The 249,189-nt window shown below is 43.0% G+C and overlaps 1 protein-coding gene and 2 pseudogenes across 17 annotated transcripts; 2 read left to right on the top strand and 1 right to left on the bottom strand.

Annotated features, from left to right (window-relative positions):
• Positions 1 to 26,049: 26,049 nt before the first annotated feature.
• On the bottom strand, positions 26,050 to 239,141 carry TNRC6A (trinucleotide repeat containing adaptor 6A). Of its 17 annotated transcripts, none has more exons than XM_054533659.1 (24): positions 238,860 to 239,141; positions 208,720 to 208,845; positions 102,849 to 102,936; positions 95,339 to 95,360; positions 73,796 to 74,227; positions 59,499 to 62,081; positions 57,669 to 57,845; positions 56,596 to 56,771; positions 55,393 to 55,425; positions 53,765 to 53,845; positions 53,369 to 53,420; positions 47,018 to 47,160; positions 46,198 to 46,335; positions 45,616 to 45,744; positions 45,064 to 45,141; positions 44,563 to 44,773; positions 41,899 to 42,030; positions 36,228 to 36,386; positions 34,577 to 34,717; positions 32,804 to 32,911; positions 31,151 to 31,372; positions 29,394 to 29,464; positions 28,517 to 28,656; positions 26,050 to 28,095 (listed from the first exon to the last, which is right to left on the bottom strand). In XM_054533659.1, exons 2-24 carry the CDS (start codon positions 208,797 to 208,799, stop codon positions 27,720 to 27,722), a joined length of 5,772 nt encoding a protein of 1,923 aa, XP_054389634.1. In that variant the 5' UTR covers positions 208,800 to 208,845; positions 238,860 to 239,141; the 3' UTR covers positions 26,050 to 27,719. The 17 variants fall into 17 exon arrangements, with proteins under 17 accessions (XP_054389634.1, XP_024089191.1, XP_063573284.1 ...); XM_024233423.3 differs by lacking the exons at positions 208,720 to 208,845; positions 238,860 to 239,141 and adding exons at positions 123,391 to 123,438; positions 123,868 to 124,068; XM_063717214.1 differs by lacking the exons at positions 73,796 to 74,227; positions 208,720 to 208,845; positions 238,860 to 239,141 and adding exons at positions 123,391 to 123,438; positions 123,868 to 124,068.
• Positions 186,550 to 187,193, top strand: LOC100441002 (putative uncharacterized protein FLJ45256; annotated as a pseudogene).
• Positions 239,142 to 241,856: 2,715 nt separating the features above from the next.
• On the top strand, positions 241,857 to 242,555 carry LOC100440633 (acyl-CoA-binding domain-containing protein 7-like; annotated as a pseudogene).
• Positions 242,556 to 249,189: the final 6,634 nt, after the last annotated feature.

The following is a 249,189-nucleotide window of genomic DNA, read 5'->3' as shown; positions in this document are numbered from 1 at the left end:
ATTGCTTGAGGTCCAGAGTTTGAGACCAGCCTGGCCAACGTGATGAAACCCTGTCTCCACTAAAAATACAAAAATTAGCAGGCCGTGGTGGTGGGCTCCTGTAATCCCAGCTACTTGGGAGGCTGAGGCAGAAGAATCGCTTGAACCTGGGAGGTGGAGGTTGCAGTGAGCTGAAATTGCACCACTGCACTCTAGCCTGGGTGACAGAGCAAGACTCTGTCTTAAAGAAAAAAAAATTAATAAACTTTGTGGTTAGGCAAACCTTGGCCACTTATGTGCATGAATCACATTTTGAAGTCACAGCCTCCCTACAAGGACTCTGATTAACTCCATTGTACAGGTGAGGAAAACAAAGCTGAGGCCGGGTCTAAGGCCACACTGCTAGTAAATGACTGAACCAGGGCTCCAACCCAGGTTTAACTCTAGAGCTCCTAACTACCCTGAGACACGTGGACCTTGGTGGGGAAAATTCCAGATGTGATAAGGACTGGCATGGGTCACACCGCCCAGGCTGGAAGCCACTCGCACCCTTTCCTGCCACTCCTGGGCTGCAGTGGCGCTGACTGCCTGCTGCACTGCAGCAAGCTGTGCCCTGGCCTGGCCTGGGTCCAGGGAGCCTGGTGGAGGCAGCCCTACAAGAGGGAAAGAGTCAGTCCTGGAAGGCAGAGAAGGGCTGTCTGGGACTAGAACTGCAGGAAGAAGGGCTAAATGACCACCCCTGGCCTCCTCCACCAGTTGATGCCATGGGGTTCATAGAAACACAGAGGTCTCTACAAAAAGGCCAAAAAGACAGATCCTGGTTGGACTCAATGGCTCATGCCTATAATCCCAGCATTTTGGGGGGTCAAGGGGGGAAGATCGCTTGAGCCCAGGAGTTTGAGACCAGCCTGGGCAATGTAGTGAGACCCTTTTTTTTTCCTCTACAACAAATTTTTAAAAATTAGCTGGGCATGGTGCTGCGTGTCTGTGGGCCTGGCTATTTGGGAGGCTGAGGCAGAAGGATTGTTTAAGCCCAAGAGGTTGAGGCTGTAGGGAGCTATGATTGCACCACTGCACTCCAGACCCTGACTCAAATAATAGATAATAATAATGATAATAAAATAAAAAATTTTAAAAACACATCTCAGGATTTGAGGCTGAAGCAGAGGCCAGGATCACCCCTAGTCCGTTAGGAAGAGCCACAGCTTCAGGTATCTGGAAAGAAATTCTAGGCACGGCAGGGCAGGGCAGCGTTCCCTGAATGGTCCACAGCAGGGTAACAGGGCATATGCCCAGTGAGTGCAGGGGAGCCGGCAGAGCGTTCTCCTCCACCTGCCTTTCAGGGATGACCTTGTCTCATTATTCCAGAGAGAACAGACATTACAGAGCACCTTCTGAGCCCAGACATGTCCATCCAAATGCCAACATGGCATCTCTCATGGATATATATATATATATATATATATATATATATTTTTTTTTTTTTTGCCCCCAAGGCAGAGTCTCGCTCTGTTACCCAGGCTGGAGTGCAGTGGTGTGATCTCTGCTCACTACAACCTCTGTCTCCCGGGTTCAAGCGATTCTCCCGCCTCAGCCTCCCGAGTAGCTGGGATTACAGGCATGTGTCACCACGCCCGGCTAATTTTTGTGTTTTTAGTAGAGATGGGGTTTCACTATATTGCCCAGCTTGTCTTGAACTCCTGACCTCAGGTGATCCGCCCACCTTGGCCTCCCAAAGTGCTGGGATTACAGGCATGAGCCACCATGCCCGGCTTCTCATGGTTACTTAATGGATGTCTGAAAGTTCACACATGCGAGTTACAGACCAAGCTCTCCAGCCCAAGCACATGCTTCTTCCAGTCCTCCCCACCTCACTAAACGGCAGCTGCATCCACTCTGCCACTCCTGCCAGAAACCTGAGTCATCTATAAGGCATTAATTCATTTGTTCACTTATCAAGTGGTCTGTGAGCACCTCTATGTGCCAGGCACTACATCTAAGTACCAAGAGTGCCTGGTATGTAAATGTCTCATCGAAGAATTTATAGCATCCCTTTCTCACCTCCCAGAATCTATTCACTCCCAATTCCATTCTCTCCTACTTCCAAAACATAATAAATCCACACATTTTCCCTCATTTTTAGTGCTATCACCCTTGTCTGAGCCACCATCACTTCTGTCTAGGTTAGAGAAAGACCCTCCAGTCTTACCTCCCCGATATCCATTCTTGCTTCCTTTTTTATTTTATTATTTTATTTTGTTTTAATTTACTTAATTTTTAGAGACAGGGTCTTGTTCCCTTGACCAGGCTGCAGTGCAATGGTACTGTCATAGCTCACTGTGGCCTCAAACTCTCGAACATCTGTGCTCAAGGGATCCTCCCACCTCCGTCTCCCAAGTAAGTGGTAGGTGGGACCACAGGTACATGCCACCATGCCTAGCTAATTTTTTATTTTTTGAGACAGGGTCTCACTCTGTTGCTTGGGCTGAAGTGCAGTGACACAAACATAGCTCCTGCAGCCTCAACCCCGTGGGCTCAAATGATCCCTGCACAGTGCTGGGATTACAGGCATGAGCGACCATGCCCGGCCTCCAGCTAACTTCTTATTTTGTAATTTTTTTGTAGAGACGGGGTCTTGCTATGTTGCCCAGGCTGGTCTCAAACTCCCGGCCTCAAGCAATCCTCCCAACTTGGCCTCCCAAAGCACTGGGATCACAGGCATGAGCCACTGCACATGGCCTTGCTTCCTTTTAATCCGCCCCTCACTTGGAAGCCAGAGAAATCTTTAAATATGAGTCAGATCAGATCATTTTCCTGCTCAAAACATCTCCGTGCTGCTGAGGTGCTTTGTTGTGCTTCCAACCCCATCACACACTAGCATTCATTTTATTCCTGGAACACAATTTCTGGCCTCAGGGTCTTTGCCATTCTGTTCCCTCTGCCTGGGATGCTCTTCCCTGCACTCTCTGTTGGACAAGCTCCTACTCATCCTTTAGATGTCAGCCTGCCGTATATCCCCAAAGGAGCCCCCTCTTGGCCTCAATATAAATTGGGTCCCCAAGCTTTTTGCCTTCATGGCAAACACAACTTCTCATCACAGTCGAATCAAGTGTAACATTTGATGTGTGTGATCCTCTCATTACCCCTTGTCTGCACTGCACAGCAAGCCCCATAAAGAAGGGTCCGTGTGTCTCTGTCACTCTCATTGTGTCCCCCAAACAGGCATGCAATAAATGTTGGTACAACAAACAAATGTGGGATTTTTAGAGCCTTTACTATAGACCCTTTGCACGCTGTGACCTCCCAAGGGACGGCATTTTTCCAAGTCCTATCTGCAGGATGCCCAATGGGCTAGGACACTTCTGTCAACTATTGCCCAGAATAATCCAGCAGAACACCATTTGAAAACCACTGATTGGTGGGGTGCAGTGGCTCATGCCTGTAATCCCAGCACTTTCCAAGGCTGAGGCAGGAGAATTGCTTGAGTTCAGGAGTTTGAGACCAGCCAAGGCAACACAGGGAGACCCCATTTTTACAAAAAATAAAAACAAAAAAGTTAGCAGGGCATAGTGGTGCACCTGTAGTCCCAGCTGCTTGGGAGGCTAAGACGGAAAGATCGCTGGAGCCCAAGAGTGCAAGGATGCAGTGAGCTATGATAGTACTACATTTCAGCCTGGGCAACACAGCGAGACCCTGTGAAAGAAAAGAAAGAAAGGAAAAGAGAAAGAGAACAGAAAAGACAGAAAGAGAGAGAGAGGAAGCAAGGAAGGAAAGAAGGAAGGAGAAAGGGAAAGAATGGAAGAAAGAAATAATGAAAGAAAGAAAGAAAGAAAGAAAGAAAAGAAAGAAAGAAAAGAAAGAAAAAAGAGAAGAGAAAGAGAGAGAGGTGGGAGGGAGGGAGGGAAGGAAGGAAAGAAGGAGGGAGAAAGAAAGGGAAATAAAAGAATAAAGAAAGAAACAAAAGAAAGAAGGAAAGAAAGAAAAGAAAGAAAGGAAGAAGGAAAAGAAAGAAAGAAGAAGAAAGAGAAAGAAAGAAAAAGGAAGGAAAGAAAAAGAAAATCACTGATATTGTGGCTGAGCTCATGGCCACAGGAATTGAGTCTCAGCTTGGCCACTCACTATCTGTATTACCTTGAGCAAGTTATTTAATGACCCTTAGACTCTGTCCATGAATTAGGGGGTGCTGTACCTACCTTACAGGGTTTCTGTGTCAGTTAGATGAGATCCAGATGTAAAGCTCTCTGCACGTGTCTGACACGTACCAGTGAAGACTTGTATTTGCCTTGTAGTTAACAGCAGCTGCAGTTGTAGTAAATACATTCCCCTAGCTTTTTATTGCTTATGTGGATATATTTACCTTCGTTATCTCTGAGTAACACACCTGTGGGGTGGATCAGCCTGAGGTTCATATTCCCATTGACAGATAAGGAACCTGAGACTCGGTGAGGCAAAATGTTTGGCTCAATGTCCCTGACCTTGATTAAGCGGAAGAGCTGGGACCCACGTACGGTGCTGCTGGCTGCCGGCTGCTGGCTTCACACCACCATGCCTACCCCACGAACACACTCCATTGTCCTGGTGTATGACAAGCTTTCTCTGCAGAGAGGGCTGAGCTTCCCCTGCCCCACAGGTGACAGCTGGAGTCCTTCTGCCAGCACCTGTCCCCAGACCAACTTCCCAGTTTGGAGAGTGGCTACCTGTCTGGGGGCAGGGGCTGTCTTACCTTATTCCAGATGCAGGGCTCCCTGCCCTGGGGGGCTGTCAGTGGCTTCTAAGGCACTAAGAGGTGGTGATGGTTGTAAGGAGGGAGACACCCGGGATCCTCTCTCTTTGCAGCCAAGAGCTTCCGGAGACAGCAGTGACCCTTCCTCCTATATGCCCACTGCTGAGAGAGCCTCCGAGCGGGTCAAACTCCAAACTCCAGCCTCAGCTGCAGCAGGGATTAAAGGAAGCGTGAATGATCTCCCCAGGGCGGAAGAGAGAACGGGGCCCAGCCCAGGACCCTTGAACTCTGAGCAGGTGGGGAAGGTGACATGTCCCATGCTCTGCCCACACCATCCTCCACCAGGGTCCTCACCTGCGTGGGGACCCATGGCATGGAGGGGTTGGGGAGACGCTGGAGCCCAAGGCACCATCCTGCTTCACTCACCCAGTCTTCTACTGTCCCGCCTCCACGCTGGGGACAGGCAGGCTTGGGACGAGCTGGAGGAAGAGGGGGGAGGAAAAATGCTGGCGGCGGATGGAGGGGACAGAGGCAAAGTGCCAGGAGGGACGTCCAGCCACAGCCCTCACCGCAGTGGCAGCAACAGGAACAGCAACCATTGCTTGTGCAACCCCTTTCCATACACTCTCCAGACGGAGGCACGGCAAAGAACAGGTGTCTGCCTGAAGTCGGGAGTTCGAGACCAGCCTGACCAACATGGAGAAACCCCGTCTCTACTAAAAATACAAAATTAGCCAGGTGTGGTGGTGCACGCCTGTGATCCCAGCTACTCGGGAGGCTGAGGCAGGAGAATCACTTGAACCCGGGAGGCGGAGGTTGTGGTGAGCCGAGATTGCACCATTGCACTCCAGCCTGGGCGACAAGAGCGAAACTCAGTCTCAAAAAAAAAGAAGAAGAAGAAGAAGAAGAAGAAGAAGAAGAAGAAGAAGAAGAAGAAGAAGAGGTGTCTGAGGCCCTGAAAAACTGTCAGGAGTGACCAAGCCATGGCCAGGAGCCCACATCGGGCCCAGGACATCAGTAAAGCCAGCGGGGCACAGCGAAGATTTCTGCCAGATGCTCAAAGCATCCAAAACTTTATTTACTTTTTATTTCTGAGACAGGATCTCACTCTGTCACCCAGGCTGGAGTGCATTGGTGCCATTACAGCTTGCTGCAGGCTCATCCTCCTGGGCTCAAGTGATCCTCCCACCACAGCCTCCCGAGTAGCTGGGACTACAGGCGTCCACCACCACACCCAGCTAATTTTTTCATTTTTTTGGTAGAGAGAGAATCTTGCTGTGTTGCCCAGGCTGGTCTCCAACTCCTGGGTTTAAGTGATCCTCCCACCTTGGCCTCACAAAGTGCTGGGATTACAGGGGTCAAACACTGTGCCTGGCCAAATACCAAAACATTTTAAAAATAGTTACTAGTATTTGCAAACCAAGAGGTTCGAAACATAATTCTAGAATACTCACTTTTCTAGAACAACCTGAAGATCTGGCCTCACCAGGCCCCCATGGCCACAGGACAGCTGCTGACTGGGGAGGACTTGTGGCCACCCCCTCTCACTCCTTTACTGGGCCTGCCAGGCTCTGGGGGCCCTCAGCTGAGGCCCCTGTCCTGGCACCGAGTAGCCAGAAATAATAGCAGTGATGAGCACGTGCCAGGCTCTAAGGGCACGACATGCCTTTACTCACTTGGTCTTTCCAACAACCCTCGAAGATGGGTCCTGTTATCTCTATCTTACTGACGAGGAAACAGAGGTAGAGGAGGTGAGTCATTGGCCCAAGGTCACCCGGCTTGTAAGTGACACAGCAAGATTTCAGCCCAGGCCACTTGGCTCTAGAGTCCTACAGGAGCAGTGAAGGGTGGCTTGGCCAGATAAAGGGTGGCCTAGGTGAGCAAATACTGGGTGACTGACCAACACCAGTATGAATGGGGCCTTTGGGGGAGGGACCTGTCCTGAGGGACAGATTTACAGAAGGAACAGCTGGGATTGGAGAACAGGGACAGACAGAAGCCCACGAATCTGTGATCTGCAGCAGAGGCCGCAGCACCAGGAAAGGCAGTGGGGTGCCACCGAGGGTGCACTGCTTCGCCAACCTGGGGTCCAGTCCTGACTTCTTGGGAATGTCTGGGGAGCCTTAGCCATGTGCAGGGTGTCTACAGAAGAGGCGTGGCAGTGAGTGAAGCTGAGCAGGTGGAGTTGTGGCTGACCCGAGAGCATGTGTCCCAGCTGAAGAGGACAGCCAAGACCCAGCTCCATGTGGGGGAAGACAGGCCCAATGGGGTGAGAACTTCTGATTGTTCTAGAGAGGTTCTGCAAAGTTTCATGATTATGCATCCTTGAGGGCCAGATGTGGCCCGCTCAACCCTTGGCTTGTAACCTCCGATTGTTTCTCTGATTGTCAGGTTTTTCATTTTTACCCTCAGTGCTATAAAGAATAGGAGAGGTGGAGTTCAGGGGCTCACGCTATCATCTCAGCGCTTCGGGAAGCTGAGGCAGGAGGATCTCTTGAGGCCAGGAGTTAGAGACCCAGTCTGGGCAACATAGTCAGACCCTCATCTCTACACAAAATAGGAAGAATTAGATGGACATGGTAGTGTGCACCTGTAGTCCCTGCTACTCAGGAGACTGACATGGGAGAATCGTTTGAGCCCAGGAGTTCAAGACTGCAGTGAGCCATGATAGTGCCACTACACTCCAGGCAACAGAACGAGATCTCAACTCAAAAAAAAGAACTATATAACCACTTTAGAGAACTATTTGGATATTTCTTATAAAGTTACCATACACATTGCCGGCCGTGGTGGCTCATGCCTGTAATCCCAGCACTTTGGGAGGCCAAGGTGGGTGGATCACGAGGTCAGGAGTTCAAGACCAGCCTGGCCAATATGGTGAAACCCTGTCTCTACTAAAAATACAAAAATTAGCTGAGTGTTGTGGCGGGCACCTGTAATCCCAGCTACTCAGGAGGCTGAGGCAGGAGAATCGTTTGAACCTGGGAGGTGGATGGAGGTTGCAGTGAGCCGAGACCGTGCCACTGCACTCCAGCCTAGGTGACAAGGCGAAACTCCATCTAAAAAATAAAATAAAATAAAATAAAATAAAATAAATAAATAAATAAATAAATAAATAAAGTTACCATACACCTCCCCCATGACCCAGCAATTTCACTCTTAGGTATTTATCAAGAGAAATGGAGACATAAGTTCCCAAAAAGTTGTGCACACAAGTGTTCATGGTGGCCTTATTCAAAACAGTTTCTAAGTGGAAACAACGCCAGTTCCATCGACAGGTGAGTGGAGAAACAAACTGCGGTGCATCTAACACCGTGGAAAACTTTCATCGAAAGGAATGAACTACCCAACCCACGCAACACCACAGATGAATCAAAGACTCTAAGAAACATTATGCTGAGCAAAAGGAGCTGACCTGGGCTGGCCGTGGTGGTCACACCTGTGATCCCAGCACTTTGGGAGGCCGAGGTGGGTGGATCACCTGAGGTCAGGAGTTCAAGACCAGCCTGGCGAATGTTGTAAAATCCTGTTTCTACTAAAAATATAAAATTAAATTAGCCTGGTGTTGTGGTGTGCGCCTGTGGTCCCAGTTACTCGTGAGCTGAGACAGGAGAATTGCTTGAACCTAGGAGGTGGAGGCTGCAGTGAGCCAGGATCACTGTATTCCAGCCTGGGTGAGACAGAGCAAGACTCCATCTCAAAAAAAAAAAAAAAAAAAAAAAAAAGGAGCTGATGTGAAAAGAGTACAGACCTTATGATTCCATTTATGTGAGGTTCAAGAACAGGAAAGATGGATTTGTGGTGACAGAAGTCAAAGAACAGGACCCAGTGAACAACTGGAAGAGGGTGAGAGTGTGCTCTCAGAGGTGATGGAAATTTCTATTATATTGAATTGGGTGGTAATTATATGGTACATACAATTGGTAAAACCCAGTGAATTGAAGGATGAACACTTAGGCTTTTTTTTTTTTTTTTTTTGACCAAGTCTCACTCTATCACCCAGGATGGAGTGCAATGGCGCCATCTCAGCTCACTGCAACCTCTGTCTCCTGGGTTGAAGTGATTCTCCTGCCTCACCCTCCCAAAGTGCTGGGATTACAGGCGTGAGCCACCGCGCCTGGCTGACTCATGCATTTTGTTGTATGCAAATTATATCTTTAAAAATGAGAGCAGATGGCCGGCACGGTGGCTTACGCCTGTAATCCCAGCACTTTGGGAGGCCGAAGCGGGCGGATCATGAGGCCAAGAGATCGAGACAATCCTGGCCAACATGGTAAAACCCCATCTCTACTAAAAATACAAAAATTAGCCAGGTGTGGTGGGGTGCACCTGTAGTCCCAGCTACTCGGGAGGCTGAGGCAGAAGAATTGCTTGAACCCAGGAGATGGAGGTTGCAGTGAGCCGAGATCATGCCATTTGCACTCTAGCCTGGGCAACAGAGCAAGACTCCATCTCAAAAAAGAAAAAAGAAAGAAAGAGCAAATATACAAACAGTGAATTCATACAGAGCAAATACACTGAGCAAATACAGTTATTGTGACTCCGTTTCCCAGATTTTAGTTCCAGCCCATCGTCACCACCTAAGAACGTGGGTCTTATATTGCCAGCATTCCTTTTTCAAGAGAAATCTCAAAGTCTGGGTTTTTTGTTTTTGTTTTGTTTTTTAATAGGAACTCTGATGACTTGTAAGGTTTGGCAAATTCAAAATCAGCAAAAACAGCTAAAATGCGGGGTGTGTCAAATGATGCACGGGGCTCTCTGTTTGCAACATGTATTCTTGGGTCGCATGTTCTTCTAGGGGGCTCAAGATGTGATTTCTTCCTGGATTTTCTACAGACTATTTAATAACACACCTTCACCTACCCACATCCCTAACAACCCAAATGTTGCCATTTGTTGCAAGAATTAAAAAGACCAAATCCTCAAAGCTGAAATAAATAAGCTTTCCTAGGCAACATGCAACCCTGGGAGAAAGAGTCCCTGTTAAAACAAGATACATTTGTTGACTTAGTAACAGTGAGCCCTTGGGCAAGTCTCTCAGCCTCCCTGAGCAATCAGTTTCCTCCCTAGCTCTCCCAAAACGATGCAATCCCCTAAATTAACCATGAGCTGCCTACCTGGCATTTAGTTGACACTGAGGATTTCAAGCCTTATTCTTTCTCTTTAGTGTGGCTTCAAAGAGGGAAAACTACACTGTTTCTTCTCTCTCTCTCTTTCTCTCTCTCTCTCTGGTTTTGTTTGTTTCTATCTCCCAAGAGTCACGGTTCTCACAAACCTGGCTTGCTTTTCACCCACAGTAGCTGCGGGAGAGTGTGTGGGTTAAGAACCCAGCGATGGGACTGGACTGGGCATGGTGTCTGACACCTGTAATCCCAGCATTTTGGGAGGCTGAGGTGGGCAGATTGCTTGGGCTCAGGAGTTTGAAACCGGCCTAGGCACAATGGTGAAACCCTGTCTTTTCAAAAATTAGAAAAAAAAAAAAAAAAAAAAAAGCTGGGTGTGGTGGTGTGCAACTGTAGTCCCAGCTACTCAGGAGGCTGAGGAGGGAGGATCACTTGAACCCAGGAGGTCGAGGCTCCTCCTCCTCCTCCTCCTCTTCTTTTCTCTTCTCCTTTTCCTTCTCCTTCTTCTTTTCCTGTTTTTTATTTTTTCCAGGCTGGAGTGCAGTGGCACAATCTCGGCTCACTGCAACCTCCGCCTCCTGGGTTCAAGCCATTCTCCTGCCTCAGACTCCCAAGTAGCTGGGATTACAGGTGCATGTGACCACGCCTGAGTAATTTTTGTATTTTTAGTAGAGACAGGGTTTCACTATGTTGGCCAAGCTGGTCTCGAACTCCTGACCTCAAGTGATCTGCCCACCTCGGCCTCCCAAAGTGCTGGGATTACAGGCGTGAGCCACTGCGCCCAGCCCGCTTCTTAATACTAAGTTTTTTTTTCTCTATTCATGAAAGTCCAGTGTAGTTTTCCAGAGACTAAGTGGCATAACATGTAGTAACAGACTGAATACAGAAACAAATATGAGATTCCAGCTGTCTTCTCTTAAACTGGGCATTAAAAAGATTTGTGAAAATGTAAAACGATGCCATTGTTTCCAATAAATCTTTTGGGAAAATACAGGATTTTTAAAAAATAAAAAATTATTTAACATGCAGTGGGTTTATTATTCTTTAAAAAAGCAGTACGTGGGCCAGGCATGGTGGCTCTTGCCTGTATCCCAGCACTTTGAGGGGGGCGGACCACCTGAGGTCAGGAGTTCAAGACCAGCCTGTCCAACATGGTGAAAACCCATCTCTACTAAAAATACAAAAATTAGCGGTCGGGCGCGGTGGCTCATGCCTGTAATCCCAGCACTTTGGGAGACTGAGGCGGGCGGATCATGAGGTCAGGAGATTGAGACCATCCTGGCTAACATGGTGAAACCCTGTCTCTACTAAAAATACAAAAAAATTAGCCAGGCGCGGTGGCAGGCGCCTGTAGTCCCAGCTACTCAGGAGGTTGAGGCAGGAGAATGGCGTGAACCCGGGAGGTGGAGCTTGCAGTGAGCCGAGAGCGCCACCGCACTCCAGCCTGGGCGACAGAACGAGACTCTGTCTCGGAAAATAAATAAATAAATAAATAAATAGATAATTAGCCAGGTGTGGTGGTGTGCACCTGTAATCCCAGCTACTCGGGAGGCTGAAAATCACTTGAACCCAGGAGGTGGAGGTTGCAGTGAGCTGAGATCGTGCCACCGCACTCCAGCCTGGGCAACAGAAGGAGACTCCATCTCAAAAAAAAAAAAAAAAAAAAAAAAAAAAAAAAAAAAAAAGCAGTACATATTTATAATTGTTTCTTGATTTAAATGTCCAATATGGTAAATATCTATAGCTATCATCCACATAACAAAACCTCCTTGGGGTCCTTGGTGTTAAGGGGTCTGTGACCAGTTTTAGAACTTGTGTTCTATGGCCAACTTGTATGAGCCTGCGTGCCTAGGAAAACTCTTGTAAATGTTATGTCTAAACCCAAAGCCACATAATCAGTTAAAACGTGTCTTCTGATGAAAATAGACCCTTACCAGAAAGCCTATCTATGGCAGTAGATTCCGTTGGGGTACAAGCTGTTTATATCTCAATAAACCTTGCCAGTTAGTGCATAGTAGACTGTTAATGAATCAACAAGGTCTTTAAAAATTAATCACTAAACACTTTAACAGTAGGTCAACCATGGCAGAGAGGTTAAAATTTGGAGTGTGACTTCAAGACACTTGGAGATTATTGGAGTGGAACAAGATCCTGTGGAAGCCTGTTGACCAAAAACTTCCAGCAGCACAAATCTGGGTTATAGCAGGTGACTTTACTGATAACCCACTGTCATGGGCATTTGTGGCAAGTTCCAGCACGGGGGCAGTTGTATGGCAGGTAGGTAAGTACCTGGGCTCTGCCTTCAGTGTTTAGCTAAGTCCTGGCTCTGCTGACTTCGTGACTTATGGTAAGTATCCCCATTCACTGCCCTGTGTGTCAGTCTACCCATTTGTCAAATAATTAGGGCTGCTGTAAGGATTAAATAAAATAATGCTCTGGGGTGGGAAATGGCCAGCAAAACCTGCTCTTCTCCCTTCCTGGGCACAAGGCTGATTACACTGGGCAGCCCCGATTTGTGTCTAGCTGTGGCTAACTCTTGCCAGTGGAATGAAAGGGACTGTGATTCCCACAATTTCTGCCTCCCATGATTAAGAGGGAGCTCCCTGCCCTTGTCTTCCCTTCCTTTCTGACTTGCTGGTCAGGATGGTGACTGAGTCCCCTTGCAGGCTGTGTGTATGGAAAACAGTAGAGCTGCTAGCAGCCTGGGTTCCTGTTGGAATAGAGAAGCCACTGACTTGGAGCCTCCCCGTGGACCGAGACATGGAACAGAATGAATTTCCTTATTTTAGCCGTGTTATTGCTGAGTCACTTGTTACAACAGTGCAGGCTTTCACCCTAAAACATTCATGCACATTGTTTCCAAGTGTGGCTGCTCATGATAAGGGCTGGGTAAACTTTGCTATTAGAACCCTGCTGTCTTGCTCTGGAAGGATACAGCTACTCCAGTCTCAGCACAGGAAAGACACACAGAACACTTTTTTTTTTTTTCTTAAGACAGGGTCTCATTCTGTAGCCTAGGCTGGAGTGCAGTGGCACAATCTTGGCTCACTGCAACCTCTGCCTCCCGGGTTCAAGCAATTCTCCTGCCTCAGTCCCCTAAGTAGCTGCGATTACAGGTACACACCACCACACTGGCTAATATTTGTGTTTTTAGTAGAGAAGGGGTTTCACCATGTTGGCCAGGCTGGTCTCGAACTCCCGACCTCAAGTGATCTGCCCACCTCAGCCTCCCAAAGTGCTGGGATTACAGGCATGGACCACCACACCCAGCCACACAGAACACATTCTGAATCTTTTGCAGCGTTGCAGAGACACACACTTTGTCTTTAGACTTCACGGCTCAGCAGGTGTGTGACGTGGGCAAGTTACTTCACCTCTGCAAATCTGCTTCATTATCCATTAAACGAGGGAGAAATAACAACACCTCCTTCACAGAATAGTGGCGAGCCGTCAACGAGGTAACACCTGTAAACTGTTAAGCTTTCTTCCGTAAGTGCTAAATAACTGTGTGCTACTATTTTAATGACCATCTTCCATATTCCTAGTAGGGAGCAGCTCATAAATTGCCACCTGTTGAAGTTGTTCTAAATCCGGGGTTGGTCACTGCATCTTGCAGGTGTTTTGCCCAACAGGATGATCACCTGATAGTGAAAAGCATCTGTATTTCAGTCCCAGGGCCTTCCTGTCCTCACATAGCCAAAGCCCACTGGGAGTCAGAATAAAACAGAGAAGGCAGATATGGGACCTGCTGGCTACACCTTAGGAAATGTCTGTTCTCATGGTGTCTGTTGATGTGGCTACAGCCTAGACCTTAATGCAAGCCTAGCTCTAAGAAGCAAATTGTCTTGATTGTTTTTGTTTTTGTTTTTTGAGACAGAGTCTTGCTCTGTTGCCCAGGATGGAGGGCAGTGGTGCGATCTCTGCTCATTGCAACCTCTGCCTCCAGGGTTCAAGCAATTCTCCTGCCTCAGCCTCCCGAGTAGCTGGAATTACAGGTGCCCCACTAACACGCCCGGGTAATTTTTGTATTTTTAGTAGAGATGGGGTTTTACCATGTTGGCCAGGCTGGTCCCAAACTTCTGGCCTCAGGTAATCCACCCACCTAGGCCTCCCAAAGTGCTGGGATTACAGGTGTGAGCCACTGCGCCCAGCCCTGATTGTTTCTGTTTGTTTTGAGACAGGATCTTGCTCTGTCACTCAGGCTGGAGTGCAGTGGCATGCTCACAGCTCACTGCAGTCTCGACCTCCTGGGCTCAAGCAATCCTCCTGCTTCAGCTTCCTGAGTAGCTGAGACTATAGGTATGCGCCACCTCACTTGACTAGTTTTTTAATTTTTTTGTAGAGACAGGTTCTATGTTGCGTAGGCTGGTCTCAAGCTCCTCGGCTTAAATGATCCACCCGCTTCGGCCTCCCGAAGTGCTGGGATTACAGGCCTGAGCCACAATGCCCAACCTCAAATATTTCATGGGTTACGTATTATATCATTGTCTCTAATGTCCTCTAAATTCTACAACTTTCATTATCATAATCACCCACATCCCATAATAAATAGTAGAGGGGAGGCTTTAGTGACATTCCATTGACTAAAGCAAAGGCGAGCAAACCATTCTCTCCATCTGCCAGGCCAGATCTGGCCCACTGCTTGTTTTTATCTATAAAGTTTTATTGGAACACATCCATGTTCATTTGTTTACCTATCATCTCTGGCTCTTCTTGTGCAACAATGGTAGAGCTGAATACCTGTGACAGAGACCACATGGCCTGCAAAGCCTAAAATATTTACTACCTGGCCCTTTACAGAAAATACTGCCCTTTGACCCATAGCATCTCCCTGTGAGGTACCGTCTCCAGAGTCCAGGGAACCGGAAGGAAAAACCTTCAAACTCTTCCGTTCCCATTCCCACTCAGAAGTTGCTAAAACCCTCCAGGAAGAAAAGCAACTGTCTGCTAACAAAGATGAATCCTTCTCTAGAGCCCTCCAGCTTGACTAACAGCCCATTTGCCATCAACCTGGTTATTATGAGAATTTCAATTTAAATATAATCCTTCTTCTCTCTCTCTCTTTTTTTTTTTTGGAGACAGAATCTCACTCTGTTGCCCAGGCTGGAGTGCAGTGGCACCATCTCGGCTCACTGCAACCTCTGCCTCACGAGTTCAAGTGATTCTCATGCCTCAGCCTCTGAGTAGCTGGGATTACAGGTGCACACCACCACGCCCAGCTAATAAATATAATTCTTCTATGTGTGTGTCTAAACTACTGAGAAAAAGCACAAACAGGACAGAATTGTGAACAAAACACTCTCTTGAGGCTTTTCTCTGTTAGATACTTTCAAATTTAAAAAACAGGCCAGGTGCAGTGGCTCACGCCTGTAATCCCAGTCCTTTGGGAAGCCAAGGAGGATGGATTGCTTGAGGTCGGAAGTTCGAGAACAGCCTGATCAAGATGGAGAAACCCCATTTCTACTAAAAATACAAAATTAGCCATTGCACTCTAGCCTGGGCAACAAGAGTGAAACTCTGTCTCAAAAAAAAAAAAAACCCAAAATAATTTTGCCAAGGGAAGAAACCAGACACACAAAAAGTACATACTCTGATTCCATTTACATACAAATCTAGAATCTGGGAACAAATTTCTTGTGATGGATATATGTTTGCCTGGGGATGGGAGAAGCAGAATGGAGGGGTCACAATAAGGGAAGAAGGAAATTTCTCGGGTCAATGCTGATATGGTTTGGCTGTGTCCCCACCCAAATCTCATCTTGAATTGTAGCTCCCATAACTCCCATGTGTTGTGGGAGGGACCTGGTGGGAGATAATCGAATCATGGGGGCAGTTTCCCCCATACTGTTCTCGAGGTGGTGAATAAGTCTCACGAGATCTGATGATTTTATACAGTTCCCCCTTTCACTGGGTTCTCATTCTTTCTTTGCCGGCTGCCATGTAAGACGTCTCTGTGCTCTTCTGCCATGATTGTGAGGCCTCCCCAGCCATGTGGAACTGTGAGTCCATTAAACCTGTTTCCTTTATAAACTACTCAGTCTCGGGTGTGTCTTTATCAGCAGTGTGCAAATGGACTAATACAGATGGGTATGTTCGTTCTCTTGTAATGGTTTCATGGTTATGCCTGTGTCAAAACTCTTCAAATTGTACATGTATGTGTAGTTTATCATGTCATTTCTACCTCAACAAAGTTGTTTTAAGGAATCATAAAAGTCTTTATATAAATGGGTTCTTATGGAAAAGCATGGACCAACATTATATGAAAGAAGCCGTGGTTGAAGTTGAGATGGAGGATTAGGGGCTAGAGGGAAGTTCTTGGCTTCTGTGGGCTTCCATGAAATTGTGAATGCACTACAGATTATAACGGTGTGGCAGTATTTGAGTGTCTTGGTTCCCCTTATAAGTACTTTTTTTTTTTTTTTGAAAGAGTCAGGGTCTTGCTCTGTTGCCCAGGCTGTAGTGCAGTGGCACAATCATAGTTCACTGCAGCCTTGACCTCCCAGGCTCAAGCCATCCTCCCACCTCAGCCTCCCAAGTATCTTGGACTACAGGTGTGCACCACCACATCTGGCTAATTTTTGTAGTTTTTGTAGAGATGGGGATCTCACTCTGTTGCCCAGGCTGATCTCTAACTCCTGGACTCAAGCAATCCTCCTGCCTTGACCTCCCAAAGTGCTGGAATTACAGGTGTGAGCCATGGTGCCCAGCTTCAAGTACATTCCTATATTTAAATGGGTATGTATTTCTTCACGGAGCTAAATATCGGCACTCTGTTTCTGCTATTCAGTGTTAAAATGTCTGGAATGTATTCATTCCTGGATTCAGCCATTCAGCAGATATTTCTTAAGTGCAAATGTGTGCCAGGCAGTGTTCTAAGCTCTGGGGGTTAAACAGAAAGTGTGGTGGGTCTATCCTCACTCTTGGGTCTTCATTCTCACTCTCTAGGGGCTTCTTCTCCCAGCCTAAGATCACGCTGCAGTGTTTCTCAAATCATGAACTAGAGCTACACACAAAGGCTTTTCTGACCTCTGTCTCCCTCTAGCTGCTGCACTGGCTTTCCTTCTTTCCCTCCACCATCAGTTCCTGACAGTCTACACTTGCCACTCCCTGTGGGGCACACCCGACCTCCTTGCAGGCTGGAGGCATTCACTGCCTGACTGCTGGAGAGTGTGGCAGCTGGCTCCCAGCTGAGTCTCCCCAAAAGGAATTGTCCTTAGCCAGAGGAAGGACAATTCCCCTAAATCCACAGCCTAAATCCAGTGCTTGGTCAGTGGGGAGGTCCCTGTCCTTCCTTGGGTGCAGAGCATATCTGAGGGACTTCCCAGCTGCACAGCTCCCTGAGAGGTTGGCTGAGGCCTCTGTTGTGACCTCACTGCAGCTCAACTTCTCCCTCTGCCCTGTCCTGCCTCCCTTCCTCCCTTATCAATGTACTCTGAGGATATTTTCCAATAAGCCACCTCCACTCAGATCTGCATCTCAGAATGTGATTCTTGGGAAATCCAATCTACACCACCACCTTCACCTCCATTATCCATTAACCCCTCACCCCATTGGGACCTGGCGTCTGCCTCTACCCCAAAAATGATCTCCACTGTCACAGAACCATGCATGGCTTTCCCCACAGATTTCTTGACAGGCAGCATTTCAGACCGTGGCTTTCTCCCTCCCTGAAATTTCCCCCCTCCCCAGATCTGAGACTCCACTTTCTCATGTTGTCCATGCCCAACCCTCACCTCATCAATGCCTCTTTGAATCTTTGACTCTTCCTGCTCAGATCTCTAGTCTCCTTTCTTCTTCTCAAATGATATTTCCTGAGCCCTCATTCTACATGCTTACCCATTTCCATCACCTGTGATTTACAAACCCCAAATTGATATCTCTATTATTGGTTTCTTCCTTAAACATGCATCTGTCTATCCATCCATTTATCCATCCATCTGTCAATCCATGCATCCATTCATCTATGCATCCGTCCAACCATCCAGCCATCTATCCATTCATTCATCCATCCATCCATGCATCCATCCATCCATGCATCTGTCCATCCATCCACCTGTCCATCCATCCATCCATCCATCCATCCACCCATCCACCCATCCATCCATCCATCCATCCATCCATGCATCTGTCCATCCATCTGTCCAACCATCCATCCATCCGTCTGTTCATCTGTCCATCCGTCTGTTCATCTGTCCATCCGTCTGTTCATCTGTCTGTCCATCCATCCATTCCTCCATGCATCCAACAAATATTTTCAGAGTACATTCTATGTGCTCTGAGCTAGGTGCTAAGGATACAGTGGTAAAAAAATATAGTGTCCTCACCACTTAAACGCAGCTGCCAACTGGACAGCTCCACTGGGCTGTTTCCCAGACTCCTTGACACATCATATTGCACACCCACCTGCCACTCCCTGCACCAGCAAAGCCACTCTTATCCTCCAGGGTCCTCTCCCTTGGCTAGTAGTGGTTCACCAAGTCAGAAACATGAGATTGTCCTAGACTCCTCTCCTTCACTCTCCACAGACCCCAGCATCCATCTCATTGGCTCTTCATGCATTTAGCTCTTCCTCGCATCTCTATGCTACAGCCCTGATTCTGGCTTTTATAAATTCTTGCCTCATCTTCCAAATTAGTTTCCCAGCTAGCCTCAAGGCCCAGACCCTTCCAGTTCCTGCTCCACACCCTCCTAGAGGGGATGGTTAATGTTCACTCTTCAAGCACGTCACCCACCTTGGATCCCTTTTCTACCCTTCCTGACTGTGCTCGGTGCCCCATAAAGCTGATTGCTGTGGGTTTCAGGTGATATCACCTGGCTCTCCTTGCTTCCTGGCATCCAGTTAGGTTTGACCGTTCAGGCAGGCTGGGCGTGGTGACTCACGCCTGTAATCCCAGCACTTTGGGAGGCTGAAGTGGGAAGATCACCTGAGCCTGGGAGGTTGAAGCTGCAGTGAGCTGAGAGTGCACCACTGCACTCCAGCTTAGGTGACAGAGTGAGACCCTGTCTCAAAAAAAAAAAAAAAAGAGACACCTCCATAACAGTTTACATAGATCTATCTCATTGTCTTAGTGGCTAAACATTCCGGCTTCCAGATGAAATATAGTCTATTTAACCGTTCCCTTCTTAGAACCAGCACTACTAGTTGTTCCCCAATATCCAGTCTCTCCTTCTTCCCCAATAGCAGAAGTGTCACATCTAAGCTGGGGACAAGACATTCAGAATAAACACTATGAGTTACAGCCTCCCTGCTCATGTGATTTTCTGCCCAGTGGGATGTGAGCATAGCTGGCGGTCATGCCCTTAGTGGGGAGGAGCATGTTCTCCCCATCCCTCTCTTTCCCCACTGGCTGGGATGTGACTGTGGAAGCGAGATATCTGTGCCTCTGCAGATGCAGACAGTGTTGCAAGGATGGAAGGCGTCTTGGGTCCTTAAGTAGAGCGAGGATACCAGCGCTGGACTCCTTACAGCCAGACAGTCCATGACAACAGGTTGGTCTAACTCCAAAGACCACATTAACCAATAACCAGCAGCAACTCCCAAGGGCAAAGAAAAGCACATGAGAAGAGCTCATCCTCTGTTATGCTCCCTGACCTCGGACACTCACAACTTTTGCCGTTTCTACACGTTGCCTCAACTGTTATTTACCTAACAGCTTCTTTCAATTTAGCCCTCTTGTAAAATACAACAGACATGTATTTATTTAAAAGGAAAACTAGCTGGGCACGACAGCCCATGTCTAATCCCAGCACTTTGGGAGGCCAAGGTGGAAGGATCGCTTGAGCCCAGGAGTTTGAGAGCAGCCTGGGAAACGTAGTGAGGTCTCATTTCTTCAGGGGAAAAAAAAATTAGCTGGGCATGGTGGTGTGCGCCTGTGGTCCCAGCTACTCAGGAGGCTGAGGTGAGAGGACCTCTTGAGCCCAGGAGGTTGAAGCTACAGTGAGCCATGATCGTGCCACTGCACTCCAGCCTGGGGGACAGAGTAAGACCCTGTCTCTAAACAAACAAACAAATAAAAGGAAAACTTGGCCGGGCATGGTGGCTCATGACTGTAATCCCAACACTTTGGGAGGCTGAGGCAAGTGGATCACGAGGTCAGGAGTTCAAGACCAGCCTGGCCAAGATGGTGAAACCCTGTCTCTACTAAAAATACAAAAATTAGCTGGGCGCGGTGGCAGGCACCTGTAATCCCAGCTACTCAGGAGGCTGAGACAGAAGAGTTGCTTGAACCCTAGGGGTGGAGGTTGCAGTGAGCCGAGATCACACCATCACCACTGCACTCCAGCCTTGATGACAGAGAAGACTCCATCTCAAAAAAAAAAAAAAAAAAAAAGAAACCTTAACAGACTTAACAGACCATTGTTGTTTGCCATATCCAACAGGGGGTGATGAAAAACCCAATAAAACCAAACAATGTTATTAAATCAAAAATTAAAAACAAAATGAAATACAGGTACCTGAAAAATAAGTTCCCAAAGAGAAGAATGGGCCATTTTTTGCTTACGCAATAACGACCTGTAGTCATTGCTAGTACCCATAACCTTTAACTTTATGCCTGAAAAGTCTCATTTTAATCACTTAAGATCTAATCACGTTATCTCATTTTCATCGCAGTGACTCTAGAAAATGCAATGATGGCAAGGGGCTTGGGTTCTGGTGCCACAGCAGAACTGGGGTGAAGCCCCCCGCAACCTGCACCTCGGGCCCCCCGGGATCAATGGTTAGGCCTCACCACAGCACGGGGTCCTAAAGGGTCTTGGGGTCACTTGCTGAGATGATTTTTTTTTAACTTTTTGTTGTCAACTTATTTACTCCTTTGCCAATATTCAAATAGGTAGGCATTCATAAAACAGCAAAAAAAAAAAAAAAGAAATCCTCTAAAATGGCCAAAGAATCTGTTCTACTTTACTTTTTAGAAACCTGGAAACCAGGAGCTCTGGCATTTGTGGAATAGCAGCATTAAAAATATCTACGATACGCCGGGCTCAGTGGCTCATGCCTGTAATCCCAGCACTTTGGGAGACCGAGGTGGGCGGATCACCTGAGGTCAGGAGTTTGGGACCAGCCTGGCCAACACGGTGAAACCCCGTCTCTACTAAAAATACAAAAATTAGCTGGGTGTGGTGGCGCATGCTTGTAATCCCAGCTACTTGGGAGGCTGAGGCAGGAGAATTGCTTGAACCGGGGAGGCAGAGGTTGCAGTGAGCCGAGATCAAGCCACTGTACTCCAGCCTGGGCGACAGAAACTCCTATATCAAAAATATCATTTGACGATCATTACTACATAAGAGCTTTGTTCACAGTGTTGGGATAATTGCAGATTCACATGTGGTTATAAGGAACAACACAGAGATGTCCTGTACTCTCAACCCAGTTCCCCTCAATAGTCACATCTTGAAAAACTATCATAGTACAATAACACAACCAGGAGAGTGACAGTCATCCAGTTCACTGACTGCATTCAGATGTCCCGGGTTTTACTTGTATTCATTGTGTGTGTGTGTGTGTACATGCACGTGTGCATGTGTGCATTTAGACATAAAGCAGGAAAACAGAGTGATAGCAAATTGTAACGTGCTATAAAAAAGTAAAGGTTTTAAAACATGCTGGGGCCCTATTAAATCAGACTGTCTGGGGCGGGGCCTGAGCTTTGGGATATTTCCAAGTGGTTTTAACAGGCAGCCAGGCCTGCGTAGCATGGCCTTAGCCTTGGAGTCCTGCCCTCATTCCTTCTCTGGGGGTCTCACTCTATTGCCCAGGTTGGTCTCTAACTCCTGGGCTCAAGTGATTCTCCTCTCAGCCTCCCAAAGTGCTGGATTACAGCTGAGGGCCACCGCACCTGACCCAGGGGTCACCTTTCACTGTCCCCTTTGCCCACTCTGTCTCAGTCACCCTGGGCTACGGGCTGTTACCTGAATTGTCCTTTCCCCAAGCTGGGCTGTTGCTTCCCATCTTTCAGGTGTCTGCTTGGACACCACCTCCTCAGAAAGAAGTATTTTACGCCAATGCTCAGGCCATCTTTGGTGGGTTCTGAGCAGGGGTGACCAGGGATTGCCAGTGTGCTGCGGGGTCCCACTGCCCCCATTCATCTCCCAGCCTCGTCTTCACAGCAGTTCTCTGTAGATATGGGGGCAGTGGTTGAAGGGTGCTTTCCATAGAATATGGAGCCAAAGCCTTAAAGCAAGAGCCCCCCCCAAACCCCCAAACCTCCCAAGGCCCGGGCTCAGCACTCCTGGGGGAGGGAGGGGTCTGTCGGGTACAGGAGAGGATTGATTAGATAAGGCAGAATCGCAAATGCGTAGAGCTCTCCCTCTGCAGTGTCAGTGTCCCTGGAGCACATCTGACTCCATCAGGCAGAAGTCTCCACATGGTGAGAGCACGACTTTAACCTCTCCTGAACCCTTTCTAACCTCTCTTCTCACCTTTGATAAGTAAATCTACCCCAGAATGGAATACATTTTGTTTTTATTTCTTGTATAGCTCTCTTTTATATATGGACACTGATTTTCTGTATAAGGTAATGATATCAACTTTCCTTTATAAAGAAATTGGAGAAGTTGATTAAACAATTTTTAAAAAAAATTTTTGATCTGAGTGTCTCAGGTTGAACATGTTGCCCAGGTTGGTGTCAGACGCCTGGGCTCAAGCAATCCTCCTGCTTCAGCCTCAGGGATTATAGGCTCGTGCCTCTATGCCCAGCAGAAGTTGATTTTATGACTATGAAATCGGTAGAAACCCAGGCGGTTCAGGGATGCAGCAACATTATAACAAAGTCTATGTACTGGATTCAGGTCTGCAGATTAGGTCCTGGCATCACTTGGTTGGAACTGCAGACTGCTGTCCTGCTCTCCCTGCAGGCTGGAGCGACCTGGAGTCAACTGTTAGCCAGGACAGGGGTCTCCGTGGGCTTCGACAGGGCCCTTGAATTCAAGGCTGGGTCAGCCGGTGGGAGTCACTCTCTTGGCCCTTTGCCGGGGCTCAGCCCATAGGACTCCCTGCCACCTGTCATCTGTCAGCACAGCTCTAAGGAACCTCTTCAGCCCTGCTTCTTAGAGTGGTACTGGGTCCTGACTGCACCCTGCTGTGGGGTGGTTCACCTTCCGGAAACATCAGACTTTCTGAAGAAAAGCAATTTAAGTGGCTATTTGAAGCAGTATTTTTAGATGAAAAGATGTGGAGCAGAATGCAACATTCACATGCAGCTAAACCTAAAATTCCAAGCTCTAAACTCTGCCCCTGCATCCCAGGGGGGTCCGCATGCTGTGTCCTCTAGCTTTGGAGGTATGTTGGTGGACACCTTGAGACACTGTCCACCAGTGCAAATGGCGCTGTGGTTTTCTGTTCCTAGGGCCAGGCTGAAAAGCTCTGAAAATAACACTGCACTTGGCAGGGCCGGGCACGGTGGCTCACACCTATAATCCCGACACTTCAGGAGGCCAAGGCAGGCGGATCACTTGAGCCCAGGAGTTCGAGACCAGCCCGGGCGACATGGTGAAACCCCATCTCTGCTAACAACAACAACAACAACAACAACTTAGCTGGGTGTGGTTGCTCACGCCTGTAATCCCAGCACCTTGGGAGGATGAGGCGGGCAGATCACTTGAGTCCAGCAGTTCGAGACCAGCCTGGGCAACATGATGAAACCCCATCTCTAATAACAAACAACAACAACAACAACAACTTCGCTGGGTGTGGTGGCTCACGCCTGTAATCCCAGCATTTTGGGAGGCTGAGGCAGGCGGATCACTTGAGCCCAGCAGTTCGAGACCAGCCTGGGCAACATGGTGAAACCCTGTCTCTACAAGAAATAGCTGGGCGTGGTGGTGCGCGCCTATAGTTCCAGCTACTTGGGAGGCTGAAGTAGGTCACTTGAGCCTGGGAGGTTGAGGCTGCAGTGAGCTGAGATTGAGCCACTGCACTCCAGCCTGGGCGACAGAGTGACACTGTCTTAAAACAGAATAAAACTTTTTAAAACAGCACCTGGCATGTAGAGAACCCTTAACACACCAGTGCCATTACTCTCCCCCCCATTGGACCATGTAAATACCTATTCAGGCAAAGTTCCACCAGGGCTGAAGGCCTGGTCTCTGTCAAGGTCCATGTGGGTTCCAGTTCTGGCTCTTGTTCCGAGACACCCCTCTGCACATTTGAAATCAAAGGATCAGCAGGAAAAGATCTGAACTTTGGAGAAAAGGAAAAACCAATTAAGTCCCAACATATGGAAATGATGCCTTAGCCAAAAGACGGTTTGCTCAGTGCAACCTCAATTTGTCATCCCCCCAACTTTTTGAGACTGGGTCTCACTATATTGCCCAGGCTGGCGTCGAACTCCTGAGCTCAAGTGATCCTCCCACCTCAGCCTCCCAAAGTGCTAGGATGACAGGCATGAGGCCACCATGCTTGGCCATCCCTCAGTCTTGATGCAAACACTCCTCCTTCATCTCAGTCCCTACCTTTATGCCGTTCAACCTGAATTTGATCCTCTGGGTCAAGGACCCCACTTTGACCTTAGCGTCATTCCCTGGTTCATCCACCTGCACAAGCCAACAGCGTGGCACTACCACAGTCTCCTGTCCTCAGGTGTCAATAGGTGACAGCTCAGCTATTATTCCTTGCAACATTTATTTAGCCACTATATCGATCTGAGAAGGTGGATTACAAAGACGAGTGAGAGCCTATTCAGCATGTGGTGACCTAGCACAGTTCCTTGAAATGACGGAAGGAGCCAACTACTCTTGACAGGGGAAAGAAGTCCAGGGCAAGCTGCCCTTCAGTCTTTGAGGGTGGAAAGCATAGCACCGCGGAGAAGCTGAGGTTCATTAGAGCTGGGAACACACCCAGGGGAACAGAGCAAGGAGAGATATTTGAAAATGTGTAAATGCCTGAGGCCAGGCGCAGTGGCTCATGCCTGTAATCCCAGCACTTTGGGAGGCTGAGATGGGCAGATCGCTTGAGCTTAGGAGTTTGAGACCAGCCTGAGCAACACGGTGAAACCACGTTTCTATTAAAAATACAAAACTTAGCCGGATTCGGTGGTAGGTGCCTGTAATCCCAGCTACTTGAGAGGCTGAGGGACAAGAATCGTTTGAGCCTGGGAGGCAGAGGTGACAGTGAACCCAGATCCAGGGTGAAACCCTGTCGAAAGAAAAAAAAAAAAAAAAAGAAAAAGAAAAAAAAAAGACAAAAAAAAAAAAAAAAAAAGGAAGAAAGGAGAAAGAGAAAAGGAAGAAAGAAAAGAAAAAAAAAAAGTGTCAAGTGCCTGTGTTAAAAAGTTTACCCTGACTCTTGGTGGCTCTGAGTGACTAGAAAGCCCTGAGCCACGGGCCCAGCATGGTCAGCTGCAGGTCTGTGCCAGACAAAGGGCAGCATCCAGGTACTGGCAGTCGGGATTAAGAACGAGAAGTAAGGGTGGCTTAGGGAATAGAGCTGTATTTATTTAAGGACTAGGCAAAGATCCAAACCACTTTAAAAAATTTTAAATCAAACACTTTATTTCCACATAACAAGCGCAAAAAACTCCCAAACACTTTAACAATACAATTAACGCAGTTATGAATTATATACTACTCAAAGCCCCAAGGTCAAAAGGTCAATCAGCTTAACGCTCCAAACATTTCCAGACATGGTTTTTCAAAGCTACCTTTGGTTTTTGGAAAAACCAGTATGGAAGTCAATATACATTGAACGCACTGAATAACATTTGCTTATAGTAAGGTGTCCGACAACATTAGCTTACACCTGGCAAGTTGGAGCATGATCTGAAGTCATACACTGAAATCCATACACAGGTTCCGCCCCCGAGCTCCTGCAGGGAGAAGCGAGGGCCGTGAAGGGGAAGAAAAGGCCAGTCCGGGTGTGGCGTTTCTCGCTTTGTAACAGAGGTATGAGAGTTTAACACTAGTACACTGTCAAGTCATTAAGCTTCATGTTCCACATGGTTTCTTGCTGAGGCTTGAGATGGGCACAAATGGTGGGGAAGATGAAGTCACAGAAGAGTTTTGAGCAACAAGATCCCAAAGATGCTCAGAGAGGGTGGGAAGGAGCAAGCTACAGTTTCCCATTGTTCTCACATTATTTCAGGGTGAAATTGTGATGAGTTCAGATAAAATGTTCAAATATTTGCTTAAATTTTTAATCGGTTGCTCTATGAGAACCCTCATACATAGCAACTTTGAAACTTTCATTATAAAAAAGAGCCTACAAATAAATTCACAAAAAGGAGACAATTAATGTTGAGCAGCCAAAAAGTCATGGTTTATTATATCTGAAGAAATTTCATAATTCAAACACAACCAAACTGTACATTTTACAATCACATTCTATTTGTAAACAGTTAAAAGCCACTGACTTCTTTTGCATCTTAGGACACAAACAGTTAGAATCAAGGCAATGATATGATGGCAAATTCTGTACTGTTAAAATTTTTACCCTTGTTTAGTCTCTCTTCTTTGACTAAGCAAGCATTATAATACCATTTGTGGGCAAAAAAAGGGGGGAGGAAAGAAAGTTTAAAATGGTGTAACTCGTTAGTTTGCAACAACATTTAAAATTTTCTTTATACAACAAACAACTCTGTAAGCCCAATACCTTGGTTACAGTATGCATAGTTACTGATTTCGGCTTTAAGGTACAACAGTTAAACATTAACACAGTCACAAGAGAGCAGAAACATATGGAGCCACTTGATGGGATTACAAAAAATTATTACCTATTGATTATTAGCAAACCATCATCACTCACTAATAAAAAGACAGCATCTGAAAGCAGAATGTCAAACTCCAGCTTTAAGCGTTTTTTTGTTTTTTCTTTTTTTTTTTGGCAGAGAAAATTCTTTAACAGAGCAATATGTAGTATCAGTGCTAAAAGTTGGGGTTTTTCTTTTTTTCCTATAAGAAACTACAAGGAATTTTTTTTTTTTTTTTTTTTTTTTTTTTTTTAACTGGGGAACTGGTTTTCCTGAGAACCATGCTCTTTGATTTGGGACAGGAATAGAAAAACAAAAGAACATGGCCAAATGCTGCTCCTTTTTCCCAGAGATAGAAAGCATCTTTTAAATCATCCTCCATTTTTTTTTGTCTTTTACATTTTTTTTAAATGATGGAAGAGTAAACATTTTTTTTCTCAAAAAACAAACAAAAAAATCTGTAAACAAGAAGGTTCAACGTGAGAACCTCCAAAACAAAATGGAAAGCCTATTCAAAGTGCAGGGCCCGTCCTGGGTGGCAGGTGGGCTGCAAGTCACAGCTGTGGCCACAGTTTTTCAAACTGCAGAGCGAAATTCTTTAGTTTTACAACATGAAAAAACTGGTGCAACACTTTCATTAATAATCCTAAGTCAGCATCCTAACTTGATCTTTTAAACTCCACGATACCACAATAAGGTAGGCAACATCAAGGCATAGTAGAGAGCGCACGCCTCCTAAGAACACCCTTGAGTAAACATTGACACTGGGACAGCTGCCCCCCATACTGCCGATGAGACGGAGAGAACATCATTCAGTGCAAAGGGAAAAGCTCATACGTTATCAGCCCAAAAAATGGTTTTGCAAGAGAGAAAAAAAGGGGCGGGGGTGGGGAGGAATAGAAGGAAAAAAAAAAAAAAAAAAAAGAATCCAAAGGCTAAACATGATGAATAGACACAAGCGAGCTCATTCTCTACGGTTTAGCATGTATGGCGCTATTTGGGAGTGTAAATAGAGTAGATACCTTTTCACATTATAATATTGGCCTGCATGATTCAAGTATTCAAACTGATATGTTTTGGAGAAAACAAAGTGGAAAATGTGCAGAGAATAGCTGTTCCCACAGGCGGCCCCTGGCTGCAGGCGGCGAGCCCCACTTAGTGCTCCTTTCCCTCGCGTCTGAGGTCCCGGTCGGTGAGTCTGCATCTACACTGTTACATGGACTCTCCACCCCCACCCAGGTGGTCAACAGAAAGAAAAGCGTTAATGGGAGATGGGCTGCTAATTCCTCGGGGGTCGCTGCTGCTTGGAGGACCCCACAGGCTTGTGGAATAATGCGGGGTCCCCCAGAGTGAAGTGCCGTGAAGGTCTCCACAGTTAGTTCCCGACAGCCCAGCACCATTCCAGTGATTGAGATCGGTCCGGCTGGAGAATGAGTGGGAACAGTCGAGGGAGCCCAGCCGGCTCTGGCTGGACCCGAGAGACTGCCAGCCGGGAGAAGGGGTCAGAGACTGGCTTTGTGCAAAGAAACGACTGATCTCCTCTTCACTGGCAAACTCAGCAAGAATAGTAGTGTTCCCCAGTACACACCTAGAGGAGAGAGGCACCGTGGACACGTGAGGACAGCGCGCCAGGAGGGCTTCATTCACTCACAAGTGAGGGTGCAACTTGTCTCTGCTAGAAAAGCCACAGAAGGCACAGAGGGAGAGACCACACCACATAACCTGCGTGCCCTCCCTTCACCCGAGCGTGCACCCACAGCTCTCCAGGGCTTGGTGCCTTGCCCAGAGCAAACTTCCTCTGTCTCCCATGGGCAACGTAAGGGACTTTCTAGGGCCATCTGGCCAGGTCTGATTCCCCGCTTAGGAGTGCCGACCTTGGAATCAGGGCACTACTGCAGCCAGCAGGAGCCACCCACACAGGACCCCGTGCACTGCCCCGGGTCAGGCTGTGCTCTCACACAACTCTTTCCCCTAGACTCTTCCAACTGGGAGCCCAACAGCCAACTTACATGTGCAGAGACTTTTGTGCCTTCACTACCTCTTCTTTTGAACTGTAGCGGACCAGAGCATTTCCGTGAGGGAGGTTCAGGTGGAATGTGATCAGCGGGCCGTGCTGCATGCACAGAGTGCGCAGAGTTGAGCCATCGATCTAGGAAACAGTGTGGAAACTGCCAGTGAGAGGCGTCACCACGGGCCCTCCAGGAGGCCGTTTCAGGCTGCACCGCTGCCCCTCCTCTCTTTCCTGAGGCTCTGTGCTCCTGGCACCACTCTTCACTGACACTCTGACGTTACTCTGACGTTGCTCTGACAGGGTGCAGAGCCACCTTCCCCACCTCCACTGCTCCCAGAGCCATACCGCTCCGGCCTCTAGACTCCTGGACACGCCCCAGATCCCCACTGTGGCTCCATGTCTTCTCTCTTCCCTGCCCTGAGGACAGCATCCATCAAGGTTCTGTTCCCTGGGGGAGGAGGGAAGTGGGAGCTCAACACCCAGCCTCCAGAGGAGGGGGTAGGCCAGGGGCTAAGAAAATGCTCTCACCTCGGGGGCAGACCAGGGTTTCTCCACGTGCCAACAAGGACCACCTGTGTCAAATTCATCTGCAGGCCCTCATTCAAATGCAGAGTCCCAGCTCCTAGCCCAGATCTACTGACTCAATCTCTGGGTGAGGGCTGGGAATCTGTATGTTTGGTTGGTTCCCAGGCACATTACAGCGTGAACCACCAGATTCGACCACAGCCTGCCTGAGGTCTACAGACCACTCCTCTGCTGTTTCCTCTGCTTGGCTTCACTACCACCTAGCCGCCCTTGTCTCACACCCAGACCCGAACCTCTGTTCCCATGCTCCCTGGAGTAGCCACATAAACCAGTGTATCTGGTATCCTTACCTGAGGTGTAAGGTTTTTCAGAACAAGCCAATTTGTTATTCTCCCTGAGCTGCTCTCACCCCAGCTGGAACCTAAACAAGGAAAAAAAGGACAAGTCAGTTTTCCAGGACTGAAAGAGCCCAACTACAGTTACTCAGCAGATCACCTGGCCTCTTGGCTTCCTTCACTTCCTTGCACTTCTACATGGGAGGCTTTCTCCCTAGGCCCAGAATTTGAGCTCACCCTAGCCATGGCCAGGCATTAACTCCTATGGCAGGGGGCTCTGCCCCTGGGGACAGTGAACTCAGAATGGCTCCCAGTTGACCACACAGGAGGGCAGTGAGCCACAAAAGGCTGCATCTTTTTGAGATCTTCTCATTGATAGGAGCTAAAATCATCTCAAACGGTACCATCTGGGGAAGACTTCAGTAATGTCTGATCACTCTGCGTGTGTGTCCTTCAGGGAATGAAGCTTTAAGGGGATTCCAGAGCTTACGATCGCACAGACGCTCCTTGTTTTCACCGGGGTTACTGCAGGGGCTCCCCATCTGGCCTTCCTGCTGGACCCCTGTGGCATCCACCCTTCCCCTGGGAGTACAGCCCACATCCCTGACCCCATCTACAACCCAAGGCACCTCACAAACACTTCAGGTGCTGGGAAAGACTGTTCCATGACATAGCTCAGGCCTATCCACCTCTCACGGAATCCTCCCCACTCCCTGCAATCCTCTCATCACTCCAACGGGTGCTTTCTCAGGTGTCTGGGCCTTGGCAGAGGCTGCCCCTCGGTTCGCTTGGCTCACTCCTACAGGTTTCCTGATTCCACTCAACTGCACCAAGCCTCCCTGGGGTGGGCTCCTGGGCCACTTTCACTAGCGCCCCTCGCTGTGTGCTGCCAGTCTCTTAGCTGGCATCCAGACAGATGTCTGTGGTCTCCAAAAACCACTCACACCACACCAATTACGTTAACTTGCATTCAGGAGCTTGGCACGTACTTTAGTGTTCTTTTCCTATAATTAATCTGCACCCAAAGGAAAAGCTGCAAGTTTTCCTACAGCCAATCACCTGTCTAAAGATGAGAAATTACACATTTAATCAGAAAATATTAATGAGGTTTTATTACTCATTTTCAGCTTCAAGATGGGAATGTTTGGTAGTTTGCAGGCAAGGCAGAGTGAAGGATAAGACTGTATTTACCAGGGAAACTGCTAGGCTCATCTGGGGCTGTGTGTGTATATGTATGGTGTGGAGACGGCACAGGCAGGAAATGATGCCAGTACAAATCCAATGTTAGTCATTATAGAATGAGGAGAGGCAGAGGAACCAGACTGCCGGGGCCTTCTGGCTTATGCCTGTTGGCCGTGTATGATTAATCAACAGCACTCTCTTTCACTCTCAAATGTCCCCGTTTAATACAGGCCAAGCTACCCCCCTAGTCTTCAAGGCCCAGATGGCCTGCTCCCATGCTCCCCAGACTTGCCCAATACTGCCTTCTGCTCCATGTGATGTGGTTTAAGCCTGCCACGAGCAGGATGTTCCTACACATTTTAAGGTGTAGTCTTGAGGAACTTCTGAGACAACGGACTTCCTAATGCATTAATGTTACTGCGGCCTGTTGTGTGTCTTTGGGTGGATCATTTGTTTACTGAAGTTCTCATTCCCCCTGATGGAGGTGAGGCAATAGTTTACCGTTCAGGTCTCTGTTAAAACTCGACTGTTGGTACTGGTTAGCGTTTCGCAAATAAACCACAGAAACCCACCTTACGACTGCATCTTACCTGGGGTATATCTGGCGTCAGAATTTCCCCATCCTCCACCTATACGAAGGGGAGAATTATCCCACGTAGACAAGGGTGGCTTCTGACCAGTCAGTCCCGGAGGTGGGCGAGACGGAGCAGTAATGTTTTTAGGTGGCAAAGGGACCTTCCACAGCTCATGAGCCAGAGAGGTGTTTGTAACTGAACCAGGAGACCATGTCAATTTGGAATCACTATTTCTGGCTACTCAAAGGGGGGGGAAAAATGGAGAGGGGAGGAATAATGTTTAAGAAAGGAGGAAATTTAAATAATGACATCCATTCTCCCACAAAAAGCAAATCTAACAAAGAAACTATTAAAACCCCAAATCAACTAAACTGCCAAAAAAGAAAATCAGTCCAAAGGAAACTGCTTTCCATCCCTCCAAACACTCAAGCCATTGATCTGTTATTAACAGCTGTAAGACCTATGAAATTCTTAGGCCAGTGTCCAAAACTGCACTCGAACTGAAATGGAAAACAATCTGAATTGCTCTAAAATAGCAATTGTAAACTTCTTAATAACCGTAATTGAGTAACTCACGAAAGTCAGATAGGCCATTTAAGTGAATTTTAGAACTCTGTTGTTTACTCAAGGAAAAAAGGACTGCAAAAGAGCCCCAACTCGGGAGCTGCCAAAGGAGATCTTCATGGGGTGCCTGCCTCTCTGTGCTGAGCACTGGCTGCCAGGCACCTGGCATGTGCTGTCTGTGGTCCTGACACAGTCTACTGAGGACAGAGTGGGTAAGTAATTTGCCTATAAGTGTAATGTAGAGCCAGGATTCAAAACTAAGCCTGTATGGCAAAAAAAAAAAAAAAAAAAAAAAAAAAAAAAAAAAAAAAAAAAAAAAAAGAAAGAAAAAGGGAAGGAGGAAGAAAGGAAAGGAAGGAAGAAAGAAAAAGAAAAAGACAGCAGGCCCAGTTCCTGACACACATTGCCTCACAGCAATGGAGACATGAGTGGGTATGCAGGGACCAGGTACACAGTAAACCACATCAACTATCATACTAAAAGCATGAGGGGACAGCAAGGAGTGGAACAATTCCTGTCTTCCATCACTATCAACTCTTTTTCTTACTTCACTTACAAAGTGTGTGTGCATTAGGTCAGTACTACTCAGGGTATGGCCAGAAGACCACCACAACACAGTTTCATACAAATCTGCTGCAGGATGAGTCCAGATATTCAGAGTGCGCATGTGTAGACAGACAGCAACCTGACATTCCTGTAACTCTCAAGTGTGCCATCATTTTCCTAGCAATTCAGAATTCATGTTTACCGTATTTTACAAAAGTATCAGTCTATGAGGATTGGCATTGTTTTTTTTTTTTTTTTTTAAAGATCCTCTGCTGCAGATAGTCTGAGAACTAGTTTGGATTAAATTACATTTAATTACAGAGCTGCTGTGGCTCTGAGATGAGATGAGAGCTGTTCAGTGAAAACTGATTTTAGTAGATGACTGCTGGGTACAGTAAGTTTAAAAAGGAGTAAGGGATGTTAAAAATAATTTCCCAGGCTCACAAACAGAATCTCCTAATTCCCTGAGAAGACTGGACGAAAGAAGAGGGCATTAAAACAACAGCCGCAGCTCTGGCTGTGACCAACTCCCCCTTCTTGAGCGAAGGCAAGGCCCACCTGAAGTGCTTTGTGCTGTACTGCTGAGGGGAACGTTGTAGTTGGAGGCACGAATGGATGACCAGGCACTAGTTGAAGGCAGCGTGGTGTTCAAGGATGAGGATGACCCTGTGTGGGGGAAGAGTCCAATCAGCCACCAGAGCAAGGGACGTGGAGGTTCAGAAAAAGCAAAAGCTTCCAGAGAAATCAAACCGTAACAGTATGCCACAAGAAAGGAAACAGGTCCACTCAGGGTAAGATGGTACCCGAGACATCTTCCTTCTTGCCTTCAGAAGAGCATGCTGAGCAAGCTCGCCAATTCTCTCTGCCTTGGCTCAGCACAGGCATTTTCCCTCTGATTTTGTCCTCACTGGCTGTGAGGATGCGCTCTAGCAATGGGGCCCAGCCACCAAGACAGCATTCGGCTCTGCTTCCCAGCACTGGGTCTAAAAGGAGGTTCAAGTCTTGGTGCTCCTAACTCGTCCCTGAGCTCCAGTGACTTCTTACTGGCTATCCTGCTCTCTAAGGCACCCGGTCACAGACACTACCAGTGAACAGGCCCTCCAGCCTTCTCCATTACGCAATATATTCAGGCTCCCAAACCTGGTGTGGCTTCCCATTTGCCGGCCCTTCAGTCTTCTCCATTACGCGATATATTCAGGCTCCTAAACCTGGTGTGGCTTTCCATTTTCAAAACCCCATCAACCACTACTCTAGTTGAGCTCTAGACCCGACCACCATCTGGCTTACTACACCAGTTCCCTGACTTGTCTCCCAACCCAATCCACTCTGCTCACCACAGCCAGATTACCCCATCTTAAAGATTCTTCCACTCAAAGCCTTCGATGTTCTATTTCCTTTAACATCAAATTCAAACTCTACTGACTTTCAGAGCCATCGGATTCTTCCACTAACTCCCACGCTGTGAGAATTTACGCTTGGCTTAGTGTCCCCATGGGGGCAGAGCCGTCCGTGAAACCCAGCCATTTCACAATGCTGAGGACTCTTCTCTGCTGGCGCAGAGACACTTGTCACCTCTGTAAATTACACGTCTAATGCAACATGGTGGCTGCTTCACATGTGCTTTATAAACCGTTTAAAGGTACAGATGGTATTTTAAAAAGAAAATACTTTTTAATATTTAAAAAATTCATTTCATTAACACTCTTCTGGTACAAAATAATGGATGAAACACATCTAAATGCCTTGAGGTGAAAAGTAACCCCGTGGCAGGTAATAGGATTTTATTTGCTAACCAATTAAAAAGCACATCTGGATTGCAGGGATCCTTAAATTGGTCTTATTCTCACTCTCTGAAAGACAGCCTAATTTGCTCTTCCAGATGAAAGTCCTTCAATATTCAGAGTATATAAGCATATATAATAATATAACGTCTTTTACAAGAAACACCCATTTTTTAAATTACCATAATCTTGTAACTCAGTATAAAGTTAGTAACAACCTTCATTTGCTGTTTTTTCATTCCTTTAATACAACTGCTGGAAAGCAAAGGTTTGCTGGTCCTTTGTGTTAACTTATTAAATTAATATACATATTTGCCATACTAAGGGATGATAAAATCCTCAGACAGAATTCTGTCTGCCATTCTTCTTCTTCATTTTCTTTCTTTTTTAAAGAGACAGGGTCCCACAACTATGTTGCCCAGGCTTGCCTCAAGCTCCTGGGCTCAAGTGATCCTCCTGCCTCAGTCGCCCAGAGTAGCTGGGTACTACATGAGCCATTCTTAAACTGTGTTAAGTGTCACTCAGAAATTGATTTGCACCCCCTACGTACCACTGTTCCTGTCCCTGAGGTGGTCAACTTCCCGCACAGTATTAATTGAAAGATTGTTTATGACACTGCCAGGAGTGACGTAAGGGTCAGTTTCAGGGTCAATGTTTGGATAACCTTTCCATGGCTCACCAGGACGAAATTCTGGAAATGGAAATTTAGAATTAGTTCAAAGCTTAATCATCATTTTAAAATCCATTAATAAATATCCAAAACCTTTATTCCTAAATCCTATGCAACTCTCAAATACTTTCCAATTTATACTAACACTCTAAGAGGATGGTTCAGTTAATACAATTAGTATTATAGAAGCTATTCTTTACAAATTACTCGCAAGTTTTTACAACTGAAATCATCTTGCTGAATGTGAATATACACACCCACACACCCACACGTAATATATACACATACATACGTGTGTGTGTGTGTTAAAAAATCATATATATGTATGTATGTTTGAGACAGGGTCTTTCTCTATCACCCAGGTTGGAGTGTAGTGGTGCAATCGCAGCTCACTGCAGCTTTGAACTCCTGGATTCAAGTGATCTCCCACCTCAGCCTCCCAAAGTGCTGGGATTACAGGCATAAGCCACTGTGCCTGGCTGTGATTCATGTTTTTTTTTTTTTGAGACAGAGTCTCGCTCTGTTGCCCAGGCTGGAGTGCAGTGGCATGATCTTGGCTCATTGCGAGCTCCGCCTCCTGTGTTCACGCCACTCTCCTGCCTCAGCCTCCCGAGTAGCTGGGACTACGGGCACACACCGCCACACCTGGCTAATTTCTTTTTGTATTTTTAGTAGAGATGGGGTTTCACCGTGTTAGCCAGGATGGTCTTGATCTCCTGGGAACTCGTTACCTGCCCACCTCAGCCTCCCAAAGTGCTGGGATTACAGGCGTGAGCCACCGTACCCGCCAGATTCATGTTTATTTTTAAACAGTAACATTTAAAAGTGCTTTAAGCTTTAAGACAAATCACAAAGCTACTGCAACTCAGGTAGGAGAAAGCAGGCCATAAAAGCACTTCTGGTAACTCCTATGTATGAATGAAAATACTGCAAGTTACTCCCTGACACAACTTACGAGAAACAGTGAATTAAAGTTTTTATTGTTGTTTGTTGTCTTGCTCTGTTGCCCAGGCCGGAGTGCAGTGGCGCAATTTCGGCTCACTGCAAGCTCCGCCTCCCGGGTTCACGCCATTCTCCTGCCTCAGCCTCCTGTAGCTGGGACTACAGGCGCCCGCCACCATGCCTGGCTAATTTTTTGTAGTTTTAGTAGGGACGGGGTTTCACCATGTTAGCCAGCATGGTCTCGATCTCCTGACCTCGTGATCCGCCCACCTCGGCCTCCCAAAGTGCTGGGATTACTGGCATGTGCCACTGCGCCCAGCCTGAAGTTTTTAATATAATTCTTCATGCTGGTCAATGGGACTCACTTCTACCTCTGCTGCTTGAGCATAAAGGCATAGGTAACAGGCTGACACACTCCCTTGCCCAAGACTTCATACTTAACTTTTCCTCTATCACTTCTGCATTCCTTCTCATCTGCACAGGTCAGTCTAAGCACGCCGATCTGGGCTACATCAGTAGTAAGTCCAGATGTAACAAAACCTTAATGGAAACACAGTCTCATGAAAGAAAGTGTTAGAAAAAATTTTACCTGGTGGCCAATTAACACTGCTAGAGCCATTAGGCGATTTGGCACGTGGCCAGCCATCTCCTATTGAACCTGGAGGACTGGCTGGTGAAGTACTGCTGTTCATAAAGTCATAGGGAACAAATGGAGACTCTTCCAGCCTGAAACCACTTGAAATAGCACCTAACAAGGGAAGAATAATAGACAAATGTGAGCAAAACACACACAGATTTATTTCTTATAGCTTTTCAAATGTAACATGAACACTTTCCATTAGATCTGTGGGCTCTAGGCTGTGTTCTCTAGAGTAACTCTCTTATATTGAGATTCTAACATCGCATTTGAAGAATGTCTGAAAATGACAACTGTGAATTTCATTTTAAGTTTATGAGATGCATAAACATCATTAAGTGACCAGAATATGAGTACAAACTTATTTCCAAATCATTAAAACACTTGTATGGTGGAGGGCTATGATAGCTCAGGGGTTCTTTTTAGGCAATAAAAATGTTTAAAAATGGATTGTGGTGACGGCTACACAACACCATGAATATACTAAAAGACACTGAATTATAAGTAAATTATATCTCAATAAACTGTTAAAAAAGAAAGGATGGGGCCAGGCACGGTGGCTCATGCCTGTAATCCCAGCACTTTGGGAGGCCGAGGCGGGCAGATCACGAGGTCAAGAGATCGAGACCAACCTGGCCAACATGGTGAAACCCTGTCTCTACTAAAAATACAAAAATTAGCTGGGCATGGTGGCACGCACCTGTAGTCCCAGCTACAGCTACTCGGGAGGCTGAGGCAGGAGAATCGCTTGAACCCGGGAGGCGGAGGTTGCAGTGAGCTGAGATCATGCCACTGCACTCTAGCCTGGGAAGACGGCAAGACTCCGTCTCCAAAAAATAAGAAAAGAAAAGAATGACACCAGAAGGAGTAAATTTGGAAGGGAAAACCAAGTCTCCTCCATTCATGTTGAATTTGAGGTGGATGCAAATAGAAACCTCACTTGCAACTCCAGCCGGCTCCCACTATGAACATCTATAACACACAGCCAGGCCCTGCATGACACTCCAGCCCCACTCTTTCCTCTGACTTCAAGTCACAGTGTGCCAGCATCCACACGGGTAACTCAGGGATGATGGAGCTGGTCCCTGACACGGCCTCGCACTTCTCGCTGGTGGGCACTGTCCTATCCCTGACTCAGTGCGTCTCCACTGCTTCCATTTCCCCTCTGGCTCTGGCATCCTCAATCTTGTCACTCTGATCTGTGTGAACTATGCATCTGTTCTATAAGCGGAATTAAAGCCACTTGGGAGTGAAATGGGACATAAATGAAGTAATGGCTGTACAGGATACATGAGGAAAGCATAACTGCCACATTTCAAGTGATTAATTCTTACACCTGAGATGATAAATGTAATTATATATTTTTTTCTAGTAAGAACAATTTCCACTTATGAAAACTTCATTTAATCTAAGAGAAACAGATGACATAACGAGGCAGCAAGGGTGCAATTTTATTTCATTAATCAACACAAGGGGAACATCAGCAAAATGAAATGTAAAACCTGCGTGATAGGTTCAGTTTAAGCAAATGGAGCTAAATGTACAGTGGAGAATATTTGTCTTAGAGGTAGGGCATCTGATGAGATAGTGATGAAGGCAGTAATGGCAATGATGGCTATGATCTGCTGACCACTGATGTGTCTAACCCTGTTCCGGCACCTAAGTGCCTGAGATGCATCGTCTCATTCATCCTCAAAACATCCCAAGAGGGCCACCATAAAAAAGAATGCAATCATGTCTTTTGCAGCAACATGGATGGAGCTGGGAGCCATTACCATATGTGAACTAAAGAGAAAATCAAATATTGTATGTTCTCACTTTTAAGTAGGAGCTAACCAATGTATACCCAAAGATGGAAATTATTAATAGGCTCTTGGGACTCCACAAGTGGGGAGGGTGGCAAGGGTTGAAAAACTACTTATCGGGTAAAATGTTCACTATTTGGGCAATGGGCTTACTGGAAGCCCAATCTCCACCAGTATGCAATATATCTCTACCAGTATGCAATATACCTGTATAAAAACATCAACATCTACCCCCTGAATCTAAAATAAAACTAGGCAGGGCATGGTGGCTCACGCCTATAATTCCAGCACTTTGGGAGGCTGAGGCAGGCGGATCACTTGAGCTCAGGAATTTGAGACCAGCCTGGGCAACATGGCAAAACTCCATCTCTAATAAAAATACAAAAAACTAGCCAGGCGTGGCGGTGCTTGCCTGTAATCCCAGCTGCTCGGGAGGCTGAGGTGGGGGGGTCACCTGAGTCCGGGATGTCAAGGCTGCAGTGACCTGAGATTGGCAGATGAGGGACCTCAAGTTCAGAAAGGTTAAGTTACTTGCCAAGTAGCTAATTGCACTCACGTGTCACTTAACAGGGCTACATTTGGAGAAACTAGGCAATTTCATTTTTGCGTGAGTATCAGAGTGCCCTTACACAAACCTAGACAGTAGAGCCCACTACACAGCAAAGCCCTATGGCCTAGCCTACTGCTCCTAGGCTACAAACCTACAGTGTGTTACTGTACTGAGTAATGTAGGCAACTGTAACGGAAGGGTGTATCTAAACATAGCTAAACAGGAAAGGTACAATAAAACAAGGTATTACAAGCTCAATGGACCCACTATTGAATACATGGCCCATTGTTTACTGAAACATTGCCATTAAGTGGTGCATGACTGGAATAACAGAGTCAATTAGTAGCAGAGCTAGGTCTCAAACCTAGGATTCATATTTATTTTGCCATTTCCCCATTGTCTCAACTCCCTGTTCTCACTCTTCAGGTCAGAAAAATTCCGGGCTGGGCCTGGTGGCTCACGCCTATAATCTCCAGCACTTTGGCAGGCTGAGGCGGGCAGATCACCTGAGTTCAGGAATTCGAGACCAGCCTGGCCAACATGGTGAAACCCCGTCTCTACTAAAATTACAAAAATTAGCCAGGTGTGGTGACACACACCTGTAATCCCAGCTATACTCAGGAGGCTGAGGCACGAGAACCACTTGAATCCCGGAGACAAGGGTTGCAGTGAGCAGAGATTGCATCACTGCACTCCAGCCTGGGTGACCGAGTGAGACTCTGTCTCAAAAAAAAAAAAAAAAAAAAAAAAAAATCCCAAAGTGACATTCCCCTGAATGGCAAACAAACTTAGAATCAAAGGTCTGTTTGGTTTATGGTCTAGTGGTTCCTTCTATTACACGACAATTTTAATTTCTGAAAATCATTAGTCCAATGTGTACAATCTAGAAATCTGACCCTATAGTTAATACACTTTCAAAGTAAAATTCAATAGAAAAAAAAGGAATGTCGCAAAAATATCATTTTACTAGCAATCATACATTTGAGGCTGCTTAAGCTAGAATCACCAAACCCTATCAATTCCACTTCCTCCACAGCTCCTGGATAATGACTATACTAGATCTACTCCAACTCTCCACACTGCACCCAGAGGCATCATTCGAAAGTGCAAATCTGATCATGTCATCTCCTGGCTTAGTACTCTCCAACATACAAAAGACAATGTTCAAATTCTTCAACAGTTTATAAGGCTCTTAAAATTCTAGCCCCGCTCCACCTCTCATGGTTTCCCCTGCCTTCACCTCTGCCTGCCTGACTTGTTTATCTTTCATATCTCAGCTTCAGAGATCACAGGCCTTCTAGAAGCCTTGCCCAACTGCCTCCAACCAAGGCTAAAATAAAAAATCTCCTTCTATACATGTCACCAAATCCGTCTGGGTGCTGAGGTGAAGGGATTTTATAAACTGCCTGAAAGTCACAGAATCTTAGGCCCATAGAGTATCTGAGACATCCAGTTTAACCCTTCTGTAATGCAGAACTTCCTAGTCAAATGTCCTTGCCTCCACTCCCCTTAACAAATCAGACTTTTCTTACTGTAGGTGTGCAGCGAAGGGTTAGCATAGCAGACTGGATTGCACATTCCAAAGTGTGCCAGGACTGTGGCTTGTTCAGCTCCTGTGCTTCTCCAAGCCCATGGACTATTCTGCCAGCTAAGAGTGCCTCCGCATGCCTTACACCTAGGCCACTCTAATGATATGATTTACGGCGAACACCTATTCTTTTCTGCCTGAGACTCGGGTCCGTCCTGTATTTGTCTGACCTCTGAGGGGTCTGTCTGGAGAGGGCTGGAGACTGACTAGCTGATCAGTTATGCAAGTGTTTCAGGCTTAAACTGCTGAATGAAATAATGAGTTAAGTGAGTTACCAAGCTTTTCTGCTTTTAATTTCTGAAACTCTCTTGCAGTGCACTCCCTCTCATGTCCACTGACCTTTCTCTCTCTTACCTAGACTACTTTAAGTCTTAACTGCCTCTAGGCATCCATCATTTTCATGTTTAAAATCATTCATGGCACAAAAGTTTTCCATGATTTGCACCACACCTACTATTCCATCTTCATCAACCTCTTTTCTGTCATTTGCACCTTCACCCCCAGATATGCCGAGATACAGAATTCACCAGGCAGTCCTCTTTGAACCCCGCATGCACTATTCTTTCTTGGTTGCTCTTCCTGTTTGTTTGGTAAACTTACTCTCCTCAAGGTAAGTCTTTTTCACCTTTCTAGACCCACCACACCTGCAGTTATTCCTGACTCAATGCTCCTAAGGAACTTGGTATTATTAAACTATTATAAATATTAACTTTGATATTACCTATTACATTGCACTAAAGCTGCTGACATACTTTCGTTCACAATGAACAATTCCAGGGCAAGTAATTTTACATACATACATACATTCAACTGTAAGCATGTATGTACATTGTGTCTATGTATTCCAGGCTAACATAGCCTTGGAAAGGAGAAGATACTCGATTAATATTTGCTGGGTGAATGGATAATACTAAATAAGATGAAAATGGCATTTCTAAAGAAAATTTAATTGCTGAAAAGACAATACTGTTAAATCCATATGACTTACACATAGCAATAAGCTATATAAAGAAAATGTGTCCATATATAAGGAATTGGTAGAAATAAAATTATGGGCCAGGTGCAGTAGTTCACGTCTGTAATCGCAGCACTTTGGGAGACCAAGGCGGATGGATCACCTGCGGTCAGGAGTTTGAGACCAGCCTGGCCAGCATGATGAAAGCCTGTCTCTACTAAAAATACAAAAATTAGCTGGGCATGGTGGCTCAGGCCTGTAATCCCAGCTACTCGGGAGGCTGAGGTAGGAGAACTGCTTGAACCCAGGAGCAGAGTTTTCAGTGAGCTGAGATCATGCCACTGCATTCCAGCCTGGGTGACGGAATGGGACCCTGGTAGAAGTTTTAAATGTCCTACTAAGAACATATCAAATTAAATCCAGTAAATGTTAATAAGTGTAATAATATAAGAATAAAATCACTTAGAAAAATTTAAAAAGCCAAAGGGAAAATAATTTTTAAAAATGTATCATCTGATCCCTCCTTTATAAAACAGAGTAGAGGTAAATTTTGCTTTTCATCTGAAAGTCTCTTATTGTAACTAAGACTTAATAATAACTTTTTTTAAATGAGGAAAAGTTCTAAGATAATTTGGCTTTGAAAACACATTTAAAATAAAATAAAGGCCTAAATCTAGTAAGCTGCAGGTGTGTGTTTTTTTTTTGGTAAAATGTATCCTTTGTACCATGTTTGCTGGAGTTTTGATCCAAAGATGTGTTCACAGAAATGCTGTCCACTGTCGTCCACTTCCTTAGTCTTGACTGTGGCTCTTTAATACTGTTCATATCCATATTTACATTCAAGTTTGAGTTCAAGCCTGAAAAATTAAAAAACAAAACAAAACCTTAGAAAATACAGCACATTTTCTTTCTAGTAGCACAACTTCTATTTCCTAGAAAAACATGTAACTAATGTTTTCAAATCATATAACTGTTAATACTATAATTTAGTTATATGTAGAAAATATTTCTCCATAAAATTTTGATGATTTTAAAACTCCTTGGCAAAATAAGAGGGAGAAAAGTTTTAAGGAAGCCAGATGTGTAAGTTTACTTGGAATAAAATGTATCTGTTTAGCTATTTCCCAAGTGTACCTATGCATGAAGATCTGTGGTCACTTTCAGTTGCTATCTTTTGCTTGCAAATTCTAAAGTAAAAATGTCCTGTACTAGCAATTACACCTAGGCGGGGGACAGATATATCTTAAGGCACAATTTACTTGACCTTTGCTGATGAGGCCCCTCAGACTTGGATATTCTCTTGGAACAAGAATGGAAATTTCAACCTTAGATACAGTGGTTAGAAAACAATTAAGCTAGTTTTTCTTAAAAGAGTAATCTAGGGACTATTAATATTAGAATCACCTAAAATGCTTGTCTAAAAATGAAGACTTTCCAGTGGGAGCCAGAATCTTTGTTTCACAAATTCCCAAGAGGTTCTTATTCTAAAGTTCCAAATTAACTTGTTTTAAATTCTCTGGTCTGATGAGTCCATGTGATGTTAAGGTCTGTCAAACCTGAAAACTTTAAAAATACAAATTCTCTAATACCATGCGTATTTTTGCAGAGAGCAATTAAATTTGCTACTCTTCGACCTATCAATCAGATCAGGAGTTGACAATTTTTTTCTGCAGAGGTTCAGTCGGTATCTCAGGCTCTGTGGGCCACATGGTCCTGGTGTCTCCATGCAACTCTGCTGGTGCAGCACGAAAGCAGCCACAGACCCCAGGTTAGAGAAAATGTGGCTGTGTCCAACAAAACCTTACAACAGCAGGCAGTGGGGCCATAGCCTGTTGCCCAACTTAGATAACTGTATTGGTATTTGCATGGGCTAAGCAGACTTTCTTAATCAAGAAGTATCCCTCACTGAGAAGCCAGCCAGGGCAGGAAATCCTATGCTTAGAACTTATGTGGCCAATTTATATGTCAAGTGTGTAGTCAAACAGGAAGAGCCAGCTCCCTTCACTGGTGAGACAGAAACTTCTCCCTGTACTTGGGTATCATTCTTTTACTACTAACTGTTGTCTCTGACATCACCTGGCCACCAAATGGCTTCTTCCGTATTCACCCACAGTAGTAACTGACAAGGGAACTGTTTTTGGAAATGCACAGAGATCACTAACAATCCTAAGGACTCAAAGTGCAATTTATGTCCCAGGTGAGAGTCTGTGGTAATACCAGGGTGAGCCAAACCAGTTCAGTCACAGAGTGAGGCAGCAGCCGGGGCAACAGCATGCCCCGGCCTCTGCCCACAGCCCAGAACACACTAGTTAACTGATGGTCTTCAAACACTCTGGCTAACAACCAGCAAAGCTGGTTTACAAGAAACCACTGTATGGAAAAAGAGAGAGAAAAAAAGCAAAAGGAACAGGGCATGAACAATCAATGGTCAAAATATAATCAAGGGCACAAGAAAAAAAAGAGACCTAGGAAAGAAAAAACATATAAGCTCAAAATCTCCACCCAGGAATAAAAGCCTGGAGATAACAGAGAAAAAAAGGAGAGGGTGGGGGTGGGGAGTTGCATGTATAAGAAAGGCAATCTCCTTTCTTACCTCCATTTTTAAATTTATATCAGTAATCATTTATACATACTTAGACAGTAGTTAAAACTTCAAGTTCTGAGAGCTAGCAAATGTGACTGTGATCATCCCCAGCTGTTTCACCTAAACAGCACTGCTCAAAAATTCTCTGGTGTACTGTTTCTAATAAGAACATCAGCCTTCCCACCCTTAATATCCTACTTAAGATTAAGACAGCTAGTCCTTTAAAAAGTGAAATGTTTCCTTTATTCTAATGCACTTTAAACGAGTGTGGAGCTTTTGAAATAGTGTGATTTTGAAGGCTGGGCACGGTGGCTCATGCCTGTAATCCCAGCACTTTCAGAGGCCAAGGCAGGCAGATAACCCGAGGTCAGGAGTTCCAGACCCGCCCGGCCAACATGGTGAAACCCCAACTCTACTAAAAATACAAAAATTAGCTGGGCGTGGTGGTGCGCGCCTGTAATCCCAGCTACTCGGGAGGCTGAGGTGCGAGAATCGCTTGAACCCGGGAGGCAGAGGTTGCAGTGAGCCAAGATCTCACCACTGCACTCCACTCTGGGTGACAGAGCAAGACTCTGTCCTAAAAAAAAAACCAAAAAAAAAAACTGTGATTTTCTTGAGGAGAGAGAACTTCCCTGAACGTGGAGCAGGTTAAAACTAGGAGAGGGGATGGCAACTCTCTGAGAGGGAAGAGCTAAGAGATCAATGTAGCTTTCACGAAGGAACAGAGCTGTAAGGGTACGTGTGAAGGAGGCAGGCCTGTGATACCTAAGCATCAGTCCAATACTTGGGCCAAGGAGAAACCCACCTATAGGGAAGTTGCTGAAAGCATTTATTGGTGATGGCCCTTTTTGCAGCTCAGGTGTAGTGTGGGGCATGACATTGTCGAGGAAAGACTTCATGGCTGGCTGATGGAGTGGCTGCTGCTGAGATGGTGGAGTCTGCTGCTTCACCAACAGGTTTGGATCAAGTTGACGAGATTGTTGCATCATTTGCTGCTGCACGCTAAGAGGTCGACCCTTAAAACAATGAAATGATTGGAAAAAATTACTGGGGGAAACAGTCTTTACAGAAAACTACATATTCCTCTTCATTTTTGAATTCACTTTCGTCTCAGCAGAAAGGTGAATCATCACTGTATAATGTTCACATAACTCATGGGCAACCAGCAGACTTAATGAACAACATACTGCATTACATCTTAGTAAGACTGTTTTAAGAAAGACATTTCTGAATCTCTTGCTAGAATGGAGATAAGCAGAATTTATTAACACAAAGACAGCATCGCGAGTTGGAGGGCAGGCTCTACCTGCTGGTCTTGCTGTGGCCGGTTCCCAGAAGGCACGCTTCTCTGACTCTGCGCCCTTTGCTGCTGCGCTAACAATCGCTAGAGGAAAGATGGCGAAAAGGTTGTTACTATCACACCATTACAAAGTTGTGTGCTTCCAAATGATGACAGCAGATGGACCTACAGAGGCACGACGTGATCTAGCCAATGCCAACATGTCTAGCATTATCTAGTACGATCTCTTCCTTGGACTCTCTGGTTTCTAGTCACTGCTGAAATTCAGTCTTTAGTTCAATCTAAACTTTCACTTCAACAGAGAAACTTTTCCTAATCATCCTACTCCCACTAGCACCCCAGACTTGGCTGAGGCCTCCTCTCACAGCATTCTGCACTTCTTCAAAACATTCTTCACAAATGTTCACGATCTGTCTCCCCCGATACACTGTAAGCTCCATGAGGACTATGACTATGCCTGTTTTGTTTAGTGCACTATGTCCTGCACAAGAGTCTAGTGTTTGGCATACAGTAGATGCTCCATAAATGTGTACTAAGAAAGACTATGACTCTGCTTACCTGTAACTGGGAGATCTGAGAAAGCTGGTTTAGCTGGGATAGCTGGTTCAGCATGGCTACCTGTTGAGGGCCAAAGAGTGGATTCAGGCCACCGTTGTTTGGTGCATACTTCAGCAATGAAACTGGAACCTTAGGATCACAATGGTAAGTTAATGATCTTGATAAAATAACTCACACTAACTACATGTACTGTGTGTTTTAAGTTGTCAATAGAGCAGTTAAATTTGTGGACTATTCATTGGGGGTTATAGTCGTTGTCTCTGAGTTACTAACTGACCATTCACTTACACTTTTTCATGGGTTAAGTAAAAGATGACAGAGATGCATCTTAAACTAGCCACTTTTACTTTGCTTTTGTCCTACTCTCAAGAATGTTTTATAGAAGAAAATGGTAAATTTTGGATTTAAATTATCCCTGACTTATCCTTCCTACAACCTTTTGTAATAGTTAATTCAGAACTAGCTGACTCTCAAAGATGCCAATAAATATGATAATGCTTAGTTAGCCATTTTATTCAAATACAAAATCATGCAAGATCCTTTTTGCAGGTAAACAGGAGAATGTAAGGAAAGCTTATTTACCTGAGGGGAGAGTAATGGAGGAGGCACTTGAGCACGGAGATTAGGCTGAGATGAACTAAGAGGTTGTGCTGGAGGCTGCTGCATGCCCCGGGGTTGTGCTGCTGTGTTTCCAACACCAAACATACTGGGATTGCCATTCTATAAAAACAAACAGCAACAAGTAACAGTGGGATTCTTTAGGGACAAACATCTCATTGCCACACTGTACTATGATTTAAACACAGTAACTATATGTAAGAGAGATCTTATTACTAATACAAATCATTCAACTGAGAGCCTAAAATACACATCTGGACTTACCTGTCTAACAGAATTCAAGTTTTGCATACCCAGCCCTGCTATGGAGCCAAGGGCCTGGTTAGGTAGTGCACTATTTGAAGGGGGAAGCTTCATGCTTTGACTGGACATAAACTGCATGTTTTGGGATTCATCTGCTACAATGCCATCCTGATTGGACAGACAGAAAGATGTGCAACACCAGCCAAGCAAACAAGTGGAAGGGAGAAATCATTGCAGGAACAGAAGAGAAGTCACATGACATTCCAGCATCAACAGGAAACAGGTAGAAAACAGAAGAGATCAGATTAGTGTTAATTCTAGAGCACACAAAAAGAGCCAAACATATTTCATGGGATTAAGAAGAAAAATATAAATGCAACCTCTATGCTAAAAAGACAGTGAACTTCAAAATCCAGTAATAAGATTTGGTACTGGATTGTAACACTTTATATTATATAAAAGGTTTTAAAATATTAGTGTGAAAATTATGCTAGTAAGCGTACTGGTTTATCAAGTCAGAGGTAAAAGTAAAAAACTTTACCTTATCAAAATAAGGATTGCGCTCCATGGAAGACTCTTTGGAAATCTGAGGCCGAGAACCAGGGCCTTTCCCGACCGTTCGATTGTAATCACCAATATTTAGGCTATGTTTATCTATCTCCATTCGTTTGTCTTGTAACATTCCTAATAAACGCAGGAGACTATGTTATCAAACAGGAAGACAACCCAATTGGTTTCAGATAAATTTACAACAAAAGCAAAACACTCACTTTCCAAACTGAAATGACTTCAGCCAAGACAAGGGTATGTGAAAAACACACTTGCATTTCATAAATTTTGCATTCCTCACAAGTGAAGTCGCAATTAGGAGATACTGTTATTTTACTGAAATAATTAACTTGAAATAGACTAGTAAACAGAAGGTGGCTGGCTGGTAACCTCACTTTTTTTTTTCTTTTTTTTTTTTTAGACAGTCTCGCTTTGTAGCCCAGGCTGGAGTGCAGTGGTGGGATCTTGGCTCACTGCAACCTCCACCTCCTAGATTCAAGCGATTCTCATGCCTCAGCCTCTCGAGTACCTGGGATTACAGGAGTGTACCACCATACCTGGCTAATTTTTGTATTATTAGTAGAGACGTAGGTTTCTCCATGTTGGCCAGGCTGGTCTTGAACTCCTGACCTCAAGTGATCCGGCCGCCTCAGCCTCCCAAAGTGCTAGGATTACAGGTTATGAGCCACCAGGCCCAGGCTCGTTTTAAAAAGACTCTTAAGCTACATAAATTAAGGCACCTTTAGCCATCTCTAATCTGCTGAGTTTTATAATACAGGTAAGTTTCCATTGACAAGTAATAAAAACAATCAGCACCCACTGTGATTAACCACCATTTAATAAATGTTTGGTTTACGTCAGTCGCCATTATAAGTGCTTTTTCATTTTTTTTTTGAGAAGGGGTCTCGCTCTATAGCCCAGGCTAGAGTGCAGTGGCGTGCTCTCGGCTCACTGGAACATCTGCCTCCCGGGTTCAAGTGATCCTCCTGCCTCAGCCTCCTGAGCAGCTGGGATTACAGGCACCCACCACCACGCCCAGCTAATTTTTTTATTTTCAGTAGAGACAGGGTTTCACCATGTTGGCCAGGGTGGTCTCAAACTCCTGACCTCAGGTGATCTGCCTGCCTTGGTCTCCCAAAGTGCTGGATTTACAGGCGTGAGTCACCGCACCCGGCCTATGAATGCTTTATGTGTACTAATTTAATGCTTGTAACTCTACTGTTATCGCCCTTTTAGCAGATGAGGAAACTGGACACCAGACAGGGTGACATCTTCCCCTCTCTTAGGCTTTGCTCTGTCTGCTCCTCTCCTCATTCTGACTGCTCTGCAATAAAAAATGATCTTCTCTCGTGGAAACTTTTTTCCTGCAAAATCTTTGCTGGATATAGCCAGCTCCAGCCCAAAAGCTACTCCTATTTCAACAAATCTTTTAAAAGTGGACAACGCTCTCTACCACCCATTCTCACCATCTGCCCATTCTGGTTTCTCTTCCTCTATCCATGCTGAGCTCATCTCGGGTGCTTCTTCAATGCTGGGATACTCTGCGGCTGACAAAGTAGACTCAGGGTCTCAGTCTTTTGACTCTCTCTGTAAACTTGCTTTCCTTAGACTTCATTCACTATCAAGGTATCAGCAGTCACTCCCATTCAAGTGATGCCCATATAATAAACCTGTAGCTTAGACTTCACAACTGAGCTCAGTCCCACATTTTTACCTGCCTGCTAAGCACATCCACTTCGATGTCCCATTGTCTTTTTTTTTTTGAGACACTGTCTGGCTCTGTTGCCCAGGCTGAAGTGTAGTGGCGCAATCTTGGCTCACTGCAGCCTGTGCCTCCCCGGCCCAAGCAATCCTCTCACCTCAGCCTCCTGAGTAGCTGGGTCTAGAGGCATGTACCACCACGCCCAGCTAATTTTTGTATTTTTTTGTAGAGACAAGGCTTCACCAAGTTGCCCGAGCGGTCTCCAACTCCTGACCTCAAGTAATCTGTCCACCTCAGCCTCCTGAAGTGCTGGGATCACAGTCACGAGCCACTGTGCCCGGCCTCATTGTCACTGTTAACACAGGTTTTCATCTCCCTATTCCTCATTCTCGATGTTTTCTCAATCCTCAAATCTCATCCATCATTTCTTTGCAACTGCTGTTCTTTGAGATGTCTGCCACCACCATAATACTTACCTTTACTACTCTCATTCCAGGTAAGTGGAAAAGGAAAACATTTTAACAGAAAGAAAACAATTCTTAAAGTAGCTAAGAAGTACTGTTCCAGTCATGAATCTGGTATCTAAAAAAATCCACCTTTCACACTTGTTTAAGAGCCCTCTCTTGAATGTCAATAATCCTTACCACAGCTCTCTCCTCTGTTCTCTCTCCCTGTTAAGATGTCATAATTCACTGATAACACCCAAGCCAGCCATTGTGAACTCTTTCCCCCACTCTCTTCATCTAATCCCGTAACCAATTCCAACCAGTTCTCCGAAGTCTCTCTCCAAGCTGTTCCTTCTTGATAATTCACATTATTTTTGCCTATACAAATATCTTTTGAAATAGTAGCGGCTGAGCACGGTGGCTCACGCTTGTAATCTCAGTGCTTTGGGAGGCCGAGGCAGGCAGGAGTTTGCGACCAGTCTGGCTAACATGGTGAAACCCTGTCTCTACTAAAAATACAAAAAATTAGCTGGGCGTGGAGGCAGGAGAATCGCTTGAACCCGGGAGGCAGAGGTTGCAGTGAGCCGAGATTGCGCCTCTGCACTCCAGCCCGAGTGAGACTCCACCTCAAAAAAAAAAAAGAAAGAGAGTAGTGTGTTACATTTTTTCCACATACCATTCTCCAACACTTTTGCATCCCTTTAAAAAGAAACTCAAATGTGGCAATCTCCCTTCAGTCCACCAGTCCTCTAGTAAGGTCCATTAGTTACCAATGACTACCCCCGAGCCCCACTGTCTAATCCATTCTCTGACAACCAGTTTTCTCTTTTCAAAACTCTGTACTCACTTGGCGTCTGAAAAATTATTCTACTCTAACTTGTCCCACTTCTGCTTAGGATCACTCCCCTAAATACCATTATTCCCCAGGACTGTCTTCGGTCCATTATCCTCCAACTCTCTCTAGTCAAATTATTCCTATAGCTTACACTATCATCCACATCTAATTAATTACACTTCATATCTCCAGCCCCATCTATTCTGGGCTTCACATCCAGATTTTCGACTGTTTACTGGACCAGATGGTTTTCAGAGCACCTTCAAACTCAGTATCTATCAAGCCTGCTATTCCTGTATTTCTTAACTCAAATAATGACCATTTATTGATTTATTGTCTTTCAGCTCCAAATTCACCCTTTTTGACTGCTCTATGAAAATATATCTGGACCCTTTACATTTTTTTCCTTAGCCAGCTGGTACTGAGGCTTTGTCAGAAGAGGGAGCTCGAGGGACAAGGCAAGAGGAAGGGTGTTGCTTCCTGGGCCAGCATGTGCACTTGGTAGGCATGGGCAGCCCTTGCAGCTTCCCCACTGCCTGGTGGGTCAGCAGCACTCAGTGGGAGCTTCTCCCAGCATTCCCCTCCCTCTCACATCACAGTTGTGCTGCAGTGTCTCCGGTGAGATACCTCTCCATGAATGCCTTTTCCCAGCACCCTAGAGGGCAGATTTCCCACAAGTTCCACCAGCACGACATCATAGCAACTTCTGTGCCATTCAGTGAGGCATGAAGGAGGCAGAAACTTGTCCTAACAGGAAAAGGTTCACATTCTGGACACAGATTTTTCTTGCCTGTAAAGCTTCTGTTATCCACAGCATCACAGGATGCCTTCTCCACTATTGTGGCACTCTTCACAGCCATCATGTCTTACTGAGGAGCTCATGTCACAGCAGAGGAAATACAGGACTGTGTTCATGCCCATGGAATTAACTGGTCTTACCATATATGCCATTGCCTGAAAGTAGCTAACCAAATTAACAGGCTTACTAAAGAATCAGTTACAAAGCAAGTTGGGAGACAACATCCTAAAAAGGTGGGCATCTGTCTTAGGAGGATGCGGTATGTCTCTCCATAATTTGTAGGTCGTGAGAATCAAAAGGTGAAAGTGTGAGTGGCTTCTCTCACAATTATACCTAATGAGCCACTTACAGAACACTCACTTTCTGTTCTGACAACTGCTGATTTAGAGAACTTAGTCCTTGAGAGAGAAAACGCTTCCAACAAAAACCACAACAATGGCTCCACTGCCCTGGAAGATGAAGACTGCTACAGGGACATTTTGCACTCCTTGAGATGTGAAGTCGCAGGCAAACAAACAAACAAAAACTAGTCTACTGGCTGGGGTAACTGATGTGATTACAAAATGAAGGCAGTGAAGACTGTCTGGAACCCAGGGGATTCTCTGGGATGCTTCTTAGTATTTCCATACCCAGTAGTGAAGGCCAATGAAAAACGATGGCAACCACAAAAGGCAAGGACAACTGCGGGCTCAGATCCTTTGGGAATGAAGGTTTGGGTTACTTAACTCCACCAGCTAAAGAACCAAGAGCAGCTGAGGCTCAGCCTGAAAGTGAGTTAAGTACAGAATAGGCAGTGAAGGGAGGAAGGCACAGATACCAATGATGGCTTACGAGCAATTACAGAAATAACAATGGTAGTAGATTTGCATATTTTCTATTGTTTGTCATATGGATGTGTTAATTTGTATAGGCCAAGCATTTTTTTTTCCTGTTTTTACCTTATTCACAAGTTATTACATGCTAGGTTTTATAATTCAGTCTTTAGGTAACAAACTGTGACTGAATTTCTGGGGTGATTATATAGCCAGTGATGAATACAATGACCCTTGGGGCTGTTCATCTCCTCAGTTTAGAGAGAGGATGAACACTTCTTCACTTGCAAGAAAGAAAGCTGTATCTTGTTAAGCAGAAATGCAGAGTTGCGTTGCCATTGTACTGGACAAATGTGTGTAGAAGAGTACATATGGAAGGTGAGTAGTCAAAGGGTTGGGATGAACTGTGCGGATTACTGACTTATTTCCTCTAGCTCCAATTTCACCCTTTTTGATTGTTCTGTGAAAAAAAATGAACTTAGGCCCTTTATAGGTTTTTTTCCTTCGCCAGCTAGCACTGACATTTTGTAAGTAGAAGGTGCAAGAGGAGAGGTTTGGTTTCCTAGTTCTGGTCTGCTGTCTCCTGCAGCACAGCAGCTTTGCCAGCAACAAGGCACCTACAATGCTCACCTCGCCAGTGGTTGGCAGCATCTACCAGCATGCCCTCTGGTAGCTCCGTAGCGAGTGCCTCCCATGAGACACCTCTCCTGTGCCCTGCCTTCACTGGTATCTTAGAGGGTGGATTTCCTGCACTCCTACTGGCATGGCACCATAGTGAGAGGAAGGGGGCTCTTTCTTGGGCATGCTACATCAGTCCTCACTGAGTTACTTCCCCTTGTATCTGCTACTGCTACTCCAATTCCTTGTTAAAGTCTTGTATATTACATTTTTCCTGTTAGCAAATTACTGCATAGTTTCTCCTGACTGGACTCAGATTAACACACCACCATCTACTAAACCGTCCAGGTAAGTTTCCATCACACTCTCTCCCTCATCCTGCCTAACAAATTGGTTCAAACTGGTTATCAATTTTTGCTGATTCCAAGTCCTATGTCTCCATGGAATTAGATTATTTGCATCTACTGTCTTGGTTTGGAGCTTTGAAATAATTACTGGCTACTGCAACAAGTACCTACTGGTTTTGCTATCTTTAGTATCTTTTCTCTATCTCCTGCTGCCAATGTTTTCTATCCTATTTTCAACACCAAGATGATTTTTCTAAAACATAAATCCAAACCATGTCATTCCCCTGCTTCACTTTAATCCCATATTTTAAGAATAAAGTTCAAATTCCCAAGCTCCTCATGACTCAGCACCTACCTTGTTTTCTAGCAACTTTATCCAGGTGACCTTTCACTACCACCACCACGGCTGCCCCCACCAAAACTGTTTTTCTTGACTCATTCTATGGAGTGACTTGCCATTCCTCCAGTATGGTTTCAAGAGTCTGTCACACATCTAGGCCCTTCTACATGCTGTTCCCTAATCAGGAAGACTATACCCTCCAATCTGAGTAACTCCCTCTTGGCAGGATTATGTGTAAAGTAATCAGACTAATATCACCACTGATCTGCACAGTGGTCCTGCACTTCCAAGGCACATGCACTCATTTAACCACAGCATGTGTATGTCTACTGGAGAGCACAGCCTCCCCCGTCCTGATCTACATCAGGGCTCTTTCAGTAGAATCATGTCATGGATGTGCGTGTCCCTCAATGAGGAATATAAACAGGTTTAATTTTCTCTTACCTCCAGAAAGGTCCATCTTATTGCTTTGTACATTTTCCTCTGGTGAGTCTCTCTGAAGAAAGAAAATGCAGCATGTTAGCAGACCTTAATTTATCAATGAAAACAAATAAAAAATGAAGAATTTTACTGTGTTTCATTATCTGTGAAATTCAAGTGGATCATAAAGCTTCATTTTTCACCGCCTAATGTAATTTTTAAAATGTTTTAAAATAAGACATGTGATTGAAGTTTTTAGCTAAAACCATAAAAATGAAGGTTTGGAGGCTGATTTTACTCTAACATTAAGCACATTCCTAAGGACTCGAAGATGAAAAATAATTCTTAAAAAGAGTTACATCGAGATAAATCATGGACCACCATTAAAAGAGGAAGGAGCTGCTAAGAAAACATACTTACCGAAAAACTGATATTTGAAAACTGTTTAACAAATGGATTTATCCACGCTTCTTCTTGTTTGTTTCCACCTTTCATCATTCCCTTTGTAAAATAAAAGAGTAGAAAAGATGCCATGGCCATCTCTGTTTATCTGGGTATAGTGACGGATTAATAAAACTTAAGACAATCCCCAATTCTCATTTTTAGCCAATAATTTCTCCTCCAATCAACTCTTATCAGAGTTGTTAATAATTAAAAATCAACTTATTTGATTTTCAACTTCCTTTGCTCCAGTCCTCTGGTATAGCTGTAATGTACAGAGAAATCTCTAAAGGCAAGCAGTCAGAAGGAAAAGACGGAAGCAAAAGGCCTCGATGACCCACAATATGAAAACAGGGCCTCTGAGTAATGGAGAACTGTAAGATTAGTTATAATTTAGATTTCTGGAATTCTCACTCCAAACCAAAGTAAAAAAATAGTGACTAGGTTCTCAGGTTAGTCCAAAGAAGCCAACTTAACCCGTAATTTAATTATGCTATGTGCATCCTACTGAAAAAACACCATGTGTTTTCCACAAGAAAAAGTATTTTAAAATTTCAATTTGTGTTGACAAGGACACAACATCTCTAGCGGAAGTTGAACCTGGGATTCCTCCTGCTTAGGGCTGGCTCTCTGTGGCTGGTTGGGGTATGGGTGGTACGGAAACTCCATTGAGACATGCATGAGTTAAGAGGATGGAGGGTCTGTGATTAGCAGTCTGGTAGACAAGGAGGCTGGAAGCCATAGAGACCTATGTCTCCATTATGGTCTCACTGGACCATTCTCACTCTGTTGCCTTCATTACCCTTTCCCATTGCTACTGTCCATTCCTTCTGACTGTGGAACAGAACACAGCTTCACAACTTCCCCCCAAATGCAGGTCTCTGAAGCAAGCATCTAACTCTCTCCGCAGATTCTGAAGTTGGCTTTGATCCCTTTTCCTTTCACCCCATCCAACCCCATACCTAACTAGTTGCCAAGTTCTTCTGTCCTTTCTATTCTGACTGAAATCCCTCTCAAATTAGTCTCTTCCACTATATATCCATTCTCATTTCCCAACTCAAGCCCTCCTTTCTAGCTTGAATTAACACAGATGCTCCCTGAGAACCCTAACTGTGGTCTCCCCTCTGCACCAATTTATATTTCATACTACCATTGATTAGCTTTCTTTTAAAATTAGTAATTTAAAAATCCCACTGATGTTGTTTTCTACTCAATTTCATTGGTTCCATATTTTACACAAAATAAAGTTCAAATTCCTTGGCATGCTATTGAAGACACTACAATCTGCCTTAACTACAGAGCTAGATCTCTTGTCACTTCTTCCTAAAAATTCTACATTTTAGTTATGTTGGGCTACTATCTTCCTTAACACATCCCATCATCCCAAGCATCTTCCAAATTCAAGCTGACACTTCTATGAAGCTCTCCCAATGCCCCGTACTAGACTGTGAGCTCCCGAAAGGTGAAACTCATATCTTAGTGTATTTGAATCCCCAGCACCAAGCACAGTACCTGGCACACAGCAGAGGCTAAATAAATGTTTGCAGTTGCTTTCTAAAGATATTTACTAGTAGAAACAAAGGAGAAAGAGTAAAAAGGCTACACACCCTTTCCCTTCTCCTTTTTTTGCCACTCAGACCCTGTAAGGAAAGACAAAGTCACAAAACAGCATGGTCCAGTGGGAAGAACACGGGGTTTGGAATTGGAAGACCTAAACTTAAGTCCTTACTCTGTCACTTACTAGTTATTGCAACTTTGGGCAAGTCACCACCTTTTCCAGTCTCAAATTCCTCATCAGTGTCCTATCTTAGAAGGTTGTGAGGATCAAATGACTTATGTAAAATATGTAAAAGCACTTCATAAGCTATATGGCAAGGCAATAGGCAAATTCAGCCAAATGAAAAATTTTAAAAATGAAAATGGCAGGTCCTAGACTTAGAATCCCAGGATTAAAAGTGAGGAACCTTGGCAGATACCAGCTATCCACTGGTATCTGACTTCTAAGGTCCCTCAAAAGGTAATCATTCTCAAGTAGGGTGGGTTAGGATGTTATGTCAGAACCACCTGGGGGACTGGGCACATATTTGAAAATGGTCCCCAGGAGGATCTGACAGCAGCCCCCAGTGCCACCTCTTAAGAACCAGTGCTCTAAATCAGTGCTTCCCAAACCTGGCTCTGCATCAGAGACATTTGGGGAGTTTCTTTAGGATAAGAAACTTGGTCCAATTTCCAAAACTTCAGTAGACCTGAGGTACAGGAAGCTGCACTTTTAACAAATGCCATGGGATTTCGATGTACAGCCAGCTTTAGGAATATGATTTGTCTACACATAAAAGCAAAACCAAGCTCAGATCATTCCTAGGGATTTTTGTCACAGGACCTTTTGGGATGGGATAGGGACAAACATGACAGGTGAATAAGGAGGATGGTGACTCTGGGTAAGGGGGACTCCAGGTGAGGAAGTGAAATGGGAGATGAACTGGCAGTGGGATGGAAAGAGTCAACATGGAGATTTGCCCTCCTCTTCATCCTCACCACTGCAGGCACCACCCTAGGATGAGGGGTTGTCCCAGGCAGCACTGGTGGAGGGGGAGGAAGAGAGAAATCCCAAGCTGTAGCAGTGGGGAGAAAGGAAGTTCCTGTGGTCTTATGTTTCTCTAGGTGGCTGCCCATACAAGTGGCTATACCTAAGGTGGGGGCTGCCTGGACTGTACTGACTGCCAGAAATGGGCAGGCGAAAAGTTAATTTTCTGTGGGTAAACTACCTTTGGAATTTAAAGTTTCAAGGGCTTTGCCCTTGAAATGTTTACCTTCGATGACATTTTCTTTGTATATGGTGGCCAATTTAAAGATGAGTTAAGCTCTTGAGATGAATTACTATTCCACATTCCAATCTCTACATCCTCTTCCTCTTCCCAGCCAGTGGGGCGATTTCCAGGCAATGGCATATCATCACCACACCAGCCATCTTGCATAGATTTTGGCCCTGATTGTGGATTTGTGATATAAAGAGAAACATACTTTAATAAAAGAATTCCTTCTGGAGAATAAGCATATATTAAAAATTGGGTAGAGAACCTAAGAAAACACACACACACACACACACACACTTATTTCCCTTCCTGCATCTGTACAGAAGGAATGTATGTTTTATACTGAGCTAAACGTTCCATGAAAAATAATATATTCTTATTTAAAAATTTAATAAAACTCCTCCATGCCTTTAACAAATCATAGTTCTTGAACATGGACAATGGTAGCACTCTTGTTTGTACCCACTTAATAATCTGCATAGTGACGCACAGGACAAAGAAGATGAATGAAATTTGAAAGAATTAATTTTTGTATATATTTTTATGGAGAATGGCCAGAGAGTATTCAAAGTCTTAAGCAGAAAGCATCTTATCTTCACATATGGCCCTTGGGATTCCTACAGGGTATCTTGTACACAACCTATGGGATAATGACAATGTTAATTTCAATCTTGGGTCTTTTCTGAACTATGCTACTTGTCTGTAACTTTCAGGGAATCATCTGACAGTTTGAATATGTGTCCTCATGGCTACACTAGTTAGCCTCTCAGGCTGGATGGCATGAAAGTTGCTAGTAGACTCTTCCTAGATAACCTAATTTGGTAAAATATAATTTAGATTTGATGAAGTATATGCAAATTAATAGTTACAGTTCTAAGAAATATGAGAAAAGAGGAAAATTCAGAAAGAGAATAAACCACGTTACAAAATCAAAGAGCAAAATACTGAACATCATCTATCATATTATATGAATATATTATAAATAACATAGAAACCTTATCTAATTATTTAATCATAGTGAGTGACCGCCACTGCTACACAACAGCTACCAGGCATTGTCAATAACTTACCAGATTTGCTTAATGCTTGTGGACCAACAGAGCTGGAGCCCCACGTGGATGTGCTGGATGCCGCAGCAATGGGTTCCCCCCAGCTGGGACCACTGTCTATGGGCTTACCCCATGCTGAAGTACCATTATCCACAGTTGTGGCTGGAGTAGAAGGCTCCCCCCAGGGCTCACCCCAGCCTTTAGAAAGTGTGGGAAAAGAAGTCATCAGCATAGAAGGTAAGGAGGTGCAGTGGAATAAGGGACAATAAAGAAAACTTAGGGACCAAGGATGAAGAACCTCATGTTTATGTACTGAATAATGATACTGGGATAGGCAAAAAGATGGCATCTGTTTTATGTTAAAAAAAGACAAACTATTTCCCATGAATATAACTATAGGGTGAGAATTTTTTTAACTTTTTTCACAATTACCCTCTAGGCCTAGAGCTGATTTTTGCATAGTTATGGAAAACTACTCTCCTTTGAGCATCAATTTAATTCCTGAAAAAGTCAAGTCATTCTAAACCAAACCTTGTAAATTGGAGCAGGTGATAAGCTGGGTGACAGTGTATGTATATTTGTACCAGCTGGGTACAGTGGCTGATGCCTGTAATCCCAGCACTTTGGGAGGCTGAGGCGGGTAGATCACCTGAGGTCAGGATTTTGAGACCAGCCTGGGCAACATGGCAAAACCTGGTCTCTACTAAAAATACAAAGATTAGCTGGGCGTGGTGGTGCACACCTGTAGTCCCAGCTACTCAGGAGGCTGAGACAGGAGAATTGCTTGAACCCAGGAGGTGGAGGCTGCAGTGAGCCGAGATCACGCCACTGCACTTCAGCCTGGGTGATGGAGAAAGCCTCCATCTCCTAAAAAAAAAAAAATTGTGCCACACGGGTACCCCTTCCACACCACCTACACTGGAAAAACAATTTACTACCCAGCTAACAATAATGGGTCACCTACTTTTTACATATGCTGAACAATGCTTATTTTAAAATCTGAAGTATTAGGCTGAGGTTGTCCAAAGCAAAAAAAAAAAAAAAAAAAAAAGCCATAAACGTTTCATTAAAAAAAATCAAAGCCAACAGGCTTCATCTTAGATACATACTTCTTCCTTTTAAGAATCAAACCTAAATTAATACAACAAACTATACTTAGACTAAAAAAAAAAAAATTAAGCGCCAAAAAGTTAGGTCATGAAAGCACTCCCATATCCACTTCCAATGAGACTATTAAGTCAATAAAACTTTTATTAACAAAGACAATGTAGCCAATCACACTTAACGAAAATGTTGTCGGGATAATTTGCAGAGATAGGAATTAGTTCATTATTAGAGAGGAAAGTAAGGATATACTAGAAAGGTATTGTCAAATGTTTTAAATACACAAACATATATACTGTATCTAAGTAGAGTTGGATTTCTCACCTACTTAAAAAAAAAAAAAATCCCTTCTAAAGCCAAATATACGACCTAATGTTTAGAGAGTACTGTATTTATGAGATACTTGTTTTATTTCTGGAGATACTTTAGTCAAATAATAAAACCACAAGTTAAGGCCTAACTCAAAAACAACCTGGAGAAGTGTATAGCATTCCCACTTGACCGCCTTTGTCCAATTCGCCTTCTGTTGCATTTCTAACACAGGATGAAGTGTGCAGGACTCAAACAACACTGCCAAAAGTGGAGCTCTGTTCTCTGGTGGTAAACATCACCCCTATAATTTTCTTCAAGCTGCTTCTGGATTACACTAAGAACAGCCTTTGTGTGCATATCCAGGCACTTTGTTATACAAATCTTATAATAACAGTAAGTTAAAACAAGGCTTGATTTCATAAAATAGAAACTTACCAGAGCTACTGCTTGCCTCTTTGTTTGAGATGGCACTTGCAGGTGTTAGCAGCTGATGTACCTGTGCTTGCTGGTCTGAACGGCTGTTGCCATTTGGGACGTTTTTGTTCCACATGTTCACATTTTTGTAGTTGTATTTGCTTGGATCTCCCCAAGCTGAAGTTCCATCATCAATCTCCATTTTGCGACGTATAGATTCTGGGGATGGTTCCTCCCAGCCTGTGGGTTCTTCTTCTTTTGCTGGGGCTGGTATAGGTCCCCCCAGCCAGCCTGTACCAGGAGGTTTGCCTGTAGCTGGTGGGATTCCCCAAGATCCAACAATGTCTTGTTGCTTGTTCCAGTCTGGAGAACTGACTGGCTTTGACGAATCTCCCCAACCTAGAGACTGATTAGACTTTGGAGGGTCTCCCCATCCCTGGGAAGGAGTAGGTTTAGAAGATTCGTCCCATCCTGATGAATTATTTGGATTTATGTTGTTTCCCCAAGTAAAAGAACTAGTTTTACCAAGTTCGTTCCAACCGGAAACGGACCTGTCACTGTCACTACCTCCTGAGCTGGATTTCTTATTGGCCTCACCCCAATGGTTACTCCTTGAAGTTTCTCCCCAGTTATCACTGGCAGAAACAGACCACCCTTGGCTTGATTTTTGTCCATCACCCCATCCCTGTTTGTTCTTTTGCGAGTCATTCCATGCAGCCTTCTCCTCTTTGCTATTCCCCCACTGATTGCTCTTGACCATTCCTGTAGCAGCAGAATCGTCTTCCCACCCCCCCTGGCAGTTTGAGCCTTTGGAATCTCCCCACCTCAGAGCAGGTTTGGGATCGCCCCACCCTGACACTGATGAGGTATCATTACTATTAGGGCTAGTCTTATCTATACATGCCCCTGAGTTAAAAGTCTGTGTTGCAGAGCTTCCCCAGGCCTCTGTCCCATTGTCAGTCTTTCGTTCCCCTCTAGGTGATGTTTCTGTATCCCAGGCAGTATTCTGCTTAATAGGAGTCTGTCCCCAACCAGAGTTGGACAGGACACGTGGATCTAAGTCAGTTCTGTTTACAATGCTTTGGAGTAATGTGTGCTGATCAATTTTTCTTCTGTCTCTACTCTGACTTTCCCCAGTTCCTTTTTCCTCAAGGCGTCCAGTGCTTTCTGTACTACCATCGCTCTCCACTGTACCTCCTGTTTTGGCCCACACACTGCTTTGCTCATTTGTCTGAGATGTGGCAGAACCCTGATCCTCTTCCTCAGTAGATTTCCATCCATTTGTAAACGTCTTACCATTGCCATTTGCACTGTCATTGGAATGCTGATTGCTAGGCAGTTTGTTCCACTCAACGCTGGGTAAATTAGTGCCAGTGTTTTGTGCAGGGGTTCCCCATCCTCTTCGACTTCCTCCAGAATTTGCGCCATTTCCACTTCCCCATGATGTACTCTGGGAGTTTGCTGCACCAGATTCCCACACACCACCTCCTTTGTTGGTGTTAACTTGAAAGTTAGTGCCCATAGGACCATTTACGCCAGACTGCATTAGAGTTGCATTCACAGTGTCACCATTAGCTTGGCCATTAGGGCCTGAACATTTGTCTCCAGAGTAATTAGAACCATAGGCACCCCATGTAGTACCATAAGAGCCTCCACTTTTTGACTCTCCATTGCTAAGGTGAGAAAGGGAAGTGCCATTCATACCTGATGGAGCCTGCATCTGAGGATGATTCATTGTGCTCACACGCCAGGCCCCTGTGTTACTACTAGGCAGCTCATTATTCTGCACTGAACCGGAGTTTGGTAAACTAGAGGTCATAAAGTTAGTAGTGTTATTTGGTCCAGTCATTTCAGTGGTAATATTTTGAGGTTGACCACTGAATGAAACCTTCTGTGTACCACTTACTTCAGATTCACAAGTTTCCTGAAGGCTTCCCCAGGTACCATGGGTAGAACCACCACTCACTTTAGAGTTAATACTCTGATTGTTAGGCATCTGGCCTATAGTACTGCACTGAATATTAATGCCAGAACTACCACTCCCTACAGGCCCTTTTAGGGCAAGTCCATTGTTCTCTAATACTGGCCAGGCACCATGGTTGCTAGCTGAATTCAAAGTGCTTGGATTTAACCCTCCATTTGATGAAGAACTTACAGTGCCCCAAGCATTCATTCTACTGTTGCTACTTTCAGACTTGCTTTCAGGAGCATCCACAGAGACCTGACATGTGCTTATTATGGCTCCATGGGAAAAACCCCACGGCCCAGTACTACTTCCACGGCCCACATTATTGCTGCTGCCAACTACACACTTGTTTTGGGAACCAAGTCCGGTGCTATTCCGAAGGCCATCTTTTTCACCACCTGTGTTCCCTGAAGCCATGATAGTGATGTTTCTCTCTGATTCAGAACTGGAGGCAGAATCAGCATCCATACATTCTGAAGCCAACTCCGGATCACTGCCAGGGACTGAGGGCCATGCTTCTTTTTCCGACAAGTCACTTACAACAGCATTCTTACAGTTTGTGCTAGAATCACTTGTAGAAGACACAGGTCCCCGCTGGGAATTTTCATAATGGGATCCTGAAGTACTGTGGTTTATATCTAGGATAAAGGAGAAGTACAACTATTTATAAAGTGTTAGGCCATTTCAAAATGATACTAAAATCTAAGAAAAATGACAAATATGTTATAAATATATGTGGCTCCTCAATTTAACAAGCTATGATCCTTGGCAGAATGGTGACAAGGGTACTGGTTATCTTCTAGCCCCCAACTTTCCATGTTCAACTGATAAGATCCTAGAGGACATAACAGCCCCTTGATAAATACTTGCTGAATGAATACATTGTTAACATATTGGTAAATAAAAGAATTTTGGGCCGGGCGTGGTGGCTCACGCTTGTAATCCTAGCACTTTGGAAGGCCGAGGCAGACGGATCACGAGGTCAGGAGATCGAGAACATCCTGGCTAACACGGTAAAACCCCATCTCCACTAAAAACACAAAAAATTAGCCGGGCATGGTGGCGGGCGCCTGTAGTCCCAGCTACTCGGAAGGCTGAGGCAGGAGAATGGCGTGAACCTGGGAGGCGGAGCTTGCAGTGAGCGGAGATAGTGCCACTACACTCCAGCCTGGGTGACAGAGCGAGACTCCGTCTCAAAATAAAAAAAATTTTTGGAGTCAAGAAGGTCTAGGAGGCAGCTATGCATTAGGATAACGGAACAACCCAGGCACAGAAGCCTGACATGGAAAGATGGGTAAGGAGAAGTGAATAGCCAAAATTTGATAAAATGTATCAGAAATATTTTTCCACCCTCTGTTTTCTAGTATAACTTTTCCACACAACTGTTTTGGGTATTGTAACAAGTTTATAAAAATTTATAAGAATGGTAAAAATTTGAAAGCTTTTATCATTACATTCCATTTCATTAGTGTCTATATTCAACCTGAAATATTACACCCAAGTAACAGTATTTTTAGTTCAACTTCCTCTCATAAAATTTTCTTAATTTACCTTCCTAACCGCATTTATATAAAAGAACAGAAAAGTAATGGTTAATTATATGTTGAAGATCACAGAATTATTATGATCTCAAAAAATCAACTGCTGACACTGGAGACGTTTAATGACCAGTCATACAATCCTATAATCTTGGACTTCCTGCTATGTATTACTATTTAGTTATTTTACCACAGGTAGGGCAGTTCTAGTGCTTTTGAATAGTTCCCCAGATTCTTAAGTCTCACTTGGTTTAAGGATCTGGTAGGTAGACATTCCTCAGGGGCATTAACCTGCATAAGCCACGTGCATTTTGACTGTCTTGAGGAGGTACATTATATTGCAGTTTTCTACTAGAGTACCGATCAGAATCACATGTAGTGCTTTTAAATATACATGTTCAAGGCAATGTCCCAGACCTAATAAGCCAACCTTCAGGGGTTGTAGGCCTAGGAGATAAAAAGAAGTCACTATTAAGGTGATTTGCTAAAATGGAAAATCACATTCAATTTGCATCATTTTCTCTCAAAGCACAACCATTAAGAAGCAAAAGATGATGAGCTGCAAAGAGTCTGGAAAAGTGACTGGAGAGAGACCGGAAATGACATAAATTCATCAAATAATATACTTTAAAGTTCCATAGATGACTAATTTCCACTCCCTGTTTAAGAATCATTTCTTTAACGATTCCTAAAGCTGCCAAAGAAGATTTGCCATCTTTCAGTGCCCATAAGGAGAATTTCTCATGAAATAAAGGGTAACAATAAGTCAGTCTCATTGGGTGTAAGCAAACCAACACGCTAATATCTGCACCAGCACCATCAACAAATGTTTGGCATTCAGTACTATGTCTGACAACTTTGTGCACACTTTTATCACTGAATCCTTAGAGCCACACTAGAGGATAGGTATCACCTTCACTTGCAGATGACAAAACTGAGGTTCACGGGTTAATTTATGGAAAATTAAGTGAGAAAGGCAGGATTCATCAGAATCCTTCATAAAGCAAGGTGCCTAAGAATGTAGATAGGACTCTAGAAGCACCAAGATTCAAGTCTGGACTCTGTATCACCAAATCTGCAAAACCGGAATATAAACAATACTTCTTAACCTGGTTCTTTTGTTAATTGTATCATCATATGTAAAGCATTAAGCTCAGTGCTGGCTGCAAATAAGTGCCTCGTTAGGGTCAATTTGATGTAGTGATTAACAGCACAGATTGGGCAGCCAGAATGCTTGGGTTTAAGAGGCACTCTACCATTTACTAGCTGTGTGACCACGGCAAGATCCTCAATCTCTGTGCCTAGTTTCATCTCTAAAGTAGAAACAGTATTAGTACCAGGCCAGGCGCAGTGGCTTATGCCTGTAACTCTCAACACTTTGGGAGGCCAAGGCAGGGGGATCACGAGGTCTGGAGTTCGAGACCATTCTGGCCAACATGGTGAAACCCTGTCTCTACTAAAAATACAAAAAATGAGCCGGACATGGTGGCGGGCGCCTGTAGTCCCAGCTACTCAGGAGGCTGAGGCAGAATTGCTTAAACTGCGGAGGTGGAGGCTGTTGCAGCGAGCTGAGATGGCGCCACTGCACTCCAGCCTGGCGACAGAACGAGACTCCATCTCAAAAAACAAAAACAACAACAAAAACGAAACAGTATTAGTACCAATCTCACACAACTGTGGTGCAGATTATTAAAAGTACTCTGTACTGGCCAGGCACGGTGGCTCACGCCTGTAATCCCAGCACTTTAGGGGGCCGAGGCGGGAGGAACACGAAGTCAGCAGATCGAGACCATCCTGGCTAACATGGAGAAAGCCCATTTCTACAAAAAATACAAAAAAATTAGCTGGGCGTGGTGGTGGGTGCCTATAGTCCCAGCTACTCGGGAGGCTGAGACAGAATGGCATGAACCTGGGAAGCAGAGCTTGCAGTGAGCCAAGATCGCGCCACTGCACTCCAGCCTGGGCAACAAAGCAAGACTCTGTCTCAAAAAAAAAAAAAACAAAAACAAAACAACAACAACAACAAAAAAAACAAAAAAGGACTCTGAACGATATCTGATCCATATTAGGTGCTTAATAAATAAGGGCCATTATTATCATTGATAAATGCATGCTAATGATTATCATCTTTTAGTCCTATCTCCAAAGCATGTTTTTCATTCCACCATGTCTCCCTTATAAAGAACAAAATGAGAAATCATATAACTTCCTTCCTTAAAATTTCCACTTAGATACCTGAAGCAGAATCTTCAGATTCCAGATTTATACTCCAACAGAGTGTAAATTGCTGTCCTCCCAAACGGGGCAAAAACTGCTTCTTTCAAGTTTTCCTCATCTCAGTAAGTTTCCTAAAACCTAGAATTTATCTTTTATTCCTCCCTGTGCACAGCAAATCCAAAACATCATCAAGTCCAAAATCCATACATCTTTTTTTCCAAATCTAAGACAGTCCAGCCCTTGTCACTGTCTTTTCCTGGACTACTACAAACGTATTTCTGCTGCCACTATTTGCATGCGTAAGTGTGTGTGGCCACTTTCATAAGGCAGGAGTAAGAAAACAAGATTGGCCATCGAAAACAAAACTACCCAAATGGAAAATAAAGAAATGAATCCAGAATTCAAGAGTGAAACACCAGAAGCATTCCCAAAATGACAAGAAAAACACAAAATTACTTGTCATCAATACTACTATTTGGTCCAGTGTTAGAAGTAGTAACTGATAAAATATGACTCAAAAATGAGAGGTAAAAATAATAGAATAGAGGCAAAAAAGATCAACATGAAAAAACAATTTCCTTTCTATATGCCAAAAATAATCCAGGAGAAAATGTTGATGGGAAAAGATCTTAATCATTAACAGCCATAAAGTAACAGGAATAAAGCTAGCAAAAATATTTAAAGTCATATATGATTATATTTTATTGCTGGCTATAGAAGACACTTGAAAGTAAAGAAACTTGTTCCTGGATGTGAGGGTGTAACAATGCTCTAAGTTTAATTCAATTATAAGAAATTGTTAACAAGAGTCTGTAAAATGATTACAAGTGATTTAAAAATTCTGTAAAGCAAATGGGAGAGGAACCCTCTAAAAAATTTCAAAAAGAGGTTGTGAAGAAGGGAATCTGTACTATCAGGAAATAGTTGAACAGCACTGCATTGCCAGAGAGCACTTTGACTGAACAGAAAAAGTAACCCAGAAACAGATCCAAGTATATGTCAAAGATACTATTTCAAGGATTAGCATTTTAAATCAGTGGGGAAAGGGAATATTCAGTACTTGAAAACTTTTTAAAATGAGATAATAAATAAAAAATAATCCCAAATGATTAAAACATTAAAAGATGGAATCATGAAGCTATCAGTGAATAACTATTTTTATACATAAACCATACGTGGCAGATTTCACTTGTTAATGTTAGAATACATCAAAAGCAAAGCAAAAAAGCAAACGCCTGAATATATTCTGCAAATGAGTTCTATCACCTTTAATGTTAGTGAAAAATGTTCTCAGATTCTGGTCATGACCCGGTTTGGTGGCTAAGTTTGTTTTTTAAAATATTATTAACTAAAATCCCATTTTCAATCTAGAAGCCACTTGATCAAAACCTAAAGATTATTTTAAAAATTGGGTTACCAATGGTGAGTTACAAGGCATTCTGGGTTGTAAAAGAGGTTGTAGTTTAGGAAAAAAAATTCGTTTGGCATTCTAGCTCATGCCTGTAATCCCAGCACTTTGGGAGGCCGAGGCGGGAATATCGTTTGGGTCCAGGAGTGAGACCATCCTGGGCAACCCTGCAACACCCCATCTCTACAAAAAATAAAAAAATCAGCTGGGCGTGGTAGCATACACCTGGGGTCCCAGCTCCTTGAGAGGCTGAGGCAGAAGGATCACTTGAGCCTGGGAGGTTGAGGCTGTAGTGAGTTGTGACTGTGCCACTGCACGCAGCCTAGGAGACAGAGCTAGAGCCTCTCTCAAAATGAATAAATAAACAAATAAAAATCAATAAAAGGTGTTGGCTGGGCACAGTGGCTCACTCCTATAATCTCAGCACTTTGAGAGGCCGAGGCAGGAGGATCAACTGAGGTCAAGAGCCTGGGGCCAGCCTGGCCAACAGGGTGAAACACCATCTCTACTAAAAATACAAAAATTAACCGGGTGTGGCGGCAGGCCCCGATAATCCCAGCTACTCAGGAGGCTGAGGAAGGAGAATCACTTGAACCCAGGAGGTGGAGGTTGCAATGAGTCAAGATCGCACCACTGCACTCCAGCCTGGGCATTATGTAAGAGCAAAACTCCATCTCAAAACAACAACAAAAACAAAATGTGTTGCAGGGGATGGGAAAAGACGCTATTAAAACTGAAAGGATGAAAAGAACAGGACTCCTCAGGTATCATAACTTATATGTTTCAGAGTCAGAGATTATTTCAGATTTGGAAGAAGTCAAATAATTTATTTCACTTATAGACATACAAGACCCAGTGTTGTAAATGATCTGGAAGATAAACATAGAGGAACATCATTAAGTAGAGTATTATCACTCAGCTTTCCAGGAAATAATGAGAAACAGTAAATCTCTGTGCTAGTAGGAAGAAAGGGAGCGGCTGAGTTTTACTGAGTGTAATGCAAAATGTTTATATGCTGCAATGCTGTAGGCAAACTTAAGATTTGGAAGGTTGTGCGTTATTTAGAAATATTTGAAATCCAAAGCATCATTAACATCCTACTTTCATACAAAATGCCCATAGAAGTGTGATCACCTACAGTACCACACTCAAAAAAAAAAAAAAAAATTGTACATAATAGAACATCTATCCAAAAAAGATCAAAGAGGTTATGTGGGGGCTGAATGAAGACTGGTGATAATTCTAGCGACATAAAAAAACAGCATCGGCTGGGCGCAGTGGCTCATGCCTGTAATCCCAGCATTTTGGGAGGCTGAGGCGGGCAGATCACCTGAGGTCAGGAGTTCGAGACCAGCCTGGCCAACATAGTGAAACCCCATCTCTACTAAAAATACAAAAGTTAGCTGGGCATGGTGGTGGACGCTTGTAATCTCAGCTACTCAGGAGGCTGATGCACGAGAATTGCTTGAACCCAGGAGGCGGAGGTTGCAGTGAGCCGAGATCGCACCACTACACTCCAGCCTGGGCGACACAGCGAGACTGTTACAAAAAAAAAAAAAGAAAGAAAAAAGAAAAGAAACTGCATCACTTATTCAGGAAGAATTTAGATCCATGGACCTTCAAATATTTTTCTTCTAAATATATAGCATCTAACAAACAAAACAGTTAAATATTTATTTTCTGCCTTAAAGACTTTCAATTTTGCCAGAAAGGGAAGAGCTTCAAAAGTAAATAACATTTACATTTTACAATGTTTCCAAGGAGTATGAGAGAGATGGTACCATTGGGAATATGAGAGAACCTGAGATATACAGTTTCAAATCACTCTTTTTTTTTGTCAGACGGAGTCTCGCTCTGTCGCCCAGGCTGGAGTGCAGTGGTGTGATCTCGGGTCACTGTAAGCTCTGCCTCCCGGGTTCCCTGCCTCAGCTTCCCGAGTAGCTGGGACTACAGGCGCCCGCCACCACGCCTGGCTAATTTTGTTTTTGTACTTTTAGCAGAGACGGGGTTTCACCCTGTTAGCCAGGATGGTCTCATCTCCTGACCTCATGATCCGCCCACCTCAGCCTCCCAAAGTACTGGGATTACAGGCATGAGCCACCACGCCCGGCCTCAAATCACTCTCACGTACAAAATTCAAAATGTCTCATCTGGGTATTCTTGCCTTTGGTTCAGGGGTTGGCAAACTTGTTCTATACAGGTCCAGTTAAATATTTTAGGCCTTGCAAGCCAGATGGTTTGTGAAAACTATTTAACTCTGCCATTGTAGCTTGAAAGCAGCCCACAGACGATATGTAAATGAATGGGTGTGGGTACCTCCCAATAAAGCTGGACTAAAATAGGCCCAAAGAATAAAGAAGACAAATGCAATATCACAACCAAATGCAATGCATGAATCATGACTGGCTTCCGGTTTGAGAGATGGGGTGAAAGTGGTAGGGAGATGGATATAAAAGACATCCTTGGGGATGTTGCTCTAGACCAGATGGTGAACACCTCAACCAGGGCAACTGGTGGCAGTATCAAGGGGAGATAGGAAAAGTGGGAGGTATTTAAGAGTTAAAATTTGCTGGGCACGGTGGCTCACGCCTGTAATCCCAGCACTTTGGGAGGCCGAGGCGGGCGGATCACAAGGTCAGGAGATGGAGACCATCCTGGCTAACACGGTGAAACCCCATCTCAACTAAAAATACAAAAAATTAGCCGAGCGTGTTGGCGGGCGCCTGTAGTCCCAGCTACTCGGGAGGCTGAGGCAGGAGAATGGTGTGAACCCGGGAAGCAGAGCTTGCAGTGAGCCGAGATCATGCCACTGCACTCCAGCCTGGGCAACAGCGAGACTCCGTCTCAAAAAAAAAAAAAAAGAGTTAAAATCAGCAGAGTACAGTAACCCACTGGCCTGTGAGACATACAGGAGAGAGAAGAGTAAAGCACGATTTCAAGGTTTCTAGATGGGTGACTGGATGAATGGAGTCAGCAACTATTTGAGCAAAGGAACGCAGGAAGAGGAAGTGGTACGGGGCAACACAAAAAGTTCAAGTTTGGACATACTGAGTTCTGAGGGGCCCAACGTCAGCTGAAGACTTCCAGAAGAGGACCTAAAATGTGGGGAGATCTGAAACAAAGCCTTGGGAGGGAACAAAAAGGTTTGCATTTGACATTCAGAAGATCAGTGACTTCAGCAATAGAGTTATTTTAGTCAAGGGAGCAGAAGCCAGATTATGAGAGACTGATGTAATATATTAAAGACTGCAAGTACAGACTATTCCTTCAATAACACTGAAAGGGGGGAGGGAGAAATTCTGTAATAGCCTCAAAAGAGTATGGGGATTTTGCCAGGTGTGGTGGCTCACACCTGTAATCCCAGCAATTTGGGAGGCCAAGGCAGGCAGATAGCTTGAGCTCAGGAGTTCAAGACTGGCCTGGGCAACATGGCAAAACCCCATCTCTACAAAACACACAAATATTAGCCAGGCGTGGTGGCGAATGCCTGTAGTCCCAGCTACTCAGGAAGACTCACTGAGGTGGGAGGATTACTTGAGCTGGGAGGCTGAGGCTGTAGTGAGCTGTATTCATGCCACTGCACTCCAGCCTGGGTGACAAAGCGAGACCCTGTTTCCTCCCAAAAAAAAAAAAAAAAAAAAGAATATGGAGGCTTAACAAAATTTTTTTTAAGGATAGAGAAGATCTGAGTTTGTTCATCGCCCAACGGGAAGGTGCAAGTTGCAAGCAAGTAGTAGAAGTTGCAAGACAGCAAGGATGTACACCGTGTTAAAAGCCCAATGCAAGAGCACAGATGGATGGGGATGGACAGCATTTTAATCTTTAAATATCTCCAGAAACTTTAATGTTAACACTTTTGGTTAAAACATCCCAATTATTGGTCATTCACCATTATGCTTCAAATGTCCTTTTCTTTAAAAAAAATAACTATTTCAAACACAGAAAACCATAAAAGAGTAATATAAAATATACCCATACACCTTAAGAAATACATTACTAATATGGCAGGAAAAACTCTACATGCTTTATATTTTATATAAACGCTAACATACTGTGAACAAGCAAGGAATAAATTCTTGGGACAACTAGCAAAAATGTGGATATAAACTATTAGAAGATACTGTTGTTGTTCTTTTACTTAGGGGTGATAATGGTATTGTGGTTGTATAGGAGACTATGCTTCTTCTTAGGATAATCACCTGTGGAAGGATTAAAGTTGAAGTGTCATAATGTCTGCATGCTTACTCTTAAATGGCTCGACAATAATGTGCACACGCATATATGAGAGAGAGAGAGGTGTCAAGTCAGGATGGGAGAATGTTCACCACCACCAGTTTTGGGTGGAGGGTACACGAGTGTTCACTATGTTAGTCTTCTTAACTTTTCTGTATGGATCATGTCAGGTGGATAAAAAATAGGATAGAACACTTTGGCCTATAAGAACAATATTGCTCCTGTTGAGCCTAGTGGTCCCCCCAAAGCCTTCACTTTCATTACATGGTTTGTGGGCCCCCATATTAAAGAGTTATTTCACCCCTTTGGGGTCTAAGTGGTCAACTGCAAAAAAGAGGTCTCAAGTCTCAACTTAAACCATCAATAAGTGTCTGAGGCACAGCCCCAAACTGGCAGCCCAGGGCTGGTCTGCAGAGTTGTCTAGTTTGACTAGCACAGGATTCTAAAAAAATTAAAAATGAGAATGTAAAAAAGCCAAATACAAATAGATCGAACAAAACAAAACAAAACAAAAAACCAAGCCAACATTATGTTCCCCCAATTCTGAACTACATGTAGTTCACAACAAAGAATGTTTGTGTTTCTGGGCTACTGTGCCCGCTGTTTATACTATCTAGTACCTTGTTCTTCACTGGCCTCTAGGCTACTTCCTAACCTGTAAAATGAACATGATACTATCTACTCTGTAAAAGAAGTATTAAATGAGTTAGTAGTGTGTGGGCACAGTAAGCACCCCATCAGGATTAGCCACTGTATCGTTATTAATATTAATAACTTGCTAGAAGCTGGATATACCTAACTCATAAGAGGCCTTCACTGACTCTCCTGGTCTATTTTGCAAGCTAAAGTTTCTATTACCAATCCTAGTAACACCTAGAAAGATGTTTTAATGTAAATACATAAAATATGCTGTTAAGTGGGGATTCATAAATTTTATAAGAGACAAAACTACAAATCTGGCTCTTCTTTGGAATGCCTTGGCTTCATCATCTGCATTTTCTAGTTGTTTTTTGAGATTGAATCCAGGCTTCAGTCAGATTGTTGCACCCTCCTCACTTCCACCTTAGCCTCCACATCAATGCAGTCCACCCTGGTAAAATTCTTTTAGAAATAGGCACGATGTTTTTCCTTCTCAGACTTTTTTTGAAGGCTTCTTCCTATGCCCACACCTGAGGCCTTCTTCTCATCTGAACTCACACCTGTAACACTTCTGATATTTTTGACTCATAGTTATTTTTGAGAAGCAAGATTCTTACACTCCTGTTGTCTCCATTCCAAAAACAGGTTCCTTTCATTTCCCCAAGTGAAAAGGCATATTTGACATATTTTCTAAATATACTATCCCACTTCACTGTTTTGTTCAGTACCATTCCACCTTGCTTAGCTCACAGCAGGTACTCCATCATTTGTTGTATAACTAACCTCTCCCAAAGTTTTTAACTGCATTTTTCATTATGCTGATGACCAGTACATTTGCTTCCAATCTGACTTCCCAGATGAACTTCAAATGACTAATTGTCTACTACTTGGCATTAGATCTAGTATTAACCAAACTCTTCTTGAAAAGTACAGGTCCTTCTATAAGAGTTATTAGGAAGATAATTTATTTGGCACCTAGATATCACGCATTAAGCTAGTTCCTTTAATAACATGTCATGTAATTAAGTCAACACAGCAACCTTATAGGGCTGGGTACTACTGTTTTACAGATTAGCAATGTCAGATGTGTTAGGTGGCCAAGCTCATACAGGTAATAAGGTGCTGGGAAATTAGGGAGTAAATATTAGCTCAGGACAATGACTTAAATTTGTATCCTTTCCAATAACAATGTGCCTATGCTAGAAAACTCACGTTTGTGTCCTCTTCCTCATTACCAATCACATCCTGTATGTTGCCAAAGCACAGCATGGTGGTTACAAGCATAGCTTTGGAATCAGACAGATCTTGATGTGAGTCCAGGATCTGCTACTTATTCACTGTGAAATACCATAATATATTACAATGTACAGAGTAGTTCTTGGTATATAAAAGAGAGCACAGGTGTAGAAAGTGAGTAACTACCTGGCACAGTTAGGAAAGACTGCTCAGGCACATGGAGCAATTAAGTAACCTGCCCAAGGTCACACACACTGGGATATGCGGGCACCGGGATGTAAGGCCCCAGTCTATCTGATTCTAGAGACTTCCTTATCAGTATGCTATACTGCCTCTAGAAGTGTGTTCTTGTATGGGCACCTTGATTCCCCCTCAACCCTAGCACCTAATTCTCTACCTGGCTTGTGGTAAAGCTTTAAAATAGTTGGATAAATGAATGGATGGACAGACTAACAGACCATCAAAACTTTCCAGAACATGTTGAAACAAACTGGGCTTTGAGAAAACCTGTAATCACATACTAGATTTATTTTCTGCCTCACGATCACTATCAAGCTCAGAGAAGCCACTCTGAGGCAAATAACTGAATGCATTTCCTCTGTTTGAATATAATTTCCATGAGTGCCAGTCTTTTTATGGCATGTGGTAACTGAATGAGCTTGGGGACGTTATTTAATGTCTTGCTGTGTCAGCTGCCTCTATTCAAAGTGGAGGTAAGAACTCAGTCTCACAACGTTGTTGAAGATTAAATGCAATAATATGTATAATTGCTCAGCACATGGCCTGGGGGGAAGGGTGCTCAATTTTAGCTATAGTCTTATAGTCAACTTTAGCTATAAGCTCCTTATTAAAATGGGCTGAACCGAAGGGAGAATCAGTAATTAAAATAATCATTTTAAAGTAGGTAACTTACAGGAAATATTCTAAGATTCCCCATTCATAACTCCCTATAAAGAACTCTTATATTAAAGCCCAGATACTGATGAATACAAATACATCACCAAAAAGCTACGAATTTATCAACTTGCTATACAGCTAATGATGATAAGGTGTGAGTCTCGTAAGAAATGCCTTCTCTCACCTGACTGGTTTTTGCTGTTCTGCACCTCTCCGTTATTTTGTGGCTGTTGATTTGTTAAAGCACTGCTTTCTGACTGGCTGTTTAACACTTTAACAGCAGATCCAAGGTTTGCTGCTATAACAGGAAAATGCTGACCCCTCTTTAGAAGCTGTTTGTGTTCCTGGTGGCGAAATCGTGGAGGTACTTCACGAGGATACCGAGGCAAGGCCTGTGGCTGCTGCTGTGGCTGCTGCTGCTGCTGCGGCTGTGGCTGTGGCTGCTGCTGCTGCTGCTGCGGCTGCTGCGGCTGCTGCTGTTGCGGCTGCTGCTGTGGCTGCTGATTGTTGGCTGTAGCTCGCTTGGCATTATTATTAGTGCTGGTTGCTGTGGAAGTGCCGTTATTAGAGTTGGCAGGCTGAGGCTGGCTTACACTGGGCTTTATCTGTTCTGGCACTAATCCCAACAAAAGAAAAGGGGTGGAAAAGATTAGCCAGTAAAGTGTACCTCCAAAGTAAGCCATCTAAATTCAAAGGCACTAAGAAAAATAATCCTAAAAAAACAGAAGCTTTCTGTGAGCAGGGATATCCTCATTTACAGGCTCAAATTTTGTTAGGAGATGTCACTGCCAAGAGTCAAATTTCACTTCTGCTAACTACCTATCCAATAAGGGCCCAGGGACCTTTGGCCAAGACAACAACTCATGTTCACTATCTCTTTTCCCACATTATACTCTGGTCAAAGACATCATCATCGGATCATCACAAAACCAGGGAACTCGCAATGACTCAAAGAACAAATGTGGCCAATCAATTTTCAGTAGTCCTAAGAGAATCCTCTATTCCTTGGCAACTGTTCTTATTCTGCCTCATTGTTAATGTGTTTGGTCTCTATTTTTCATCTTTGGAAGACAACACAAGAACAACACAAGGTTAGAAAACAATCTGCTGGTTTTCTTACAAAAAAGGCTAAGTTAACAATGTCTGTCTTTGCTAAAAATGTAAAATCTGAATCATATAAGACAAACTCAGAACATGGAACTAAAGACAAAGATAACATATCTATGAGATGAATCAAAATGAGATAAATAATCTGGATGCTCTATCTTAAATCTGAAAAATAAATCGGAAACTGCAAATAGGGAAATTTTTGACTCATAAAAGAATGGAAAGAAAGAAATAAAATGGATGGAAATGCGTTAAGCCAGTGTAAGTAAACCCAGTTGGAGAAGTACAGAGATGCATGGTGTATGAGCTTTTGGTGCCAGGTTTCAACCCCAGCCCTGCCTTTACAAGCTTTGTGTCTTTGGGCAAGTTGTATAAACCTAACTGAGCCTGCTGTTTTCTTGGTAAAATGGAGATAGTACCTACACCTTGCAGAGCTATCCTAAGGTTAAATGTCTTCATGTTTATAAAACACAGAACATAAGGCTATATAAACAGTGGCTATTCGTTAATGACTGACACAACTGCTATACTTTGGTAGCAGTTGAATGTTTCTATGAAATGTTTTAATGTATCCTCACAGATACCACTGTCAGATCAGTGAAGTGAAACACCCCCATGTTACTGGTGAGGGCACTCAGAGAAAAATCTCCATTCAAGGGTTAAGAGCTCCCACCCTGGAATTAAAACAGCCCACCATTCACCATCTGAGTTACCTCTGCGTCTTTCTCCTCTATAAAGTAGCAACAGTCTTGGTCAAGTGCCCAGTGTGTTGTAACCACTCAGTAAACAGAAGTGACTGCTGTGTCCAAAAGAAATCTTTATCAAATGCCTACAATATATATGACAATGTCATTAAAGCCTTGGTCACCTGAGTTTACAATAGCCACCAGCTTCCTCTTCCACACTCTCAGCTCTAGCCTCCCTTCACCTAACAAACTGATCTCCCCATTTTTCTTTCTTCTCTGAACATCTGGTAAATTTAGTCTATGTCATTTATACTTTTTTAATATAATATATGATCTTGGCCTCATTTTTTTTTCAATGTGACTTCAATTTCTCTAAAGTAATACATATTGTAGTTCAGGAAGAATTACAGTGAAAACAAACATTCCATCTACTGTTTATAATCCTTTCCATTCTTGATGCTCACTGACGAGTCTCTTACTGATAATTGGGGCAAAGTGCTTTCTAGGCCTAATTATGGGTGAAAATTTTGTCTCCCAGACAATATAATGCTTCTAATATGTAACAATAACATATATTCCTTTGTGTGCCTCATGCAGTAACAGGCAGACACTGGCTATCAAAAACACTTCATGAGGACAATATGGCACTAGAATATTCTAAAGTACCTCTGAAACCTAAGGAAGATAAAGTACAGGCAGCCCTCCACATCCATGTGTGTCCCACCTACAGATTCAACCAACCATGGATCAAAAATACTAAGCAAACAAACAAACCAAAAATAAAAATACAAATAAAAACCAATGCAACTATTTACACAGCATTTACATTATATTTGGTATTGTAAATAATCTAGAGATGATTCAAAGTATATAGAAGAATGTGTCTAGGTTATATGCAAATACTACGCCATTTTATATAAGGGACTTGAACACCCATGAATTTTGGTATCTGTTGGGGGTCCTGGAACCAATGCATCACAGATACCAAGGGACAACTGTATATGTAACATTATGAGGAACATAAAAATGCTTACTCAGCTTTTATATGCTTAGTACTGGATTCTGTGTGGCATCTGGCAATTGAACATCAACTTACGGTAGCAGCTACCTGCTGCTGTAATACAGGTTTGTTGCCACTTCATTACTTTAAAAATCTAAACATTAAAAAAAAAATTGTGACAATTTTAGGCCCAAACAAAGTGTGTGAGAAAGGAGCAGGATGATGCTTTTTATTTATCAAAGAACCAGAAGATAACCTATATACAAAAACTGTGAATGATCTATATGAAGGCATGAACTCAAGTAACTGCTGTACTTCTGATCAGTAAAGTACCATGTGGAATACAAAGCTGAGATAGGTATTCATTTCCGGGGCCAGAAAACTTCATTAAAACCAGTAAAGACATCAAGACAATGTAACTACTGATTATTAAATGAAGCTAATCTGAAGTACAATCTTAGATACAAAATAAGACATAGAAGTAATGAGTGCAGAAGGAGTAAACAGTGAACATAGGTGGGGGTTGCTAGGTAATAAATACCAATACTGACTAATACTGGCTATGGTGTATGTGGTAGTTAAAATTTTAAGTTAATTATGTTCATAATCACCCAAACCACTGGAAGGCGGGAAAAAGGAAAATTAGAAAACTTCATCTATTCAACGGACACGGAAAATGGAATTTTAAAAAATTTCAAAGTTCTGGTTAATGCAAACTAGGATGCTAAATAGAAGCCCCCAAATATCTGTGTCACAATAAATGTGAATGGGTTAAGTTCACTTGTTAAAAGATAAAGCCTCTTAAACTAAGAAAGGAAAAACGAACTTAATATACTTTACAAAAAGCACTCCCAAAACAAAACAATGCAGCAAGATTAAAAAAACAAAAAGTAGAGAGGAAGATATACAATCAAGAAAGGCTAAGAAAATTAAAATGAAAACAATATTGATATCAGACAAAATAAAATTCAAAGAGAAAAAGCATTATAAAGGATAAGACAAATTTCATATTCATAATAAAAGAAATAACTAAAAAGATATGAGCAATTAAGCACTTTTACATGCCAAGCCTCATAATACCACAACATGTAAAATAAATGGAGACAGAGAAAACTGGAAAAAAGCAAAACCATGTATCTTGAAAACAGGTAACATCTTTTTGACAAATACCCATGAAACAATCATAGGTTAACATGCATGCATGCATGTACATGCGTGCACACACACACGCACATACATGCCACACAGCAGCAAAGAAAACATCAATAAATTGCAAAGGCTAGAAATAATACAGTGGATATTTCTGGATTACAATGCAATGTCACTAAAATGATAAAACTAGCAAATAAAAATCTGCCTTAAATAAATTTCAACTGCGTAACACAAATTTTGCAGCTAAAAACAGAAAAGAAAAAGAAGAAAAAAGTACATTTCAAGATGAAGAAGAAATAAACACTAAATTACAGGGTTACCAAGAAATTAATACTGGAAACACTGCATACAATACATTTTAAGATCCAGCTAAACCAGTGCATAAAAAAAAAAATCATAGCCTTATTTCCAACAAGAACATAATGCATCCAACTCAAGAAGGGGGAAAACACCTGTGCACACTAAAGTAAAGGAAATAGAAAGACGGAATTAGTAAACATAAAAGAGAGATCAATGACTTTTAAAGTAAATCTATATAATCCAAGGCATGCTTCTATGAAAAAGAATAGTTAACTTTATTAAAAAAATGAAAATGGAAAAACATAACCTTCGGCAATTAATATATTTATGTTCAAATCTATAAATAGTTTGAAAAGCTGGAGGAGGGAGTAATTTAACACTGACCATAGAAGAGGCAGGAAATCTAAATAGATTAACTAGTTTACATAGATGAAATAAGATAAATTTATGAAAGTGTCCATCAGGATCAGATAATTTCCCTGGTGAATACTACCATACTTTTTCTTTTTCACTAGTGTATACTTGTCTTTGGAGACAAGAGTCTTGCTCAGGCTGGAGTGCTGTGGTGCAATCTTGGCTTACTGCAACCTCCACCTCCCTGGTTCAAGTGATTCTCATGCCTGAGGAGAAGCTGGGATTACAGGTGTGTGCCACCAGCCCCGGCTAATTTTTCTATTTTTAGTAGAGATGGGGTTTTGCCATTGGCCAGGCTGGTCTCGAACTCCTGATCTCAGGTGATCCTCCTGCCTTGGCCTCCCGAAATGCTGGGAGCCACTGCCCATGGCCTTTAATAGTGCTTTTTTTTTAGACAGGGTTTCGCACTTGTTGCCCAGGCTGGAGTGCAATGGCCCAATCTTGGATCTTGGCTCACTGCAATCTCTGTCTGCCTCCCAAAGTCTTGCAACAACAAGACCTTCTTCAAAAAAAGAAAAAAGAAAAAGAAAAAGAAACATGTATCTCTAAATCTAATCGCATTTAAATTATTGCACAGCACAGTAAAAGATGGAGCACCAACACAACACTGTTACCAATAAGTCAGGCTAAATTTTGGTCATCCCAAACAATGGGAATAAAAACAAGAGATATAAACAGCAATGGGAATGAAAAAGACACAAATTCAAACATGGAGATTATTTAAAGACAAGAAAATACTATGTACAATCTATCCCAGTAAAACAAAACCCAACTAAATTGAACTATGTTTTACAACAGGGGTTGGCAAGTTCTTTCTGTAAAGATGAGAGAGTAAATATTTTGGACTTTGCAGACCACAGAATCTGTGACAACTACTCAACTCTGCCAGTGTAGCACCAGAGCAGTCACAGACAACAGGTAAATGCAAACAAATGGATGTGACTATATTCTATAACACTGCATATGCAAAAACAGGCAGTGGGCCAGATTTCACTTGCAGACTGTAGTTTTCCAAACTCTGCTTTGTCAAATATAATTTACCAAAATAGGCTCACAGAGGAATAGAAGGTCCTATAGTATAACAGCAGAAACTCTGAAAGGGTCTCCCAAGATTTATCCCTCCAAAACACACCAGGAATACAAAAACAAAAAAGCCAGGCACAGCACCAGATGCCTGTAGTCCTGAGGCAGGAGGATCACTTGAGCCAAGAAGTTCAAGTCAGGCATGGGCAAAACGGTAAGGCCCCAACTCCATAACATCACATAACATCACATCACATCACATTACATCACATCACATCACATCACATAACATGCACCAGGCTCAGATAACTTTACAGGGGCTGTGTGTGGATGGGTGTGTATCCTCAAGAAACATGTAATATTAATTTTACCTAAACTGTCCCAGGACAAGAAGTATAGGTTCAAAAGACTGGATGGATTCAAATCTCAGCTCTGCAACTTACTAGCTATATGACCATGGGCAAGGCACTTAACCACAGTGCCTCTGCTGACTCACATCTCAAATGTTTTGGTCTCAAGGTCCTTTATACTCTGAAACACTGAGAACTCCAAAAGGTTTCATTTGTGTGTGTTGATGTACATTTACTACAATAAAAGTTTAAACAAATATTTTAAGTGAGTTAAAAATAAATTCATTACATGCGAACATAGATACATTTAAAAAAATTATTGTACTTTCCATAACAAAATTAGTGAGAAACATGGCACTATTTAACATGTCTGTAAGTCTCTCTAACATCCGGCTTAACAGAAGGCAGGTGGATTATCACATATGCGCCTGCATCCAATTTGTTGTGATATCCCACACTGTGTCACCTCTGGAAAACTCCACTATATACTCATAATAAAAGTGAAACAGGCAAATAAAGTCTTCCTGTTATTATGAAAATTGATTTGACCTCATGGATCTCATGAAAGAGTTTTGGGGAGCCTCCTAGGGATCCTGTCCTCAGGTAAACTTGGAGAACCACTGCTACAGAATATGCACACACGGGATGCAACTGAATATATGGTTCTGGAGTTCAAAAAAGTTTGGATTAAAAATATGGATTTAAGATTCAACATACAGGTGAGAAAAGAGTTGTAGAGGAAGAAATGACAAAACCTAAAGAATGGGTTTAAGCAGCAGACAGAAGGAGGGAAGTAAAGGCAAGAATAAGTTGTAACTGCCAGAGTGACGGGAGAGAAACTTCATTTTAGGTAATGGCTTAACTATCTATGTAGTTACTCAAGCAGGAATTTCTTCCTCAATTTCTCCCTACTCCCCTGTATCTAGTCAGTCAACAGGCCCAACAGATTACCTCAAATTCAAATGCATCCTGTGTCTCCAACGCCTCTCCTTTGATTTAGGCCCTCAACAATTTACTCTCACAAAAACCTCCTAATGGGACTGCAGGCCTGGCTCAAGTCTTGATCCCTGCCCCACCCACTTTCACGCATCCCGAAATCTATCCTCTACCTGCCCCAAGTTATCTGCATCATAAAACCACTTTTGGAACTCCTTTCTAAACTCCTTGGCACGGACCCTCTCTACCTTTTTCCAGATTCATATCCTGCTATGTCCACACTCACTGCATTCTCTTCTACCACACCAAATACTTGCAATTCCCCCAAACGGATCACGTTCTTTCATGCTATTTCTTTTGCCCAAAATGCCTTGATACCTTTCTTGCAAATATTTTTGTCCATTTTGCCTAGGAAACAACTAATCTCCCCCACCCCCAGACTGGGCGTATCTTAGAAGCATGTTTTGTTATGACAACCAGATTGCCCTCCTCTATTCTGATGAAACTCTTACAAATCCCTTACAATGCAGTCAATGTGCTCTGTAAGTGCTGGTTTCTTATTTCTCCTTCACTTTATCACTAGCATTTCCTGAACCAAGCAAAGCAAATGCTGGTTGAATGAATAATCCAGGAATTGCCATGCATACACAAAGTGACTGGATCTATACAAAACAAGACAGAACAATACTGAGGATTAAACACTGTAGAATATCAATATGCAAGAGGTGGAATAATGAAGAACCAGTAAAGAAAAGGGAAAGAATGATCAAGAGGAAGAGTAAGAATGATGGTCACTGGTTAGTATGCTGCTGAATGCATCAATAGTTTTAAATAAATCTCTGCTCTAAAAAACACCTACAGCCAGCATGGAGAGAGCAGGACAAGTCCGGCCACTGAGATCATTAATGTGAGAAGGTTCTCTAATTAGCCCTGAGACTGCCCTGGTCCATTATCAAAAAAGATTTTAATGGAAAAGAGTTTCATTTAGCGAGGATAAAACATAGATATCTAGTAAAGAGCTCTATTTTTAGGGTTTTTTTTTTTGTCATACTGTGACCCCACCCATCTATTTCACAGTTTTAAAGAAATGGGAATATGTAACCAACCTGCACATGGTGCACATGTACCCTAAAACTTAAAGTATAATAATAATAATAATAATAAAAGAAATGGGAAGAAAATTTTAACTGGTCCAAAAATGAATAAGTTAAACTTTTAAGAATGGAAAAATTATCTATTCAAAGAATTCACCCTACCTTTTCCTAGTCTGTGTTCCAAGTCAGGACCCCCCACTTTGTGAAACAATGAAATGCACCAATAAGACAAATTAATTTTTGCTAAGCTTTGCTATTCTACAAGCTTTCTTGATATTTCTTATATAAAAACATATCATTCTGTAAGTCTAAAACTGTTTTAAAAAACAGCCTCTTAATTGAAAAAAAATAGCAACTGTCTTATATTCACATGAAAACCCAAAAATAGACAATATAACCAAAGTTCTAAATATACCAAGTTCTAAATTTGTAATACCATTTTAATTAATACTAATTTAAATGTTTAAAACACTTTATGTCACCTTAATAAATTGATTTCAGAAAATATTTAATGAACTTTACTTTGACTATCTACAAGTTTAACAGAAAGAATTTAAAGGTGGACCAGCCAACAATCATCTACCAATCCCCAAAACATCAATTTCCCTGCCTTAATACCTCAAGCCCTCACATTATTCCTATCTGTCAAAGTCTACTATTTAACTTTGTATAATAGTTTTCATATTGGCTACATTGTAAATCTTCTAAAACACTGGCAGAAATACAGTACACAAAATGCTGCTTTAACACATGATGTCACTTTAAGAGACTGGAGTACTAAGTTGACCTCTAGAAAATATAACTTAGTGAACATCTATAAAATATAAAGTGCTTTTTAATACTTCTCTTGGCAAACTTTAAATTTACCTAAAATTACTATTTCTATATGTGTCGTTATATAGGAAAACAAAAAACCATCAGGTTAAGCTCCTAGAAGACAAGATGGAGTGTACCAATGAAAGCTCTTCAGTTAGAAAATGTTATTCTCAAGTAAGAGCAACAACATAGGATTTTCCTAAGTATCTTTCATTGTAATTAAGAATTTTTTTTTTTTTTTTTTTTTTGAGACAGAGTCTCGCTCTGTCCCCCAGGCTAGAGTGCAGTGGCACGATCTTGGCTCACTGCAAGCTCCACCTCCCGGGTTCACGCCATTCTCCTGCCTCAGCCTCCCGAGTAGCTGGGACTACAGGCGCCCGCCACCACGCCTGGCCAATTTTTTGTTTTTAGTAGAGAGGGGGTTTCACCGTGTTAGCCAGGATGGTCTTGATCTCCTGACCTTGTGATCTGCCCGCCTCGGCCTCCCAAAGTGCTGGGATTACAGGTGTGAGCCACCGCGCCCGGCCAAGAAAATTTTTTTTTACCTTCTCAAATGAAATTAGGCATTATCACCAAGACAAAGGTATACTGAAACAATTCACTAACAAATCAAGAAGGGTTTTTAAAAATCCCAAGACAAACTTTCTACTGCTCTAACAGGTTAACTCTGAATGCTTGATGCTTTAAAAGTCCTTAAAGTACAATTGCTCAAATATTTTTAAAAGTGTCATCTACAGATTTTTTAATAAGAATTCTTTAAAATATTACAGCCAAATGTTTTACACTCTTAGGAGCCAAAAAATAAAAGCCTTATAGATAGAAGAAAAGTTAATATATAACCTAGCACATTTAAAATTTAACTGTTTTTCAGGCAAAATCACATATTTCTTTCTTCTCTATTGTTAGTTTCTAATATCTAATTGTATCCTCTTTAATTGTAAAGTCTGAAATCAATGATTCTAGCTGTTCCACTAAAATAATAAGGTAGCTTTCAATAATTTTCACATGAAAGAATCTGCCTAATCATCAGAGGGAGAGCAAACAAGTTTGGGTGCAATCGGTTCTTCCAGCTTTCCTGAACAGCAGCAGCATTATCACACTGGGGCACAGATTTTCAAGTCACAAACCTGATGAGAACTTCGAAGTAGATTAGAAAATTCTCTACACCAAGAAAATTCCAAAAGAAAGGTGTTTCCAACTTCTGTTGCTTTCCCACTCTGCAGCTTTCAGTAGAAAATGAAGGAAAAGCATAGTGTCATTTTACTGCTCTCAAAGTACTGCTTGCCAACTTCTTCCAACCTGTATTTGAGGCCCAATAACTTGAATTCTATCTCATTATATTTTAAGGGATTGCAAGGGGCAGAGAAGTCAGGTAGCTGAATAATGCAAAGTACAGTTCTAGTCAATGAAAATGAGTTCACAAATCAAACTTATTTAAAACACAGCCAAACACTGTACTACCACAAAAATCCTCTTCTTGCTCATTAACAAGCATGCTGGATGATTTATAACATACTTCCTCTGTATAATATACATCCCCTGTCCAGTACTAACTTCAGTCGGTTGTGGAACTCTGAGGGGCACAGAGGGAAAGTCTAGCTTTTAAGCTGATAGACATAAGACGTGGTGTTAGAATTTCTGTTGTAGTAAATGGCTGCAGCTTTAAGTGCCAGTAGCTGATCTGGAAAATACTAAATGTTTGCCAATCCATTAACTCCTGCCAATTCTTGGCAAGTCATTTGAATTAAATGGCTGTTTAAAAACTTAAAAACTAAGGTTTAAAAACTGGTATCAAATATAACTGTATTTATATTTTACACAAGCAAGTCTTAATATTTCTATTGAAAAGTTCCTAAAAATACCAAACAGCAAGATATCTTAATCAGTTAAAAATCAGACACCAAATTTAAAATAAATATTAAATCGAAATGACTTAGTTTTAATTCACTTCAGAAATTCTAGAAAATCAGGAAGTATATATTTTCCTGGGCCTTAGGGAAGCACCTAGCTCTGCTTACTCAAGGGACTCTATCTTCTTTTTTTTTTTGATACGGTGTCCTGTTGGGTCACCCAGGCTGGAATGCAGTGGCGCGATATCGGCTTGCTGCAGCCTCCGCCTCCTGGGTTCAAGCGATTCTCAAGCCTCAGACCTCCTGAGTAGCTGGGACTACAGGCGCGAGAAACCACACCCAGCTAATTTTTTTTTATTTTTAGTAGAGATGGGGTTTCACTGTGTTGGCCAGGCTGGTCTCAAACTCCTGACCTCAAGGGATCCACCCGCCTCTGCCTCCCAAAGTGTTGGGATTACAAGAGTTAGCCACTGCGGCCAGCGGGACTCTATCTTCTACCCAAATACTAACCACCGTAAATTACCAACACAAAGAGAAACACAGCTGATTTGTCTTGATACAGTCCCCCAGGTCAAGATCATTGAATAATATATTTCCCAGAGCTTTTTCACTAATGAAATTCCGGAACTCCAGATGAAATGGCCCAATTACTAAATTCTGCTCTTCAGCAAAATGAGCAAGTTATGTCTGTTGTAAAGCACAGGATCCTCTTTCTGAGATGGAGGATACCCACAATATTCACAATGTGCTATTTTCAAAATCTTTGGTTAATGGAGCCATTGAGTCTTGCCCAAATATGTAATTCAGAAAAGTGTGATGATCAAAGGTCTATTTCCCAGGTTCAGGCACACCTTTTTTTTTTTTTTTTTTTTTTTGGTGAGGGGATGGAGTCTTGCTCTGTTGCCCAGGCTGGAGTGCAGTGCTGTAACCTTGGCTCACTGCAAGCTCCACCTCCTGTGTTCACGCCATTCTCCTCCCTCAGCCTCCTGAGTATCTGGGACTACAGGCACCCGCCACCACGCCCAAATAATTTTGTTTTTGTATTTTTAGTAGAGACGGGGTTTCACCGTGTTAGCCAGGATGGTCTCAATCTCCTGACCTCGTGATCTGCCCGCCTCGGCCTCCCAAAGTGCTGGGATTACAGGCATGAGCCACCGCGCCTGGCCCAGGCACACCTTTTAAAAGAAAAAAATTCAGATTGTCTATTAATCTCTCTTCCATAACATAAAAGTACAGAATGGCTCTCTTCAAATTTGCTTATTAGAACTGTTTAGAAGCAAAAGATTCTTCAGCCTTACACTTACTAATCAGAATCCATATATTTAAAAACAAGTATCACATGGGGTTCTCATGTCTGATTAAGTCTGGAAAACAGTTCTGGAAGACACTGTAGCAATCTCTAGAGAGCTTCAGCTTCCATTTGTGGCTCAAAATTTAAAAATAAGAAAAAACATAAACATAATACCTGAACATTCAAGTAGAAGTTAGTTCCCACTGACTTTTTAATTCCCTAAAGTTATATAATAAAGAAACTGTCATTAAATCACTGAAGATATAAATTAGTTAAGAAATACAGAATGGTTAGTTGATTTTTTAAATTAGGAAAAAAGTCCCAAATATACAGTATTAAAATAAACTTCAGCTAAATTAAACAATACTATAAAATGCTAGAGATTTTAAAAGCTTTTACAAAACATGGGCAAACTATTTTCTAAATCTGGAAAAATGGTATGTTTTCTCAGCATAGCAATTAGTCAAGAACTTTAAGAATAAAAAATTAATACATTTGATAAAATAGATAAAATACTGATGTGTATTTTTTCAAATGTGTATATTCCAATTTAAAAGGGAAACTGGAAAATACCTGTCCTTTAGAACAAATTAAAGGGATCCATTCTGTTCCTTCCCAACCCTCCTCACCTCGACTTTCCCTAAATCTAAGGAAAGATATGTTAATTAGTTTAAGGATACTAAATCTAATACAGAGAAGCATTCAACACACTAGAGTTTAGGACTGAAGTCCAAGCTAACAGTATAAATGTGATTTAATTGTGCTTTCCTCCTTCTGAACATGTATTTGCATCTTCAGTGTATGTATTCCCAATGGGGCACCTGGGATTAGGCAAAATTTACATATTCTTGCCTCGTAACTCATCCTCAGAATGACTTCATATGATATGGTCCACAATGTGGGAAATATTTGCATCAAATACATCTGATGAAATGCTAATAAGCTTATTATACAAAGAGCTCAAGTAAATTGTTAACAAAAACTCTAGGTCCAAGAACTAAATGGGCAAATAGTAAGGATGGGCAATTCATAAAAAGAAAAAAGTGTGGCCGGGCACGGTGGCTCACGCCTGTAATCCCATCACTTTGGGAGGCCGAGGCAAGTGGCTCACTTGAGGTCAGGAGTTCGAGACCAGCCTGGTCAACATAGTGAAACCCCATCTCTACTAAAAGCACAAAAATTAGCTGGACGTGGTGGCAGGCGCCTGTAATCCCAGCTACTCAGGAGGCTGAGGCAGAAGAATCGCTTGAACCTGGGAGGTGGAGGTTGCAGTGAGCTGAGATCGTGCCATTGCACTCCAGCCTGGGTGACAGAGTGAGACTACACGTCAAAAAAAAAAAAAAAAAAAAAAAAAAAAAGATAAAAAGAAAAAAGTACAAGTGATTATGCATGGTAAACAAATAAATACGAGTCAAAAAAATACCAATTTTGGCCTGCCAAATTTATGAAGTTGATAGATCCCATCCTCATGTCTTAAGACCTATTCCTTGCACTGCACTGTGATTCACCTTTGCTGGGCTGGGTTCTACTTTAATGGGAAGCAAAAGCAAATCACTTCGGGGTGTGGAGGAACCCTGAATTAACTGGAGAAACTGCTAGCATGTCATTTCAAGGGACTGAAAGGTTGCTAGGATATTGCAAAACCACAATGGTGGATATTAAAATTTACCAAGTATCAGCTAGATGCCAGGCAATGTATCTGTTATCTCTTTATTCTCTTTGTGATTCCATAAATTTGAAATATTATTCCCATTTTACAGATAAGGCAAATACAGTTCAGAAAGCTATTCATGCTCAAATGTCTAGTAAATGGCAGAGGTGAAATTTAAAACCCAATCTGACCCCCAAACAAGTGTTCCTTCTAGTATACATTATTTTCATCTTAATTATAAGGGCAAAAACAAACTCTCTAAAAATAAAGGGCTAACTACCGATTAACCACTTTAAAAATTATTTCATAGCCATTAATGTTTTTTTCATATCTACTTCCTGTTTCCTTTGTCCTGTAGATCAGTCTCATCAGACGTAAATTTCTACCAAATGTAATAATGTATTAGTATTTAAAAGCAACAAATCTACGTTTGTTAGAAATAATCCTTGCCTAAAGCCAAAAGGGGTCTCCTTAGCATTCTTCATAGCCTCCCTGAGTACATAAATCTAGACTTACATGTATAAATCTATGGAAATCATTTTCCTTTCACAATAGGAGGAAAGAAAAAATAGTGACTTTGTTACATGATCTACCTAAAAATAATCATTTTATTAACTATTTCCCATGAAAGTGGAAGGCCATTTTTTTTTTCATCCTGTTAGTGCAGAGCTACAAATCTTATTTGTTACATAGCCCAAAGACATCTTCCACAGGAAGAAAAATACCTGCCATTAGTAAATTCTTAACCGGTATGAATTCTATGCTTCTATTTCAAAGAGGTTAGTGCACATGTGCCTTCTAAATATCTCATAAAAAACCACCGTAGCACATTTAAAATCCTGGTATTATTACTTAATACCACCCTACAACACAAAAATCATTTCTACTATGTAGACTGTGGAGAAAAACAGTGAACTAAGCCCCAATTCTAACAGCAGAACTACCCAACCTGTGTGATGGAAACAGGCTATGGGGAAATGGGGTGACTAGACTTGACTCTCTGGGATTGTCATCTTCAGCTGTGAGTGGCCTCTTCCGTTTACCCTAATGGCCCCGCAAGTATCATTTTCTCTGTGTATCATTAGGTTACATGCTTGAAGTTACAAACTACTTGAGCCTCAGTTTTCTCCTCTGAAAATCTACGCAGTACAGTAACCCCTATGAAGCCATCAGAGTTCCTGAAATTCGTTATAATAGAAGGCTTGTAATTGGGAAACTTAAGGTCTTATGGATTCCCACAAAAATTAAAACTGGAACTACCATATGACTCAGCAATTCCTCTTCTAGGTATACAGTAGTCCCCCTCCTTTTCCAAGATTTCACTTTCCAAAGTCTTACTTACCCCATGGTCAGCCACAGTACAAAAATAGGTGAGAACAGTACAATAAGGTATTTTGAGAGAGGGACCAAATTCTGATAACTATTACAAAAGATCATTATAATTGTTCTATTTTATTTTATTATTAGTTGTTGTTAATCTCTTACTATACCTAATTTATAAATTAAACTTTATAATACGTATGTTGTATAGGAAAAAGCATATTATTAATAGTGTATATGAGGTTCAGTACTATCTGAGATTTCAAGCATCCACTGGAGTCTTGGAACAGATTCTCTGTGGATACGGGGGGGATTACTGTATACCCAAAGGAAATTAAATCAGAACCATGTAGAAATATCTGTATTCCCATGTTCATGCCAGCATTATTCACAATGGCCAAGATATGGAAACAAACAACCTATGGATAAATAAAGATGAATAAATTGTGGTCTGTACGCAGTGGCTCAAGCCTGTAACCCCAGCACTTTGGGAGGCTAGGTGGGCGGATCATTTGAGGTCAGGAGTTTGAGACCAGCCTGGACAACATGGCGAAACCCCGCCTCTACTAAAAATACAAAAATTAGGTGTGGTGGTACGCACCTGTAATCCCAGCTACCCAGGAGGCTAAGGCACAAGAATTGTTTGAACCCGGGAAGTGGAGGTTGCAGTGAGCTGAGATCATGCCACTGCACTCCAGCCTGGGCAACAGAGCAAGACTCTGTCTCAAAAAAAAAAAAAAAAAAAAAGAAAAGAAGAAATTGTGGCAAATATATACAAAGGAATATTATTCAGCCTTTAAACAGGAGAGCTTGCCATTTGCCACAACATGGATGAACCTGAAAGACATTATGTTGAGTGATGTAAGCCAGATACAGAAATAAAAATACTGCCAAGATCTCACTTACAAGTGGAATCTTAAAAAAACAAAAAACAAAAAACAAAAAAAAACAGTCAAATACATAGAAACAGAGAGCAGAATAGTGGTTAGGGGGGTAGATATAGGTCAAAGGGTACAAAGTTGCAGTTATGTGGGTAAGTCTAGGGATCTGATATATAGTTAATAATATTGTATTGTATACTGGAAATTCGCTGAGAGTAGGTTTTAGGTGCTTCTACCAAAAAAAAAAAACAGAGTTAACTGTGAGGTGGTAAGTATATTAATTTGCTTGACTGTGGTATTCATTTCACTATGCATATGCATACTAAAACATTATGTTGTACACCTTAAATATATACAATAAATAAGATCTTATGGAAAAATGGAGTGATAAGTTCAGATCACAGGTAAATGACAAAGGCCTTTACTCACATATTTACCTTTACTAAAATAAAGATGAGAATGGAAGTGCAGTGGGAACAGGAACCTGGGGGTTGTTTTGTTCATGCTTATTACCAGTGACCATAACATTGCATAAAACAGGGTAGGCAAACAGTAAGTATTTCATGAATGATGAATGAAGGAAACAATGTCACTTTATGAAACCTGAGTTTAGAATAATGGATTATTACATAAGTATTTTTCATTTCCTTCGTTTCTCAAGATGACCTCATGAGATAGTGAAACATGGATGATACTGGTAGTGACGACTGAAAGAAAAAGTAAAGAGGTGCTCTGTTTATTAATGAGAAGGGGACAAACTAAAAACTTCTTGCTTCAACACAAACTTAGCCATCTCAGTCACATTCTAGAGGCTAAACTGTGTGCTATGACTTTAACAAATGTACTGGTCAACAGGCATACTGGAAAGGGATTTAACTGTTGTCCAAGCCCTTCAGAAAGGGTCCTCCACCCTTTGAAGAATGATGAAATGAAGGGTTCTTTTTTAGCAAAATTGTCATTACATTTCCCTTACAGGTGTAGCAAAAGAACACTTCGAACATAATTTAGTACTCTAGTTTTGCTCCACAGAAGGATCAGTGTTTACTGCATAGAGATCAAAGCATGCAGGAGATTTTAGCATCAGCTGCTTGCTTGGCTCTCAAAACTCTTGTTCATTTTCATCAACAACCAAAGATGTAATAAACAATTTAAGAGCCAATGCCTCACCTATCACAAAGCTGTCAAATTCTCTGATTCACAAAATTATACTGGTGCTACAATTTTTTAAAAAAAATTCTACACGCTTAATCAATAGAGAAATACTGTAAAATCTGTTCCGAGATCTTTCTGGATTCCTTTTAAAAGATGAGTTGTTTTAGTTTATTCAGTGACTACTGTTGCAGCATGAGCAATGGTGTGTCCTTCACATCTTGTCTTCCATGTAACTGCAGGGGCTGTTTTTAAAGAAACAGAAGCGGTAGAGCCCAGTCAAGTTCGTAGTCAAATTCTGGCTCAGGCACTCGTTAGCTGCACAACCTGGGCAAGTTAGTTAACTTTTCCTAGCCTAATTTCACCTGTAAGTGGTGCTAATATCTACTTTCAAAGGGCTGCTGAGAGGATTAAACGTAAACTTACCTTGTGCTATTATACACTGAAGGCCTACTCCCACATCAATTTTTAAATATAGACTACATGAGTCCCAGAGTACCCAGCCCCCGCCCTGGATCCCAAAGATTTCCAAAATTCAGTAACTAAAGTAACTCTTAGCATATTAAGAAGCTTTTAGGACCCTGTTCTGAATTGCTGATACCCATTCATTATTAGTGGTTAAGTATTTAGAATATTTTCCTTGATTAAATGAAATAAAGCACAGTGCCTGGCACATAGAAGGTGCTCTAAGTCAGCTATAATAATGTCTACAATATGATTTGACATGCAGCTGACTTAATAGATAGTGAATATTTTTATCACCCAGATGTAGTAACATTGTGTTTGACAGAAAAACAAATATTAAGGCTAGAACTGATGAAAAATAACTGTGCCAATTGTGGCAGGAAAAAATGTATAAATGTTGATTTAATTTCATGAATTTTTAATTAACCCAGAAACAGAACGGCAGTAATAAACTAAACTTCGCTATTTTATCACCCAAAAAATAAAATCTCAATCCTTTTTTCTCCATTGCTGTTTCCCACCAGGATCTCCCCGGGCTTCCCATAACTCCCTTAGGAGCTCAGGGGTTTATTACTCTTTGGAAGATATCTTGCTCATGAAATCACTCAAAAAAAAGCACTGGCACTGATATGAAGGAGTGAGACAAGGAGGGGAAGAGACAGAGGAAAAAGAGGACAGGAGAGAGACAGAAAATTAGCTGTCAAAAATCAACAGTGCTTACTTATTCTTTTGAAATGAATGTACAATCAACATGCTTCCCAAAAAACCCAATGTCAGCCAGCTGCGGTGGCTCACGCCTACAGTCCCAACTACTCAGGAGCCTGAGGCAGGAAGATCGTGTGAGTCTAGGAGTCTGAGACCAGCCTGGGTAACGTAGCATGATCGCGTTTAAAAAAAGAAAAAGAAAAAAAAATAGCCTGCTCCTATAGCCCCAGCTACTCGGGAGGCAGGAGGATTGCTTGAGCCCAGAAGTTCAAGGCCACAGTGAGCTATGATTGTGCACTACATTCCAGAACAAGACCTTGTCTCAAAAAAAAAAAAAAAAAAGTCAATGTCAGAGTTGTAAAACAGTTTTTAAAAAATTTTCTTATTCTCAACCAAGTTCCCAAGGACACTCTGAAGAAGGAACATTAGCTCTTTCCTTGCCTTTACATTATATATACCACAGGGCATCTTAAAATTTGTCCATCTATCCCTATACCTCACCTGAAGTTTTTTTAGCACTTCACTCTCCTGCTGTTTCAAGGACATACTCATAAGAGACATATTTTAAAAGATTTTTTAAATACTCAAATATTTATGTTCTTTACAGTTTTTCAAAGTTGAAGTCACAAGAATAAAACTTTCAAGAATGTCATTATGTTGCCCATTACACTTTAGAGCTATGTTGTCCTGTAAGATTAAAAATTTAGTTCCTCAGTCACAGTCCCATTTCTAGTACTTAACAGCCACATGTGGCTAAACTTGGTCTTTACACAGACTCTACAACACAGAGAAAAAAATCATACTGACAGTATGAACTGCAAGAGAAGCAGGAATTCTGGAACAGGCAGATTCTTCTGATTTTTAAATGTTGGCAGTCATTTAAAAATGTACAGGATAATAATAAAAACACTGCAGAAACCAGAAACTGGGGAGACCTGACAACTAAATGCAAGGTAGCATTTTGCATCGCATCCTAGAATGGAAAGTCGTTAATGGAAAAACTGGTGAGGTTAGTATCATGGTTGCTTTTTTAGTTTTGACAAATGTACCATGGTAATGTAAGATGCTAATAATCGGGGAAACTGAATGAAGCGTATATGAGAAGTCTCTGTACTATCTTTCCAACTTTTTTGTAAATCTAAAATTATTCCAAAATACAAAGTTTAGTAAACACCACCACCACCAAGTAGGCCACATCTGCCCCTCAAGTCTCCAGTTTGTAATCTCTAACCACTGTGTGAACCCCAAACTATAAATACTACCTAGACAAATACATAGCATAGAAATAAAACAACACATTTTCATGAATCAGAAAAAATGTGAACAATTATGAAGAGAGACAGCGTGAAAAGAAGGATGACATGAGTTAAATCGCTGGCAAAACAACAAAATGTATTCTGAAGTGACTTTCATATACTCAGCCTATCATTCTCAGAGTTGTGGAAAAATCTAAAAACAAGAAGACTAAATATGTTCATATTTTATGTAAGGCTAGAAGAAAATTATTTACATTTAGAAATGATATAAACACTAGGTACTCAAAGATGTTGAAGAAACAAATATCCATGGATTAGTCAAAAATCTAAGAATATAACCAAGTGCCCAAGTTTGAGATTATAACATCCTAAGAAACTGGAAAGGGAGAGATCAATGGTACTTGGAGAGACCCATTCAAGGATGAACCCTGAGAGGTTCAGGAAAGCTGAAAGGCCTGATAAAGACATCCTTGGCTGAGGAACTGGATAAAAAAGAAACAAGAATGAACATGAAAGAGATAAGAATGCTCTAAAAAGTATAAGGACTGATGGGAAACAGGCTGGTTACATCAACGGAGGTTAGATTAATGAGGGCCTTGAAAGCTAAGCAAAGGAGTTTGGTCTTGAAGCAAGAACAAATAGGGACAACTTACCATTGCTATGTGGGGGAAAGGGGTGGGGAAAACAGAGTTTTAGGAAAATTAACTTGGTAACATTCCTACTAATTTGGCAATGTTCCTCCCTACGTTCCGCATCCTTGTAACTGTCTTAGACATTCCAAGTTCAAAGCCACAATAGCACCTTCAACTCCTCTTCTGATCTCATCAGTTGCCAGTCCTGTCAATTATCCCTCACATATCTGTCACCCACCTTCTACCTCTACTGCCAAGACCTCAGTTCAAACCCTCATGACCCTCTCTAATCTTGCTTCTATTGGTGACTTTAGGCACTACTGGCAAAGTTAAATTTCTAAAGCACAGCTTATGACCATGACATTCCAAATCCAAGCACCTTTGCTGGCTTAACCAGCATGAAGCCCTGTGGCTCCCTCTATCTCCGGGCCTATATTCAGTCACTTCCCCCCAACTCTAGAGACAAAAGATGCATGTTGTATTCCCCATGCTGTCTACCTGCCTCCTCTGCTCACGAGGCCTTTCTTCTCTTAGCTCTACCTTTCAAATCCCTACCTGTCTTCCAACCAACACTTTCCATGTACAGTAGTTGATAGCTTTAAAAAATGGAAAACAAAGTAAAACAAAGCGCCATGCACTCTGCTTAAGTCTTGAATGCCTCCTAACTGCCTGTCACATAAAAAGTCCAAGCTTGTTGGTACAAACAGCACATAAATTAACTCACTCTGACCTGGCCCCTATCTATCTTTTCAGCCTCAACCCGCCCACTTATCACTGAATATTTAACGCTCTAGGAATACCACCACTGCATACTACATCATGTTATGGAATACCACCACTGCAAGCCACATCATGCTATTTCTTATCTCTGTGTCTTGAATCATGCTTGAACCATTTCATTCCTTCTTTGAACCATTTCATTCCTTCATTCATCTTTTTTTTTGAGGGGTAAGATTATACTTTTGATAGAGCTTAAAATAAAAATTCAGAATCTTGAGGCCTAACAAGTTCAGCACCTAGGAGCTTTACACTTTTCATTACCAAGTAGCTCCTGGGAGGGTGAAGAACTCCTGATTCAGGATCTGAGAGGAATTAGTGTCCTGTTTGCTTATCACTCCGATGTCTTTTGCTTGGGGTCTAATGGGTGCTGTTCAAACCTGACACAATGTGTAAGGTTTGCAATCTACTATTCTAAGTGATAACACAGAGATGGATGTCACTATCTGCCTGTAAGAAGGAATGGGGGACATTCTTCAGAGAACAAGAAATAAAGGAGGCAGAACTCCTAAGGGATAGAGTGGGGTCCTAGAGGTTACCCCACACAAGAAGACTTTTAGAAGGAAGACTGAAGGAAAGGTGCCTGTGCCCCAAGAGTCAAAACAAGGGAGTACATTAGGAAGCAGTGCTTACTCCTATCTTATGAGACAGCTTTAAGGCAAGTCTGAGGCAGTGCACTCTAAATGTGGTCACATACACTACAATAACCATGAAATCCCAAAGGACGACCCCAGGGTATGTTACTGAAGAAGTCTAATCCCAACCGTTTCTTTCATGCTCTTCTCTCTCCCATCCTTGAGGTGAACAAAAATGCACATAAACAACCTTGCTTTAATGAAAAAAGGGATAAAAAATAGCTTTAAACAACGTACCTTTGATTTTTTGTTCAGTGGCCTAAAATAAAAACAAACAAACAAAAAACAATGTAAATATGAAACTGAAAGAAATGGACTGTTATGATAAAATGTTCATATATTAATATAAGACATATACACCTTTATTAAATAAGGAATTTCTCAAATAGATGAACTGCACAGGAAAAGATATGCAAGGAAAGCATGCTTTTCCCACAGATGTGCCCCATTATCCCTGATACTATGTTTATTAATTTAAAATACCTAATTTTTGTGACACTAAGCATAGAAGACATCACTGTATGACAGTATACAATTTTTTAAATGGGAGCTGTACTTTTCTCATGTCCTTTAAAAATGATTTTTATACAAACTGTCACCTTTACATTTAATGGATTTAATATATTTTGCATGTTTAAATGGCTTCAAAAATTGTTACAAGTGATAAAAAGATGAATTAGGTTTTCTGTAAGAAAAGCTGTATATATAATCACTTTAGCCAAATTAGTAACAAATTTAACTCCTGGAGGTTAGGCTGCTATCGCAATTAAACTTAGTCACCTTTTAAGTATCTAAGTATTTTTGAGTGCAAAAAAATTTCAAACTAATTTATCACTTCTGACACATTTGACAATCAGTTAAAATTACTGTGATCAGAAGCTGAACTGACACGAACTCTGCTTTCACTGCCTTCCAATGTCTGCTCTTCCTTTATTTTCTGACACCACAACTGAGGAGAGGGGCTTGAGGACAGCAGGGTTACCTTGAGGTGACTAGCTCAAACTCCCAAGGGCCTCAAAAAGAACCACAGACAGAAAAACCCAAGCAAAACATCAATCTGTTGATCAAGATCAATATTATGGGAATCCTGAAAATAACAGATACAAGAACAGGAAGGGAGGTGAGAAAAGACTGAATAATTAGTAACTGAATAACCAGTTGTTGTTTCTAAATGGCAATAAAGCTTTTCTTAGCTGCCATGGGGCCTAATTCATTTTGCTTAGTTATATGAAATTACTGTTATCAAAAATATCATTTTAAATTATACTATCATAGATATATGGGTAAAAGCTATAGTAACTACCCTAATATTGAAGCCACACCAAACATTAATCTTTCCCCAGAAAGCCAGGGAGTCTTGATCCACCACGTAAGTGCTTTGCTAAGTTTTAGAGCACTAGTGAAATACAAAATAATGGAGGCTCATCTTTTACTCTATGTATCAAAATTTAAATTAAAAAAAAATTTTTGATGGAAAGACAATGCCAAACAACCAGTCAACTAGCTAACAACACTTCATTTGTTTCTGGGAAAATCATTTTTAAAATCTGAGAGTAGAAAAACAAGTCTTATTAGAGAGAAGTTAGTATATGAACACTTTTAAGTATCAGAAATGTCATGTCAAACAATAAGATGCATAATTTTCTGAAGCCAAAGAATTAGCAGAAAATTTCTTTTACATGTTGAAAGGCTTAAAAAAAACAAAACAAACAAACAAACAAAAAACACTCTCTTGGTCTCTTTCACAATTTACTTCCAATGGAAACTAAGTTTCAGAACATAGAAACAATGACCACATAAAAACCCAAAGTAGGCCAGGTGCAGCTCACGCCTGTTATCCCAGCACTTTGGGAGGCAGAAGACAGGCAGATGCTTGAGGCCAGGAGTTTGAGACCAGCCTGGCCAATATGGCGAAACCCCATCTCTACAAAAAAGCAAAACAAAACGAAGTATATACAATGTTGCTCTTTTAGGCCTTACAACATAAAGGATATATGCTATACAACTCCTTTGGGAAAAGTTGCTTTAAAACAATGGTCAACCTCATTCAGTATTCTGTCATCAACAGAGAATGGCCCCATGGAGACACCTAAGGTGTGTCTGTCCCTAAGAATCGGATTTAATGTATAGAAGGAATGAAAGTAGTAGTATAGAAACCAAGAGCTCCTCATGGAATGGGAAGAAACGGAACTAACAAGCTTTTGCGGGCTGGTCTGGAGACCTAGTACATTATTCAAATTATTAAAAAGAATTTTCCAGGTAGGGTCAGTCATTTTAAGAGTAATTGTCTGCACTATCCAAAACAATAGCCACTTGCCACATGTGGCTACCCACCACTGACTGAAATGTGGCTAGTCTGAACTGAGATGAGCAAAATACACACCAAATTTCTAATGTTCAGTATTTTTAAAAGAACACAAAACGCCTTATTAATAAAACTTTATACTGACATGTCAAAATAGTAACATTTTAGCTATATTAGGTTATATAAAATATATTAAAATTAATCTTGACTGGTTATTTTTACTTTGAAATGCTCTGATCATTTAAACCCTCTGGGTCTCAGTTTCCTAATCTCTCAAATGGACAAAATAACTGTCCTGCTTACCTTTCAGAGTTATTATGAGGGTCAAATAATAAAATGTGAAAGATATTTTTTTGAAAAACTATACAACACTATTTCAAATGTGAACTATCACTGTAAATCCTCTCACACAGATAATTAAAAGATTCTGGCCAATCTAGAAGCAAAATGATTTCCATTTTTAATACATTATTCTTTAAAAAAAAATCTGAGCTATGGTTCCACCAGCAATGATCACAACTGCCTCCTTCATTACTGAAGACAGCAGTGCAGTGGCAGAGCACAGCACTCCACTTGCTTTGCCTGTCAAGGCTCTGCACTGCTTGTCCCAACAACATGGTCCTGAAGCACACTTCGTTAAGACCTCAGGATCTAAAGCCTGACTGCCTACCTGGTTCTGCCACTTACACTGTGTGACCACGGTCAAATGTGTTAACTTCTTTCTCTAAAGCTTAGTTTCCTCATCTATAGAACTGTGGCAAAAACACCCACCTCAGAGTTGTAAGGTTAAAGGGATTTAACCTATATAAAAGCACTTAGGACAAAGCCTGACATACAGAAAGCATTCAGCAGACATCAGCTGCTGCTGTGGTGCTGGCGGCTGCTATCTTCAGCCCTACCTGCCCATGCTTTGGCTCAGTACTGGTTCTCACTGTTGGAAATAAGCTGACTCTACATTCATCCCTTCCAGGTCTTGCTTTTCTTTTTTTCTAATCATTTACAATGTCTTAACAGTGCCAAGTATTATAACCTAACATTAAGAATAAAGAATTAATCTAGCTCAATTCACTGATTTTAAATGAGATACCTAGTGCTCAGAGAGCTTTCCTGTGACTTAGCAATCAGCACTCAGTCTAGAATCCAGATCTGTTGACTAAAATGAGTTTTATAAAAGAGGAAAAGAGAAGTGTAAGCTGTAATGAGGGGCAAGACTGTAAGAGAACACCTAACTGCCCTCTATGAGAGTGCAACTCAGGCCTGGTCATGTTACCACCAAGGTTACTGAGAAAATTTACTAATTAAGCTGCTGAATATGATCCTCAAAAATGGCAATAAAGCTGGAAGCTCTCTAAAACCTAGGTCTCATTTAAACTTGAATTTAGTATATTTAAGTCAATAACACCTATAAAAATCCCTTCAACTCTTAACAAAGTAACAGCAAAAAGCCCATGGATGTTGAAACATTCTCAACACCAAGAGATCCCAACTTGTATTGTTGCTTCCCCTCGGCCCTCAAACATTATATGCTTTCTAGGAACTACAATTGCATGCTTAAAGTAAAGGTTACACTAACTATCCCTCTATAATTAACCTATTTCTCAACCTCTATTTTCCTCCTCATTACATTTCCCTTAAGATCGCTTCGAGAAATTTCTTCTAAAAACAGAACCTGGAGAGAAATCCATGGTAACCTACTGCTACTACTGTCACCCCTCTCCTTTTTTTAAAGTATGGAAACTACATTTCCATGCTCTATCAAATTATTTTCTAAGCCCAAGAATCAGAAAATAATAGCCCTGGTTCTCAGATATGAAACAGAAAAGAGTGTTATACATGATCTTTGATAAAAAGGCTTTTCAAAAAATTTTAAGAACAAAAGTCATCGGTCTCCATATTTAATTAGAAATGTATTGAGGCTGAAATACAATACAAATCACCCTATTTTTAATGTGAAAAAGCTCTTTAAAGAATCTAAATATTTAAATTAATATTTAAACGATAGGATAATAAAAACTATCATAATGAAAATATTGTTGTAAGCCTTGTCGGTGTCTAATTGTTTTTATAGAAAGTTGTGTTATCTGGCTTTTTATTTAAAATAGAAAATAACCCATGGTGTTAATTTTAAAAAAACCACAGTGGCTACTGGGGACCATTAAATGTATATATTTTCTGTATTCATGGCATAAGAACCTATTTTATACCCTATTATAAAAATTATCACAATATATTATTTCCCAATTTTAAAGTTCACCTTTAAATGACAAAAAATAAAGCAAAGTATAAGATAATGTTCTGCATGAAAAGGATAAAGTCATGGCACAGGGTTTTGGCAAAGCACCAGCTGGAGGAGAGAGATTTCAATTATATTCCTGGTTCTGTCACCATGATAAAAACCAAGGTCAATCACTTAATTCATTCTGATGCTTAGGTTCCTTATATTAAAAATGAACAAATGTATTAGAACAGATAATATCTGGCCTTTTTCAAAAATAAGAAAATATAAATTACATAAAATAGACTTTTTACTGTAGTGAGTTTATGTGCCAACATTTATATAAATGGGCCTGCCCACCTGGCTCACGTAGATATCTGCCTGGATACACCTGCTGGCTCCTACTAGCGACAAAAGACAAGTTCCAGGAAACCTGTCTTAAAAACCCTGTGACTCACAATTCCTCATATGGGCTATAAGTGTGTCATTTGGGGGTTTTCTTTTCAAGAGCTATCTGGTAACACTCTATGGAAATACCAGCTGTCCTCACTTCACCAACAGGTTGTATTCAAATTCAGTTGTAAGCTGATTATTTGAAATTTGGAGAACAGTCTAATTTACAGTAGCGGCCTAGCCTGCTAAACTTAACATTTATTAGAGGTATTAAACATTCCTTTATATTGTGTTCAGTGGGCAGATACTATGATGTGTCTATGAGACACACAGGAATACCCTATCAGTGCTGAAGATCTGGCAAAAGAAGGAAAAACTTCTTATATCCCTAAGCTTCTGATGATGGTTCTAGTAAGGACATGGTTGAGGTGAGAGACTGGAACCATGGGGTGAGACAGGAATGAAGTGGGCAACAGTATGAAAAGCTGTCACTTCAGATTTGGTGAGAAGTCAAATGGCACAGTAATCACCACTCATGTGTTACAGGCTTCTTTATAAGCTGCCTACACATAAGTGACCACCTATACTGACTTGGTGATTTAGAGATTTGATTATACAAGAATGTAAAGATGTACTTGTAACAATTAGAGCCATTGCTGTATATGTTACAACTTTAAAATTATATTCACAAAAATACAATATTTAAAGATATCATGCAAGTGACCCCGCCCTTTCTTAAAATTTCTCAGTAAATAGAATAAATTCCAAACAAATACACTTATATATTGTCTTAGGCCTCTTCTCTAGCCATTTCACATACATTCTGACTTATCAGCTAATTCTTGAACTCCTTAGACACAGGGACCAACATAGCCTAATTCAACACTCAGATGCTTGCCAAACTACTGAATCTACATAAAGTATATTCAACCATCCTTTTCGATAAACCTCTTAAGTTTCTTAGAAGCTCTTTTCATTGGGCAAATGGCCTTTCACACCGTGGAACAAGAGTCTAGCCTTTACCCCAACCTCAGACTTACAGAGGACACAACTTTCTCATAAGAAATCCCGAGCAATGACTGACCAGACTGCAAAGACTGTCCTACGTAAACAGCCTCTGCCAGAGGCCCAAGGCATCCGTCAATGCCAAACCACAAGAAGCCTACCAAAACCCTAACCATGGCATATACCTATGCATCCCTTCCCAGGCACCCCTAAGAGCAACCAAAAGACAGGTGGCTAGGGCCACATCATCTCCTCTCATCTCATACTTAATTCTCCTCCCCTAATACTTGCTGATGACACCCCTAGGCTCAGGACATGTAGAACTGAATTATTTATCATTTCTCCTTTCCTTGTATCCCCTAGCCTGATTAACTCCTCTCAAATGTAGTCACTCATCTGGAATCAGTGAGTCAATCTAAACTGACTCTCCCTCTATATCCTTTAAACAAATTCTGTGGATTACTTTAATAGTCCCTTCACCAGTATTTCACACTCTGGTATCCACCCCCTCTAATCCAATTTCACAATTTTCCAAGGTAAACATACTAAAATACAAACTTTTATGTCACTCTACTAAAACATTTTCAGCATTTTCCCCAAAGCCCTGAGAAAACCTCCTAGCCTTTCCTAGTTCAACTCTTCAGAGTTCTACCCTTGGTTCCCTCCCTTTCCCCCAAGCAAAACCCATCCTTTAATGCATACAAGCTACCAAGTATTTCTGAGTTTTCACTGTTTGGAATCCTTTTCTATTCTGCTCCTTATTCACCTAATTTCTACTCTAAGGAAATTTCTCTGTCCCTCTGCCCCATCTCAGCCTGAGTTATGCACCTCTCTCTTTGTACTGCAACAGTTCCCCATAAATGCCTCACCTGCCATTTTTACAGCCTGTGTTTTCCCCTATTAAATAATGTGGACGTAAGTATCTTGCTATACTCTACATCCAGTTCCTAGCACAATGCCTGGCTCAAAAAAGGCATATATTAGAAATTAAAATAATTTTTCATTAGAACAGAGAATTGAAACAGTAATTTCACTAGGTTTTTAGAGCATTTTAATGTCTTGAAACCTTGACATAGTAGGAGATGAGTGCCCATTTAGTTAACTATTACCAGTTTTTAGTATTAACAATTTGGAAAATTTTTAATAATTACAGATTTTTTTTTTTTTAACTTTGCATTTAGTTATAGTTTCCTATACTAAATTAGCTAGTTTAGAATTCCCTTGCAGTAAACAATGTCCGAGGTTTATTTTAAGGCTAATGTACACTGCAAACTTTAAAAATCAGCCCAGGTACTAAATAAAGAGGGAAAAAGAAACTGACACTTTACTTCCTATTATGTCTATTACATTTTCCTTTAATACTCTATTTCTGTATTACATATAATAACATCATCTCATTTCAACCCTCATTTAACAAAACACAAGGAAACTAAGGCCCAGAGAGGCTAAATAAAATTTAAAGTCACACCATTCTATGTGCTATGTGGGAGAGTGAGATTTCAAATCCTCTCAACTTGGCTACAAATTCCATGCTCTTCCCACTTATAAAATGATATATTATGAAACACCTAGGAACAGCTATTTGAAAGACAAAGATCTATAAAATGTACTTACCTTTGAAAAACTATTGACAAGATTAAATAACTATGCATTAAATTGTACAAAGCAAGTTACTTTATATGCATATTCAGAGACATTAAATATTAAAATGAATCTCCATTAAAGCTAAAACATTAAATCAAATAAATGCCTTAAAAATCTGTAAGAGTAATTTTCTTTTTAATTCTGTGTTTAAACTGCTTAATATAAATAGTTTACACACATACTACCTTCTTTTGAGCAGCTTCCTTCTTTTTCTTGTCGTCTTTTTTCTTTTTCTTTTCTTCCATCAACTGTTCTTCGTCTTGCACTAAATCCCTGAACCACACAGTTGCAATTAACTTTCCCAAAATGTATTAAGAAATAAAAATAATGTTGCATACAGGTTCATTTTTACTTTTCACCTTTATTAGAAGACATGGCAAATTATTATTTTATCATTCATTGAAATAAAACACAACCTGCAACCTAACCCTAACTATATAGCCACTATATGGTACAATTCACTTTAATAAGCCACAAGTAGTACAGCTTTTATCTCAATATCATATCAACGAAGACAACCTAAAATTAGCAAATTTTACACTGGGAAACAAGCAACTTCCTCCAATCCTAGAATGTAAATGTCATCATTTAAGCTGGAGTTACCTTGCTACTGGCCCCAAGTATCAATTAGTAACTAATGGCAATGCCTGAGACCTCCCCACAATCCTCTCTCACCTAGGTTTCTGGAAGCTACCTTTAAGTTTTCCTTGCTCTAAAAAGCTTTGTAAATATTTTTAGAATATAACTTATTAATAAATAGGTGACTTGTATTTCAGCATTACAACAATTTCATATTCTATAAACATTCCAAGGTATTCTATCAATTCTTGGGAAACAATAATATACTCTTGTTTGTTTTGAGACAGAGTCTTGCTCTGTCACCCAGGCTGGAATGCAGTGGCGTGATCTCTGCTCACTGCAGCCTCCACCTCCTGAGTTCAAGCGATTCTCCTGCCTCAGGCTCCTGAGTAGCTGGGTTTACACGCACCTGTCACCATGCCTGGCTAATTTTTGTATTTTTAGTACAGACGGGGTTTCACCAAGTTGGCTAGGCTGGTCTCAAACTCCTGACCTCAAGTGATCCGCCCACCTTGGCCTCCCAAAGTGTTGGGATTACAGGTGTGAGCCACCACGCCTGGCCTAATAATGTATTCTTCATCTTAGTTTGTTTAAATTTTTAAAATTTCAAATGGTTAAAGTTGTCAACAGAACCTCTGGTTCAGGATTTCAAAGTGACAGACTGAGTAAATGTGTTTCAGGAAACAGGTTATTACCTTTCAGGAAAAAAGGTTATTACTTTTTTATTCTATTCAAAGCAGATGAATAAGCAAAAGCAAAAGCCACCCCACCCAAGAATAAACACGAGCAGTCTAAAATAGATGTTTTAGGCACCATCCTTTCTGGTGGAGCTCTAGAGAGGGTTCCAGAAGACCAGAGCAAGAGAGCATGAGGCAAAAAGACTGCCTAAGGAATAGAAAAGCCATAGCTACTCAACCCCTCCCACCCACTTCCCATCCAGATGCCTACATGGCCACAGATAGTAGCTGCTTCTAAATGCAGCCTAAAGCCAAAGAAATACTCTCTAAAGAAACAAAACCTTCCACAGGAGTCTGATAGGTGCTTGAATGGGTTTGGTTGTCCCAGAATAAAGCCCATCTTACTGGAGGCTGCTGCCACTCCCTCCATCACACTGTAAAGTAAAGCTTGCCAATCAACACCCTTCACACAGATCAGCCTTCCCATTCAGGGAAGGAGTCTACTGGGCAAAGAAACCTTTGCAAAGGCGGAAGAAACTCACTCCAGCTACCTATAGTCATCACCCTAAAGTCTAGACCCTAAAACCTTCATGCATAATACCAACAACCAAAATCACCAGTTACTCAAAGAAAAGCATCACACAAAATGAAAATACCTAACTCTGCCCTGAGGAAGCTTTCCAGAGGGGACACTAAGAATATCAGGCAGGGGCATGGTGGCGGGCACCTGTAGTCCCAGCTACTCGGGAGGCTGAGGCAGGAGAATGGTGTGAACCTGCGAGGTGGAGCTTGCAGTGAGCTGAGATGGCGCCACTGCACGCCAGCCTGGGCGACAGAGCAAGACTCTGTCTCAAAAAAAAAGGACTATCAGGCAGACAAGGAGAGGTTTGGAGATACGAACTAGACATTTTGGAAGCTGCACATTATTTATCAAGGCTGGAATGCATATGGCAGTAGGGATGTTGAAGAAGATAAAAGGAGAAAGATAGACAAGTGCCTAAGAAACTGGAAGGGGTTGCTATAGGTGCACTGCAATGAAATTAAACAAAATTTAAGTTGGCTTTGCTGATGGAACAGACTGAGAGGAGATGCAGACACTGAAAAATGAAATGAATGACATTATGCACAATTGATAAAAACTTAGTAAAGTTAAGTATAGGACTACTAAAATCAGCTAAAAGGATAACTGGAAGAAGAGTATGATAACTGTTGCTATATTTCGCTGTCATTTTGTTACAAGCAGAAGTGTCATGTGGCTAATGGAGTAACATAACAGACTCCTGCCAACTGTGGCCATGACTCACTCTCTCTTGAATTCTGTGTGCAGGAGGTGGTAAGACTGAACAAGCTCACTCACAATCCCAGGGAAGTCAAGGAGCAAGAAAGCCACAGCACATGAGAGCAGCAGAGTCAAATCAGTGAACATCGGCAACTAGGTTACACCACTGTCACGTTACCTACCCTGAGACATGCAGAAGTCAAGATTAAAAGCTGATTACTAGTTAAAAATACTTAATCTTCTTCAGCCTGTTTCTTCATGAAAAAACTGGGGGCAAATGACCATACATGTCAATGTCTTAATATTTTTATAAGAATTAGGACTGCTTACTTAGCACAAAGCTTATCTAGTAAGCACTCAATTGCTTAGCCATGAATCCAACTCACCAGTCCTCAGTGGCACCCAAAAGGCTGTCTTTACCCTTCTTGTGTCAAAATATCACAGGTGCTTATTCAGAAACATCTAGCACCTTCAGCATTTGTTCTTCATGTTCTGCTGTGAATTACAGACATGTCCTTTTCTGATCTTATATGTCACTATAATTTTACTCCATGTAATGGTCTCTATCTGGAGTATTTTCTCCTTTCTCAAACTTCATTTTCAAGACTTTCTGATGAGGTTACTAGCAAGTGTTTTCCTGGCCAAAAATATCCCCCTTAGTACTTAAAAGATGTACCAGACATTTCTTCTCAAGGAAATATACAACATCAGCCGATACTGTAAGCACAGAGGGGAGTAAGTTTTGTTCTTCAACACCATCATCACAGCCAACCAGTCATGCTTTTTCCCGTATCTCCTCCTTCAGAGAAAGCCAACTGAAAAAAAAAAAAAACCAAAACAACAACAACAACACCTGTGCCCAAACACGTCAGCTTCCAGCAGTTAAATGTTCATACAGACTCATTTAAGACATCTGACTGTATCATTTACCACAACCATCAAGAGGAGCAAAGACTGATGGATTTGAAAGGCCTAAGCGGGCCACCCTGTTTGATGCACCTGCCACCAAGACAACACTCCAGTTAGCAATCATCCATGCCCTGAAGGCTACTTTGCAGGATACCTCACATCTGTAAGTTCTATGAATCTACCTCGTTGTCTGTAAAAACCAGACTCCCCTTTTATCAGAACTTGACTTATGCCCTGCATCTCATGTATAAAGCCTTTGAGGTGGCCTGTAGAAGTCAATGCCACTGAGGGAACTTTCAAGGAAAATGGAAATGTTTTCTAACTTGCTTGGAGTGGTAATTACAAGGGTGTATACATTTGTCAAATCATTCACCTACACACTCAACGTTTGAATTTTACTGTATGTAAATTGTATTTTAAAGTTGATTTCATACATTGACTAGGGGAAATGCAATATCTCGATCTGAAAAAACAAATAGATCAAGATTAGGATGGTACATTCCACACAACAAATCAAGCTAAGCTTCAAATTTTGCCTGTATCTTCCAGTAGCCACTACAAATGATTTACTCATACCGTTCAAGAATGCGTTTCTGGCCGGGTATGGTGGCTCAGGCCTGTAATCCCAGCAGTCTGGGAGGCCAGGAGTTTGAGAACAGAATGGGCAACATAGTGACAGTCTGTCTCTATTTAAAGGGCCTATCAAGGCAGCAGGGTACACCTCGGGGCTAGAATGCCCCTTCCTACTCTTGCGCTTCCTGACACTTGATGGTCAATTTTTCCTACATTCCCAGCCCTGAATATCATTAAAATTAATCCCTTCTGAAGGGTACTCTTGTACTTGCTATTGGAAGTATGTATGGACTAGCACTAAGCTTCTGGTGAGCAATCTGGAAGTATCTATTCACAACGAATTTTTAAATGTCACTATCTTATGATCCATCAATTCAAATCTAAGCCTCTGAAAAAGGAACCGTACAAAGATAGACACCGCAGCATAAAATCATAACCAAAAACCAATCAATAGGGAAAAGTTAAATCATCCTGTAATCACACCAAGGAATACTACGCAGTAATTTTAAAGTGGGGCGGGTGGTAGATTTCCATAGTGTACAGAACCAGCTCCCAATAGAAACCTCAAGCACTAAACTTCTTATTCATTTATTTACAGACGAAGTCTCACTCTGTTGCCCCGAGCTGGAGTGAGGTGGTGCTAGTCTCAAACTCCTGGGCTCAAGCAATCCTCCTACCTCGGCCTACCAAAGTACTGGGATTACAGGGGTGAGCCACTGTACTCAGCTAGGAAACATGATTTTTTTTATAGGAAAAAAATTCCTACAATTTTGTAGAAACAACTGAACACATCTGAAATAAGAAAACAAGCAAACATTTGGTACAGGTTGTAAGCAAGATTAGTGAAATAAGACAGGTATAAGAGCTGTTTCAACTGTGGAAGGCTTTACGGAGCAGTAAGAAGTTGATCTGGCTCTTGCAAAAGAGGCAAGATTTTTTAGGAGCACAGAAAGGTGTGGGCACAAGCGAAGTATGGAGACTTGTCAGCATGACAATTGCAGGGACCAGCACTGACTGGAATTGAAAAAGGGAGGGAAAATGTTGGGTAAGAATAGGCAATAAGTTGGCAAAAACAGGGGTGAAAAGACTTGTGAAAATCTAAGTGAATGTGTAGTTCCCCAAACTACCATGGTGGCAGTGAAAAACGCAAGCAAAGAATAAATCTGAGATAACTCAAAATATCCTAACAATTAGCTGGGGGTGGTGGGCATACCTGTAGTCTCAGCTATGTGGGAGGCTGAGGCCCAAGAATCAACTGAGCCTAGGAGTTGGAGGCTGCAGTGAGCTATGATTGTGCCACTGCATGCCACCCTGGGTGACAGAGGGAGAAATGACAATAATGGGACAAGGGGTCAGGTGTCTCTATTTTGCTTTAGGAGACAGAAAACAGGAAGCAACTTTCCTGAAGGCCCAACTAGCCTATCAGTCAGCAACACACCACAAGCCAGCTCATCCTCACATAGAAGCCAGCTGTATGTTACAAGCTAGAAATAAAAATACACTTCACATCTTCTGCCAAAAAACATTCTGTTCTCCTACTTTCTCCCGTGCAGATCCCACCTTCTTCTATTTCCTTCCAGTCTTCCTCTTTTCCCATTTGATTGCCACCCCCCATTCCTTTTCTCATTTTTATCCCCTACCTAAATTAATCACCAAAACCTGTCTAGCACTACACAACAGGAAGTCACTAGCAACCTTCAAAACTATAGAATTCACCAGACAGTAGAGATGAAAACTGAACTGGAGCAAAAATAGGTAAGGAAGTTGGAGATTTGGACTGGTTTTTCAAAAGCTTCAGCTGTAAAATGAAGAGAATAGGATAAAATGAAGTTTTGCATATTTTTTAAAGTAAGGACAACTAATAGTTATCTGGAAGTGGAAAGGGATCATCGTATTGAAGGGTGGGGAACATGCTATTTACAATAACTGACAATTATCTGCAAATACAGTAGTTAAATAAAATGGATATATCCATAAAATGGAATATTATGCAGCTGCAAAACAAAGGTCTCCTCTACACCCTGATGTGAAAGGATCAGGAAGGCTTAAAGTTAACTGGAAAAATCAAAATCTAAGGCTCAGTGTGCTATCTTTTTGTGTTGGGAGGGATATGAATATATATATATATATTTACATGTCCTTATATGTGCATAAAGAAATTCTGGAGACATGTACACATACAAATTAATAAAAAATATATATTTGTGACAGAGGATGAGGACAAAAGAGGACAACAGACAGAGTGGCAGCAATGCTGTATATTTCTTAGCTTAGCTTTAGCTGGCATGTCTTCCCCTTAGGAAGGAAGGAGAATAGCATACAAACAGGTAGCAGTAAGGATCCAGATGACAGTATGGATCTCAAAAAGTGGGAAGTTGAGCTTGAAAGGGGCTTCCACTAGCACCATAATTTGAGCGATAAATTATGCTAATAAAAAATTACAAACAACTGAACAAAATAAGAACCCATGGGTCCATACTGATATGAATGAATGACTGAGTGAGTGAATGGAGAGAAGTACCAAATCTTACAGTAAAATATCAACTAATGTAAGAAGAATGGTTGACTTTAAAATTACTACTTGGCCCTACTGGTTAAGGCAAGCACACTGATGAGAACCAAGACATTTACGTACTCCCAAAGTATCTCCCAACAATAGTGTTATTAATTACAAAGGGAAAAATACTAACTTTGCAGTGATGAAACCCGACAGAGACCACCTTACCCAAGCAGTTGAAGTTAATCATCACCAATAATGGGATAAAAGGATATCAGGCATCTCCTGACATGATGTACTGAGAACACCACATCAGTTCTGTACTATTCCTGCCAAAACTGCATAACCTGATCAGGTCATAAGGAAATATCGGACAAATACAGACTGAGGGACATTCTACAAAGTAACTAGCCTGTATTCTTTAAAAATATCAAGGTCCTGAAGAACAGAAACTAAGAAACTTCCAGAATGCAGGCAACTAAACAAACATGAAAACTAAGTGCTACTTGTGATCTTGGATTGAAGACCTGACCAGGAAAAAATAGATTTTGTTTGGCTCTAAAGGGAATTATTGAGACAACTGGCAAAATCTGAGTAAGATCTGTAGATCTGCTATTAAGACTGTGCCAATGTTACTTGCCCATTTTCATAATGGTACTGTAGTTACCAAGAAAATATCTTTGACTAAGTGTTTAGGAGTAAAGGGATATCATGTCTGTAAGTTACTCTTAAATGGTAAAAAATAGTATGTATAAAAAAAGAGGGAATAAAGTAAATGTGATTAAATGTTAATATTTGAGGATTAAGGGTTAAGGATATTAGAAGTTCTTTGTTCTATTCTTGCATTTCTCTACATCAGAAATTTATTCAAAATAAAAAGCTCTGCAGGGCACGGTGGCTCATGCCACAATTCTAGCACTTTGGGAGGCCAAGGCAGATTGCTTGGGCCCAGGAGTTTGAGACCAGCCTGGGCAACATGGCAAAACCCATATATAATACATATTTGTAGATTTTATATAATCTACAAATATATAAAAATTAACTGGGTGTGGTAATGCATGCCTGTAGTCCCAATTACTCAAGAGGATGAGGCAGGAAGATCACTTGAGCCAGGGAAGCAGAGGTCGCACAGTGAGCTAAGATCATTCCACACTGCACTCCAGCCTGGGTGACAGAATAAAGCCCTTTCTCAAAAATAATAATAATAAATTAATTAAAAGCTCGGATTGAGGAAAGTTACTGAGTTTAGAAACTTAGAGAACAATAGATACTCCACCATAAGGACAGAAACACCTACGATTTACAAAGTACTCTGAGATATTACCCATTTTGAACTCACAACCCTGGAACATAGCACTGATATTATTCCCCTTTGACAGTTAAAGAAATTGAGGATCAGAAAGTCCTAATGACTTGTCAGATGGTACAAGGCTGTGGTAAGGCTGACCCAAAACTCAGTTTGCTACATCTACCCACCCAAATCCTACTCTTCTTTTAAGGCTTAATTACTAGTTCCTTCATGATTCTTTCCAATCCAAACAAACTTCATCCTTGACCTCTAATTAAACAATACTCATTTTCTAATTATTTTATTTTATTTGAGACAGCATCTTGCTCTGTCACCCAGGCTGGAGTGCAATGGCTCGATCTCGGCTCACTGCCACCTCCGCCTCTCCGGTTCAAGTGATTCTCCTGCCTACTTGTACAATACTCCTGAGCAGCTGGGACTACGGGTACCTGCCACCACACCCAGCTAATTTTTGTATTTTTAGTAGAGACAGGATTTCACCATGTTGGACAGGCTGGTCTCAAACTCCTGACGTCAGGTGATTCACCTGTCTCGGCCTCCTAAAGTGCTGGGATTAGAGGCGTGAGCCACTGCACCCAGACATTTTCTAATTATTTTAGATGTTAATCTCACTCTTCCAAATAGGACTAATTACTGCTCTGGGGACAAAAAACAGTCCTACTTGTACAATACTCCCTGTCACTGGGCACTCTAATTAGATTCCAATTCCTGCTTCCTTGCCTTTACTAACACTGTAACCCCAACACCACTGCCAAAAATGCACTCTTAATTCTTACTCTTATCCATATGTTACTTCTCTTTTAAGGACCAGTTCAATTCCAATCTATTCGAACAAGCATTTCCTAGGCAGCATAGCATGCAGTGAAGACCCCTAGGTCCAAATGTCAAATAGAAGTGGTCTTAAACCTCAGTTCCACCATCTACGTGTGTAACCTTAAGCAATTTATTTTATTTCTCTGAAGCCTTCATCATCTAATTTATGAGATGTCTCAAATTGTACCTCCCTCAATGGGTGGTTGTGAAGATTTAATTGGGTAATGCAGATGAAGTACTTAACAGATGCACGTAAAAAGTGTACAGTGGGACTAGGTGTGGTGGCTTACACCTGTAATCCCACTGCTTTGGAAGGCCAAGGTGGTAGGATCACTCGAGGCCAGGAGTTTGAGACAAACCTGGGCAACATAGCAAGACCCTGTCTCTACAAAAATTAAAAAATTAGCCAGGTACAGTGGCACATGCCTGTAGTCCCAGCTACTCAGGAGGCTGAAGCACGAGGATCACCTGAGCCCAAGAATTCAATGCTACAGTGAGCCATGATCACGCCACTGTATTCCAGCCTAGGCAACAGAGAAAGACCATGTCCCCAAAAAAATAAATAAATAAAATGTAAAAAGTGTACACTAATTGCTAGCCATGAGAGACTAGGCACAAAGCACTGCACTAAGCTAAGGTTAGGATGCAAAGAAGGTTGCAACCAAAGGAGGAAGTGCATACAGTAGAAAATAAAACTGAATACATAAAAACAATTATTATTGTACAATGCAGAATTAGGTGGACGCAATACCAACACCTAAAGGTCCCGGATTGCAAACTAGAGCAAATCAGGTACCAGGTACCAAAAGAGAACCAAGGTATCAAAAGATAAATCTATAGGCCAATAACCCTTATGAATACAAACATAAAACTCCTCAACAAAAGACTAACAAACCAAATCTAGCAACAAACAAACAGGACTACACAAAGTGGATTTATCCCAGGAATGCAAGGTTGGTTTAACATGAAAATCAACGAAATATACCATGTTAACAGAATGAAGGACAAAGCTACATGATGATATCAAGAGACACAGAAAAAGCATCTGACAAAACCCAGTATCCTTTTACAAGACAAAAACACTCAAAATAGGAATAAAAGAAAACTTCCTTAACCGGATAAAGGCCCACAGTTCACAACATACATAATGATAAAGACTGCATACTTTTCCTCAAGATTAGGAACAAGACAAGGATGTCTGATCTTGCCACTTCCTATTCAACATTGAGCTGGAGGTTCCAGTCAGAAAAAAGAGAGTGCATGTGTGAGTGAGCATGCACCAAAATTGGAAAAGAAGATGTAAAACTATCTATTCACAGATGACAGGCTCTTGTACACAGAAAGTCCTAATGAATCCATATACATAAAGACTACTGGAACTAATGAACATTTTCAGCACAGCTACAGAACACAGTATCAACATACAAAAATCAATTGGCTGACACACGCTACAATATGGACAAATCTTGAGGACACTATGCTAAGTGAAATAAGCCAGTCACAAAAGGACACTCTATGACTCCACTAATGAGGTATCTAGAATAATCAAATGCACAGAGACAGAAGATGGAATGGTGGCTGCCAAGAGCTGAAGACAATAGGGAGTTATGATTTAACGGGTACAGAGTTTCCATTTTACAAGATGAAGAGTTGCAGAGATGGATGGTGGTGATGGCTGCACAACAATGTGAATGGACTTAATGCCACCAAACTACATCATTTAAAATGGATAAGATGGTAAATTTTACGTGTTTCACAATTTTTAAAAAACTTTTAAAAAAACTACTGTATTTCTATACAGTAGCAGTGGACAACCCAAAAAGTAAATCAAGAAAACAATTCCACCTACAATAGCATCAAAAAGTTTAAGGAATAAATTCCACAAAAGAAGCACAATTACACACTGAAAACTACACAACATCCTTGAAAACAATTAAAGACCTAAATAAATAGAAAAAGATTCCATGTTTGTGAACTGGAAGACTTAATATTATAAAATGCAATACTGTCCACACTGGCCTACATATTCAATACTGTTCCTATCAAAATCTCAGCTGCCTTTTTGCTGAAATTGACAAGCTGATCCAAAAATTCACATAGAAATGCAACCAGAATAGTCAATGCAATCTTTAAAATTTTTTTTTTTTAATAATTAGTCTCTGGTTATCCAGCCAATGCAATCTTGAAGGAAGGCTCATACTGATTCCAAACTTATTACAACAAAGCTGAAGTAATCAAGACAGTGTGGAAGTGGCATAATGATGAACACATAGTATCAACAGAATAGAATTAAGAGTCCAGAAATAATTCTTCATTTTATGATCAAGTGACCTTCAACAGGGTGCCAAGATGAAAGTCTTTTCAACAAATGAAGCTGGAATAACTGGATAGTTACGTAACGAGAATGACATTGGAGCCCTCATGCCATACGCAAAACTTAATTCAAAATGAATTACAGAACTAAACGTTAAGAACTAAAACTATAAAATTATTAGAATACAAGTAAATCTTTGTGATCTTGGATTTGTTGCCAACAACACAAGTAACAGAAAAAAATACTGGTAAACTAGATTTACAAAATTTTAAATTTTTGTGCTTCAAGGGACTTCATCAAGAAAGTGAAAAGAGGCTGCACGCGGTGGCTCATGTCTGTAATCCTAGCACTGTGGGAGGCAGAGGCGGGTGGATCATTTGAGGTCAGGAGTTCAAGGCTGGCCTGGCCAACATGGTGAAATTCTGTCTCTATTAAAAATACAAAAATTAGTTGGGCGTGGTAGCGGGTACTTGTAATCCCAGCTACTCAGGAGGCTGAGGGAGGAGAAACGCTTGAACCTGGCAGGTGGAGTTTGCAGTGAGCTGAGATCATGCCACTGCACTCCAGCCTGGGTGACAGAGCGAGACTCCGTCTCAAAAAAAAAAGTGAAAAGAAAAGCCACAAAATAGGAAAAAATACCTGTAAATCATATATCTAATAAGGGACTTGTATCTAAGCTATATAAAGACCTTCTTCAATGACAAAAAATATCACCTAATTTAAAGATGGGAGAAGAATCTGAATGGCCGCTTCTCAGATCAGATATACGAATGGCCAATAAGGACATGAAAAGATGCTAATCATCATTAGCCATTAGGAAAATGTAAATCAAAACCATAATGAGATACCACTTTACATCCATTAGGATAGCTAAAATCAGAAACAAGAACCCTAACAAATGCTGGCAATGGAAAGGATGTGGAGAAACTAGTGCCTCCATACATGGCTGATGAGAATGTAGAACTGTGCAGCTGCTTTGCAAACAGTCTGGCAGTTCCTCAAAAAGTTAAATAGAGCCTGAGCAACACAGTGAAACCCTATCTCTACAAAATACACAAAAAATTAGCCAGGTGTGGTGGCATGCACCTGCAGTCCCAGCTATCTGGGAGGCAGAGGTGGGAGGATGGCTTGAGCCTGGGAGGTGGGAGGTTGCAGTGAGTGGAGATTGCGCCACTGAACTTCAGCCTGGGCAACAGAGGGAGTCCATCTCAAAAACAAAACAAAACAACACAAACAAAAAGTTAAAGAGTTATCATATGACCCAGCAATTCCACCCCAGGTATATAACCAATAGAATTGAAAACATATGTCCACACAAACATTTGTACATGAATGTTCATAGCAATATTATTCATAATAGCCCCAAAGTAAAAACAGCCCAAATGCCCATTAACTGATGAACGGACAAACAAAATGCGCAATAACCATACAATGAAATTTATTTGCCCATAAAAAGGAATAAAGGATATATGTGACGTGATGGATGAACCTTGAAAACACTACACTAAATAAGACAAGTCAGGTACAAAAGAATCATACAGTATGATTCCACTTAAACGAAAATAGGTAAATCCATAGAGTTATAACAGAAAGTAGATTAGTGGTTGCCAGAGGCTGGGTGGAAGGGACAAATGGGGAGTGGCTGCTATTATGGGGTTTTTGGGTGAAGGGGTGAAAATTCTAGAATTAGATGGTGGTGCTGACTGCACAACTCTGTGAATATACTAAAAACCATTAAATCATATACTTTGTGGATTTTAAAAGGGTGAATTTTATCATATGGGAATTTTATCTGAATAAAGCTGTTATTTAAAAGTTGAGAGAAACTGAAAGGTACATTCAGAGAAGGAAAAGTTAGGGACAGGGCAAAAGGTGGAAGGGATAGTGCTAAACTGATAAGCTGAGCAAAAATCAAGAGTCTGGGCTTTAATTCCAGAGTCACTGGGGAGGAGCCAACAAAGGTTTCTCAGAAAGAGTGACTGACAGGCCTCAGAAATGTGGCTCGAGGACGATTAACCTGCAGCAGTGTAGAGAATGCACATTTTATGACCCTATCTTTGTAAGATTTTCACTATATGCCTCACATTGCAAAGAGATTCACAAGTGGAATAACATATAAAACATATTTCTCCTACATCAGTTATACAGTCAATTATCAAGGAATAAATGATATTTAAAAGGACATTTAAAATCAGCACATACTTAACTACCACTCTCTCCCGTCTGTGCACACGTGTTTTAGGGAAACTTCAAAAGAATGGGAGAAAGAATGGACCAAAGTCAACAAAACGGAGACGTCATAACTCTAAAAATATTCAATATTATTGCAGCAAACTGCTCAATAAGTGCTCCCTGACTGAAAACCACTAATAAGAACAGCAAAACAACTGAGTTGGCTTAATCTTGTTTGTTATTATACAAAATCCAGTCACTGTTTGCAGAAAATATCTTGTAAGGTTCAAAGTATAAAATTCCTCAACCAGGTTTCAATCTGTTTTGAACATTCCATTTGAAAAGGGAAGTCAGCTGAGTCATCATCACATAATATACTACTGCTAAAAATTCAAAATGCTTTTCCCTAGTTACAAGAGTGGAAATGCTAGGATTTCTCCTTCATAGCCAACTCAAACACACAGAGTATGCAAATCATTTTTAAAATAAGACATCTTAAATAGGAAATTTAAACTATATTTATTTTCATGGGTGGCTTTTTTTTAAGATGGAAAGAAGCTATGCCTTAGTCGAACATTACTTCCTTTTGAATCTCAAACATCTTCCTCTTATTGATACTATTCAGCTCCTCTGACAACCTCCTCATAAAGAAGCAGTTTCTTAATCTTTGAGGAGTAATGACCCTTTGAGATCTAATGAGCACTAAGGACCATATCTGCTTTTGTTGTGGGTTTTTTTTTTATTTTTATTATTTTATTTTAGCATACATTCAATTTTGCAAACCACTTCATAACACCTGTGGTCCCTCTGTGGCATCGAGATGAGAACCCTTGGTCTGGTAGCACCGTGCCACTCTAATTTCAATGGGGCATTCTTTTAAGAAAGCGTATTACAAGCCCAGCCCCAATGTTTCATTTTCCTACCAAGGTTATCAGTTCATCACTGGTCAAAGCTGAAAACAAGCAACTTTTATGTCCCACAGTAAGGGAGCTACCTTCAGCATAAATCTTCATAAAAGCAGTAATCATTATGGCCGATCGATTTAAATACAAAGACCTGTAATTACTGTAACCTCAAATATTTAAAATTACATCTCAGTTTAAACCAATTGTTTGGCATTTCCTAAAATGAAAGAAACACCAAGTCAGTGCAGAAGTAAGAGTACTGGATAACCTTTCAGTTAATTTACTTCAAAATGCTGTGGGGAGGGAATACTGAAGACAAACACATCATCACCTATGGGATACTCCTGCCAGAAAGGGTCAACCTGAACCTAATCATACAGACAAGACCCAAAAAATGCAAATTTCAGTCTGCAAAAACAACTAGACTGGACTATTCCAAAATGTCATTGTCAAGAGAGAAGCAGAAAAGGGCAGGAAAATGCTCCTAACGTAAGAGAAACTTCAGACACAACTAAATGCAACCCAGGATACAGGAATTAAGTGAAAGAACAAATATAACTTTAAAAAAAATTGAGAAAATTGGGAAAATCTGAATAGGGACCAGACAGTATTATAAAGTTAAACTTCCTGTGGGTGAGCATTTGATTGCTGTCAGGTAGAATGCCCTTATTCTGTGAGATAACTACTGCCATACTTTGGTGTGCAATGTTACGATAGAACAAATGTGGCAAAATATTAATAATCACTAAAACTAGGTAAAGAGATACAGGTATTCGTTGCAACATTTTTCCAATTTTGCTTAAGGTTAGAATGATTGACTATTTATTTATTTGAGACAGAGTTTTGCTTTTGTGCTCAGGCTAGGCTGGAGTGCAATGGCGCAGTTTCGGCTCACTGCAACCCTTGCCTCCCAGGTTCAAGTGATTCTCCTCCCTCACCCTCCCAAGTAGCTGGGATTACAGGCATGTGCCACCACGCCAGGCTAATTTTGGTATTTTTAGTAAAGATGGGGGTTTCACCATGTTGGTCAGGCTGGTGTCGAACTCCCGACCTCCAGTGATCTGCCCACCTCGGCCTCCCAAAGTGCTGGGATTACAGGCATGAGCCACTGTGCCTGGCCGATTTTTTAAAATTTTTAAATGAGATAGGGATTTCTGTTTTTTCAGTGAGAGACTTATCATGCATCAGTCTGAACAGAATACATATAACGCATACCATTTTGGTCTTTCCAATCATGGGCAATACTTTTGCAGTTGTCATTAAAATTGTAAAGATGTTTTGCAATTTATACTTTCAGACATTTCAGATGCCAAAAATCAAAAGAGCTTACAGAATGGTATTCTTTTGATGTTTATATTCAAATTTTCCATAGAGGGTTGTTACACATTTTTAAATTAAGCTTACAGTTTGTGATTAATTTATTCTATCAAGTGATTTACCACCTAATTGCCAAATTAAGCTGGAAAAAAAGCGTACTGGGTTGGTACATTAAAAATGAGCAAAAACCACCATTAACTTTCACACCAACCTATAGCAATATGCATGTGCTTGCCTGCAAACCATATCACAGCAAAGCAAAAGAAAAGCTTAACAAAATCAGATTTTTTTTTTTCAGACAAAGGTTGATGAATTGCATGAGTGGGATCCACCTTAGCTACGGAGACCTAATGCCTTGGGATTTTACTCCTGCTGTCCTAGTCACTTCTTTTCTTTCTTTTGAAACAGAGTTTCACTCTGTTGCCCAGGCTGGAGCACAGTGGCACAATCTCAGCTCACTGCAACCTCCACCTCCCAGGTTCAGATTCTCCTGCCTCAGCCTCCCAAGTAGCTGGGATTACAGGCACATGCCATAACACCCAGCTAATTTTTGTATTTTTAGTAGAGGCAGGGTCTCACCATGGTGGCCAAGCTGGTCTTGAATTCCTGACCTCAAATGATCCACGTGCCTCAGTCTCCCAAAGTGCTGGGATTACCCGTGTGAGTCACTGCACCTGGCCAGTCCTGGTCATTTCTAATATAGCATTTGTCCCAGGCAAAAGCATCTCAGACAAGTGTCCCAGTTTAGATGCAACATTATATGGTATATAGCACCTTTAACGACTTTTGTTATATGATGACATACAGTTGGTTTATGGGGGGACAAATCAGTATAATGTGACGTTAACTTCTACTTTAAACAAAACACATTTAGTACATGACAGTAAAGTCATCACTAGAATGAACATAACATATTGAGATAACTGCTTTTACTCTTTTAGAATAAAAAAGGAGAAACCAAAATTATATTTTATCTATTGTGCAATATAAAATAAAATACTGCACAATGGGAAGAATACTAGAATTAAGAGTCAAAAGGCCTGTTTAAATCCCAGCTGTGTCACTTGATAGAGAATATAAACTTGCGTAAGTTACTGAATCTGTTTCAACCACAGCTTTCTCACTTGAGAAATGAAGAAGTCAGAATGCTGGCTGATCTCTATCTAAAGTCATAGTCCAGCTCTAAATATTCAATGATTCTATGATTCTGGCCTCCAAAATATTTTTTCAGACTAGACCAATTGAGTTCTACTGGTCTAGACCAGTACTGGCAGATTTTTTTTTTTTACAACTGCAAAATGTAACTTAGCATCTTCTCTCCCCAGCCTCCTACTTCTGCTCTGACTTCTGTTCTGTTCAGAGGTTGGGTCAAACTCTCATTCACCCACAATGAAGATTCCTATGTATTTTTGACTCCTCTGACACCTAATCAGCTGTCAAATCCCAGATTCTTACTTCCTCAGTATCTTATCCACTCATCTTCTTTTTCCTTTCTCTCTCTTTTTGCTTTGAGACAGGGTTTCACTCTGTTTCCCAGGCTGGAATGCAGTGGCACAAACAGCTCACTGAAGCCTCAAACTGCTGGGCTCAAGCAAACCTCCCACCTCAGCCTTCCAAGTAGCTGGGACTACAGGTGCACACCACCACACCCAGCTAATTTTTACAAATTCTTTTGTAGAGGCAGTCTTACCATGTTGCACAGGCTGGTCTCAAACTCCTGGGCTCAATCCTCCTGCCTTGGCCTCCCAGAATGCTGGGATTACAGGCGTTAGCCACTGGGTCCAGCCTCACTCACCTCTTTTTGCCACCACTTCAATTCAGGCCTCCATTGCTTCTTGCCTAGATTGCTAGTTTTCTCCCATAAATACACCTGGTTAGTAATCCCAGACCAGAAGATTATTCTATCACATCAGTACCCAACAAAAAGCATGCAATAGCTCCTATACCTAAAAATTTATGCACAAGTTCTTCAACCTGACATTCAAGAACCTCTATATCTGGCCTCAACCAGTTTGCTACAAATACCTTATATAACCTCAACTACCCACTGCAATATCAAAATCTCCTGTACTTTCTGGATTTTTGTGTCCTTACTTCTGTTGTTGTTCTTACAATGCCCTTTTATCTGCCTTTCAAAACTGATTCCATTCTTCAAAGTTCAGTTCTAATGGTAATCGCCCTCACGTAGATACTATGGCTCCCATGATACTAACATAATGTGACAATTTTAATGGCCAACTGTGAATTTTAAAAGACAGTTTACCTATGACAGTAAACTAAATTTATTTCTTGTGCCAATGTTGTTTAACTGGCACTGGCTACCAGGCACACTGTCTTGAGGATTTGCAGCTTAGCAGAGGAAAAGGAGAATGGCAACACATCTCTGACATTCAGAAACCAGAGCTTCCAAATTGAGGATCTAGAGAGCTTCCAAATTGAGGTCTAGGCTTCCATGTTATTAAAAGATTTTTTTTTTCTTTTTTCACACAGAGTTTCACTCTGTCAAGTAGGCTGGAGTGCAGTGGCACAATCTCGGCTCTCCGCCCCCAGGGTTCAAGTGATTCTCCTGCCTCAGCCTCCCGGGTAGCTGGGAATACAGGCGCATGCCACCACGCCCAATTAATTTTTGTATTTTTAGTAAAAATGGGGTTTCACTATGTTGGCCAGGCTGGTCTCGAACTGCTGACCTCAAGCAATCCACCCACCTTGGCCTCCCAAAGTGCTGGGATTGTAGGTGTGAGCCACAGCACTCGGCCAAAAGATGTTTAAATTAACCCAACATCTAAAAGTTTGGAGGCTTTCACGTTACAATTCCTAATGAAGATCTGGAGCAGTGGTTCTCATCCAGGGTTGATTCTGCACCACTCCCAGGGACATCTAGCAATATCTGGAAGCATTTTTGATTGTCACAACTGGACAGGGAGTGCTACTGCGGATGCTGAACATCCTGTGATGCACAGAACAACCCTCACAATAATAAATTATCTGGTCCAAAATGTCAAGTGCCCAGATTAAAAAACTGATCTAGAAGTATTGCATGCATCTGTGGGTTCTGCCTACCAGAAGAAATTTTCAAATTTTTCAAGTTCAAAGCCTAAAAAGTTACTCCAATTACCAGTGATATGGTCTCCTCCAAGTTACTTAACCTCTTTATACATCAAATTCTTCATCTGTAAAACGGAGATAATAATACTACCTACCTCACAGGGTTTTTCAAGGATCAGATGAGTCCATGTAAAATCTCAGGAAAAGTGTGTCAGGCACATAGTAAGCAATCAATAAATTTAACTACTTACATTCTTCCCTGGCTTAGTGCCCAGTCCCACAGTTGAAATATCGAAAATGCTCAAAAAATGGTTACTCAATGAATACAATGCCTTGATTTCTTGGGGAGAGCACTAATGGGTAAAGACAGATACATTCTTTTTTGTGAAAAGGGAAACACAGCTAGAGATGGAGATGAAGGAAGCATCTGCCCAACTAATCACCTCTCTCCTTCCTCAGAACACTTTTAACCTGCAAGAAATGCTCCCCTCTCATTGGATCCTTAGTACACATTGCCTTACAATCTCTTTGATATTTGTTTTTCCTTTCATGCCTTCTGACCAACTGAATATTCTCAAGCACATGAATGGGATGGCATCTTTTGATTCCCACGTCATCTACCTAGTACTACTGTTATTTATGCATTTATGATAGTCTTTCTACTAGACTGTACATGCCCTCTGTGAACACGGACAGCACTTTACTCCTTTTTATGTAACCCAAAGGGCCTAACGGACCTCAGCAACTGGCTGGCCCACGCCGCTCGTTTTATAGATCGGACAGAGAGGCTAAGTGACTTGCCAAGAGTCAAGGTCATATTGCAAGTAGCAGAGCTAGAATTCAAACTCTGATAGTCAACCCAGAGACTCGAGTTCTACCTAATATTAAAATTATACCTGTGGCACAGACAATTTTTAATTAAGTACTAGATCACCTTCATAGGAATTATACTGATATAGTTACCTGACAAAACAAAAACGGAAGGAGAAACAGACCTCTAAGATCTGTTCTGCTGATATTACACCTTAATGGCTCAACCTGTTTTCCTTAATGGTTTCATATCTTAACATTTCCTTACTAGATTTTGACAAAATTTATGTAAATATACCACAAATAGTCAGTGATGTCAGACTTAATTTCCTTTAAATGATCCCATAATTATTTTGAGTAACAGAGAATCCCTTACTGGGTAAACCAATGATGCCTATCCTTCACAATCTGAACACATTCTTTAACGATCACCTGAACAGATTAGTATCGTATGAAACTCAATAGGCCAGCGATTTGGAACAATTCTACACGGTGCAAAATATTCAGACGATTTGAAATGTGAGTGTTAAAAACCCCCAACGTAAACCTAAAACCCGCAATCGTCAAGAGCAGACTACGTTAAAATCTGAGATAGGAGAAATTTTATTTTATTTTCAACAAGTGAAAACAAAGAAAAAAATAAAGCTTTCACGGATTTGGTTAATTGGCTAAGTTTTCCTGAGTGTCCCAATATGATGCAAAAGAAAAAGGTGAATAAAAAAGGAAAAGACGGTAGGAAAGAAAATGAATGTGAAAAGGAGTTAAATACAGTACAATTCCTTGATGCTTAAGCAATTACAGCTCAATGAAGCTAAATATTTCCATTCCATAAAGACATCGTTTAAAAAAACAAAAAAAAATTCTCCCTTCGCGGTGATGCAAAAGCAGCAGGGCCCAACAGGAACGATAACCTCTTCTGGAGAAAAGATTTTTAATTATTTTACCAGCTGATAAAAAGAGCACACACCGAACATGGACAGAAATGGAGTTTCAAAGGAAAACAAAACGCAGCTCATGCTTGGTAAAGTTCAAGGACAAAACTGTTTCCAATGCAACAGAATCCGCCTGACTACAATGTATGGGGGGGTGGGGGGAAATGCGAACACATAGTATCTTTTTATAAAAGCAACAATTTGAGCTACAAAGTAATAACGGGGAAGCCAAAACAGTTTGACAGCCCGCCATAAGGGCCGCCTCAATCATGAGTCACACAATGCCTGCAACCATTTACAATAGTAATTAATGCACAAGTCCCCTAATTAAATTCTAAAAGGGTGAGAATGCTTTAACTAAGTTTACAAGAATTGCTTTGCGCTTTTTTTTTTTTTTTTTAAAGAAAGAAACACACGCGTAATTACGCATCTCCCCGCAATCCCTCCAGTATTCCCCCAAGTCGTTTCTCCCGAATGTCTGCTCTCCGGGTGCGGAAGAAAATGTCACGGGGGAACTTCTTAACCCAGAAAGGGCGAATCGGAGTAGAAATATACGATTATCGTGGGGCGGGAGATGGAAAGCTCGCCCATCTTACCTGCTAAGATTTCTTTCTACGTCTTTGGTAGCTTTAGCTTCCAATTCTCTGAAACAAAAAACAAAAACAAAAACAAAACAAAAACACACACACAAAAACGAGATGCGCGTGAAAACGGAGCTGCTGCGGCAGAGGCTCGCGCCGGGACCGGATGGGGGAGGGGAGAGGACGGGGGGAGGGGGACTCACAAAGCTGCGGAGCTGCAGCCCGGACTGCGGTCCCGCGACGCGGGCGAGGCGCAACCCCGGCCCGGCCCCCGCGGCGCGGCGCGGCGCGGCGCAGCGAAGCTCCCCCGGGCCGCCCGCCCGGCCTCCGCAGCAACGCAGCCTGCGCCCTCCCGCCGAGGCCCGAAGTCTCGGGGACGCCCGGCGCCGCCGCCTCTGCCGCCGCCGCCGCCGCCGCCGCCGCCGCGGTTGCGGGCCCTGCGGCAGCGCCTGCGGCTCCTCCCGCCTGGAGGGAGGCCCTTGTTCCGCTCACCTCATGTGTGTAAAGTGCACGAGCAAGTGGGGCGCGGCGAAGGAGGCTCGCGAGCCTCAAGCCCTCCGCAGCGCCGCGGGGAGAGGCCCGAGCCGCTGCACCAGCGCCATTTTCTACACCGACCCGCTGCCGCCGCCGCCGCCGCCGCCGCCGCCGCCGACACCGCCGCCGCCGCAGGCCCCAGACCGGAAGTGAATGCCCCACTCGGCAACCCCTTCCGGGGGCGCCACGGCCACTGGCCCCCAAGATGGAGGCCCTAGCAACTGGACCCGCAGACTGGGCAGGTCCTTGGCAACCGCCCCGGCGTGTCACGCTGCACCCGGCCGGACCTCCGTGGAGGTCACAGCCTCCGAGGCGCCCAGCGGAGTGGCTGGGGGGGCCTGCGGAGCCCCGAGCCCAACCTTTTTCGCTGCGGCCGGCTCCGGTCTGATCGAGGAGGGGAGTCCCTCCCCTCCTCCTTCTTTGCTGCGACACAAGTTTCCTACCCGCCGCCCGGCCCCTCCCCCACTGACACACGCCAAAAAAAAAAAAAATTGCCTAAAACGCAAATTTTACCCCAAACGCAGTCTGATGAGCCCGCGCGGCTTTTGAATTCAGCCACTTCTAATTATTTTTGACCTTGGGCCAGTTATTTAACCTCTCTGCTTCTCTGTTCCTCCTCAGGTAAAGAATGCATACCTGAGGCGGGTTGTGAGGCTTAAAAGCGATTTTTATCCACCGACCTTTGACTCAGCAGTTCCGCCTGCACGGATTTTCTGCTCAGGAAATAATTCTGGGTATCTGCAAATATTTCACCATCGAGATACTAAGCTGTGGTATTGATGATGGTGAAAAATTGCAAACAGCCAAAATGTCCAGCGCTGCTAGATGGCTTCAAAAACAGTTACTGGCATGTATTAGGACACTGTAAAAATGATGTGGAGGAATAATCCCGGCATGGGGGAAATGGTTGCAATAGAATAAATGAAAAAGCAGGTTCCAACGTAGCTCACACAATAAGAAACATCTTAGTGTAGACACAGTAAGATACATACATGTAGATAGACTAAGATATGTATATATGTAGACACAGATGCATATGTGTACATTAAAAGTATACATACATACCTACATGTAGATACAATAAGACATATATATCTGCAGGTAGATACAACAATACACATACATGTAGATACAGTAAGATACATATTTTCACTTGCGTGTGTTCTTTCCAACCTCTCATCATGCTTTTTCTTCTAATTTAAAGATAATTCCTCCTCTGTGCTTAAAATCTATAACCTTTACTTTCTCAGAAACCCCACTCTGTGGATCATCCCATTCTCCTTTTTCTAACCTAAGTCCTTCAACTGGCTTTATTTTTTTTAATTTTTTAAATTATATTATTATTATTTTTAGGCAGAGTCTCGCTCTGTCTCCCAGGCTGGAGTGCAGTGGCGCGATCTCCGTTCACCGCAACCTCCGCCTCCCGGGTTCAAGCAATTCTCCTGCCTTAGTCTCCCGAGTAGCTGGGATTACAGACGCGCACCACTGCGCCCAGCTATTTTTGTATTTTTAGTAATGACGGGGTTTCGTCATGTTGGCCAGGCTGGTCTTGAACTCCTGACCTCAGGTGAACGCCCGCCTCGGCCTCCCAAGGTGTTGGGATTACAGGCGTGAGCCACCGCGCCCAGCTTCAACTGGCTTTACAACATGCTTGAATCTCTCCCGTTAAAAACAAACAAAACTTCCCTAGACATGTTGGGTTCGTGTCCTCTCTGATAGGTTAAGCTAGTGAATGAATGCACAGAAAGTCATGAAACATATGCACCAAAACGTTAACTGATTGTGACTTCTTTCATTTTCTTCTTTTAGTGTATCTGTTTTTTTCTTTTTTGCGATGAGCATATAAAAAACACTTTTTTGAAAAAAAAAATCAGGTTTACAAAATATAAAACGTAGTGGGCACCGAATAAATGCTAGTGACTTTCCTTTTCCTACTATCATCCCTGAGGTTCACTTACCTACACACATATTTGTTTTTCTTTCATAATCCTTTCTACTTAAAATGTTTAAAAAGTTACTACGGTATTTCGTTAGGAGTTTAAAAATATGAACATATACGTATGGCACAATATGCTTTCATACCAGGTTTAGGAATAATTTTTCACAACAACATAAGGCAATGAAAACAGTCATATTTATCAACATTTGCACAGCTGTTAAGATTGGCTGATTTTTTTTTATTAGACTTTTTTGGGTTTTAATAACTCAGTGATTCTTAATTGGGACAATGTTGCCCCCATCCCTACCACTGGGGACATTTAGCAATGAACTTTTTGGTTGTCACACTGGATGCTACTGATTGGTATCTGATAGCTACAGACCAAGGATTCTGCTAAATATTCTACGATGCGTAGGACAGTCCACTACAACACTGGAGTATCTGAACCAAAATGCCCATAGCACCAAGGTTGAGAAAGCCTGGAACTAATTCCCAGCTCCAGAGGAGCTAATAAGGTATGATTTCTTGGCCAGGCACGGTGGCTCATGCCTGTAATCCCAGCACTTTGGGAGGCCGAAGTGGGCGGATCATCTGAGGTCAGGAGTTTGAGACCAACCTGGCCAACATGATGAAACCCGGCCTCTACTAAAAATAAAAAATTAGCCAGGCATAGTGGCGCATGCCTGTAATCCCAGCTAATCAGGAGGCTGAGGCAGGAGAATCGCTTGAACCCAGGAGGCAGAGGTTGCAGTGAGCCGAGATCATGCCATTGCACTCTAGCCTGGGCAACAAGAGTGAAACTCCACCTTGGGGAAAAAAAAAATGATGTGATTTCCAGAAGGTTTGTTGACAGTAATTGGACATCCCATCTGAGCCCTCCTCGGCTGCAATGTAGAGTGTTCTATACGAGGTCATGCTGGTCACTTTTAAATTATCTCTTACTTAAACTTGGTGCATACATCGAAGAAAAATGACAATATAAGATCAGCACTGATTCCTTATGTGGGACCCTCTAAGGGATCTTTTCCTGTTACTATCTTTTCTTTTTACTAAATAATCATTCTCTACTGAATATTTCCCATCACCACACAAACTCTAGTAACTTTCATTAAAAAGCAAAAAGTCCAAAACTCCCTTGATGCGTCATTCCTCTCCAGCTCCATTTTTCTGCTCTCGTTCCCAGCAATGCTTTCTTGGGAAAGTGTTCAACACAAGCACCTTCCACTGGCTTTCCTCCTTGTCCCAGCTCTCTTTAACCTGATATCCCCATCCCTCCTCCAAACTGCTCTTATGAAGGTCGCAAGTGACTTTGAGGGTGCCAAACTCAATGGAAACATGTCTGTCCTCATCTTGATTTACTTCTTAGCTACATTTGCCACAACCTAACACTCCCTCCTTCTTAAGAGAATCTCTTTGCTAGGCCATCTTGACAGTATATTCTTCTGGAGTTCTTTTTACCTCTCTAGCCATTTTTTTTTTATATCTTTTGCTAACATCTTCTGTTTTATATCAAATAAATGTTGGAGATCTCCCCACTCCCAAGGCTTTGTTCCAGACTTCTGTTCTTCCCCCTTCTCTACTTTCTCTTTAGGATAGGTAATCTCATTTATTCTCTTGTATTTAAGTACTCTCTGAATGCAGATGACTCTCAAATTTAAACCTTAACCATTGTCTCACCTGTGTACCCCTGAATGTCAAAATGACAATTCACTCACACAATATTTATTGAGCACCTACTGTGTGCCAGGCACTGTGCTAGGACTGGCTTCTCCGGTTCTTGTGAGGAACTACTATGGTGGATTAAGTCTAGCAAGACAGACAGATTTGTTTTTTTTTTTTTTTTTTAGACATAGTCTCGCTCCGTCACCCAGGCTGGAGTGCAGTGGCATGATCTGGGCTCACTGCAACCTCTGCCTCCTGGGTTCAAGCGATTCCCTTGCTTCAGCCTCTCCAGCAGCTAGGATTACAGACGTGTGCCACTACACCCAGCTAATTTTTGTATTTTTAGTAGAGATGGGGTTTCACCATGTTGGCCAGGCTGGTCTCGAAGTCCTGACCTCAAGTGATTCACCCGCCTCGGCCTCCCAAAGGGCTGGGATTATAGGCATGAGCCACTGTGCCTGGCTGATTTTTCTTTTTTTTCTTAAGCAAACAAAAACTGTATAATTACAAACTATGGCAAGTGCACAGAAGGATAGGAATGTTGCTCTAAGAAAGTGTAAAACAAAGGAACACAACATTGACTGTGCAACAAAGAACGTTTCTTTGAAAATGTAAAGCTTCACCTGAGAATGGAGAGAGGAGCTGGGGAGGGGGAAAGGAGGGGTCTCAGGCCGGAGGGTTACATTTATGGTTACAATTGTGGGTTATCAGTGCGGAGGGAAACAGGCTTCATATTGTATTTGGCTTTAAATCTGCCAGACCGAGGCAAATGGATTGCTGGAGCTCAGGAGTTCGAGATTAGCCTGGGCAGCATGGCAAAACCCCATCTCCACTAGAAATACAAAAATTAGCCAGGTGTGGTGGTGTGCATCTGTAATCCCAGCTACTCAGGAGGCTGAGGTGGGAGGATCACTTGAGCCTGGGGTGGGGGGTAGGTTGCAGTAAGCCAAGATAATGCTACTGCACTCCAGTCTGGGTAACAGAGTGAGACCTTTTCTCAATAAATAAATAAATGAACATGCTAGTGTTGTCATTTTCATTTTACTTGCATCAATCCATTAGGAATGGAACCAGAAACAAGGTCCTGTAAAGAGAAACAGGCTGTACAAATTTAATTTTAAATAAGCCCTTTTTCTCCATTTGTCTGTGTTCCTGTGGCTTTTGAAGTTATCAGGACATAGATGTTCTCTAACTTCTCCTCCTTCTCTTACTGAGAAGGGCAAATGATGAGCCTAATACTTTGGAAGTTATGTACTTGAAAGAAAAGATTTTGTTTTCCTCCCAAGGCTTTACCACATACCATTGTGAGATATATAAGTATTTTTTTAGGCAAGGCTCATGCATAATATTTTTAAATTTTAAAATTTTTTCACAGTAATGTATAAACATGAACGTGGATATGAGTTCCTGGAGAGAATTTATTTATTTATTTATTTATTTATTTATTTTAACAAGGTCTTGCTCTGTTGCCCCAGCTGGAGTGCGGTGGCATGATCTCGGCTCACTGCAACCTCCACCTCCTGGGCTCAAGTGATCCTCCCACCTCAGCCTCAAGTAACTGGGACCACAGCCGCAAGCCACTGCACCTGGCTACTTTTTGTATTTTTTGTAGAGATGGGGTTTCACCATGTTGCCCAGGCTGGTCTCGAACTCCTGAGCTCAGGTGATGCACCTGCCTCGGCCTCCCAAAGTGCTGGGATTACAGGTGTGAGCCACCATGCACAGCCAAGTGTATTTATCTTATTTAACTAAAATGTATTTGAAAGTTAATATATGCCAGTCAGGCTCTGTTCTAAGTGCTTCACAAATATTAATTAATTATTAATTGTTGCTTTCACATAGCCATGCGAGGTAGAAATATTATCCCCACTTTGCAGATGGGGGTAATTAACTTGCTCAATATCATATTAAAATAGTAAATGATCAAACAAACAAACAAACAAACATTCAAGTGATTTGCTTCCAGAGCCTGCTACGTTACAGAACTGTTTTTCTTAACCATATTAGATCCTACACCCCTTTTGATAACAAATGTTTTGTAACACCACCTCTTTCTATCCCAACATGATAATCATGGATAATTATGTCTTAATTTACCTAAGACATAATTTCACAATACATACATATTGACATCTCTGATATAGAAGAGAAATAAAAATAACCATAATAAAATAAAATGTCTTTCATTATGTAAATATTTGGAAATGGTCTACACTACAAGATGCAGTGGGGTAGCTACGTCTTGACACCTATGTGTACTATCACTACTATAAATAGTCACAGCAGTGATGAATTAATTACTCACACATCAAGAACTGTAGTTATGTTGGAGACGTAATTTTTCTGGAATGGAGAACAACTCTCAGTCAAGTTCTGAACAAATAGAAAACAGTTCTCTCTCAATTTATGTGATATTGCATTACTGGAAATTTTGCAATAATTAAAATGGAACAACAAAACAATTAGGTATTCAGATAATTATAAACATCCCTTTTACCTATGTGAATGTCCAGTGAGGGAGGAATTCCTCATTTTGTGGAATTAACTCTGTCCAGCATCCACAACTCCTAGCCACTGACTTTTTTTTTTTTTTTTTTTTTGACAGAGTCTTGCTCTGTCACCCAGTCTGGAGTGCAGTGGCACGTTTTTGGCTCACTGCAACCTTCACCTCCCGGGTTCAAGTGATTCTCCTGTCTCAGCCCCCCAAGTAGCTGAGATTACAAGCTCATGCCACCACACCCGGCTAATTTTTGTATTTTTAGTAGAGACAGGGTTTTGCCATGTTGGCTAGGCTCATCTTGAACCCCTGACCTCAGGTGATCCTCCTGCCTCAGCCTGCCAAAGTGCTGGGATTACAGGCATGAGCCACTGCACCCTGCCGCCACGGACTCTTAATAGCACACGTCTCCCCTCAACCAAAAACACTTCAGTCATTTCCCCCAAACCCTCTGGGGAGTGGAGGTGAAGTGTTACTTACTGAGAACCATTGCTGTGGAGGATGAGAAGAGCCAAGGAATGAATCCTGGAAAATCTGATACTGTAATGAAGAAACCAGCAAGGCAAGAGAGAAACAGGATGAGTGTGGCATAATGGGCCTACGTAATATCTCCTGGGTATTTCAGGCTGACATGTCAAAATGTAGCCTTGTCATTCCTCCCCTGACCCAACCAACATCCTATATGGACCTGACCCTTTCCCAGTTTTCCCCCAAGTCGCTAATAACACCACCAGTCACTTAGCTGCCCCAGCCAGAAACCTAAGCGTTAGTTCTGACTCTTCCCTGCCTCTCATGCAATGTATCAGCAACTCATCTGGTCTCTAATCTGCTTTCTTTGTCTTCTCTTCCTGTGTTTCTCCACTGCCATCCCGTAGAACACCCCGAAAACTCCAAAGATTCATTCTCTTCGCCTCTTTTTTGTTGTGGTGGTATAATTCGTATACAATAAAAGTCACACTTTATTTATTTAAGAGTTGTGGCTCACACCTGTAATCCCAGCACTTTGGGAGGCCGAGGCAGGTGGATCATTTGGGGTCAGGAGTTCAAGGCCAGCCTGGCCAACATGGTGAGACCCTGTCTCCACTAAAAATACAAAAATTAGCTGGGTGTGGTGGCGGGTGCCTGTAATCCCAGCTACTTGGGAGGCTGACGTAGAGAATCACTTGAACCCGGGAGTGGAGGTTGCAGTGAGCCAAGATCATGCCACTGCACTCCAGCCTGGGCGACAGAGTGAGACTCTGTTTCAAAATAAATAAATAAATAAATAAATAGTTGGGGTCTTGCTCTGTCACCCAGGCTAGGTAGGGTGTAGTGGCATAATCATAGCTCGTTGCAGCCTCAAACTCCTGGGCTCAAGTGATCCTCCCGTCTCAGCTTCCCAAGTAGCAAGAATGACAGGTATGTGTCACCATGCTCAGCTAATTTTTTTATTACTTTTTATAGAGATGGGGTCTTGCTGTGTTGCTCAGGCTGGTCTTCAATGCCTGGCCTCTAGTGATCCTCCCACCTTGGCCTCCCAAAACACTGGAGTTACAGGCATACTCACACTTTTAAAGTGAAAAATGTAATGCATTTTTACCAATAAATATGCGCATGTAGCCATTACCACAATCACTATATAGAACTTTTATCACTCCAGAAAATTCCCTTGTGCCCCTTCTCACTGACTCACCTGTTGTCCTCCCACACACACCTACCACCAGGGAACCACTTTTCTGATTCACATCACCACAAATTAGTGCTGTCTGTTTTAGATCCTCATATAAGTGAAGTCATACTGTGTATATTCTTTTGGGCTTGACTTCTCTTGCTAAACGTGCCTGTGAGAGTCATTCATCTGATTGCATGTATTAAGTTCGTTCCTATTTATTGCTACCAAGTATTCTATTGAATGGATATACCACAGTTTGTTTACTCATCCTCTTGTTTTAAAATAATAATAATAATAGTTATTTTTATTATCATTTTGATACAGGGTCTCACTCTGTCACCCAGATTGTAGCGCAGTGGTGCCATCCGGCTCACTGTACTTCCACGTCCCGGGCTGAAGCCATCTTCCCACCTCAGCCTCATGAGTAGCTGGGACCAAAGGCATGCACCACCAGGCCGGGCTAATTTTTGTATTTTTTGTAGAGATGGGGTTTTGCCACGTTGTCCAGGCTGATCTCAAACTCTTTGGGCTCAAGCAATCCACCTGCCTCAGCCTCCCAAAGTGCTGGGATTACAGGCATAAGGCATGGCACCTGGCCCTACTATCATTATTGTTTGTAGAGACAGGGTTTCATCATGTTGCCCAGGCTGGTCTCAAACTCCTGGGCTCAAGGGATCCACACACCTCAACCTCCCAAAGTGCTGGGATTACAGGCATGAGCCACCGCACCCAGCCTCTTCCTTGTGTTAATTGACATTTGGGTTGTTTCCAGTTTGGGGCTATTATGAATAAATCTGGTATGAACAGTTCTTGTACAAGTCTATTTTTGTGGACAGTGGGCATGTGTTTCTATTTCTCTTGGATAAATACCCAGAAATAGAATTACTGGATCACAAGGTAAGTGTATATTTGACTATATAAGAAACTAGAAAACATGTCTAAAATGGTTGTACCCGGTTGCATCTCAACCTCATCAAGAGTTCTAGTTTCTGCCCCTCCTCAGCAGCTTTGCAGTTGTTCATTCTTAGCCCGTCAAAACCGTTCTCCATACAGCAGCCTTAATTTTTTTTTTTTTTTTTTTTGAGACAGTCTCGCTCTGTCACCCAGGCTAGGGTGCAGTGGCGTGATCTCGGCTCACTGCAAGCTCCGCCTCCCGGGTTCATGCTATTCTCCTGCCTCAGCTTCCCAAGTGGCTGGCACTACAGGTGCCTGCCACCATGCCCAGCTAATTTTTTTTCGTTTGTTTGTTTGTTTTAGTAGAGATGGGGTTTCACCATGTTAGCTAGGATGGTCTCGATCTTCTGACCTCGTGATCTGCCCGCCTCAGCCTCCCAAAGTGCTGGGATTACAGGCGTGAGCCACTGAGCCCAGCCCAGCCTTAATTCTTTTTGTTTTCTTTTTTCTTTCTTTTTTTTTTTTTTTGAGATGAAGTTTTGCTCTTCTTGCCCAGGCTGGAGTGCAATGGCATGATCTCGGCTCACTGCAACCTCCGCCTCCCAGCCACAAGCAATTCTCCTGCCTCAGCCTCCTGAGTAGCTGGGATTACAGGAGCCTGCCACCACGCTTGGCTAATTTTTTTGTATTTTTAGTAGAGATAGGGTTTCACCATGTTGGCCAGGCTGGTCTCGAACTCCTGATCTCAGGTGATCTGCCTGTCTTGGCCTCCCAAAGTGCTGGGATTACAGGCATGAGCCACCACACCTGATCTCTTTTTCTTTTTTTGAGACAGAGTCTAGCTGTGTCACCCAGACGGGTGTGATCACAGCTCACTGCAGCCTCCAACTCCCAGGCTTAAGTGATCCTCCTGACTCAGCCTCCTGAGTAGCTGGGACTACAGATGTGAGCTGCCATGCCTGGCTAATGTTTATTATTATTATTTGTAGACAGGGCCTTGTTATGTTGGCCAGAGTGGTAATTTTTCTGGAAATGAAAGTTGGATCATCTTCTTTTCTGCTTAAAATAGTAGAAAGGATTTCCAGGGCTCTTGATTTAAAGCCTGATACCTTTAACATGTTCTATAACATCTCCCTGATGTTATCTTGTAGTCCTTCTCTCTTGTCTGCCATGCCTCAGACAAGCCTGCTCCTCCTCATCTTTCCCCTCTCAACCCAAATGTAACTTCCTCAGGACTTTCCTGACCAGCACCTGCCTTGACTCAAAAGGTCTCCCTCCCAGTTATATATTCTAAAGACATCCTCTACACCTTCATAGCATTCATCACATTTCTAATGAAATATTACTGTCACTTGTTTAAATTTTTTTTTTTTTTTTTGAGACAGGGTCTCACTCTGTTGCCTGAGCTCGAGTGCAATGGTGCAATTATAGCCCACTGCAGCCTTGAACTCCTGGCCTCAAGTGATCCTCCTGCCCCAACCTCCTGAGTTGCTGGGACTATAGACTGACACTACCACACTCAACTAATTTTTATTTATTTTTTATTTTTTTAAATTTTTTGAGATAGGGTCTCATTCTGTCTCCCAGGCTAGAGTACAGTGGCATGATTGCAGCTCACTGCAACGTCTGCCTCCCAGGTTCAAGTGATTCTCACCCTCAGCCTCCTGAGTAGCTGGGATTACAGGGACCTGCCACCACGCCCAGCTAATTTTTATATTTTTAGTAGAGATGGGATTTCACTATGTTGGCCAGGCTGGTCTTGAACTCCTGACCTCAGGTGATCTACCCACCTCCCAAAGTGTTGGGATTACAAGCATGAGCCAGCAAGCCCAGCACCAACTGATTTTTAAAATTTTTTGTAGAGATAGGATCTCCCTAAGTTGCTCAGTCTCAAACTCTTGAACTCCTGAGCCTAAATGATCCTCTCACTTTGGCCTCCCGAAGTGCTACGATTACAAGTGTCTGCCACTGCCCCTGGCTTAGTTTAATCTTTGGTACTCCTGATTTTTTTGTAAGCACCAGGAGAGCAAAGGCCATATCTGCCTAGTCATCAGTACATCTCCACCTCTAGCACAATGCCTAGTACATATTAGGCCCTCAATAATACTTATTAAATGAATAAATAATTTTCCATAGTCTGCTTATCTCTTTTTTTTTTCCTTTTTCTTTTTCTTTTTTTTTTTTTTTTTTGAGACAGAGTCTTGCTCTGTCGCCCAGGCTGGAGTGCAGTGGTGCAATCTTGACTCACTGCAACCTCCGCCTCCCGGGTTCAAGCAATTCTCCTGTCTCAGCCTCCTGAGTAGCTGGGATTACAGGCGCCCACCACCATGCCCGGCTAATTTTTGTATTTTTAGTAGAGACACGGTTTCGCCATATTGGACAGGCTGGTCTCGAACTCCTGACCTCAGGTGATCCACCCACCTCAGCATCCCAAAGTGCTGGTATTACAGGTGTGAGCTACTGCACCCAGCCTGCTTATCTCTCTCAATCCAGAAATCCACATCACCACCAAAGAGGTCTTTCTAACTAGTTAATCTAATAAGGTTCTGCTGGTGCTATGAATTCTTGAATGGCTACATTCTGTAGAATTATATCTGAAACCCCTTGTGTAGTGTAAAAGATTCTTCAAGAACTCTTGCTAACTAACCTGCCATATTTCTGACAATCCCTATATTGTGCTTCAGCAATAGTGAATTATTACTAGTTTATTGTGTTTTTCAAAGCCTCTATGACTTGAACATGTTATTTCCTCTGAATGGAAGTCCTCATCTATTATGTCTACCTAACAAACTCCTGCTTCAAAGCCCAGTTCAAATGCTACCTCCCTTGGTAAGCCTTCCCTGAAATGCTCTGGATCTCATAAGAACACAGATGTGAGTCAAGTACCAATAGTAATGTAGCTATCATTCCTGCCCCCTCCTATTCAGGTGGAAACACAGCCCTCTGAAAGGAACACCTTGAGCATTTAGGGCTGGAATCTCACATGCTCTCCTGAGATAACTCATTTTATCCAGGCATTGCCAGCAGAGAAGGCTTCCGGGAGTGGAGACTTGTCTGCTGCATTCAGTATTGTATTCTCCAGTGCCTAGAGTAGTGCCTGGGAAGTATTAAGCTTGGAATTCATATTTGTTGAATACGAAGAATGAACAGGCCGGCCGTGGGGGCACATGCCTGTAGTCCCAGCACTTTGGGAGGCCGAGGTGGGCAGATCACCAGGGATCAGGAGTTCAAGACCAGCCTGGCCAACGTGGGAAACCCTGTCTCTACTAAAAATACTAAAAATACAAAATTAGCTGGGCATGGTGGCACGCGCCTGTAATCCAGCTACTTGGGAGGCTGAGGCAGGAGAATTGCTTGAACCCAGGAGGCGGAGGTTGCAGTGAGCCGAGGTGGCACCATTGCACTCCAGCCTGGGTGACAGGCTCCTTCTCAAAAAAAAAAAAAAGATGAAACTTGTCTTTCTTCCAAGGAGTTAAATGACGTGACAACAAGCATCGTTGTTCTCCAGTTTCTTACCCTGTTTGTTAATATCATGACTGTCAGCAAGAATTGGATTCTCCTAGACTTCTGCGTGGTCTCTGGGATCTCCTGGGTTTTGCTTTATCTGACGAATGCAAATAACATTCTTTCCATGATGCTCAGGCCTTCCGCCAGATCCACCACAGGCACATTCATTGTTTCACCGAGGATAAAGTGGGTACTTCTGCCTCTTATTAGGTCCTTTGGATATTCATTGCTAAAATAATCATTGGTTGCTTCCCTACTTTTTCTGATAATGGAGCCCAGCTTTTCCTTAGAGGCTGTCCTCCTTCGCTCTCAGTCTATGAATTTTGATGGATAAATGCTACATTAAGCATTCTTATATTTAATGATTCTTATACCCGCTGATTAAGTAGAGGATAACTTGAACATTAAAATAAATAATGAGGCCAGATGCAGTGACTCATGCCTGTAGTCCTAGCTACTCGGGAGGCTGGTCAGGGAGGTTCTCTTGAGTCTAGGAGATCAAGGCTGCAGGGAGCCATGATTGTGCCACTGCACTCCAGCCCTGGGCAACATTGTGAGGCCCTGTCTCAATAAATAAATAATAGCAATTATCACAATAACATAGGAAACTGTGTATCTATACAGACAGAAATAAATGTATTTATTTATTAATCAGTTCATTTATTCATTCATTCAAGTTTTCTTTTTTCTTTTCTTTTTTTTTTTTTTTGTTTTTTTTTTTGAGATGGAGTCTCGCTCTGTTGCCAGGCTGGAGTGCAGTGGCACAATCTCGGCTCACCACAACCTCTGCCCCCAGGTTCAAGTGATCCTCTTGCCTCAGCCTCCTGAGTAGCTGGACTACAGGTGTGCACCACCATGCCCAGCTAATTTTTGGTATTTTTCGTAGAGACGGGGTTTCACCATGTTGGCCAGGATGGTCTCTATCTCTTGAACTTGTGATCTGCCCGCCTCAGTCTCCCAAAGTGCTAGGATTACAGGTGTCAGCCACAGTGCCTGGACTTTTTTTTCTTTTGAGAGAGGGTCTCACTTTGTCACCCAAGCTGGAATGCAGTGGCGTGAACATGGCAGCCTTGACGACCTCCTAGGTGCAAATAGCCCTTCTGCCTCAGCTCCCCAAGTAGCTGGGACTACAAGGCGTGCACCATCATGCCCGGCTAATTTTTGTATTTTTTGTAGAGGCGGGTTTTCACCATGTTGCTCAGGCTTGTCTCAAACTCCTGGCCTCAAGTAATCCACCCGCCTCGGCCTCCCAAAGTGCTGGGATTCCAGGCGTGAGCCACTGCACCCAGCCCATTCATTATATGTTTGATGAGGAATAACAGCTTCTGTTTCCAGCCAACATGAAGTAACTGGAACTGTATTTACCCCTCCCTCCTGAAACAGCTAAAAATACAGACAAAATTTATGAAACAACTGTTTTCAAAACATTAGACATCAAGCAAAGGAGGACAGTGAGCCCCAAGAGATGGGAAAGAAATGAGGTGGACCTAATGGTTGCCCTAGATTACTGCTTGAGGAGAGTTTCCAGGTACTGGTACAGTGGCACAGGAGGGGAAAACCCAAGCACAGTGGACTTCTTGAGTTGAAACAATGTACCTCGGTGTCTGGAGAGACCACAGTGGCTAGAGTTTGCAGGTCAGACTACCAAAGAGTAGAGAACCACACAGATAGAGAACTCCAGAGATCTACGGATGGTCATGCTTGGGTCTTTAGCTAAAAACTGTGTAGTACATGCATGCCATAGAACTACTCAAGAATGGGCCAGGCACAGTGGTTCACGCCTGTAATCCCAGCACTTTGGGAGGCCAAGGTGGGCAGATCACTTGAGGCCAAGAGTTTCAGACCAGCCTGGCCAACATAGGGAAACCCTGTCTCTACTAAAACTACAAAAAAATTTAGCCGGGCTTGGTGGCATGCACCTGTAGTCCCAGCTACTCGGGAGGCAGAGGCAGAAGAATCACTTGAATCTGGGAGGTGGAGGTTGCAGTGAGCCAAGATCATGCCACTGCACTCCAGCCTGAGAGACAGAGTGAGACTCTGTCTTAATTTAAAAAAAAGAAAAAAAAAAAAAAGAAACTACTCAAGAATGGAAAAGAACCACCCAAAATGATTAGAAGGAACAATATCTGGGACTCACAGAGAGCTTGGAATAGTTTCTGATCCCATCAGGCAGAGTAGAAAACCTTGTAATTCACAGGCATTAGGTATAGTACCTAGGAGGGTTTTGCATCAGTGGTGGGACAAAGTTAACTCTTAACAGATGCTGCTCTAGTTGTGCCCAACAAAGCTTAAAAGGAATTTCTGGCCAGGTATGGTGGCTCATGCCTGTAATCACAGCAATTTGGGAGGCTGAGGCAGGAGCATCACCTGAGCTCAGAAGTTCAAGACCATCCTGATAAAGTAAGATCTTGTCTCTACGAAAAATTAAAAAATAAAAATTTTAAAAGGAAGGGATTTCTAAAAGTTTCAATCTGCATTCAAGTAATTAAGTGTATTTCAGAACAAATCTGTAGAACATTTATATAAATATAAAAACTACAGAGGCTGAGGCAGGCAGATCACGAGGTCAGGAGATCGAGACCATTCTGGCTAACACAGTGAAACCCCATCTCTACTAAAAATACAAAAACTTAGCCGGGCGTGGTGGCGGGTGCCTGTAGTCCCAGCTACTCGGGAGGCTGAGGCAGGAGAATGGTGTGAACCCGGGAGGCGGAGCTTGCAGTGAGCCGAGATCACGCCACTGCACTCCAGCCTGGGCGACAGAGCAAGACTCCATCCCAGAAAAAAAAAAAAAAAAACTACAATGTACCAGATAAGCAGAAAAGTAGGAAAATATGATTGAAATGAGAAGAAAATTTTGCTATTTGAAACTGACCCAGAAATGACACAGGTGCTAAAATTAGAAGAAAAGTACATCAAAACAGTTATTAGAGCTGTATTTCATATATCCTAAAAGTTAAGCAGAGCCCTGAAACATATTTTAGAAAGAAAGACTTAAACTTCTGGAGGTAAAAACTACAATGTCGGAGAAGAAAAAAGCACAGAATTGGATAAGATTAACAGTAGGCCAGGTGCGGTGGCTCACACCTGTAATCCCAGCACTTTGGGAGGCCAAGGCAGGTGGATCATGAGGCCAGGAGATCGAGACCATCCTGGCTAACATGGTGAAACCCCCTGTCTCTACTAAAAAAAAATTAGCTGGGCATGGTGGTGGGCACCTGTAGTCCCAGCTACTCGGGAGGCTGAGGCAGGAGAATGGTGTGAACTTGGGAGGCGGAGCTTGCAGTGAGCCAAGACTGCACCACTGCACTCCAGCCTGGGCACAGAGTGAGACTCCGTCTCAAAAAAAAAAAAAAAGATTAACAGCAAATCAGGCACTGCAGAAGAAAAGATCAGTGAACCTGATGACATAGCAGAAGAAACTATCTAAAGTGAAGAAGATAGGAAAAAAGCCCCAACATGAAATGAACAGATCACCAGTGAGCTGTGGAACAACTTATATGGGTTATAGGAGACCCTAAATGAGAGAACAAGGGACTAGAAGAAGAATTTGAAGAAATAATAGTACAATTTTCTCCAAGTTTCATGAAAACTATAAACCACAGATCCAACAATGTCAGCAAGCCCCAAACAGACACACACAAACCCACACAATGTGAAGAAAATGACACCAAGGCACATCACAATTGAATCATTTAAAAACAATGATTAATGGCCAAGTGTACTGCCTCACGCCTGTAATCCCAGCACTTTGAGAGGCTGAGGCGGGTGGATCACCTGAGGTCAGGAATTCAAGACCAGCCTGGCCAACATGGTGAAACCCCATCTCTACTGAAAATACAAAAATTAGCCAGAGTTGTAACACACACCTGTAGCCCCAGCTACTCAGGAGGCTGAGGCAGGAGAATCACTTGAACCTGGGAAGCAGAGGTTGCAGTAAGCCGAGGTCATGCCACTGCACTCCAACATGGGTCACAGAGAGAGACTCAGTCTCAAAAAAAAAAAAAAAAACTAAACTAAGCTAAAATAAAAACAATGATTAAGAGAAAATCTTAAAAGTAGCCACAGACAAGGCATGTTACAGACCAAAGAGTAAAGGTAAGGATGACAGCAATGACAGCAGACTTCCCATTAGAAACACTGCAAGTGAGTAAACAATAGAGCAACATATTTCAAGCATTAAAAGAAAAAAAAAGGTAACATATATATATATATATATATTTTTTTTTAGACAGAGTCTCACTCTGTCACCCAGGCTGGAGTGCACTGGTATGATCTCTGCTTACTGCAACCTCTGCCTCCCAGGTTCAGGCGATTCTTGTGCTTCAGCCGTCCAAGTAGCTGGGACTACAGGTGCCTGCCACCATGCTCAGCTGATTTTTGTATTTTTAGTAGAGACGGAGTTTTGCCATGTTACCCAGGCTGGTCTTGAACTCCTGGCCTCAAGTGATCTGGCCACCTTGGCCTCCCAAAGTGCTGGGACTACAGGCAAGAGCCACTGCACCCAGCTGAGATTTTTTATTAACTGCAAAAGTACTTTCAAAATTGAAAATGAAATGTAGACTCTTGGGCTGGCACAGTGGCATACACCTGTAATCCCAACTCTTTGGGAGGCTGAAATGGGAGGACTGCTTGAACCCAGGAGTTCAAGACCAACCTGGGCAACATAGCGAGACCCTCACCTCTACACACACACACACACGGTGGCACATAACTATGGCCCCAGCTTCTCAAGAGGCTGAGCTGGGAGGAGCCCTTGAGCCCAGGAGATTGAGGCTGCAGTTAGCCGTGTTTGTGCCACTGCACTCTAGCCTGGGTGACAGAGTGAGACCCTGTCTCGAAACAAAATAAAACAGAACAGAAATAAAGATTCTTCAAGCATAGAGAATCTGAAGGGATGGTCACCAGCAGATTGTATTACCAACAAAAAGGGTAAAATGAACTTCTTCAGAGAGAAGGAAAATGATATGAGATGGAAATCTAGGTCTACATGAAAGAATGTTATCTACACAGGTAAATATGAAACATTTTTCTCATTATCTAAATGTCATTAAAGAGAATTGACTGTTTTAAACAAAAATAATACAAATGTACTGAGGAGTTTACAACATACACAGAATTAAAATGTAAGACAATAACAGCACAAAAACTAGAACGAGAGAAATAGGAATCTTGTCATATGATCTATTTACCAAGGGGTATGCTATTGTTTAAGGGTAGACTATGATAAGCTAAGAATGTATATATAAGCCCCACCCCAACCAGCAAAATAACACAATATGTGTTACAGCAGCTGGGTGCGGTGGCTCATGCCTGTAATCTCAGCCCTTTGGGAGGCCAAGGCAGGAGGATCGCTTAAGCCCAGGATCGCTTGAGGTTGCAGTGGGCTATGATCATGCTACTGCACTCCAGCCTTGGAGACAGAGGAACACCCAGTCTCTCTTAATAACAAAAAAAGTTACAGTTAATAAACTAACAAAGGAATAAAATGATATTAGGTAAGGATCCAACTTCATTCTCCTGCATATGGATATTTAGTTTTCGCAGGACCATTTGTTGAAAGATTTTTTCCCCTCATTGAATGGCCTTGGCACTCTTCAAAGGAATAAAATTGAATCATAAAAATTACTGAACTAAAAATGTTAAGAAAGAAGCCAGGCATAGCAGCTCATCCCTGTAATCCCAGCAATTTGGGAGGCTAAGGCAGGAGGATCGCTTTAGCCCAGGAGTTTGAGACCAGCCCGGGCGACATAGTGTGATCCCATCTCTATTTTTAAAAATGATAAAATAAAATGAAATAAAAAGTATGCAAAAACAAAAAAAAGGAAAACAGAAATGAAGAATGGGACAAATAGACAACAATAGCCAGAATGTAAGTTTAAAGTCAGCTAAGTCACATAAAATCAAAGGTCCATATAGTGGAATACTGCTCAGCAATAAAAAGGAACGAACTATTTAAATACATAACATGGATGAATTTCAAAATAGTAATACTGAGAGAAGGAACCCAGACTCCCCCAAAAGGACAGATTGCATGATTTAATTTATACAAAAGTCTAGAAAATGCAAATTATTCTATAGTCATAGAAAGAATGTCAGTGGTGCCTGGGGATGGGAGATTGCAGGGGAAGGATGAGAGGAAAAGATTACAAAAAGGGAGGAAAATACTTTTGGGGATGATGGATATGTTTGTTTTCTTTATTGTGACGATCGTTTCATAGCTCTCTCTATATATGTCAAAATTTATTAAATTATACACTTTAAATATGTGACTCAATAAAGCTGCTTCAGAAAAAGTCTGATGAGGGCCAGGTGCGGTGGCTCATGCCTGTAATCCCAGCAATTTGGGAGGCCGAGGCGGGATGATCATTTGAAGTCAGGAGTTTGAGACCAGCCTAGCCAACCTGGTGAAACCCTATCTCTACTAAAAACACAAAAATGTGGCTGGGTGCAATGCGCGCCTGTAATCCCAGCAGTTTAGGAGGCTGAGGCAGGTGGATCACGAGGTCAGGAGATTGAGACCATCCTGGCTAACATGGTGAAACCCAGTCTTTACTAAAAATACAAAAAATTTGCCCGGTGTGGTGGCACATGCATGTAGTCCCAGCTACTTGGGAGGCTAAGGCAGGAGAATCCCTTGAACCCGGGAGGTGGAGGTTGCAGTGAGCTGAGATCGCACCACTGCACTCCAGCCTGGGCGGCAGAGCGAGATTCCATCTAAAAAAAAAAAAAAATTAGTTGAGCATGGTGGTGGGCGCCTGTAATCCCAGCTTCTAAGGAGACTGAAGCAGGGAGAATCGCTTGAACCTGGGAGGCGGAGGTTGCAGTGAGCCACGATCGCACCAGCCTGGGTGACAGAGTGAGACCTCATCTCAAAAAAAAAAAAAAAAAAGTTTGATGAGAAACAAAAATAATATTTAAGTAATTGCAAAACACCTCCCACAAAATGCTTCTAAATTAAAAAGGAAAAACAGATACCACCCTAATTGAGTGATCAAAGTGAATGTCATCAGGATTGGAACAAATGAAATCTAGCACCGCTCAGTAGGATGCAATAAGAAGAGCACAGCATTAGCCCTGTGCTGTTCCTGTCAAAGATGAAGAATTCTCACACAAACTACACTGCAGGACTACAGGCGTGCACCACCACATCTAGCCAATTTTTCTGTTTTTTGTAGGGATGGCACCTTTCTATGTTGCCCAGGCTGGTCTTGAACTCCTGGGCTCCAGTGATCCTCCTGCCTCAGCCTCTCAAAGTGCTGGGACTACAGGTATGAGCCACCGTGCCATGCCTGGCCAGCAATGAACTCTTATTTTGTTGAGGAAAAAAGTTATTTTTTTTGTGCTTTGAACTTTTATGTTAGTTTGTGTTTACAATTTTTTTTTTTTTTTTTTTTTGAAATGAAGTTTCGCTCTTGTTGCCCAGGCTGGAGTGCAATGCCGCGATCTTGGCTCACTGCAACCTCCACCTCCTGGGTTCAAGGGATTCTCCTGAGTCAGCCTCCCGAGTAGCTGGGATTACAGGCATGTGCCACTGCACCCGTCTAATTTTGTATTTTTAGTAGAGACGGTTTTTCCATCTTGGTCAGGCTGGTCTTGAACGCCCGACCTCAGGTGATCTGCCTGCCTCGGGCTCTCAAAGTGCTGGGATTAGAGGTGTGAACCACTGCGCCCAGCATATTTACAAATTTTTTTAAAAAACTACACCTTTGTTCATGTATTTAAGACACCTGTGACAGAGATTCATAGAAGTGGAATAGCCGGGTCAAAGAATATAAACTTTTTTTTTTTTTTTGAGACAGGGTCTTGTTCTGTTGCCCAGGCTGGTGTGCAATAGTGTAATCATAGCTCACTGCAGTCTCAACCTCCTGGGCTCAAGTCATCCTCCTGCCTCAGCCTCCCACATAGCAGGGACTACAGGCTTGTGCCACCATGCCCAGCTAATTTTTGTATTTTTGGTAGAGATGGGGTCTTTCTATGTTGCCCAGGCTGGACTGGAACTCCTGGCCTCTAAGTGATCCACCTACCTCAGCCTCCCAAAGTGCTAAGATTACAGTGTGAGCCACCAGGCCTGGCCAATATAAACATTTTATTTATTTTTCCTCACTTAGCCTTGACTTGAAACTCAATGAACATTTTAAAATGTGATTAAAAATGTTAATTTGTCTTTCAAGAAGAATGCGTCACTGCTGGTGGGAATGTAAATTAGTAAAACCACAATGGAAAACAGTATGGAGATTCCTTAAATTTAGAACTAAAAGTAGATCACCCATTTAATCCAGCAATCTCAATACTGGGCATCTACCCAAAGGAAAATAAGTCATTATATGAAAAAGACACACCCACACATTTTTTTTTTTTTTCGAGACAGATTTTCACTCTTGTTGCCCAGGCTGGAGTGCAATGGTGTGATCTCGGTTCACCGCAACCTCCACCTCCTGGGTTCAAGGATTCTCCTGCCTCAGCCTGCCGAGTAGCTGGGATTACAGGCATGCACCATCATGCCCGGCTAATTGTTGTATTTTTAGTAGAGACGGGGTTTCTCCATGTTGGTCAGGCTGGTCTCGAACTCCCGACCTCAGGCGATCCGCCTGCCTCAGCCTCCCAAAGTGCTGGGATTACAGGCATGAGCCACTGTGCTTGGCCGACACATGCACACTTATGTTTATGGCAGCACAATTCACAATTGCAAGGATATGGAACCAACCTAAATGCCCGTTGACCAATGAGCGGATAAAGAAAATATGGCATATGTGTATCATGAAATATTACTGAGCTGTGAAGAGAAAAAAAATAATGTCTTTTGCAGCAACTTGGTTGGAACTGAAGGCCATTATTCTAAGTGAAGTAAGTCAGAAATGGAAAACCAAATACTTTATGTTCTCAATTATAAATGGGAGCTAAGCTATGAGGATGCAAAAACATACAGAGCCATATAATGGACTGTGGGGACTTGAAGGGGGAGGTTGGAAGGTGGGTGAGAGATAAAAGACTACATATTGGAGACAGTGTACACTGTAAACTGCTAGGGTGACGGGTGCACCAAAGTCTCAGAATTCACCACTAAAGAACTCATCCATGGCTGGGCGCGGTGGCTCACGCTTATAATCCCAGCACTTTGGGAGGCCGAGGCTGGAGGATCATGAGGTCAGGAGATCGAGACCATCCTGGCTAACACGGTGAAACCCTGTCTCTACTAAAAATACAAAAAATTTAGCCGGGCATGGTGGCAGGCGCCTGTAGACCCTAGCTATTCGGGAGGCAGAGGCCTGAGAATGGTGTGAACCTGGGAGGCGGAGCTTGCAGTGAGCTGACATCGCACCACTGCACCCCAGCCTGGGCGACAGAGTGAGACTTCGTCTCAAAAAAAAAAAAAAAGAACTCATCCATGTAACCAAAAACCACCTGTACCCCAAAAACTATTGAAAAAAGTTACAGTAACCAAAACCCCCAAAAACCAAACAAACAAAAACAAAGAGCGTGTCAGTTTTCATCCTCACCAGCAATTTATGAAAGCACCTGCTTGCTCTGCTCTCACTCATTGTGTGTGTTTTTTTTTTTTTTTGGCAGAGTCTCACTCTGTCACCCAGGCTGCAGTGCAGTGGCACGATCTCAGTTCACTACAATCGCCACCTCCCAGACTCAAGCAGTCCTCCCACCTCAGCCTTCTGAGGAGTTGAGATTACAGGCACACGTCACCACACCGGGCTAATGTTTGTATTTTTTGTAGAGACAGGGTTTTGACATGTTGGCCAGGCTGGTCTTGAACTCCTGGCCTCAAGCCGTCTACCTGCCTTGGCCTCCCAGAGTGCTGGGATTATAGGAGCGAACCAACGCACTGGCCCATTGTGGCCATTATTTAACACCATCTTTGCCAATTCATCTCACTTTAATTTGTATGTCTTTAGTCGCTAGTAAGGTTGAGAAATTTTTTGTGCGTTTTTATGTATTTATGAGCAATTTATATTTCTTTTTTTGTGAGCTACATCATTCTTTGCCCAATTTAAAAACTATTCATATTTTTTCTTTTTAATTATAAGAGCTCTTTGTTTATTAAGGACATTTATTCTTCGTCTGTTGCATGAATTGTAAAAACATTTCTCCTAGCTTGTTACCTACCTTTTAATTTAGCCTATGGTATTTTTATACTGTGTAGCTATTTTGAATTTTATGTAGCCGATTTTTTCTTTTTAGCATCTGAGTTTTGTGTCTGGCTTAGAAAGATTTTCTCTTATTTAAGATGTGTGTGTGTGTGTGTGTGTGTGTGTGTGTGTGTGTGTGTGTGCCCATGTTCCCCTTTCATCCTGTTTTATTTATTTACATTTAAATTGTTTATCTGGCTGGATGCAGTGGCACATGCCTGTAATCCTAGCACTTTGGTAGGCCAAAGCAGGTGGATCACTTGAGGTCAGGAGTTCGAGACCAGCCTGGCCAATATGTTGAAACCTTGTCTCTACTAAAAATACAAAAATTAGCCAAGTGTGGTGGCATGCACCTGTGGTCCTAGCTATTCAGGAGGGTGAGGAAGGAGGATCTCTTGCACCCTGGAGACAGAGACTGCAATGAGTTGAGATCGTGCTACTGCACTCCAGCCTGGGTGACAGAGTAACCCTGTCTCAAAATAAATAAATAAATAAATAAATAAAAATAAATAAATAGATAAATAAATAAATACATTGTTTGTCTGTCTGGAATTTATTTGGTGTAAGGAATCAGACAGGCATCCAGCTTTAACTTAATGCTGTAAAATGGCTAGCCAATTACTCTAACAGCAATTACTGCACTGCCTAATTTTATTTTTTCTCTCTGATTTCAAATATGGTTTTACCATTTAGTAGCTTCTCAAATGTATTTGGGTCTATTTCTAGATTCTCATCTGCTTCATTAATCTGCTTTTCTTTTCATGCACAAGTACGAAACTTTTTTTTTTTTTTTGAGACGGAGTTTCGCTCTGTCACCCAGGCTGGAGTGCAGTGGCGCGATCTCGGCTCACTGCAAGCTCCGTCTCCTGGGTTCACGCCATTCTCCTGCTTCAGGCGCCCGCCACTACGCTCGGCTAATTTTATTTTTTGTATTTTTAGTAGAGACGGGGTTTCACCGTGTTAGCCAGGATGGTCTCGATCTCCTGACCTCGTGATCCACCCACCTTGGCCTCCCAAAGTGCTGGGATTATAGGCGTGAGCCACCGCTCCCGGCCAAGTACTAAACTTTTAAAAATATAAATGTAGCTTTATAATGTGCTTCAATACCTAGGAGGGTTAATTCTTTTTTATTACTTTCCTTTTTCAAAATTTTCCTGGCTAGCCTCACTTGTTTATTTTTCCATTTGAACTTTAGACTCAATGAGTCTACTTCCAAAAAAACCTCATAATGTATTTTTATTGATATAAAATTAAAGGTTAAGTTTAATTTAGGGAGAATATGCATCTTTACATCATGAAATCTTCTAATAGATGAACAAAGTGTGTATTTTCATTTATTTCTTCTTTCATTTTCCTACATTTTTGTTGTTGCTGATGTTGTAAGTGTGAGTGTTGGTGCTATTTTAAGTACAAGATTTTCTTCCATTTTGTTTCCTAGCTTTTTCCCTGAAACATAGAAGTGCTGTTGATTGTGTAACCAACTACGTTACTGACTTAACTCATTGTTTATGAGAGACTTTCCAGGAGTACTCTTGGATTGGCTAGATATGCAATCATATTACCTGCAAATAGTCATTATGTTGTCTCCACTTTGTAATTCTTAAAATTTGTATTTTTTATCTTTATATACCTAGAATAATATTAAATAAATGGAAATATTATTTCTCTTACCCTGTTCCTGACTTTAATGGAAAATGCTTCTAGTGTGCAACATTAAACAAGATGCTATTTTTAAACTTAAATATGTTTTTATCATATCAATACTGGATATTGAATTTTGTTAAATATTCTTGCAGTCTCTAAGAAAGGTCATGTAGTTATTCTCATTTAACCAGTATTAAGAATTCACCTAAGGCTGGGTGCGGTGACTCATGCCAGTAATCCCAGCACTTTAGGAGGCCAAGGCAGGCGGATCACCAGAGGTCAGGAGTTCGAGACCAGCCTGGCCAACATGGTGAAACCCCATCTCTACTAAAAATACAAAAATTAGTTGGGCATGGTGGTATGTGCCTGTAATCCCAGCTACTTGGGAGGCTGAGGCAGGAGAATCACTGGAACCTGGGAGTTGGAGGCTGCAGTGAGCTGAGATCGTGCCACTGCACTCCAGCCTGGGTGACACAGTGAGATTCTGTCTCAAAAAAAAAAAAAAAAAATCTAATATCAATAGATAGTCTGTATAAGATAGAGTTTGAGAGGCCATCCTGGCTGGTTCTAGACTCTAGAAATTCTAGATGTGCCATGCATTAACTGTGTGATCTGGGCAAGTTTCTTGCCTCTCTGTGCCTTGGTTGCCTCCTCTGTAAAACAAAATTAATAATAGCATCTAGCTCAAAGGGTTGTTGCTGGATTTAAGTGAATAAATATAAATAAGGTGTTTTAAACAGTGATTGGTTCATAGTAAATACTATATAGGTACTGATCATTAGCATCACCTTTCTGGAATGACTCCACTTGTGCTGAGCTTTTTAAAAATTAAAAAAATTTAAGTTCATTTTAAATTTTTTTGTAGAGACAGGGTCTCATTATGTTGCCCATGCTGGTCTTAAACTGCTGGCCTCAAGTGATCCTCTTGCCTCAGCCTCCCAAAGTGCTGGGACAGGTGTGAACCATCATGCCCTAGTGTGCTCAGATTTTCTGTTATTATTGTTTTAAATAAAGATATTTATTTACTTGTGAAAGTATTGTATGCACCCAGAAAAGTGCACAGCTGGGGGATTTGCTACAAAAGTGAGTACATAAATAATAATAAATAATATACCCCCTTATACTCACTTAATGTCATAATTTCTTTCTTTCTTTTTTTTTTTTTTTTTTTGAGATGGAGTCTTGTTCTGTCACCCAGGCTGGAGTGCTGTGGTGTGACCTTGGCTCACTGTAACCTCCACCTCCCAGATTCAAGTGATTGTCCTGCCTCAGCCTCCTGAGTAGCTGGGATTACAGGTGTGTGCCACCACACCCAGCTACTTTTTGTATTTTTAGTAGAGATGGGGTTTCACCATGTTGGCCAGGCTGACATCAGGTGATCTGCCCGCCTTGGCCTCCCAAAGTGCTGGATTACAGGCATGAGCCACCATGCCTGGCCTTAATGTTATAATTTTCAAAAGCATTTTATATCACTGCATTTGTTCCACAGAATCATGTCACAATTTATGTTAAAAAATATGAATACACACATGCAATGCCCTCCCGCCCCCCACCAGTCTCTACCAAATACAAAAATTAGCCAGGTGCAGTGGTGCACACCTGTAATCCCAGCTACTTGGAGACTGAGTCAGGAGAATTGCTTGAACCCAGGAGGCGAAGGTTGCAGTGAGCTGAGATCGTGCCACTGCACTCTAGCCTGGGCAACAGAAGGAGACTCTGTCTCCAAAAAAATTTTTTTTTTTTTTTTGGATACAAGGTCTCATTCCGTCACCCAGGCTGGGTGCAGTGGTGTGAACACATTTCACTGCAGATTTGACCTCCTGGGCTCAAGTGATCCTCCTGCCTCAGCCTCCCAAGTAGCTGGGACTACAAGTATGCATCACCATGCCCAGTTGATCTTTCTATCTTTTGTAGAGGTGGGGTTTTGCCATGTTGCCCAGGCTGGTCTTGAACTCCTGACCTCAGGTGATCTGTCCACCTTGGCCTCCCAAAGTGCTGGGATTACAGGCGTGAGCCACCACGCCCGGCCAAAAAAAAATTTTAAACATAGAGTTTACCATATTACCCACCAACTCTAATTCTAGGTATATACTCAAGAGAAATGAAAGTATATATACACACAAAAACTTGCATATAAATGTTTATAACAGTTTTATTCATAATAGTGAAAAAGTAGAAGTAACTCAAATGTCCATCAATGAATGAAGGTATAAATAAAATTTATTTTTTCACTGGAATTGTCTCTCTAGAGATGAAGTTTGTTTTTATATATTAATTTATTTTTTGAGATGGGATCTTACTATGTTGCCTAGGCTGGCCTCAATCTCCTGGGCTCAAGTGATCCTCTTACCTCAGCCTCCTGAGTAACAGACTACAGATGTGCACTACCACATCTAGCTAACAAAATTTAGCACATCCATTCAATGGACTAATATTTGGCATAAAAAGGAGTTGAGTACTGATACATGCTATGACATGGTTGGCCCTTGAAAACATTATGGTAAGTGAAATAAACCAGACACAAAGAACAACATATGATGTCATTCCATTTATATGAAATGTCTAGAATAGGTAAATCCATAGAGAGAGGAAGTAGATTAGTGGTTGCCGGGGGCCGGGAGTGAGTGATCAGGAGATGGGGGTGATAGTTAAAGAATGTGGGTTTTTTAGGGGGTGAATAAAATATTCTAAAATTGATTGTGGTGATGGTTGCACAACTCTGTGAATGTATTAAACACCATTGAATTGTATGCTTTATTTTATTTTATTTTTTTTTGACACGGAATCTCGCACTGTCGCCCAGGCTGGAGTGCAGTGGCGCGATCTTGGCTCACTGCAAGCTCCACCTCCTGGGTTCACGCCATTCTCCTGCCTCAGCCTCCCAAGTAGCTGGGACTATAGGTGCCCGCCACCACGCTCAGCTAATTTTTTGTATTTTTAGTAGGGACAGGGTTTCACCATGTTAACCAGGATGGTCTCGATCTCCTGACCTCCTGACCTCATGCTCTCCTGACCTCAGCCTCCCAAAGTGCTGGGATTACAGGCATGAGCCACTGCGCCTGGCTGTATGCTTTATTTTTTTAGAGTTAGCATCTCGCTCTGTCACCCGGGCTAAAGTGCGGTGGGATGATCATAGCTCACTGCCGCCTCGAACCCCTGGTTTCAAGAGGTGCCACCGTGCCCAGCCAAATTGTATATTTTAAGTGTGTGAATTGTAGAGTATGTGAATTATTTCTCAAAAAAGCTGTTACTGAAAAAAATGACAATTTCATATGGTCCAATCTAATCTGCAATAGCTTAAATAGCAGTGGTATACTATGATAAGGTTTGAAGATTTGATAGAGCCAGGCGTGGTGGCTTACGCCTATAATCCTAGCACTTTGGGAGGCTGAGGTAGGTGGCTTGTTTTAGCCCAGGAGTTCAAGACAAGCCTAGGCAACATGGCAAGATCTCATCTCTACAAAAAAATACAAAAATTAGCTAGGCATGGTGGCACGCACCCGAAGTCCCAGCTACGAGGGAGGCTGAGCTAGGAAGATCACTTGAGCCTTGAGCTCCAGAGGCAGAGGCTGCAGTGAGGAGAGATTTTGCCATTGCACTCCAGCCTGGGTGACAGAGCGAGACCTTGCCTCAAAAAAAAAAAAAAATAATAATAATAATAATAAAGAAAAGAAAAGAAAAGAAAAAAGAGTTTACGTGTGAAATGTGGATCCTGCCTCAAAAAAAAAAAAAAAAAAAGAAAATAGAGTTTACATGTGAAATGTGAAAGAGGAGACACATGGTCCCTGCATATAGAAGAGGAGGCAATCAGTGGGGTTATTGAGAGGCTTTTTTTTTTTTTTTTTTTTTTTTTAGTATAGGAAAGACTTGGGCTTCTTTATAGGAGTGTGAGATGTGGAAGAAATAGGAACAAAGTTGATGGATGAACTCCAAAGTCCATGTGGAAGAATTAACCTTGGAAGGAGTCCAGTCTCTATTCCATAAGACCAGAAGGAAGGAGGAAAGGATGGGTTCAGATACCAATTAGTTGATGGTGCAGAGAATGTTTTTCTTATTGGCCTCAATTTCCTGAGGAAAGAGGCATAATCATTTGTGAAAATGACAGAAGGGATAGCAGGGCCATGGGTTTCGGAAGCCAGGAGGTTAGAAAAGTTAGTAAGTGGCTGGGCACTGTGGCTCACGCCTGTAATCCGAGCAGTTTGGGAGGCTGAGATGGGCAGATCGCCTGAGGTCAGGAGTTCCAGACTAGCCTGACCAACATGGTGAAACCCCGTCTCTATTAAAAATACAAAAATTAGCTGGGCATGGTGGCATGCGCCTGTAGTCCCAGCTACTCGGGAGGCTGAGGCAGGAGAATTGCTTGAACCCAGAAGATGGAGGTTGCAGTGAGCTGAGATCATGGCCATTGCACTCCAGCCTGGGCGAAAGAGTGAGACTCCGTCTCAAAAAAAAAAAAAAGAAAAAAAGTTAGTAAGGTGGGTGGGAGAGGGAACTCAGACTCAGAGAGGCTTGGGAGCATTGAAGAGCCAGATGCCAGCAGAGGAGTGAATTCTGAGTGGCAGTGAGCCCCAGGTCCTGAAGCTCCCGCTGCAGTCCCCTGCAGCCTCATTTGGGAATAGTCTCCGCCTGAGTCATCTCTGCTTCAGTCCACACAACCCCAATTCTTTCAATGTTACTCATACATTTTGGCTTTTAGCCTCGTGCTCTCTGGATAATTGCCTCTGAACTTAACTGCTTTTTGGCACCCTTCCTCCCAGAACTGAATGTTCTTCCCGGGCGAGGGCTGACCCAAGTCCACCTCCCTGGTTCTGGGCCTTATACTTTCATTAATTCAGCCTGGGATGACCAGAGCACATTTGGCAGCCTCATTGCATTGGGTCAGTGACAGACAAATCCAAAGAGCAAGAGAAACCTGTCTGTGAAGGCGTCAGCCCATGTGGTAACCATGGCGGAACATGGGGTGGCAGGGAACCAGTGGTTTGCTATAAAGAAGCAAGAGAAAAGATGTTCAACATGTTGGCTAGTGGAGAATGTCTAGAGGTGTGGGGTCAGGGATTGGCTGAAACACATAGGTAGGCTATTGCCTAAGGACAGCATCTCACTGGCTAAGACAGCCAGACAGGCACAGCTGTCAGCACTTTGAGCCTAGTTACTGAGCACAGCCAATATGGCACCTCTACCCCAAAGATCCATAGGTCATTAAGGTTCAGGGGTGCAGCAAGAGAAAGAGAAGAGTGTGAGGGAACCCCCTGGAGCACCATTTACTTATTTATTTAATATTCAGACATAGGCTGGGCACGGTGGCTCATGCCTATAATCCCAAAACTTTGAGAGGTCAAGGGGGGGAGGCTCATCTGAGGTTAGGAGTTCAAGACCGGCCTGGCCAACATGGTGAAACCTGTCTCTACTAAAAATACAAAGATTAGCTGGGCATGGTGGCATGCATGTGTAGTCCCAGCTACTTGGGAAGCTGAGGCAGGAGAATTGCTTGAACTTGGGAAGCAGAGATTGCAGTGAGCCAAGATCGCACCACTGCACTCCAGCCTGGGCAACAGAGTGAGACTCTGTCTCAAAAAAAAAAAAAAAAAATTCACACACAGGGTCTCACTATGTTGCCCAGGCTGGTCTTGAACTCCTCCTGGCCTTTGAGTGATCCTCCGGTCTCAGTTTCCCAAAGTGCTAAGATTACAGGTGTGAGCCACCTTGACCAGCCTCTGGGGCACCTTTTGATCCCAGCTATTACCAGATACTAGAGTTACTGTGGGTCAAAAACTTTGGGCACCCAGAACCTAAAGGGTCCCTAATTCTGGAAGGGGCAGGATCAAGCATGGTGGAAGGAACATAGCCTTTGGCATCAGAGCTAGATTTAAAGCCTGTCTCTGCTACTTATTTGCTGTGTAACACTAGCACTTGGCACATTGCCAAGCCTCATAGCACTTCAGTGTCCATATCTGTAAAATGGAAATTAATAATTCTTACCCCTCAAGTCTCAGGGTTGACTGTTAAAGAAATGGTATCTGTGGCCCTTCAGCTCAGTGCTTTCTTGTCCATCTCTGGGCTTTTGTATTTGTTATTTTCTCAGAAGCTTTTTTTTTTTTTTTTGGTAGAGACAGGGTTCCATTCTGTTGCCCGGGCCGGAGTGCAGTGGCGCAATCATAGCTCACTGCAGCCTTGGAATCCTTACCTTAGGCGATTCTCCCACCTCAGCCTCCCAAGTATCTGAGATGACAGGTGCACGCCACCATGCCCAGCTCATTTTTAAAATGTTTTGTAGAAATGGGATCTTGCTATGTTGCCCAGGCTTGTCTGGCACTCCTGGCCTCAAGCAATTCTCCCGCCTTGGCCTCCCAAACTGCTGGGATTACAGGTGTGAGACATCGTGCCTGGTCTAAGAGCACATTTTACTCAACCCAGCTTTGCCTGAATATCTCCTAGTCATCCTTTTGGTCTCATCTGGCTCTTTTCTTCCTCCTGGAAGTCCTCCTGGGTTGATCGTCTCTCTTCTGTGCTCCGTAGTGCTGCCCACTTTCACACCACGTGAGAAATCTTTGCCTGTCTCTCTCCTCACTAAGTCTGTGGAGGCACGAATAGGACTTAGTTCATCGGTGTATCCCCAGTTCATGGCACATACACACTGGTGCTCAACAGATATGATTTGATAGAACGAAGTTTTGAAGATTAAATGAGATAATGAATGTTTAAACCATGCTTTCCAAATCACACTGATTAGGTGGGTAAAAAACAGAAACATGAAACACTTATCCATTCGATACCTGCTCTGTAGGTTCTTCAGCTCCCTTAAAATTCTCCCCAAAGGGCCAGCAGTGGTGGCACACCCCTGTAATCCCAGCAATTTGGGAGGCCAAGGTGGGCAGATCACCTGAGGTCGGGAGTTCGAGACCAGCCTGGCCAACATAATGAAACCCCGTCTCTACTAAAAATACAAAAGTAGCCAAGTGTGATGGCGCATGCCCATAATCCCAGCTACTTGGGAGGCTGAGGCAGGAGAATCGCTTGAACCCAGGAGTCAGAGGTTGCAGTGAGCTGAGATCATGCCACTGCACTCCAGCCTGGCGACAGAACAAGACTCTGCCAAACAAACAAACAAACAAACATAAAAACCTCCCCAAAGACCCTGGGGAAACCTCAGGGAAGGGAGCACAGGCTCTGGAAATAGATCACATGAGTTTCAATCTTGGCTCTGGCATTTACCAGCTCTGTGACTTACTCTATCCATGCCTCAGTTTACGCACCTGTGAAATGATTCCTAAGGCTGCCAAGGAGACTAAATGTGCTAATATTTGCACAGTGCTTGTAATGGTGCCTGGAACACAGTAAAGAATGTACGGGTGTTTAATATATCTCCAAGTGCACCACACACCGGTCTTCCTGTGCCGTGTTCTTTGTCTCTCACTCCAACTGCCTATGATCATTTCCCACTACTGCTGGTGCCTCAAATGGCATTTAATCCAATCTTGGGGGGTTCAGGCAGCCTATGTATATTGCTTGGATTGCATTCAACCATACTCTTATGATACCCAAACCACCGATTCTTCCACATGAATGTGCTTGTGAATCCATTGAGGATCTTGTAGATTCTGATTTGGAATCTGGGGAAGGCCTGAGATTCTGCATTTTTTGTTTTCTTTTTAATTTTTTTTGTGGAGTTGGGGTCTCACTATGTTGCCCAGGCTGGTCTCAAACTTCTGGGCTCAAGTGGTCCTCCTGCCTCGGCCCCTCAAAGTGCTGGGATTATAGGCATGAGCTACAGTGCCTGGCCTGCATTTTTTTTGAAACAGAGCCTCATTCTGTCACCAGGCTGGAGTGCAGTGGTGCGATCTCAGCTCACTGCAACCTCTGCCTCCCGGGTTCAAGCGATTCTCCTGCTTCAGTCTCCCGAATAGCTGGTATTACGGGTGCCTGCCACCACACTCAGCTAATTTTTGTATTTAGAGACAGGTTTTGTATTTAGAGACAGGGTTTCACCATGTTGGTCAGGATGGTCTCGATCTCTTGACCTTGTGATCTGCCCGCCTTCGCCTCCCAAAGTGCTGGGATTACAGGCATGAGCCACCATGCCTGGCCCCAGTCTGCATTTCTAATAAGCTCCCAGGTAATGCTGATGTTGAAGGTTTACGGACCGTATTTTTACTTGTTTTTGAGACAGGGTCTCACTCTGTCGCCCAGGCTGGAGTACAGTGGTACAATCTTGGCTCACTGCAAACTTCACCTCCTGGGCTCAAGTGATCATTCCACCTCAGCTTCCCAAGTAGCTGGGACTACAGGTGCATGCCACCATGCCTAGCAAAGTTTTGTATTTTTAGTAGAGACAGAGTTTCACCATGTTGGCCAGGCTGGTCTCGAACTCCTGGCCTCAAATGGTCTGCCCACCTTGACCTCCCAAAGTGCTGGGATTACAGGTGTGAGCCACTGTGCCTGGCCTACATTTTTACTTAACAAAGACCTAAACAGTAAAAATTTGTTTTTCTCACCAATCTTTGTACTGAAGTGAAGAAAGACACAAGAGACACAACGATTCAGAAGAGGATTAGACAGAAAGATATCAAAAGATACTCAGACGTAGGTAGTTTCTGTCATTGCTTCAGCAGTTTTTCCTTTTATTTTTAGTTGACATGTAATAATTGTACATATTTATAGAAGACAGTGATATTTCAATATGTGTATACAATGTGCAATGATCAAATTAGCGTAATTAGCATATTCATCACCTCAAACTATCATGCCTCAGTGTTGTGAACATTCAAAATCCTCCCAGCTTTCTGAAAATATACAGTAAGCTACGGTGAACCATAGTCACTCACTAGTGCTGCGGAACAACAGAACTCATCTCTCCTATCTAGCTGGTGTCAGCATTTTAATGCTATCAGTTCTCATGTCTCTGTGATATTCCTGGCCACAGAATGACTGCGTCAGCTCCAGTCATCACATCCATGACCAAGGCAAAAAGAAGGGGAATGGCTAAAGGGAAGAGCCAGTTCTGAGTGTGCCCTTCTAATATGAAAGCCCTTCTTTCCTTCTTTCCTCCCTCCCTCCTTCCCCCTCCCCCTCCCCCTTCCCCTTCTCTTCCTTTCCTTTCCCCTTTTTTTTTTTTTTTGAGATAGGGTCTCGCTCTGTTGCCCAGGCTGTACCGCAGTGGTGCACTCATAGCTCACTGCAGCCTTGACCTCCTAGTCTCAAGCAATCCTCCCACCTCAGCCTTCTGAGTAGCTGGAACCACAGGTGAGCCACCATGCGTGGCTAATTTTTAAAATTTTTGTAGAGACAGAGTCTCACTATTTTGCCCAGTCTGGTCTCAAACTCCCGGCCTTAAGCAATCCTTCCACCTTAGCCTCCCAGCATACTAGGATTACAGGCATAAGCCGCTTTGCCTGGGCACCCTCATTTCTGACCCATTGTATTTGAGCTGAACAAGCACCTTTAGCATGAATTCTTTCCAGGGAGTTCTCATACTTTCTTTTTTTCTTTTTTCCTTTTTTTTGAGACGGAGTCTCGCTCTGTCGCTCAGGCTGGAGTGCAGTGGCGCGATCTGGGCTCACTGCAAGCTCCGCCTCCCAGGTTCACGCCATTCTCCTGCCTCAGCCTCCCGAGTAGCTGGGACTACAGGCGCCCGCCACCATGCCCGGCTAATTTTTTGTAGTTTTAGTAGAGACGGGGTTTCACCTTGTTAGCCAGGATGGTCTCGATCTCCTGACCTCGTGATCCACCCGCCTCATCCTCCCAAAGTGCTGGGATTACAGGCGCGAGCCACTGCGCTCGACCCTCATACTTTCAACCACATAAAAAGTGCAATGGAAATTTTTCTCTCCACCATTAGCTATTCCCTTCTTAAGTCAAAAACATAGTAATTCTATCTTGAGGGACAGAATCTCAGCCAAATGTTGGGGGGAATCCCATTAATTCCAGGCTCAAGGGGGTTGAGCCTAGAACTGAGGTTGAGCCAATCAGTGCACTCCTTCTCCCTAGGCAACCAGTCATTGGTTCAGGGATGGTGACATGGCCAAATCAACCATCAGGGCTGAAAAGACTCAGTCCCGTGCTTTGCTTGAAACACTGGTGAAACAGACTTGCTTTTCCATGCTGAATGTCCACAAACACGGCCACAGCTGTAAAAGCTTTTGGAAGGCCAGGCGGGGTGGCTCACGCCTGTAATCCCAGTACTTTGGGAGGCCGAGGCGGGCAGATCACGAGGTCAGGAGTTCGAGACCAGCCTGATCAAAATGATGAAACCCCGTCTCTACTAAAAATACAAAAATTAGCCGGGTGTGGTGGCGTGGCGTGCTCCTGTAATCCCAGCTACTCAGGATTCTGAGGCAGGAGAATCACTTGAACCCAGGAGGTGGAGGTTGCAGTGAGCCGAGATCGCACCACTGTACTCCAGCCTGGGTGACAGAGCGAGACTGTCTCCAAAAAAAAAAAAAAATATATATATATATATATATATATAAAATATATGTATATATATGTATAAAAAGTAAAAACATAAGCGCTTCTGGGCTTTTATGCACTGGGCTTCTGTGACTCGCAGCTGGAAAACATAGTTGACACAGGTAGACATCATAACTTGGGATTATTTTATGCACAGCCTTCAATCAGTATCAGATACCCTTGGAGTACAATTCCCTTCCCACCCCTGGCTCACTGCCTGACCTCACTTCCCAGAGTTTCGTTTTCTTCAGCTAGAAGAGGAGGAAAACAGAAACGCCTTTATTATGGGATTAAATGAGATGGTGCACATGAAGAACTTAGCACAGGGCCCAGTACACTCCTGTGCCAGCAAGCAATGTCATATTATCCGATGTGGGTTTTCTGAATCAAATTAAAGCTGCAGGGCTCCAACAGCCCAACAGGTCTGGAGAAAGTTTCAGCTCAGCCATCAGAGGGCAGTGGTCCAGAGACGGCTCACAATGATTCCAAATTTGTTTTAAGAGGGTCTCGCTCTGTCACTCAGGCTGGAGTGCAGTGGTGTGATCATAGCTTACTGCAGCCTTGACCGCCTGGGCTCAAATAATCCTCCTGCCTCAGCCTCCCATGTAGCTAGGGTTACAGGTGCACAGCACCACACCCAGCTAATTTTTACATTTATGTAGAGATAGGGTCTTGCTACGTTGCCCAGGCTGGTCTTGAGCTCCTGGCCTCAAGTGATCCTCCTGACTGGGCTTCCCTTGGCTCACTAGTCTTTTTTTTTTTTTTTTTGAGACGGAGTCTTGCTCTGTCGCCCAGGCTGGAGTGCAGTGGTGTGATCTCGGCTCACTGCAACTCTGCCTCCCGGGTTCAAGCGATTCTCCTGCCTCAGCCTCCTGAGTAGCTGGGACTACAGGCACATGCTGCCACACCCAGCTAATTTTTTGTATTTTTAGCAGGAGAATGGCGTGAACCCAGGAGGCAGAGCTTTCAGTGAGCCGAGATCTTGCCACTGCACTCCAGCCTGGGTGACAGAGCGAGACTCTGTCTCAAAAAAAAAAAAAGAAAAGAACTTATTTTCACTTATTTTCTCTTTAGTGGTCATATTAAGTACTAGTGATTATAGTTGCTTGAATGTGGATTTAAGAGGCATTACCCTACTGGGTTGGCATACAGTTAAAAAGCAAAGCAAAATATTTTGCTTTGTTGTTGAATAGATTTGGGTTCAGAACTACTGCCACTGTGCCATTTTGGGTGACTTTCTTTACATCACTGACTTTTGTTTCCCTTATCTATGAAATGGAGATGAAGTAAAATAATACTTGTGAACAGATGTTTTCATGTAGTAGGCACCCAATGAATATTAAGGCTATTTTATTATAATAGAAATTATTTTTGTACACCTGGTTTGCCATAGAATACAGAAAGATACTATCCCTTGAAGCTTTTTGTTGAGGAAAAAAAACTCCACTTTTGAAGATCATATATTGGGAACTCCTGGCCAAATAATTTCCCTTCCTTGTTATTTCCTCTTTATTCGCCATTAAAATTTTTTTTTCTTGTCCAGGCACGGTGGCTTATGCCTGTAATCTCAGCACTTTGGGACACTGAGATGGGAGGATCACTTAAGGTCAGGAGTTTGAGACCAGCTTGGGTAACATGGTGAGATCTCATCTCTACAAAGAATACAAAAATTAGCTGGGCATGGTGGCATGTGCTTGTAGTTTCAGCTACTCAAGAGGCTGAGACAAGAAGATTGCTTGAGCCCAGGAGTTTGAGACTTGAGTGAGCCATGTGCTCCAGCCTGGGTGACAGAATGAGACCCAATCTCAAAAAAAAAAAAAAATTTTTTTTTTTTTTTTTTTTTTTTTTACTTTGAGACTAGGAGTTTGAGAGCAGCCTAGGCAAAATAATGAGACCCAGTCTCTACAAAATTTTTAAAAATTAGCCAGGCTTGGTGGTAGGTACCTATAGTCCTAGCTAACTGGGAGGTTGAGGCAGGATGATAGCTTGAGCCCAGGGGTTCGAGGCTTCAGTGAGCTATGATTGCACCACTGCATTTTAGCCTAGGCAACAAGTGAGACCCTGTCTCAAATTTTTTTTTCTCATAGCATGTATCACCATATAACTGACTTTATATGTGTACTTATTCATTTTGTTTATTGTCTGTTCCTCCACTAAAATGTGCACTCTATAAGGGCAGCAATTTGTATCTGCCTTGTTCATTGCTCTATCCCTAGTGGCTAGCCCAGTGCCGGCACATAGGAGCTCCGTTAAAATGTACTGAATGGATAAATGAAAGAATAAATGAATGAATGAGCGAATGAATGAATATTCCTAAATTTTCTCCAGGCCCGTCATGTGGTCTCATGGACTAAGAACATGTGGAGTCTGAGGAAGAATTCTCATCAATGTGTGGATTTCAGCCTTCACTCCTAAATGTCTTCTTCAATCTGTCCTTGATCGATGTCCATACCAGACATCCTCTTGCTGCATGGCCAAGCCTCCGGTCTCAAATCCTGCCCACCTTCCTCGCTGCCACCAGAGGGCTCTTCCTAAAGCGTTGGCTCTGATCGTGTCACTCTTCTCTGGAAGAACCTATGTTGCTTGTTTGTTTGTGTCTATGTTGCAGCTTGATGGTTAGCATCTCCAAGTGGTTGGATGCCAACCCTCTGTCCAGGTCAGATTCCCACGTTTGTATCAGTTACAATAGTTTATTACATTTACATCAGTTAGCATAGTTAGGATGTTTCTGGCTTTTTGTTTGTGTTTTTTTCTGTTTGTTTATTTTGTCTTTTGGAGATAGGGTCTTGGCTCTGTTGCACAGGCTAGAGTGCAGTTGCATGATTATAGACCATGACAGCCCCGAACTCCTGGGCTCAAGCGATCCTCCCGCGTCGGCCTCCCAAAATGCTGGGTTACAGGCATGAGCCACTGTGCCTGGCCATGGCAATTTGTTTTAAACCAAAACATACCTCTAACTGGCTTAACCAATGTGGAAATTCATTGTATCCATAAAGTCCTGATTCTGAATAGAGTTCAAGTCTGATTTGACCCAGTGGCTCTGGGTGCATTTCCCTTGGTTCATTCCTATATAGGTTTCATTCCTAGGCTCGTAGAGAGAAAGCAGCTATGGTGCTGGCCTCGCTTCTACACTCAGCAATGTCCAGAAGGGGAGAGATGTGTACATCTTGAAGCTCCCTCTCAAGGATCATGAGCCCCTTGTCTGACTTCCCTCTGGACCTCACTGGACTTAGTTGGGTCATTGCCCAGTCTTAAAATCAATCTTTATCTCTAGGCAAATGCCATGTCCTGATTGACTTAGGCCTGGATTTCTGAATCAATCACTGACACGGAGGATGAAATAGAATTGCTTTTTATCTTTCAGGCTCCACACTTTTCCTGCTTCCCTGGAGGTGAGGGTCAATGCCTCAAGTGGCTCCAGAAGGGTGGAGAGGAGGTGGAAAGGGCTCTGGTGAGAGGACACCATCTCATTCACAGTGTAGCTTGTAGAAGCCTGTACACCATCCCTTCAATTACCACAATTGTTACTTTGAAACAATGTGAGTATATGAATACAAGAATGAGTAGGGTTTCACCTACTAGCTAAGAAAAGTAGCATGTCCAGGCCGGGCACAGTGGCTCACACCTGTAATCCCAGCACTTTGGGAGGCTGAGATGGGCAGATCACGAGGTCAGGAGATCGAGACCATCCTGGCTAACACGGTGAAACCCCGTCTCTACTAAAAATACAAAAAAAAAAAAAAAATTAGCAGGGCATGGTGGTGGGCACCTGTAGTCCCCAGCTACTCGGGAGGCTGAGGCAGGAGAATGGCGTGAACCCAGGAGGTGGAGCTTGCGGTGAGCGGAGATCGCGCCATTGCACTCTAGCCTGGGCGACAAAAAAAAAAGAAAAAAAAAAAAGAAAAGAAGCATGTCCAAGAAAGTTAGAATAAGCTTCTTCTTCTTCTTCTTCTTCTTCTTCTTCTTCTTCTTCTTCTTCTTCTTCCTCTTCCTCTTCCTCTTCTTCTTCTTCTTCTTCCTCTTCCTCTTCCTTTTCCTCTTCTTCTTCTTCTTCTCCTTCTCCTTTTCCTTCTCCTTCTTCTTCTTTCTCTTCCTCTTCCTCTCCTCCTTCTCTTGCTCTGTCACCCAGACTGGAGTATAGTAACATGATCATAGCTCATTGCAGCCTGGATTCCTCAGGGCTCAAGTGATCTTCCTGCCTCAGCCCCTAGACTAGCTGGGACTACAGGTGCACATCACCTCACCCGGCTAATTTTTAAAATATTTTTGTAGAGATGGGAAGGGGCGTCTCACTATGTTGCTCAGGCTGATGTTGAACTTCTGGACTCAAGAGATCCTCCTGCTTTGGCCTCCCAGACTGTTGGGATTACAGGCATGAGCCACTGCACCTGGCCATGCATGGCTTATTAAGGTTTGTTGCCATTAGAGCCCAAGGCGGTAGGGCTAAGAAGAATTTCCAGAAATTAGACTAAGAGGATCTTACCCAAATTGTAAAAGACCTTAGGTGCCATGATGAAGAGGCTAGAATTCATCCTTTAGTTATTCATCATCCACACATCCGCTGAGTTCCACCTCCTTGGGCTTTAGTAGGAGGTGGAGATAAGATGGAGAAAGGAGGCAGACATGACCTCTAACACCACTCAAGTAGGGGAGATGTAGACATTGAATGGATATTATATAAGTAGCTAATTATCTAGATGCTGCCTCTTCTGGCAGGGCCCATCCCCTAATTCCCCAGGGAGACCTAGTATCTCCCTCCTATGGGCTCACAGGGTTCCATGAGTTAGCGGTAGTTAAGACAGGCAAGTCTAAAAGCATTGTTCTAAGTGCATGCATTCACTTATTTAAACCTCAAAAAGCTCTGTGAAGTGGGCACTAGGACAGTCCCCATTTAACAGAGAGGATAAGTAACTTGCCCAAGGACACAGAGCTAGTAAGTGGTAGAGCTGAAATCTGAATGTCTGTCCCACTCCAAATGCAGACTCTGAACCATCCAAGTAGGTGCCATTGTTATCCCCATTTTACAGATGAGAATACTGAGGCTCAGGGTAAGATTTACCTAAGGCCAGGGGGTTTAGGAGGGGAATCCAAATGCAGGCAGAAAGTAGAGATCAGGCTTCCCGTGGTGACGCCACACCACCCCTGCAGAGGCCTCTGTCACGACACCGATCCTATTGTGTAGTGCTTATTTACACGCCTGTCTCCATTTACCAAGTAGAGGCTCTTTGAGAGAAAACACCAGGTCTATTCTCTGCTTCTTCAGCTCCAACATCATTTTGGCGCTTAATCTACTATGCAAATATTTGTTGAATCAAATGACTGACAAATGAAAGAAAGAATGAGTAAATAATTATTTATGAAGCGCCCAGACGCAGGGGATGGCCTGTGATGAGAAGGGTTTAGAAATATTCTTAGCAAATTAGGGATGTGTGTGAGCCTCTGTTTCTGCAGCCTCAAGAAGAAACAAAACCCTTGGAAAGGAAGAAAGAAAGAAAATGGGGCGTAACAAGGATTCCAGGCTGGATTCCATGATGTCATCCTAAATTGGATGTCTGGACTTGCTGAACAAAGGCTCTGGTGACATGGGCCCTGGCCAGGCCAGCCTCTCGGCTCGCATGGGGGAAGTGGTTAAAGTGAACTGCCCCAGAGCCAGTCTCCACCCCAGGCTTTTGCCCAGAAGCCTCTGCATTCAGCAGGTATCTCATCCAAGAGAAAACCAGGACAGGAAATCGCGTTGCCATGGAGACCAGAGAGGCCCTTCCAGACACAGGGGAAAATAAACACGTTCTGGTTGGACTTAACCCCCACGAAGCCAGGTCCAAGAGGTCCTGGTTTTCACTAGAAATGTCCAGTGGGCTCTCCTCCAAGGCCCCTCGACATCCTCAGCACTAAGGGCTGAATGGCAATGCTAGCCCACAAAGAGTTCTAGGGGTCATGCCAACCCAGGGCTGAAGGATGAATCCATTTTGTGCCCAGATCTAAGACCTCTGTCTCCTTCAGAACTGGGAACTGAATAGACAACTGTTGTGTCAGGCACATTTCTACACATTTTGGATCCAGAACTCTTTTAATCCTCATGACAACTCAACAGAGAAAACCTAGTTATTACTATCATACCCATTTTACTGATGAGCAAACTGAGGCACAGAGAGATGGAGTGACTCGCCCAAGGGCACCAGATAGTTGGTAGTGGCACCAGAATTTAAGACATTTTCAGAGTACTTAGGCAATAGATCATTGTGCTGAATAATACAATGTGGCTGGGCACAGTGGTTCACGCCCATAATCCCAGCACTTTGGGAGGCCAAGGCAGGCAGATCGCTTGAGTCCAGGAATTTGAGACCAGCTTGGGCAACAAAGTGAGACTTCATCTCTACTAAAAAATAAACAAAATTCACCGGGCACTGTGGTGCGTGTCTGTAATCCCAGCTACTTGGGAGGCTGAGGCGGTAGGATCACTTGAGCCCGGGAGGCGGAGGTTGCAGTGAGCCAAGATGGTGCCACTGCACTCCAACCTGGGCAACAGAGTAAGGCCTTGTCTCTCCCCTTTCTGCCAGAAAAGAATACAATATGACCTTGGGTAAGTTAATTAGTCTTTCTGAGCCTCAGTTTCCCCAATGGTGTATACGCCATTACCTTGAAAGATTGTTGTGAGGTTAAATTTCCTGTACATTTTTTGAGCACTTACTCTAAGCTAAGCACTATGTCGGGCCCCGGAAGTATCATAGAAAAGAAGACAAACGCAATTCCAGGATCACACAGCCTGTGGATGGGCAGGTGCTTCCAGTTCAGAGAGAGAGAAGCCCCTCTGGAAGCCTTGAGTTTGGAAGGATTTGGCCTCTTGGAAGAACCACAAGAACGTCAGAGGGGCTGAAGTTCCCAAGAGCATGGAGGCAAGTGTCAGAAGCTGGATTCCGTAGGGACCAGGGTAGCTTTTATCTCTAAAAGGGCTTCCCAGGCCTGACTCAGAGTGAGTTCAGAAGAAAGCGAAATTTCATGTGCATTGTTAGAGGATCCGTCCTGCCTGACACTGGCTGATTTTGTGTGGGCCTTGAACTAAAAATGGTTTTAGTTTTTATTTTTATTAGAGACACAGTCTCGCTCTGTTGCCCAGGCTGGAGTGCAGTGATGTGATCACAGCTCACTGTAACCGCGAACTCTTGGGCTCTGGTTATCCTCCCACCTCAGCCTCCTGAGTAAGTGGGACTAAAGACAACTGTCACTTCACTCAGCCAATTTTTAAATTTTTTGTAGAGATGGGGTCTCACTATATTGCCCAGGCTGGTCTTGCACTCCTGGCCTCAAGTGATCCTCCCATCTTGGTTTCCTAAAGCACTGGGATTACAGGTGTGAGCTGCTGTGCCCAGCCCTACATTTTAAATCGCTGAAAAAGAATCCAAAGAAGAACACTATTTTGTGACATGTAAAAATTAGGTAAAATTCAAATTTCAGCATCTATAAATAAAATTGTGTTATGTTTTTGTTTTAAGACAGGGCCTCGCTCTGTTGCCCAGGCTGGAATGCGGTGGCTCAATCTCAGCTCACTGCAGCGTCTACCTCCTGGGGGCCAAGTGATCCTCCCACCTCAGCCCCCCAAGTAGCTGGGACCACACGCGCCACCACCACACCTAGCTAATCTTGTTTATTTATTTATTTTTTTGTTGAGTTGAGGTCTCATTGTGTTGCCCAGGCTGGTCTCAAACTCCTGGGCTCAAGCAATCCTCCCACCTCAGTCTCCCAAAGTGCTGGGATTACAGGCATAAGCCATTGTGCCCAGCCATATAAATAAAGTTTTATTGACATACAGCCACACCCATTTATTAAGGATTGTCATGGGTGCTTTTGCACTACAATGGCAGAGTTGAATAGTGGTGACAAAGATGTTTGATTCACAAAGACTAAACTATTTACTACTACTTTGTTAAGAAGCTCACTGAGGCTTGGACAAGACACTCCTGGCTTTAGGGGGCAGAGTCTAATTAGGGAGAGCTCACACATCAGTACCTTTGAAGGGGAAGAGAGACTGGGAAGCAACAGTTCCCTGTGAGTTAGTGTTGATGCTTATAATACCTTTATACCTACTAGGGCTCACTAGGTGCAGGGCACTCTCCTTATTTTACCTCATGAAGTCCTGAGGCCTATGGTTGTCCTTACCTTACAGATGAGGAAACTGAGGACAGAGAGAAGAGCTAAGGAACTTGCCTAACGTTGCACAGCTAGTCGGCAGCAGAGACAGGACTTGAACTCGGGCAGTTTACCTCCAGAATCTGGGCTGTTAGCACGGCACTCTACCACCTCCCATGGGGAAGAGGGTGGCTGATGTTGGTGATGAACACAGCTGTGACTTGTCTGTTGAGCCTTGCCTGAGCTACCATCTTACATGTCATAAAAACCGCAGGATAGGGGCTGGGCGTAGTGGCTCATGCCTGTAATCCAGCACTTTGGGAGGCCAAGGTAGGAGGATCGCTTGAGCACAGGCGTTCAAAACCAGCCTGGGCAACATAGCAAGACTCCGTCTCTACAAAATAATTTTAAAAATTGCTGGGCACGGTGGTGTGTGCCTGTAATCCCACCTACTTGGGAGGCTGAGGTGGGAGGATTGCTTGAGCCCAGGAGGTTGAGGCTGAAGTAAATTATATTTGTGCCACTGCACTCCAGTGAGTGATAGAGTGAGAACTTGTCTCAAAAACAACAATAGTAACAACAACAAAAAAACACCAAAACCCAATAAACTGCAGGAGAGACTTTTCCTGCCACCAGAGCTGTGTTGGGGGTTTCCAGTATCTGATAAGAGTTTGTGCTCTTCACGGGGTCTCCTTGCTGTCAGTTCCAAGCTTCATAGCACATACGAGCCCAGGGCATTGGAGCCTCCAAAACTAGCTGGTGACCTTGGACAAGTTAATAATCTCTCTGAGCCTAATTTTTCCGTTAGAATGTAAACAACTATCTTGAAGGATTATTGTGAGGGTTAAATTCAATGATGCATTTATCGAACACTTGGTGTATGCCTTGTGTCTTGGGAGGCTGAGTGTAGACACTGTTCAATGGGCTCCCTTGTCTTCTGGCTTCCCATTGGTTTTGAGCAATAGGGGGCGCCAGAAGATGATTGAGGAAGGGAGGAGACGGGGCTTGGGGCATTTATTCTCTGGCTGCTTCTCTGCTGTCATTCTGGGAGCTGGCTGCCTTAAAGTCACATTTCCCACCTCGGCGGCCCTCTCTCTATGGGCTTCTGAGTCTCCAGGTTACAGCGGCCATTCTTCCCCTTCGCCGCTCAGGCATAGAGATGGTAACAGAAGTCAGCCTAATTAGTCCTGCGGATCCTTGCGGTTTTCCGCCCTCCGTTTGTAGAGTTCCTCTATTCAATCTTCCTTCAGCTGAGTGTGGTGGTTCATGCCTGTCATCCCAGCACTTAGGGAGGCTGAGGCAGGCAGACCGCTCGAGTCCAGGAGTTTGAGACCAGCCTGGACCATATGGCAAAACCCCATCTCTACTGAAAAAAAAAAAAAAAAAAAAAAAAAAAGCTGGGCATGGTGGTGCACGCCTGTAGTCCCAGCTACTTGGGAGGCGAGGTGAGAGTATCGCTTGACCTTGAGAGGTTGAGGCTGCAGTGAGCTGAGATCATGCCACTGCACTCCAGCCTGAGCGACAGAGCGAGACCCTGCCTTAAAAAAAAAAAAAAAATCAAACAAGTCCTCCTTTGATGACCGGATTTGAACATGTCTTCTTTCCTTCCCTTGACTGATGCATTCTTTGTTTACATTAATTTCTCAAGCAGATCTGGTAGACTGTGTGCATTCTGCCCAGTTTCACAAAATAGCCACTCTCCAATTCCCCTATACAACATTTACAGACAGTTGACTATCCTATCACAGCTTACATCAGAGATGAATGATACTTATACTGGCGAGGCCGTGGGGAACAGAGATGCTTTCATCGACAGATGGGTAGGAATATAATATAGTACAAGCTAGATACAGAGGAGTTTGGCAACACGTTGCAACATTTTAAAATATCCATCCTTTTTGACTCGGCAGTTTCATCTTTAGGAATTTATCTCAAGGAAATAATTATGGTAGTGTGAAAATAGTAATGTACTGGGGTACAATCAAACCAGTTGTCTATCAGTAGTTGACTAATTAATTAATTTCCATTTGTTGGGTACATACTAAGCATCAAGCACTGTTCTAGCCCCGAAGGATAGAGCAGCAAATAAATCTGGAAAAGTCCTGTTTTCACGGAACTTATATTTTAGCAGCTGGACTAATTACAACATATGTATACAATGGAATGACATGCAACTAGGCAGAAAAAATTAGTAGCTCACTATGAATGATTATGAAAATATGTCCACAATATATTACTAATAGAAAAAAAACAGATTAGGTCAGGCGCGATGGCTCACGCCTGCAATCCTAGCATTCTGGGAGGCTGAGGCAGGCGGATCACTTGAGGTCAGGAGTTTGAGACTAGCCTGGCCAACATGGGGAAACCCCGTCTCTACTAAACATACAAAAATTAGCTGGGCATGATGGCGCATGCCTGTAATCCCAGCTACCCGGGAGGCTGAGGCAGGAGAATCACTTGAATCCAGGAGGTATAGGCTGCACTGAGCCGAGATCACACCACTGCACTCCAGCCTGGGCAACAAAGCAAGACTCTCTCTCAAACAAACAAACAAACAAACAAAAAACACCAGGTCAAAAAACAGTAAATAAAATAGGATCCTTTTTATCTATTAGATTTAGAAAAAAGATATGGAAGAATATAAAACAAATTGTTAATAATTATTAATTGGAGAGATGGGGCTAACATGGACTTTTACTTTCTGTTTGATATAGTTCTGAGTTATTTTGGTTTTATTATAAAAAGCTTTACTGTCTAAGCACTTTGGGAGGCTGACGCAGGAGGATTGTTTGAGCCCAGAAGTTTGAGACCAGCCTGGGCAATACAGTGAGACCTAGTCTCTCAAAAAAATAATTTTTTAAAAAAATTAGCTGAGTGTGGTGGTGCACGCCTGTAGTCTCAGTTACTCGGGAGGCTGAGGAGCATTGCTTGAGCATGGAAGGCAGAGGTTGCAGTGAGCTGAAATCGTGCCACTGCAGTCCAGCATGGGTGACAGAGCAAGACCCTGTCAAAAAACAAACAAACAAACAAACAAAAAAACCCTTCCTAATAAATAATAATTCCTTTTTTTTTTTTTATGGAATCTCGCTCTGTTGCCCAGGCTGGCATGCAGTGGCAGGATACTGGCTCACCACAACCTCTGCCTCTGGGTTCAAGTGATTCTCCTGCCTCAGCCTCCCGAGTATCTGGGACTACAGGTGCCTGCCACCACGCCCGGCTAATTTTTGTATTTTTAGTAGAGATGGGGTTTCACTATGTTGGCCAGGCTGGTCTCAAACTCCTGACCTCGTGATCCGCCCACCTCGACTTCCCAAACTGTTGAGATTACAGGTGTGAGCCACCGCGCCGGGCCTCCTTTTTTTTTTTTTTTTTAAGAGACAGTGTCTGACTCTGTCACCCAGGCTAGAGTACAGTGTTGTGATCATGGCTTACTGTAGCCTGGATCTCCCAGACTCAAGCAATCCTCCCTCCTCAGCCTCAAGAGTAGCTAGGACTACAGGCGTATACTACCATGCCCAGATACTTTTTTTTTTTCTACATAAAGATAGGGTCTTGCTATGTTGCCCAGGCTGGTCTTGAATTCCTGGCCTTCAAGTCATCCTCCTGCCTTCAGCCTCCCAAAGTGCTGGGGTAACAGGCAGGAACCACTGCACCTGGCCAAATATATTCTTCATACAAAATTTTTAAAAATTGTGGACAAAAGCTAATTCCTTCTTAAGCACCCCCAGGAAATCACTAGCTATCAGGTGATATGTTTACCTCCAGACTTATTTAAATGCATTTACATATATATATGTGTAGCTACAGAAGACATGTAATGTGTTAAGTTGTCTTTTATTTTACACGGATGATATCCTGCAGTGAATATTGTTCTGAATCTTGTTTAAATATCCAGTGGGCCAGGTGCAGTGGCTCACACCTGTAATCTCAGCACTTTGGAAGGTCGAAGTGGGAGGATTGCTTGAGTCCAGGAGTTTAAGACCAGCCTGGGCAACATAGTGAGACCTTGTCTCTAAAAAAAAATAAAATTGCCAGGTGTGGTGGCTCACGCCTGTAATCCTAGCACTTTGGGAGGCCGAGGTGGGTGGATTGCCTGAGCTCAGAAGTTCGAGACTAGCCTGGGCAACGTGGTAAAACCTCGTCTCTACTGAAATACAAAAAATTAGCCAGGCATGGCAGCGTGAGCCTGTAGTCCCAGATACTTGGGAGGCTGAGGCTGGAGAATTGCTAGAACCCGGGAGGCAGAGGTTGCAGTGAGCTGAGATCACGCCACTGCACTCCAGCCTGGGCGACAGAACAAGACTCCATCTTTGAAAAAAAACAAAAAAACAAAATTAGTCAGGTATGGTGGTATGTGCCTGTAGTCTCAGCTATTTAGTAGGTTCAGGTGGGAAGATCGCTTAAGCCTTGGATGTCGAGGCTGCACTGAGCCAAGATTGTGCCACTACATTCCAGCCTGGGCAACAGAGAGAGACCCTGTCTCAAAAGAAAAAAAAAATTCAATGTCTTGGCCGGGCACGGTGGCTCAGCCTGTAATCCCAGCACTTTGGGAGGCCAAGGTGGGCAGATCACCTGAAGTTGGGAGTTTGAGACCAGCCTGACTAACATGGAGAAACCCCATCTCTATTAAAAATACAAAATTAGCTGGGCGTGGTGGCACATGCCTCTAATCCCAGCTACTTGGGAGGCTGAGGCAGGAGAATTGCTTGAACCTGGGAGGCGGAGGTTGTGGTGAGCCGAGATTGTGCCATTGCACTCCAGCCTGGGCAACAAGAGCGAAACTCCATCTCAAAAAAAAAAAAAAAAAATTCAATGTCTTAAAAGTCTTTTCATATTAGTACTTTTAGATTGACTTAGTCTCTCTGAACCACTAGTGTGTATATACACAGTTAATTCAGGCCATTGGAGGGTTTAGAGTTTGCAGTTTGAAATGGAGCCTTCAGTCATGTATTAGTTATCTATATTTGCATAACAGTTTTCCCCAGAACTCAGCACCTTAAAACAACAAATATTATCTCACAGTCTCTCACAAAGTTGCAATCAAGGTGTTGGCCAGGACTGTGGTCTCATGTGATGGCTCAAGTTGGGAGAATCTTTTTTGAGGCAGGGTCTCACTCTGTCACCCAGGCTGAAGTGCAGTGGTATAATCTTGGCTCACTGCAGCTTTGACCTCCCAGGCTCAAGTGATCCTCCCAGCTCAGCCTGTCAGGTAGCTGGGGCTACAGGCATGCGCCACCATGCCTGGCTGGGAGAATCCGCTTCTAAGCTCATGCACTGGTCATCAGCAGATCTCCCTGATGGCTGTTGGCTGGAGATTTCTCTTCAGATCCTTGCCAGGTGGGCCTTTCCATGGGACAGCTCACAGCATAATAGCTGTCTTCTCTCAGAGAGGGATAAGGAAGCAAAGACATGCATGACAGAAGCTTTTTATCACCTAATACTGGAAGCGGCATTCCATCACTTTTGCCATGGCCTATTTTTTTTTTTTTTTTTTTTTGAGACAGTGTTTCACTCTATTGCCTAGGCTGGAGTGTAGTGGCACGATCTCATCTCACTGCAACCTCTGCCTCCAAGGCTTAAGTGATTCTCATGCCTCAGCCTCCGGAGTAGCTGGGATTACAAGTGTGCACCACCACGCCTGGCTAATCTTTTGTATTTTTAGTAGAGATGGGGTTTTGCCATGTTGCCCAGGCTGGTCTCAAACTCCTGAGCTCAGGCAATTCGCCCACCTCGGCCTCCCAAAGTGCTAGGATTACAGGCATGAGTCACGGCGCTCAGCCCCATATTCTATTTATTAGAAGTGTTTCACTACATCCAGCCCACACTCATGTCACGGGGAGGGGATTGTACAAGGGTATGAATATCAAAAGGCAAGAATCCCTGGCACCATCTTGCAAGGACACCTACCAAAGCAAAGATCATCCAGCAACCACGCGGGCAATGGATATGAAAGGAGGGAACAGAGGAAACAAACAGTTCAAGGGAGGAGGTGATAGACGATTATTCACTCATCCAACAGATATGTACTGACTACCTACTTTGCACCAGGCACTATTTTAGGTACTGAGGATAAAAGGGGGAACAAGACAGACAAAGCTCAAACCCTCATGGAGTTTACTGAAGAGCAGAGACAAGACAAGCCCACTAGAGAGGTCATGAGCATAAGAAACAAGACAGTTGCTATGTAATTCACGCACTATTTCACAGGGAGACTCACGTGGTCTGTGACTGATTGCAGGCGGTGAGTGAGCGGATTGGAGGAGCTCGGGATGAACTCCCATGTTTCAAGTTCGGGCAACTGGTAGATTCTGATGCCTTTCCATGAGCAAAAGAAAACTGAACATGGAGCCGGGTGCTGTGGCTTACGTCTGTAATCCCAGGACTTTGGGAGGCCAAGGTGGGCAGATCACTTGAGGTCAGGAGTTTTAGACCAGCCTGGCCAACCTGGCAAAACCCCGTCTCTACTAAAAATACAGAAATTAGCTGGGCGTGGTGGCGGGTGCCCGTAATCCCAGCTACTCAGGAGGCTGAGGCATGAGAATCACTTGAACGCGGGAGGTGGAGGTTGCAGTGAGCCGGGATCGCACCACTGCACTCCAGCCTGGGCAACAGAGCGAGACTCTGTCAGGGGGGAAAAAAAAAAGAAAAAGAAAACTGGACAGGGAATAGATTTAAGGAAGGATGAGAAGGCCAGAGTTGGACATGTTGAATTTAAGGAGTCTGTAGGATAACCAGATAACTGGACATCAGCCCAGAAGTGATGCTCGAATTGGTGACAGACAATAAAAAGTTAGTGGCACGCAGTGATATTTAAAGCCATATCAGTGAAAGCAGAGAGAAAAGAAGGCTAAAGGAACCTTGAAGAATAGGAATTTCTAAGGCATGGGGAAAAGAAAACAGAAAGTAAAAGGAACAAGTAAAAATAAAAGATGAAAGAGCACTCAGAGAGATAGGAGTGGGATGTCATAGACTCTTCAGAGAAGAGAATTGGAAAGAAGGAGAGTGATCAAATGCAGTCAAGAAATCAAGAAGTCTTGGCTGGGTGCGGTAGCTCACGTCTATCATCTCAGCACTTCGGGAGGCTGACGGGGGTGGATTGCTTGAGCCCAGGAGTTCAAAACCAGCTTGAGCAATATGGCAAGATCTTGTCTCTACAAAAAAAAAAAAATTAGCCAGGCGTGGTGGCATGTGCCTGAGTCCCAGCTACTCGGGAGGCTGAGTTAGGAAGATCACTTAAGCCTTGGAGGTTGAGGTTGCAATGTGCCATGATCATGCCATTGCACTCCAGCCTGGGTGAAAGAGTGAGAACTTGTCTTAAAAATAAAATTAGCTGGGCATGGCGGTGCATGCCTGTAATCCCAGCTACTTGAGAGGCTGAGGCAGAAGAATTGCTTGAATGTGGGTGGTGGAGGTTGCAGTGAGCCAAGAGCATGCCACTGCACTCCAGCCTGGGCAACAGAGCAAGAAACTCCATCTTAAATAAATAAATAAATACAATAAAATAAAAAATGAAAGAAATCGAGAAGTCTCCATTGGTGCAAAAAGGAGGCCATCAGTGACCTTGATGAGAAGAATTTTAGAAGCAGGGAGCGGGCAGGGGAGAAGGTTGAGGAGTGATTGAGAGGTGAGCAAATGGAGATAAGTGGGTGTAAATCATTTTTGATTCTTTTTATCTTATTGGCACATATATGAATTCTGAGGCATTATCAGAATTAAACTTCCATTCTTGAGGTTATTTCAGTCTCTGGGAGGCTGCCAGCCCTTCCTTTTCCATTTAGCCCTAATGCATTGGTGGGGAATAGTTCCATTAGGCAAGATAAACAGGATTGCTTGGGACAAGTGGGAAAAGAGTAGGAAGAAAAACCAAGGGTGGGACATCCTGGACTCTGTGAAGATGAAGTTGTGTAACCTCCAGCAGACAGAGCAGCAAAGGTCTCCAGGAATGCAAAGGATGAGGTGGTACAAATTCCTAGACCCTATGTGGTTACTCTCATATCAAAAATGAGTCCCCATTTAGATACTGAATAGCCTCTCTCTCTCTCTCTCTCTCTCTCTCTCTCTCTATATATATATATATGCATGTGTGTGTATATATATATGCGTGTGTGTGTATATATATATGTGTGTGTATATATATGGGGAGAGAGAGAGAGAGAGTCTCACTCTGTCGCCCAGGCTGGAGTGCAGTGGTGTGATCTCACCTCACTGCAACCTCTGCCTCCTGAGTCCAAGCAATTCTCCTGTCTCAGCCTCCCGAGTAGCTGGGATTATAGTTGTGCATCACCATGCCTGGCTAATTTTTTGTATTTATAGTAGGGATGGGTTTCACCATGTTGGTCAGGCTGGTCTCGAACTCCTGACCTCAGGTGATCCACCCACCTCAGCCTCCCAAAGTGCTGGGATTACAGGTGTGAGCCACAGTGCCTGGCCTGGATAGCCTCTTTTAAAGCTAAAATGCACCTGTATCCTTTGGCAGCCTGAAATCTTAGGAAATTCAGGCATGTACTATCTAAGAATCACAGCATTTCTCATGCAAAATATCTTTTTGTACGTCTCTTGCAATTCATTACAATGTGTTCTGTCTGTCCACAACACAGCTTGTGTTTCTTTGATTATTTTCCCCATATTGGGATTATAAAATTACATAAAATTGGTGTTGGTTGGAGAATGTTTTTGATTTTTTGAGACAGGGTCTCAATCTGTCACTCAGGCTGGAGTGCAGCGGTGTCATCATAGCTGACTGCAACCTTGAACTCCTGGGCTCAAGCAATCCTCCCATCTCAGCCTCCTGAGTAGCTGGGACTACAGGCGCATGCCACCACAACTGGCTAATTAAAATTTTTTTTTTTTTGTAGAGACAGGGGTCTCAATATGTTGCCCAAGCTAGTCTTGAACTCCTGGGCTCAAGCAATCCTCCCATCTCAGCCTCCTGAGTAGCTGGGACTACAGGCGCATGCCACCACAACTGGCTAATTAAAAATTTTTTTTTTTTTTGTAGAGACAGGGGTCTCAATATGTTGCCCAAGCTAGTCTTGAACTCCTGGGCTCAAGTGATCCTCCTGCCTTGGCCTCCCAAAGTGCTGGGATTACAGGTGTGAGCTACCACTCCCTAGTGGGTGGAATATTTGGGTGGCTTGACAGAGATGGTTACTTTGGCAGTCTTTCCATAATCTTTCTTGTGATCCTTTTAAGAAAAGTTTATTTCACATGATTGTTCAGACTTAGACAAAGATGTGTGTGTGTGTGTGTGTGGTGGGGGCAGTATTGTAAGAGAATAAATAATATTTAAAAGAATTACTTTACAGAGCCTCAGCTTCTGTCACAATACATTGAATTTGCCTGCTTTTATGTGGAACTCCGTTGCAACGGAGAGGAAAGGATGGCCCACTTTCACCTAAAATCCAGATTCTATAACTTGCAAAGTCTCTTTCCAATTAGTTCCAGATTATTAATGCCATCCTGGCAAACTAATAACTCATTGTTTAGGGCACCCTGAATCATTTCATACTATTTTATTTTATTTATATATCTATATATAGTTTGAGACAGAATCTCGCTCTGTCACCCAGGCTGGAGTGCAGCGGCATGATCATAGCTCACCGTAGCTTTGAATTCCTGGGCTCAAGCGATCCTCTATTGAATTTAAACTTAATTTAACTGAGACCAGCCTGGGCAACACATCGAGACCTTGTTGCTACTAAAAATAAAAAAATAGCTAGCATGGTGGCACAAGCCTGTAGTTTCAGCTACTCAGGAGGCTGAGGTGGAGGATCACGAGCTGAGGAGGTCAAGGCTACAGTGAACTATGATCACACCACCGTACTCCAGCCTGGGTGACACAACCAAACCCTGTCTCAAAAAAAGAAAAAATAAAAAAGATCATAGACTGGATACTATGGTTCCCAGCTCCCTTTCCTCGGCTGTAACTATGATGGAAATGTTTTGGATGGTATCTGATGCCAAGCTCTTCTGAGAATGTTACCTGATGTGGATGCACCAAGCTGCACGAGGGTGAGGACTTTTGTCATTGACAACTGCATCGCTTCAGCTAGTGCCCCTTACACAGTTGTCTCACAAAAATATTTCTTGAGGCCAGACATGGTGGCTTATGCCTGTAATCCCAGCATTCTGGGAGGCCGAAGTGGGTAGTTCGCTTGAGCGCAAGGGTTCGAGACCAGCCCTAGGCTAGCAAAACTCTGTCTCTACAAAAATTACAAAAATTAGCTGGGCACGGTGGCGTGTGCCAGTAGTCCCACCTTCTTGGGAGGCTGAGGTGGGAGGGTTACCTAAGCCTGGGAGGTTGAGGCTGCAGTGAGCCATGATTGCACCACTGCACTCCAGCCTGGGTGACAGAGTGAGACCCTGTCTCAAAAACATAAATAAATAAAATAAATTTCCTGAATGAGTTGCTGGAAGATTGTTTCACTGCTTGAGCTGCTGGGATTCTCACACTCTGCCAGAATCTACTTCCTTAACTTTGCCTGGGACATGGCCCCTTGCAAAGTGGACCCATGGGCATCCCTCGGTGAGCGAAGCCCTCTCTCTGGGAAGGCTGTGGAACACAGTTCCAGAACATAGCTTTGAAGCCCAGTGGACCAGATTTGAGTTCACTTTGAAATTTGATAGCTGTGTGACCTTCAATCTTGGGCAAGTTACTTACTTTTCTACTTAACCGCAGGACTCTCATTATCAAAGTTTGTACACACGCAGAAAAGTTGAAAGAAAAGTACTATCTTTTTTTATTTTTATTTTTAATTTTAAAAAAATTTTTGTAGAGAGGGAGTCTTGCTTTTTTGCCCAGGCTGGTCTCAAACTCCTGTCCTCAAGCAATTCTTCCACATTTGCCTCCTGAGTAGCTGGGACTACAGGTGTGTGCCATCACACCTGGCTAAGTTTTTAAATATTTTTTGTAGAGATGGGGGTCTCACTATGTTGTCCAGGCTGATCTTGAACTCCTGGGCTCAAGCAATCCTCCTGCCTTGGCCTCCCAAAGTGCTGGGATTACAGGTATGAGCCACTGTGCCCAGCCAGAATAGTACTATTGATGACACAATGATGAACTATCTAGGTTCAAAAATTGTTAATATTTTGCTGTATTTATATGTAAATACATGTATATGTATGTAAGTATATCTACAAGTAAGTTACAGGCATCATGACACTTCTTCTCTAAATACTTCAGCCTGTATCATCTAAGAAGAACAGGCCAGGCACAGTGGCTCATCGTGCCTGTAATCCCAGCACTTTGGGAGGTTGAAGTGGAAGGATCACTTGAGCCCAGGAGTTAGAGACCAGCTTTGGCTATATGGCAAGTCTCCCTTCTCTACAAAAAATAGCAAAAATTAGACAGGCGTGGTGGTGCACACCTGTAGTCCCAGCTACTCAGGAGGCTGAGATGGGAGAATCGCCTGAGCCCAGGAGGTTGAGGTTGCAGTGAGCCGTGATCACACCACTGCACTCCAGCATGGGTGACTTAGTGAGACCCTGTCTCAAAAAAAGTAAACAAATAAAAAATAAACAAAGGGCCAGGCACAGTGGCTCACACCTGTAATCCCAGCACTTTGGGAGGCCGAGGAGGGCGGATCACGAGGTCAGGAAATTGAGACCATCCTGGCTAACACGGTGAAACCCAATCTCTACTAAAAATACAAAAAAAAAAAAAAAAAAAATTAGCTGGGCGTGGCGGCATGCCCTGTAGTCCCAGCTGCTGGGGAGGCTGAGGCAGCAGAATGGCGTGAACCCGGGAGGCAAAGCTTGCAGTGAGCCGAGATCACGCCACCGCACTCTAGCCTGGGTGACATAGCAAGACTCCATCTCAAAAAATAAATAAATAAAATAAAATAAACAAAGAACATTTTCCTACACAAACACAACTCCCAAATCACTCTTAAAGAAAATTAAAAATGATTTCCTAACACAATCTCACATGCTGTCCATATTAAAATTTCACCAACTGTCCCTCAAATGTCTTTTTATGACTGTTTTAATTTTTTTGGTCAGGATCCAATGTAGGATCAGAAATTGCATTTGGTCTTTGTCTCTTTACTCTTTTTTTCTAGAAAAGATTTCTACCCTTTTGTAAATGACACTGATTTTTATTTTTTAATTTTATTAAGACAGGGTCTCACTATGTTGCCCAGGCTGGTCTTGAACTCCTTGGCTCAAGCGATCCTCCCGCCTCGGCCTCCCAGAGCGCTGGGATTACAGGCGTGAGCCACTGCACCTGGCCTGACATTGATATTTTTAAGAGTTCATCCAGGCTAGTTGTCATGGAAACATCTCACATTTTGGATTCGTGTGATTGTTTCCTCGGGGTGTTTTCTAGGCTCAATTTCCCCATCTGTGAAATGGGTGCAGTGACAGTAGCTACCACATGGGTACCACATTCTACTCTCCAAGCAGTGCGAGAACTGCAGGGCATAGTGCCTGCACAGCGCCTAGTGCAGTGTCTGGCACATCACAGATGCTGAATAAATGAGCCATTGCCATCACCATCATTCCAATCAGCATCCTCCACCTCATCACCACCAGCATCTTCAGCACTCCACAGTCCAAGCCGTATTAATGCGCAAACTTGTCTCATTCTTTCCTCATGCTTCTGGAATGTCTTATGCCCCTCCTGCTCAGTTCCCTCTCTCCTGGAGAACTTAAGCGATGAAACTGAAGCCATATGTATCTCTTAGCCCCTCCAGCAACTGGAGTTTAGCCTCACCCATCTTCCTAAGGACAACCTCTCTTTTTTTTAGAATCACAATTTTCTGACCCCAAATGGTTTAGACACAGTGAGGCATTAACGGTGTCATGTCCACCCAGGGAGCAGGCGGGTGCTTCGTCATTGCTGGTGCTGGTGGTGGGTGACCTTGGCACGGAGGCTGTTGGTGCGGCAGCTGCTGCAGTGCCGTCAGAGGGTTGCCGGGGAAAGGAGATTGGCTGGCGAGGAAGATGAGGAATGTGCTGCCAGGAGACTGGGATCATGGCCAGATGCTAATTACGATGGCCTGGGGGTGCTGGTACCCCCTGTCAGCATCATCTAAGGAGTGTGGGGGCTGGCGGGAGTGGGGGAGGCGAGAGAAACGGGCAAGGTGAGAGGGACTGACAGGTTGGAGAGATCCACTTGTTCCCCAAGGGTCCACCCTTCCTTCAGACCCAAGCTGTCTGGGAGAAATTGTGGCTGTCACCATAGCAACAGCAGCAGCTGATGCGTGATGCACAGTGTCTGTTAGAGAAGCTCGGTCAAGCTTGTACCAGTATTTTTCCATCCGAATCTCATTTCTTCAGTGAAATGAGAGAGATCGGAGGCTGGGCAGGGCACAGGTGGGGCCAAGCGGGTATTTGGAGAGGGAGTACAGACAGGAGAGTTCTCAGATAGTCTACTGAATTTGAAGAGAATATAGATTGAAGAGAAGCAGATTTTTACATTACTAAGACATCATTTAAATATCCAGACTGCTTCAGAATTCCCTTAAATTATACATGAATTGCTGAAACAGCAGCCCCGTAGCCTCCAGAAAGGTGCAACGCATTGCATCTGGGAGACCCTTGCGGGAAGGGTCGTCTCTGCAGTCCTGAAGGGCACCAACCTGGGAGTGAGACTGACCTTAGACTCCCAGCTCTGCCACTTCCCAGCTAAGTGGCTTTGGGCAAATTATTTTCCCACATTAAGCCTCAATGTCCTCATCTGTAAAATGGAGATAATAAGAACAGTTGGCTGGGTGTGGTGGCTCACGCCTATAATCCCAGCACTTTGGGAGGCTGAGGTGGGTGGATTGCTTGAGCTCAGGAGTTCAAGACCAGCCCGGGCAACACGGTGAAACCCCGTCCCTTCTTAAAATACAAAAATTAGCTGGGCATGGTGACATGCACCTGTAGTCTCAGCTACTAGGGAGGCTAAGGCATGGGAATCGCTTGAGCCTGGAAGGTAGAGGTTGCAGTGAGCCAAGATCACGCCATTGCACTCCAGCCTGGGTGACAGAGTGAGACTCTGTCTAAAAAAAAAAAAAAAAAAAAAAAAGTAGCTGCCTCATAGGGTCATAATGAGAACAAAATGAGTGGATGCATATAGCATTAAGCCTAATACTTGGCTCATATAATGAACCCAGTAAATGGTTGCTACTATTACTATAACAACAACTCCTATTACTATTGGTGCTACTATTACTATTACTACTCTTACTACTAAAACAAGTATTGTTATTCCTCCTCCTGCCAGCACCATGGGGATTACACAATTCAGCTGAGGACAGGATGATGAATCACTGGCGACTCAGTCCTCTCCCACGAATGGTACCAGAGTACTTGAATTTGCCAGCACTTTTGTAAGGAGCTGGGAGCAAAGGCCGAGAAGACACAGCCACTGCCCTCATAGACTGTGAATCTAGTGTCCAACAAAGGCATGACTCAACAAACAACCAGGGAATCCTATGGGAGCTACAGGATTTTTTTTTTTTGAGACAGAGTCTTGCTCTGTTGCCCAGGCTGGAGTGCAGTGTTGCAATCTCAGCTCACTGCAGCCTCTGCCTCCTGGGCTCAAGTGATCCTCCCACCTCAGCCTCCCGAGTAGCTGGGACTACAGGGGCACGCTGCCACACTCAGCTAATATTTAAATTTTTTGTAGAGACTATGTTGCCCAGGCTGGTCTCGAATTCCTGGGCTAAAGCAGTCCACCCAACTCAGTCTCCCAAAGTGCTGGGATTATAAGTGTGCCCCTCCAGGATTTTTATTAGAAGAGATTGTACAGATGATCTATTTCAGGATTTTCCCAAACTCATCCCTCAAGTTTCCCCTCTCTATTTTAGTTCTGAGTACCACTCACATTGTTATTTATTTAAGGCTTTATTTCTCTTTAAATTGATCCCCCTCATTGGTCAAATAAATGTGGTTTGAAGAAATCTGGATCGCACTGTGGAAAATGTGAAATTAGCATCACTTGCCATGAAAAAAAAAACCCCATAAAAATAAAAACAACGAGACTAATTGTGTGTCGTCGCATTCTAGCTAATACTCTTTTCCTGTTGAACTTTCAGAGACTCAGGCTCACTCTGTTCAAAAGGGAGGTTAGCAAGGCTCAGAGAGGTGTTAAACGCACACTAGCACAAAATGAAACTTTTTCCTTTTTAATCAGAAGTGCTGCAAAGCAACCAAAGGAAGAATGACTTTCTCACTGTGTAATTCAATGACATCAAATGTTCCATGCTCTTTCCCATCTAAGGTCATGGCTGGCCTTAATTAAGGGTGAATAATTACCTCTTCTCAGAGGGGGCGGGAAAGGCAGGGTAAGAAGTAGGCCCTAGAGCAGACTGCATCTCTGCTGAGTCTAATTGTTCCGGTGGCCAATGCCAGGTGGAAAGCACGGCCTTGGTGATAAAAATGGAGGCAAGCGTGATGCCAGTTTCAGACTGCTTAAGTAGTTCAGAAGCACTGAAGCCCAGTGGGGGAAGTGGGGTAGAGCCGAGGGACTGGCCCAGATCATGAAGGCTTTGTAAATTGCACTTATTCACTGAGTAAAGTGCAAGCGCTGAAATATACATATACATATATTTATATATATATATTTTTTCTTTTCTTTTCTTTTTTTCTTTTTTTTTGAGACGGAGTTTTGCTCTTGTTGCCCAGACTGGAGTGCAATGGCACGATCTTGGCTTGGCACAATCTTGGCTCACCGCAACCTCCACCTCCCGGGTTCAAGCGATTCTCTTGCCTCAGCCTCCCAAGTAGCTGGGATTACAGGCATGCGCCACCATGCCTGGCTAATTTTTGTATTTTTAGTAGAGAGGGGGTTTCACCATGTTGGTCAGGCTGGTCTTGAACTCCTGACCTCAGGTGATACGCCAGCCTTGGCCTCCCCAAATGCTGGGATTACAGGCATGAGCCACCATACCCAGCCTATATATATGTAATGTTTTAAGACACAGGGTCTTGCTCTGTTGCCATGACTGGAGTGCAGTGGTGCAATCCTAGCTCCCTGCAGCCTCAAAATTCTGGGCCCAAGAGATTCTCCTGCCTCAGCCTTCTGAGTACCTGGGACTATGGGCATGTGCCATCACGCCTGGCTAACTCAAAAAATTTTCTTGGTATGTTGTCCAGGCTGGTCTCGAACTCCTGGCCTCAAGTGATCCTCCTGCCTCAGCCTCCCAAAGTTCTGGAATTACAGGTATGAGCTACCATGCCCAGCATACTGAAATATATTAAACAGTGGAATGATATGACAACAGTAATAGCTATCATTAGTAGTGCACTAACTATGCACTAGTCATTGAATCTTCATAACAACTCTGGGGTAGGTAATACTATTCCTGTTCTACAGATGAGAAAACTGAGGCTTAATGAGATTCAGTAGTTTTCCCAGATGTGGTAGATTGACCACAATTCTCCTCTCCTCCCTGTCTGTCACAGTGCGGTCACTTTACTAAGTGACTTTGCAGCTCCTCTTATTAAGAGAGAAATCTGTTTTCCTGCCCACTGGCCTTGTGATCGACTTGGATCACAATAGTGCAGCAGATGGCATGATGGGTCAGTTCCAAGTCTGGGCCTCAAGAGGCCTTGTCAGTTTCCTGGGAATACTTTGGGAACCCTGTTGTTGCCATGTGCACGGGGCCAGGCCTGCCTTCTGCAGGATGAGAGGAGTCCATTTGTTCTAGCTGAGGCCCAGGCACGGGACAGAGCCCAGCCAAGATCAGCAGAGCCACCAATCCAGCCAGCAGCGGATCACAGATACATTAAAAAGTCCAGATGAGACCAGAAAAACCACCCTCACTGACCAATGGACTCATAAGCAGTAAAGAGTGGTGTACTTTTAATTTTTATTTATTTATTTGAGATGGAGTCTTGCTCTGTCACCCAGGCTGGAGTGCAGTGGCATGATCTTGGCTCACTGCAACTTCCACCTCCTGGGTTCAAGCAATTCTCCTGTTTCAGCCTCCTGAGTAGCTGGGGCTACAGGCGCATGCCACCATGCCCTGCTAATTTTTGTATTTTTAGTAGAGATGTTGTTTCGTCATATCGGCCAGGCTGCTCTCGAACTCCTGATCTCAAATGATCCACCCGCCTCAGCCTCCCAAAATCCTGGGATTACAGGTGTGAGCCACCACGCCCAGCCAAGAGTGGTGTTCTTTTAAGCAATTAAGTTTTGGAGTGCCTTCGGTTAGTAAAAACTAACTAGACAACCAAAATAAGCCAGTGAGTAAATGTTGGAGTTGAGATTTGTTCCAGCTGTCACCACTGCCCCTGCCCCTGCCATATATATATATATATATATTTTTTTTTTTTGAGACAGGGTCTTGCTCTGTCATCTGGGCTGGAGTGCAGTGCCAATAGCTCATTGGCAGCCTTGACCTCCGGGGCTCAAGTGATCTTCCCACCTCAACCTCCTGAGTAGCTGGGACCACAGGCATGTGTCACCATGCCCATTTAATTTTTTTTTTTTTTTTTTTTTTGAGACGGAGTCTTGCTCTGTCCCCAAGCTGGAGTGCAGTGGCGCAATCTCGATTCACTGCAAGCTCCGCCTCCCAGGTTCATGCCATTCTCCTGCCTCAGCCTCCCGAGTAGCTGGGACTACAGGCGCCTGCCACCACGCCTGGCTAATTTTTTTTTTTTTATTTTTAGTAGAGACGGGGTTTCACTGTGTTAGCCAGGATGGTCTCGATCTCCTGACCTCGTGATCCACCCACCTCGGCCTCCCAAAGTGCTGGGATTACAGGCATGAGCCACTGTGCCCGGCTGCCCATCTAATTTTTAAATTTTTGTAGAAATGGGGTCTTGCCATGCTGCCCCAGCCAGTCTCAAACTCCTGACTTTAAGCCATCCTTCCACCTCAGCCTCCCAAAGTGCTGAGATTACAGGCGTGATCCACCACTCCTGGCCCATTTATTCTCTTGAACATCATTTCTCACAAACACTCAGAAGGTTTCCCATTTATGCTGGCATGTACCATTTCTTGAGTACAACCACTCACAACTTTCCACTGAAAAGGAACCGCAATCAGCTGTCCCGCACCACCACCAACACCTCGCAAAGATTTGATCGCTATACTAGCAGAGCATAGACAGACGAGTTGCAGGGAAAGATCTGTCCCTGCAAGCAAAGTTTCCACAAGTGACACCTTCAATAATTCTTGCAAGGCAGTAGTTCTCAACCAGAGGTGATTTTTGACCAGCTAGGGGACGTTGACAATGTCTGGAGACATTTTTTATTGTCATAACTGGGAAGGGAGTGCTACCAGCCTATAGTGGGGTAAAGGCCAGGGATACTGCCAAAGAAACATCCTACAATCTACCAAACAGCCTCTCAGAACAAAGAATTATCCTACCCAAAGTGTGAATAGTGCTGAGGTTGAGAAACTATTTTAAGGTAATATGGAACAAGACTATTGTTATGACTGTGAAGAAAACACCTTGGAGCAGTGGGTCTCGACCCTGGCTACACATTAGATTCACCCAATGAAGTAAAAGGCAATGAAAACCTAATGCTCTGCCCTGATTCTCTGAGTCTTTGACTCAGCTGGGATGGGGCCATTTACCAGTTCTTTCCAGGCTGAATGTGGTGGCTCATGCCTGTAATCCCAGTGCTTTAGGAGACAAAGGCAGGAAGATTGCTTGAGGTCAGGGGTTTAAGACCAGCCTGGGCAACATAGCAAGATCCCGTGTCTACAAGAAAAATTAAAAAAAATTAGCCAGTTTTAAAAACATGTGCTTGTAGTCCCAGCTACTCGGGAGGCTGAGGTGGGGGGATGGCTTGAGCCCAGAAGTTCAAGGCTGCAGTGAGCCTTGCACGAACCACTGCACTCCAGCCTAGGCAACAGAGTGAGACCTTGCCTCTAAAATAAATAAACAAACAAATAAATAAATAAATAAGTTAGTTTGTCCTTCCTCCTCATCAGATCAGCCTCTCCACTTCAAATCTTGCCCCTCTGATGTTAGAATCTGGCTTCAACCATCCCGTGATTCTGCAGAGCCTCGTGCCTTACTTCTCCTGGCTTCTGTCTGTCGTCACTTCTGTTCTCCACCACCCTGGCCTCAATCGAACACGTTTTCTCTGATGCAAAACTCGACCTTCATTTACAGAAAGGTTTTTGGGATTTCTTATAGGTTTTGTGTGTGTGTGTGTGTGTGTGTGTGTGTGAGATTTGGGGATTACTGCAAGGCACCCTATACACAAGAGTCTTCTGATCTCTCCCTACTTTATTTTTTATTTTATTATTTGGAGACAGGGTCGCACTCTGTCCCTCACACTGGAGTGCAGTGGCATGATCTCAGCTCGCTGCAATCTCCGTCTCCAAGGTGCAACGATTCTCCTGCCTCAGCCTCCCGAATAGCTGGGATCACAGGTGAGCGCCACCATGCTCAGCTAATTTTTGTATCTTTAGTAGAGATGGGGTTTCGCCGTGTTGGCCAGGCTGGTCTCAAACTCCTGACCTCAGGTGATCCACCCGCCTCTGCTTCCACCTCCCAAAGTGCTGGGATTACAGGTGTGAGCCACCACTCCCAGCCTCCTTACCTTCATTTCCCCTTCTCTTCTGTTCGCTACAGGGTTAACTCAAGAGGCTTGGGATGGTTCAACCCTGCACATCTCAGAGGAAGGACTGGCTCTTCACCTGTTCCTGCAAGATAACTGCTAACGGCTTAAAATATTCTGCCTGATAAGAGGGCTTGTGTATATCTGGGGCCTTGGGCCATGCCAGATAGTTGATGCTAACAACATGATTTATGGTGGGTGCCTGGGGTCATGCTGTATCAGCCTGACCTCTGGAGGGGCTGGACACTGGGTAACTGATCCCCAAGAAAAGCCATGGACACTAAGGCTCAGGTGAGTTCCCCTAGTTGGCAATGTTTTGTGTGTGTTGTCACACATCATTGCTGGGAGAATTAAGCACTGCACATATGACTATCTAGGAGGGTACAGCTGGAAGCTCCTGCCTGGATTCTGCCCTGAGCACCTTTTTCCGTTGCTGATTTTATTTATCTATTTATTTATTTTTGAGATGGAGTCTCGCTCTGTCGCCAAGGTTGGAGTGCAGTGGCTGGATCTCGGCTCACTGCAACCTCCACCTCCCAGGTTCAAGTGATTCTCCTGCTTTAGCCTCCCAAGGAGCTGGGATTACAGGCGCCAGCCACCATGGCTGGCTAGTTCTTATATTTTAGTAGAGACAGGGTTTTGCCATGTTGGCCAGGCTGGTCTCGAACTCCTGAGCTCAAGTGATGTGGCCACCGGCCTCGACCTCCCAAAGTGCTGGGATTACAGGCATGAGCCACCACGCCTGGCCCCTTTGCTGATTTTTAATCCGCATCCTTCCACTGTATTAAGCTGTAACTGTGAATACAACAGCTTTTTTTAGTTCTGCAAGTCTTTGCAGCAAATCGTCATACCTGAGCGTGTCTTGGGGACTCCCCAACACATCTTCCCACTCCCTCTTCTCTTTTCTCACTTCCTCTGGAGTAAACTGAAAGAGGCCCCTGCTTGCCTCTTGCAAGGCAGTTCTGAACACACTGAGATCATTTGTGGTCTCATATCCTCTTCTAAGCAATTCATCAAGAAATTTCTTTCAAATAAACCCAGTGCTCTTCATGGAGGTGATGCTGGTGAAAATGACTTTCTCCAGCTTATTACACACGTTTGCAGAAGCTCCTGTTTAAGAGTTTGAGCATGTATGTGTGTGTGCCTATACACCAGCACATACACGCATGCCCACAGCTGTCATGCCTTCACCAGAACCAGGACGAGGATTCTATTGCCAGAATTGAAGAATCATTTCCACATATTATAAGGTCAGTGAAAGTACAATGAAAAATACACCTGCCAGCATGCCTATGCGTGGCCTTTCTGCAAATAAGATGAAGGTCCCTTCACCACCTGCTCGCACTGCTAATGGCCCTGTAGATTCCACTGGATGGATTTGTACTTTTCTCAACCATTTCCCCTAATGTTGGATATTTGGGTTGTTTCTAACATTTTTACTCTTCCAAATAAGGCACCCATAATGATTCTTGCAGAGTAATCATTAGGCTCTTCTATAATTATCTAATTATCCTTTTTTTTTTTTTTTTTTTCTGAGACAGGGTCTTGCTCTGACATCCAGGCTGGAGTACAGCGGCACGATCATGGCTCACTGCAGCCTCAACCTCCCACGCTCAAGTGATTCCACAGTCTCAGCCTCCTGTGTAGCTGGGATCACAGGTGTGTGCCACCACGCCTGGCTAACTTTTTGTACTTTTTATAGAGACGGGGAATTTTTTGTATTTTTTTAAAAAGAGACGATGTCTCACCATGTTGCCCAGGCTGTTCTGGAACTTCTGGACTCCAGTAATCCTCCTACCTCAGCCTCCCAAGGTGCTGAGACTATAGGCATGAGCCACTGTGCCCAGCCATATAATTATCTTAAGATAAATTTATATACATGAATTAAAGAGCACAGATTTTCGTATGTTGGTTGCTTGGTTTTTAGAGGCAGTATCTCACTCCATTGCCCAGGTTGGAGTGCAGTGGTGCAATCATAGCTCACTGCACCCTTGAATTCCTGGGTTCTAGGAGTCCTCCTTCCTCAGCCTCCCAAGCAGCTAGGACTACAGGGTACATATGTTTTTAAGATCTTTGATATATTATACCTTTTGGGGACTGTATCAGTTAAAAACTCTACCAGTACTGTAGAAACATGATCGTGTCTCTGTTTCCTTGCCACACTGGGCATTAATTGCTCGCTCCATTAATGAGTTAATTGCACCATCAATAAGAGTATGGTAAAGTGTGACACATTTACACTTCAGAATATCATGCTGTAAAGAATAAGGATGTAGGCTGGGCGAAGTGGCTCACGCCTGTAATCCCAGCCTTTGGGAGGTCGAGGCGGGCTGATCACAATGTCAAGAGATGGAGACCATCCTGGCCAACATGTTGAAACCATGTCTCTACTAACAGTACAAAAATTAGCTGGGCGTGGTGGCAGTTGCCTGTAATTCCGGCTACTGGGGAGGCTGAGGCAGAAGAATCACTTGAACCTGGGAGGTGGAGGTTGCAGTGACCCAAAATGGCGCCACTGCACTCCAGACCCAGGACAGAGTGAGACTCTGTCTCCAAAACAAAACAAAGCAATTTAAAGAGAAAGACTTTTAGGTGAGGTCAAAAAGGCAAAACCTGACTTTGGTTGAAAACAAAAAAAAATACAGTTTCTTAGGAAAACTGAAATTAAAAGTATAAGCAAAGACATACCTTACCCAGTGATATTATGGACTTGAGAGACTCAGAAGGGGAAGGGTGGGTGGGGGGCTAAGGGTAAAAAACTGAACATTAGGTACAATGTACAATCCTCCTTTGACAGGCGCACTAAAATCTCAGAATTCACCGCTACATAATTCATCCACATAACAAAAAACCACCTGTATCCCTAAAGCTATTGAAAAAAAAATTTTTTTAAGACATACCAGATAAAGGTTAAGAAAAAGAAAGCTGGGCTGGGCGCGGTGGCTCACGCTTGTAATCCTAGCACTTTGGGAGGCTGAGGTAGGTGGATCACCAGGTCAGGAGATCGAGACCATCCTGGCTTACACGGTGAAACCCCGTCTCTACTAAAAACACAAAAAATTAGCCGGGCGTGGTGGCGGGCGCCTGTAGTCCCAGCTACTCGGGAGGCTGAGGCAGGAGAATGGTGCGAACCCAGGAGGCGGAGCTTGCAGTGAGCCGAGATAGCACCACTACACTCCAGTCTAGGCGACAGAGCGAGACTCCATCTCAAAAAAAAAAAAAAAAAAAAAGAAAGCAAAAAGAAAAAGAAAGCTGAATTCATGATATTAATATCAGACAATGTCGAATCTAAGGTTAAGGGAGGCAACCTAGACAAATGGGGGCATTTTATAATGACAAAGGGCACTAAGAGTTAGGCTAAATTTTCAATGTGAGAACACAACAGAAAATGGCATCAAACTTGCACACGCATGTTTATAGCAGCACAATTCACACAATTCACAACTGCAAAAATGTGGAACCAACCCAAATGCCCATCGATCAACGAGTGGATTAAAAAACTGATATATATATATGAATGATGGAATACTACTCAGCCATAAAAAGGAATGAATTAATGGCATTCGCAGCAACCTGAATGGGATTGGAGACTATTATTCTAAGTGAAGTAACTCGGGAATGGAAAACCAAACATCATATGTTCTCACTCATAAGTGGAAGCTAAGCTATGAGGATGCAAAGGCATAAGAATGACACAAGGGACTTTGGGGACTCAGGGGGAAAGGGTAGGAAGGGGGTGAGGGATAAAGTACCACAAACTGGGTTCAGTGTATACTGCTTGGGTGATGGCTGCACCAAAATCTCACATATCACCACTAAAGAACTTACTCATGTAACCAAACACCGCCTGTTCCCCAAAAACCTACGGAAATAAAAAGTTAAAAAAAATAAAATAAAATGGCATCAAAATAATTACAGCATCAGCTTCCAACAGACACCAAGACTAACATATGACTATAGCTCACCTCTCCCAGCCTGCAGTAGATAAAAAAATTAAAAATAAAAATTTAGAGGATCTGAATGTATATTTAATAAGGACTACTTTGTAGTTTATGTCGAATGCTATACACTAATAATAGAGGATACATCTTTTATGTGCCTATGGGATTTTCATGGTAATAGATGATGTATCAGGCTATGAAGAAAATCTTAATAAAATTCAAAATGGAGAAAGAGTAGAGAGCACTTTCTAGTCACAATACAAGAAAGATAGGGCTGGGTGTGATAGCTCATGCCTATAATCCCAGCACTTTGGGAGGCCAAGGCAGGAGGATTGCTTGAGCCCAGGAGTTTGAGACCAGCCTGGACAACATAGCAAGACCCTGTCTCTACAAATAATACAAACATTATCCTGGCATAGTGGTGCACACCTGTAGTTCCAGCTACTTGGGAGGCTGAAGGAGGAGGATTGCTTGAGCCCAGGGGATAGAGGCTGCCGTGAGCCATGTTCGTACCACTGCAGCCAGTCTGCGTAACAGATAAAGACCAACAAAATTGGAAGGGGAAACTTCTACCACCCGCCACTCGGTAAAAGGGAGTGTGTTTTGAGGGCACGAGGAGAGAGAGACACAGAGAGAGACAGATCAAAGAAAAAATTTAAACCCAAATTTCTCAACATCTTGAATAATGAAATGAAGTTAATACATAGCAAAACCTCTGTCCTATGGCTAAAACTGGATTGTTAAGTAGAACAGAGCCCTAAACAAAGGCATAAGTAAAGAAGGACAAAGAAAGTAAGTGAATTTAGTATTCACTTAAAGAAGTTAGAAAAACAACAAATTATTCTAAGAAATAAGGAAGAAAATAATAGGCGAATTAGAAAATAAAACAATGGCGGGGCGCAGTGGATCCTGCCTGTAATCCCAGCACTTTGGGAGACTGAGGCAGGTGGATTGCTTGAGCTCAGGAGTTCAAGACCAGCCTGGGCAACATGGCAAAACTCCAACTCTACAAAATACACAAAAATTAGCCGGGGGTGGTAGCGTGCGCCTGTAGTCCCAGCTACTCGGGAGGCTGAGGTGGGAGGATCGCTTGAGTAAGGGAGGCAGAGGTTGCAGTGAGCAATGATCTGCACTGCACTCCAGCCTGAGTGACAGAGTGAGACCCTGACTCAAAACAAAAAAAAAAAAGGAAAAGAAAATAAAATACATAAAAAAATAGAATTAATTAATGTAAGAGCAAACTCTTTGGGGTGAGTTGGTTAGAGTAAAATAAATAATTGAAAAGTCAACTAATCAGGGAAAAAAAAAAAGAAGAAAGCTCAAAAACACAACGTTAGAAACAGGGTGGGTGGGGCTCTGTGGCTCATACCTATAATCCCAGCACTTTGGGAGGCTGAGGTAGATCACTTGAGGTCAGGAGTTCAAGACCAGCCAGGCCAACATGGTGAAACTCTGTCTCTACTAAAAATACAAAAATTAGCTGGTTATGGTGGCACATGCCTGTAATCCCAGCTACTCAGGAGGCAGAGGCAGGAGAATTGCTTGAATTGGGAAGGCAGAGGTTGCAGTGAGCCAAGACCGCACCACTGCACCCCAGTCTGGGCGACAGAGTGAGTGAGACTCTGCCTCAAAAACAAACAAACAAACAAACAAAAAACAAACAAACAAAAAGAAACAGGGTGGAGGAAATAACATAACAAAGAGGAAATGAAATGGCTTTGTACCTTGCAAAACTGTGCAATTAAATTTGAAAATCTGAATGAAGTAGATTATTTTCTAGAAAAATGTAACTAATTGCCCACAGTTTTAGAACTCTGAAATAAAACAGTAAGCAGAAACAAAACTGTAAATGTTAACTAACTTCCCACCCCAAATCCACCAGACCCACAGGAGTTTTAGATAAAGTCTTCCAAATAGCCAAGAAATAAGCAATTCTGCTTCTATATAAATTGTATCCAGGCACGGAGAAATAAAAGATATTCATATTTTTTGTCAAAGCCACATCAAAACCTGAAAATCATGTCACAAAGAACAAGTATATAACAAAACTCACTTATGAATATCTTATCTTAAATAAGATAGTACCAAAGAAAGCCCAGCATATTTTAGGAACGTAGGAAATGCTGTTTTAGGAAATCTACTAGTAAGCAACATTCACCATATAACTTGGCTCAAAAAAAAGTGGCATAAAATTATCTTAAAAATGTAATGTTATTAGCATAGAATTGACAAAATATTCTCTTACAGCTTTCTAAGTCTCCATTGTATTTTTGGCTAAACTCCGTTTTTTTATTTCCATTTTTTTTTTTTTTTTGAGATGGAGCTTTGCTCTGTCGCACAAGCTGGAGTGCAGTAGCATGATCTCAGCTCACTGCAACCTCTGCCTCCTGGGTTCAAACGATTCTCCTGCCTCAGCCTTCCAAATAGCTGGGATTACAGGTGCACACCATCATGCCTGGTTAATTTTTGTATTTTAATGGAAACTGGGTTTCACCATGTTGGCCAGGCTGGTCTTGAACTCCTGACCTAAAGTGATCCACCCACCTCGGCCTCCCAAAGTGCTGGGACTACAGGCATGAGCCGCCTGCCTGGCCTTTATTTTCAAATTTTGAAATATGTGCTCTATTTTCCTTGATAAATCTCTCTAGAGGTTTTGTTTGTTTGTTTGTTTTTTGAGATAGGGTCTCACTCTGTCACCCAGGCTGTAGTGCAGTGGTGTGACCATTGCTCACTGTAGCCTTGATCTCCCAGGCTCAGTCAATCCTCCTGCCTCAGTCTCCCAAGTAAGTAGCTGGGAACACAGGCATGCACCACCATGCCTGGCTAATTTTTGTAATTTTTGTAGAATATAGCATCTTGCTATGTTGCCCAGGCCATTCTCCAACTTCTGGGGTCAAGTGATTCTTTTGCCTTGGCCTCCCAAAGTGCTGGGATTACAGGTGTAAGCCACCACGCCCCGCCTCTCTAGAGTTTTATTTTATTGATCTTATCAAAGACCCAGGTCATGGTTTTATTTAACACTTATTTCTATTATTTGTTTCAGTAATGTCTGCTTTTATTATGTTTGATTCTGTCTACCTGCTACTTTGGATCATTTTGTTCTTTTTCATACTTCTTTTATGTGAAACATTTTATTTTTAAAATTCTTTCTTAATAAAAACACTTAAAATAACAATTTTGCCTCTGATTACAGTGTTGTTTACATCTTATCAGTTTTGAAAGGTGGGGTTCCTTTTGTTATTTTGTACATAAACAGAAGCTGCCATTTTAATTCCCTCTTTCCCTCAAAATAATTTCTATAAATGATTTTTAAAAGTTCTAAATATTTTGACTTTTTTGTTAACCTGATGTTATTTATTTATAGTTTGTTTTTATCAGATAATTTGACTTGTGCAATTTCTGCCTTTGGAATTTTTTAAAGTTTTTATCTGGCCTGATATATTTTCATTTTGAATATATGTTCTATGTATTTTTGAAAAGCATATGTATTTCTTTTTCCCTTTGTTTTTTTTTGAGATGGAGTCTCGCTCTGTTGCCCAGGCTGGAGTGCAGTGGCACGATCTTGGCTCACTGCAACCTCCACATCCCGGGTTCAAGCGATTCTCCTGCCTCAGCCTCCTGTGTAGCTGGGATTACAGGCATGTGCCACCATGCCCGGCTAATTTTTTTTGTGTGTTTTTAGAAGAGACGGGGTTTCACCATGTTGGCCAGGCTGGTTTCGAACTCCTGACCTCAGGTGATCCACCTGCCTTGGCCTCCCAAAGTACTGGGATTACAGGCCTGAGCCACCACGCCTGGCCTCTTTTCTTTTCTTTCTTTTTTTTTTTTTTTTTTTTTTTTGAGACAAGGTCTTGTTCTGTCACCCTGGCTAGAGAGCAGTGGTAGTGCAAGGTTCACTGCAGCCTCCATTTCCCAGGATCAAGTGATCCTGCCACCTCAGCCTCCCAAGTAGCTGGGACCACAGGCACTCACCACCATGCCTGGCTAATTTTTTAAAATTTTTTGTAAAGACAAGGGTCTCCGTATGTTGCCCAGGCTGGTCTCAAACTCCTGGCCTCAAGTGATCCTCCTGCCTTGGCCTCTCAAAGTGTTGAGATTACAGGTGTGAGCCAGGGCACCAGGCCTATGTTTCTTGCTATGTATCTGTTATCTAACATTTATTAATTCTGTTATTTAAATCCTGTTTCTTTTGTATTTTGTTCGGTCAGACTGAGAATAGTTTGTTAATCTTTAGCTCAATTTTAGTTTTGTCAACAATTCTTATCTTTCTACCAAAATAATTACTCTTTTTTTTGAGACAGAATTTCACTCTTGTCGCCCAGGCTGGAGTGCAGTGGCACGATCTTGGCTCACTGCAACCTCTGCCTCCCAGGTTCAAGCAATTCTTCTACTTCAGCCTCCCGAGTAGCTGGGATTACAGGCATGTGCCACCACGCCTGGCTAACTTTTGTATTTTTAGTAGAGACGGGGTTTCACCATGTTGGCCAGGATGATCTCGAACTCCTGACCTCAGGTGATCCACATGCCTTGGCCTCCCAAAGTGCTGGGATTACAGGCATGAGCCACCACGCTTGGCTAGGAATAACTCTTAAAAGACGTTTCCCCTTATCTAAGTCCTATAATAAAAATAAATGGCGATTATAGTGAAAATACTTTAAAACCACAAAGCAGAATTTCATGTTTTTTGACAAAATCTTTTTTTCTATCAGTGTTTTTTTCCGCCTTTTTTTTTTTTTTTTTTTTTTTTTTGAGACAGGATCTTGTTGTGTCACCCAGACTAGAATGCAGTGGCACGGTCACTTCTCACTATAGTCTCTACCTCCTGGGCTCAGGTGTTCCTCCCACCTCCCTCCTGAGTAGCTGGGAATACAGGCGTCTGCCACCATGCCCAGCTAAATTTTTGTATTTTTTGTAGTGATGGGGTTTTGTCATGTTTCCCGGGCTAGTCTTGAACTCCTGGGCTCAAGTGATCCACTCGCCTTGGGCTCCCAAAGTGCTGGGATTACAAGCGTGAGGCACTGTGCCCAGTCTTTTCTTTACCTCATAGATGTTCATAAATGTTTTTATCTTTGGGGGAGATTATACCATCTACCGTGAAATAATATTCTGTCCAAAATGTTTTTGGTTATGTGGTTTTAGGTTAAAATTAGTAATTTAGTAAAATTACTGAAATTTACTTTAAATTACAGGTGATTCTTTTCTGTTGTTGTGTGTTTTTTTATTTTTTATTTTGTATTAATTTTTTTTTGAGAAGAAGTCTCACTCTGTCACCCAGGCTGGAGTGCAGTGGCGCGATCTCATCTCATTGCAACCTCCGCCTCCTGGGTTTAAGTGATTCTCCTGCCTCAGCCTCCGGCGTAGCTGGTACTACAGGTGCATGCCACAGAAATTAGCACCACGCTTGGCGAATTTTTGTATTTTTTAAGTATAGACGGGGTTTCACCATGTTGGTCAGACTGGTCTCGAATTCCTGATGTCAGGTGATCTGCCCGCCTTGGCTTCCCAAAGTGCTGGGATTACAGGCGTGAGCCACCGTACCTGGTCTACAGGTGATTCTTATAGGGACCATTATTAAAAATTTTCTGCAAATCATAAAGTTATATCAAGGTGTTGAGCTTAGCCATTAAGCACAGTGTAATCATTCATTGAGCCTGTCCAGTTTGATTATGCATTCTGGCATTTTGTAAGCTGCTCTGCCTAGCAATATATAGATTCATTTAATATGTTAACATTGGCTAATAAGCCAAGTGCAATGGCTCACACCTGTAATCCCAGCATTTTAGGAGTTCAAGGTAGGAGGATTGCTTGAGGCTAGGAATTTGAGACCAGCCTGGGTAACATATTGAGACCCCATCTCTGCAAAACATTAAAAAATTAGCTGGGTGTGGTGGCTATGCCTGTGGTCCCAGCTACTTGGGAGGCTGAGGTGAAAGGATCAGTTGATCCTGGGAGGTGGACGCCACAGTGGGCTATGATTGAGCCACTGCACCCCAGCCTGGGCCACAGAGAAAGTCTTGGTCTGCCCCTGCCAAAGAAAAGTTAATAATTTATTTTTCTAAGATCTCAGCTCAAAGTATTATCTCTTCAGAGAGGTCTTCAATCTAAAGTACAGTCCTTTAGTCTAAAGTACTGTCTATCACGTTAACTAGGCTTCTTTTTTTTTTTTTTCTTTTTTTTTGTGATAGAGTTGCTCTGTCACTCCAGGCTGGAATACTGTGGTGCCATCTCTGTTCACTGCAACCTGCACATCCTGGGATCAAGTGATTCTCGTGCTTCAGCCTCCCAAGTAGCTGGGATTACAGGTGTGCACCACCATGACTGCCTGCCTAATTTTTGTATTTTTAGTAGAGACGGGGTTTCACCATGTTGGCCAGGCTGATCTCGAACTCCTGACATCAGGTGATCTGCCTGCCTCAGCCTCCCAAAGTGCTGGGATTACAGCCATGAGCCACTGCGCCTGGGGCGTTAATAGAATTGTTTTTTAAAATTAGTATTACTGTTCTATTTCCTTTGTATTTCTGATGTATTTTAGATCACCCCCACTTTTTTCCACTTAATGCTTTTGATTCACTTTGCATTAGGCTTGTCTCTTGGAAACAGGATGTAGCTAGACTTTAAAAATTTATTTTGAAGGGCTTTGTTTTCCACAGGGCTTGCTGTGTTATTTTTGTTATCTCAGGTCTCATCATGGTCATCGTGGTTGTCTTTTCTAAGGTGAACGCTCCCTTGTTTGTTTTTTCTTCCTGTCATTTGCAATGTGAATCACGCTGTCTTTGTTGGGGTTATTGTTCTATTGCTTTATAGATTTGTTCATTCCAGTTTTATTCTCAGACACACAACTTCTGCTTAGATAGTTCAGAGTTCCCATAATCCTGTCTTAGAAAAAGGCTGTGGTCTTAGGGAAGTGGAATGCAATTTCAATTTAGAAAATGGTTGGAAGCAAATGCTCCCAAGAAGCTCCAATTTCAGGGTGCTTTTAAACAAAGTTCAAGAGAATTCTCAGGCCTCTCTGCTGATTGAATTGTCTTTCTTGGCTAATCTATTTACTCAATCAATGTCAGATAGTGCAAGGGTAATTTTGAGTTTGGGATAAGGATTAAATGATCAATCCATGTCCTGTTGTCCCTCGAGTAAACTTCATCTACAGGGAGGTAGAGAATTAGCGCTATTAATTTAAAACTGGGTTTCTCTAATGTAAAGACAGGCACGTTGAGGATCCCAAAACACTCTTAGATCTTTCCCCCTCTTATTCCGTCTTTCATATGCTGTTTGGGTCCAGTTGCCTAATAATTACCACTTAATCAACATATGTATTTATGGGATAAATGAAGAACACCAAAGAAAAAGAACAGTGATAATGAAAACAAGGGCTATAAGAACAATTGGTGTGCTGGAAAATGTTGCAGTCAGTGGGTTGGATGCCAATCGGTGCTGAGGTCTGGGGGTTTTAATGTAATAGCAGCGTGGGATGGGTAACCTGGATATTAGCCAAAACACTGGTGGAGAAAAGCCTCATAAATTAGTTTTGATTACTAGGATTTCCCAGTTTCAGTTTACAGAAAGGCAACCATATAATTTCTGTATCTTCTTTTTGGAGAATTACTTTTGACATTTGCATTAAATATTATGCCATGGGATAACACTTATCTAGCCACCATATAATCGGGATTGCAGTGAATTCTACTTAATTGGTTTTTTGTTCATCTTTTCATTTTGATCAAGAGTTTCCTTTCTTAAGTTCTTTTATTCTAAATTAATTTTAATTATATGAGTAATACATACATGCATTCTTCTTATTAAATCCAAGTTCATCTAAGTTCCCTTTCTCCAAGTTCTTTTATTCTAAATTAATTTTAATTATATGAGTAATACATACATGCATTCTTCTTATTAAATCCAAGTTCACCTAAGTTCCCTCTCTCCTTTCATAGAGGCACAGAGAGAACCACTCTCTGGTATCTTTCTGTGTCTCTATCTATCTATCATCAAAAAGTTTTTTTAAGTTAATTTATTTTTTTTTTAGAAAGGGGGTCTTGCTATGTTGCCCAGACTGGTCTCAAACTCCTGGCCTCAAGTGATCCTCCCTTGGGAGTCATCACAGCTGGCATCTATCATCAATTTTTAAAATGATATCATATTGTACAACTTTCTTTTTTCCTCCCCACCTAGTAATATGTCTTACAATCTAACCATGTGCCTATTTTTATTTTATTTTATTTTTTATTTTTAAATTTCTTTTTCTTTTGTTAAGGGGAGGGGGGGTCTCACTATGTTGCCCAGGCTGGTCTCGAACTCCTGGGCTCAAGTGATCTTCCCACTGTGGCCTCCCAAAGTGCTGGGATTACAGGGGTGAGTCACTGTGCCAATGTGTCTATTTTATGTTTTTTTTTTTTTTTTGAGATGGAGTTTTCCTCTTGTTGCCTAGGTTGGAGTAAAATGGCATGATCTCAGCTCACAGCAACCTCTGCCTCCCGGGTTCAGGCGATTCTCCTGCCTCAGCCTCCTGAGTAGCTGGGATTACAGGCACATGCCACCATGTGTGGCTAATTTTGTATTTTTAGTAGAGACAGGATTTCTCCATGTTGGTCAGGCTGGTCTTGAACTCCCGACCTCAGGTGATCTGCCCGACTCAGCCTCCCAAAGTGCTGGGATTACAGGCGTGAGCCACGGCGCCTGGCGAATGTGTCTATTTTAAATTGTGGCATACGATTCCTTAGAATAGATACACCACAATTTTTTTTTTTTTTTTTTTTTGCCATACTCAGTTGGTGGATATGTGGGTTGTTCTCCTTAGTGACTGTTATAAACAATGTTGCGGGAAACATCTTCCTACATACCTTCTGTGCACCTGGACAGAGTTTCTTTAGAGAAGAAACTGAGCAGTGGAATTGCGTAGACAATTTATTGTTTGATAGATCTACACGGAGCTACACTGTTCAATCCAGCAGCCACTGGCCACTGGCCACATGTGGCGAATGAGCACTAGCAAAGTAGCTAATGTGAATGGGGAGCCCAACTTTTTAGGTTTCCTTAATTTTTAAAATTTTAAAACTGAACCAGTATAAAATATTTTTCTATTAAGTTAAATTTTGCTTTGGTAGGATTACATTTCTCTCTCCTGAGTGCATCACATAAAATATTCTTATGTTGCCAGTACACATGGCAGGCGTGTACGTGTTTTCTCAGATCACATGTGAACCTATCACTCATCTAATAGGCGTCAATTCATTTGGTTTGAATCCTTTTTTTCTTTTTTCTTTCTTTTTTTTTTTTTTTGAGTCAGAGTCTCGCTCTATTGCCCAGGCTCAAGTATAGTGGCATAATCTTGGCTCACTGCAACCTCTGCCTTCCAGGTTCAAGCCATTCTCCTGCCTCAGCCACCCAAGTAGCTGGGCTTACAGGCGCCTGCCACCGTGCCAGGCTAATGTTTGTATTTTTAGTAGAGACAAAGTTTTGCCATGTTGGCCAGGCTGGTCTCAAACTTCTGTCCTCAAGTGATCCACCCGCCTTGGCCTCCCAAAGTGCTGGGATTACAGGCGTGAGCCACTGCACCTGGCCAAATCCTTTTTTTCTGTGCATTGATACAACATTGTAATGTGTTTACCTGAATATTTTATCCAGACAGTATGAATTGCATGTTACCTTTGCATCACATTGTTCATTAAAGAAAAATACATACTATTTTAATTATAATTCAATTATTTTTCTATACATGAACAAAATTTCCAATTTAAAATAAAGGCAGGCAACTGATGTAGAATTAAACGGAGATGCAAATGGTAGTGCTATGACAAGAGTAGTAAACTAAGAGACTGGAGGCTGGGCGTGGTGGCTCACACCTGTAATCCCAGCACTTTGGAAGGCCAAGGCAGGCAGATCATCTGAGGTCAGGAGTTCGAGACCAGCCTGGCCAACATGGTGAAACCCCATCTCTACTAAAAATACAAAAATTAGCTGGGCTTGGTGGCGCATGCCTGTAATACCAGCTACTCGGGAGATTGAGGCGGGAGAATCACTTGAACCCGGGAGGTGAAGTTTGCAGTGAACCGAAATTGTGCCACTGTCATGCCTGGGTGACAGAGCTAGATTCCATCTCAAAAAAAAAAAAAAAAAAGAGAGAGAGACTGGAAGCTGGGGGATGGGGAAATTGGGGAGATGTTGGTCAAAGGGCACAAAAATTCAGTTAGACTGGAGGAATAAGTTCAAGAGATGTATTGTACAACATGGTGAATATGGTTAATAACATATTATATATTTGAAAATTGCTAAGAAAGTAGATATTAAGTGTTCTTACCACACACACACAAAGAAGTATGTGAGGGCTGGATGAAGTGGCCCATGCCTGTAATCCCGGCACTTTGAGAGGCAGAGGTGGGAGGATCTCTTGAGCCCAGGAGTTCGAAACCAACCTGGGCAACATGGGGAGATCCTGTCTCTACAAAAATTAAAAAAATTAGCTGGGTGTGGTGGTGCACATCTGTGGTCCCAGATACTCAGAAGGCTGGGGTGGGAAGACGGCTTGAGCCCAGGAGTTTGAGGTTTCAGTGAGCCATGATTGTGCCACTGCACTCCAGCCTGGGCCACAGAGTGAGACCCTGTCTCAAAAAAACAAAACAAAACAAAACAAAACAAAAAACAAAGAAAACAAAAAGAAGTATGTGAGGTAACATGCATATGTTAAGTAGTTTGATTTAGCTATTCCACAATTTACACATATATAAAAACACCAATTGTGCACCATAAATATATACAATTTTTACTTGTCAATTATTTATTTATTTTGAGGCAGAGTAGGCTAATTTTTTTTTCAGTAGAGACGGGGTCTCACTATGTTGCCCAGGCTGGTTTCAAACTCCTGGGCTCAAGTGATCCTCCCACCTCAGCCTCCCAAAGTGTTGAGATTACAGCCGTGAGCCACTGTGCCCGGCCTGCTTGCCGATTTTAAAAAGGGAAAAGCTCAAGAAACTGTAAGAAGATGTGCCACCGATTTCATGATGGATGACAGTTGCAATTTGCTGTGGTAGAGTGAAACAAAAAAGCTGCCCGTTGGTTGTGAAAAAAATTTTTATGAGAATAAGGTGGAAACTATTGAGACATTTTCAGCAAATACATAGTGAGTTTGATAAATTTTTCTCCACATTCAAGAAAGAACTAACGAAGCACATGAAAAGATGCTCAACATCCCTTGACACTAGGAGAATGCAAATCAAACCTCAGAATACCACTTCATACCCATTAGGGTGGCGATTACCAACAAAACAAAACAGCACAGGAAACAAGTGTTGGTGAGGATGGAGACAAACTAGAAAACTTTCACCCTTGTGCCTTGCTGGTGGGACTATAAAGTGGTTGCTGTGGGCCGGGCGTGGTGGCTCATGCCTGTAATCCCAGCACTTTGGGAGGCCAAGGCGGGTGAATCATGAGGTCAGGAGATTGAGACCATCTTGGCTAACACAGTGAAACCCCGTCTCTACTAAAAATACAAAAAATTAGCCAGGCGTGGTGGTGGGCACCTGTAGTCCCAGATACTCGGGAGGCTGAGGCAGGAGAGTCGCTTGAACCCCGGGGGGTGGAGGTTGCAGTGAGCTGAGATTGTGCCACTGCACTCCAGCCTGGGTGACAGAGCGAGACTCCATCTCAACAACAACAACAAAAAAACAAAAAACAAATAAACAAAAAAAAAAACGTTGCTGTGGAAAGTGGTACAATTCCTCAAAAATTAAAGAAATACCATGGATCCAGCAATTTCACTTCTCAGTATATACCGAGAAGAAGTGAAAGCAGGGACTCAAATAGATGCTTGTACACTCAAGTTCATGGCAGCATTATTCTCAATAGCCAAAAGGTGAAAATTACCCCAATGGTCATCAACAGATGAATGGATAGTATATGGTCTTAAGAAAGAAGGAAATTCTGACACTTGCTACAATATGGACAAACCTTGAAGATATTATGCTAAGTGAAATAAGCCCAACACAAGAGGATAAATACTGTATGATTCCACACATATGAATTTCCTAGAGTAGTCAAATTCATAGATATAGAAAATCAGCTGGGTACAGTGGCTCACGCCTGCAATCCCAGCACTTTGGGAGGCTGAGACAGGTGATTACCTGAGGTCAGGAGTTCGAGACCAGCCTGGCCAACATGGTGAAAACCCATCTCTCTAAAAATACAAAAATTAATTGGGCATGGTGGCGCGTGCCTGTAATCTCAGCTACTCGGGAGGCTGAGGCAGGAGAATCCCTTGAACCCGGGAGGCAAAGGTTGTAGTGAGCCAAGATCATGCCACTGCACTCCAGCCTGGGCGAAGGGGGGAGTTAGTGTTTAATGGGGTCAGAGTTTCAGTGTGGGAATATAAAGTTGTAGAGGTGGATGGTGGTGATGGTTCACAGCAGTGTGAATGTACTTAATGTCACAGAGATGTATACTTACAGATGATTAAAATAGTAAATTTTATGTTGTATATATTTTACCACAATAAGAAAACCCGATGAAATTAGTTAGTTGAAATCAGAATAAAATGTTGGGCAAAAACCTTTTAAATAGATTTTATTTTATCAGGATTAGAGATTACAACTTTGATCAGTTATAAAAATGACTTGGATTCTTGCATGCATATGTGTATACACACGTACACAATTTTTAAATGGAAAGATGGTAAAAAAAATTATTTAAGTTGTAAAAATTTTGTTAGAAAATTATGAGGAAAAGACTAAAAAGGTATTTTAGGCTGGCGTGGTGGCTCACACGTGTAATCCCAGCACTTTGGGAGGCCAAGGTGGGCAGATCGCTTGAGCGCAGGAGTATGAGACCATCCTGGGCAACATGGTGAAACCCTGTCTCTATGAAAAATAGAGAAAAATAGCTGAGTGTGGTGGTGCACTCCTGTAGTCCCAGCTACTCAGGAGGAGGCTGAGGTGGGAGGATCACTGAGCCCAGGGAGGTCAAAACTGGAGTGGGGTCAATCTGCACCACCACGCTCCAGCCTGGGAAATAGAGGGAAACTCTGTCTCAAAATAAATGAATAAATAAATAAATAAAAATAAAGATTTTACAGAAAGTGAATAATCTGTAATTAAGCCACCAAACAATTGCCCATAGAATGAAAGAATGTATTAAAGCTAAATGGATTCAAATTTTGGAAAATTGCAGAATTTATCCGAGTCATGAGCCATGAGATACCATCCAACTAATAGCCTGGGTATATTTATTCAGAAAGGTCTTCCAAATGTATGAAAAAACGTTGTCAATTCATGGCTTACAAAAGTGTAGCATAGATTTTAAAAAATCTTTTACATCTGACCAAAAAAATTTCACTTAGATATGAAAAAATTAGTTTCTATCATGCCAGATGGTCCTCCAGCTATGTTTGGTCAAAAATCTGGTTTTATTGGAGTTTCAAAACAAGAGACTGATGTTTCCCTTATTGCTTCATCCCACTGTATGATAAATACTGAAAATATTTGTGCTGCTTTTGGAAGCAGGCTCCATGGAAAGTGTCATGGGTACAGTTGTTAAAACTGTTCAGTGTATATGTACAAATGCTGTGAATCACCACCAGTGCATGGGATTTTTGAAAGAAATAGAAGGCAATGAATGGGGTGATCTTGGGTCTTTGCCAATGTTCATTGGTTGAGTCACGGAAGAGTTTTACAAAGATTTACTGTACTGTCAATTCCAATTCAAGATTTTCTTGAAACAAAGGGAATGCTTGCCAAATATTTAATAATCAAAGATAAACGTGGCAGTGTGACTTATGTTTTCTCAGCAATATCATAGTGTATATGAAATGAGATAAATTCCAAGCTCTAAAGAAAGAAAAACCTGTGACCTAGCTGGAAAAGTATAAGAATTTATATTGAAATGAAAACATTTCATAATACAAATCAATAATAATGATTCTGCATATTTTCAACATGAATGTTTTTTAAGACAGGGTTTTGCTCTGTTGCCCAGGCTGAAGTGCAGTGGCATTATCTTGGCTCACTGCAACCTCTGCCTCCCAAGCTCAAGTGATCCTCCCACCTCAGCCCCTCAAGTAGCTGGGACTACAGATGCACCCACCACCAGGGCCTGCTAATTTTTTTTTTTTTTTTTGGTAGATACAGGGTCTTGTCATGTTTCCCAGGTTGGTCTTGAACTCCTGAGCTCAAGTGATCTTCCCCACCTCGGCCTCCCAAAGTGCTGGGATTACAGGCATGAGCCACCGCGCCTGGCTGCAAAATATTTTTAATAGTAATCACCAGCATTATGTAAATTACCTGCAAAACTTACAAGAAAAATTTGAAGAATATTGTTGATATTGACAAACTTTAGAGTTACTTTTCAATTTATACAGCATCCTTTTATATTCCATGTTAATACTGAGTTGACATGAGGATTGGTGAATTGCTATAACTTGGACAGAAGTAGGTTTTTTTTTTTTGTTTTTTTTTTTTTTTTGAGACAGGGTCTCACTCTGTTGCCCAGGCTGGAGTACAGTGGTGCGATCTTGGCTTACTGCAACCTCTGCCTCCCAGGCTCAAGCTTCCTGAGTAGCTGGGATTACAGGCATGCACCACTACCACCAGACTAATTTTTGTATTTTTAGTAGAGATGGGGTTTCACCATGTTGGCCAGGCTGGTCTTGAACTCCTGACCTCAAATGATCCACCCGCCTCAGCCTCCCAAAGTGCTGGGATTATAGGCGTGAGCCACTGGCCCAGCCTGGACAGAAGTAGTTTTAAAACTGGTATGCTTTTGCTTCAAAGTCAAACCATTATTCCAATAAAGATGAACTAGCTTCACCAATGTGGAAGTGAATGATACAGGAAAGTGATTTTTTGGTACTTGGAAAATATTTAAGTATCTTTGGAACAACCTGCATATGCTGTTCTACTTTTTCAACTGTAACTATAAATACAGATCAAATGTTTTCAATGACAGCTGTACTGTAAGTGTAAAATACACCCTGGATGTCAAAGATTTAGAATAACAACAGGAAGTAAGGAATATATCTCATTACAAATTTTTATATTGATTTCAGGTTGACATGATGATATTTTAGAAATGTTAGGTTCAATAAATTGTAATGTTAAAATTAATTTCATCTGTTTCTTTTTACCTTTTAAAAGTGCGGCAACTAGAATATTTACAATTACGTATGTGGTTTGTGTTATTATTCTATTCAATAGCGATGGGCTGGGTGTGGTGGCTCATGCCTGTAATCCCAGCACTTTGGGAGGCCAAGGCAGGCAGATTGCTTGAGACTAGGAGTTTGAGACCAGCCTGGGCAACACAGTGAGACCTTGACTCTACAAAAAACAAACAAAAAAAACCCACAAAAAAAAAAAAAACAAATGAGCCTGGTGTGGTGTCATGAACTTGTAGTCCTAGCTACTCTGGAGGCTGATGCGGGAGGATCGCTTGAGCCTAGGAGCTTGAGGCCAGCCTGGGCAACGTAGTGAAACCTTATCTCTACAAAATATTAAAAAATTAGCTGGATGTGGCGGTATGCACCTGTAGTCCCAGCTTCTTGGCTGGGGTGGGAGGATTACTTGAGCCCAGGAGGTTGAGGATGCGGTGAGCTATGATTGCACCACTGCACTCCAGCCTGGTGGACAGAGTGAGACCCTGTCTCAAAAAACGAAACAAGCTAACACGGTGAAACCCTGTCTCTATTAAAAATACAAAAAAAATTAGCCAGGCATGGTGGCGGGTGCCTGTAGTCCCAGCTACTCGGGAGGCTGAGGGAGGAGAATGGCATGAACCCGGAAGGCAGAGCTTGCAGTGAGCCAGGATCGCGCCACTGCATTCTAGCCTGGGCGACAGAGCCAGACTCTGTCTCAAAAAAAAAAAAAAAAAAAATTAAAGAAAAGAAAACAAACAAAACCCAGAGATGATCTAGAATTGCCTGCCCTCTTATTTGCACCAGTGTTCCCGCTGCAAGAATTATGCACTGTGATTAGGTCCGACAAGAGAGCTGTCTAAGTCACTTGTCTCCCCTCTCATCTCATCATCCACTCTGGAAGCTGAAGGAGCCAGGTTCAAGAAGTTAGCTGTGAAGCTGAGCAATTAGATCCTTCCTCCCGGGACTTAGATTCTGGAGTAAGTGGTGCAGAGACAGAAACATTATTTGGAAGTCAAATTCAGCATAGGATCAGTGTCCGTGTGTGGCCTAGACTTGTAAATTCTTCCCCACTGTATTGCTGCTACTAATGGGGTGTGGGGGGGGGGAGGGGTGGTGGAAGGGACAGTGGGGAATCCGATAGAATGTCCACTACAGAAGTATTATTAGAGGAAGATGTTGACTCACGGGAAGACCGGGCCAAGCCTCAAGTCTGATGGGTTAGGTTAGCCTCCAAACAGAAGAATAAGCAGTAAGGCTGGAAGCCAGGAAGATGGAATAAAATAGAGTGTGCAGTGGAGAGTGAGCTGTACAAAGAGGTGTCTGGACTAAGAATGAATGGTGGATCGGGGCGGTCACAGCTGAAAGAAACCACATAAAGCAAAAGATTAAGACATAGGTTAGGACCCTATGCCTGCCCTAATCCGCAGCCCTAAGAAAACCATTCTCTGAGTTTTGAAATGAATACCTGGGTTAATTAAAGAAAAAGCACTCTCTGGAAACCTCAGTGTCATGGCACTCATGGGGATTCCTGATGACAAAAGGAAAGAAGCAATAGGCATGATTTCTTCCTTCCTTCCTTCTGCATGGGGCAGGAATGATGGGCCCTGCCTGTTTCCTGTCTCTGCATCCTACTTCCTCTATAGCCCAGGCCATGGGGTTCCCATGAATGGGATGGATGATATATATATATATATATTAAAGAGACAGGGTCTCACTCTGTTGCCTAGGCTGGAGTGCAGTGGAGCAATCATAGCTCACTGCAGCCTTGAACTCCTGGGCTCCAGCCATCCTTCCACCTCAATCTCCCAAGTAGCTGGGATTACAGACACACACCACCATGCCCAGCTAAGTTTAAAAATTTTTTGTAGAGACAGGGTCTCACTACATTGCCTAGGCTGGTCTTGAAATCCTGGCCTCAAGCGAGTGAGATGGAGTCTCACTCTGTCGCCCGGCTGCAGTGCGGTGGCACTACCTCAGCTCACCGCAACCTCCACCTTCCGGGTTCAAGAGATTCTCCTGCCTCAGCCTCCCAGGTAGCTGGAATTACAGGCATGTGCCACCATGCCTAGCTAATTTTTTTGTACTTTTAGTAGAGACTGGGTTTCGCCATGTTGGCCAAGCTGGTCTGGAACTCCTGGGCTCAAGTGATCCTCCCACCTCGGCCTCCCAAAGTGCTGGGATTACAGGTGTGAGCCACTGCGCTCGGCCTGATTCTGTTCTTAAGCTATTTCTTATCCTCTACTTCTGAGGTCATTTTCCTTTTCCCCTCCTGTGCCTTTGTCCCTATTTAATGCCTTGCATGGGATATAACCTACTCCTCCCAGAGGCTGGAAATGTTCCTTAAACCTCAGCTTAGTGACCACAGCCTTGCTTTCTGCCCACTGACCACTGCTCAATCCCTGCCTGACAACTCAACAGGCGTCAGATGCTCCTAGATTTTCCATGGCTTTCTCCCCACACCACCACGTTGGATAACTTTTGGACAACATTGCTCGGTTTCTTGGAGTCTGATGACCTGCTTAACTGTTCCAGATCTGAGCCTCCTCACACCGCCTTTGCTGAGAGCCCCTCCCTATGGAGCCTCTTTTGTTGCCTTTTACCCCCAAGAATCTGGTCCTGTCAGGAGACACATGATCGTAGCCACTGATTCAGGTAGATCCTCTGAAATGATCAGTCTGCTATCTCAGCTCTCCCTGCCTGGAAAAATCCTTCCCCATGGGATCCAATCAAACCCAATCTATCAATATACATCTTTCCAGCTTTTACTTTGATTACTACTGTGTCAATTGAGAATTTTCTCCTTAGCTTTTTCTCCCATTGTTTTTCCCAAAGACTAGCTTCTCTGGCCACCTGCCGCTGATTGAGTTTTAGGAGTTCAATGGTATTTGTTTGTTTAATTCACTTGATGTATTCCAAATGCCCAGACCAATGCATGGTGCATGGTACATGGTAGTTGCTCAATAAAAAAATCATCGAATGAATGAAAAAGAAATCATAACCCAGAATATTCAGAGGGGTTAATACACATTACCAATGACTAGTACTCATGTTTACAAATAATTCATAGGGTATATCTTACTTATAATACCAAAGGTAGATTTTGTTTTATCAATACTTGGCTTAAGAACATCCTTTAGTAGAAATAGCAAGTAGACATATACAAAAGCAGTAACTCTTTTCCTTCCCACTTTGATGCAGATTTCATTTCTACTCTAGCTTTTGCACCATCACTGCTGACCAACTTTACCAACCACTAACCCAAGTGATGCCATACGGATCCAGCAGATCTCTCCTACCAGCCCTTCCTCTTCACTTTCCTCCGGGATCTCTCCAAAGGCCTCCTAACTGGTCTCCCTGTGTCCCTTTTTCTCCGTCCTCCCACACATCCTCTGCAAGTGGCCATTGATGTTCCTAACACTGTGAATCATATCAGACAGAGCATGGGTCGCAGAATGGCTGGAAGAGGACTCACCACCAAGCTGTTTAGAGATGGACATGATAGGGCCAGAGCTCAATCCACCTTCAGAAGGTGATGTGGGGTGATGGTACATTGGCCTCTGTCCCAGGATCGTGAGGTCTGAGTTTCAAACCTTGCCCCCTTTCTCTTGCCCAGTTCTGATTTCAACCCCGTTCAACTTGTCAGAATTTTGAGTGGATGTTTCCTCTGGTTTCCTTAGTTGGAACCTCAGGCAGCTCTGGGCTGAATGGACTGACCCGTGGCCCCCAGTGTGAGTGATACTACCTGTTCCATTCCTCGGGCAGCGGAATGTCTTGAGAGCCAGGACACCTGGCTTCTAGGCCTGGCTCTGCCACTAGTTGCATGACTTTAGGCAAATCACATCACCTCTCCGGGCCTCAGTTTTCACACCTGAGAAAGGAAGAGGTTGCATTAGATTAGTGATTCTCCACTTCTTACTTCATTCCCCTCCCAAACACAACCAGTGATGCCTATTTGCCTATGAGACACACACCCATGTGCAACTCCTGGGTACAAACTTTAATTTCATCCCTTACTTTTGTTGTTGTTGTTGTTGTCACCCAGGCCAGAGTGCAGTGGTTCCATCTTGGTTCACTGCAACTTCTGCCTCCCGGGCTCAGGTGATCCTCCTGCCACAGCCTCCCAAGTAGCTGGGACCACAGGTGTGCACCACCATGCCCAGATAATGTTTTGTATTTTTGGTAGAGATGGGGCTTTGCCATGTTGCCCAGGCTGATCTCAAACTCCTGAGCTCAAGCAATCCACCCGCCTCAGCCTCCCAAAGTGCTGGGATTACCGGTGTGAGCCACTGTGCCCAGCCTCATTCCCTTCTTTTTCTTCCTTTTTTCTTTTTCTTTCTTTTTTTTTTTTTTTGACAGAGTTTTACTTTGTCACCCAGGCTGGAGCGCAGCTGTGCAATCACAGCCCACTGCAGCCTCGGCCTCCCAGGCTTAAGTGATCCTCCTGTCTCAGCCTCCTGAGTAGCTAGGACTAGAAGTGCACACCACCATGCCCAGCTAATTTTTTGTATTTTTTGCAGAGGCAGAGTCTCCCTATGTTGCTCAGGCTGGTCTTGAAGTCCTGAGCTCTATGGATCCACCTGCCTTGGCCTCCCAAAGTGCTGGGATTATAGGCGTGAGCCACTGTGCCTGGCTGGCTGGTCTATTATCTTGTACTTTTATTCAAGACTCCCCCACCCAACTATCATTCTCGCTGTCACCTATGTCTGCAACTTCTCTCTCTTCTCAGATAGACCGTAAATTACATGAGATCGCACCTATCATTGCTCTATTATCACTGTCAAAAAACAGTGACTGGGCCAAGTGCCATGGCTCATGCCTGTAATCCCAGAGCTTTGGGAAGCCGAGGTGGGAAGATTGTTTGAGTTCAGGAGTTTGAGACCAGTCTGCGCAACATAGTGAAGCCTCATTTCTACAAAAAAAAAAAAAAAAAAAAAAAAAAAAATTAACCAAATGTGGTGGTGCATATCTGTAAGTCCCAGCTACTCAGGAGGCTAAGGCAGGAGGATCACTTGAGTGAGTCCAAGGAGATGGAGGCTACAGTGAGCTATGATCACACCACTGTACTCCAGCCTGGGCGATAGAGCGAGACCCTGTCTCAAAAAGAAAACAAAAAAAGTGGCTGGTACAACAGGTATTTAGTAAGTAGTTGGTGAATAAGTGAATGATGAAAAGATTGAAAGCAGAAATCAATGAATGAAACTATTTCTGTCTACTGATTTCATCCTTTAGCACATACTCATATCTTAGTCTTTCTCATGTTTTTTGAGACAGGGTCTTTCTCTGTTGCCCAGGTTGGAGTGCAGTGGTGTGATCACAGCTCACTGCAGCCTCCAATTCCTGGGTTCAAGAGATCCTCCCACCTCAGTCTCCTAAGTGGCTGAGATTACAGGTGTGTGCCACCATGCCTGGCTAATTTTCTTTTTTTAATTTTTTGTAGAGACAAGTTTTTTGATATGTCATCCAGGCTGGCCTCGAACTCCTGGCTTCACATAATTCTCCTGCCTCGGCCTCCTAAAGTTTTGGGATCACAGGCATGAGCCACCACACACAGCCGTCTTTCTCATCTTCTATGACAAACATTCACACAAACAATTAAACAATTATCAACCCTATGTACGTCCTCTCTTAACTTTAAGAGTCAAAGTACTTGAAATATTTGTGAGGATTGACTGTTTCCAGTTCCTCATATCCTATTTCTCCAAAATCTCTGCACTCTGGGATCAGTTGCCTCCACACCAGTGAAGCTATTTTCACCAACATCATCAAGATCTTACATGTTGCCCAATCCAATGGCAACAGATTTCTATCCTTGTTTTACTTGACCTCCTAAGTCCTAACAGTATTTTGATGTCTGCTGAGTTTATTATTCTTATATAACCAGAGGGAAGACAGAAATGATTTTTTAAAACAGAAAAATGACACTAGAAATAGTTATTGCTTTAGTTTTCCCAAGGCAGTCAGTTTAAGGGAGACTAAATACAACACTATTTAGAGATTACAGGGATTCATTTGAGGTTTTTTCTGGTTTTTTTTTTGAGACAACCTTGCTCTGTCACCCAGGCTGGAGTGCAATGGCATGATCTCAGCTCACTGCAACCCCTGCCTCCCGGGTTCAAGTGATTCTCCTGCCTCAGCCTCCCGAGTAGCTGGGACTACAGGCACGTGCCACCACGCCCAGCTACTTTTTGTATTTTTAGTAGAGACAGGGTTTCACCATGTTGGCCAGGCTGGTCTTGAACTCCTGGCTTCAAGCGATCTGCCTGCCTCGGCCTCCCAAAGTCCTGGGATTACAGTCGTGAGCCACCGTGCCCAGCCTGTTTCTGTTTTTTGAGACAGGGTCTTGCTTTGTCGCCCAGGTTGGCGTGCAGTGGTGTGATCTCGGTTCACTTCAAATGAACCACCCAGGTTCAAGCAGTCCTCCCACCTCAGCCTCATGAGTGGCTGAGACTATAGGCATGTGCCATCACGCTGGGCTAATTTTTGTATTTTTGGTAGAGATGGGGTCTCACTATGTTGCCCAGGCTGGTCTTGGACTCCTAGGCTTAAGTGATCCTCTTGCCTCAGCCTCCCAAAGTGCTGGGATTATAGTGGCAAGCCACTGCGCCTGGCCGCTATACTGATTTTTGCTGCCTGTTTTTGTACTTTGTATAAATGGCATCACAGTCGGGCATGGTGGCTCACGCCTGTAATGCCAGCACTTTGGGAGACTGAGGTGGGTGGATCACTTGAGGTCAGGAGTTTGAGACCAGCCTGGCCAACATGGTAAAACCCTGTCTCTACTAAAAATACAAAAGTTAGCTGGGTGTGGTGGCGCGAGCCGGTAGTCCCAGCTACTTGAGAGGCTGAGACAGGAGAATCGCTTGAACCAGGAGGCGGAGGTTGCAGTGAGCCAAGATCAGGCCACTGCACTCCAGCCTGGGCAACAGAGCCAGACTCCATCTCAAAAATAAATAAATAAATAAATGGCATCATATGGAATGTACTCTACGTGCCTTTCTTCTTTCATTGGATGTGATATTTGTGAGATTCCTTGGTATTGTGTTGTGTGGTTGTAGCGCCCTCGTTCTCACTGCTGCCTGAGTCCTCTTTTAAGAAAGCTCTGCACCTCCCCACATGGGACCTTCCTTCCCACAGTAACTGTGGTTCTCTCACTTCCAATAACATTTCCCTTCCTCCTTCCTTACTTTCCCTCCATAGGTCTGATCACCATCTAATATACTGCACATTTAATCTATTTATTGTATTATTTGCCCCTTGCTTAGAACAATGGAGTCATAGTCAGATCAATGCTCATACTCTTTGAACAAGTAAACCTCAGTGACCTCCGCATGGCATCCAGTATGCCCATGGGTGGAGGGAACGCCAGGCTGCCCAGACCACAGATGGGTCAAGAACTGCAACAGGCTGGGCACGACGGCTCACACTTGTAATCCCAGCACTTTGGGAGACTGGGACGGGCAGATCGCTTGAGGCCAGGAGTTCAAGACCAGCCTGAGCAACATGGTGAAACCCCATCTCTACAAAAAATTTTAAAACTAGCCAGGTATGGTGGTGTGCACCTGAAGTCCCAGCTACTAGGGAGGCTGAGGCGGGAGGACCACTTGAGCCTGGGAGGTTGAGGTTACAGTCAGCCATGATCCCACTACTACACTCTAGCCTGGGCCAGGGAGTGAGACCCTGTCTCAAAAACAAAAAGAAAAACAAACAAAAAAACCACTGCAACAAAGTGTCATTTAGCAGGAGAGGCCAATCTGATGGGGCCCCAGGTATGGCTGTCTTACTGTAATATCTATACCACAGCCATGAATATAGATGTGAAAATTCTACATAAAATGCTTACAAATAACTTTTTCAAGCTTATGACAATTAAAAGATAAAAAGGTTCAGAAATATCTATTAATAGGGAATATCTGAACTTTCTGGATTTATATGCTTTTGCATCTTGAATTTTTAATAATAAGCATCCATTGATTTAGTAATTAAAAATTAAGGAACAAAATGCCATAATTGAGTCAAATTTATCTTACTACTGTCAAAACAGTTCAATATTTACAAATTGATATAAAAATAAAACAAAGAGCCAGGCTTAGTGGCTCCACCTGTAATCTCAGCTGAGGTGAGAAGATCACTTGAGGCCAGGAGTTCAAGACCACCCTGGACAACATAGTGAGACCTTGTCAAAAAAAAAGTTAAAAAATAAACCAGGCGCAGTGGCATGTGCCTGTAGTCCTAAATACTCGAGAGCATGAGATGGGAGGATCTCTTGAGCCCAGGAGTTTGAGGCTGCAGTGAGCTGTGATCACACCACTGCAATCCAGCCTGAGTGACAGAGCAAGATCCTGTCTCACAAAAAAAAAAAAAAAAAAAAAAACCACAAGGTCCTACAATATTTTATAAAATCACAAATCTAACATTACAATAATAGAAGAGTATCTGGCTTATCATAGGCACTTAGGTATTTCTTGAATGAATGAATGAAAATATATTAATATGTTAAATCATTCCAATAGGTCAAGTATAAAAAACAACCCACAATGTTACTAATAAATGCTGAAAAGGCATTAAGAAAGAATCCAGCACCCATTCCTGATGAAAATCCTTGGCAGGCAGTAAAGAAGAAGGTTTCCGTCACATGCCTCCCTACAAACCACTGCAATCTGGCTTTTGCTGGCACCCTGCCATTGGAACTGCTTTCCCCAAGGCGATCAGCGCCCTGCATATTGCCAAATCCAATGCACTTGGATGGGTACCAATAAATGTATAACGAATTAAGGAATGGATGATAAAAGAATCTCAGATCAATGGCATCATCCTTAACAATAAAACACCAGCATTGTCTCTTTAAAGTCAGAAATAAAACGCAGGATGTGAGCTACCGCTATCATTTGATGATGTTTCTGGAAGCTCAGGCAAAAATAAAACAAAAAACCATGGAGACCAAAATACAAGGTACAGCTACTGGCAATAAGGTGACAAAATCATCTTTCTTTGTGTAAAACCTCAGAGAATTATGCAAAAACTCTCAGAAATAATAAGAGAGTTCTGGAAGTTTACAGATACACAAATGGTAATTGTTTTCCCTGAATACCAACAAATGTGATGTCTATGATGGGTGCTGAGACAATTGAGAAAGAAAAATTTTTTAAAAACGTGCAGAATCTGGCCAGGTGTGGTGGCTTGTGCCTGTAATCCCAGCACTTTGGGAGGCCAAGGCAGGTGGATTACTTGAGGTCAGGAGTTTGAGACCAACCTGGCCAACATGGTGAAACCCTGTCTCTACTAAAAATACAAAAATTAGCTGGGCATGGTGGTGGGCTCCTGTAATCCCAGCTACTTGGGAGGCTGAGGCAGGAGAATGGCTTGAACCTGGGAGGCAGAGGTTGCAGTGAGCCAAGATCGAGCCACTGCACTCAAGCCTGGGTGACAGGTCTCCAAAAATAAACAAATAAATATATAAGTAAATAAATAAATAAAGGTGCAGAATCTTATGAATAAGAAGTAAAACAATCTAGGTGAAAGGTACAGAGTTCCAGCATTACAAAGAAAGAAAGAAGGAAGGAAGGAAGGAAAGAAAAGAAAAAGAAAGAAAGAAGGAAAGAAAGAAAGAGAAAGAAAGAAAGGTGACTCATTTCTGTAATCCCAGTGCTCTGGGAGGCTGAGGCAGGAGTTCAAGACCAGCCTGGGCAACATAGTAAGACCTTGTCTCAACAACAACAAAACAAATGAAGAAAGAAAAAAGTGTATGGAGAATAAGATTTTTTTTCCAACTTGCTAAATGTGAAATGTAAATGATGCTTACGTTGTGAAATTTACATTAAATTCTAGGGCAAGACACAGGCTTGATAGCCTCCATGGACAGGCCAGGTGCCACTGAACCACGAGAAAGGGCTAAGATTGGTAAGGTGGGGGCTGATGCTGCCCCACCCTGGAGAGCACATTCTGGATCCCTCGTTGTAATCTGGAATCCCCGAATGAAGTTCCTGGACTTGTAACCTCAGCTGACCTGGGATAACAAATCTGTTTTCTTAGTAGGGAAGTGATGTGACAAATACAGAAAAGTGTAAAAACAAGTATAGAGACAATGGGCAAATAAGTCATACCTGTGGTATTAATACTCTTGTATTAGGTTCAGCAATTCGTTTCTATAGTCCTAGTGATAATGTGTAGATTTTGCATGTTACCGTATTTAAGGTGTGTGAAACGCTTAAGAGAATCTGGTATATTCAATGTGCATTTATTTATTTATTTATTTATTTGAGACAGGGTCTCTCTCTGTCGCCCAGGCTGGAGTGTAGTGGCGTGATCTCGGCTCACTGCAACCTCTGCCTCCTGGGCTTAAAGGATCCACCTGCCTCAGCCTCCCAAGTAGCTGGGACTACAGGCGTGCACCACCATGCCTGGCTATCTGTTTTGTATTTTTTTGTAGAGATGGGGTTTCACCATGTAGTCTAGGCTGGCCTTCAACTCCTGAGCTCAAGCAAACCTCCCAAAGTGCTGGGATTACAGGCCTGAACCACTGCACCCGGCCCAATTTTGAAATTTATTGATCAAATGATCACACTGTTCCAGGCACTGGGCATATATAGTGATAAAAAAGATAAATTTGGTCTGGCCCAGTGGCTCATGCCTGTAATCCTAGCACTTTGGAGGGCTGACACGGGAGGATCACTTGAGGCCGGGAGTTCAAGAGACCAGCCTGCGCAACATGGCGAAACCATGTCTCTAATAAAGATACAAAAATTAGCCAGGTGTGGTGGTGCATGACTGTAATCCCAGCTACTTGGGAGGCTGACATGAGAATCCCTGGAACCGGGAGGCAGAGGTTGCAGTGAGCTGAGACCACGCCACTGCACTCCAGGCTGGGCAACAAAGCGAGACTTCGTCTCGAAAAAAAAAGAGAGATAAATTCTATACCTTAATGGAGTTTAAATTCTATTGGGAGGAAGGTGTGTGTGTGGAGGCACAGAAAACAAACAAGTAAAGAAATAAAAGCCGGGCGCAGTGGCTCACGCCTGTAATCCCAGCACTTTGGGAGGCCGAGGTGGGTGGATTACGAGCTCAAGAGTTTGAGGTCTGCCTAGCCAATATGGTGAAACCCCATCTCTACTAACAACACAAAAATTAGCTGGGTGTGGTGGCACACGCCTATAATCCCAGCTACTTGGGAGGCTGAGGCAGAAGAATGGCGTGAACTCAGGAGGCAGGGCTTGCAGTGAGCCGAGATTGTGCCACTGCACTCCAGCCTGGGCAACAGAGTGAGACTCTGTCTCAAGAAAAAAAAAAATAAAGAAAAAAAATAAATACACCATGAGTATAATTTTTGAAAGTAAGTGATGCTGTAAGGAAATAAGCCTGGTTAAGGTGATAGATTGCACTTTAGATCAAAGCACTGCACTTTAGATTGAAGATCTCTTTGAAGAGATAATACTCTCAGCTGAGATCTAAAACCTACAAAGGAGTAAACCATGAATAAGTCAAGCAGCTGCATGTATGGTAAATAGAGCATATAAAGGCTCTGAGGCCAGAGCAAGCTTGGTAGGTTCAAGTACCTGCAAAGCAGCCACTGTGGCTGCAACAGAGCAAGTGAGAGGAAGTTCTAGAACAAAGCAAGTGCCTGGTGATGTAGGGCCTTGCAGACCGTGTTGAGAAGTCTGGATTTTTTTTTTTTTTTTTTTTTTTTTTTAAGAGAAGGTCTTGCTCTGTCACCCAGGCTGGAGTGCAATGGTGTGATTATGGGTTACTCCAGCCTCAAACTCCAGGCCTTAAGTGATCCTCCCACCTCAGCCTCCTGGGTAGCTGGGACTACAGGCAGGTGCCACCATGCCTGGCTAATTTTTTTATTTTTTATTTATTTATTTTTTTTGAGACTGAGTTTTGCTCTTGTTACCCAGGCTGGAGTGCAATGTCGCAATCTCGACTCACTGCAACCTCCGCCTCCCAGGTTCAAGTGAGTCTCCTGCCTCAGCCTCCTAAGTAGCTGGGATTACATGCATGCACCACCGCACCCAGCTAATTTTTGTATTTTTAGTAGAGACAGGGTTTCTACTAAACCTGTTTAGTTTAGCTTGTTGGCCAAGCTGGTCTTGAACTCCTGACCTCAGGTGATCTGCCCACCTCGGCCTCCCAAAGTGCTGGGATTACCAGCGAAAGCCATTGTTTCTGGCCCCAGATTTTATTTTTAATGTGAAGACAACTCATTGGTAGATTTTGAGTAGCGGTATCATGGGATCTGATTTATGATTTTAGAAGACTTTGGGGGTGGCTGTAAGATGAAAAGTCTGTAGTGAGGAAGGTATGAATGAATGGAAGCTGAGGGGCCATGTGGGAGTCTTACCCAGTCCAGGTGAAAATGATATTGGCCTGGAAGAGGATGGTGAAAGTGTAAACAGAGAGAAATGAATAGCCGGGAAATATGTTTGGAAGGTAGGACCAGAGGAACTTGACTATGGATTGTGTGTGGGGTGTGGTGACAATAAGGAATCAAAGACTTCTAGAGTTTGGGATTAAACAACTAGGTGGATGGTGGTGGAATTTCTTCAGTTGGGAAAGATATTGGAGGTTGGGAGAGAGATAGGTTTGTTTTGAGGGGGAATCAAGAATTCTGGTTTGGACCTGTAAAATTTGAGATGCCTGTTCAATAAACCACAGGGGGATGATCAGCAGGTAGCTGGTTATGGGAGATGAGAAGTGTGTTGTCAGCTTGTAGATGATATTTACAGATATGAGACTTTCAAACAAGGAAAGAGCCTGGGCATGGTGGCTCACACCTGTAATCCCAGCACTTTGGGAGGCAGAGGCAGGAGAATCACTTAAGCCCAGGAGTTCGAGACCAGCCTGGGCAATATAGCAGGACCCTGTCTATTAAAAAAAAGTAGCTGGGTGTGGTGGTGCACACTTGTGGACCCAGCTACTCAGGAGGCTGAGATAGGAGGATCCTTTGAGCCCAGGAGGCTGAGGCTGCAGTGAGCTATGATCGAGTCACTGCACTCCAGCCTGGGCAACAGAGGGAGACCCTGTTCCAAAAAAAATCCCAAACAAACAAGAAAAGAACTTAAGTGGAGTCCAAGTCCGAAGACTGAAACTTAGGATGTTCTTTTTTTTTTCTGAGGTGGAGTCTTGCTCTGTCACCCAAGCTGGAGTGCAGTGGCATGATCTTGGCTCACTGCAACCTCTGCCTCCTGGGTTCAAGTGATTCTCATGCCTCAGCATCCCAAGTAGCTAGGACTACAGGCATGCGCCACCACACCAGTCTAATTTTTGTATTTTTAGTAGAGATGTGGTTTTGCCATGTTGGCCAGGCTGGTCTCGAACTCTTAACCTCAAGTGATTCACCCACCTCAGCTTCCCAAAGTGGGATTACAGGTGTGAGTCACCGCACCCAGCCCCTAGGATGTTCTAATATTTACAATAAGTGGGAAGAAGATTAGGAACAAACAAAACGACTGAGAAAGAATAGGGGCAAACCAAGAGTGGGGTGTCTTGGAACTCGAGAGAAGAAAGTAATATGTTGTGCCAAATGTTGCTGAGGGGTTGAGAAAGATGACATCTGAGACTTGGCCACTGGATAGGCAAATTGAAGAGAATCTGTGTGACCTTCACCAGACAGGTTTCTCAAGCAGTTGTAGGGCACGGGCCAAAAGTACAAGTGGAGATCTACACACCATATGTTTAAATACTAAATGCTATCAGCCAAGCAAACTGCTAAATAAAATAGATGTTATCCTCCTACCTTGACAAATGCATATTCACCATATGTGTTTGGAAGGCAAGTTTCAAATTTAGAATTCTCTGATTCCAAGAGTTCTTCTCCAGAATGAATTGGCACAGGGAGGGCTGGTCCCTTTTTTTTTCTTTCTTCTCTTCATCTGTATGTACAAGCATGGACCCTCTAGGCTGAATGTCTAAGCTCCACCAACACGCTCCTTCCCACCTCCACCCCAGCAAACAGCCATCTCTTAGGTACAGAGATACACATACCACATCCCTTGGATCTGGGCAGCAGCCTCTCCCCAGCACTGGGAACTGGCTTGGAGCCATTTAGACAGGGAATCCCAGGGTTTTAGGTACTCTGAGTAGAGTCCGTGAAGGGACAACTTCTGACTAGCCATGTTTGTTTGGACCTGTGAATCCCTTGCCTAAAGGGGACAGCACAGTTGTAGGATGACCAGTGTGGGGCTCCCTACAGCATGAGGCCTTAGGGCTGTATTAGAGTGGGTTAAAGAGAGAATAGGAGAACAGGAGGTGAGGTGGGAGGGAAGCAAAGGTAGACAGCTCTTTGAAAATATTTTTCCTATAAAGAGGTAGTAGCTAGAGGAAGAAGGAGAGCCAAAGAAACTTTGTTTTATGTTTTTTTTTGTTGTTGTTTGTTTTTGTAGAAACAAGTTCTCGCTACATTGCCCAGACTGGTCTCTAACTCCTGGCTTCAAATGATCCTCCTGCCTCAGCCTCCCAAAGTGCTGGGATTACAGATGTGAGCCACTGTGCCTGGCCCTTGCTTTGTGTTTTTAAAGACAGCACTTCCGGATGCTGATGGAAATGATCCAGTAGAGGGAAATGCTGATGATGTGAAGTGAATGGGGGTGGTGTTAGCAGCAGAGTCCCTGAGCAGGTGAGAGATAGGATCAGATCCAAGGCTTGAATGCAGGAATTGGCCTAAGGAGGTCAATGGACAATTCCTCCACTATAAAAGGAGAGAAAGCAGATTAGATTGGCCCAGGCATAGTTAGGTTGGTAGATCTGGTAGTGGGAAGAAAAAATATAACATTCTTTTCTAATTGCTTCTAATATTCACAATTAAATAGTAAGTGAGAATTAGGGAGGAATAAGTTATGAAAAGTTATGTAGGACACTTAAAAATCATTAAGATGGCAAATATGTTATGTGCATTTTTTTTTTGAGACAGGGTCTCACTCTGTCACCCAGGCTGGAGTGCAGTGGTGTGATCATAGCTCACTGCAGCCTTGATCTCCCTGGGCTTAGGTGATCCTCCTGGCTCTGCCTCCTGAGTAGCTGGGAATAATAGGCACGCGCCACCACACCTAGCTAACTTTTTGCACTTTTTTGTAGAGTCAGGATTTTGCAACCTGGTCTCAAACTCCTGGACTCAAACAATCCACCTGCCTCGGCCTCCCAAAGCGGTGAGATTACAGGTGTGAACCACTGTGCCCGGTCTATGTGTATTTTACTACAATTAAAAATAAAAATTTTAAAAAGGCTAATAAATGACTATCTTTCTCCTCCTCCAAAAATAACAGTTATCTGGGAAAACAGAAAAGTGAATATATTAGGGGGCAGTACTGGGCGGTCAACTGAAGATTTATGGACATAAATTTAAAGCAAAACCAACAAGCACAACTGTTGCTCTAAGCAGAATGGTGAATTAACAGTTTGATTGATATAAGATTTGTAACTTTAATTAAAAATATTTAAGAGAATTTGATTTATTTAGGCTGAAACTGAATGTTTAAAAATTTCTGGATTAATAAATAATTTCAGACTTATTAGATTTGTAAATAGTGTTTAAGCACTTAGAAATTCTGTTTGTCAGATTTATAAGTCAGCCTTGTCAGATGTTTGAAGCACTTAGGAGATTCAAATTTGTAATTGTGGTTAAAAATGACAAAGCTGAAGGAAAATTTATTAAGCAGGCTTTTAAGTGATGTTAAATATTTAGGGGAATTTATTATGTCACATTTACAATTTAGCATTGATACAAGAACAAATAAAAAATATACATAACTTTAGATAAGATATACTAGATTTATAAGTATAATAATATGATTCATGAGTTACGTTAAAGGCCTCGGGAAAACTAGGTTTTTACATTTAAAACTTTAACAAATTGCGTGTTAGTTAAAATCCAAGTAACTGTAAATATACTTGTCTATGCACTAAAGCTCAAATTCAGGTGCTAAAATTATAGCTGTTCCCTGTGAAATGCCATTATATGCCAGTCTCACCATTTTATTTTTTGAGCCTGGGTGTCTGTCTCCCATGATCACTCCAAATCTGACTAAAATGACAGAAAAAAAAAATACAGTGGACCTTTGAACAATGTGGGAGTTAGGGGCACCGACATTGAAAATCTACTTGTAACTTTTGACTCCCCAAAAACTGAACTACTAATAGACTACTATTGACTGCAAGCCTTATGGATAACATAAACAGTCGGTTAACACGTATTTTGCATGTTATATGTATTATATACTGTCTTCAATATTAAGAAAATCACAAGGAAATAAAAATAGATTTACTATTCATTGAGTAGAAGTGGTTCATCATAAAGGTCTTCATCTTCGTCATCTTCAGTTTGAGTAGGTTGATGGGGAAGAGGAAGAAGAAGGGTTACTCTTGCTGTCTCAGACTTGGCAGAGGTGGAGAAGGTAGAAAGGGAGACAGAAGAGGCAGGCACACTTGGTATAACTTTTTTTTTTTTTGAGATGGAGTCTCACTCTTTCACCCAGGCTGGAGTGCAATGGTGCGATCTCAGCTCACTGTAACCTCCGCCTCCTAGGTTCAAGCGATTCTTCTGCCTCAGTCCCCCGAGTAGCTGGGATTACAGGTGCCCAACACCACACCCAGCTAATTTTTTGTATTTTTAGTAGAGACGGGGTTTCACCATGTTGGTCAGGCTAGTCTCCAACTCCTGACCTCAGGTGATCCACCCGCCTTGGCCTCCCAAAGTGCTGGGATTACAGGCATGAGCCTGTAATTACAGGCGTGTGCCTGGCCCTTAGTGTGACTTTTATTGAAAACAATCCACGTATAAGTAAACTGTGCAGTTCAAATCCATGTTGTTCAAGCATCAACTACATTTTATATTTATACATACATACAGATTTTACATATAAATCCAAAATTGCTAGAAAACAAGAAAGATGGCCAAGTGCCGTGGCCCATGCCTGTAATCCCAGCACTTTGGGAGGCCGAGGCGGGCGGATCATGAGGTCAGGAGTTCGAGACCAGCCTGGCCAACATGGTGAAACCCCATCTCTACTAAAAATGCAAATAATTAGCCGGGCATGGTGGCAGGCACCTGTAATCCCATCTACTCGGGAGGCTGAGGCAGGAGAATCACTTGAACCCAGGAGGCAGAGGTTGCAGTGAGCTGAGATCACGCCACTGCCCTCCAGCCTGGGCGACAGAGTGAGACTGTCAAAAAAAAAAAAAAAAAAAAGCAAGAGAAGAAAACATGAAAGAGACCTGTTAGCAGATCAGAAATTGTGAGGAAATCCTATAAGAACACATCAGGGGTCAAATCAATGGCAGAACCAGGGTAGAGAAATTCAATGCTAAACACTCCTGAGGGAAGGCAGTTCTTCCCAAGGAAGCCTGCAGGAAATCCAAGATCAGAGTAAACAAATATTAAGAGTGAGAGAGGTCTCCCAGGGCAGTCATTAAGATAATTAATTAATTTTACAGGGCCCCAGCTGGGTCAGATGCCGCCCTTCTGCCTGGTAACTCCAGGATGATCAAGCGCTGAGGATGAAGACCCCAGAGCTACTTTTTGAACAAGGGAATAAATAACTTGCCTGGGGAAGGCACTGAAGTTGAAAGCTGACCTGGATTGTGAAGCACAGCCTTTCTTAATAGGGCCTCCAAAACAATCGAGGCTGATGTGAGGGAGGAGAAGGAAAGGCTGTCACCAGTGACTGCTCCAGGTCACAGCTACATGTGTAGCCCTCCAAGCTAGGACACTTCAGGTTAGCCACAGAAGCTGCAGCAGGTGAGCAGTACCCCAGATAATATTTAGCTACCAAGAAGGATACAGGGTCCCATCTCTAGAATATAAACTACCTGGTTGGGCCATACATTTACTCCTGAACTTTATGGAATTCTCATTTGGACTGATGCTTTAGCTTCTGACACCACTGCAAATTCTAGAGAAAGGAATTTGTAGATTAAAAAAACAAACAAACAAAAAAAAACAGGCTGGGCGCAGTGGCTCACACCTGTAATCCCAGCACGTTGGGAGGCCGAGGCGGGTGGATCACTAGGTCAGGAGATCGAGACTATCCTGGCTAACATGGTGAAACCCCATCTCTACTAAAAAGTACAAAAAAATTAGCCGGGCGTGGTGGTGGGTGCCTGTAATCCCAGCTACTCAGGAGGCTGAGGCAGGAGAATGGCGTGAACCCGGGAGGCGGAGCTTGCAGTGAGCGGAGATAGTGCCACTGCATTCCAGCCTGGGCGACAGAGCGAGACTCCGCCTCAAAAAAAAGAAAAAAAGTAGTATCTAAAAAAACCTGGTAAAACATATGCTTTACATAAATGTGAATGTGTATATGTAAAAAAATTTTTTAAATCTGGAGCTATGATTTCATCAGATTTCAGTGTTGTTCAAGCAGGAAAAGGCTTGAAAGTATGCTATGGCTTGAATTGCTCCAAGGAAGGCTACAGAGGCAGAATAAATCTAGATTCTCATAGAAAGATATCTGTTATGAAATTTCAGATACATTGCAATGAGTCATGTGGGCAGCTTCTGGGGTGCTGGCAAGATTTCATTTCTCAATGTAAAAATGTTTAGCTTTGTTTGCTTTATGTTCTTTTTTCCTGTGTGTGTTATATTTCTGTACATATGGTATTTTATAATAAAACATTTTAAAAACAAATAAAAACCAAGAGTGACCACTAGATTTGTGATTCTGAAACCTGGTGGCACATTGGAGCAATCTGAAGAGGGTTTAAAAAACATTGGTGTCCACTGGGGAGGACAAGATGGGAGAGGGAGGAAGTGAGGCAAGAGAAAAAAACTAAATATGTGCTATGCTCACTACCAGGGCATTCTTATTCCAAACCTCAGCATCATGCAATATACCTTTGTAACAAACCTGCACATGTAACCCCTGAATCTATAATAAAAGTTGAAAACAAACTATTGGTGTCCAGAGTACAGTGCAGACCAAATAAATTAGAATCTCTTGGATGGGGTCAAAGATATGTATCTGAGAGTCACTGTACTGGAAGAATAAAAATAAACAAACTTAACACTCTAGCTCAGGCTAGAGTGTAATGGTGCGATCTCGGCTCACTGCAACCTCCGCCTCCCAGGTTCAAGCAATTCTCCTGCCTTAGGCTCCTGAGTAGCTGGGATTACAGGCGCGTGCCACCATGCACGGCTAATTTTTATATTTTTAGTAGAGACAGGGTTTCACCATGTTGGTCAGGCTGGTCTCGAACTCCTGACCTTGTGATCTGCCCGCCTTGGCCTCCCAAAGTTCTGGGATTACAGGCGTGAGCTGCCGCACCCGGCCGGCATGGGGTTTTAAAATATGCTCCATAATTGATTTCTTTCTCCATAGAATGAAGAAAATCAACTGTTAGGAAAGAGCCAATGCCTGCCAACAAAGCCTCGTGCATCACAGTTCAATTTCCTGATACCTTATCCTTAGCTCTGAATCTCCTATTATGTTGGGCCTAAAATGAGGGGTTCAAGTTTTTCAAGCTACTGGCCATAATGTGTTGACACGCTACTTGAAATCATAGAGAGAACATTTCTCCACCAAACAGATAATGACAAGGATGACAGGGAGCAGGTCTGTGATTTCTGGTCTTTTACGGCCTTATTAGTATTATATAAAGAAATCTCATCACCTCCTTCAATTATTCACATGAGCACCTTCCCCTGGGAGAGCTAGTATGCTTTGGGGTGGAAAAGCAGTTTTAGCACACACCAACCATTTCTTCCCCAAACACTCAGAAAAGACCTCTGTTCAGTGACTGACGTTTGATTGTGATAACAATTTTTATTACTTCATCAGCACTTAAGTTCAGGATGTATGCTGTTGAACAACTGTCCTTTGCTGAGTGCGGTGGCTCATGCCTGTAATCCCAGCACTTTGGGAGGCTGAGGCAGGAGGATCACTTGAGCCCAGAAGTTTGAGGCCAGCCTGGGCAACATAGGGAAGCTCCCATCTCTAGAAAAAATATAATAAGAAATTAGCCAGATGTGGTGATGCGTGCCTGTGGTTCCAGCTACTTGGAAGGCTGAGGTGGGAGGATCACTTGGGTCTGGGAGTTCAAGTCTGCAGTGAGCCATGATTGCACCACTGCATTCCAGCCTGGGCAACAGAGTGGGATCCTGTCTCAAAACAAACAAACAAACAAACAAACAAACAAACAAACGGTCCTTAGCAAGTAAAGCAGTGGGCAATTTAGCACTCAGATGCAACTATTTTTGAGTAGTCAAGGAAGGTAGATGACAAAAATGGCCCTCCTTCTTCAGCCCTCCTTGTATTCATGCCCCCTGCTGTAAAATGCTGTAGCATCTCCCACTTTTGCTCTGAGACGGCCACGTGTCCTGCTGTGGCCCAATGGGATGTCAGCAAATGTGACGTGAGCAGAGATTTGGAATCCACGTGCACATTTGGGCTTGCGTGCTCTTGCTCCTCTGTCTGTGTGGAAAGAAAAGTGTGGGCGAGCCTGCTGACGGATGTGACCCATGGAATGGAGTGGACTTACCCCGATTTGTCCCAGCTAGCCAACGGCCAGCTGATGCCCAGACAGGTGAAAGAACCCAGCCAAGAGCAGCAGAGCCACGTATGTGACCTACAGCCATCGCTGGCTTCACCACTGCATGACCTTTGCAATTGCATAGAGCCCAGTGCTAAGAAAAGAACCATTTGCTTTAATGCTAATGCTGTTGCCATCCTCCTGAAATTCTTTTTTTTTTTTTTTTTTTTTTTTTGAGACAGAGTCTTGCTCATTTACCCATGCTGGAGTGCAGTGGTGCGATCATAGCTCACTGCAGCCTCCAACTCCTGGGCTCAACCAATCCTCCCGCCTTACCCTCCTGATAGCTGGGACTACAGGTACACACCACCATGCTCTGCTGATTTTATTTTATTTTATTTTAATTTTTTTAGAGACGAGGTCTCACTATATTGCCCGGGCTGATCTTGAACTCCTGGACTCAAGCACCCACCTCAGCCTCCCAAAGTGCTAGGATTACAGGTGTGTACCACCATGTCCAGCCTTGAAATTCTTCATAATTTTTAAATAAGGGACCCTGTGTTTTCATTTTGTACTGGGCTCCACAAATTATGTAGTGGGCCCTGCCCATATCTGAGCACTGACACTGGAGTGAGCCCAGCTGATACATGAAGAATGACCCAGCCTGGTCTGCAGACTCACGAGACAAATAAATTCTTGTCACGAGGTCAGGAGATCGAGACCATCCTGGCTAACACGGTGAAACCCTGTCTCCACTAAAAATACAAAAAATTCTCCAGGCGTGGTGGCGGGCGCCTGTAGTCCCAGCTACTCGGGAGGCTGAGGCAGGAGAATGGCGTGAGCCTGGGAGGTGGAGCCTGCAGTGAGCCGAGATCACACCACGGCACTCCAGCCTGGGTGACAGAGCAAGACTCCGTCTCAAAAAAATAAATAAAATAAATAAATAAGTCAATAAATAAATAAATAAATAAATAAATAAATAAATTCTTATCACTTAACTGACTGGGTTGGATGGTTGCTGTGCATTATTGTAGCAGTAGATACTGATGCACCAAATTTTCTTTGCTATACACACAGTAGTTCCTCTGTTAGCATGATGTAAAATACACTTCCAAACTGCACCATCTTACAAAACAACGTTAGGTGAAACACAAAATTGCTTTTGTATTTTGGTTTTCAGTGATAACTGGAACTCGAAATGATCAAGTGTATCTTTCTCATTCACCTATGTACCGCACAGATAAAAAGAGCTGGTTCTTACCTTTTCCACCAGTAGTTTCACCCAACTGTAAAATATAATATTGGCTGGCATCGTGATAATGATGGTAGTTCCACCATATAATAGAACTATTATTGCCATTTGTGCTATGTCACATACAACCCTGTCACCAGGTTTGCTTCTGGCTAGTTTTGCTTTCTCTCCTAGCGTTCTGTTTGTCCTAAATTTGGGGCTGGTTTTGGAGGCATGTTGAAAACAGCATGGCTTGCATCTGCTTTTGCTGTTTTGTCCTCTTTGCAATTATTATGATAATTTTTTCTTTTTTGAGATGCAGTCTCACTCTGTTACCCAGGCTGGAGTGCCGTAGTGTGATCTCGGCTCACTGCAACCTCTGCCTCCTGGGTTCCAGCAATTCTTCTGCCTCAGCCTCCCAGGGATTACACGCATGCACCACCACACCCTGCTAATTTTTGTGTTTTTACCAGAAACAGGGTTTTACCATGTTGGCCAGGCTGGTCTTGAACTCCTGACCTCAGGTGATCCACCTGCCTCGGCCTCCCAAAGTGCCAGGATTACAGGCGTGAGCCAAAGCACTTGGCCTTCTTTGCAATTAGAAATAAAATTAATCAATTGCATACTAGAAAATATTCTTTTTTAAATTTTTTCTTAGAGATAGGGTCTTGCTATGTTGGTCTTGAGTTCCTAGGCTCTAGAGATCCTCCCACCTTGGCCTCTCAAAGTGTTGGGATTATAGACATGAGCCACCATGGCTGGCCACTAAAAAATATTCTTTTGTACTTGGTTCAGGAAAAAACACTGGTTGGCCAGACAGGTTATTCTATTTTGGAAGTGATGTGAAATGTCCTACAGCATCAGGAAGCTATATGATAAAGTTTTCTAATACAATATACATTGGAGACACTAGGAAGATAAATCCCTTGTTCAATAAAAATCCAATTTTCAGATACTCATAGCCTTGCTTTCCATTCACACTTTCTCTTTCAGCTGCTGGGGTGAAATCATCATATTCACAGATGCTCTGTCCCGGCAGATCCTGAAGTCCTGTTCACTAATTATGCTTCCGAGTTGCAGTGTTTGTAATACTATTTTTATCATTGCTTTTATACTCTAATGAAACACTTAGTCATTAAGCTATTTTTGTTAATCAGAGCCATAACATAACATAATAGTAACAGGAAAAAATGCACACGTTACACATATAAACAATAATATACCAATGATCTAGCTAAGAAATGTTGGCCAGGCACAGTGGCTCACATCTGTAATCCCAGCACTTTGGGAGGCCAAGGTGGGTGGATCATCTGAGGTCAGGAGCTCGAGACCAGCCTGAACAACATGATGAAACCCCGCCTATACTAAAAATACAAAAATTAGTTGGGTGTGGTGCCGCACGCCTGTAATTCCAGCCACTCGGGAGGCTGAGGCACAAGAACCGCTTGAACCTGGGAGGCGGAGATTGCAGTGAGCCAAGATCGTGCCATTGTCCTCCAGCCTGGGTGACAGGGGGAGAATCTGTCTCACAAAAAAAAAAAAAAAAAAAGAATGACCATATTCTAGTAACTGAATTTTAACTATACCTTGTTAAGAATGTGACCGATTTGAACCATCTGCACCCTTGAACCATTATTGAGACCATAACAGTATTTGGTAATTTTTCTTCTATTTCAAATTTGTGAAATGCTTAAGCACATGTTTTTTTTTAATTATTCATATAGAAACAGAAACTGCTAAACAACTTAAAGACTATTTTTATTTATTTCTTTCTTTGAGATGGAGTTTCACTCCTTTTGCCGAGGCTGGAATGCAATGGCACGATCTCGGCTCACTGCAACCTCTGCCTCCCCGGTTCAAGTGATTCTCCTGTCTCAGCCTCCCGAGTAGCTGGGATTACAGGGGCATGCCACCACGCCCAGCTAATTTTTGTATTTTTAGTAGAGACAGGGTTTCATTATATCGGTCAAGCTGGTCTCGAACTCTTGGTCTCGAACTCCTTATCTCAGGTAACCTGCCCGCCTCAGCCTCCCAAGGTGCTGGGATTACAGGCATGAGCCACTGTGCCTGGCCTGAGCCACCACACCCAGCCTGAGCCACTTATGAAAAAACATTGCATTTTAGAAACAGTGACCCAAGAGATAATGCCTGAACTCTTTGACTTGGTATATAAGGAATTCCATAATCTAGTTCCTTGACTAGCATTATAACCACACTACCAACAATACCACCTCCCTTTACTGAGACTTTCCCATGTGATCAGGTAGCATTGCAAATGGATACTCTTCTTTCAAACGCACAATAACCCCAACAGGTGGGTACAATGATTGTTATTATGAATTTATAGATAGGGAAATTGAGGCTTGCAGAAGTACTTGCTCAAGGCCATGAAGCTAATAATTCAAGGTCAAGCAGAGATTTGATGATCCTAAGCTCATATAGTTCCATATAGTTCTTTTTTTTTTTTGAAACCGGGTCTTGCTCTGTCTTCTAGGCTGGAGTGCAGTGGTGCGATCATAGCTCAGTGCAGCCTCAAATTCCCGGGCTCAAGTGATCCTCCCGCCTCAACCTCCCAAGAAGCTGGCACTACAGGTATGCACCATCACGTCTGGCTAAGTTTTTAATTTTTTGTACAGACAGGGTCTTGCTTTGTTGCCCAGACTGGTCTCGAACTCCTAGGCTCAAGTGATCTGCCCACCTTGGCCTTCCAAAGTGCTGAGATTGCAGGCGTGAGCCACTGCACCTGGCCTATTGTCTAGTTCTGAATGTCCATACCATGATTCCTGCCCAGCTTCTCTGACATCTGCTCTTGCGCTGTCTCACACACACCCCCTGTACAACTGACCTTTCCTCTCTGTACCCGTGGCTGTCTTGTTCCCCCTGTCAGGGACATTCTCTGACATTCCTCTCCTTGTCATCCTGATGAACTTTCACTCACCCTTCATCTTCCAGTGCAGGAGTATTTTCTGTGAAGTCTTCCCTTCCACCCACATCCCAGGATTTTTACCTTGTGTGTAATACAGCTAAAATTTTATTTCTTTCCATTCTCCAGACAAAAATGTGAACATGTCTAGAGTGACAGCTGAGTTATTAAGAATTACACTATGACAGAACATAATTTACTACATTGTATCTGATTGTTCCCTGCTCTATCATTAGTTGACTCTACTTACTGACTTATGCCTCAATGAACAGGCAATTTCTTACCTTCAAATGTTATTCTTAGGCAGTAGGGGAACAGAATTAATTCTTATTGCATCTATAATAGCAGCTACTTAAATTCATGACACAAAGAGAATACCTTCTCTATTTTCCCTTCTCCAATTTAATCTCTGAGAGTGAGACCTACAATAATAGGTGAAGTTTCTAAATTCACTAACTCCAAGCGACGGTGGGGTATTGTCTATGGATACTCAGAAAACAGCCCAATCAAGGCAGCAAGAATGTATCTTTAGTTCTCATGGCAATTAAGAAAGCTATAAATGAATCTGTTACATTCTCTTTGAAGAAAAAGTACAGAGTAGTGGCTTAGAGCAATGGTTTTCAAATTCTTTCAAAAATTCACTTCAGTGGTATGCATTTTAAGCCTGTAACTCTGCAAATGTGTGTATTTATTTATTATTTTAGCTTTTATATACGAACTACTGCACTATTCAGTATATTACAAAAACATTAGCCAGGAACCGTAGCTCACACCTGTAATCCTAGCACTTCGGGAGGCCGAGGTGGGTGGATCACTTGAGGCCAGGAGTTTGAGACTAGCCTGGCTAACATGGTGAAACCCCATCTCTACTTAAAAAAAAAAATAGCCAGGTGTGGTGGCATGTGCCTGTGGTTCCAGCTACTCAAGGAGGCTGAGGTGGGAGGTTTGCTGCAGTGAGCCATGGTTGCGCCAGTGTACTCCAGCCTGGATGCCAGAGTAAGACCTTGTCTCAAAAAAAAAAAAAAAAAAAAATCATGAAATGGAAAGTAAAAGGAACGATGTAAGGAATACATATAAATAGAGGTCCCATTGTTTTCCTTCTTCACCCTAATAGATCATCTTGTGTACTTGCTGGGTGATATAATCACACTGCTGTTGTCTACAGATCATTCACTAGGCAAGTCAACTACTTGGAGCCTCAGTTGTTTCACCAGTAAAGTGGGAATCATAATTACATTTACACCATAAAGCTGTGGGGATTAAAGTCATTCCACATTTGTTTGACAAATAGTTGCTGAGGGCCTACCAGGAGTAGGGTACTGTAGAAAATAGGATATGCCACTAGGCAAAATACCTAGCTCAATGGCTGGCACATGCAAAGTGTTCAATTGATGTTTTCTGTAATTACTCCTAACAGAAGGCAGTTCAGTCACAGCCTTGAAAAAAGCATAGGCTGGGCACAGTGGCTCATGCCAGTAACCCCAGCACTTTAGGAAGCTGATGCGGGCAGATCACTTGAGGCTGAGAGTTCAAGACCAGTCTGGGCAACATGGCGAAACCCCATCTCTACCAAAACAAACAAATAAACAAATAAAAAGACACAAAAATTAGCCGGGTGTGGTGCCGCATGCCTGTAATTCCAGCTACTAAGATGGCTGAGGCACCAGAATCGCTTAGACCTAGGAGGCAGAGGTTATGAGCTGAGATCATGCCACTGCATTCCAGCCTGGGCGATAGAAACTCTGTCTCAAAATAAATAAATAAAATAAAATAAAATAATTAATTCAAATTAAAAGGCATAGATAAAATCAAATGTCTTCTACACATCTCCAGAACTGTGCAGGGGATAGGATGCTCTCCTCATCCGTGGATATGAACTGTTTCACTCTCAGCAGGCGTAGCTGAAGAACGGAGGAGAGATAACATAGCCTGGCTCGACCACTTACAAGGCACATGACTCTGGGTGAGTTATTTAGTCTCTCCATGCCTCAGTTTCCTAATCTCTGCAATGGGTATAATATCAATACCTACCTCCTGGGGTTGTTATGAGGATTACATGAGCTTTTAGTAATAACATACTTGACATAGGGTAAGTGCTGTAAAAGTTTGTTGTATAAATAATACAATTAATAAAATAAGCATATTTCTTCATATTTGATCTTAGCCAAAAGGCCAAGAAGCAATAAAAGAAGCATAATTCTTAATCACATAATCACACTAGGCATTAGGATTATTAAATTATCTTGGCCAGGGGTGGTGGCTCATGCCTGTAACCCCAGCACTTGGGGAGGCTGAGGTGGGAGGATTGCCCAGGAGTTCAAGACCAGCCTGGTCAACATAGTGAGACCCAGTCTCTACAAAAAATATTTAAAAAATTAACCAAGTGTGGTGACATACACCTGAAGTCTCAGCTACTCAGGAGGCTGATGTGGGAGGATCACCTGAGCCCAGGAGTGGGAGGCTGCAGTGAGCTATGATTGCACCACCGCACTCCAGCCTGGGCAACAGAGTGGGACTCCATCCCCACCACCTGCCAAAGAAAAAAAAAAAAAAAAGATGCTCAAAAAAACTAATAGATAAATCTATAATTACAGTTAAAGATTTTGGCACATCTCTCTCTTACTGAGAAAACAAGCACACACACAAAAGATCAAGAAGGTTACAGAAGACTTGCACAATATGATTAACAAGTTTGGCCTAACATGTATAAAACTTTATACCCAACAATTGCACAATACACATTTTGTTTTTTTGAGGCAGAGTCTCACTCTGTGGCCCAGGCTGGAGTGCAATGGCGTGATCTCTGCTCACTGCAACCTCTGCCGTCAGGGTTCAAGCGGTTCTCCCGCCTCAGGCTCCTGAGTAGCGTGTGCTACCATGTCCAGCTAATTTTTTGCATTTTTAGTAGAGACGGGGTTTCACCATGTTGGCCAGGCTGGTCTCGAACTCCTGACCTCAGGTGATCCACCCGCCTCTCAGCCTCCCAAAGTGCTAGGATTACAGGCGTGAACCACCGCATCCAGCCATAAACATTATTTTCAAGTGCATATGGAAACTTTGCCCACACTGATCATATGCTGGGTCAAAAAGAGTATCTTAACAAATATCAAAGAATAAAACCATACAGAGTATATTTTCTGACTGTTGTCAAGATAGAAATAACAGAATCTCCTATTTTGCGTGGCTTCTGTGTTTATGAACATTAATAAATTTGTATGCCTTTTTCTCCTAAAAAATTAATAAGCAAAAGAGAACTACCTTCCCTTATGTATTTAGGAGTTAAGCAACATCTTTTAATTTTTTTTTTTTTTTTAAGACAGCGTCTCGCTGTGTCTCCCAGGCTGGAGTGCAGCGGCGCAACCTCAGCTCACTGCAACCTCTGCCTCCCGGGTTCAAGCGATTCTTGTGCCTCAGCCTCCTGAGTAGCTGGGATTACAGGTGTCCACCACCACGCCTGGCTAATTTTTGTATTTTTAGTAGAGACAGGTTTCACCATGTTGGCCAGACTCATCTAGAACTCCTGGGCTCAGGTGATCCTCCCATCTCAGTCTACTGAGTAGCTGGGACTACAGGCATGTGCCACTATGCCTGGCTAATTAAAAAGTAAATTTAGAGATGGGGTCTTGCTTTGTTGCCCAGGCTTGTTTCTAATTTCTGGCCTTAAGTAATCCTCCTGTCTCGGACTCCTGAAGTGCTGGGATTACATTTGTGTTGCCATACCTGGCTAATTAAATTAAAAAATTTAGAGCACGTAGGGGTATGTGTGTTGGGGGGTGGGTGGGTGGGTTACTTTTTATGTTGCCCGGGCTTGTCTCATACTCCTGGCCTCAAGGGATCCTCTTACCTCAGCCTCCTGAGTAGCTGGGATTACAGGCATGAGCCAGTACACCCAGCTACAACTTGAAACACATGCTCTGTGTTCTCAGCTCTGCCCAGCAACCCTCTGCTCACTTTAGAATGTTCATTCCCCCTCTCCAAGATGATGATTTTATTCAGTGTCTCAGCAACATTCGACCCAGTTGGTCACTTTCTCCTTCCTGAAATATTCTGCCCTCTTGTCTTCATGAGCCCACACTCCAATTTCCCTCCTCTTTCCACCTCCTGCATGGATGCCTCCATTATCTGATTTCTAAATGGTGGGCAGCCTGGAGTTCCAGTCTCACTTCTCTTTGATTTCTCTCTTTACACTCTCTAAGTGATCTCAGCTGGTCTCCAAATTTACATATCAAGTCTAAGCCTCTTTGAGCATATCCCACTGTCTAGGGTATATCTTTCTGGATGTCTCACGGGATCTCAAGTCTACTGGGCTCAGCACAGAATGGCTGACATCTTCCTGCCCTCCCCCGCCCACAAAATACTCTTCTCCTCTCCTAGTCTTTCTTTCCATCTTAGTACATGGCATTACCAACCTGTGAGCCTTCTCTAATATGTGCCTTTCCTTCAACTACTCTATGTGATCCAGCAGCAAGACTTGTTATTTCTACCTCTTACACATTATTCTCATCTGTCCACTCCCTTTCCATCTCCCATGCAATTACTTTAAAAATTACCTACTTATTTTTTTGAGACAGAGTCTCACTCTGTCGCCCAGGCTGGAGTGCAGTGGGGAGATCTCAGCTCACTGCAACCTCCGCCCCCCGGGTTCAAGCAATTCTCTTGCCTCAGCCTCCTGAGTAGCTGACAGGTGCCCGTCACCATGCCTGGCTAATTTTTTTTTTTTTTTTTTGAGACGGAGTCTTGCTCTGTCACCCAGGCTGGAGTGCAGTGGCGCCATCTCGGCTCACTGCAAGCCCTGCCTCCCGGGTTCACACCATTCTCCTGCCTCAGCCTCCCGAGTAGCTGGGACTCCAGGCGCCCGCCACCACGCCTGGCTAATTTTTTGTATTTTTAGTAGAGACAGGGTTTCACCGTGTTAGCCAGGCTGGTCGCGAACTCCTGACCGCAGTTGATCCGCCTGCCTCGTTCTCCCAAAGTGCTGGGATTACAGGCGTGAGCCACCCTGCCGGTCCACTGCAATTACTTTAAATTAAATTGCCTTCCTTCTGTTTCCCAAATAAGCCCCAGCCTTCCTGCCTGGGGGCCTTTGCATGTGCTCTTGCCTTGCCTAGAACACTGAAGGCATTGAGTTCCATATGGCCCAAATTTCCTTACAGGGAACAATCTCAAAAGACTCCAAGTCATTCCCAAAAAATCCTGTGAGAAGAGATCTTATTTCACCACACCCACCTTCTAATCCATATCCAAAACAGACCCGTGCTTGTTCCAAGCAAAAAACAAAGTCTGATAGCTAATAGTTCTGAGGGTGTCTCTAATCACAAAATTGGCCTTAAATTTCCTCTTGGCTTTCAGTTTCTCCCAATATTAGAGGGAGACAGTGTCCAGCTTATTAGCCTTTCGAATTCATGTAGTAGTCTGAGAAAAAGAGACACAATATTTTGTACCTCCACCCAACAAGTGGTATCTTTTTCCATCCTCTAACTCTGGGCTTGACTACATAAATTGTCTAGGCCCATGGGGCCTCGCAAACACAATGCAAGCAAATGCTTGAACAATGCTTGTGTACTGGGGCTTCCCTTCTCTTGCTGCGTTTGGAACCCAGCTGTCATATGAAAAAGACTGGGCTAGCCCTCTAGCTAGGGAGACACGTGGCCTGGTCAATTTCAATTGCCCCTGCCAATCAGCAGACACCTGGGTGAGATCATCCACGAACAACCAACTCTCAACCAACCTGCCAACAGACTATCTAAACGAGTGAACCCAGGCCAGGACAGCAGCAGTGCCCAGATGATCCCAGCTGCCACTTCCAACTCACAGAGTTATGAGCTATAAGTGATGGTTGTTTGAAGCCACTAAGCTTTGAGGTGGTCTGTAATGCAAGAAAAACTGATATACCTCTTGTGTTCGTTTTTTCATATTGCAAACCCAAGTATGCTCCTTCCCTACTTAAAATGCTTTAATAGGCTGGGCACAGTAGTTCATGCCTGTAGTCCCAGGACTTTGGGAAGCCGAGGCAGGCGGATCACCTGAGGTCAGGATTTTGAGACTAGCCTGGCCAACATGGCGAAACCACATTTCTACTAAAAATACAAAAAAAGAAAATTAGCTGGGCATGGTGGCAGACACTTGTAATCCCAGCTACTCAGGAGGCTGAGGGGAGAATTGCTTGAACCTGGGAGGTGGAGGTTGCAGTGAGCCAAGATCGAACCACTGCACTCCAGCCTGGGCAACAGAGCAAGACTCTGTCTCTAAATAAATAAGTAAATAAAATAAAATAAAATAAAATAAAATAAAATAAAATAAAATGCTTTAATAGTTGCTCATTCATCCCAGGATAAAACCCAAGTCATTAGCCAGGGCTTTGGAGCTCCACATAATCTGGATAGCCTCATCTAACACAGTCTGAAATATGCAATGTGTTTGGTCCACCAGCATTCTTGAGCCCTTACCCTCCTCAAGGCCTTCACACATATGCCACCTGGTTGACTCTTACTCCTCTCTCACACCCCAACTTAAAAATTGCATCATCAGAGAGGCCTCTTTTGACCAACTCTGTCCCCACTTTTATGCCCCCGCAACTGAAGTATGTCTTTAGTTATATATTCCTTTTTTTTTTTTTTTTTTTTTTTTTTGAGACAGAGTCTCACTCTGTCACCCAGGTTAGAGCGCAATGGTGCGATCTCGGCTCACTGCAAACTCTGCCTCCTTGCTGGGTCCAAGCAATTCTCCTGCCTCAGTCTCTGGAGAAGCTGGGACTACAGGTGTAAACTACCACTCCCGGCCTTCAGTTATATATTCTTATCATACCTTATTACTTTCCTTCTTAGCAAATTCGCCACTTTGAAACAATATATCATCTTGCATGATGATTTAATAGCTGCCTTCCCCACTGGACTATAAACCCCATGAGAATAGAGTGTCTCTGTTTTGTCCACAAATGTAGCCCCAAACTTGCACAAACTGTCACATGGCAACTGTTGGACAGCTATTTTTTTTCTCTTTGAGACAGGGTCTCACTCTGTCACCCAGGCTGAGTGCAGTGGCGCAATCATGGCTCACTGCAGCCTCGACCTCCTGGGCTCAAGCTATCCTCCTCCTGAGTAGCTGGGACTACAAGTGCATGCCACCACACCTAGCTAATTTTTTTTTTTTTTTTGTATTTTTCGTAGAGATGAGGTTTTGCCATGTTGCCCAGGCTGGTCTGGAACTCCTGGGTTCAAGCAATCCAGCCGCCTAGGCCCCGCAAATTGCTGGGATTACAGATATGAGCCACTGCGCCCAGCCTGGATAGCTTTCTTTCGAAGCTGTCTGGTGGTTAACTGTGTGGGCGCTGGAGAAAACTGCTTGGGCTTAAATCCTAGCTCTATCACTTATTAGCTGAGTGCCCTTAAGCAAGTGACCTAATGAGCTGCTCCTTGCCTCAGTTTCTCCATCTTGGAAATGGAGATAGAAATAGCACCCTCTCATCGAGTCACACGGTGGATTCTGCTCTGTCATTGTTAAAAGTTTGTTGCCGAACAGATGTTGGTATAGCTCAGTTGACGGTGAACCAAAAGCTTTTGACACAGCCACCATCTCCTTTCTCTGGGGCTACAGATACTGCCATGATTTAATTTAATTTAATTTTACTTTACTTTATTTTATTTCATTTTATTTTATTGAGATGGAGTCTCGCTCTGTTGCCCAGGCTGGAGTTAAGTGGTGTGATCTCGGCTCACTGCAACCTCTGCCTCCTGGGCTCAAGTGATTCTCGTGCCTCAGCCTCCTGAGTAGCTGGGATTACAGATGTGCTCCACGATGCTTGGCTAATGTTTGTAGTTTTAGTAGAGATGGGGTTTTCTCTATGTTGGCCAGGCTGGTCTCGAACTCCTGACCTCAGGTGATCTGCCTGCCTCAGCCTCCCAAAGTGCTGGGATTACAGGTGTGAGCCACTATATCCAGCTACTGCCATGATTTCACAATTCACATTTGGCTTCCCCATGGTTCAACTAATATATGTAATACATCTGCAAGACTTGTGATTTCTATCCCTTAAACATCAGTCTAATCTGTCCTCTCCCTGTCCATTTCCACTGCAATTACATTAAACTAAATCGCTCACACGCTGCCTCATTCTTCAAAGGTGTGGCCTCAAACTCGGAGCCAGCTCTGCGAGATGCCTCTCGATGCCCGAGCGCATCCAGCACTAGATTTTTTGCTCCTGCTTTGAGCCCTGGTTTCTCCCACAGAGAGTAAGACGTTTGGGGTCCGAGTGCCTTGTCTCCTGACTGCTGTAACTGTGCCTCCTATCACTTGATCATTCCCTTGCTGAGCTGGGGCATGGAGCCAAGAAACCACCTCCCAGGAGACAGTTCTGATGGCCCCAAGCAATGTATCCATCTCCTTTAACACATACGTGCACGCACGTACACACAACAGGAACTGGACACTCTACACTGTCTTAGTGAAAAAAGAATTTTTTTTAGAAGGTGCATTTCCAATCACCAAGTCCTTAGAAGCTGTTCTTTCAGGTTCTGGCCAGAAAGGACAAAAATCCAGGTATCCAAAAAAATAATTTTAAAAAGTGAGGTGAGAGGATGAGAGGAACTCCTAAGAAAATCAGTGGGAGACAGAAAGGTATGTGAATAAAAAAGAAAATCCAGCCAGACTCAGGGGTTGACGCCTGTAATCCCAGCTCTTTCGGAGGGCAAGGCGGGGAGATCACTGGAGGTCAGGAGTTCGAAACCAACCTGGCCAGCATGGTGAAACCCCATCTCTACTAAAAATACAAAAAAATTAGATGGGTGTGGTGGTGGGCGCCTCTAATCCCAGCTACTCGGGAGGCTGAGACAGGAGAATCGCTTGAACCCGGGAGGCAGAGGTTGCAGTGAGCCGAGATTGCACCACTGCACTCCAGCCTGGGCGATGGAGCGAGAGTCTGTCTTAAATAAACAAACAAACAAACAAACAAACAAATATGAGGGGAGGGGGTGGAGAGGGGGAAGGTGAGAGATGAGGGAGGTTAGGAGGCGTGAGATAGAGAGAGGAGAGGCTGGGAATAAGATGGGCTGGGAAGGGAGAGGGAGGACAGCGAAGGAGAAGCTCCTTCCACCCCAGCAGAGCCAGCGCAGCGCTGCTCCCTAGGAAGGCTGCGTCTGTTTGGCAGGGCCCGAGAGCCGCAGCTCCCCAGAGCCGGCAGGCACTTCCCTTCCAACGTGCCCAGCGAGGATGCCCTGCGCATGCTAATGAGGCAGTTGAGGACAGCTTCGCAGATAATTGCTGAAAGTGTGCAGTAACTTACCAGGCTGGGAGTCAGTGGGCTGCAAAATGATGGGGCACCGCTCCTGGGGGCCCCCAGCAGAGGGGCCTGGTCTCCAGGTACCCGGCGCTCACAGGTTAGTGGCTGCAAGACGACGGGTTTTCCATTCAGTCAGGCACCGAACCCAGCGATGGGGAGAGCCAGACCAAAGGCAAAGGAGAGGAGGGGAACCTGCTTGTGTTTTTGTATTTAAATTGTTTTTGAACCCACGTAGCCCTGGGAGTCACATGCCGCCTCCAACATCACCGGAGCCATCACATGATACAGGTCCCCCATCATGTGATGAGACAAATCTGCCTAACTTCAGTCCCCCACTCCCAGCCCCCGCTCACAGACTGACAGATAAAGTGCTTCTGGAGGACCCCCTGCCCCCCACCCCCAGTCAGTGACAGAGGGAGGGACGCAGATGGAGAACCCTCAGAGCCCATGCAACGCGAAGATCTTGATGAATAGTTAATATGCCTTTCTCTCTCCTCCTAAGCTACTGCGACTTGGAGTGGTGCCAGCCTCATTTGAATTCCAGCCTTTGTGAATAACTCAAGTGTCGCCGCTGTTGCTCCAGCAATTGCAGGGCGTTTGAGCTCACACCATCCCGCCTCGTTCTAGAAGCCCAACTCGGCTGCCTCCCCTCCCCACAGCTTCCTCACAGGGCAGTGGCAGTGGGGGTTGGAGGTGGGGAGACTGGAGCTGCAGAAGGGGAGACCACTCCAGCTGAACCTTCTAGTCCCTCCACCCCCCAGCTGCAGCAGGAGTCAGGTGGGGCCCCGACTGGGTATTTGATTAGGTGATTAGGCTGCCTCTGTTCTACTTAGTGATCATAGCTCTGTTCTCTCTGCAGATATTTCCCTTCTCTCTCTCTCTCTCTCTCATACATATGTACATTTCTCCATTTCTTCCCTTAATCAGGATACAGTTAAATCGACTGAAAAATCAGCTGGGTTTGGCCGGGTGCAGTGGCTCACACCTGTAATCCCAGCATTTTGGGAGGCCAAGGCGAGTGGATCACCTGAGGTCAGGAGTTCAAGACCAGCCTGGCCAACATGGTGAAACCCCATCTCTACTAAAAATATAAAAAATTAGCTGGTCATGGTGGCACACACCTGTAATCCCAGCTACTTGAGAGGCTGAGGCAGGAGAATTGCTTGAACCCGGAGGTGGAGGTTGCAGAGCAAGACTCTGTCTCAAAAAAAAAAAAAAAAAAAAATCGGTTGAGTTTGTTTCTTCCCATTATAGTAACCTCCTTTGCTCATGTTTTCATTCACTCAATCTTTTATTAAACAAATATTTTTGTAGAGCACCTAACATGCTGCAGGTCTCGTACTAGGCACTGAGAAAGATGGAAGGGAGGGAAGACATGTTAAAGAAATGCATAAAGCCACATCTCTGTCCTTGAGGTGCCTGTTGTCTGTTAAAGGCAACAGAATCATAAACAGATCTGGCAGATGCAAAATTCCAGAGTCACACAAACTCAAGTGTGCAAAGATGTGAATCCTCTATTTGTCCAAACCTGAACTTCACTTCTACTTCCCGCCCCACTCCCTGATTCTGCCCAATATAGGAAACTACATCACATCACTTTCAGATAAACTCAGTCACCTGGGTGACTTTTCTCTGCTTCAGATTTACAGTAAGTCAAGTTAAAGATTTTTTTTTCTTGTTGCCTTTCTTCTCCCTACTATTGATACTAAGCTTTGATGCTTGCTCGAATAATCAAACAAGTAAACAAATCGTGCAGACTGCTTTCCTTTGTAGATAGATAGTATGATTTGCTGGCACTCGGCAGGTGGGGGCCTTTTTGAGCAAAGGAGGATTGTGGTGTTTTTGTTTTGTTTTGACAGAGTCTCGCTCTGTTGCCCAGGCTGGAGTGCAGTGGCACAATCTCGGCTAACTGTAATCCCAGCTACTCAGGAGGCAGGAGAATCTCTTGAACTCGGAAGGCAGAGGTTGCAGTGAGCTGAGATCGTGCAGCTGCACTCCAGCCTGGGCAACAGAGCAAGACTCTGCCTAAAAACAAACAAACAAACAAAACAAAGGAAAGCAGTCTGCAAGGTTTGTTTACTTGTTTGATTATTCGAGTGAGCATCAGAGCTTAGTATCAATGGTAGGGAGAAGAAAGGCAATAAGAAAAAAAAATCTTTAACTTGACTTACTGTAAATCTGAAGCAGAGAAAAGTCACCCAGGTGACTGAGTTTATTTGAAAGTGATGAGATGAAAAAAAAAAAGTAGCAAAGTAGCAAAAAGTAGCAAAAGGTGGCAAGCAAGAAAAGGACTTCTTCCTCACAGACCTCTCTCAGCCGCTGTGCCTGGCCCACCTTTTGCTCCTCTGATGTAGTCACGGGCGGCAGCCATCCTGTGACGATGAGGTGAAAATCATCACAGACATTCGGGGATGGCAGAGAGGAAGGACAGAAAAACATAAGTTCTCAATAGAAGTGAGTTGCCAAACCGACCCTGGGACCACCTATGTAAGAAAAAATCAAGCATCTTTATGGTTGCTTTTTTGTATTTCATCACTTGTGATTGGAGCTCATCCTAACTGAAATAGCACCCATGGAATTTCACAGTTGCTCCAGTTACCAATGGTTTTTGAAGAACAGCATCTGTAAAGTTGTGGAGGTGCAAGTCTGATGATAATAGGTTAAGAAGTAATCTTAATCATGCACAGTGGTGCAAGCCCATAGTCCCAGCTACTCCAGGAGACTGAGGCAGAAGGAGCACTTGAACCCAGGAGTTCCAGATCAGCCTGGGCAGCATAGTGAGACCCTCTCTCCAAAACAAACAAACAAACAAAAAACAAAAAAGAAGTAACTGGAAACATTCCATTTCTGACAATATGGGGGACCAAATATGAAAGACAAAATAATCATAAAGAAATTCTGGATAAAAAATAACCAACATTCTTTTAAGTGTATAGCTGAGCCCTCAGAAAGGGAAGAAGGGAGTGCCGGGACAGAAGCAGCAGTGCAGCCGCCACCACCATGGCACTGCAGGCTGATCGACAAGGCTGCAGAAGACATGAGGAAGCTGCCAACAAGACCAGATGAGGGGTCGGGCGCAGTGGCTCACGCCTGTAATCCCAACACTTTGGGAGGCTGAGGTGGGTGGATCATCTGAGGTCAGGAGTTCGAGACCAGCTTGGCCAACATGGCGAAACCCCGTCTCTACTGAAAATGCAAAAATTAGCCACAGGTGGTGGCGGGCGCCTGTAATCCCAGCTACATGGGAGGCCGAGGCAGCCGAATCGCTTGAACCCGGCAGGCAGAAGTTGCAGTGAGCCGAGATCGTGCCACTGCACTCCAGCCTGGGGGACAGAGCGAGACTTCATCTCAAAAAAAAAAAAAAAAAAAAAAAAAAAAGCAGATAATAAAGAACTGAAAAAACTCGATGGATTTTACAAACAAGCTATAATTGGAGACATTACTATTGAGTATCCGAGAATGCTGGATTTAAAGGGCAAGGCCAAATGGGCAGCATGGACTCTCCAAAAAAGGTTGTCAAAGGAAGATACAATGAGTGTCTCTATTTCTAAGGCAAAAGAGCCGATAGAAAAATAGGACATTTAGAATACAGTACATGAGAAATTTTTCCAGTCAGTTGCAGTGGCTCACACCTGTAATCCCAAAACTTTGGGAGGCCAAAGTGGGCGGATCACTTGAGGTCGAGTTTGAGACCAGCCTGGGCAACGTGGTGAAACCCCGTCTCTACCAAAAATATAAAAATTAGCCGGCTGTGGTGTGTGCCCGTAATCCCAGTTACTTGTGAGGCTGAGGCACCAGAATCACTTGAACCCAGGAGGCGGAGGTTGCAGTGAGCCAAGATGGCGTCACTGCACTCCAGCCTGAGCAAAAAGCAAGACTCTGTCTCAAAAAAGAATACAGTGTATGAGAAAGTTTTCCTTTTGAAGCCTTGATAATGCTCTCATGACCTAACATTTAGAGAGAGAGAGGCACTGTTCACTCTATGTATCATGTGTATCTTTGCTATTAGCATGAATTGTAGTAACAGGAGTATGCTGAAACTACATAGTTAACTAAATTGTGCTTTCTTAAACCAGGTGTCCTTAAATGTTTTTTAGAAAAGTATTTGATTTTTTATTTTTGTAGATTTAGGGTGTACAAGTGCAGTTTTTTCACATGGATACATTATGTAGTGGCAGTCTGGGCTTTTAGTGAGCCCATCACCCAAATAGTGTACATTGTACCCAAAAGGTAATTTCTCATCCCTCAGCCCCTCCCACCCTCCCACCTTTTCAAGTCTCCAGTGTCTCTTATTCCACACTCCATGATCCTGTGTACACACTGTTTAACTCCCACTTGTAAGTGGGAATGGGTGGTGTTTGACTTTCTGTTTCTGAGTTATTTCACTTAAAATAATGGCCTCCAGTTCCACCCACGTGGATAAGTAAAATCAAATAAATAAATAAATAAAATAAAACATGATTTTATTCTTTTTTTATGTCTGAGTGGTAGCCCATCATGTACATGTACCATATTTTCTTTATCCAATCACCCATGGATGGACATTGGATTGATTCCAGGTCTTTGCTATTGTGAACTGTGCTGTGATAGATACAAGTGCAGGTATCTTTCGGATACAACGATTTCTTTTCCTTTGGGTGGATACCCAGTGGTGGGACTGCTGGGTAGAATGATAATTCTATTTTTCGTTCTTTGTGAAATCTCCATGCTCTTTGTCATAGAGGCTGTACTGATTTGCATTCCCACCAATAGTGTGTGAGCGTTCCGTTTTCTCCGCATCCTCGCCAACATCTATTGGTTTTTGACTATTTAGAAAGTCTTGCCCTGGTAGTATGTACACAGACTTTAACAATTATTTCTTCTTTTGGTTCATCTGTTCTCCTACAAGGAGTTGGTGTTACTGGTATAATAAAAACAGGTTATTAATTTTAAAAAAAGGGCCAGGTACAGTGGCTCACATCTGTAATCCCAGCACTTTGGGAGGCCAAGGTGGGGAGATCACTTGAGGCCAGGAATTCGAGACCAGCCTGGCCAACATGGCAAAACCCCGTCTCTACTAAAATTACAAAAATTAGCCAGGTGTGATGGCATGCGCCTGTAATATCAGCTACTCAAGAGGCTGAGGCAGGAGAATTGCTTGAACCTGGGGGAGGCAGAGGTTGCAGTGAGCAGAGATCATGCCACTGTACTCCAACACGGGAGACACAGCGAGACCATCTAAAAAAATTAATAATGATAATTTTTAAAAAGGGAAGAAAAAACCCCGGAAAACTAGAGAGCTAGGCATACCAGCTAACGCTGTATCCACCCTGGGGATTTAGTGCTTGGCAGGGACATGGCAGCCTTGGGAAGTTGGGTTGCAACTCCAAGCAGGTACAGGAGACAAAGACTTGTGCCTGGGAGTGGAAACTTCCACATCAGCTTGGGACTCTTAAAAGTGCTGTATCCTCAGTGAAAAGGTGCATGGTGGTAAATTTTATGTCACATTGACTAGCCATGGGGTGCCCAGATTAAACATTATTTCTAGATGTGTCTGTGAGGATGTTTCTGGATGAAATTAACATTTCAGTAGATGGACTCAGTAGAGAACATTGCCCACTTCAATGTGGGTGGAAATCATTCAATCTCAGTGGAACAAAAGGGTCATCTGTGGTGGAGGAAGGAGGTGGAAGAAGGAGGAAATTTCTCCTTTTGCTTCCTGCCTGCCTCCTTGAGCTGGAACACCTCATCTCATCTTGTCCAGCCTCTGGACTGGGATTTACACCATTGGCTACCCTGGTTCTTAAGCTTTCAGACTTGGACCAAATTACATCCCCAGTTTCCCTGGATCTCCAGCTTGCAGAGAGTAGACTTGTGAGACTTCAGAGCCTCTATCATTGCATGAGCCAATTCCTCATGATAAATCAATCTCTCTCTCTCATACTGATTCTATTTGTTTGGAGAACCCTAACTAATACATGGTGAAGCAAATAAACAAAAAAAGATCACCTTTAAGCCCAGAGAAACACGGAAGCTTGTGTGACTTGACCTGAATTCTGGGTCAAGGCAAAAAAAAAATACTCCCATGATAATTAATAACCAAGGCCTGTTCTCAAGTGGTTTTGATGTCTGAACATACATTACTTTTATGGCCCTGGAATACCAAAAATAAGAAATAACATAGAAAGAGAGGAGCCTCAGAGAGGCAAATATAAAAGTGATCTAGAGGTAAGTTCACTAAGCCCAGACCTCACAGAGTTCCCACAGATTATGTTCCCATTGCAGATGAGTTTATAATCCAAAATTATAAAACATGTTATAAATTACAAAGCACTAGGAGACAAAAGAAAGTGCAGGATTAGACTCCTATAAATTTCATATAATAAAATAATTGGATGGAGATTATTAATAAAACTTTATGCTTAACTTTTTAGAAAGAAGCAGTGCCTTTTGCTTCCAATTAAGATGACATAACAGAAACTGGGTATACTCTTTTCCCTGAAACAACAACAAACAAGATAAAATATATAAAACAACAGTTTTGGCCGGGCATGGTGGCCCACCCTCTAATCCCAGCACTTTGGGAGGCTGAGGCGGGCAGATCACTTGAGGTCAGGAGTTCGAGACCAGCCTGGCCAATGTGGTGAAACCTCGTCTCTATTAAAAATACAAAAAATTAGCCAGGCATGGTGACTTTGCCTGCAGTCCCAGCTACTTGGGAGGCTGAGGCAGGAGAATTGCTTAAACCCAGGAGACAGAGGCTGCAGTGAGCTGAGATTGCAAAACTGCACTCCAGCCTAGGCGACAGAGAGAGACGTTGTCCCAAAACAACAGCAACAACAACAACAGTTTTTAAGACATTGGACATCAGATAACAAAGGGCAGGGATCTGTGAGAGAAGGGAAACAAACCAGGTGAGCTCTATGATTGCCCCATATTACTGCCTAGAGGAAGTTTCCAAATTGCCATGCAGAGAGGTGGACTTCAAACTGAGGCTGGTGTTCCCCCTGAGTTGAGGAGCCAGAGCAGGGAGTCCAGGGAGGCCAAGGAAGACAGAGTTTGTAGGGCAGGTACTGGAGAGGAGAGAGCTGCACAGAGATCAAGATCTGCAGAGATGTCCCTCAAGTCTTCAGTGGAGTACAGATCATGACATGCATGTTAGAAAAAGACCTGCCCAGAAGGATTACAGGGCAACATATGGCCAGGAGCAATTTTTGCCCATTACCCTAGAATGGAAAGCTTCATAATTCACACAGTATCTACCAGGTAGGATACTCAGAAGTGTTTTACCTCAGTGGTGGGACCAAAATAGTCCTAGACTAAACCTAACTCTAGTCCAGCCAAACAAACTTTAAAAACAAACTTTGGGCCAGGTGCAGTGGCTCATGCCTATAATCCCAGCACTTTGGGAGGCCAAGGCAGGTGGATTACCTGAGGTTAGGAGTTTGAGACCAGCCTGGCTAACATGGTGAAATCCCATTTCTACTAAAAATACAAAAAATTAGCCCAGCATGGTGGCACACACTTGTAACCCCAGCTACTCGAGAGGCTGAGGCAAGAGAATCTCTTGAACCCAGGAGGCGGAGGTTGCACTGAGCCGAGATCATGCCATTGCACTCCAGCTTGGTTAACAAGAGTGAAACTCCATCTCAAACCAAAAAAAACAAAACAAAACAAAACAAAACAAAAAAACACTTTGGCCAGGCACAGTGGCTTCTGCCTGTAATCTCAGCACTTTGGGAGGCTGAGGTAGGAGGATCGCTTGAACTCAGAAGTTTGAGGCCAGCCTAGGCAACATGGTAAAACCCCTGTCTCTACAAAAAACCTAAAAATTACCTGGATGTGGCAGCATGTGCCTATAGTCCCAGCTACTCGGGAGACTAAGGTGGGAGGATTGCTTGAGCCCAGGAGTTCGAGACTGAAAGTGAACTGTGTTCACGCCACTGCACTCCAGTCTGGGTGACAGAGTGAGATCCTGTATCAAAAGAAAAAATAATAATAATAAAAGGCCAGGTGCAGTGGCTCACACCTGTAATCCCAGCACTTTGGGAGGCTGAGGTGGGAGGATCACTTGAACTCAAAAGTTTGAGACCAGCCTGGGCAACATGGTGAAAACCCATCTCTACAAAAAAAAAAAAAAAAAAATTAGCCAGGTGTGATGATGCATGAATGTAGTCCCAGCTACTTGGGAGACTAAGGTAGGAGGATCACTTGAGTCCAGGAGGTTGAGGCTGCAATGAGCTATGATTTTACCACTGCCCTCCAGCCTGGGCAACAGAGCCAGATCCTGACTCAAAAAGAAAAAAAGAAAAAAAAGGAAGGAAAGAAAGAAAAAGAAGAAAAAGACCTTGAAAGGATCAAAGTATTTCCAAGTAACTTAATTGAATCCCATATTAAAGAGATCAATAATATTTAAAGAAATATAGAAATACCGGCCAGGCGCGGTGGCTCAGGCCTGTAATCCCAGCGCTTTGGGAAGCCGAGGCGGGCGGATCACGAGGTCAGGAGATCGAGACCATCCTGGCTAACACAGTGAAACCCCGTCTCTACTAAAAATAAAAAAAATTAGCCAGGCGTGGCTGTGGGCGCCTGTAGTCCCAGCTACTCGGGAGGCTGAGGCAGGAGAATGGTGTGAACCCGGGAGGCGGAGCTTGCAGTGAGCCGAGATCGTGCCATTGTACTCCAGCCTGAGCGACAGAGTGAGACTCCATCTCAAAAAAAAAAAAAAAAAGAAAAAGAAAAAGAAATATAGAAATACCTGGCACACCTCAAAGTGAAATCCAGAATCCACAATATCTACTACTCAATCTCAAATATTACCATATGTAAAAAGAAGGAAAAAAATATAACTCATAGGAAGGCAAAAATTTATCAAAACTGACCTAGAAATGAGATGTGATAGAATTAGCAGATAAGGAAAGTAAAGCAGTTATGGTAAGTATATTCTGTATGTACCAGAGGCTAGAGGAAAGATGAAATATGTTAAGTGGAAATATGGAAGACATAATGAAAACCCCAAACTTCTAGATATAAAAACTATATTGTGACTGAGACGTAAATTATACAGCATAGGGTTAAAAGAAGAAAATAAACCTACAAAAGAGAGTATTAGTGACTTTGAAGATACTAATAAAAATATAGAAATAATACAGAATTAATATATAGAATTAATATATAGAAATTATATATTAATTTATAATTAAATTATAATACAGAATTAATTTATAGAATTAATATATAATACAGAATTAATATATAGAATTAACATATAGAAATTATATATTAATTTATAATTAAATTATAATAAAATATAATTATATTAATATATAATTATAGAATTAATATATAGAAATAATACAGAATTAATATATAGAAAATATATAAGAAATATATATATAAAATATATATATAATATATATAAAATATAGAAAAAATACAGAAATAATAAAAATAAGACACATAGAGAAAAAATGGCTGGAAAGAAATGAACAGAGCATTAGTGAATTAGGTGACAACTTCAAGCGGCCCAATATGCATGTAATTAGGGACCCTGAAAAAAAGGGGATGGAGAATATTTTAATAATTGTTGACTGAAATTTCTTCAAGTAGATAAAAACTACAGACACAGATCTAAGAAGTTAAACAAGCACCAAGCAAAAGAAATACAAAGAAAATTATACCAAATGCACCAAAATCAAATTGCTTAAAGCTAATGACAAAGAGGAAATATTAAAAGGAGTCAGGGTCACTTTATACCCACTAGGATGGCCATAAAAATATAGGTAATACCAAGTGTTGACAAAGATGTGGAGAAATTGGAACCCTCATACCTTGCTCATATACTGCTGGTGAGAATGCAAAATTACTTTGGAAAAGAGTCTAGCAGTACCTCAAAGTTAAACATATGGTTATCATTTGACCCAGCAATATTTTTCTTTTTTCTGTTTTTTTTCTTTTTTTCTTTTCTTTTCTTTTTTTTTTTTTTTGAGACGGAGTCTCGTTCCGTTGCCCAGGGTGGAGTGCAGTGGCTCAATCTTGGCTCACTGCAACCTCTACCACCCGGGTTCAAGCAATTCTCCTGCCTCAGCCTCCCGAGTATCTGGGATTACAGGCGCCCACCACAATGCCTGGTTAATTTTTGTATTTGTAGTAGAGACAGGGTTTCACCATGTTGGCCAGGCTGGTCTCGAACTCCTGACCTCAAGTGATCTGCTGGCCTCAGCGTCCCAAAGTGCTGTTAACCCAGCAGTTTTATCTTAGGTATATACCCAAGAGAAATAAAAACATATGTTCACACAAAAATTACACAGAGTTCATAGCAGCGTTATTCCCAACGGCCAAAAGGTGTAACAAC

The sequence above is a fragment of the Pongo abelii genome, chromosome 18 (genome assembly GCF_028885655.2).
Source record: "Pongo abelii isolate AG06213 chromosome 18, NHGRI_mPonAbe1-v2.0_pri, whole genome shotgun sequence".
Taxonomy (NCBI): domain Eukaryota; kingdom Metazoa; phylum Chordata; class Mammalia; order Primates; family Hominidae; genus Pongo; species Pongo abelii.
The sequence above is the reverse complement of the archived record's forward strand: the minus strand, read 5'-3'. Positions and strand labels throughout refer to the sequence as shown.

Bases quoted from the DNA above. Each gene is read 5' to 3' on its own strand.
- TNRC6A (XM_054533658.1), bottom strand. From the start codon at position 105,960: ATGATGGTGTTGAAGAACAAAACTTACTCCCCTCTGTGCTTACAGTAT. The intron at 56,772-57,668 runs GTAAGTTATTGA...ATCCACAATCAG, and splicing joins ACAAGCATTAAGCAAATCTG to GGCCAAAATCTATGCAAGAT. The intron at 31,373-32,803 runs GTGGGCCTTGCC...CCCTTTGAGTAG, and splicing joins TACAGCACAAAGCACTTCAG to CCAGAAATAGTGATTCCAAA.